The 288358-nt window shown below is 45.7% G+C and overlaps 1 protein-coding gene across 2 annotated transcripts; it reads left to right on the plus strand.

The window, feature by feature from the left end:
• Positions 1 to 29675: 29675 nt before the first annotated feature.
• On the plus strand, positions 29676 to 177930 carry LOC125319344 (spindlin-Z-like). 2 transcript variants are annotated; one of them, XM_048290449.1, is made up of 6 exons: positions 29676 to 29960; positions 141379 to 141568; positions 158441 to 158489; positions 170885 to 171138; positions 172122 to 172355; positions 174208 to 177930. In XM_048290449.1, exons 2-6 carry the CDS (start codon positions 141517 to 141519, stop codon positions 174405 to 174407), a joined length of 789 nt encoding a protein of 262 aa, XP_048146406.1. In that variant the 5' UTR covers positions 29676 to 29960; positions 141379 to 141516; the 3' UTR covers positions 174408 to 177930. The 2 variants fall into 2 exon arrangements, with proteins under 2 accessions (XP_048146406.1, XP_048146407.1); XM_048290450.1 differs by lacking the exons at positions 29676 to 29960; positions 141379 to 141568 and adding an exon at positions 154998 to 155086.
• The last annotated feature ends 110428 nt before the right edge of the window (positions 177931 to 288358 follow it).

Raw genomic sequence — 288358 nt, forward strand, 5'->3', positions numbered from 1 at the left:
CTCTTCTGTGAGAGAGAAAAGTCTCTCACGGACTTAGAAAATAGCAAGAAAATCCTTGCTAGCAGCATTTTTGTATCTACACCCATGTATTTACTGGAGTCTAGTACTCCCAAACGTTTGATCCTGCAAAGGTACCTCATAGGGCTCTATCAATTCATTCTGGTATTGGCCAATTTTCTACTGATATACTGACTAAACAAGTTGAAAATTGATTTTCTGGAGTTGTGGTAGACAATCATAGAGTATCCAAACCTGAAGCATTAGCTAAAGTCACCCAAACATCGGTCTTAGGTTGATCAACTGACAAAGCTACACTACTAAAAGCAAACAAAACAAATAGAGCAAAAAAAAAACTTAATATCTGAATAAATTCCATGTTTCTTTAAAGTTATCTTTTGGCAAAAGGACTCTCTTCTCAAATTTTAATCTGTAAATGAATTTTAAAGAATATTTTTTATATTTTCTCAATTTTGTTTATACCTCATTTAATGATGAGGCACAAAGGTACTTTGTGCCTTCTTTAAATAGGAAAATGAGGATTATTTGCCAAAAGAGCTTTACAATATTCTATTTTTTCACACTCTTTATATTGACATAAAACCCGAAGTTCACAGTTTTAACAATAAAAACAAGCGATTGCAGGTATGAGTCGTAGTCTCTGCGTAGTTCATGTCTGTGTACTTTCTTCTCTACTCGTGGAGTTGTCAATGTTTTTCTTCACGTGGTATGGTTTCACATTCCTCACAGGAAACCACCTGGGTCCCATACCTGTAGAAACACAAGCAAATCCTTTGCCCCAGGTTATTAGAGGAAATGGACCTTTGATTTGTCCTGTCTCTGGATTTCTAATTAGAACTAAAGGATTTTCCTTTAATTTTGCATGTGTGCTATTAGAGACGTCTAATTATTGGAGGATCAGGCTCTTCAGAAGAACTATTCAAAAAGTTATAAACATACAAAGCTTTACTTAATTGCATCTGTGGTGTTGCCTGTGCTGCATCTCCTTTTTGCTGATCTAAAATACATTTTAAGGAACAATGTGTCCTTTCAACAATTGCCTGACTCATGGGCAAATAAGGAATGCCAAAGGTATGATGAATGCCCCAATTCATTAAGAATGTGGCTACCTTCTGGGCGGTATAAGCAGGACCGTTATCTGTTTTTATTTCTTGAGGTACCCCAATGAAGCAAAAGCTTGCAAAAAATGCTGACACACATGATTTGCTGTTTCTCCTTTGTGTACCAAAGCAAAAACTGCATTGGAAAATGTGTCTACTGACATGGATATTTTTATATTTTCCAAAAGATGAGTATTTTGTAATATCTGTTTGCCATAATTGCAAGCTCTGCAGTCCTCGAGGATTAACCGCTCCTGTAGAAACAGGGGACTGCACCAGTTGACAATTTGGGCAGGTATTTACAATTGTTCTACCCTGATCTCTGGAAAGATGAAACATTCACATAAGAGCTTGTGCATTCTGATGAAAAAAGGCATGACTCAACTTTGCCTGTTCAAAAATGTTAGGTAAGGTGTTCACTACAGCTACTGGTAATTTATCAGCTCTGGAGTTGCCTTCTGCCAGAAATCCTGGAAGTGATGAATGAGCTCTAATATGGGAGACAAAATATTGATTAGTTCTATTTTGCCCAAGTGTATAAAGACATGTAAGATAACGACACAGAGCATCATTGCTCACATCCTTCAAAACTGATCCTCCTATTCTTTTAACTATATTAGCAACATAAGCAGAATCCGTAATCAAATTAAAAGGTTCCTGAAAAAGCTGAAATGCTCTGACTACTGCTACACATTCAACCATCTGGGTTGAACCTTTTACTGTTTGGATATCTGATTTCCATGCTTTAGTTTCTGGGTCTTGCCATACTACCACAGAGCGATGTGTTTTTCCTGACCCATCACTAAATATTGTCACAGCATCTAAAGGCACTTCACTTAACAGAGGTCTTTCTCTAAAGCTTAACTTTGCCTGTAATAATTTATGACTAGGAAAAAAAATAGAATAGGTGACTGGGTAATTCAATAATGCAATTTAAAATTCTTCTGATTTTTGCAATGCCCAATGAAAATACTGCTTCTTCAGAGGTAAAAAGTTATTGCAAAATCTTTACCTGCTGTGCCGGTTTGGGCAGATTTGGAAATATATCCTCTGAGAGAAGGCAGGTTACAACCAGCCCTCCCCCACCAGGTTTGGGAACAAATGAATTGTCCCTGAAGGAAAGTGAAAGAGATAAAAACTATTTATTTAACAAACACACAGGAAAAGGATGATAATGCTAAATTATGAAGCCTCTTGCTGTAGAGAGAAAACCTGGGAAAATTTCAGAGTCCTTCCGTGGGTAGCCTCTCTCCTTCTCCTCAGAGCTGGGATGGGGTGGGGCTCCCCTCCAAGGCTAAGGCCTTGGTGGAAAGTCCTCCTGATATATTCTGATGTTGAAACAGTCCAGCAGGGAAAAAGGGAAAAAAAAACCCGAAGTCCCAGGAAAACAAAAGTTCAACTCTCCGGAGGAGAAGGAGCTGAAAAACTGGCTGAAAGCTGGCTGGAAAAAAAAGCAAGCAGGGTGCTTCCTCCCACTCCTCTCACCGCAGCTGAACACAGAGAGTCCTCTCTATCTCTGTGTCCTTGAAAACAAACTGCTTTGAAGAGTTTTGTTGGATTTTTTCTCTCCCCCCTCTCAGGCTCAGTTTAAAGGCATAGAAAGGCACAAAATTAATTCCTGGGCATAGAATAGCGATATGGGATACAACATCATAAAGTCACCCCAAGACATTCCACCCCTTATCCGATATCATGGGCTCAATTCCCACACTAATATAACTAATATATTCTGACTCTACAAACACACATTAATACATACATATATACACACAGCTATGTACAAACAGTGAAAATGACACTTAGCAAGCAGTGGTATACAGACATTTCACATTACAGATGGTTTTCACACAACAATCAGATCTCCCTGTGGTACACAACGTGTTGTTCCATCTTTCTGCATTACCCACCATGTGCAACCAGGTCCCTGAGAGAAAACCACTCCACGGATGGGTTTGTCTGTATTCGATGCAGAATTAACCCAAACAGTCTTTCCTAACAGACCTCTGACATGCACTACTGGGACCTTATCTCCATCTACTGTATGCAGGGGTTCAGACTGGGCTGGACCAGCTCTATTGGTGGAACCTCGGGTGTTAACTACCCAGGTGGCCTTTGCTAGATGCTGGTCCCAATTTTTGAAAGTTCCCCCACCTAGTGCCTTCAGGGTGGTTTTCAACAATCCATTACACCATTCCACATTGCCTGCAGCTGGTGCATGGTAAGGGATATGGTACACCCACTCAATGCCATGTTCTCTACCCCAGGTGTTAATAAGGCTATTCTTAAAATGAGTCCCATTGTCAGACTCAATCCTCTCAGGGGTACCATGCCTCCAAAGAACTTGTTTTTCCAGACCCAAGATGGTGTTACAGGCCATAGCATGAGGCACAGGGTAGGTCTCCAGAAATCCCGTGGTGGCTTCTACCATTGTGAGCACATAGTGCTTGCCTTGGCGGGTTTGAGGCAGTGTGATGTAATCAATCTGCCAGGCCTCCCCATACTTGTATTTGGACCATTGCCCACCATACCACAGGGGCTTCACCTGCTTGGCCTGCTTGATGGCAGCACGTCTCGCAATCATGGATAACCTGGGAGATACTGTCCATGGTTAGAGCCACCCCTTGGTCTCATGCCCACCTATAGGTGGCATCTCTGCCCTGATGGCCTGAGGCATCATGGGCCCATCGAGCTAGGAACAACTCTCCCTTGTGTTTCCAGTCCAAGTCTATCTGTGACACTTCTATCTTTGCAGCCTGATCTACCTGTTTGTTGTTTTGGTGTTCCTCATTAGCCCTACTCTTGGGAACATGGGCATCTACATGGCAGACTTTCACAACCAGCTTTCTTACTCAGGCAGCGATGTTTTTCCACTCTTCAGCAGCCCAGATTGGTTTTCCCCTACGCTGCCAATTAGCCTTTTCCCACTTTTCCAGCCATCCCCACAGAGCATTGGCTACCATCCATGAATCAGTGTAGAGGTAGAGCTTTGGCCACTTCTCTCTTTCAGCAATGTCCAGGGCTAGTTGAACAGCTTTTAGTTCAGCGAGTTGGCTTGATCCACCTTCTCCTTCAGTAGCTTCTGCAACCTGTTGGGTGGGGCTCCATACGGCTGCTTTCTACTTTTGTTTCATCCCTACAATGCGACTAGAACCATCAGTGAAAAGAGCGTAGCATGTGTCTTCTGATGGCAATAGGTTGTATGGTGGAGCTTCTTCAGCACGCGTCACTTGTTCTTGTTCTTCATCAGTGAGACCAAAGTTTTCACCTTCAGGCCAATTTGTGATTATTTCCAAAATCTCAGGGTGATTCGGTTTTCCGATACAGGCGCGCTGTGTGATGAGAGCAATCCATTTGCTCCATGTGGCATTGGTGGCATGGTGGGTAGAGGGAATCTTTGCTTTGAACATCCACCCCAGCACCAGTAGTCGGGGTGCCAGGAGGAGTTGTGCCTCAGTGCCAATTACATCTGAGGCGGCTTGGACTCCTTCATGGGCTGCCAAGATTTCCTTCTCTGTTGAGGTGTAGTTGGCTTCAGACCCTCTGTAGCTTCGGCTCCAGAATCCTAGTGGTCGGCCTCGAGTCTCACCAGGCACCTTCTGCCGAAGGCTCCAGGACAGACCATGGCTCCCATCTGCAGAGTAGAGCACATTCTTCACTTTGGGTCCTGTCCTGACTGGGCCAAGGGCTACTGCATGACTGATCTCCTCCTTGATTTGGGCAAAGGCTTGTTGCTGTTCAGGGCCCCAATGGAAATTGTTCTTCTTTTGGGTAACCAGGTAGAGATGACTCACAATCTGGCTGTACTCAGGAATATGCATCCTCCAAAAGCCTATGGCACTGTCATAGGTTAGCAAGCATAGTCCCGGAAGGGACGTCCTTGCTAAGGGGTGCTTACAGTTTCCTCTGGGAACTGATAGAACCTATCAGCTGGCCAGTTTGAATATGGACAATTCTCTAAGCCACTTAAAGTTGTGACCGCCTCTGTGATCCACATTTAAGAATAGGCAAACTCCCCCTCCAAGCTCTCTCTCGTTTCCGGCGCTGGCACAGGTGGCTGCAGGGCCCGAGCAGGGCCCAGTGGGCCCGGCCAGGCCCTGCTTGGGCCAGGCCGGGCCGGGCCACGGCCATCCTGGAGCCGATGGACCTGTTCCAGCCGTGGCACCCCCCCCACTGCCTTGCCGTGGGCAGCCGGAGCGGCTCGGCTCTCCCCCCTCTCCACTGCGATAAGAAAAATTCAACATTCCAGCTGCAAAGCTGCAAGGCCAAGGTGAGATTAACCCTTTTTATTGCTGTGAAGAGCTGAAAACCTGAGGGAAGAGAGAGAGGAGATGCTTAAAGCTGAAATTCTGTTGTGAAGCTATGAAATATCAGAGTATCCTGTTGTAATTTCATGAAGATATGGGGGGTGGAGTGTTCAACTCGTAAGCAAAAGCACCTGTGCTGAGATAGGCAGATGCTGACGCAGCTGTAATTTCATGAGAAGTTTGGACAGGGAGAGATGAACCAGATGAGGACTTTTGCTCCAAATGGGAAAGGAGAAAACCTCAGTTCCTAGAGATGCTCCCAGAGATAGTCCTAAAGATGAAGATGATGAAGACCCTTTGCTCCCAGGGAAGGAGAAGGGCCTCTGTTTTTGTTTCTGAACGGCTCAACCTTAAAATTGTACCCCAAAAAACTTCAAGAGTGGACCCTCGAAAGCAGTTGCAGGAAAAGCTGCAAGTCGGGGGAAAGGACTCACACGCAGGCAGAGAGACTCCTCTTCCTAAATGGACTGAACAATATTTGGAAGTGGGTGGCTGTCTCGTTGTGATAATGTTTTCATAGCATGAGCAAGAAGAGACTTCTCTTTCTAAATGGACTGAACAAGGTTATTATGGAAGTGGTAACAGACTGAACATCTTAAGGGTTGTCTTTGAACATTGTCAGTGGGAGAAGGGAGGAAGGTGGGGGGAGGAGGAGAGTTCTGAAGGTGGTACAATTGTTTTTTTTCTTCTTTTAGGTCTGTTAATAAACTTCTTTATATTCTTTCAAGTTTGGTGCCTGTTTTGCATTTCTCCTAATTCTTATCTCACAGCAGATAAACAGTAATGAGTATTTTGGACCAAACCACTACAGGCACCTAGGAAAGCTTGTGTTTCCTTCTTGTTGGTTGTTGGAGACATTGCTGTGATCTTGTTGACGACCTCGGTGGGAATCTGACGTCGTCCATCTTGCCATTTCACTCCCAGGAACTGGATCTCTCAAGCAGGTCCCTTGACTTTGCTCTTCTTGATGGAAAAACCAGCTTCCAGGAGAATCCGGATAACTTTCTCTCCTTTCTCAAACACTTCTGTTGCGGTGTTCCCCCACACAATGATGTCATCAATGTACTGCAGATATTCTGGAGCTTCACCCTTTTCTAGTGCAGTCTGGATCAGTCCATGGCAGATGGTAGGTTTGTGCTTCCACCCCTGGGGCAGTCAATTCCAGGTATACTGCACCCCCCTCCAGGTGAAGGCAAACTGAGGCCTGCACTCTGCTGCCAGAGGAATGGACAAAAATGCATTGGCAATGTCAATAGTGGCGTACCACTTCGCTGCTTTGGACTCCAGCTCGTACTGGAGCTCCAACATGTCCGGCACAGCAGCGCTCAGTGGTGGAGTCACTTCATTCAAGGCACAATAGTCCACAGTCAATCTCCATTCTCCTTCCGATTTGTGCACAGGGCAAATGGGACTATTGAAGGGGGAGTGGGTCTTGCTGATTACCCCTTAGCTCTCCAGCTCACGGATCATCTTGTGGGTGGGAATCAGAGCATCTCGAGTTGTCCGGTACTGTCGGCGATGCACTGTCGAGGTAGCAGTTGGTACTCTTTATTCTTCCACCTTCCGAAGGCCTACTGCAGATGGGTTCTCTGATTATCCAGGCAGGGTGTTCAATTGCTTAATGCCCTCTGTCTCCACAGCAGCTATTCCAAAAGTCCACTTGAGTCCCTTTGGGTCTCTGAAATACCCACTTCGGAGGAAGTCTATGCCCAAAATGCACGGGGCCTCTGGACCAGTCACAATGAGATGTTTCTTCCACTCATTTCCAGTCAGGCTCACCTCAGCTTCCACCAAGGTGGAAAGGTGCGGTTCAGGAAGTTTATGGTAAACAACGCTTTGCTGAGTCTGAGGAAAGGTGAGTTGAGTTTAGTGGTCCCTGACTGCTGTAGCAGCATTCGCTTGAGGGTTTGATGGGCACGTTCAACAATGCCTTGTCCAGTTGGGGAGTGAGGAATACCTGTAACATGTCGAAATCCCCACTGCTGACGGAAGTTTTTAAACCCCTGAGAGGTGTAGGCAGGTCCATTATCTGTAGGAGATTAGGGACAGGCGTTCCGAAGATATCGCGTTGTGCGGGACAGGTAAAACCCCTCCCCTCTACAGGTAATACCTGACCAGAAGGAAGTGACGCAGTAAACCCAGGTTATTTAACCCTGTGTAACCCATGAATAAACGCCATTTGCTGTCTACCATATTGGTGTCTGCGAGCTGATGGCCCGAACGACCTGAGGTGGTCGTCGTGCCGTTCCTGAACCAGGTCGCTACGCCTCCTAAGAGGCAACAAGTGGTGCCGAAAACCCGGGATCCGGAATCGGAACTGGGATCGGGAATTCGCCTGGATGGGTGAACGGTGGCCGGCGTGGCTGGACCAGCCTGGGGGGGAGGACGCTCCCGGACCAGCGTGGAGGATGGAAGCTCTCGCGAAGGTCGTATCTCAGATTCATAAGCAATGGGGCATTGATTGCAAGCCAAAAGATTTTACTCTCGCTGTTGCGAGGCTTTTGGAAATTGGGGTCATAGACCGACTGGTGGATATACTCCACCCAGAAGTATGGGACAAATGTACCAAGGCTCTAGCCGATGAAACAATGTCCTCGGGTTCGGGGAAATACCTTAAATTATGGGTGAAAGTCGTGCAGGCTTTGCGTAAGGCTCTGCAAGAGCAGGAGACCTGGAAAGCCGCACGGAACTGTTTGCTAGCCACACCTCGGCTGGGAGTTGGGGCAGCTACGCAAACGGCAGATGAAAGTACCCCTGCAGAGTGTACAGGCTCGCAGGAGCAAGGACCCTCTCCACAGCCCCCCAGCCCAACCCTACCTACAGAGGGAAAGGACCGGGCGCAGTCATTCTGGGGCGGGCTGGTGGAGGAGGCACGGGGGGCTGCCGTTAAAGCGGAGTCCGAAACGGCGTGGGCCAGACCCCCGCCCTATGCCCTGCAGAATGGCGCCGACCCCGGAGGGGATGGGGGGGGCGCACACGCGGCCGGCAGAAGCGGGGGAGGTGCGCAGGGAGATACACACGCGGCTGGCACAAGCGGGGGAGGTGCGCCGGGAGATACACACGCGGCCGGCACAAGCGGGGGAGGTGCGCCGGGAGACACACACGCGGCCAGCGGCAGCGGGGGAGGTGCGCCAGGTAACGCAGACGCGGCCGGCGGGATCAAAGAAGGGCTGCCAGATAACGCAGACGCGCGCGAACGGAAAAGGGGGGGGAATCCCGGAGGGGGAACCAGGGCCAACCAGAGCGCTCGCCCGGAAACATGCCCATATATAGCAAGAGCCTCCCTCAACAGGAGGCGGGGCGAGCCCAGGGGGAAGGAACAGCCCAATCCTAAGAGAAGGGGGGCGGGGTAGGAGCCCGGTGAAAAAGCTCCGGAGCCCGGAAGTATCCAGTCAGTCGACTTCCGGCTCCGAGTCGGACTACAGCTGGAGCAGGTGGCCTGACGAATGGTCCGTAACCGACTCCGACTCCGACCAAGATTATTTAAGAATAGATAAAAGCTATAACCACCGCGCTCCTACTTGGGCCAAGGGGAAATTTGAAAAAGAACGTACTCCGCTTAGAGACTGGAGAAAGATAAAAACAGCCTGTGCTGAATGGGCCCCTTCAGCCATGCTAGCTTTCCCGGTCCGGGTAGGAGGGCAAGGTGGAAACCAGAGGACTTACTCACCGATAAATCCTAAAGATATACAAGCAATTGTTAAAGCAATTGCAGACAGAGGGATTAATTCGGCTATGGTTTCCACCCTCATCGACAGCCTTTTTGGAGGGGATGACATGCTCCCATTTGACATCAAACAAACCTGCAGATTAATTTTTGATGGGGCGGGGATGATTGTTTTCAAGCAAGAGTGGGAAGACAATTGCGCAAAGCAACTAGCCCTAGTAACCGGGGCAGACCACCCTCTCCACGGCTCCAGCCTACAGCGGCTAATGGGCACGGACCCAACCATGATCACACCCCAGGCGCAGGCCGAGGGCCTACGGGCCCACGAAGTCATGGCAACTACCCGTGCTGCTAGAGAAGCTATCCGCTCTGCTTCCAGAGTTATTGCGAGACCATCGCCATGGTGCACAATAAAGCAAAGCGAGAGCGAAAGTTTCACACAGTTTGTAGACCGCCTCCAAGCAGCAGTCGATTCCTCTGCTTTGCCCCCAGAAGCAAAGGGCCCTGTGGTGGCAGAATGCTTGCGGCAACAATGCAATTCTGCCACCAAGGACATTTTACGGTCATTACCAGCCGGGTCCAGTATTGCAGATATGATTAAGCATGTCGCAAAAGAAGAACATCTGGCCCCAATCCAGGCAGCCGTCCGCACTGCAATAACCAGCGTAATGGCATGCTGTAAGTGTGGCCAGGCAGGCCACGTTGTAATGAATTGTCCCCAATTAGAGCCTCCAACAACAGTGGTTCCCCCACGCCAGACCCGACCTAGGGGGCCATGCTGGGCATGTGGGAAAAAGGGACATTTTGCCAGAGAATGCAGCTCCAAGCTGCAGGGAAACGGGAGGGGGAGGGGGCATCCGGGCCGCACACAGCTCCCTCCCACTCAGGACATGAAGCGGCCCAGCTATGCCAATCCTCGATGGGCCATGGAGCTCCTGCACCCACTGCCCCCCCGGGAAATGACCAATTCCACAGCTCAACCGATGGCTCAGTTAAACCTGTCTGTGCTCCAGGCACAGCAGGAACAAACTCCTGGGAGCGAGACCCCTAGGTGGCTTTGGCCATGAAGGTGGGCAGCCACCCGCCGATCGTGTGGGGAGTTTGCTGTCTCCATAACAACCCAGGGGACTCTGCTATTCGTCTCCCCTTTTTGATTGACACGGGATCACATGTTACCGTTGTCCCAGAAACATACTGGCCTATACATTGGGAACTGGAGGAGGCCCCCATGGTGGGCGGAGTTGGGGGACTATCTCGAGCCCAAAAAAGCACCCAGCTGATAGCGATAACGCTCCGCACCGAAAGAGGACCGGAGAAAACTATCACCCTTTTCCCATATGTTATGCCAAAGTGTCCACCCTTGTTGGGGAGGGATGCCCTTGCCCTACTGAAAGTCAGGGTGACAAATTTCTAATTTTTGTGTCCAAGTTCTAATTGTTCCTAGAGTCCTGTATCACCAGGAAGAAGAAATGTACCACCTTTTTGAAGAACCTAGCCGGCTCCACAAAAGAGAAATAATAACGGGCATAACCATCGCAATGCTGCTCGGCCTCGGAGCCACCGGCGCAGCCACAGGTGTTTCGGCCCTCGTGACCCAACACCAGGGACTTTCTCAGCTGCAGATGACTATTGATGAGGACTTACAAAGGATTGAAAAATCCATCTCCTTTCTAGAGAAATCTGTCTCCTCTCTCTCAGAAGTCGTCCTGCAGAACAGGCGAGGACTGGACCTCTTGCTCATGCAACAAGGAGGCCTGTGTGCAGCCTTGAAAGAGGAATGCTGCTTTTATGCAGACCACACCGGAGTTGTACGGGACTCAATGACTGAACTAAGAGAAAGACTAGCCCAGAGAAAAAGAGAAAGAGAAGCCCAACAAGGATGGTTCGAGTCATGGTTTAACCAGTCTCCATGGCTGACCACCCTTATTTCCACTCTAATAGGCCCCCTCACTATGTTACTCCTAACGCTGATTTTCGGGCCTTGCATACTAAACAAATTGGTGTCATTTGTTAAAAGCCGGTTAGAAAAGGTTAACATTCTGTTTGTTGACCGCCAGCAATTGCTCTAGAGTGCATTTATTTTGTGAATGTTATATCACCTTTTATAACTTGTTATGTAGGTTTTTACTAGTTCTTGAAATTTTATACCATTTATACTTTGCATGTTTTTTAATCAATCATGGGGGGGGGGGAAATGTGGATAATTTAGGATGGGGGGGGAAATGTAGGAGATTAGGGACAGGCGTTCGGAAGATATTGCGTTGTGCGGGACAGGTAAAACCCCTCCCCTCTACAGGTAATACCTGACCAGAAGGAAGTGACGCAGTAAGCCCAGGTTATTTAACCCTGTGTAACCCATGAATAAACGCCATTTGCCGTCTACCATATTGGTGTCTGCGAGCTGATGGCCCGAACGACCTGAGGTGGTCGTCGTACCGTTCCTGAACCAGGTCGCTACGCCTTCCAGAGAGGCAACAAGAACCAAGCTGGGAATAAGAAGGAAGTTTGAAAAGGTACAGCTGGAGATAAGACCCGGAGGGAGGAGGGTGAACACCGAATTCTTTTAATCATAACGTGACTATGGAAGCTTGCCAATGTAAGTCCAATTATGTAGAAGTAGAAATGTGCTGTGATAAACTTTAAGCCACTTAGGAGTTAACAAGCTGGTATACTATATAAGTGCCTTTGGATTGCTAATAAACGGAGTTTTGCGCTTATCAACCACATTGGTTTTGGACTGCATTCCTCCCCCCGCTGGGATCCCCGGGCTCTCGTCCTTTTACAATTCCAACAGGTAACTGCATACCCAGCATGTCTTTTTCCACTGATGACATAACTGCTTCCATCAGTGAACCAGGTTTTGGTGTCCTTGAGAGAAGTGTCTTTTAGAGCCGGGCGACTAGAGTAAGTGGCTTTGATGGTCTCCAGGCCATCATGGATCACCAGTTCTCCTGTACTGCCACTGAGGAAGGAAGCTGGGTTCACAATATTAGTGTCCACAATTTCTACATCATCTTGTTCTACCATTATAGCTTGGTATTTCAAGAACCTTTGTGGGGAAAGCCAGTGTCCGCCTTTTACCTCCAGGACTGTTGACACTGTGTGGGACACTAGCAGTCATTTTCTGGCCCAGGGTGAATTTCCGTGCTTCCTGGATGTTCACTGCCACTGCTGCAATAGTTCTGAGACACCCTGGCCATCCCTTAGCCATTGCATCCAGCTGCTTAGAGAGGTAGGTGACTGCCCTGTGATATGGGCCTAAGTCTTGTGCTAGTATTCCCAATGCAATCCCTTGCTTTTCATGAGAAAACAAAAAGAATGGCTTACTCACATCTGGAAGTCCCAGGGCTGGGGCTGACATGAGGGCCTTCTTTAGTTGGTTAAAAGCTTGTGTTGCTTCTTTCGTCCATTGAAGGTCTCTGTTTCTTTCCGCAACCAAGGCATATAAGGGTTAAACCAACAGCCCATAATTATAAATCCACACTCTACACCACCCTGTCATGTCCAGAAAGGTTCTCAGTTCTTTTACTGTCTGGGGTTTTGGAGTTTGGCATATTGCTGCTTTGCGATTTTGCCCTAAGGTTCTTTGTCCGGCACTGACCTCGTAGCCCAGATAAATGTTTGCCTCACCATTTGGGCTTTCTTCCGAGATATTCGATACCCCTGTAAACCCAAAAAGTTTAGAAGGCTTACCGTCTACTCCACACATGTCTCTTGTGTTTTAGTAGCAATCAGGAGGTCATCTACATATTGTAACAGCTGTCCTTCTTCTGATGGGGCTTCCCGGGATTCCAGATCTCTTGCAAGCTGTTCTCCAAATATTGTGGGGGAGTTTTTAAATCCTTGGAGTAGTACGGACCATGTGAGCTGAGCTTTGCGTCCAGTCTTGGGATTCTCCCATTCAAATGCAAAAATTTTCTGGCTAGCCTCATGGAGAGGAAGGCAAAAGAAAGCATCCTTTAAATCTAAAATGGTAAACTAAGTTAGTTCGGGTGTTAAACAGGTTAATAAAGTATAGGGGTTGGCAACCACTGGGTATAAGTCCTCATTTATTTTATTAACAGCTCTTAAATCCTGTACTATTCAGTATGATCCATCAGGCTTTTTGACAGGTAAAATGGGAGTATTGTATTCAGATTGGCACTCTTTCAAAAGTCCTATCTGCAAAAAGTTTTCAATTATGGGGCTAATTCCTTCCCTGTCTTCCTTTTTCAAAGGATATTTTTTAACTCTAACTGGTTGTTTTCCTTCCTTAAGCTTAACTTGTACAGGGAGTACATTCTTTGCTCTCCCTGGTATGTTAGAAGCCCATACCCCAGGGAATACTTGATCTATTATTTTCTTGCTAGTCTCTTCTTCATTTTCAACTTTGGTTTCATTTGCTATCAACATCAAACTTAACAATTCTATGTATGGTTGATCTTTAACTTCCAAAGTAACTTCTCCATTTTTAAATACTATCTTTGCCTCTAGTTGCTCCAGTAAATCTCTTCCCAAAAGTGCTGATGGAGCATTAGGCATGTATAAAAACTTATGAATTCCCCATTGTCTCCCAAGTTTATATTTCAATGGTTTGCAAAAGTATGCTCTTTCAGATTGACCAGTTGCTCCCCTCACTACAACATAACCATTTGTTATTGGCATTAAAGCTTTATTTAGCACTGAGTATGTTGCCCCTGTGTCTATTAAAAACTCCATTTCTTTTTCTTGGTTCCCTAGTTTAATTATAACCAGAGGGTCCCCTAGGGTGGGAACCTCCAGTCTCCTTCAGTCTTCTTTAGTGTGAGCAGCCACCCCCTCCCTCTTTTGGTCTTCTCTTCTTTGATGAGCGCCTTTTCTTCGTTCTGGGCATTGGTTCTTCCAATGTCCGATTTTCCTGCAAAAAGCACACTGATTTCTCCCTAACCAGGGTGGTCCTTGTCCATGTCCCTCTCCTTCTTTTTCTTTTACTATTGCTATTAATTTCCTCATCCCTTGCTTACATCCCTTTCTCTATTGCTAAAAACTCTCCGTGCTTCTTCTAGCAAAGTCTCTAAATCTCGTGCTGTTGGGCCCCGTATTTTCTGAAGTTTGTGTCGAACGTCCCCTGTAGACTGTCCTAAAAATAAGCTCACCAGGTGTTGCGCCCCTTCCTCAGATTCGGGGTCTAATGTCATATGACGATGCATTGCGTCTTGCAAATGTTCTAAAAACTCAGAGGGTGATTCAGAGGGACCTTGCTTGATTGCATATAGGGCTGACCAGTTTATGGTTTTAGGAATTGCCCTCTCCAGTCCCTTTGCTATGAAATCTTGGTAATCTTCTAATCTTTCCATGTCACTGTCATCATTAGGATCCCACTGCGGATCTTGGAGAGGAAGAACATCCTTAACTCTCATTTATGTTATTTTGCAAGCGTCCTCTGCTAAGCTCCCTGCTTCTCTCAAAACTAGTCGTTTTTCTGTCTCTGTAAGAGCATCTAGCAACAGTTGAATATCTAACCAGTCAGGTCTGTGTTGTTTAACCATGAATCGAAATTTCTTTGCAACACCTATTGGGTCACTCCGATAACGTTTAGCAATCTTTTCCCAAGCCTCCAGATCTACTGTAGAAAAAGGGATTTTAACTAACATTGTTTTTCCTTCAGAAATTACTGCCTCTCTCAAAGGTGCTTGTATGATTTCTTTAGCTTGTTTCTGGGTTCGGGATGCTACAGGACCCTCTGGGGAAAGCAGCTCTTCCCCTTCACTGTCACTGCTGGACAATAGTAAAGCTTATGGGGTCTTTTTCCAAGAGGGTATAGGTGAAGTGGGAAATGAAGTGGAAGCTGAAGTTAGGACTGGCGTTGATTCAGCTGTACTTATAGCTGGAGCTGGAGTTGAGATGGTAATAGCTTTAATTGGAGTGGGGGATGGAACATAAGCTGGAGTTGGGATCGAGATCGAAGTGGGGGGTGAGATAGGAGCTGGGATAGGAGCTGGTCCCCTGGGAAATGAGGTGGGGGGTGATGTAGGAGTCAATTCCTCTCTTTTAGGGGGTGGTTTAAACAAATCTCCAAGCTCTTGCTCCAGTGAGTCAGCTGGATACACTTTATTAGGGTGTGTGCAGCGTTGGTTTATTGAACAGGTACTGCAACACCTTTTAGGCTCTTGTAGAGGGATTCCTTGTGGAACAGGGGCATATGATACCCCAGGAAAGTCTGACCAACCCAGGATGGCTGTGGAAAAAACCCTGAACTGGCCCCTGGCTACAGGCAAGCCTGGAAGACACCTGGCAGCAGGCAGCCTTGAAAATCCTTGGCAAAGTTACACACTGGTCGGCTCCCCTGCTGCTTAGAGGCCGTCTCGTGGGAATAGGGAGTTAATCTTTGCAAAGTAGATATAAGTTGGTGTAAGTAAACAATAAAGCAGAGCACGATGCTCAAATCGTATCGGTGTTCGTGTCGTGACTCTGGCCGACTCCCCTGCACTCGGGACCCCCCCCTGCAAAAGGCTCTCTTATTAATTTTATCCTTTTCTAAGGCCAATACTAAGGGATCAGAAGGAGGCTTAATTCCACACTCCCTCTGCCACGTGGGGTGGTTTTGGAGGGAGAAAAATAAATCAGTGTAGGTTACCTCCTCCTATCTCTGCTCTTGTCTCAAAAAAAGCCTAAGCTGTAATAGGGTCTCATAATCTACAGTTCCAGCTGGTGGCCATCTAACACTTTCTCTGAGCTTATAAAGTGGCCACCATTGTGTGCAAAACTTGATAAGAATCTTTTTGTTTTCTGTACCACCACAACCGACTAATTCTTTCCAGTGTGTCAGAATACATCCTAAAGGACTAGTTTGAGGGATCTCTTTACTCTGGCTGGTTCCCATTACTTTCTCTTACAGCCCTTTCTGCACGGTCCACAGCTCAGGTTAAAATCAACTTGAAAGGGGCTGTCAATACTGACTACACTTTCTGCACTGGGTTACAAAACAACAATAACGTCTGGTACAAAACTCACTTTTGTTATAACTTGGGCAATTTACCAACACATATCTAAACTTACTTTTTTTCTTAGGCTGTAATTATAACTTTTGACACATGATGGCGGTATTACCTTTAAAATACACTTCAGACAGCAAATGCTGTCTCTATCGCTTCTTAAGGCCCGGGCCCTTTTAGCAAGAACACTGGATGTTACAGCCGATACCAGCCCCTCATAACCAAATATACGCACCACAATTACAATAACAAAACAGCACACAGCGTTCACTTTCAAACATTCACCATACACGCTTTGTCTTTCTCCGGCTGCCTCGTTGCGGGTCCAAACTCCTCTCTTGCTCCATGCTAAGCACGTCTCAACAGACCCTCACACAGCCGCTCACACAGTTAACACATACTCCTCACAACATAAGCAACCGTGCCCTCTACGGCACAACAACCGCTAGCTCTCATTGACAACCCATGCCCTCTATGGCACTCACAACAACATAAACAACTGTGCCCTCTACGGAACAACAAACAAGGATTTGCCTTTAAAACTGCTAGCCCCGAATTGCTAGCAGACCAAAACCAGGCCCTCTACGGCACAACAAACGGCAAAATCCCCTCTGCCAAGAGATAATGCCTGAGCATCCCCGGCCCAGCAACGCAGCTCCACAGCCTTTTGCCGGCCACTAGACACCACTGCAGCTTGCAAGCACACTACACAGGCACCAGTTGTGCGTGGGACGTCTCCCTCCGACTTACCAATGGCCTTTCATGACCACGCGTATGCCTTACAGGTCACTGTTCCACTGTTCCAGTATTTTCTTTAAACATACCGTATTGTCCGGAGTTTTAGTAGTCAGGAGTCCTTGTCTGTTGCTGGATGAACAATCCGGACAGCGGAGACCTCTCTCCAGGAATATCCCGGGGGCACCCCGAGGGGTCCACCAGCCCGGGCTGGTCTCACAGCCAAACAGAACTTTCTCCTCCCTGGCTCACCAGAATGATTCATTAAATCCCAATATTCACAGACAAAAGACCCTCTAACTAATTAAAGTTAAAAAGTGGTATGTTTATTCAGGCACCAGCGGGCAGCATGGGAGTAGCCTCCTAAAGACATGCCAGCAAAGTACAAGGTTCTTTGTTCTCTATTTATTACACAAAGTTTTACCTTCTACATGTGTATGACCCCAGAACCTCCCATCCTCCCCTTCATATTAAAATGAGATCATTAGTCTTTCACACATGCACAGTTTCTCTCTTGAATTGGGTCGGTGGTCTCGAACTGGGTCAGTGGTCCTGAAAGATGAAGTCAGGAATGTCTTCCTCACAGTAACCTTTTAACTTTCTTGCTGTTGGCAGGCCTTCATGACCTCTTGGCGCAGCCCAAGATCTCCTACTTTTGATTAATTATTATGAAACCCAGGTGCTGTTCTTGGTTCTATTAGTTTCAATTTGTTTTGATGACTGTTCATTTATTCCGTTTCCTCCTACAAACAAAACTTAAAATATAATGGCAAATAATACATCACTTAACTCTAGCTTAGGCATCTACTAATCATTAACTTATCTTTTGTTTCTCTACTCTGTATCTTAATTAATACAAATTTCTTCTAACTCTTAGCTAAAATTTTAACCTTTTAGAACCTTGACTCAATAGAAGGTGAGTTTTTCATCCCCTGAGGGAGGACTCGCCAGTGGTACCTTTTTAGAGGGGCTTGCCTGTTTAGGGATGGGACTGAGAAGGTAAACCAGGGTGCATCTCGAGGATGAAGGGGGATGTTAAAAAAGCAGTCCTTGATATCTATGACTGCGAATCTCCAATTGCGCGGCAGCATGGAGGGTGAGGGCAGGCCAGGCTGCAGGGGACCCATGTCCTCAATGACCTCTTTAGCCGGGGGGGGGTCCTGGGTGCAGGAGAGCCAGCCGGAGTCACGACCCGAACACCGATACGATTTGAGCATCGTGCTCCAGTTTTATTGTTTACCTTCACCAAGTTATACTTTTTCAAAGTTCACGCCCCTTTCCCATGAGAAAGCCTCTAAGCAGCGGAGGAGCTGACCAGTGTATACCTTTTCCCAAGGCTGTTCAAAGCTGCCGGCTAGCAGGTGCCTTGCAAGCCTATCTTCAGCCTGAGGCTCCGTCAGGGGTACTTCTGCAACAGCCCTGGGATGCCCAAGCTCTCCTGGGGTATCTTATGCCTCCACTCCACAAGGAATTCCTCTACAACCTCATTGATCTTTCTGAGGTCGTGGAGAAGCCTCCACCTCTCTTTGCCAGGTTTCTTAATAACAAAGACAGGAGAGTTCCAAGGGATGTTGGTGGGTACTATAAGGCCCTTGGAAAGCTGCTCTTCCATGAGGGACTCGAGACCGCGCAGCTTCTCAGTTGAAAGGGACCACTGGTTAATCCACACCAGGCTATCGGTTTTCCACGTCAGCGGTGGGGTGGCGCGCTCCGCAGTGGCCCCAACTAAAAATCCCGAGATGGTGTGGGGATTTCTAGTTGAGTCCCCCATTGAGATAACAGGTCCCTGCCCAACAGAGTGATACCCGACCTGACCACAAAGGGCCTGATGGTGGCAACTTGACCCTCGGGTCCCTCCACGATGATGTTGTCTCTGGTGCGCATGGAGATCGCAGCACCTCCAATCCCCAAGATGACTCTGTTGACTGGAGTCAGTTCCCAGTCCTATGGCCACTCGGAGCAGGCAATGAGTGTGACATCCGCTCTGGTGTCTGCCATCCCTGGAAGATAGAACCCTTGTTAAGCAGGCTGCGCTCTGCCATAGGTTTATCTGGGCCCACAACTTCAACCCAGCATGCTATTGGGTTCTCTGGGATGCAGTCTATATTATGTGGCAGGAGGAAAAATTAGGCAATGGCCATTCCTTGGTATAAAAACCAAGGGGGCTCATTGCATGAAACAGTTACAAAAATTTCGTCTTGAGGGCCGACGGTTTGGACTTCCGGAATAACATAAAGTTTGTCCGGCCCATAAAGTCTATCACCTGTAATTAAAATGTCTCTTGGGCCATCCGGGGGCCCAAATTGTCCTGTGGGGATTTTGTACATGCCCTCATCATCAAACTGAATAGAAAGGGCACTCACGAGCTGCTGTTGGGTTCCCACCTGGATCTGTTGGAATGCCTCGGAGACCCAGAGCTCCTGGTCCGCATAGGCGTAATCAGGAATTGTCTCCGAGACTCCGGGACAGCAGGCAGGGCAGGGCAGGACGGCTTGGCATTTGGTGTCGTAGCACAGGGCTGTCCCACACTCTGCTGGCCGTTTCCCGAGTGGCGCTGATGGTGATGTTGACAAGTCAGGCAGTCTGATGGTGGGCACCCCACAGGTCGGTGAAAGTCCTTGGCCACACGATGTTCCTGGCAGTCCTTAATAAAGTGTCCAATTTCCCCACAATTAAAGCATCTTTGTTCTTCCTTGGATGATGCCACCAAGGCTTCAGCCACCCCTTTTGAGACCGCCATTGCTATTCTGTGTTCAGTGGATGTTAATTTGGCACAGGCCTCAATCATCTGGTCTATTGTAGGCTCAGGGTCGAGAGGGAGGGCCCTTCAAATCATTTTACACTCTGTATTCCCATTGGCCATAACCAAGTTCTGCAGCAGTTCCCTGTGGGCCTCTGTGTTCTCAACCTGCCTCACAAGTGAACCCTTTAGACAGTCAATAAATTTATTAAAAGACTCTTCTGTGCCTTGTCTAACATACAAAAAGTTCAGGGTGGGAGTGGCATCATCAGGTGTTTGAAGCAGTGCTGCTTCCGCTGCTTTTCTAATGTCTCTAAGGACAGCCTCGGGGAGGTCTTGGGCCTGGTCTTGTGGGCGCTCAAAGTTACCTTTTCTGCTGTGCCGGTTTGGACAAATTTGGAGGAAAAAGATCCTCTGATAGAAGGCAGGTTACAACCACCCCTCCCCCACCAGGTTTGGGAAAAAATAAATTTTCCTTGAAGGAAAGTGAAAGAGATAAAAACTATTTATTTTAAAAAACACAGAAGAAGGAAAATAATGCTAAATAATAAAATCTCTTGCTGTGGAGAGAAAACCTGGGAAAATTTCAGAGTCCTTCCATAGGTAGCCTCTCTCCTCCTCCTCGGAGCTGGGATGGGGTGATCCCTCCTCTGGGGCCTTGATGAAAAAAAAATTCTCCCAGCGTGTTCTGATGCTGAAACAGTCCAGAAAAGAAGAAGGGAAAAAATCAAAGTCCCAGGAAAACAAAGTTGAACTCTCCGGAGGGAAAGAAAACCGAAAAAACTGGCTGAAAGAAAAAGCAAGCAGGGTGCTTCTCCACTCTTGCTCTGCTGCCGCAGCTGAACACAGAGCCGACTCTATCTCTGTGTCCTTGAAACAACTGCTTTGAAAAGTTTTGCTCAGTTTTTTTTTCTTCCCCCTCTCAGGCTCAGTTTAAAGGCACAGAAAGGCACAAAATTAATTTCTGGGCATAGAGCAGTGATAGGGGATACACATCACAAAGTCACCCCAAGACATTCCACCCCTTATCCCATATTGTTGGCTCAATGCCCAAACTAATATATTCTAATTCTACACACACACATTAATACATACGTATACATATATACAGCTGTGTACAAACAGTGACAGTGACACTCAGGAAGCAGTGGTATACAGGCATTTCACATTACAGGTGGTTTTCACCCAACAATCAGATCTCCCTGCAGTACACAACATGTTGTTCCATCTTTCTGCATTACTCACCATGTGCAACCAGGTCCCTGAGCAAAAACAACCCCACGGATGGGTTTGTCTGTATTCGAGGCAGAATTAACCCAAACAGTCTTTCCTAACAGACCTCTGACATGCACTACTGGGACCTTATCTCCATCTACTGTATGCAGGGATTCAGATTGGGCTGGACCAGCTCTATTGGTGGAACCTCGGGTGTTAACTAACCAGGTGGCCTTTGCCAGATGCTGGTCCCAATTTTTGAAAGTTCCCCCACCTAGTGCCTTTAGGGTGGTTTTCAACAATCCATTGCACCATTCCACTTTGCCAGCAGCTGGTGCATGGTAAGGGATATGGTACACCCACTCAATGCCATGTTCTCTAGCCCAGGTGTTGATAAGACTATTCTTAAAACGAGTCCCATTATCAGACTCAATTCTCTCAGGGGTACCATGCCTCCGAAGGACCTGCTTTTCAAGGCCCAAGATGGTGTTACGGGCTGTAGCATGAGGCACAGGGTAGGTCTCCAGCCATCCTGTGGTGGCTTCTACCATTGTGAGCACATAGCGCTTGCCTTGGCGGGTTTGAGGCAGCGTGATGTAATCAATCTGCCAGGCCTCTCCATACTTGTATTTGGACCACCGCCCACCATACCACAGGGGCTTCACCTGCTTGGCCTGCTTGATTGCAGCGCATGTCTCACAATCATGGATCATCTGGGCGATACTGTCCATGGTTAGATCCACCCCTCAATCTCGTGCCTACCTATAGGTGGCATCTCTGCCTTGATGAACTAAGGCATCATGGGCCCATCGGGCTAAGAACAACTCTCCTTTGTGTTTCCAATCTAAGTCTACCTGTGACACTTCTATCTTTGCAGCCTGATCTACCTGCTTGTTGCTTTGGTATTCCTCATTAGCCCTACTCTTGGGGACATGGGCATCTACATGGCAGACCTTCACAGGTAGCTTTCTTACTCAGGCAGCGATGTCTTTCCACTCTTCAGCAGCTCAGATTGGTTTTCCCCTACACTGCCAATTAGACTTTTTCCACTTTTCCAGCCATCCCCACAGAGCATTGGCTACCATCCATGAATCAGTGTAGAGGTATAGCTTTGGCCACTTCTCTCTTTCAGCTATGTCCAGGGCCAGTTGAACAGCTTTGAGTTCAGCGAGTTGGCTTGATCCAACTTCTCCTTCAGTAGCTTCTGCAACCCGTTGTGTGGGGCTCCATACGGCTGCTTTCCACTTTCGTTTCATCCCTACAATGCGACAAGAACTGTCAGTGAAAAGAGCCTAGCATGTGTCTTCTGATGGCGATTGGTTGTACGGTGGAGCTTCTTCAGAACGTGCCACTTGTTCTTCTTCAGGCTTTACGGTAGAGAAAGCCTCGCTCCCTTTGTGCTGCTGGCTGCATGGTGTCTTCTTCAGTTTGGCACGAAGCGTGCTGGCTGCAGACAGGCGGCTTCGGTGGCTCCCGTTGGCTCTGCCGGCTCCGTGTGGAGAGGAGGGGGACCCGCCAGTCCCAAGAAGCCTCGCTGGATGGGTTTAGCTCTGTGGCAGTCCATGGCTGGTTTTAGCTGCCTGCGGCTCTGGGACAGTTCCCCCCCCAACGACCCAGGGTCCGTGCTGCGGCGTTGGGAAAAGAGGGGGGGGGCAGGGGCCCCAGCCTGGCCCGGTGGGGCCCGGAAGCTCAGAGGCCCCCCCCACCTTCTGGCAGGCGAGCTGGAACGAAAGGAAATTCCTGCCTTTCTGTGTGGTTTAAATATGTAAATTGTGAGAAGCGTCATTAGTCTAAAAGACTGTCCATCAACTCAGGTTCAACCCACTACATCCGCTCAGGTGCTCGATGTTTAAATGAGCCCTAGTGCCGTCTCCTCTGTAAGATTGTATGAGCCCCTTTAACTGTTTCTTCCAAGTTCTCTCCCAAAGCATATATTCCGTGGGAGAGAGGAGGCACAACATGATGTTTGTAATGTCTTGGGGTACTAGGGTCTGCACAGAGAAGGTAACCTAGAGCAGATTCTTAAAGTATGGTGACCCCTGGCCATATTCCTTGCAGGCCTTGCATAGCTCTTTTAACTGTTGGTAAGGGATTTTTTCCCAGTGTGGATTTCTCCCGCCCCTCTTATAAATAACTGGGGCGGTATATGGCGTGATCTTATTTGCCAGCCCCCAGTTACCGTCCCTGGCTGCCCGCTTTCTCACCCCAGCCTGGTGATCCTCAGACTCAGTGTCGGAATCTGAGGATTCACTGCTCTCCTCCTCCGAAGCAGAGGGAGAATGCTTGGCAGGGGTGCAGAGTTTTTGGCAAACCGGAGCCGCCTGGTGTGGTGCGGCAGTGGACGGCAAGATGGCGTCCTTCCGGTTGCCACCGTGCCCACTTCCAGTCCCAGTAGTGTGGGAACCAGGAGTGGGTTGGTTCCCAGGGGTGGAGCCACCGATGGAGGGGGTGGGAACACAGGAAGGAGAGGCAAGGTCTGCGGCTGGAGGGGGATTCCTGGTGGGGAGGGGTCCCGATGCAGACATGGCCATCGACGTGAGGGAGGAGAAGGGCAGAGAGGGGTCGCAAGTTTGTTAAATGGCCGCCGCCACATGGCCGGCGCCTTTTTGTGTGGCTGGGGTGAGGGCGGGAGAACTTGGAGAGGGAGAAGACAAGATGGCGGGGCTGGCCATATTGCTAGCGCCGTCTTGGAAGATAACCGGGGGTGGCAGAACTGGGTAGGTGGGCATAGGTAGGAGGGTTAGGGAAGAGCCTGGGACAGCATGGCCACTACTGTCCTGGGAAGGGAACAGAGGAGACCGGGAGACGTCAGGAAGACGGTAGCAATCCTGTGCCCTTGTGTGGGATCTGTCTCCCGATCTCTCCTGAGGCAGGGGAGAGGGGTCAGGGATGCTAGGAGAGGAAAGCAGTGAAAGGGGTTTTTCCCCGACTGATCCCCAGCACCCTCAACAGCTTTCTAACTAGCCTGTAAAATGAATAAATTTTTCCCAACACAAACAACCAAGGAAAAAGACGCTTTAAATCTCCCCTAAACTGCTTAAACAACCAATGAACAAAACTCATTAAATCTTCCTTTGAAAAACAAAAATTTCCCCAAACAAGGGCTCTCAAAACTTGGAGAAAGGCTTCCTGCTGGGTGTGGGTTAAAGCCCCCATCTCCACACTCTTCCCAACACCTGAGAGAAAAGAGGATAATGAAAAGGATAAAAAGTGACCTGAAATACGCTCACCAAAGGGTCAACTGAAATTCTCGGGATGGTCCGTTGATCCCTGACCAGTCTTCTCTTTCCCGAGAAGGTTGTTGGTCACCCCTCGGATCACCCTGATAAAACTCAGCGCTCTCTCTGGGGAAATGGCTGCACCAAAAGCGGCTTGCTTACAGCGGCGAAAAGCCGCTGGAGATGTTTACAGGGAAGCTCCAACGAGGTCCCTGTTCGGGCGCCACTCTGTCACTAGCCGGGCGCTTGGGCTTGTCAGAGTGCGAGGTGCTGCGACCTTCCTAAAAGCGTCTCCTTAGTGAAGCCGCTCGGCAGGACCACCACACACTCACACACGCATGTACGCACACACACATGGATAGCTCCAGGAATGGATCGATGACAAAGAGCCGGGAAGGGTCCTCATATGGGGTTCCATGGACAAGAACGCAGAGGCCCACAGGGAACTGGTGCAGAACTTGGCTATGGCCAATGTGAATACAGTGTAAAAAGCAGGATTACTATTGCAAAAACACATCATCAGTAGGGTAAAACTAACCTGTCTCACGACGGTCTAGGACGGACAAGGTTTATTGCTGTCACACCGTGAAGGGTTCCAGGGACAAAGACAAAGAACAATGGAGGGTCCAGGTTTAAATATGGGAGCGGATCAAGCATCAGGGACCAATGATCTGGGCACGGGGGCGGTACACAGGCAGGACTAGGGAATGGGAGCCAATGGGGAAACTCTGGGGGAGTGGCGAGGGGCAAGGGCCAATGGGGGGAACTTGGAGTGGAGAACCTTCTGGGGCATGGGACATATAAGGTAACAAGGGGGTGGGGAGGCCAACGGCCAACCAGGGAAGCAGAACTGGGGTACATTAACATAGCAGGGCAAAGCATCCTGGGGGAAGCTTCTTTTCTCACCCTAACCTGGGGAGGAATCTTTGGTACTAGGGACTGTCCCATCTTTGTCCCTTGTATCGTAGGCTCACCGGCCACCAGAGTTGTTGGCTACTAGAGTCAGACTGGGGGTATAGGTGCCCCATAGCCAGTAGTGTCAGCTACCGGAGTGGGGAGTGGGGGTCTTTTACTTTCAGCCACTGGGTGGGGAACAGCATGTGTCCTGAAAGCCAGATATTGGGGGGAACTAGCATCAGTGAGGCAAGTGAGAGGCTCAATGCCAATGGCTGGAGCAGGACTGCAGGTCACAGCTTGTGTGCCTAGATCTGGCTGCTGAGGGGCAGGGGGAAGTTGAGTGTCCATATCTTCCCCAAACCAGCTGTGTGGGTATGCATGTGCAAGCATATTCACTAGCAAACTTCAAGCTGTACTTGCCAGCAAGTAGCAGAGGGGTCTTGGGTCTGGGCTGTGACACTGGGCAGGCAAGGGTTAATGCTGGTATGTCCATGGGGACTTGTGAATGTAGAGTGCCTGGGGGATGAGCTTGTGAGCGAATTCATGTTTGCTATCCAGCATCAAGCTCAATTAGCCTGAGTCGGCATCCATGAAGCAAGTAAGAGGGTCCGGGACTGGGGCAGGGCTACCAGGTAGACAGAGGGTCCATGACAGTACTTGAGGGATCCTCAAACGTGTGTATGTCTTTTAACTAGTGACTTTTTATCTCTACCAGCCAGAGGAGAAAGGGAGCTTGGCTGTCTATTTTTATGTTTTATGCAGGTCCTGTATGTTAGGTGCTGTTGAAGGCAGCACCTTGTCTGGGGCAGTCTGTATAACCAGCCATGTCAGCATGCTCTCTGTGTGTTTTTGGGATACATTCTCAGCTTTGCTACTAGTTGAACCTGCAAACAGGTAAGTGACAGCTGAGTCCCTCAACCTGAGCAGAGACTCCGAGTGCCCAGGATACTGGGCTGGGCTTAAGAAACTGGGCAGGAGGGAGTCCTGGGCTGAAGTGGCTGGAGGAGGTTGCCAGGCTCCTAACATCTCTTAACAGTATTTGCAAATTAAGTTGCTCATCAAGCCTTTTATGCTTCAAAGTCCATATAAAGAAAATAAAGAGGAAATAAGAAGTACAGTTTGGACTTCTTTGACTATCATAGAGATTTTCTCTACCTAAATGTAATTATTTAGAGGGAAAAATACTATACATTGTCTACCAAAAGCCTGAGGAGTACTGCATCTGTAATGGAAAACTGAAGACACAAGTAAGGAGTGGGAGAAGGGTTTAAATATCTGCAACAGTAGTATGATTCATTTAGTATTGTCTTGCTGTGACCAGACAGTCTGCTGAAGAATTGGTCTCATCTTAAATAACAGTAAGTCATATCTGTTTCAAAGGGATTTCTGACTACTATCAGTGACTTTTCCCTCCAGGGACATTTATTAGACTTTCTTTTTTCCTTTCAGTGGTTTATCATTCTTTGAAACATAGTAGGGATCATTTATTCACAAAAATCAATGTAACTACACTGATCTAGTGCATTGACCTTGGCTGGACACCAGGTGCCCACCAAGCCACTATATCACTCCCCTTCCCAGCAGGACAGGGGAGAGAAAATAAGATGGAAAACAACTAGTAGGTTGAGATAAGACAGTTAACTAAAACAAAAAAAGTGAAAAATTGCACACGCATTAGTAAAGAGGAAAAAAAGTTTATTCTCGACTTCCCATCAGATAGCGATGTCCAACCACTTCCTGGGAAACAGGGCTTCAGCACGCATAGCGGTTGTTCCAGAAGGCAAACACTGTAAAGTAACAAATGTCCGTTGTCCCCCCCCATTCTTTTCCCCTCCTGTTACAGTGGGGATACTGTAACACGCATATATCAAACCAGGAGTCCCGTGGGAAAGAAATATATATAGACAGATTCTTGGTAGATGTTTCAGAGAGATGTTTATTTCTCCAGCCGCATGGCCGGAGCTCTGCCGAGGAACTCCTACAATCCGGGACGGAGGGTCCTTGCCCGCGCAGTGAAACACAAACCAACCAATCGGGAACGAGGCTGCCCAGGGGCGAGGGAAACCCCATCTCTGTCCCAGGGCCCCTCTCCCAGGGCTACACAGCAGGGGGAGGAGACCCCGACACCCTCCCTTAGCTTTTATATCTGAGCTGATGTCATATGGTATGGAATATACCTTTGGTTAATTTGGGTCAGCTGGCCTGGTTGTGTCCCCTCCCAGGATCTTGCCCACTCCCAGCCTACTGATGGGGGGTGGAATGTTGAGAGACAGCGCTGATGCTGTGCCAGTGCTGCTCAGCAGTAGCCAAAACACTGGTGTGTTATCGGCACCTTTCTAGCTACCAATGCAAAGTACAGCACTGTGAGAGCTGCTATGGGAAAATGAACTCCAGCTCAGCCAGACCCAATACAACTGGTAAAAGTAAAAAACTAATCATTAATTGATACTGAAATTTGGGAAGGGAAGGCACTAAAACTTTCCCATATCGACCAACTCTTGAGGATTAAAATCTTGACCTATATGTTATATATTTTTACAGCAAACCCACCAACTCTCTATTATTAATTGTTGCATTTTGAAAACCTTTTTTACTGAGTTAAATTCATCTAGCCTAATAAACTGGAGGCTGAACTCATCCAACCTCTTAAATCTCAGTTAGTTTTCAGATTTTGCTCAATTTGAAGTACTATTTCTTTTAAATATGTTTTTCAATCTTTTTTCCAATTCTAAATAAGGCCGATTTGTTACAAGCCTGTTCCTAGAAGTTAAATATGTTTTCCAGAAGTCACTGCTAGCAGAAGGAAGTAATATCTGATACAGTTGACTTTTAATTTAGTAGTAATTGGAGCATTTATCTTAAAAGATTGGCTTTATTCACTACTTCCTGTAGTATGCAAGAATTCACTTAAAGAAGGCAAATTTTCCTGAAATAGTCACACAGTTGACTAGATGATCATTGTAGGTCTCTTCCAACTGGAACTATTCTATTTATTTAATTTACATCACCTGATTTTGAAACTTATTTATGTTTTATTCAAGTTGCTAAAAGATAGGTTGGTTCCTGCTAGCATAATACATTTAATCAGTTGTAACCATGTCAGAAAGGAAACACATTGGAAGGAGGCTTCTGTTTCTGTTGACTTTAAATAATTCCTGTGATAGCTCTACAGTAGCTTGCTTGAAAAAGAGAAATTAGCCAAGTAGTCAAATAGTTATCACAAACAGATAATTGCTTCTTTAAAGTTACATTAAAGCAAAAGAGGTATTTGCATTTAAAGATATTAATTGAAGATCAAGATCAGAATCAAGACATCATTCCTCCTTCAAATTCAGATCAAGCAAAGATCTAGCCACTTGATTACTGAGGGTTCTTGATTCTCCCATCAAATCAAGAGGGCTGTGGGTTTTTTTCATCAGTTAAGGCTGTTTCTCTTTAGTTTGGAAGGATATCAAGAAAGCAAAATTTTCTGGGACCAGAGGGAACCTGGTTCTCATGCAAAGCTACTCAATAACATTCAAAGCTTCTGTAAGAGTTCAGCCATTTTATTCCTAACCAAACCAGGTGGTACTTCAAAGCATCCAAAAAGGCTAGGAAATTTATGTACAGCTGCAACTGGTACCTCCTGCTCCTGATCTCTGGTAATATGGCTAGCATAACTGATGCCATTTTATAAGGTAAATGGCCATTTTCTGTGACTGAGCTGGTCAAGTATCGGTCCCTTTTTGCCTCCTCATCAGGTCTTGAAGGTCCTTCGCACCAGGCTGACTTCTCCCCTTCCCTATTGGCCTCCAGATTTTTGGGCACCATGCTGACTACTCCCCTCCTTACTGGCTTTGAAGGCCCCAAGGCACCTGGTCAAATCTTTATTTTCATTTCTAGTAGGCATGATATAAATTATTAAGACCACACAGTCAATAGGAGCTAAGAACATTATTAGTGTATAATTGCTGAATCATTATCTGGAGACCCAAGGCCCCTACTAAGGGCAAGTGATCAACTAAATTAATTTTTGCAAGAACAGAAGTTTCTTATCCAAAGGATCCATATCTAAGAGAAACATAAATTGCTGATGCCTAATAAATTTGCAGAAGTTAATGATGGAAACATCTAGATTAACAGATAAGTCACAAGGATGCTGACAGATAATTATACTGCACTACCTACAAAATACATTTTTGTAATGTATGTTGCTATGCTGTACCACGTTTATGATTAGACAATTGGAAATCTGCATTAGTAGGTGGATGATTCATATCATACCCTTGTCGCATAAGGTATAAACCCCCTAAAAATCCCTTGTTTGGCTGAGACATCTCATGCACATGAATAAATACATACCTTTGTAATTCTATGCTTTGCGTTCTAGCCTCTCTCCTCAGTCGTCACGGGCCAAATTTGTAACACAGGATGTCCATAGCTGATTTTTCTTTCTTATGATGGCTTACACATTTTCTTTCCTATGATGGCGAGAGGGCAGTGTACAGCCACTGGCTCCCAAGGCCTGTTTGAGAAAGCGGTACCGCTACCATAAAGCACTGTGGCCACTTCACGAAAGACAGACATTCACCGCCCCAGGGCCTAGTGGCCTGAATTTGGAGAAGGGCTAACAGACAGCCAACTGGGGTCAAGCCCACACCGCTCTCCGCTACGACACCACTCTCCTCGACGGAGCACCGAGAGACGGCAGTGGAGGTACAGAAGCGCCTGCGCAGTAACGAGTAGCGGTGGACTAGGTGGAGGATTGCTTCCTGCGCTCCTGTCGCAGTTCGGAATTTGCAGTGCGCCTGCGTGTTGGTGAAGAGGGCGGTGTCCGGTCCCGTGTTTTGAACGTCTCGATGCGGGTAGCTCACTATTTGGCAGGAAGGTGAGGAGGCCTCTATCCTGGTGGAAGAGTTCGTGTACGGAGAGCAGGATCCAAATGTAGCAGAGGCGAATTGGAGGCAGCAGTGGTGACTGCGGAGTGGGACAAACGAAACAAGAGGAGCAGGTCCCTATACTGCTGCCGCAGAGAATCTGAGTGGCCTAGTGAGGCAGGAGGACTGCTGCGGCTGCAGTGCTAACGCTTCTAGACCATCCTCCTGGCACTCCCAGGCGCCCATTCCCCCAGCAGGTGAGTAGTGAGTGCAGGGGAAGGGGGAAGGGAAAGGAAAGCGCAGCCTAGGACCGGGTAAAATCGGAGGGAGTCGCTGTGGAATGAGCTCGGAGCCGCTGTTCCTAGCTTTCCCTCCCCTCCTCCTCCGCTGCGGCTGACGTTATTTATATACTTGCGGTGTTCCGTCTCTGTTAACCCTTTCTTCTTCACTGTCTGCCTCAGCAGCCCGCCTGGAAGCCGCGGGAGGCGGGCGAGAGTGGGGGCCCTCGGGCTCCCTTCCCACGTAGCGCCCCGACTCCTTGGCAACCACCACTCTTTTGGGCTCCGGGGGACTGCTGCCCTCGTTTGGCATGGCCCCTCCCGGTATCTACCCCGCCCACATCGCGTCCGTTGCTGGAGAGAAGGCGTCGCAGCTGCACATTCCCCCTTCCTCTCTGTGGATCTATTGTACTGTGGGCTGGGGCCCGCTAAGGGGCTCCCAGCAGAGTGCACGTTGGGAGAGGCAGGTATCTCTGACCTGTCATCTATTCGCTCCCCTCATGAGAAAATGTGGTGAAGGGGATGTGAGGGTGGTGGCCGAGCTCGGCCGTGCCTCAGTAGCCAAAGGCTGGAGCTGTGAAAGTTGCTAACGCGTCGGGCTGGCAGCACTGGAGTTGCACACGCCACCGCTTCTGTCTGGGACACCCAGAGTGTGTGTACGTATGCGCGCGCTTTGCTCGCGCTTTTCTGGGTTCCTTTGTCTGCTGCTGTTGCCGCTTTCCCCTCCTCCCTCCTCGATTCCCTCTCTCTCCTCCCTCCTCGATTCCCTCTCTCTCCTCCCTCCTCTCCTTTCTTTCCCCCTCCCTTCTTTCCCCTCTCTTCCAGACTCAAAACGCTGCTGCAGCTGCAGGTTTGTAAATACTGGACTAACACACACAACATGGCTGACGTTCGCCCTGCTCCTTCACCGGGCTCTTCTCTTTCTCGCTCTGTCTCCACTGCTTATCCTCTTCTCCATTTAGTCTTTTGTTTCTTCTCATTCATCTCCCATTAAAAAAAAGAATTCACCTTCCTTATTGCTCCCATGGCGGGATTTCAAGGGTAAGGATCATCACTTTGGAGGCTTTCTCCTTTCGTTTTGCCGTTTACAACAAAATCCAAACCTAAAATCAGAGGGGGTTTGGGAACCTAGCAAGGCCTGGAGGGAGGGGGAGAATTGGCTGAGCCCTGCTGAGAGAGGCTCGGCTGGAATGCGCGTATCTCTTTGGGGGGAGGGGGCTGGTGCACCAAAGTGTTGGCAGAGATGAAATGCTGTATTATGCTTGCAAAATGATCTAGTAATTTCTTTCATTTTGGGATGTAGCTCAGTATAAGATATCAACTTGGCACAGTCTTATTAAAAAAACCTGAGCTACTTATGTTAGAATAGGCATTGTGTAGTGAAAAAACATAGCATAGGTATTGGCTTTCTCTGTATCTCCTTGTCAATATCTTAAATAGCTCACAGATCACAAGATATAAAACTGGAATTAACACTTGCAAGGTCTCTTTGTGTTGCTAGTTTTCTGTCACAGAATTATTTGCCTTTGTGATGACAATAGTATAAACAGAAGTGTGTTGTTTTTGTTGTTAAAAGGAACATTTTTTCTTAAAAAGTAAAAAGGCATGGCATCGTGAACTGAAGTGTGATATTGAACTACACAACAGCATATTTCTGACTTCTAACACAAGACAAATGTTCAGTTCAGCACCTCCCAACCGCATTTATTCAGAGTACCCCCTTCTGACTTCAAAGAAAATAACATATATTTTATTGGGTTGTTGGGTTTTTTTAATGACATAAAGCCAAAATAACATTTTAATGTCTTGGGCAGTCCTAAAATGATCTGCTGGGGAACAGCATATCTAGGTTTTAAGGATGAGTACCCAAGGTGCAAAGGATGTGATGCTATTGCTTTCTAAATATATATGTTACTGTAACTCATAGTGTTTCGTTTTCAAAGATTATATTTAAAAACTCAGTCTTTATTCAAAGTATGAGCCTATTGATAGCCATGGCTTCTATCAGAGCAGTGCCCTAAAGTAATGTCCTAACTTTTTGTTTGTTTGTTTGTTTTTGCTACTTTGCTTTGGAAGCTTCCAGTGGAGGAGCACTGGCATAGCATAATCATAGTTCTTATTGAAATAGAAGTAGTTACTGCATTTTAATGCTAGAATTAAGTATCATATATTAATAATTTATTTAATTTTTTTCCCTCCTGCTTTTTCCCTCACCATTAACAAGTGTTGATTAACTGGAGGAGACAATAAATAATAGCATCGAGTTTACCACAATGTAAAACTTGAGTGGAGTAATCCAAATTGCATTTTGAAATATGTATTCATGTCATGGCTCCCAAGCCAATTGTAATATTTCTAGATGGAAAAGTCTGAGCAAAAGTCTGTAACTTGATATGTCGGTGAATTTGTGTAGCACTCAGTTACTCTAACTATCATTAACTAGTTAAAACATTAGTTAACTAATTTGTATTTTATCTATGAATGGTGGAAAATGGGCCTGGCATTGCTAAAGTAATTTTCAAGTAATGGTGAAATTATTTAATTGAATAATATACAGTACTTACTACTTTTTTTCATGTGACAGTGGTTGGATTTAACTTTCTGTTTTAATCTAAAATGTGAATTTGGTGATGACACGCAGAAATGTAGGAGGTGAATTGATTTGACTATTTGAGAGGTTGAGGAGAATGTTTTCCTATTCTTTGACCATGTTGTAGCTGATAGTCCCCTTGTATTAACAGTGCCAGCTACTTTAATTGAAGTGCTTTGGATTCAATCCCTGCAGTTCCATTTTCTGGGAGTGATCAGTGGTGTATGGTAAACTGGCTAGTCTTAATGTTCCTTTCTGGAGTTTTTGGCTTGTTTTAGTGTCAGAGTTCTGGGGAGCCTGTTTGCTTAAGACTGCTTGTATCTGCAAGTTTGGAAATGCTTTAGGATAAAAGTGCTCCAATAAAATATATTGTTAATGTTTAAGGTCACTGGTTGATCTCTCATCCTTCTGTTTTCAGTCTTCCTAGTGGTTCAGAGGTAGTCCTGAATACCAAGTTCCCTATGTAACTTTGGGTATAGCCTATTAAGATGATAATTCCCTCTGAATGTGTACCTCAAAGGCTTTTTAATTCTATCCACTGTATTGCTTGGTGGGTTTTTTTTGTATCCCCCACATTACTATTAGGTCAGAACAAGTAATGAATATAGGGAACGTGGGTAACTATTCTGTTTTAAGATTATTATGGTGACTAGGTTGTAAAGTATAACCTTACGTAGCAAACTGATGTCTACCACTGGTGCTGCTTCTTAAGGTGGTATTGCTTTGCCCAGATGTTGCCAGTCACTTCTAAAATTAAGAACTAAGCTTGACATTTTCAGTAGTGTTCACTGACTTGATCTAAAGCATACTAAGCTGCCATTATGCTAATTTCTGAAAAAAACCCTTCACCTATCTACAACTTAAGTTGACCCCCCTTTCAAAAATATAGATTACTCTTTTCTTTTTTTTCTGAACCTGTATTAATCCCATTTAAATGTAAAAATGAGCTTTACTGGATCATGACCTCTTACTCCAAGAAGCACAACTGAAAGACATATCTGTCTCGATTTGAAAGACAGGTGTCTGCTAAGGAAGGCAGTAGCCCCCCTTGGAATGGCAGATGCAACCCCCCTTCCCTCTGAGTTATTACAATTTTGAAATCAAAGGGCCTTTAGGCAAAGATGTGGAAAATAGGAATAACAGTTCTTTACTATTATATATATATGTGTGTATAACCAGTCAAACAAACAACAATAACTATGGCAGTAACAGCAAACAATCACAAACCCAGTCCCATCCTTCTCGGCTGTCAGGCCCTTTCCCCTTGGGTGCAGTTCTGCTCACAGCCGGCAGGGTCGCTGGCGGCTCCCGGTGAGCAGGGCAGGTGCGATGGTTCCTCCGCGGCTGCAGGGGGCGCTCCTGAACGAGCTCGGGAAGCACGCGGCACCGGTGCCCTGGGATCCCGGGTAGGGATGGAACAAAGAAGCTTCACAAACCCCTGGGCAGCTGACCCCGGTGTCCGGCCGGACCCTTGGGAACAGCAGGCTGGAACGGCAGGCTGGAATGGTAGGGACAAGCACAAATCCTGGGTGGCAGACGAGATATGTCCAAACGGGGAACCCCCGGAGGTCTGGGCAGGCAGGGCGAGCAGGGCTACAACGTAGCGAAGGCTCGAAGCAACGGCGGGGCAGGGTGGCCACAGCCCGGCTCCAAGCGGGGCAGGGAAGGCGGGCTTTGGGATCCCGGGGCTTGTCCAGCAGAAGGAAGAAGCGGCCGAAGAAAGCAGTCTCCCTCTCTGTCCGAATGCTGAATGCTGGAGACTGAACTGCCCACACACCCAGGTGAAACAAAAAGGGTAGCCAGCTCTTTTGTTTTTCTTAAGTACCCAGCCATTTGCTTCCCTAGCAACACAAATGGGGAAAATTCCTTTAAGGGAAAGCCAGGAGAGCTCCTAAAACCCCAACATTATCCACCCCGAATTTTTCCCATACTAACATGTTACATGAAAATTAACCCTTTTAACCATATAAATACATGCATCACCCGAATTATATACATATATACATGCTGATACTGATACAAGTACAGAGCCATGGGTAGGTCACCCTAAAACAAGGTCCCCTTGAGGTATGCATCAGGTCTCTCCATCCTTTGGCACCGCCCACCAGGTGCAACCTGGTCCCTGAGCAAAAACAACCCCATGGATGGGTTTGTCTTTGCTCAAGGCAGAATTAACCCAGATAGTGTTTCCAAGCATACCTCTCGTGCACCACTGGAACCTTATCACCGTCTGTTGTTTGTAGAGGTTGAGATTGGGCAGGGCCTGCTCGGCTGGTGGAGCCTCGGGTGTTAACTAACCAGGTGGCTCTTGCTAAATGCACCTCCCAGTTTTTGAAAGTCCCCCCACCCAGTGCCTTCAAGGTGGTTTTAAGCAATCCATTACATTGCTCAACCTTCCCAGCTGCTGGTGCATGGTAAGGGATGTGGTACACCCACTCAATGCCATGTTCTCTAGCCCAGGTGTTTATAAGGCCATTCTTGAAATGAGTCCCATTATCAGACTCGATTCTCTCAGGGGTACCACGCCTCCAAAGGACTTGCTTTTCAAGGCCCAGGATGGTGTTCTGGGCAGTAGCGTGAGGCACAGGGTAGGTCTCCAGCCATCCAGTGGTGGCTTCTACCATTGTGAGCACATAGTGCTTGCCTTGGCGGGTTTGAGGCAGTGTGATGTAATCAATCTGCCAGGCCTCCCCATACTTGTATTTGGACCATCGCCCACCATACCACAGGGGCTTCACCCGCTTGGCCTGCTTGATCGCAGCGCATGTCTCACAATCATGGATAACCTGGGAGATACTGTCCATGGTTAGATCCACCCCTCGATCTCGTGCCCACCTATAGGTGGCATCTCTGCCCTGATGGCCTGAGGCATCATGGGCCCATCGAGCTAGGAACAACTCTCCTTTATGTTGCCAATCCAAGTTTTTCTGGGACACCTCTATTTTCGCAGCCTGATCTACCTGTTTGTTGTTACGATGTTCTTCATTAGCCCTACTCTTAGGGACATGAGCATCTACATGGCGGACCTTCAGGGGTAGCTTCTCTACCCGAGTGGCAATGCCTTTCCACTCCTCAGCAGCCCAGATTGGTTTTCCTCTGCGCTGCCAGTTTGCCTTCTTCCACCTTTCCAGCCAACCCCACAGAGCATTGGCTACTATCCATGAATCAGTGTAGAGGTAGAGCTTTGGCCACTTCTCTCTTTCAGCTATATCCAGAGCTAATTGGATGGCTTTGAGCTCAGCAAATTGGCTCGATCCACCTTCTCCTTCAGTAGCCTGTGCAACTTGTCGTGTGGGGCTCCATACAGCAGCTTTCCATTTCCGGCTAGCGCCTACAATTCGGCAGGAACCATCAGTGAAGAGGGCATATTGTCTTTCATTCTCTGGTAGCTCGTTATATGGTGGGGCTTCTTTGGCACGTGTCACCTGCTCCTCTTCTTCTTCTTCAGAAGATAACCCAAAAGTCTCACCTTCCAACCAGTTCATGATTATTTCCAAGATCCCAGGGCGACTTGGGTTTCCAATTCGGGCGCGCTGTGTGATGAGAGCAATCTCTTTGCTCCAAGTAGCGTCAGTGGCGTGATGCGTGAAAAGAACCTTTCCTTTGAACATCCACCCCAGCACCAGTAGTCGGGGTGCCAGGAGGAGTTGTGCCTCTGTGCCGATTACTTCTGAAGCAGCTTGGACTCCTTCATAAGCTGCCAAGATTTCTTTCTCTGTGGGAGTGTAGTTGGCTTCAGACCCTCTGTAGCTTCGGCTCCAGAATCCCAGTGGTCGGCCCCGAGTCTCACCAGGCGCCTTCTACCAGAGGCTCCAGGACAGACCATTGTTCCCGGCTGCAGAGTAGAGCACGTTCTTCACCTCTGGTCCTGTCCTGACTGGGCCAAGGGCTACGGCGTGAGCAATTTTCTGCTTGATTTGGGCGAAGGCTTGCTGCTGTTCAGGGCCCCAGTGGAAATCGTTTTTCTTGCGGGTAACCAGGTAGAGAGGGCTAACGATCTGGCTGTACTCGGGAATGTGCATCCTCCAGAAACCTATGGCACCTAGGAAAGCTTGTGTTTCCTTCTTGTTGGTCGGTGGAGACATCGCAGTGATCTTGTTGATGACCTCAGTGGGAATCTGACGTCATCCATCTTGCCACTTTACTCCCAGGAACTGGATCTCTCGGGCAGGTCCCTTGACTTTGCTCTTCTTGACGGCGAAACCAGCTTCCAGGAGAATCTGGATAACTTTCTCTCCTTTCTCAAACACTTCTGTTGCGGTGTTCCCCCACACAATGATGTCATCAATGTACTGCAGATGTTCTGGGCCCTCACCCTCTTCCAGTGTAGCCTGGATCAGTCCATGGCAGATGGTGGGACTGTGCTTCCACCCCTGGGGCAGTCGATTCCAGGTGTACTGCACGCCCCTCCAGATGAAGGCAAACTGAGGCCTGCACTCTGCTGCCAGAGGAATGGAGAAATATGCATTAGCAATGTCAGTAGTGGCGTACCACTTTGCTGCTTTGGACTCCAGCTCGTACAGGAGCTCCAACATGTCCGGCACAGCAGCGCTTAATGGTGGAGTCACTTCATTCAAGGCATGATAGTCCACAGTCAATCTCCATTCCCTGTCAGACTTGTGCACAGGCCAGATGGGGCTGTTGAAGGGTGAGTGGGTCTTGCTGACCACCCCTTGGCTCTCCAGCTCATGGATCATCTTGTGGATGGGGATTACAGCATCTCGATTTTTCTGATACTGCCGGCGGTGCACTGTCGAGGTGACAATTGGCACTCGTTGCTCTTCCACTTTCAGGAGCCCAACTGCAGAAGGATTCTCTGATAGTCCAGGCAGGGTGTTCAATTGCCTAATGCCCTCTGCCTCCACAGCAGCAATCCCAAATGCCCACCTGAGTCCTTTTGGGTCTTTGTAATAGCCGTTCCGGAGGAAGTCTATGCCCAGAATACACGGGGCCTCTGGGCCAGTCGCAATCGGATGCTTTTGCCACTCCTTCCCAGTCAGGCTCACCTCAGCTTCCAACAGAGTCAACTGCTGTGATTCCCCGGTCATCCCAGCGATGGATACAGGTTCTGCCCCCACATGTCCCAATGGCATTAAAGTACACTGTGCCCCAGTATCAACCAATGCATCATATTTCTGTGGCTCTGATGTGCCAGGCCATCAGATCCACACCATCCAGAAAACCCGGTTCACCCGTGCCTTTCCCTGGCTAGAGGCAGGGCCCCTCTAGCCCTGGTTATCATTCTTTCCCTGGGCGTACATGCTTGAGGTCCCTTCAAGGGGATCTGACATATCATCCTCCCTTCTGTAATACCTGGCAGCTCGGTCACGGGAGGCTGAGGCTTTCACCTTAGTGGAACCCCCTCGGTTAGTGCCTCCCTCCTTGAGTTCACGCACCCGCACTGCCAGGACAGAAGTGGGTTTCCCATCCCACCTTCTCATGTCTTCCCCATGCTCACACAGGAAAAACAACAGCTCAGCTCGTGGGGTGTACCCTCTCTCTCTAGCTGGGGAACGACGGGCTCTGACTTGGGGGCCTGTGACTTGCACTGGTGCCACACTGATCTTCCTCATCTCTTCCCTGATCTCCTTCATCTCCTCTTTGAGGTCCTGGACCACAGCAGAGACATGAGCTTTCAGCGGACCATTGACCATGCTGTCATAATTCCTGAGCTTGTTGGCGACAGAGCCCACTGTCTCTCGGTTATTGTCAGTATCAATCGTTGCAATGAAGGTGGTGTATTGCGGTGGCCCTAGCTTTGCCAGGTTCCACATCATCTGTCCTGTGCACCTGACCTTATCGGGGTCATTATCATGCTGTCCATCCCTCCCAAAGAGTACCTCTAATACTGCCACCTCTCTTAGCTGCTGGATCCCTTCCTCGAGTGTATTCCACTGCATTCTATGATGGTATTCCTGCATTCTTTCTTTGTGAATGAACCTTTCTCTCACACTCATTAAGAGCCGCTCCCAGAGAGAAAGGGGCCCTGGCTCCCTCACAAATATCTGGTCCACACCTGGATCCTGGGTCAACGATCCCAGATACCTTGCCTCACCACTATCCAGTTGCACACCTGTGCCCATAAGGTCCCAAACCCGAAGCAGCCAGGTTGTATAAGGCTCACGCCCCCTTCGCATTATGTCTTTTCGCATAATACAGAGAGTGTCGTACGACAGGGACTCAGTGATGATTTCTGGGTCTGGCTCTCCTGCTGGTTGTGAGGGCCCTGGTTCCCCATCATCATTAACTGGTCGTACTGATTTGGTCTTATACTTCCTCCTTTGCACAGGGGCGACTGCTGCTGGCTGTGGTTGTCCTTGTGGTTTGGCTGAAACCTGGACGGTTGTAACATCCGTGGGTTCCACTGCTGCACCATCGGACTCACCCTCTTTGGGGCAGGGAGAGAGTTTTTCACTAGCTGAGGAGGTGTATTCCCTCAGCAATTGGCATATCCCCTGGTGCACCTGGCCCATCTCCTGGCATATCTCCTGGCGCATCTCCTGCGTCCCCTTCACCAGTACTCCCACCCAGTTCGGGTAGTCCATTTCTGAGGTGGGCTGTGTGGCGGTATCAGGCTGTGGGGCAGGGTCAGGCTGTGGGGCAGGATCTCTAGTGTCTGGGGCTGTGTCAGTTTCTGGGGCAGGATCAGGCTCTGGGGTAGGATCTCTAGTCTCTGCGGCCGGTGTCTGGGTAGTTATCCAAGCCAATCTCAACTTATCCCTGAGTGCTAAATAGAGTAGGCCTACCAGCACCAGTTGGTTAGTACTCAGAGGGAATCTAAACCCTTCGAAAATTGGTTGGGTGGGTCCAAAGAACTGGTTGAGAGGTTGGGAGAGAACTTCCCCTGGTGTCATTTCCTCACAGAAGGTACCATTGTTAACATAACCCCAAAAACATGCACTTATTGTGTGATAGCCCTTTATCCATGTACCCACATTCCAGAGGAAATTAAAAGCCTATTAATTCCTCACCTTCTCGACCCATAGCGCAAACTGGATAACAGCAATGGTAGCCTTAGTCAGAGGACCCATGTTTAGGTAAGGAGCTGCAAAGGGGAAGAATATAGCCACGGCCACCTGCCACCCGAACCAGGGTAAACTAGACCACATAATGCTGCCTAACAAGGTTCCTATATCCAGCACACAAAACTAAGTTATTCAGGAACTGTTATTCCTTTTTCACCTCTCTCTCTTAATGCCCTCAGGCCTCACATTGGGCGCCAAGATCTGTCTTTGTTTGAAAGACAGGTATCTGCTAAGGAAGGCAGTAGCCCCCCTTGGAATGGCAGATGCAACCCCCCTTCCCTCCGAGTTATTATAATTTTGAAATCAAGGGGCCTTTAGGCAAAGATGTGGAAAATAGGAATAACAGTTCTTTACTATTATATATCTATATGTGTATAACCAGTCAAACAAACAATAACTATGGCAGTAACAGCAAACAATCACAAACCCAGTCCCAGCCTTCTCAGCTGTCAGGCCCTTTCCCCTTGGGTGCAGTTCTGCTCGCAGCCGGCAGGGGCGCTGGTGGCTCCCGGTGAGCAGGGCAGGTGCGATGGTTCCTCCGCGGCTGCAGGGGGCGCTCCTGAACGAGCTCGGGAAGCACGCGGCACCGGTGCCCTGGGATCCCGGGTAGGGATGGAACAAAGAAGCTTCACAAACCCCTGGGCAGCTGACCCCGGTGTCCGGCCGGACCCTTGGGAACAGCAGGCTGGAACGGCAGGCTGGAATGGTAGGGACAAGCACAAATCCTGGGTGGCAGACGAGATATGTCCAAACGGGGAACCCCCGGAGGTCTGGGCAGGCAGGGCGAGCAGGGCTACAACGTAGCGAAGGCTCAAAGCAATGGCGGGGCAGGGCGGTCACAGCCTGGCTCCAAGCGGGGCAGGGAAGGCAGGCTTTGGGATCCCGGGGCTTGTCCAGCAGAAGGAAGAAGCGGCCGAAGAAAGCAGTCTCCCTCTCTGTCCGAATGCTGAATGCTGGAGACTGAACTGCCCACACACCCAGGTGAAACAAAAAGGGTAGCCAGCTCTTTTGTTTTTCTTAAGTACCCAGCCATTTGCTTCCCTAGCAACATGAATGGGGAAAATTCCTTTAACAGAAAAAAAAAAACCAGGAGAGCTCCTAAAACCCCAACAATATCAAACATCACATTTCTGGTCTGGTATATGTTAAGATTAAATAATAATTTTCACAACACAAACAGTTTCCTAGTTTAGTATGTATTTTCTTTATTAAAAATTCTTCCCTCGTGTTTTCAAAAAGGTAACAACTGCACTGTGTAATTTCAAACTTGTTGTTGAGATTTTTAAATCTGGAATTTCCCAGCAGCATAGAAGAAAGCATGTTCTAGAATAGTTCTCTTGTGACATTTTTTTAATTGGGTATAATTGGCAAGGTTGAGGTGTGGGGGGAGAGCAGAGTGTGGCTTCACAAGTGACCTCTGTGGGAGAAACTTGTTGACTGGCCTGTACTAGTTAGAGTTGGTTCCAGACAGCTCATCAGCAACCCCATTGCAGGTCAAAGATGAGCCAATCAGTAAACTTTGTGGCGCCTCTGTGAAAATAAAGCAAGGAAGGGTGGTAAATGCTGAAAAAAAGGAAGAAAAGAAATAACAACAGAAGAGAAGAAAGAGGAGACAGAAGACCATGCTGGAACAGGAAGAGAGCAGGAGCTCAAGTGGTAGTCTGAGCAGGAACTGAGAGGCCTGACTCTAAAGGGACTGCTACCAGTACAGGAACCACCACACACTGACCCAAATTTCCTGAGCTGCCTGTTGCCCCATCAAAGAGACTTTTATGTGTGGTGATGGGATTGGAGAAAGAACAGAGGGAAGGAGAGATTTTTCAGAGGCAAGGGATGATGAAGTGGATTGAAAGCTGTCTGAATGGCTGGACCCAGAGAGTGGTGCTCAATAGCACAAAGTCTAGTTGGAGGCCAGTAGCTAATGGTGTAGCTCAGGGGTCAATACTGGATCCAGTCCTTTTTAACATCTTCATTAATTGTCTGGATGGATGGGGCAGAGTGTACCCTCAACAAGGGAGGGAGTGACTGATATACCAGAGGGTTGTGCTGCCATCCAGGGGGACCTGGACAGGCAGGAGAAATGGGCTGACAAAAACCTCATAAAAATCACCAAAGGGAAGTGTCAAGTTCTGCCCCTGAGGAACAACCTCATGTACCAGTACATGCTGGGAGCCACCCATCTGGAAAGCAGCTTTGCAGAAAAGGACCTGGAGATCCTGGTGAGCACCAGGTTGAACATGAGCCAGCAATGTGCCCTTGTGGCAAAGAAGCCTGATGTTATGCTTGGCTGCATTATGCAAAGTATTGCCAGCAGGTCAAGGGAGGTGATCCTTCCCTTATATTAAGCACTGGTGAGGTCGCACACGGAGTACCATGTCCAGTTCTGGGCTCCAGAGTACAGGAGACATATGGACATACTGGACAGAGCCCAGTGAAGGGCAACTAAGATGATTAAGGCACTAGAGCATCTCACATCTGAGGAAAGGCTGAGAGAGCTGGGAATGTTTAGCCTGAAGAAGGCTCGGGTAGAATCTTATTATCTATAAATACCTGAAGAGAGGCTGAAATGAAGATGGAGCTAGACTCTTTCCAGTGGTACATAGGGACAGGACCAGAGGGAATGGCCACACAGTGAAACACAGGAGATTCCATCTGAACATTAGAAAACACTTCTTTACTGTGAGGATGACCGAGCACTGGGACAGGTTGCCCAGAGAGATGGTGGAGTCTCTGTCCTTGGAAATATTCAAAATCTGTCTAGACATAGTACTGGACAACTGGCTCTAGGTGGCCCTGCTTGAGCAGGGGGATTGAACCAGATGACCTTCAGAGGTCCCTTCCAACCTCAATCATTCTGCTATTTTGTGATTTCTGAGGGAGAATGAGCATGGTTTTTTGTTTGTTTCAGTAACAGAATTGGTAATTAAAAGTTTTTGACAACAAATTAAATTGATTGAAATTCCCCAAAAATCAGTAAACTTTTTGCTCATAATACATTTATGTTTTCTTGTTATCCTTTTTCAAATACTGTGTCAAACAACTAAAATTCAGTACAGTTCTTAGGTCTCTGGTATGCTTAGCTAATGGACATCATCATACTGATGAACATTTTTTGTAGTTCTTCTGTATATCTGTAACTTATCTGGTCTTCAGCTTGAATTGTAAAATGTTTGGAGAGTAAACTGTCTTTAAATTTTCTATGAATTCTACAAATAATGAAAATAAGACTTGGAAAATGTAGGTTGTCTAACACATCTTGTACTCAAAAGACAGCTACATCTGTATGATTTTTGATGGCTGTTTGCCCATCCTGTTCCTTAATCTCCTGTATATTGGACAGTCATAAGATCTCTGTCTTAATGTTGAAAGAAGACACAAGATTTCATTAATGGTTGATTTGCCATGAGTGGAACTGCAGTTATAGGATATCTGATCTGTCAAAATATCCACTGACAGGAGTGTCTTCAAAAAACAGCTTAACAGAAAATTCTGTCTCTTGTGTGGTGCAAATACTTTTCAAAAATCTCACTCTTAAATGCTTTTGGAGTTAGGGAATACACAGGCGTTTGACATATTTGGAAATTGGAAATCATTTGGTACTTATTGCTTGACATTTTGTGAGTAGGGGGAGCATTCACAAAAGCTGCCCTCAGGTCCCATAGAGTCATCTCTACTGAGGAAAAGGCTTTTTCTAGAAGGGAATCAAGATAGAAATCTCTCTTGGTCCATTGACTGCTGAGGTCACCTCAGGTGACTACTGGCTTATTTTTATTGCTAGTATTTGTGAATGAAATCTCTTTTGATCTTCTGTGTGTGTCCTCTGTCCCCCCCCCCCCCCCCGTCCCCCCCCCCATTTTATACTTCTAAGCATACTTTACTGTTAGGTGTCAGCAATAAGACAGAGAGCAAGCAACCTCTCTTCCGGTTTATGTGCTGTCCTAATGATACTGAAATCAGATGGAATAAACTTTCTAACACAATTTGAAGCATTAGAAAGCAGGCATTCTTTATCTGCATAGGACACACAGAGGATCTCTCCTTATTCTGTGTGTACAATGAGACTTTACAACAAGGTATTTATCCATCATAATCATACATATTCATTACGGCATATCACCTATCTGATACATAAACATCACTTTCCTAGAATTAATTTGCATACATCTGCCTCCTACTGGAAGTCCTTTTATGGTCCTGGAGGGTCATCAAAAGGGGCCTCTGGTGGTTGTATTCACTGAATGCTTCGATATTAAAGGTCACCTTCCCTTGAACTTTTTCTTTGGGCATGCATTGTTGCTTCTTGTTAGGTAACTTGCAAAAAAACTCACTGTAGGCCTCTTTATCTGGTTCTCCACTGGTTCCAGCTATGTTTATCATCCTGTGTGCATACCTTTACATCCTTTTATCTTTTTTTGCCAGTTAGTCTTTAAGCTCTATTCAGCAACTTCAGGGAAACTGAAAATTTCTATTCTCTGTTATTTATCACTAACAATTCACTTGTTTAAAGTTGGGGGGGGGAGGGAGGGATTGACTGACTCCTACTCTCAGTTATAGCAATGTTGGCTTGTATTGAGAGGAGGATGAGGCAAATTTAATTCATATGACTAGAGATGTAGCTGTCAATGTTGGATGAAAAGTATATTTTTAAATGATAATGACTTGGGACAGGATTCTTTGCTGTGAGTAAACATCCTAGTTGTCAGTCATGCTGAGGCCTCTAACCACAATTCTGGGAGACTGTATGTTTGGGTGGAGGTAGGGCAAGTTTAAATATGAAGCAGGGATGTGATGGGAGAAAATAGGAAGAAGAGGAGCAAATTTTGTGGGTCAAAACAAAGACAGGGAGATCACTTGCCAATTAACTGCCATGAGCAAAACAGACTTGACTTAGGGAATTTAATCACCGGAGGAGTGAGTTTTTGAAAAAGCTTAATTTATTGCCAATTCATATCTATATATATATATATATATATATATAAAATTACTAATTCAAGTATTGGGAAACAGAATCAAAACAAACATTAAAAGACTTATGGAGAACACACTTAGGAAAACACTTTTCCTTCACCTTTTCCCAGCCTCTGCTTTACTCCAAACTCTTCCCCTTGCCCCTTATGTCTGCAGGTTACACTCAGTTCCTTCAGTGATGCAGTGTGTGTATGTGTAAGTTGTTGTGGTCAGCATATAGCAGCTTCTCTGCTGCTCATTCCTTGTCACTTTTTTTCTGTTCTGGCATGGGTTCTCTACAGGCTGTAGTCCTTTCAGGAATATCTGCTCTGGCATGGGTTCTCTGCAGACTGCAGTTCCTTCAGGAATGTTTGCTCTGCTATGAAGCTCTTTCTATTCTGACCTTGGTGTTTCCTCTGTTGTTTTTCATTTCTTTTTGTTCCCTTCTCCCATTTTTAAATTTTTCCACAGAGGTGCCATCAGCTTTGCTGATTGGTTCAACTTTGGCCAGTGATGGATTTGTTGCTGAGCAGGCTGGAACTGGCTGTGGCAGGCACAGGGTAGTCCCTAACTTCTTGCCACATACACCCAATGGACTATGAAAGGCAGAGGGAGGTGTCTGTTCTTGTGTGTGCTCTATTTATCCATAGGATAGACTTCTAGAAAGCCCTACCTGTATATAAGGGGAGGGATACCCTGCTTTCTGAGATCCTAACTTTTTCCCTTTCTGTGAGTTTTTTTGTTTATTGCCAATATATATTTATGCAAGATTTCAGGAAATCCAGGACATAATTAAGTGTTTATGTTGTTGAATCCAGTGCAGGTCAGACATAAAGATTTCTGCAAAATTTTTTCAAGCTAAGAGGAGGAGGATCTACCTCTTGTCCCTGCCAAAAGTTCTCACTCTAAAGTCCTATCTTGGTGAATGTACTTTCCCATTTCTTTTCCATTTGTGCCACATGTACAATAAATAAAATAATTTAGAAGCAAGATTTTTTAATAAAAAATTATTATCAAAGTAAGAAATCAATACACATTTTCTGTAGGACAAACAAGGTATGCTACGGAAAAATAAAAGATTCCAAGATGGCCTTCATTCTTAGAGTCTTGGCTTCTTTCTTGCCATATTTTTTCACCTCTCTGCTAATACAGGACAAGAAGAACTAAATGTTTGAGGCATACATTTTGCTTGTCTGTAGAGGTAATTCCTCAAAGTCTATTCACAGACAGTCCCTCCAGTTATATAATCTTTTGAAGTACAATAACATAATAAAATTACCTTCTGTCTTGGTTTGAAAGACAGGTGTCTGCCAAGGAAGGCAGGAGTCTCCCTTGAAATGGAAGAAAAAAAAAATTGCAACCCCCTTCCCTCCGAATTATTATAATTTTGAAATTAAGGGGCTTTCAGGCAAAGATATGAGGAACAGGAATAACAGTTCTTTACTATTATATATATGTGTGTGTGTATAACAAGGCAAACAAACAACAATAACTATGGCAGTAACAGCAAACAAACCCAGTCCCAGCCTTCTCGGCTGTCAGGCCCTTTCCCCTTTGGTGCAGTTACTGTCGCGGCCGGCAGGGGCGCTGGTGGCTCCCGATGAGCAGGGCAGGTGCGATAGTTCCCCCTGCGGCTTCAGGGGGCGCTCCAGAGCGAGCTCGGGGAGCACGCGGCACTGGCAGCCTGGGATCCCGGGAAGGGATGGAACAAAGGCTTCACAAACCCCTGGGCAGCCAATCCCGGTGTCTGGCCGGACCCTTGGGAACAGCAGGCCAGAACAGCAGTGACGAGCACAAATCCCAGGTGGCAGACGAGATGTATCGAACTCTGGAGCTGCGGTGGGAACCCCCCAGAGGTCTGGGCAGGCAGGGCGTGGCGGGGCTACAGAGTAGTGAAGGCTTGAAGCAGTGGTGGGGGCAGGGCGGCCGCAGCCCGGCTCCCAGCGAGGCAGGGCAGGCGGGCTTGGGAATCCCGGGGTTTCTCGGGTAGAAGGAAGGCAGCTGAAAAAGCAGAAGTCTTCAGTGCTGATGAATTCCTTCCAGCCTCCCTCTCCGTCCAAACGCAGGGAACTAACAGCCCACCAGCCCAGGTGAAAAAGAGTAGCCAGATGGACCCCTCCCTCTGTGGCCAGGTCTTTTGTTTTTCTTGAGCACCCAGTAATTTGTCCCCCTGGCAACATGTATGGGGACAATTCTTTAAGAGAAAAAGAAAACAGAAGGAGAACTCCTAAAACCCCAACACCTTTCTCTGATGAATTCTCACATCTGTAAATTATTCTAGGTTTTGGTAAGTGCTACCAAATACTGGTCCAGTTCATAAGGGGACTGTTGTTTTCCCAAGATGCTAGGTATTTTGTGTTCTGAAAAAACATTCTAGCAAGAGGGGATAAGCATAGAATACAGTGTGAATTCTTGAGCTACTGGTTGGTTTTGACAGCTCAGTTAAAAGAAATTTAAAACAGTTTTGCTAATTACTGAAGAAAAACTGTTCATATACTTATAAACTTATGCAGGTGTTCTCTGAGAGTATATTTTTTCATAGCCCAATATATAACTTTTCACCAAATAACTTAAAATGTTTATTCTTCCTCTTAAATACTTCCATAAGATCTTCGGGTTTTCATTTATTTTGATGGATATGCAAATATGCATTAGTTTCAGAGCCAGTTCTTTGTGCATTTTTCCCTCCACTTCTTAAAGCATCAGCAGTATCATGATCACTGTTCTCTGTTTTTTCCTCCCCTTCTGGGAAGGGTTGTCAGTTTTACAACTTTATTCCCCCCCCCCGTTCCTTTTTCTTTTCTTTTTTAATTATGCAGGATGTTACTTGTTTTCCATGAAAAATCTGAAAGACCCATATATAAATAAAAAATAACATACAGTGCTATGATGCTGAGAAGTAATCTTTTGTCACAACACACCAGTATAGTAAGCAGTTTAAATTGTCATTTGCCCTTGCTGATGATTTCAGAGTTAATTACAATATTTAAATTATCAGTATTACAGGCCTATGATTTCTTTTTCTACAGCTGTGCTACTCTTCTACAAGCAACAGTTCACTTTAAAGAACTATTTTTCACTGACCTTTCAAATTTCTAAATATATTGAATATTTAGCAGGGCTGCTCTCAAGGAGTTTTTCTCCCAGTCAGTGCTCATGTCTGGGATTGTCCTGACCCAGGTGCAACACCTCGCACTTGGACTTGTTGAACTTCATGAGGTTCTCATGGGCCCAATTCTCAGGTTTGACCAGGTCCCTCTGGCTGGCATCCCTTCCTTCTGTTGTGTCAGCTGCACTGCTCAGCTTGGTGTCATCTGCAAACTTGCTGAGAGCGCACTCGATCCCACTATGTCACTGTGTTCCGGTTTGGCCAAATTTAGAAATATATCCTCTGAGAGAAGGCACAACCACCCCTCCCCTCACCAGGTTCGGGAAAAAATAAATTTTCCTCGAAGGAAAGTGAAGAAGATAAAACTATTTATTTAACAAACACACGGGAAAGGAAAATAATGTTAAATGGTAAAATCTTTCGCTGTAGAGGAAAAACCTGGGAAAGTGTTAGAGTCCTCCCTTTGGTCTCCTCGGAGCTGGGGCTTGGCCCAGGGCCAGGCCCTCTGTGCCCGGTGGAAAGTCCTCCCGATGTGCTCTGATGTTACAGCAATCAAGCAGTCCAGTAGAAAATGGGAGAAAATCTGAAATTCCAGAGAAGGAAAAGTTCAACTCTCAGTGTCTCTCCGGAGAACAAGAAACTGGAAAAAACTGGCCAAAAGCTGACTGGAAAGCCGCAAGCCGGGTGCTTCCTCGCTCCCCTGCCCCAGCTGGGGAAAAAAAAAACCTGCTATCTTTTTGTGTCCTTGAACAAGCTGCAAACTGCTTTGAGAAAGTTTTTGCTCAGGTTTTTTTTTCCTTCCCCCTCTCAGGCTCAGTTTAGAGGCATAGAAAGGCCCAAAAATTAATTTCTGGGCATAGGCAGCGATATGGGATACACATCATAAGGTCACCCCAAGACATTCCACCCCTTATCCCATATTGTTGGCTCAATGCCCAAACTAAGATATTCTAATTCTACATACACATTAATACATATATATATATATATATATACACAGCTATATACGAACAGTGACAGTGACAATCAGCAAGCAGGGGTATGCTGGCATTTCACACTACAGGTGGTTTTCACACAACAATCAGATCTCCCTGTGGTACACAACGTGTTGTTCCATCTTTCTGCATTACCCACCATGTGCAACCAGGTCCCTGAGCAAAGACAACCCCACGGATGGGTTTGTCGGTACTCGAGGCAGAATTTATCCACACAGTCTTTCCTAACAGACCTCTGACATGCACTACTGGGACCTTATCTCCATCTGCTGTATGCAGGGATTCAGATTGGGCGGTGGTCCAAATACAAGTATGGGGAGGCCTGGCAGGTTGATTTTCCCGAACCTGGTGGGGGGAGGGGTGGTTGTGCCTTCTCTCAGAGGATATATTTCTAAATTTGGCCAAACCGGAACAAAGATTAAAGATTAATAATTTAATAATTAAAAAAATAAAAATTAAAGAGCACAGGTTCCAAGACAGAGCCCTGAGGGACACCACTCATCACTGGCCTCCACCTGAACATAGAGCCATTGACCACAAGTCTCTGACTGTGTCCATCCAGCGAATTCCTATTCCACTGAATAGTCCATACATCAAATCCATGTCTCTCCAATTTGGAGATAATGATGTCATGTGGGAGTGTATCAATCCAAACTGAAATAAAACTATGTGGAGGTGGGGATGGAGGGGGGAGGGATGGAGGGGGGAGGGAGGGAGGGAGGAGAAGGAGAGACAAAAGGATAGAAAGGGTAACAATAAAAAGGAATATGGTCTAAAGGCCCAACAGCACTTAACAGCATTTTAACAGTATTTAACTTAAGTTATAAGTTAAACAATTTAGCAAAGGATTCATATAGGATTTACTATACCACAACAGTAACTTACAGGCCTAACTTAGAAATCTAAAGTATTTAAGAATCTAGCAGAGCAGCATTTCTCCCACATTTGATACAGCATATGCACACCTGTATGCACACATACATAAAGAGTCTGCACAATGTACCTGTGAAAAATTCCCCTTGAAAGTAGTGAAATACTCACTTCAGATGCCTTTGCATCTTCTCAACCAGTGAAGGGTTGAGCCTTGAGGAATGGGGGTATCAGCCCAGAATCTGTTGTCATTTGCTAGTCCTCAAGTATACTCGAGAGTTTGCTGGCTCTGAGAGGCTCTACTCAGAGGGAGGTTGCTGGTTGCAGCTGCTGTGGTCCAGGAGCGCTTAAAAGGTCTCAGTTTGGACTGCTGTTTATAGGCTCACAAGAGAGTGGGCTTTGGTCATAACAGTGTTTCATCCTGGCCACATTTCAGGTTGGAAACTCTCTTTGAAAGTGTGAGAACAAAAATATCAGTCCACTTGGCTTGTTATTCAGGCAAAAAAAGTTTCCAAGGTTGTTCATTAAAAAAAGAGCAGGAGCTCATAAGCCAGCACTAGTTCCTGGGAGCAGACAGTGTTTCTGATAAGCTCAAGAGGAGCTGAGCCTAGGTGCTGTTCGTCAAGCCCGAGGCCTAACAAACATTTCTGAGATCATAGTGTGCCCTGGGGGAGATGGGGGATGCACCACCACAATGAGTAAGGACAAAACACTTGCATTCTACTACTTGAAGTTCACTTGCATCTACCTATGGCGGGTTGACCTTGACTGGCTGCTAGGTACCTACCAAGCCATTCTGTTACTCCCCCTTGTCAACAGGATGTGGAGAAAATAAGATGAAAAACTCATGGGGTAACATAAAGGCATTTTATTGAAGAAAAGCAAAGGCTGTGCAAAGGAGCAAAAAGTTTTATTTTCTACTTTGTATCAGCAGACAATGTCCAGCAACTTCCTGGGAAGTCCTCTCTAATTTGATATCCTTCTATGATAACATCACCCACCTAGTAGATGAAGGGAAGGTGGTGGATGTAGGTTTTCTTGGATTTTAGTAAGGCTTTTGATACTGTCCCTCACAGTATCCTGTGGATGCTAGCAAGGGCTAGCAGAGGAATTTTCCTTTGAAACTTTCCTTTCTCATAAGAAAGCAGTTAGAGAAATCCAGCTTCTCACAGCTTCGCTATGAAAGCTTTCGTTCTCATGAGAACTGGATGGACAACAGTTTGTAAGAATGTAAACCATTTCTGCACCTGCAGGTTGTTGTGAGAACACTAGAATTGTTTTCAGTTTTGTGAGAATAATATTTGGAAATGGGTCTCTTACTGCTCAACCTATCACCTCGGGAGGTGGTAGACCAATAGACCAATCATGTAATTTCTCTTTTGGGAACCATGCTATAAAGGTTATGGGTGATTAAACGAGGTCGCTTCGGCCATACCTTGCAACCTGGACTTGTGTCGTGATTCGCCATTCTCTGGGGAATAACAGCGACAGCATCCTTTTGGACAAATTGTCCAACTGTGAGATGAGCAGGTTCATGGTGCACTAGGTGAAGAACGGGCTGAAGGGCAGAGCCCAAAGCGTTGTATTTAGTGGGGCTACATCAGGCTGGTGACCGGTCACTAGCAGTGTTCCTCAGGGCTCAATTCTAGGGCCAGTTCTGTTCAATATTTTGATCAATGATCTGGATGCAGGAGTTGAATGCACCATCAGCAAGTCTGCAGAGGATACCAAACTGGGAGGTGCTGCTGACTCCTGAGGGTCAAGAGGCCTTGCAGAGGTATATAGATAGATTGAAGCATTGGGCAGTCATTAATGGCATGAAATTTAGCAAGAACAAATGCTGGATTCTGCACCAGGGACAAGTATAAATTGGGAGAGGAGTGGCTGGAGAACAGCCCTGCAGGAAAGGATTTGGGGGTGCTGGTTGATAGCAGGCTCAACATAACTCAGCAGTGTGCCCTGGCAGCCAATAGGGCAAAATGTGTTCCAGGGTGCATCAAACACAGCATAACCCGCTGGTCAAAAGAGGTAATTATCCTTCTGTATTTAGCATTGGTGAAGCCTCACCATGAGTACTGTGTGTAGTTCTGGGCCCCACAAAATGCTGGAGTCAGCAGAACTGCCATCCTGGACTTCTGGAGGGCAGACTTTGGCCTGTTTAGGAGACTGGTTGAGAGAGTCCCTTGGGAGGCAGTCCTGAAGGGCAAAGGACTCCAGGAAGGCTGGATGTGCTTTAAGAAAGAAATCTTAGAGGAACAGGAGCAGGCCATCTCCATGCTGAAAGACAAGCCAACACAGAAGACAACTGGCCTGGCAGAACAGAGAGCTTTGGCTCAAACTCAGGAAGAAAAAGAGTTTTTTATCACCTCTGGAAAAAGGGGCAGGCAGCTCAGGACTACAAGGATGTCATGAGGTCATGCAGGGAGAAAATTACAAGGGCCAAAAAGCCCAGCTAGAACTTAATCTGGCCACTGCTGTAAAAGACAACAAAAAGTGTTTCTACAAATACATCAGCAACAAAAGCAGGGACAAGGAGAATCTCCATCCTTTTTTGGATGTGGGGGGAAACATAGTGACAAAGGATGAGGAAAAGGCCAAGGTACTGAATGTCTTCTTTGCTTCAATCTTTAGTAAGACCAGTTGTCCTCAGGGTACCCAGCCTCCTGAGCTGGAAGACAGAGATGGGCAGCAGAATAAAGCCCCCATCATCCAGGAGGGAATGGTCAGTGACCTGCAGTGCCACTTAGACCTCCACAAGTCGATGGGGGTAGATGGGATTCACCCAAGGGTACTGAGGGAGCTGGCCAAAGTGCTTTCCAAGCCACCTTCAGTCATTTACCAGCAGTCCTGGTCAACCAGGGAGGTCCCGGGTGACTGGAAATTAGCAAATGTGACACCTATCTATAAGAAGGGTCAAAAGGGGGATCTGGGGAACAACAGGCCTGTCTGCCTGACCTCAGTGCCGGGGAAGGGCATGGAGCAGATCATCTTGAGTGCCATCATGTGACACGTACAGGACAACCAGGGGATCAGGCCCAGCCAGCATGGGTTTATGAAAGGCAGGACCTGCTTGACAAACCTGATCTCCTTCTATGACAAAGTGACCTGCTTAGTAGATGACAGAAAAGCTGTAGATATTGTCTACCTAGACTTCAGTAAAGCCTTTGACACCATTTCACACAGCATTCTCCTGGAGAAATTGGTTTCCCATGGCTTGGACAGGTGAACTCTTCACTGGGTAAAAAACTGGCTGGATGGCCAGGCCCAGAGAGTGGTGGTGAATGGAGTAACATCCAGCTGGCGGTCAGTCATGAGTGGTGTTCCCCAGTATTAGGTATTGGGGTATTGGTATTGGGGACAGTTCTGTTTAACATCTTAACTGATGACCTGGTGTCATTGTTTAGGGCAACAAGGCTGGTGAAGGGTCTGGGACACAAATCCTCACAAGTCCTATGAGGAGCGACTGAGGGAGCTGGGATTGTTTAGCCTGGAGAAGAGGAGGCTCAGGGGAGACCCTATCACTCTACAACTACCTGAAAGGTGGTTTTAGCCAGGTGAGGGTTGGTCTCTTCCCCCAAGCAACTAGCAATTGGACAAGAGGACACAGTCTTAAGATATGCTAGGGGATGTTTAGGTTGGACATTAGGAAGAAATTCTTCAAAGAAAGGGTGATTGGGCATTGGAATGGGCTGCCCAGGAAGGTGGTAGAGTCACTGTCCCTGGAGGTTTTTAAGAAAAGTCTGGATGTGGCACTTAGTGCCATGGTCTAGTTGACATGGTGGTGTTAGGTCATAGGTTGGACTTGATGATCTCAAAGGTCTTTTCCAACCTAATTGATTCTGTTTAACCCCATCTAGCAGCCAAGCCACATGCAGCTGCTCGCTCACTCTCCCATTAGCAGGATCGGGGAGAGAATCGAAAGTGTACAAGCTAGAAAACTCGTGGGTTGAGATAAAGACAGTTTAATAGGCAAAGCAAAAGCCACGCACACAAGCAAAGCAAAACAAGAAATTAATTCACTGCCATCCCATGGAGCATGCCTGCAAAATGTGGGAGCACAGGTATTCCACCCCTTATTCCATACCATTTACATCATGCTCAGGTGTGTTACAAATGGAGAGGGGAGAGCTTAGACAAATCCCTGCCTTTCCAGGTTTCTGGCAGTAGGCAGTGGCTTTATTGAGGCAGCCAGCACCCCAAAACCCACTCTCACTTGCAAGTTCTTAATAATGACCGATCAGGCCTATTACAACATGAATTATTTATTTGAATCGGCCAAGGAAGCAGACATAAGACTTTAACAGATTACTTACTACACAGGATAACACAAAAGAACTACTAGTAGATAAAAAATACAGTGCACAATAATAATAATAAAGGTACCTTATGTTACAGCTAGTGAAGAAATAGTATAGATTAGGAGTCAATGTCACTTACCAATGAATGATAGTGGTGTGCAGAGAATCTCCTAACTTCTCTCAGTCCCAGGGAGGTAACTCGATGTCAACATCTTAACATCAAGGAGAACTCTCCACACACTCAGAGTGTATAAGAGATTTCTGATTTCATGAAAATCGTAGTGGTCTTTTATAGTTGTAAAAATTCTTGTGTTCTGCAGTGACTAATTTTAGGTTTTCCTTTCTCATCATTTAAGACAGGATGTGTATTGCTGGCTAAGGAGGTTCCCAGCCGAGATAATTCATCACATGACAAATCATTCCAGCCTAACCTAGCCATATGTTACGGGGAGATAAGCTTTTGCTGTATCAAGGGTGAAAGGTCCTGCCAAAAGATCCCACCCTATCCAATACAAACTCATTACCAAACACCCCCCTTCCCATTCTTTAATATACAGATATTGTTCCCTTAGTCTATGGACCACCCCTGCAAAAAGTCCATAAAACGTCCACAAAATGTCTGTTGAATTTGTCTTGTTCATGACTTTGGGCTCCATCTGTTCTAGTGGTCACTTGGGACAGGAGAGGTGGTGTGTTGCTTGGAGTTACTGGGCACCAAAGCCAGCTCAGGTCAGGTCACTGCTGCACCTGCACTGCTTCTTGTAAGGCTTCTCCTCCATTTGTTTGGGTGGTTCCTGCTGTAGTAATTCCTGTAACATGCAACTTGTCCGTTTCCCGCGCTTCACGTGTCGGAGGAAAATAACTTTAAGGGATGGGACTATGCAATTACACGAATTTATTGTTTAAAATAACAAACACATCAGTCGAGGCGTGAGATTTTACAACACCTCCGAGTAATGGCGACTAGTCACAAGATTTAGGGTTACATCGTAATTTATAACTTTCTAATCCAATAGATACTTAAAATGACACTTTGTTTTAGATTAATGACCTATCACCTGTGGCACTTCTCACTGCAATGCAGCTATGTCTTGACCAATAACTTCTCATGTCATGTACACACAGTGGTCTCTCTTATACCATCTACATTCTTAACTTAAACTATATAAAACCACACTATTATATTTTAAAACCCTTCACCAAAACACCCAGTGTACAATTTTACTTATAATGATAGGAACACAAGTTTGTAATCCTTTTGCTTAAAGTCCACAAATCTCTGTCAATTAAGCCAGACCTAGTCTCTTCCAGGGTTGTAAATCAAAGCCTCCTTTAATTGCAGGAGTTTCTACTCCTCTGTCTCCCACATCTCCCCCTCCTTTCTGCACCAAAAAAACTCCTTTGATGGATTTATCAATCATTCGCTGTACACATTGAAACATACAAGGCACCATTATGAGAACTATTACTATGACTGCCAAAATGCATAGGCCTGTTGTAAGACATTTCTTTACCCACGATGCTAAACCCCATCCACTAAACAAATTATCCAGCCAAGTTCCATCATCGATTCTTATTTTCGACACACCCTCTTTAAGTTGTTGTATGCTCTTATAAATAGACTCTGAATGGTCAGACAGATTCATACAACACATCCCCTCAAAGTCTTTGCATCCATGTCCATGGGCTAGTAAAAGAAAATCAATGGCTGCTCTATTTTGCAAAGTTGCATGCCTCACATTTTTGACATCTGCTAAAAGGCCACTTAATGCAAGGGACGTGGCATTAGATTGTTCACTCAGCCAACATCCCAACCGATCCAACTGCTTTAACGCAACTACTGAGGCAACTGGTGGCATAAGAAGAGATGTTACAAGCCTTTTTCCATAGCCCCATGGGGTAAAATCATCTTTGCAATCTGGTCCATATTGATGCAGAGTAGATCTTTTTTGTCTGTGCCTCACGTTTGCAATTGTTTTCATATTAGGAGTAAATAATGTAAGCTCTCCCAAAGTACACGGACCACCCTTAATGTTTGAAGGGATAGCTGGCCATGCTCTGTCTCCACATACAAAAAACATTCCTCTTGGTAATTGCAGAGGAATAGAGCTAGGTGCAGATGAAACTACAAAAGTACTATTACACCAAATGGAGTGGTTCTTATACACAGGGTGATATGGAGAAACATCTCTCATCAGTGATTGATTAGTGTTTGTAGAATGGAACTCAACACAGAATTTCACTTTTACAGAACCAAGGATTTCCAATTCTTCAGGTTCATCAGAGGTTTTAGGAAGATAGGGAGTCCACCATTCCCATGTATTTACTGGAGTATAGTGTTCCCAAACTTCTGATCCTGCAAAGGTACCTCGTAAGGCCCTGTCAATCTTCTCTGGGATTGGCCAATTCTCTATTGGAACATTGACTAGACAAGTTGAAAATGGATTTTCTGGAGTTGTGGTAGACAGACATAGAGTATCCAACCCTGAAGCATTAGCTAAAGTCACCCAAACATTGGTCTTAGGTTGATCGACCGGCAAAGCTGTCCCACCAAAAGCAAACAAGACAAACAAAGCAAAAAACAAACTTAACATTGGATTAAATTTCATGTTTCTTGAAAGTTCTCTTGGCAAAAGACTCCTTCTCAAATTTCGATCTTTAAACTAATTTGTAAGAATATTTTTGTATTTCCCAATTTCACTTTCACTTCATCTAATGATGAAGCACAAAAATATTTTATACCTTCTTTAAATAAAAAAATGAGGATTATTTGCCAAAAGATCTTTACAACACATTTGCTTATGCACTCTTACATCAATCTAAAACCTAAAATTTACAGCTTTAACAATAAAACAAAAGATTGCAGGTATGGGCTGTAGTCTCTGCGAAGTTCACGTCTGCGTACTCTCTTCTCTACTCGTAGAGTTGTCAGCTTCTTTCTGCGCGTGATATGGTTTCACATTCTTTGCAGGAAGCCACCTGGGTCCCGTACCTGTAGAAACACAAGCAAACCCTTTGCCCCAGGTTATTAATGGGAATGGACCTTCTATTTGTCCTGTTTCTGGATTTCTAATCAGAACCAAAGGATTTTCTCTCAATCTTGCATGTGTGCTATTAGAGAAATGCCTAAATATTTGAGGATCAGGCTCTGTAGAAGAACTATTCAAAAAGTTATAAACATACAAAGCTTTACTTAATCGCATCTGTGGTGTTGCTTGTGCTAGATCTCCCTTTTGCTGATCTAAAATACATTTTAAGGAACAATGTGTCCTTTCTACAATTGCCTGACTCGTGGGCGAATAAGGGATGCCAAAAGTATGGCGAACACTCCAATTCATCAAAAATGTGGCTACCTTCTGGGCTGTATAAGCAAGACCATTATCTGTTTTTATTTCTTGAGGTACCCCCAAGGAAGCGAAAGCTTGCAAAAAATGCTGACACACATGATTTGCTGTCTCTCCTGTGTGTACAGAAGCAAAAACTGCATTGGAAAATGTATCCACTGATAGATAGATATTTTTATATTTTCCAAAAGACGGATACTTAGTGATATCCGTTTGCCACAATTGCAAACTCTGTAGCCCTCGAGGGTTTACTGCTCCCATGGAAACAGGAGGCTGCACCAGTTGACAATCTGGGCAGGTATTTACAATTGCTCTAGTCTGATCTCTGGAAAGACGAAACATTCTCATAAGAGCTTGTGCATTCTGATTAAAAAAGGCATGACTCAACTTTGCTTGTTCAAAAATATTTGGCAAGGTGTTCACTATGACAACTGTTAACTTATCAGCCCTGGAGTTGCCCTCCGCCAGGAATCCTGGGAGTGAAGAATGAGCCCTAATATGGGAGACAAAATATTGATTAGTTCTATCTTGCACAAGTGTATAGAGACATTTAAGATAACGATACAGAGCATTATTGCTAACATCCTTCAAAACTGATCCTTCTATTCTCTTAACTATATTAGCAACATAAGCAGAATCTGTAATCAAATTAAAAGGCTCCGGGAAAAGCTGAAATGCTCTAACTACTGCTGCAAGTTCTACTACCTGGGTTGAACCCTCTACTATTTGAATATTCTGTTTCCATGTTTTAGTTTCTGGGTCTTGCCACGTTACCACCGAGCGATGTGTCTTTCCTGATCCATCACTAAATATTGTCACAGCATCCAAAGGCACTTCACTTAACAGAGGTCTTTCTCTAAAGCTTAATTTTGCCTGAAATAATTTATGACTAGGGAAATGAATAGAACAAGTGCCTGGATAATTCAATAATGCAATTTGAAGTTCTTCTGAGTTTAGTAATGCCCAATCAAAATATTGCTTATTCAGAGGCAAATAAATTATCGCAAACTCTTTGCCTGCCATAGTTAACAACCTTGACCTGCCTCTGATTATAATCTGAGCTAACATTTCCATCGTTGTGAAGATTGTTTTTGGAGATCTGTAAGGCAAAAAGACATATTCTATTATCAATAAGGGATCTTTGGCAGAAGCATCCCATTGAAATATAAGACCATACAATTGCATTTTTTCCCCCAGTACTGCAAGGAAGAATGGTTGTCAATCTACACAACGATGTGCTTGTCTTTTCTGAAGAGCTTCTGTTACTCTGTCAAGTGCCTTTAGAGCTTCAGGTGTGAGGGTTCTTGGGGATGTAATGTCACAATCTCCCTTTAACAAATCAAAAACTGGAGCAAGTTCATCATTGGTAATCCCTAAAGTAACTCTAATCCAATTTATCTCTCCCAAAAGCTGCTGCAAATCTTGTAAAGTATGAACTTTAATTCGAAGCTGTATTTTCTGTGGCCTTATTGACTGTTCAGTCATTTTCCATCCCAAATATTTCCACGGTGGAGTTTCCTGTATTTTTGATGTAGAAATCTCAAGTCCAGCCCTTTTAATCTCTGTTACAACACTGTCACGAGCTTCCTCCATCTCGGGCTTGCTCCTCTTCTCTCATATCTCACTGGCAATGCTAACAACAATTTACGAGCTGGGACAAGATCATCCTCTTTAGATACCTCCTGGTGTATAACATTCCAATTTGTTAAAACAGGCTTTTCTCTCAGATTTATTTCTCTCTGCTTATCGGCAGAGGAAAGCCTATTCATATCTTGAAGGCTTAAATTAAATTCATCCACTGATGGTAAACACTCATCCTGAGTTTGCACATCTGCTGTGCTACCGGCAACCTTCCGAGCTGTCATGGGGGCATCCATCTTTGCTTTCATCACTTCCGAAGATGTCATTTCCTGAGATGTAATTTCCAGGGCCTCCTGCCCTCCGGCAGTATACGTCACTTCCGAGGGCTCCCCCCTCTTTTCTTCACCACCCCCCCTTTCGGGTACAATTTCACAAGCGGCCGGAGGGGGCGACTGCGAGGGAGCCTGTGGCGCAGTTAAAATTTCAGAGTCACCATTAATCACCGAGCTGTTCAACAATTCTATCACCACCCGGCAAGCAGGGATTAACATAGCCGCCGCCTTATCACGTTTTGAAGCGAGATCATAAAGTCTAGTTGCAATATCATTCCAGACTGATTTAGTAAGAAGAAGGTCAAAATCAACATCAGGGCAATTACGGAAAACCCAAAGCAATAAATCTTTCACTTCTTTGCTGGGAAGAGGCTCAGAATGTAACTTCAGCAAGGCATCTAACTTATTATAAACATCCCTTTGTTCTTTTGAAATATTCTCACCCATCTCTTAACCTCCCCGGCCCCTGCCTTCACTCAATGTTGAAGACAGTTCTCCTACCGGCGTGCTTTGGAGAAATCGGCCCGCGACCCTCTGTTTAAGCTTCCTTTCAGCTTCAGCTCCCGCCGGATCACCCTTCGTTTCAGGGTTCGGCTAACTCACGTTGACCAGGGGAATCCTCTTCATCTTACTCCGACCTCTGCGCTGTAAATCCGCCACACACCGGGCACCACTTGTCCGTTTCCCACGCTTCACGTGTCGGAGGAAAATAACTTTAAGGGATGGGACTATGCAATTACACGAATTTATTGTTTAAAATAACAAACGCATCAGTCGAGGCGTGAGATTTTACAACACCTCCGAGTAATGGCGACTAGTCACAAGATTTAGGGTTACATCGTAATTTATAACTTTCTAATCCAATAGATACTTAAAACGACACTTTGTTTTAGATTAATGACCTATCACCTGTGGCACTTCTCACTGCAATGCAGCTATGTCTTGACCAATAACTTCTCATGTCACGTACACACAGTTGTCTCTCTTATACCATCTACATTCTTAACTTAAACTATATAAAACCACACTATTATATTTTAAAACCCTTCACCAAAACACCCAGTGTACAATTTTACTTATAATGATAGGAACACAAGTTTGTAATCCTTTTGCTTAAAGTCCACAAATCTCTGTCAATTAAGCCAGACCTAGTCTCTTCCAGGGTTGTAAATCAAAGCCTCCTTTAATTGCAGGAGTTTCTACTCCTCTGTCTCCCACAGCAACTCAAATCGTGGCTTACAACAATTTAAAGGCATATCCATTACAATCTCCACCCTGGTCCTTTTGAGCCAGGTTATAGGGTTTGACATTGCAGTGAACTCCTCTTGTCCCCAGCCTGGCTGCAACAAGGGGTTCCTGTGATAGTCCACCATTAGTATAGTCACATCCTAGTCCTCCATGGACTGCAGGGGGACAGCTGCTTCACCATGATCTACACCATGGGCTGCAAGGGAATCTTTGCTTCCCCTGCTCCAGCGTGGGGTCCCACCCATGGGAGACAGTCCTCCTTGAGCTTCTTCAATGTGGGGCCTTCCCACGGGCTGCAGTTCTTTATGAAATTCTCTAGCATGTATCCCCTGTGACATCACATGTCCTGCCAGCAAACCCACTCCAGCACAGGCTTCTCAGTAGGTCTCATCCTCCACAGGCTGCAGGTGGATCTCTGCTCCATCGTGGACTCATCACGCATCATAGTCCCTTCAACTCAAGTTCATACTGGAGTTCCAACCTGTCTGGTACAGCAGCACAGAAAACAGCAGCACTGCCCTGGCCATCTGCCAGCCCAGGCACATCGCCATGGCTGTTATCAAAATGTTCCCAGGCACAACTCAGTAAGGTGATAAACAGTACAGCACTACAGCAAGCAGCGAAAGCTAAAAGCAGCCACTAACGAGCACAAGACTTTAATATACAATCAAGAAAATGAGTCCCAATGCAAGTTCAGGAGCCTGCTCATTACTACCTAAACAGCACTAACAGATATAAATTCAATCTAGCACATCCCCATCAAATCTGTTGTAATCTTGAACCCTTTGAGCTCCACATTGAGCACCAAAAAGGACTGTTGTGATTTGACCCCAGCCAGCAATTAAGTACCATGCAGCCGCTCACTCACTCCCCCACCAATGGGATCAGGGAGAGAATCAGAAGTACAAAAGCTGGAGAAGTCATGAGTTGAGATTAAGACAGTTTAATAGGGAAAGCCAAAGCCATGCATACAAGCAAAGCAAAACAAGAAATTCATTCACTGCCTCCCATGGACAGGCACGTGTTCAGCCATCTCCAGGAGAGCAGGGCCCCATCATACATAATGGTTATTTGGGAAGACAAACCCCATCACTCCAAACACCTCCGCCCCCTTCCTCCTTCTTCCCCCCAACTTCATATACTGAGCATGATGTCATATGGTCTGGAATATCCCTTTGGTCAGTGTGGGTCACCTGTCCTAGCTGTGTCTCTTCCCAACATCCCATGCACCCCCAACTTCCTTGCCAACATGGCAGTATGAAAAGCAGGAAAGGCCTTGGCTCTGTGTAAGCCTTGCTCAGCAATAGCAAAAACATTTCTATATTATCAACCCTATGTTCAGCAGAAATCCAAAACACAGCCCCATTCCAGCCACTGGGAAGAAAATGAACTCTACCTCAGCCAAAACCAGCACATCTGGACAAGGAGATCAAGTGCACCCTAAGCAAGTTCACAGATGACGCAAAGTTGGGCAGGAGTGTTGATTTGCTGGAGGGTAGGAAGGCTCTGCAGAGGGATCTGGACAGGCTGGCTGAGGCCAATTGTATGAGGTTCAATAAGGTAAAGTGCCAAGTCCTACACTTGGGTCACAACAGCCCCATACGATGCTACAGGCTAGGGGAAGAGTGGCTGGAAAGCTGCCTGGCAGAAAAGGACATGGGAGTGTTGGTTGACAGCTGGCTGAATAGTAGCCAGTATGGGCCCAGGTGGGCAAGAAGGCCAATTGCATCCTGGCTTGTATCAGCAATAGTGTGGCCAACAGGACCAGGGAAGTTATCGTTCCCCTGTAGTCAGCACTGGTGAGGCTGCACCTTGAGTACTGTGTTCAGCTCTGGGCCCCTCACTTCAAAAAGGTCATTGAGGGGCTGAAGCATGTCCAGAGAAGGGCAACAAAGCTGGTGAAGTGTCTGGAGCACAAGTCTTATGAGGAGCAACTGAGGGAACTGGGGTTGTTTAGCCTGGAGAAAAGGAGGCTCGGTGTCGTGGTTTGACATTGGTTAAAATGCCAGGCACCCACAAAAACCGTTCATTCACTCTCCTCTGCTATAGCTGAGCAGAGGAGGGGAGAAAAAAACGAAGGGCTAATGAGTTGAGATAAGGATTGGGAGAAAACATTCTAAAGGCAAAACAGGCTCAAATTTAAAGGTATAAAGTAAATTTATTATTAACAGAGTTAGAGGAGGATAATGAGGAGTAAAATAAGCCTTTAAAATACTTTTTTCTCCCCCAGCCCCTCCCTCCTTCCCACCGACAGTGCAGGGAGACAGGGTGTGGGGAGGGGGTTTGATTAGTTCGTCACTCGAGATCTTCTGTTCACTTAGGGAGAGGAGTATTTCTTCTGCTATGCCATGGGGTCCTTCCCACGGGAGACAGTTCTCCGTGAACTTCTCCAATGTGGTTCTAATTTCACGAGTAGCAGTCCTGCCAAAACTGCTGTAATGTTAGTCCCTCCCGCGGGCAAACAGTCTTCCCAAAACTGTTATGGTGTGGGTCACTAGTCCACGGGGTGCAGTCTTTTAAGGATAGGCTGCTCTAGCTTGGAAGCAAGGGCCCTCTTTCTCTATCTCTGGAAGCAGGAGGTCTCTCTCTTTCTATTCGGGTCTCCCACCGGATTGCAGCTTTCTCTGGCCTCCACTCGCTCCAGCGTGGGCATCTTTCCCACAGGCTGCGAGTGGATTTCTGCATCCCCTTGTGGACTTCATGGATTACAGGGGAACAATTTGTTTCACTATAGTCTTTACCACGGTTTGCAGAGGAATTGCGGCTCCGACGCTTGGAGCACTTTCTCCCCTTCTTTTTTTCCACTGACTTTGGTGCTGCCATGTTGTCTTTCCCCACATGTTCTTACTTCTCTTCTCCGACCAGAAGAAAAACTGCTGCTCATAAGTACCGTTGCCAATAAATTCCACTAATTCAAAGATTTCTATAGGATCTCACAGCGCCAAGAGGTTGATTTTGTCTAGGTTCCACATCGGGGAATTGTTCGCCATGTTTTCACTGCCGGTCATGCGGTACTGCTGCCACTGTGCGGGCAGCAGCAGCCGCTGCGGCGCTGGCACTATTTAATGCCTTTCTTCATGCGGGGTGCTGAGAAGGAGAAGCCGCCACCACTGCCCCTGCCTTCCTGCCCGCAGCGCGGCATGGCTAAGGGCGGCTGGGCAGGCAAGGCTCGCCGCAGGCTGTGCCCAGATGGCAGCGGCCGCGGCGACCACATCACTCCGCATGGCGCCAGGATGGCTCCCGGCGGCGGCGCCTTATCACCCCTGGGAAAAACTGTGCTTGCGTTGTTTTGATTCTTTTCTTAAATATGTCATCACAGAGGCGTTACCAACCTCTCTAATTGGGCCAGCAGCATGTCCATCTTCAGAGCCATCAGAGATTGGCTCTGTCAGACATGGTGGAAGCTTCTAGCAGCTTCTCACAGAAGCTACTTTTGTGGCCCTTCCCCACTACTAAAAACTAGGCTGCGCCAAATCACCACATTCGGGGGGACCTTATTGCTCTCTACAAGTACCTGAAAGGAGGTTGTAGTGAGGTAGGTGTTGGTCTCTGTTCTCAGGTAACAAGTGTGTCTTGGTTTGAAAGACAGGTGTCTGCCAAGGAAGGCGGGAACCTCCCTTGGAATGGAAAATATGACCCCCTTCCCTCCAAATTATTATAACTTTGAAATTATGGGGCTTTCAGGCAAAGATAGCAGAAAAGGAATAACAGTTATTTACTAGTATGTATATATAAAACAAGGCAAACAAACAACAGTGGCAGCAACAACAAACAAAACCAGAAACCCAACAACAGCCTTCTCTCGGCTGTCAAGCACTTTCCCCTTTGGTGTAGCTATGGCCACAGCTGGCAGGGGTGCTGTTGGCTCCCAGCCAGACAGGATAGGTGTGATGATTTCCCCATGGCTGCAAGGGGCGCTGTGACGCAAGCTCAGCTGCTTCTCTCCACATGGGTAATGGCGGCTCAGCCAGCGGGAGAGAGAAGGGGCTTCCTTTGCAAACTCGTGGGGGGGGGGGGGGGGCAGCTGGCCTCAGTGCCACTCAGGAAGCTGAATGGACTGCAGCAGGAAACCTCAGAGCAACAGGCTGGAACAGCAGAGGTGGGCGCACCTGGGTGACAAACAAAGTGTAGCAAAGACTCCGGGGCCATGCCAGAAGCTGCGGGGTGTCCGGGTGTCAGGTTAAAGTGTAGCAAGAAGCCCTAACGCAGCGGCAGAAAACAGTGGGGCTGGGCGGGGAATCGCTCTCCTAGATAGCTCACGGGCGATGGCTAGTCCCGGGGTCGGGCCGCGCAGAGGGAGTGGCCCCGGTGGGGAACGGTGGGCTCCCGGTGCAGCACGCACTGGGGCTGGGCTCCCAAGCAAGCAGAGGAGCAGAGAAGCAAGCCGGCAAGCCCCAGTCACAGTGCCGAAAGAAAAGAAAAAGAAACAGGCAAAACCCATAAGGCAACAGTATATCCAGTCAGAGGCACTGTGCCGTGTGACCGCACAAGGCGATCGCCTCACCGAAAAAGGAAGCAGTAGCCCCCTGCCCCCACCCATCGGAGGATCCCAGGTTGGCTCCCACCCACCGCGATACTCCCGGAGCCGGGGTGGGGTGGGGGTGGGGGTGTGACCATTCTGGACACAAAACCAAAACCAAACAAAAAAATGGATATGCTATAAAAACCATCCCCAAGACAAAGTTACAGGACAAGACGAAATGGCCCCAAGTTGCACCAGGGGAGGTTCAGATTGGATATTAGGAAATATTTCTCCACAGAAAGGGTTTTCATGCATTGGAACAGGCTGCCTAAGGAAGTTGTGCAGTCACCATCCCTGGAAGTGTTCAAAAAATGTGTGGACATGGCACTTGGGGACATGGTTTAGTGGTGAATATGGTAGTGGTGCTAGGTTGGCAGTTGGACTTGGTAATCTCAGAGGTCTTTTCCAACCTTAATGGTTCTGTGTCGCTGTTGCGCGCAGGGACGGCGAAGAACGACATGCACTCAGGTCAGAGAAGATGGTCAAAGCCGACCTTTTAATGCCAAAACCCCATCTTTTTATAGCATGGATTGCAAAAGAGAAATTACATGATTGGCCCATCGGTCAACCACCTACCAAGGTGATAGGCTGAGGTATAACCACCCATTTCAAAATATTATTCCCAGTAAACTAAAACAATTCCACTATGTTCTCACAACAGCCTTGCACCTACAAATGTTTACCAACTAGCAAACCGTCAGAGAGATAGCTTGCGTGAGAACGGAGACTTTCACATGAGACAGTAAAAAGTGGAGAATTTTTCTCTGCTAGCCTTCTCAGCATCTACAGTTCTGTGATTTAAAAAGTGTCTTAATGTCCTTGAATGCATCCAGAGGAGGGAAAGAAAGCTGGTGAAGGAGCTGGAAGGCGTGTCCTATGAGGAACACCTAAGGACACTGGGTTTGTCTAGATTACAGAATATGGTGAGTTGGAAGGAACCCACAAGGATCATTGAGTCTAACTCAGCCCTGCAAAAGACAGCCCCGGGATTCCCACCATGTGCCTGAGAGCATTGTCCAAACACTTCCTGAACTCTGTCAGGCTTGCTGCTGTGACCCCTTCCATGGGGAGCCCCTTCCAGTGCCCAACCACCCTCTGGGTAACAAACCTTTTTCTAATATCTAACCTAAACCTCCCCTGACAAAACTTTAGGCCATTCCCTTGGGTCCTGTCTTTGGTCACCTGTAGTGGGTTGACCTTGGCTAGATGCCAGGTGCCCACCAAGCTACTCTATCACTTCCCAGTGGGAGAGGGGAGAGAAAAATAAGATGGAAAACAACTAGTAGGTTGAAAAAAGTTTACCAAAGCAAGAAAAAACTGAAAGTTTGCACATGCATAAGCAAAGGGGAAAAAAATTAGTCTCTACTTCCCATCGGTGAGCGATGTTCAGCCACTTCCCAGGAAGCAGGGCTTCAGCACGCGTAGCGGTTGTTCCAGAAGGCAAACACTGAAAAAACGAATGCCCCCTGTTCCCTCCTCCCTCCCTTAGCTTTTATATCTGAGCTGATGTCATATGGTATGGAATATACCTTTGGTTAATTTGGGTCAGCTGGCCTGGTTGTGTCCCCTCCCAGGATCTTGCCCACTCCCAGCCTACTGATGGGGGGTAGAATGTTGAGAGACAGCGCTGATGCTGTGCCAGTGCTGCTCAGCAGTAGCCAAAACACTGGTGTGTTATCGGCACCTTTCTAGCTACCAATGCAAAGTACAGCTCTGTGAGGGCTGCTGAGGGAAAATGAACTCCAGCTCAGCCAGACCCAATACATCACCACAGAGAAGAGATCAGTGTCTGCCCCTCCTCTTCCCCTTGCAAGGAATTGGTAGACTGTGATGATGTCTCCCCTCAGTCTCCTCCAGGCTGAACATACCAAGTGACATTAGCTGCTCCACATATGGCTTCACCTCAAGGCCCTTCACCACTGTGCCGGTTTGGACAAATTTGGAGGAAAATATCCTCTGATAGAAGGTAGGTTACAACCAGGTTTGGGAAAAAACAAATTTTCCTCGGCAGAAAGTGAAAGAGATAAAAACTATTTATTTAACAAACACACAGGAAAAGGATAATAATGCTAAATAAGAAAACCTCTCGCTCTGCTGAGAGAAAACCTGGGAAGATTTCAGAGTCCTTCTGTAGGTGTGGTCTCTCTCCTCCTCCTCGGAGCTGGGTCAGTGTGGGCCCACCTCCGGGGCCTTGGTGGAAAATTCTCCTGATGTGTTCTGATGTTGAAACAGTCCAGAAGAGAAGAAGGGAAAATCCGAAGTCCCAGGAAAACAAAGTTCAACTCTCCATCTCCCTCCAGAGAAGAGGAGCTGAAAGCTGGCTGAAAAGCAAGAAGGGTGCTTCCTCTGCTCTTGCTACTGCAGCAGGATGCAGAGGAGTGTGTATCTGTGTCCTTGAACAACTGCTTTGAAAAGTTCACTCGGTTTTTTCCTCTCCCCCCTCTCAGGCTCAGTTTAAAGGCGCAGAAAGGCACAAAATTAATTTCTGGGCATAGAGCAGCGATAGGGGGATACACATCATAAAGTCACCCTGTCTTGGGGTGACCTTATGATGTGTATCCCATATCGCTGCCTATGCCCAGAAATTAATTCCTGTGCCTTTCTATGCCTCTAAACTGAGCCTGAGAGGGGGAAGGAAAAAACTGAGCAAAACTTTCTCAAAGCAGTTTGCAGCTTGTTCAAGGTCACACACAGATAGCAATTTGTTTCCCAGCTGTGGCAGGGGAGGGGGGAAGCACCCAGCTGGCTGCTCCCAGGACAGTTTTTTTTGGCCAGTGGTTCAGCTGCTTTTTCTCCGGAGAGAGACTGAGAGTTGAATTTTTCTTTCCCTGGAATTTCAGATTTTCTCCCTTTTCTACTGGACTGCTTGATTGCTGTAACATCAGAGCACATCGGGAGGACTTTCCACCGGGCACAGAGGGCCTGGCCCTGGCCCAAGCCCCAGCTCCGAGGAGACCAGAGGGAGGACTCTAACACTTTTCCCAGGTTTTTCCTCCACAGTGAAAGATTTTATTATTTAGCATTATTTTCCTTTCCCGTGTGTTTGTTAAATAAATAGTTTTATCTTCTTCACTTTCCTTCGAGGAAAATTTATTTTTTCCCGAACCTGGTGGGGGAGGGGTGGTTGTGCCTTCTCTCAGAGGATATATTTCTAAATTTGGCCAAACCAGAACACACCCCAAGACAAACATCTTTGTTGCCCTCCTTTCTTATATTGTGGTGCCCAAAACTGCACACAGTACTCATCTGGGCTTAAAACAATTTAAGGGGCAGACACTCCAAAATTAGTTACCTCCCCTTTTAGTTTTAACCACTCCCCTTTCACCAATAAGGAGAGATGAATTTGAGAAGATCTAAGTGGAAAAACGTTAACTAAAAAGACGAAACAGCAACAGGCAAAACAACACTAATAATCACTAGATACAAAGGTGTTGAGTCCTGTGGACTCCCCAGAAACAAAGAAAACAAAATAGCGGAGAAGCCCCTACCCCCACCATGGCACCATCCTTAGACTAACACGCAGTCCAAGGCACAAAAGCAACATGGCAGATAAGCCCCTCCCCCAAAATGGCAGCTTCAGTAAAAGACTGTGTTGTCCAAGGGACAAAGGCAAAATGGCAGAGAAGCTCCCTTCTGATCGCATGGTTGAGAGAAAGAACAGAGAAAAAAAACCACAGCAACGGAACCTCCGTGATTATAAAACTCCCTCTTCCCCCAAACAACAACCAACAGGGAACAATGACAAAACAAAAAGAAACCTGGGGTCCAAAAACATTTAAATGCCCCTCAAGCCATTTGCTTCATGCCACCCGACAGTGTCTCTCTCCCACTGGTGGCAGCTCCGACGACAGTGGTGACTGGAATTTGGGCAGCTGCTGGAACTTGGGAATTGGGGCCGTGGCAAACCTGTGGTGTCAGTTTCTCTGCTTCTTTTTCGGCCAGCTGGACCCAGTTTGTGTTGGCACATTAGTGTGTTAGGGTGGGGAAAGGAACGGTCTTCCTGGGCACCTAAACCAGCACCCCCTGGCTCTGACGGCTCCAGCTTCAGAGATGAGGGTTGCCTCTGGCAACCACAGCCAAAAAGGTGTTGCCAACTATTCTAAAGGTACAGGAAAAACAAAAGAGAGCCTCTGCCTCCTGGTGGGAATGAAAGAGAGAGACTCTGCCTGAGTGTCTTGTCTCTGAAAGGCACCCTGGCACCCCCTGCCTCTGCGATTCTGTTTCCAGCCCCTGGGTCTTAAAGGGCCAGTAACGATCTTGGGCAAATGGCGTAGCACAAATATGGAATACAGTACACATTTTTTTGGGTTACCTAGGACAGTACTCAAGGTGAGGTTGCACCAGTGCAGAGTAGAACAGGACAATCACCTCCCTTGACCAGCTGGCGATGCTGTTCCTGATGCACCCCAGGACACAGTTGGCCCTCCTGGCTGCCAGGGCACTGCTGATTCATATTCAACTTTCGTTCAACCAGGACCCCCAGGTCCTTTTCTGGGGCGTTGCTTTCCAGCATCTCATTCCTCAGTCTGTATGTACATCCAGGGTTGCCCCGTTCCGGGTGCAGAATCTGGCATTTTCCCTTGTTGAACCTCATATGGTTGGTGATCGCCCAGTCCTCTAATTTGTCAAGGTCTCTCTGCAGGGCCTCTATGCCTTCGAGGGAGTCAACAGACTCTCCCAGTTGTGTATTGTCTGTGAACTTGCTTAGTATCCCTTCCAGTCCTTCATCCAAGTCATTTATGAAGATGTTGAAGAGCACAGGACCTAAGATGGAGCCCTGCGGAACCCCACTAGTGACAGGTCACCAGTCTGATGTCACCTCATTCATTATAACCTTTTGCACCTGACCTGTGAGCCAGTTACTCACCCACTGCATGATGTGTTTATCCAGAAGGATCTGTGAAAGACAGTATTGAAAGATTTACTGAAATCAAAAAGATGACATCAACTGGCTTTCCTAGGTGGGTTAGCCTGTCGTAGAAGGAAATCAGGTTTGACAAGCAGGACTTTCCAACTCATGCAGCCGTGCTGGCTGTGACTGATGACTGCGTTGTCCTTCAGGTGTTTTCAATACCCTCCAGAATAATCTTTTCCATGATTTTATTGTGCAGTGAAGTGAGACTGACAGGTCTGTTGTTTCTGGGGTCCTCCTTCTTGCCCTTCTTGAAAATCAGGACATTTGGCAGCTTCCAGTCATCTGGGACCTCTCCAGATTCCCAAGACTTTGCAAAAACCATTGAGAGAGGTTTTGTGATGACATCAGCCAGATCTTTGAGGATTCCCATCAGGCACCATAGATTTCTAGGGATTGGAGAAAATGAGACTGAGGGGGTGCCCTCATTGCTCTCTACAGCCTTCTGAGGAGGGGAAGTGGAGAGGGAGGTGCTGATCTCTTCTCCCTGGTATCCAGTGATAGGACGCATGGGAATATCTCAAAGTTGCATCAGGGGAGGTTCAGGCTTGATATTAGGAAAGATTTCTTTACTTAGAGGGTGGTAAAACCCTGGAACCAGGTTTCCTAGAGGAGTGGTTGATCCTCCAAGCCTGTCAGTGTTTAAGAGGCTTTTGGACAATGCCCTTAATACTGTGCTTGAAGTTTTGGTCTGCAGTTGGAGACCACACAGTTGGACTAGATGATCATTATGGTTTCCTTTTCAGTTGGAAATACTCTATCCTAAGTAGGACCCCAGTATGTCTAGTGGTTGCTTTGGAGACAAATGCCTTAATAATGTTACGTGTCCGTGTAAGGCCTGAAAAACCTCATTAAATGAGACACTTAAAAGGGCTTACAGTTTTTCATGTACTCTGAGTTAGATGCATGGGAGAAATACCGACAAGATATTCTCAAGAGGTCAAAAACAACAAAAAAAAAACTTTACTGGCAACTTTAGAAAATCAGAGAACTTTGGCAAAAGCTTTAGAGCAGCATTCAATCAACATAAAATATTCCACAAAGCATTAACTTAGCCCATTCAATTTAGCAAACTCTAAGCCTGTCTAATTTTAAGTTACTCAAAACGTTACTCAAAACTCCAAGAAGAGGGAATTAGAAGAAAGAGAAAAAGACAGAAAAAAATATAGAAAAGAACAAATATAGCTACCACTCCAGGTTCCAGCAGTGTTCAGCTGATAGAAATTCCAAGAGGATATAGGGTCAAGGTATACTCACCGCATGTCCTGGGTTAAATACCCTTTGGCTTTCCTGGGTCCTTCCCCCAGGTGGGACTTCTGGTCATCTGGCCACTTAAGAGCTGGGTTAGGGGCTCCAGAGGTGGGATGTGGAGCATTACCTCTGATGTGCCAGTGATTGGCAGCCACTGCAGGGCTGGGGTACAGGCCCAGGAGGGGTGGGGTGTATGGGGCAGTGCATTGCCTATCCAAAGGCAAGGCCCAACCTGCCTTTCCCTCACCGCCCCCCCCCCCCCCCCAAAATGTTTCAAGCCAGCAATCTCCAGTCTCTCACAGCCCCCACACCCCCTTTCACTCAGCTTTTATTGCTGAGCATGATGTCATATGGTATGAAATATCCCTTTGGTCAGTTTTGGTTGGCTATCTTGACCTTTAGGGTTGGTGAGTGAGGGGGAGAAGAGAGAGCCTTGATACTGTGCAAGCACTGGTCAACAGTAGCCAAAACACTGGTGAGTTACAAATACAAAGCACAGCACTGAGGGCTGCTAGGGGGAAAGTTAACTCCATCCCAACCAGACCCAACACAATCTCCACCCTTTTTTTTCATTCCATTTGCATCATGCTTAGATCCTGTCGGCGATTGAATCTCGGACCCAGACCGGCAGGGAATCTGAATCGTTTATTCAAAGGAGTGAGTTGGTTTTATACACCTAAGGCACAGCATTTCCTTATATGGCGTGACCTATCCCGTGTTGCCACATCCAGCAACACACTTCGTAGGAGTCTGCTGCGTGACACTTCCTCCCCCTAGGGTCCGGTGGAGACAAACCTCTTTGTGCTGCCATGTGCTCCTTTGTTCTGCCATGTGCCTCTGCAGGCAGGTTTTACAGCTCACAGCCCAATTCTACCTTATAATTCCCCATAAGGTCCTATATAATTTCATACATTTACATATCTTCTTATCATCCCCTTATATCTATTTCACAGAATCACAAAATGGATAAGGTTGGAAGGGACCACAGTAGGGTCATCTGCCCTAACCTCCCTGCTCAAGCAGAGTCTTCTCATTCTGGAGGTAATTCTCATTCTGGAAATCCCCTCTTACTGATATTTTCAACTTATGCTATATGCTTAATCCATCTTTATACCTGTCTCAGTTTTGGAGACAAATTTCAGGCAAAAAATGCCCTGGAATGAACGTTTCCTCCAAAGAGAAAGGGCTTCAATAACTCCCTTTTCTTCTGCCAATGAGAGAAATTTATATCAGCAGGTGAAGGTGAAAAAAAGAACTGTTTTCTGTTTATTAACAGAGAAAAAAAAAGGGGGGGAGGGGTGCCTGCAAGGCACAGAAAAGGATAGAATAAATGCTAGATATGGACTCCCAGAGACTTACCCTCCAGCCACCCACACACCCACCCACAGCAGAACAAAAAAACCTCAAAAATGCCTGGGAAAGAAAAATACACGGGCTGGCTGCGTGGCCCGGAAAACAAAATGGCGACTCGTCCCTTTTGTCTTCAGGAAGGGGAAGAGGAGGTCACACAGCAGTCTGGAGCAGAGCAGATGTTGAGCCTCTGGTGTTGGTTTTCCTCCTCACAGCAGGTGAAAACTGGTGGATTTTTATGTCCCTTCTTTCGCTGGTTCAGTCTTTCTTGGGGTTTGGACCAGCCGGGGCCGCCCCTCAGGCTCCCCGGGCCGGACAGAAGAAAAAAACCCAAAAAGCTGCCAAAAGGATTTGCCGGTGAAAAGCCTCCAGGCCAGGGGGAGGGAAAAAACCCCAAAAAATCCCCAGAAGCTTCTTGCCTAAATTGGTGAAAATTATTCCAAGCAAAAGGCAATGAAGTAACAATCCGTGTAGCTGCCGACCACGCTGGAGAGAGAGATTGAACAGAGCCCATGCCCGGGGTTCCTGGGCTCCGGCCCTGCCCCCTGGTTAATCTTAAAGATACCACAGACATTTTCTGGGCATAAAGCAGATGATTAGGGAATAAAGTATCATCATCATCAAATCACCCCAAGACAATACCCAACATACAGATTTATACATTCCCATTTACTACTATTCCCTGTTTCTTAAGAGACAGGTAGATATCACTTTCCCATTCCATGAGCTTCTGCCATTCCCCCAAATGTTCATAAGAACTGACTATGACTTGGGCCCCATCTGTCAAGGTGGTCTCTTAGGACAGGAGAAGCAGCATGTTTGATTGTTAGGTGCAAACACCAGCTTGGTTTGAGTCATCACTGCACTCACCCAGGTCCTTGTGAAGTTCACTCTTGGTTGGTTGAAGTAGTCCCTGCTATGTTACTTCCTACAGCATACAACTTGCATCACAGATTATTATCCCCCGAGGTTAAATCTTGAGGCACACACTGGATCTTCCCATGCTTCTGCATTACCCACCAATTACACCCAGATCCATGAATGGGTTTGCCTTTTTCCAAGGGAGGAGAAGTCCACATTGTCTTCCCCAGCGAATTCCCTTCTTCCTCGAATTCTGCTAAATTTAGAACCCAGTGCCCAACACTCTCAGTATAGTGTATAATGGTCCATTATATTTCTCAGTCTTTCTGGAGGCTTGTGGATGATAGGACATGTGATACAAGCACTCAGTGCCATGTTCCTTGGCCCAGGAGTTTATGAGGCTATTTAAAAAATGAGTTCCACTGTCCAACTGTTCTCTCTGGGGTATCTCAGAATCCTAGAATGGTTTCGGTTGGAAGAGACCTTAAAGACCATCTAGTTGCAACCTCCCTGCCATGGACAGGGACAACTTCCACTAGACCAGGTTGCTCAGAGCCCCATCCAACCTGGCCTTGAACACCTTCAGGAATGGGGCATCCACAACCTCTCTGGGTAACCTGTGCCAGTGCCTCACCACCCTCTGAGTAAAGAATTTCTTCCAAATATCTAATCTAAACCTGCTGTCTTTTAGTTTAAAATCATTGTCCCTTGTCCTGTCACTATCTGCCCATATAAAAGTCCCCCTCCCTCCTTTTTATAAGCCCCCTTAAGGTATTGCAAGGCTGCTGTAAGGTCTCCCCCAAGCCTTCTCTTCTCCTGGCTGAACAACCCCAACTCTCTCAGCCTTTGTAGGAGAGGTGCTTCATCCCTTGGATCATCTTTGTGGCTCTCCTCTGGACCCGCTCTAACAGGTCAACATCTTTCTTGTGCTGAGAACCCCAGAGCTGGATGCAGTACTCCAGGTGGGGTCTCACAAGGGCAGAGTAGAGGGGGACAATTACCTCCCTCAACCTGCTGGCCACACCTCTTTTGATTCAGCCCAGGATGCAGTTGGCCTTATGGGCTTGTCTTGGTTTGAAAGACAGGTGTCTGCTAAGGAAGGCAGGAGCCTCCCTTGGAATGGCAGATGCAACCCCCCTTCCCTCTGAGTTATTATAATTTTGAAATCAAGGGGCTTTTAGGCAAAGATGTGGGAAATAGGAATAACAGTTCTTTACTATTATATATCTATATGTGTATAACAAGTCAAACAAACAACAATAACTATGGCAGTAACAGCAAACAATCACAAACCCAGTCCCAGCCTTCTTGGCTGTCAGGCCCTTTCCCCTCGGGTGCAGTTCCTGTCGCAGCCGGCAGGGTCGCTGGCGGCTCCCAGTGAGCAGGGCAGGTGTGATGGTTCCCCTGCGGCTTCAGGGGGCGCTCCGGAGCGAGCTCGGGGAGCACATGGCACTAGTGGCCTGGGATCCCGGGAACGGATGGAAAAAAAAAAGCTTCACAAACCCCTGGGCAGCTGATCCCGGTGTCCGGCCGGACCCTCGGGAACAGCAGGCTGGAACAGCAGGCTGGAACGGCAGGCTGGAACGGCAGGGACAAGGACAAATCCCGGGTGACAGATGAGATGTATCCAAACGGGGAACCCCCCGGAGGTCTGGGCAGGCAGAGCGAGCAGGGCTACAACGTAGTGAAGGCTCGAAGCAACGGCGGGGCAGGGCGGCCACGGCCCGGCTCCCAGCGGGGCAGGGCAGGCGAGCTGGGGATCCTGGGGTTTTCTCCGCAGAAGGAAAAGCAGCTGACAAAAAACCAGCCCTCCTCTCCGGCGTTAGGGGACCGACTAACCGCACACCCAGGTGAAGCAAAAGAGTTGCCATATACACCCCATCTTCAATGGGTAGCTCTTTATTTTTCTTAAGTACCCAGCAATTTGTCCCCCTAGCAACATGTATGGGGAAAATTCCTTTAACAGAAAAAAAATTAGGAGAACTCCTAAAACCCCAACAGGGCTGAAAGTGCACACTGCTGGCTCATGTACAGCTTTTCATCCATGAGAACTCCCAAGTCCTTCTCCACAGGGCTGCTCTCAATGAGTTCTCCCAGTCAGTACTCATGTCTGGGATTGTCCTGATGCAGATGCAACACCTTGCGCTTCAACTTGTTGAATTTCATGAGGTTCTCATGGGCCCAATTCTCAGGTTTGACCAGATCCGTCTGGCTGGCATCCCTTCCTTCTATTGTGTCAGCTGCACTGCTCAGCTTGGTGTCATCTGCAAACTTGCTGAGGGCGCACTTGATCCCATTGTCTATGTCACTGATAAAGATTAAAGAGCACAGGTTCCAAGACAGAGCCCTGAGGGACACCACTCATCACTGGCCTCCACCTGAACATAGAGCCATTGACCACAAGTCTCTGGCTGTGTCCATCCAGCGAATTCCTATTCCACTGAATAGTCCATACATCAAATCCATGTCTCTCCAATTTGGAGATAATGATGTCATGTGGGAGTGTATCAAATGCCTTACAGAAGTCTAGATAGATGACATCAGTCATTCTTCCCTTGTTGACCGTTGCTGTCACTGTCATAGAAGGCCACCTTATTGGTCATGCACAATTTGCCCTTAGTGAAGCTGTGCAGGCTGTCTTGGATCACCTTCTTGCCTTTCATGTGCCTTAACATTGCTTCCATGAGGATCTGCTCCATGATCTTCCCAGGCACAGAGGTGATATTAATTTTCTCTGTTTCTGAATTTCGAGTTCTTTTACTCAGAGTTTGGATTAAAACACAGGAGACGCCAGGCTTTTCTTCTTTACTGATTTTATTATTTCTTATCTTTAGCACAGCTGCACAGGGTGTGCTTTCTAGTTGGCAGGGTGGAAAATGGCCATGAGTTTTAATTTTCAAAGCTTTTTAAAGTCTAAACTAACCAATTTTGAGATACCAAGTAATATGTTTTTACTTACAACCCAATTACTAACTTTTCATGTTCTGCAGTGCAGAACTTTTGACCCAATGACAGAACATTAAGATTTGTGAAGAAGGAGAAGAAAGAAGACATAAATCCAGGCCCCAAATCCTCCATATTGCAACTTATTATCACCTATATCTCCTAAACCTAATTTTCTACATTTCTACATATTTCACCCAGTGATATAACTTTTAATTACACAGCAACAACCTCAGTGTTATCACACAATTTAGGAAGCTTTTCCCAGGGTTTTGGATCGAATACAGTGTACTTCTGAGGATCACTGCCTCTCAGCACTGACAGGCTGAAATTCTCAGAACTCAGGGTTCCAACAGGTGAGACTCACCGGTCTATAGTTCCCTGGGTCTTCTTTTCTTCCCTTTTTAAAAACGGGATCAATGTTTCCCTTTTTCCAGTCACAGGGGACTTTGTCTGACTGCCATGACTTTTCAAATATTATGGAGAGTGGCTTGGCAACATCATCAGGCAGTTCTCTCAGGACCCTGGAATGCATGTCATCAGGCCCCATAGACTTGTGGCTATTCAGCTTCATCGAGTGGTTCTGAACCTGCTCTTTGCATACAGTGGGAGGGACTTCTTTTCCCCAACCCCCACCTGGAAGTTCAGGAACTTGAGAGATGTGGGAAGTCTGACTGCCAGTAAAGACTGAGGTTACATATCCTTATTCCACTGGCTGTGCATTTCCTTCTTACTCCTCAGTTTGAGGAGCAGATCCTTGCTTAGCCATGCAGGTTTCCAGCCTGCTGTGGTGAGTTGACTTTGGCTGGATGCCAGGTGCCCTTCAAGCCACTCTACCACTCCCCTTCCCAGATGGACAAGGGAAAGTAAATAAGATAGAAAAAACTCTTAAATTGAGATAAGGCAGTTTACTAAAGCAAAAGCGAAAGTTTGGTTGCATATAAGCAAAGAAAAAAAAGTTCATTCTCTACTTTCCATTAGCAGGCAACATTCAGCCACTTTCTGGGAAGCAGGGCTTCACCATGCAGATCAGTTGCTCCAGAAGATAAACATTGTAAATAATGAATGCCCCCCCCTCATTCCTCCTACTTTCCTTAGCTTTTATATCTGAGCTGACGTCATATGGTATGTGTAGCAGGTTCGGTTTGTAACTGGGCAGAAACACCAATTTAGTGTAGTGGTTTGGTCCAAGATACTCATTACTGTTTACCTTCTGTGAGATAAGAATTAGGAGAAACGCAGAGCAGGCACCAAACTTGAAAGAATATAAAGAAGTTTATTAACAGACCTAAAAGAGGGAAAAAAATTATACCACACCTTCAGAACTCTCCTCCCGTCACCTTCCTTCCTTCTCCCACTGACAATGTAAAAAGACAACCCTTAAGATGTTCAGTCTGTTTACCACTTCCATAATAACCTTGTTCAGTCCATTTAGAAAGAGAAGTCTCTTCTTGCTCATGCTATGAAAACAGTATCACAACGAGACAGCCGCTCACTTCCAAATAATTTTGTTCAGTCCGTTTAGGAAGAGGTCTCTCTGCTCGCATGCGAGTCCCTTCCCCCGACTTGCAGTTTTTCCCACAACTGCTTTTGAGGGTCCACTCTTGAAGGTTTTTGGGGTACAATTTTAAGGTTGAGCCATTCAGAAACAAAAGTTCTCTTCACCCATCTCTGGGAGCATTTCATCTCTAAGAACAGAGGCCCTTCTCCTTCCCTGGGAGCAAAGGATCTTCTTCAGCTTCATCTTTAGGACTATCTCTGGGAGCATCTCTAGGAACTGAGGTTTTCTCCTTTTCCATTTGGAGCAAAAGTCCTCATCGCTTCCATCTCTCCCTGTCCAAACTTCTCATGAAATTACAGCTGCGTCAGCATCTGCCTATCTCAGCTGCAGTGGTTTTGATTCAAAATATTCATTATTTACTTATTTTCCTTCTGTGAGATAAGAATTAGGAGAAAAGCAAAGCAGGCCACAAACCTTAAACAGTTGCAGTACAATGAAAGAGCTTTATTACTAACAGAATTAAAAGTAAAGAGAAAACAACAAAACAAAATTAAAGTAAATTCCCCCCCCCCCCTCTTTCCAGCACTTCTCTCCTTTTATCCAGCTCACACAAGGGATAACAGAACATGGGATGTTAGTCAGTGTTGCAGTTCTTGAAAAGTTTCTCTCTTATGCTTAAGGAAAAAAGGGTTTTCCTTCAGTTGCACGTGGTTCCCAAACTGCCACCAATAGCAGACCCGCCCGGAAACAAACAGTCTGCTATGTGTAGAACATCTCTCCCATGAAGAATTTCACAGTTCTTTCACACTACAGAACATGGGCCATCACATGGGGTTATTCATCTTTTTAAGGATAAGTTATTTTGGCCTGCACACAGAGGCTTTTCTTCGCCACAAGTCTCTAACAGCCTCTTACTACTTCTATATAGCCTGGCATAGGCACTCTTCACAAACTTCATAGGCACACGTTGATTCTCCACCCCCCCCCCCCCCATGTTCTTCAAATGGATTAAAGAGACAAACAGTTTGTGGTATTACAGTTTCTTACCACGGCATGCAAGAAGGTTTCTTTTAAGCTGCGCGCCAGAATCGCGGCACCGCCCTCTTTTCTCCCGTCGCCATGCTCAGCTCCGTCCCACGTGACTCACTTCTCTTTCTCTCTGACTCTGAAGCCGCCATGTTGAAGAGTGTTCTTGTTCAGGCTTTACGGTGGGGAAAGCCTCGCTCCCTCTGTGCTGCTGGCTGCGTGGTGTCCTCTTCAGTTCAGCACGGAGTGTGCTGGCTGCAGACAGGAGGCTCTGCCGGCTCCCGCTGGCTCCGCCGGCTCCGCATGGAGAGGAGAGGGACCCGCCTGTCCCCAGAAGCCGCGCTGGATGGGTTTAGCTGTGAGCAGTCCATGGCTGGTTTTAGCTGCCTGCGGCTCTGGGACAGTCCCCCCGCAGCGACCCAGGGTCCGTGCCGCAGCGATGGGAAAGGGGGAAAGGGGCAGTGGCCCCGGCCCGGCCCAGCGGGGCCGGGAGGCTCGGAGCCCCCCCACCTTCCAGCAGGCGAGCTCCGACCAAAAGGGGAAGTCCCGCCTTTCCGTGCGGTTTAAATATGTAAATTGTGAGAAGCGTAATTGGTCTTAAAGACTGTCCATCAACTCAGGGTCAACCCAACACATCAGCGCAGGTACTTTTGCTTACAAGTTGAACACTCCACCCCCCCATATCTTCGTGATATTACAACGGGATACTCTGATATATCATAGCTTCACAATAGAATTTCAGCTTTAAGCATCTCCTCTTTCTCTTCCCTCAGGTTTTCAGTTCTTCACAGCACTAAAAGGTTTAATCTCACCTCGGCCTTGCAGCTGGAATGTGGCTTATCGCTGTTGGTCACCTGACCTCTGCCAGACAGTGGTGCCGCTTTTGCTGAAATCTTGGCCGCAGTGGAGGGGGGGGGGGGGAGCTGAGCCGCTCTGGCTGCCCACAGCCCTGCTGGGGGGGTTCCACGGGTGGAACAGGGCCCGTCGGCTCCAGGATGGCCATGGCCCAGCCTGGCCTGGCCCAAGCCAGGCCTTGGCCGGGCCCGCTGGCCCCCGCACGGGGCCCGCAGCCACCTGTCCCAGCACCGGAAACAAGAGAGAGCTGGGGGGGGGGTTAGTCTATTCTTAAGTGTGGATCACAGAGGCAGTCGCAATTTTAAGTGGCTTAAAGAATTGTCCATATTCAAACTGGCCATCTGATAGGTTCTCTCAGGTCATAGAGAAAGCTGTAAGAAGAACATCGAGACTTAGCTTGCTAACCTATGACAGTATGGAATATCCCTTTGGTAAATTTTGGTCGGCTATCCTGCTTGTGTCCCCTTCTAGGATCTTGCCCACCCCCAGCCCCTTGATGGAGGGGAAATGTTGAGAGCCAGCGCTGATGCTGTGCCTCTGCTGCTCAGCAGTAGCCAAAACACTGGTATGTTCTCAACACCTTTCCAGCTCCCAATGCAAAGCACAGCACTGTGAGGGCTGCTATGGGGAAATGAACTCCAGCTCAGCCAGACCCAATACCATCTCCATCCCTTATTCCATATCATTTGCATCATACTCAGAACCCACACAATTTATAAATCTTCTAACTGTTCCATTGTATTTATTTCTCATTTCTGGAATCCCTTCATACCCACACATGCAGCTGAAACTACATCCTTAAGCCGTCTCTTTACCCAACATACAGATTTGTACATTTTCATTAACTACTATTCCCTGTCCTTTCACAGATAGGTATTATTTTCACATTTCATGGACTTCCTCCACCCCTCCAGATCCATGACTTGGGCTCCATTTCATCAGGATGGGTACTCAGGACAGGACAAGAGCACAATCAAGTGTTGGGCACCGACACTGGCCCTGCCCAGGTCATTGTCACACTCTCCTTGCTCCTTGCAAAATTCATTCTTGGTTCATGTCATTCCTGCTACTTTACTTCCTGCAACATACAACTTACACCAGAGATAATTTTTCCCCCAAGGTTAAATGTCCTTGAGTCACACACCAGGTCTCTCCATCCTTCTGCATTACCCACGAAGTACACCCTGGTCCTTGGGCAGACAATCCCATGAATGGGTCTGTCTTTTCCCATGGGAGGAGAAATTCACACCAACATCCTCAGCCACTTTGCTATATGCACTACAGGGACCTTATCTCCTTCCACGGTGTCTAGGGGTTTATTTTGGGCAGGACCAGGGCAGTTAGCAGATCCTCTGGTGTTAACCTGCCAAGTGACTTCTGCTAAATTTGTATCCCAGTGCTTCCATGCCCCATTGCCCAGCAGTCTCAACATAGTCTTCAGCAGTCCATTATACCTCTCAATCTTTCCAGAGGCTTGTGGGTGGTAAGGGATGTGATATATCCACTCAATGGCATGTTTCTTTGCCCAAGAGTTTGAGTTTTTTTCAAAAATGAGTCCCATTGTCTGATTCAATTCTCTCTGGGGTACCATGTCACCACAAAATGTTCCTTTCAAGACCTGTTTTGAGCAGTGGCATGGTTTACAGGGTGTGTTTCCAGCCAACCAGTAGATGCCTCCACCATGGTGAGTATGTAGCTCTTGCCTTGGCATGTTCATGGCAGTGGTCCAATATAGTCCATTTTCCAGGCCTCGCCATATCAGAAACCCAGCCACTGCCCTCTATTCTAAGATTATACTCACGTGGCTTGCTTGATTGCAGCACATGTTTCACATTCATAAATAACCTGTGTGATGGCCTCCGTGGTCAGGTCCACCCCTCGATCACAAGCCCATCTGTATGTTGCATCCCTTCCAAGATGCCCTGATGTTTCATGAGCCCATTGGGCTATAAATAGCACACCCTTTTGCTCCCAGTCTAGGTCAACCTGAGCTATTCCAGCCTTATCTACCTGTTCATTTATTAGATGTTTTTCAGTGGCATGACCTTTGGGCATTTGACCATCTACATGACGTACCTTTAGAGTCATGTTTTCTACCCATGCAGCGATGTCCTGCCACAATGCAGCAGCCCAGATGGGTTTACCACTGCATTGCCAATTGGTCTTCTTCCATTGCTACAGCCACCCCCATAGGGCATTAGCCACCATCCAAGAGTCAGTATAGAGATGGAGTACAGGCCACTTTTCTTGTTCAGCAATCTCTAGGGCTAGTTAGATGGCTTTCACTTTTACAAACTGGCTTCAGTCACTTTCTCCTTCAGCAGCCTCAATGACTCATCATGTGGGACTCCACACAGCAGCTTTCCACCTCCGATGGTTTCCTATCACATGGCAGGATCCATCAGTAAATAGAGCATAGCCTCTTTCATTTTCTGCTAACTCGTTATATGGTGGTGCTTCCTGGACATGAGCTGCCTCCTCAGGCAATGCTTCAAAATCTCTGCCTTCTGGCCAGTCAATTTTCTCTTCCAGGATTCCTGGGCAATTGAGTTTCCCCAGTCAGGCTTGTTGTGTAATCAATGCTACCCACTTACTCCATGTAGCAGTGTTTGCGTGATGTGTTAAAGGGATGTTTCTGTTGAACATCCAGTGTAGCATGGGCAATCATGGTGCCAAGATGAGACACATTTCTGTCCCAACCACTTCTGAGGCGGCTCGAATCCCCTCATAGGCTGCTAATATCTCTTTTTCAGTTGGAATATAGTGAACTTCTGATCCTCGATAACCCTGGCTCCAAAACCCTAATGGTTGACCTCAGGTTTCTCCTGAGGTCCTTTGCCAGAGGCTCTAGGTGAGACCCCGCTCCCCAGCTGCAGTGTACAGTAGATTTTGCACAGCGAGGCCTGTCTGAACAGGCCCATGAGCTACCGCACAAGCTATTTCCTGTTCAATCTGCTCAAAGGCCTGTTGTTGCTCAAGGCCCCACTTGAAATGGTTCTTTCGGGTCACTCAATAGAGGGGCTTACAAGCTGGCTATAACCTGGAATATGCATTTCCCAGAACCCCACAAGGCCTAGGAAAGCTTGTGTTTCCTTCTTGTTAGCTGGTGAAGACATAGCTGCTATTTTGTTAACCACCTCCAAAGGCACATGATGGTGTCCATCCTGCGATTTTATTCCCAAGAACTGGATCTCTTGTACAGGTCCTTTTACCTTACTTTGTTTTATGGCAAGACCAGCTTTCAGAAGAATTTGGATTATTTTCTTTCCTTTCTCAAAAACTTCTTCTGCTGTATTGCCCCACACAATGATATCATCAACATATTGCAGGTGTTCTGGAGATTCATCTTGTTCCAGTGCAATTTGGATCAATCCATGGCAAATAGTGGGGCTGTGTTTCCATCCCTGGGGCAGTCAGTTCCAGGTATACTGGACACCCATTCTAGTGAAAGCAAACTGTGGCCTGCACTCTGCTACCAGAGGGATTGAGAAAAATGCATTCGCAATATCACTTGTGGCACCATTTGGCTGCCTTTGACTTCAGCTCATAATCAAGTTCCAACATTTCCAGTATGGCAGCACTCAGAGGTGGCATGACTTCAATCAGGCCACGATAGTCTCCTGTCAGCCTCCATTCTCCATTAGACCTTCCCACTGGCCATATGGGGATGTTAAAGGGTGAGAGGGTCCTGCTGATCACTCTTTGGCTTTCCAGTCGATGAATTAGTTTATGGATGGGAATTACGGAGACTTAGTTGGTGCGATATTGCCGCCAGTGCACTGTTGTGGTAGCAATTGTCACTTGCTGGTCTTCAACTTGCAGCAATCCCACAATGAAGGGATCTTCTGAGAGGCCAGGCAGGGTGGATAACTTTGATCTTCTCTGTATTAACTGTAGCTATACCAAATGCCCATCAGTACCCCTTGGGATTCTCGAAGCACCCTCTACTGAGGTAGTCAATGCCAAGGATACAAGGGGCCTCTGGGCCAGTCACAATGGGGTGCTTTTCCCACTTGTCCCCTTTAAAACTCACCTCAGCCTCTAAGACAGACAACTCTTGGCATCCTCCTGTGACTTCAGAGATCCAGATCCCAGGTTTCAGCACCAAAAAAGACTGTACTGGGTAGACCCTGTCTGGATGCCAAGTACCCACCAAACCTTCCCTATCACTCCCCTCAGGAGCTGGACAGGGAGGAGAAAATATGACAAAAGGTTCATGAGGTTAGATAAGGACAGAGACCGATCACTCACCAAACACCGTCACTGGCAAAACAGGCTCAAATTAGAGATATTAATTGAATTTATTGCTAACAAATAGCAAGATGATGAGAAGTAAAATAAACCTTTAAAAACACCTTCCCCCCACCCCTCTCCTTCCCAGCTCTACCTCCTCCTCCCCAGTGGCACAGGGAGACAGTTACACTCAGTTCATCAAAGGTTGTTTCTGCTGCTGCTCAGGGAGAGGAGTCGTTTCTCTGCTCCAGCATGGGATCCCTCCCATGGGAGAAAGTTCTCCATGAACTTCTCCAATGTGAGTCCATCCCATGTGCAACAGTCCTCCCCAAACTGCTGCAATGTGGGTCCCTTTCCATGGGCTGCAGTCCTTCAGGAATAGCCTGCTCCAGAATGGGTCCCCCACAGGATCACAAGTCCTGCCAGGAAACCTGCTCTAGAATGGGCTCCTCTCTCCATGGGTCTGCAGGTCCCTGCCAGGACCCTGCTCCAGCACAGGTTTCCTATGGATTCACAGCCTTCTTTCATTTGCCTGCTCTGGTGTGGGTCTCCTCCATGGGCTGTAGGTGGATCTCTGGACCCTTGGGGTCCTCCATGGGCTGCAAGGGGACAGCCTGCTTCACCATGGGAAATCTCAGCTCTGGCACCTGGAGCACCTCCTCCCCCTCCTTCTCCACTGACCTGGGTGTCTGCACAGTTCCTTTCACATATTCTCACTCCTCTCTTCTCTGGCTGCAATTACAACTGCTCAATAACTTTTTCCCCCTTCTTCTTAAATATGTTATCACAGAGGCATTACCACCATTTCTAATTGGCCCAGCCTTTTCAGCAGCACGTCCATCTTGGATCCGGCTGGTATTGGCTCTGCTGGAAATGGAGGAAGCTTCTTGCAGATCCTCACAGAAGACACCCCTGTACCCCCCTCTGCTACCAAAACCTGGCCATGCAAACCTAATACATTCTACCCCTCTCCTCTGTGAATTACATATTTAAGAATTATCACTAAAATCCACATTCATCACACAACCTGCTCTCACATCAACAAAACCAACCAAAGAAAGCCAGACAAAAATTCCCCACACAAAAATCAAAATAACATTATCACAACACAGAACCAAAGTGAAAAATTTACACAAAATCCACCCTTTGTCCCTTCACCAGAATTACAACAAAAATTCCCCATTATCATTCTACTCTCTAAGATTGTTCATGGAAGACCACAGGGATGCAGACTGCACCCTATGGAAGAGTGACCCATGTTGCAGTAGTTTGTGGAGAGCTGTTGCCTGTGGGATGGACTCATGTTGGGGAAGTTAGTGGAAAACTGTCTCCCATGGGAGGGACCACATGCTGGAGGACGAAAAGGACCCTTCTCCCTGAGCAGCAGCAGAAACAACTTATGATGAACTGAGTGTAACCCCCATTCCCCATCTCCCTGCACCACTTGGGGGAAGGAGATAGAGCTTGGGAAGCAGGGAGGGTTTGGGGGAAGGTGTTTTTAACATCTTATTTCACTTCTCATTGTCCTGCTCTGATTTTGTTAGTAATAAATTCAATTAATATCTTTAATTTGAGTCTGTTTTGCCCATGATGGTAATCGGTGACTGAGCTCTCTCTGTCCTTGTCTCACCTCATGAACCTTTTGTTATATTATCTCTCCCCTGCCCAGCTGAGAAAGGGAGTGATAGGGAGGGTTTGGTGGGTGTCTGGCATCCAGCTAGGGTCTACCCACTATTACCGCAGGCCTGGTTCCTACGGTATATCGCCGTGTCCCGCAGCCATAGGGAGGAGGAGGAGAGAAGATCCAGCAGGCAGGAATTGTGCAGCAAGATTGATTTCTTTAATTATTTTGCAAACTCTTTATAGACTTTTTCTTCATAGTCTAATTGGACAAAGGATCAGCCACCCCTTGGGGGTGATTGGCTAAAATCCTAAAACATCCATTGTCAAAATATTTTCTGCTATACCATAAACAAGACTTTTCAAGGTTGCAGGTGGCTTGGTTGTTTACATTCCCTGCTAGCTCTTCTGTGAGAGAGAAAAATCTCTCACGGACTTAGAAAATAACAAGAAAATCCTTGCTAACAGCATTTTTGTACCTACAATTCCCCCTTTTTGTTTTATAAGATAACAACTCTACTATTAATCCTAAATAGAAATCTACATCAGTTATTAATTCTAAATATGTCCTTAAGGCTTTAACTATCTGACTCCATAACAAGAAATTTAAAGTTCAGTCTCTGCTTGTGGAAGGACGATCCCAGTCTCTGCTTGTAGAAGGACCATCCCACTCTCTGCTTGTAGAAGGACCATCTGCCTGATGGTTGACATCCTGGTCATCATCAGAAGAGTCATTAGGCTGATGATCTATATTCTGGTCGCCATTTGGATGGTTGGCATTCTGGCCATCATTTGGAGGTTGCCTGTTCTGCCTCTGGTGCCGTAGGTCAGGGCGAACGCATTTTGAAGGTAGCCACCATACCCCAGTATCTGTGGAAACGCAAGCATACCCACGACCCCAAACGATAAGCTCATGTGGGCCTTCCCACTGGTTAGTGAGTAAATTCCGTACCCAGACTTTTGCCCGGGGCAGTTATGTGTCACCTGCAGACTGCAACGAGAGAAAATGATTCAGAATAACAGGATTATTTGAAATTTGTGGTACTGTAAGGTGATTAATTGTATACAAAGCTTTTGCTAGTCGGCTCTGTGGGGTTTCTCCATGCATTCCCCTTTTCTGTTTGTCCAAAACACGCTTCAAGGTACCATGAGCGCGTTCAACAATGGCTGGCCAGTAGGAGAATGTGGGATACCAAAGGTATAGTCTACACCCCATAGGTGTAAAAACTGCCGCGTCTTCTCCGAGGCATAGGCAGGACCATTATCGGTTTTCACAGAAGCTGGCACGCCCAGGACTGAGAAAGCCAATTTCCAATGGGCAATGACATCACATCCCTTCTCTCCAGTGTGAGCAGTAGCCCACATAGCTGAGGAGAAAGTGTCAATAAACATGTGAACATATTTCAGCCGACCAAATTCAGGGATGTGAGTTACATCCATTTGCCAAATCTGCAAGGCTTTTAGCCCTCTGGGGTTTACCCCCGCTGGCAAAGGCGCAGCGAGTCCGTGACAGCACAAGCGCTGACAATGTCGCGTGCCTCGGTTGGCGTTAAATGAAACTGCTTCTGCAGGGTATGTGCACTTTGATGGAAGAAACCGTGCAATGCCTTGGCTTGTGCAATTTTGTCAGGCTGAGGCCCTACCCACGCAGGGTTGGCCAGCATGTCAGCCCTGGCATTGCCTTCCGTTAGAAAACCTGGTAAATTGGTGTGGCTTCGAATGTGCAGAATGTAATACGGATGCACTCGAGCCTGAATTGCAGACCACAAGGTTTGCAACAGCGAAAACAGAGCCGCATTGTTCACCTCCTTCAGAAATGAACAATCTAAGCGTTGGGTGATATCTGCTACACAAGCAGAGTCAGTAACCAAATTCAAAGGTTCCTGTGAGAATTGCTGAAAAGCCATGGTAACAGCCCTTAATTCAACTAACTGAGCAGAGCCTGACTCGTGTTCCTTCAGCACCTGCCATTCCGATCCCTCCTTCCAGGCAATGATGGCTTTCCCAGTTTTCCCTGAACCATCCGTAAAGACGGTGGGTCCTTGCACCGGCACTCGGCTATTTCTCGGCCGCAAGGAAAGCACGGTCGATTTTGCCAACTGCAGTAATTTATGACTGGGCAGATGGTAAGTGATCTGCCCTGAAAAGTTTTGCAGCACGCTTTGCAAAGGAGCACTATGGATGAGGCTCCACTCAAAGTATTCCTTTGAGATCGGAATGACAATTACTGCAGGATCCGCAGCCATCAGTTGCAAACACCGTTGACGGCATTTGATTATCAGAGAAACGACCAATTCAAACACTGTGGTCACAGTCCTTTTTGGCTGGTGAGGCAAAAAGACCCATTCTAGGATATGCAAAGGATCAGGCCATTGAGCATTCCACTGGCCAATGATACTTGTAGGATGGAGATCTGGAATAGTAATGAAAACAGTGATAGCAATGGAGGGATCCACTCGATAAACCTGACGAGCGGAAACAGCCCATTGGACCTCCTGCAGCGCTTGTCGCGCTTCCGGAGTCAACTCCCGAGGTGAATTCAGATCAGGATCCCCTTTTAATGTATTAAAAAGAGGGGAAAGTTGCTTTGCAGTTAGACCTAAATAAGGTCGTAACCAATTGATGACACCCAACAGCTTCTGAGCATCATTCAAGGTTTTAATCGAATCCGGGAATTGCACCTCTTGGCGTTGGATAGTTTGGTCCAAAATTTTCACTCCTAAATATTTCCAAGGAGGATGCTGTTGAACTTTCTCCAGAGCTACCTCTAATCCATAGGCATGCAGAGCAACGAGCAGCTGAGGCTGTATTCTCAGCAGCTCGTCCCGAGTGGACGCTGCCACCAGGATATCATCCATGTAGTGGTAGCAGCATGCATCAGGAAACTGCTTGCGAACTCCAGCTAAAGCTTGGGCGACATACCACTGACAGATAATTGGGCTGTTCCTCATCCCTTGAGGGAGGACCTTCCATTGGTATCTCTTAGCAGGTTCAGCATTGTTAATGGCAGGCACAGTAAAGGCAAATTTTGGTTTGTCATCAGGATGCAAAGGAATTGTGAAAAAACAATCCTTTAAATCAATGATCAGGATGTCCCACCCTGTAGGAATCATGGTGGGAGAGGGCATTCCAGGCTGCAATGCCCCCATACCTTCCATTACTGCATTAACTTTCCGGAGGTCCTGCAATAATCTCCATTTCCCTGATTTCTTCTTAATTACGAAAACAGGAGTGTTCCAGGGGCTAGTAGAAGGTTCAAGGTGCCCCTGTTGTAACTGTTCCTGAACCAGCTGATGAAGGACGTCTAACTTCTCCTTTGGTAGGGGCCACTGTGGTTCAAAGATTGGTGTGTTAGTCAGCCACCACAAAGGCAGTGTAGGATACTGTGCGCCCTTACACACAGTGACCCCTGATAAAAATTTGTCCCAATCCGTACGCCCCAAGCTGCCAACACGTCCCGTCCCCAAAGGTTATGGGAAGTGGTAGCAACATAAGGCCTAATTGTAGCTGTGTGCCCCTCTGAGTCCTTCACCACCACAGGCCGCTTAAATAGCTCTGTGTGGTTCCTCCTAATCCTGCAATGGCCGATCCCACTGGGGCTAAAGGCCATGAGGGAGGCCATGCAGGAAGGAGATGATAGTTACATCAGCACCCGTATCAATCAAACCTCGAAGCTGAATCCGGGGTGGACGGGCGTTCGGAGGGACCAGGGTACATGTCATCTGTGGCCTTTGGTCAGAGATGTCTGCAGTCCAGAAGGCCTGCAGAAGTCCCGTAGATCCACTGCCGTTATCTTCGTGAGTTTGTTGCTCTATCCTGGGGACACAAGACTTAAAAGGCACTAATTTAGCAAGGCAGGTCTTTTCAGGAATAGTTACAGGGGGTTTTTGCGTGGAGACCATAGCGCAAACCTGACCTTTAAAGTCAGCGTCAATAACTCCTGAGTGCACTAAGATTCCTTGATGGGCAACGTCAGGTTTTCCCACCAGCATCGCACTGGATCCCTGGGCTAAGGGTCCATATGCATCCAAGGGAACCTTATAAATACCGCTAGAGTCTAAGACGACTGCGGCTGCGGTGTGGACGTCAAACCCGTCTGATCCGTGGGTGCCGTCTGATCCCTGGGTGCCGTCTCTAGGGTGGCTGGGTAGGCCTGTGCCTGTACCTGTGCCACTCTCTGGGGTAGCGACTGCATCGGAGAGCAATTCCCCCTCCTTGCACCCTGGCGGAAGTTTCCCAGCAATGGCTGACCATTGGCATGAGTCTGGGATCTACAGTAGTCCAAGCAATGCCCTGGCCTGCCACACCTCTTGCACTGGGGGATCGGTGTGTTTTTTTTTTGTCTCGGCTTAGGCCACTTCTGTTTTTTTGCATGTTTGGGTTGCTTTGGTTCACGACCAGAAGATGTGTGAACAGGCTGCAGGAACACAGCCAAAGCAGACCTTTTCTGGTTCCCAGATCCCACCTTAGCGCAGGCTTCGACCATGTCTGTTACCTCAGGATCCCCTGGTAAGGCATCTATGATTTTTCTGCACTCCTCGTTTGCGTTATCTCTCACTAACTGCCTTAACAACAACTGTCTTAATCCGTCATCCTCAACCTTCTTCTCGAGAGAAGCAGCGACTTTCTCTATAAAAGAGAAGAATGACTCTGATTTGCCTTGAACTATTTCAGTATATCGCTTTCTGGGTGCTGACAACTCTATGGTTTTCAACAGGGCAGCCATGCCAACCTGTTGAGCTTGCTGCAGGACGCTAGAGGACAAGTTACCCTGTAGACTGGGATCAGAAAGTGGACCAGTCCCCATCAAAGCATCCATTCCTGCTGTCTGTCTAGGATCAGCAGCAGGGAGCTGCATATTCGCTAATGCAGCCTTGCCGGCCAGCTTTCTCCAGGTTTTTTCAAAAACTGTAAATTGTACAGGTTGAAATAGAATTTGACCTAAGTGTCTGATATCAAATGGAGAAAGCAAATCTGTATTTATCACCCTTATTATTTGCATAACCTCAGCAGAACCTAGCCCATATTGTGCCACCTTGGATTGGAGGTCCTGGGCAACCTTCCAAGCAATTACCTCATGCTTGTCATGCTCCCCTGAATCTGGGAGAGCCTTATACACTGGGAAAGCTCGGATCTCCCCTTTTGGGGAACCAGTACCATCCTGAACTTCTGGCACAGCCTGCGGATGGAGTGTAAGAGCTCCCCGGTTACCCCCAGAATCCTCAGATCTATTTGGCATTCCAAGGGTTTCTAATAACCTCCAGTCACCCTCCTCCAATGCTCGCATCTTAACAGACTCTAAGAAGCGATTGTAATGGGTCCGACGCACTGTTACCGTGCAGTCCTGAAAGGTCCAGGGGCGAGACCGGCGCAGCCTTTTTCTTCGCCGCGCGGCTACAGCCGCCTGACGACCTGGGGCCAGAACCTCATCTGCCTCACTGCCTGACGAGGAATCATCAGGCAAAGGCAACTCTGGGGTGCTGGGAGTGAACAGAAATGGACGGGGAGGGGCACTTTGGCTAAGTTCGCTAGAGGCAGAACAGACAGTACAGACTGCAGCTGGCTGTGTGGCAGTTTGGACAGCAGTTTCTTTACGGGATGCCGTCTCGGCCGGTCCCGACCGAACCGGTACTGGAGCTGCAGCCGTCGTCTCTGGGGCTACGGCCGTGCTCGGCGCCGCGCTTGTCTCTTGCACAGCAGCTGCGTTCGGCACGGTCACCGCTTCCGCTGCTGTTTCTCGCTCCGTGGCCGCACTCAGCGCCGCTGCCCCCCGCAGCTGTTTCGCGCTCCCTGGCCGCGTTCGGCACTGCCGTCTCTGGTTGTGTCTCTGCAGCCGCCGCCGCTTCCGGGTTTTCCCGCAGCAGCGCTGCTTCCGGTTTCTCCGCTGGCCGCACCGTTTCCTCGCTCGGAGCCACGTCTCCTGCGGCCAGCGCGGGAGGCACAGCCAGCGCGGCTGGCATGGCCGGCGCGGGCGGCGCGGGCTCAGCATCCGCTGCTCTAGCAGGCTGAGCAGGTCCTCCATCCTTCGGGATAGGTTCGGTAGCTCTGTCAGCAAAGGCAGATGCTGTATTAAAAGGTCGATGGCTCGGTTCTGCGACTGCGCAGAACAGTCCAGCGCCAAGGAGGGCAGTGGACCACACTCAGGCAGGCTAGGGGCAGGCACGCGCGGCGCTACGCCGGCTAAGAAGTTAGATCCAGGTGCATACGCGACGGAGCTAGGAGCCTCTCTGGGCGTCCAAGTTGCTAAGCCGCTGATTTGCAGCCCTGGATAAGCCGTGGCCGCCGCCCAGCCGAACGGCAAGGCAGGCTGTGCGCCCTCTCGCTGCCCTGACCCCCCCCGCCTCTGCCGGCGCGGGGTTCCTGGGGGCTGCGGAGTCCTGCGATTGTGCAGGGTGAGCCGGCGCAGGCTCTGCCTGTGGAACCGGGGGGGTTTTTCCGAATCCACCATCATTTGCCCTGGAAGCCCAGTCAGTGGGGCCCCCCTCGGACATTCCTCCGTCACTCATCACCGAAATAGGTCTGTCAGCAGAATAAATAACAAACGCCAGGTTTTGTATAATTCTAATGCTGCTGGGTCCCCAGTCGGGAGCTCGTGTCGGACAGCACAGCCGAGTTCCTGCCATAAGGCAAAGTCCAGGGCAGTATCTCTGTCCATGGAAATCCCTTTTAAAGTAGCCCAGTCTAATAATTCCCGAACTGAGTTTTCAGGAATGGAGGTGTGCAATATGCTAAACACACCTTTCCAGACCAGTACGACAGTGTCGTTCTGTGAGCCGCTGTTCGCCATTTCTCAGTCCTGTCGGACTTCCCGGTCCTGGGGGGGAAAGGGAACAGCGTACCTCTAGAAAAATTTGGCTTGGCTCGCAGCGTGCAGGACATGTCAGAGAGTGCAGATCACGTCGGGCAGCACCAAATATTACTGCAGGCCTGGTTCCTATGGTATATCACCGTGTCCTGCAGCCATAGGGAGGAGGAGGAGAGAAGATCCAGCAGGCAGGAATTGTGCAGCAAGATTGATTGATTGAATTATTTTACAAACTCTTTATAGACTCTTTCTTCATAGTCTAATTGGACAAAGGACCAGCCACCCCTTGGGGGTGATTGGCCAAAATCCTAAAACATCCATTGTCAAAATATTTTTCTACTATACCATAAACAAGACTTTTCAAGGTTGCAGGTGGCTTGGTTGTTTACATTCCCTGCTAGCTCTTCTGTGAGAGAGAAAAATCTCTCACAGACTTAGAAAATAACAAGAAAATCCTCGCTAACAGCATTTTTGTACCTACAACCCACTACACCTGCCTTGCTCAATTTCCTACACACCATGATGAGAGCTCTTTTCCTCTGAGAAAAGTGGCCTTTAAGAGCTGCCAGCTCTAGTCAGCCCCTCTGTCCTTAAAGACAGTTTCCCAGGGGATCTCATTCACCGACTCCTTAAACATCTGGGAGTTCACTCTTCCAAAGTTCAGGATCCTAACTTTGCTTCTCGCCAGCCTCACACTCCTTTAGATCACAAGTTCAACCAGGGCACTGTTGCTACAGCCCAGGCTGCCTCCAATCTTAACTACTTTAATGAGCTCATCTGCATTTCTGAGTACCAGGTCCAGTAATGCCTCACCTCTGGTTGGTTTGTCTAATGCCTGGGCCAGGAAGTTGTCCTCTACACACTCCAGGAGTTTCCTGGATTGCTTACAGCCAACTGTATTACTTTCCCAGCACATGTCAGGGTGGTTGAAATTCCCCATCAGGACATGAGCCTGCAAGTGTGATGTTTCCTGTAGCTGGAGCAAGAAGGCCTCGTCAACAGGCTCCCCTTGATTGGGCAGCCTATAGTAGACCCCAACCACAAGGTGTCCTTTGTTGGTCTCGTCCTTGATTTTTACCCACAAGCTCTCAACCTGTTTGTGGCTGTTTTTCAGAGGCAGCTCTTGACAATCCATCCATTCCTTAGCATAGAGGGCAACACCCTGGCCCCTCCTTCCCAGCCTATCTCTTCTGAAAAGCTTGTAGCCCTCAATTGCAGTGCTCCAGTTGAGTGATTTGTCCCACCATGTTTCTGTGATAGCAATTAGGTCATAGTTTTCTAATTGCACCATGGTTTCTAACTCCTCTTATTTGTTTCCCATGCTGTGTGCATTGGTGCAGAGACACTTCAGCTGGCCTGTCAACCTCTTCAGCTTTTTGGGGGTGCCCTCTCATTTCTGTGGCATGTTGACACAGAAATTGCTCTTCAAGACCTAAGATGGTGTTTCGAGCAGTGGCATGGTTTACAGGGTATGTTTTTATTCAACCAGTAGTTGCTTCCACCATGGTGAGTATGTAGCAGTTGCTTTCGTCATGTTCGTGGCAGTGGTCCAATGTAGTCAATTTGCCAGGCCTCACCATGTTGAAAATCCAGCCACTGCTCTGTATTCCAGGGAGACTTTACTCATGTGGCTTGCTTGATTGTGGTGCATGTTTCATATTCATGAGTGACCTGTGTGTAGGCCTCAATGGTCAGGTTCACCTCTCTCCCATTTGTGTGTTGCATTTCTCCCTAGCTTCCCCAATGTTTCATGGGCCTATTGAGCTACAAATAGTTCACCCTTCTGCTCCCAGTTTAGGTCCACCTGAGCCACTTCAATTTTGACAGTCTTCTCTACCTGGTTTTTTTTGTTTTGATGTTCCTCAATGGCATGGGTTTTGGGCATGTGAGCATTGACATGCTGTATCTTCACAGCAATATTTTCTACTTGAGCAGCCATGTCTTGTCACAGTGTGCCATGGTCCCTCTGGATCTCTCAAATTTTCAGGACAACATACTCTGTAAATTAAGTTTTATTTTATTAGCTTATAAAATAAATATAACAAACCTGACAAAAAAGGGGTCAATCCCCTTTGCACAAACTAGTTTATCACGTGAATTTACTTATTTGCCATATAAATCATAAAGTTTCATAACTTATAACCCATAACTCAACTTGTGCACCTATGAGCAAGATGGTTACCTAGCTGATGGTGGGAGTGCTCATCGTTCTTGTTCCATCACAGTCCCCTATCCCCTGTATAACACCAGGAAGCACGAAAGCCTCAGCAGTCCAGCTGCTGTTGGTTCCACTTCAAAATCTTTGTGGATAAGCTGTTGTTTTTATAACTTCTAACTTAGAATCATAGAATATGCTGAGTTGGAAGGGACACATTATGATCACCAAGTCCAACTCCTGGCCCTGCACAGGACACCTTGTCACGGGTTGGGTTTGTAACCGGGCAGAAACACCAATTTAGTGTAGTGGTTTGGTCTAAAATACTCATTACTGTTTATCTTCTGTGAGATAAGAATTAGGAGAAATGCAAAGCAGGCACCAAACTTGAAAGAATATAAAGAAGTTTATTAACAGACCTAAAAGAAGGGAAAAAAAAAAAATTATACCACCTTCAGAACTCTCCTCCTCCCCCCACCTTCCTCCCTTCTCCCACTGACAATGTAAAAAGACAACCCTTAAGATGTTCAGTCTGTTTACCACTTCCATAATAACCTTGTTCAGTCCATTTAAAAAGAGAAGTATCTTCTTGCTCATGCTATGAAAACATTATCACAACAAGACAGCCGCCCACTTCCAAATATTGTTCAGTCCATTTAGGAAGAGGAGTCTCTGTTCGTATGTGAATCCCTTCCCCCGACTTGCAGCTTTTCCCGCAACTGCTTTCGAGGGTCCACTCTTGAAGTTTTTTGGGGTACAATTTTAAGGTTGAGCCGTTCAGAAACAAAAACAGAGGCCCTTCTCCTTCCCTGGGAGCAAAGGGTCTTCCTCATCTTCATTGTTAGGACTATCTCTGGGAGCATCTCTAGGAACTGAGGTTTTCTCCTTTTCCATTTGGAGCAAAAGTCCTCATCTGGTCCATCTCTAGGAACTGAGGTTTTCTCCTTTCCCGTTTGGAGCAAAAGTCCTCATCTGGTGCATCTCTCCCTGTCGAAACTTCTCCTGAAATTACAGCTGCGTCAGCATCTGCCTATCTCAGCGCAGGTGCTTTTGCTCACGAGTTGAACACTCCACCCCCCATATCTTCATGAAATTACAATGGGATACTCTGATATATCATAGCTTCACGACAGAATTTCAGCTTTAAGCATCTCCTCTCTCTCTTCCCTCAGGTTTTCAGCTCTTCAAAGCAATAAAAGGGTTAATCTCACCTCGGCCTTGCAGCTTTGCAGCTGGAATGTTGAATTTTTCTTATCGCAGTGGAGAGGGGGGAGAGCCAAGCCGCTCCGGCTGCCCACGGCAAGGCAGTGGGGGGGGTTCCATGGCTGGAACAGTTCCATCTACTCCAGGATGGCCATGGCCCGGCCCGGCCTGGCCCAAGCAGGGCCTGGCCGGGCCCACTGGCCCCCGCACGGGGCCTGCAGCCACCTGTCCCAGCACCGGAAATGAGAGCGAGCTTGGGGGGGAGTTTGTCTATTCTTAAGTGTGGATCACAGAGGCAGTCACAACTTTAAGTGGTTTAGAGAATTGTCCATATTCAAACTGGCCATCTGATAGGTTCTATCAGGTCCCAGAGGAAACTGTAAGCACCCCTTAGCAAGGACATCCCTTCCGGGACTATGCTTGCTAACCTATGACACACCTCAAGAATCACACCATGTGCTTGAGAGCATGTAGCGGGTTGAGTTCGAAACCGGGCAGAAACACCAATTAAGTGTAGTGGTTTTGGTTCAAAATATTCATTACTTACTTATTTTCCTTCTGTGAGATAAGAATTAGGAGAAAGCAAAGCAGGCACAAACCTTAAACAGTTGCAGTACAATGAAAGAGTTTTATTACTAATAGAATTAAAAGTAAAGAGAAATAACAAGAAATTAAAGCAAATCCCCCCCCCCGCTTTCCAGCACTTCTCTCCTTTTACCCAACTCGCACAAAGGATAACAGAACATGGGATGTTAGTCAGTGTTGCAGTTCTTGAAAAGTCTCTCTCTTATGCTTAAGGGGAAAAAAAGGTTTTCTTCAGTTGCACATGGTTCCCAAACTGCCACCAACAGCAGACCCGCCCGGAAACAATCAATCTGCTGTGGTGTAGACCATCTCTTCCATGAAAAATCTCGCAGTTCCTTCACACTGCAAAACATGGGCCATCACATGGGGTTATTAATCTTTTTAAGGATAAGTTATTTTGGCCTGCACACAAAGGCTTTCTTCGCCACAAGTCTCTAAAAGCCTCTCACTGCTTCTATATAGCCTGGCATAGGCATTCTTCACAATCTTCACAGGCTACACGTGGATCCTCCATCCCCCCACGTACTTCAAATGGATTAAAGAGACAAACAGTTTGTGGTATTACAGTTTCTTACCACAGCATGCAAGAAGGTTTTTAAGCTACACGCGAGAATCGCAGCACCGCCCTCTTTTCTCCCGTTGCCATTTTCAGCTTCATCTCACGTGACTCACTTTCTCTTTCTCTCTGACTCTGAAGCCTCCATGTTGAAGAGTGTTCTTGTTCAGGCTTTACGGTGGAGAAAGCCTTGCTCCCTTTGTGCTGCTGGCTGCATGGTGTCTTCTTCAGTTCAGCACGAAGTGTGCTGGCTGCAGAAAGGAGGCTACGCCAGCTCCCCTTGACTACGCCGGCTCCGCATGGAGAGGAGAAGGACCCGCCTGTCCCCAGAAGCCACGCTGGATGGGTCTAGCTGTGTGGCAGTCCATGGCTGGTTTTAGCTGCCTGCGGCTCTGGGACAGTCCCCCCCCAGCGACCCAGGGTCCGTGCCGCAGTGTTGGGAAAGGGGGGAAGGGGCAGTGGCCCCGGCCCGGCCCGGTGGGGCCTGGAGGCTCGGAGCCCCCCCACCTTCCAGCAGGCGAGCTTGGACAAAAGGAAATCCCGCCTTTCCATGCGGTTTAAATATGTAAATTGTGAGAAGCGTCATTAGTCTAAAAGACTATCCATCAACTCAGGTTCAACCCACTACATTGTCCAAACACTTCTTGAACTCTGTCAGGCTTGGTGCTGTGACTACTTCCCTGGGGAGCCTGTTCCAGTGCTCAACTACCCTCTGGGTGAAAAAACTTTTTCCTGATATCCAACCTAAACCTCCCCTGACTCAGCTTCATGCCATTTCCTTGAGTCCTGTCACTGGGCATGAGAGCAAAGAGATTGGCACCTGCCCTTCCACTTCCCCTCATGAGGATGACAACTGCAATGAGGTCTCCCCTCAGTCTCCTCTTCTCCAGACTGAACAGACTAAGTGAGCTCAGCTGCTCCTCATACGGCTTCCCCTCCAGACCTTTCACCATTCTCATGGTCCTCCTTTGGATGCTCTCTAATAGTGATGAGTGGGAAAGACTCCACTACTAGAATAAGTAGTAAAGTAGGTATGTATCGAGTTACAAGTTCCATATTCATTGAGTTTCCCAATACGCCTATACATATTCATTGCTTAGCCCCGCCTAGCCTCGCTTTGTATTACAATGAGCCCAAAAGTCATTTACATCCGCGTTTCGTTTGCGTAGTGTTGTCTGATGGTCGTGGGCAGGGGTCTCCGAGATGAAATAGCCTTCCTCAGATGAAGTAAAGGGTCTTCCTCATCCTGAACTTTTCACCTTTCTTCCCTGCGCATGTTCTTTATGCCCCTGGGCTAAGTCCAAACTTCAAGACTGGTTTGAGTTAGCTTTAGGTTAAAAACAGGATCTTTGGTCAAGATTCCTTCCCTTTATCAATAGTCTCATATCTTCTCATCCTGCTTTGGTAGGTACAATAAGTGTTAGGCAAGCTGTATGCATTGCTTCTAACAAACCAATTCTTAGTAAATCATTTAATCTCTGCTTCCCCATCCCCCTGATTCAGTCCCCCCTTTTCTAAAGAGTTAGTAAATTCTTTTACTAATACATAAATTCTTTTCCTAATGATTATTTACGGTAAGCATCCCTTAATGCTTTTCCATGTGCATTTGACAAAGTAGTTAAAACTGATAACCTTTTTAGTACTCTATAGTTCCAAATAAGCAACATGATAGACAGCACAAGGCAGGCACTAACCAAGGTTAATAAGACAATTATGGGGTGACACAAGGTATTTAGGATACCAGTTGTGGTAGGTGACCACCCAAAAAGCGCGTCCCACCAGTTATGACTTGCATCTTGTTTTACTCTTTGCAAGATTCTGCTGATTTCTTGTGTGTCATGATGGATGGTGACTAAGGTCTTTTTCCCATTTCTTCGTATTTCTTCTAAAATCTCAATTAGGTCCTGATGTTTCACTAATTGGTTTACTAATGTTAGGTCCATCCCAATAGGTGTGGGTATCAATTTATGGTATATGGTGTAGTTAGACCTTATCAATTGATGAGACACAACCGGTGCTAAATACGAAAAGTCACACCCAACAATCTTGGTCAAATTACAAATACAAAAATTAGAGTGATTCCTGGCAGCTACATTTATATTACTGTCATCTATCATCATAGAAGTGCAGATAGTTCTTAAGCACACACAGCCTTGGCCAATATATACAAGTACAGTTTTTGGTGAAGTGTCTGGGTGGATCTCGAAGTGACAAATGCCTTGTTCTGCATCAAGACATATGTCTTTGGCATCAAGTGTATTACTTTCACAGATAAATCCTTCTTGTTCCCGTGTGATGCAAGATTCTAAATTTACTGTTTGCCATTTTTCTCCTACCATCCGGGCCCATACTTTGTGTTCAGAGGGGTAAAAAACTGTCCCTTTATGGTTTAGTCCCAATGCAACAATAGGATGAATTACATAAACTGTGGCATTACGTATAGTAAACACAAAGGCAGTGGCTGTATTAGTCATTGGGTCATAGGTGAAATTTACCAAGGTCCACCAGGATTGGAGCTTTCTTTCTAATTTAGTAGCATTATTCCAAACAGCTCCTTGGATTTCGATAGGGAAAACACCTTCATTTCCTTCTCTTAAAATTAAGGAAGCCATTGACTGCATCCATAATTGAGCTTGTATGCGGCTACGGGCTAATGATACATTGTCCTGAGCTATGCCAAGTGTGTTTAATATCAGTTCGTGGTCCAGGTTGCTGATTTTTGTGAGGTCTGGGAGTATTTTTGAGACTTGCCACTGGCTGTTTCCTAATGCTAAGAGGGAGGATTGTAGGGGCTGTTTTAATTTGGTCAGGTCACTGGTTGCCATGGCTAATTTATTCATCAGTATCTCTGAATCAATTCCATTTATAACTCCCAGTCCTGTTCCCAGCATGCCAGTCAGGTCTCTCCGCATTCTGCCTTTGAGGGGTGTTTGCTTCTGCAGCCAGGCTGTCCACCCTTCAAAGGATGTTTGCATTAAAGGGGAGCAGGCTGGTTGGATCTCAGAAATATTAATTTGCATTAGTAGTTCTACACGCTTAAGAGACCATTCTGGATTAATGTCTTGGGGTGACCTTATGATGTGTATCCCATATCGCTGCCCATGCCCAGAAATTAATTTCTATGCCTCTAAACTGAGCCTGAGAGGGGGAAGGAAAAAACTGAGCAAAACTTTCTCAAAGCAGTTTGCAGCTTGTTCAAGGTCACACACAGATAGCAATTTGTTTCCCAGCTGTGGCAGGGGAGGGAGGAAGCACCCAGCTGGCTGCTCCCAGGACAGTTTTTTTTTTTGGCCAGTGGTTCAGCTGCTTTGTTCTCCGGAGAGAGACTGAGATTTGAATTTTTCCTTCTCTGGAATTTCGGATTTTCTCCCTTTTCTACTGGACTGCTTGATTGCTTTAACATCAGAGCACATCGGGAGGACTTTCCACCGGGCACAGAGGGCCTGGCCCTGGCCCTAGCCCAAGCCCCAGCTCCGAGGACACCAAAGGAAGGACTCTAACACTTTCCCAGGTTTTTCCTCCACAGCGAAGCATTTTATTATTTAGCCTTATTTTCCTTTTCCCATGTGTTTGGTAAATAAATAGTTTTATCTCCTTCACTTTCCTTCGAGGAAAATGTATTTTTCCCGAACCTGGTGGGGGAGGGGTAGTTGTGCCTTCTCTCAGAGGATATATTTCTAAATTTGGCCAAACTGGAACAATTAAACAGCAGTAATTGCTGGCCTGTGTTCCTCACTACATAAGGGCCAATCTCATAAATCTTTGGTTCAGGTTTAAGTGATGTGACCTGGGTTTGGATCCGATTGCCAGCGTAGGTTGTAGTAGGCCTAGCCATGACATTTATCTGGAATTTGAATGAGAGCCTATTACTGTCCTGGGCCCAAAGACAAACTACTTCAACGGTCTGTACTAATGTAAAATTATACCAACAATCTACTTCACTTGAATGACTACAGATTTCATTATGTTTGTAGGAGTAGTTGAGACACTGATTTGGGTTGCTTTTTTCTGAGTAGTTCTGTTAATCATTCGGCATCCTATTTTGATTTCTTCTCCTACAGTTCCCTGAAGCTTCCAAGTTTTTTGTTTTTCCCATTCTTGCTTTGTATACACTTGGTTTCCGTGCATGACCACAGTCAGCAGGTTTAAATCCTTTAAATCAGAATATTTCCCCATGAGTCCAGTAAACCACATAAAGGCTTGGGACCATATATCCTCTCTCCTATGAATAACTTCCCAACTGGAGGTTACAATTATGACTGTTAAAAAACCACTTTTCTGGGTTATACTTGCGTGCCACTGTAACATTTTCATTTTGTTCGGGTAAACTTCAATTTCAGTTCATCATCACCAGAGGTCACTTTCCAAGGGGCCTCTGGAGCCTTCTTTACCCGAATATGGTGAATCCAGGCACTCTGTTCTCTGATCTTAATCCCTGTGTAAGTGGTGAGAAGCACCTGGAATGGTCCTTCCCACTGTGGTTCCAGAGTCTTTTCTGTAAGAGACTTAACATATACATAATCTCCAGGCTGAATGTCATGTACAGGACCGTCCAAGCCTTGACTTCGGGTTCCAGACACATGTTTTCCAATTTCTCTAAGCTGTTTGTCTAAAGCAATCATATAGGTGGCTAGCGTCTCTTCCCCTATTTGGGTAGATATGCCTTTCTGTACCCCATATGGTCTCCCATAAAGTATTTTGAAGGGACTTAGCTTTTCTTTAATTCTAGGCTTGGTCTGAATTCGTAACAATGCAAGTGGAAGAGATTGCAGCCAGGGTAGGTTAGCTTCTTGCCCTAATCTCACAATTTGCTGTTTAATCAAATGATTCATTTTCTCTACTTGACCACTCGACTGGGGGTGGTATGGAGTGTGGAGTTCCCAGTCTATGCCTAAATGTCGGCTGGTTTGTTGTACCCCCCTTGAAATAAAATGTGGTCTCCTATCTGAGGACATTGTGGCTGGAACTCCAAAGCACAGTATTATTTCTTGTAGTAATGCTTTGGTTACTTCTCGAGCCTTAGCGGTTCTAGTAGGAAAAGCTTCTGGCCATCCTGAAAAAGTATCTGTCACCACTAGTAAATATCGATACCCCCCTTTTCTTGGAAGTTCCATAAAATCAATTTGCCACTGCTGTCCAGGCCCATGGCCTCTCCCAGTTTGGCCCATTTTCGGTTTGGGGGTATTTTTGGGATTAGTCTGGAGGCAAAGATTACACTGTTGGGTTACCTGCACAACAGTTTCATATAAATCTCTAGCGATAATTTTCCCAATTAAGTAGTTATATAAGGCATTTGTTCCCCAGTGTGTTTTCTGGTGCTCCTCTCTAACTAGTGACCATAGCAAATGAGAGGGAATAACCAATTTTCCTTCTGCAGTGATAGCCCATCCCTCTTGGTTGAATGTTCCCCTTTCATCTTTAATCAATTTCTTGTCCTTTTTATTATATGTTGGCTTACCCTCTAGGGAAAGTTGTCCATCTGGGATCAAGGCTCCAGTTGTCGTTACCTCACCTTTTGCTGCTTCTTTTGCCTCTCTGTCCGCCAGTTCATTTCCTTCTTCCAATTCTGAGCTCACCTTTTGATGTGCCCTTATGTGCATGATTGCTACCTTCTCAGGTAGCTGGACTGCTTCTAACAACCGCATTATTTCTTGTGCATGTTTGATGTTCTTTCTGTGCAAATTTAACAGTCCTCTTTCTTTCCAAATGGCCCCGTGTGCGTGCACAACTCCAAAGGCATACCTTGAGTCTGTATAGAGGTTTATTTTCTTTCCTTTTGCTATCTCTAAGGCACGGGTTAGGGCGATTATTTCAGCCTTCTGCACAGAGGTGTTTGTTGGCAGGGGTCCGGATTCCATCACCTCTCAGCAGGTGGTAACTGCATACCCAGCATGCTGCTTTCCACTGATGACATAGCTGCTCCCATCAGTAAACCAGGTCTCTACGTCGTTTAAAGGGGTATCCTTCAGGTCTGGGCGGCTGGAGTAGGTGGCTTTGATAGTTTCCAGGCAATCATGGTGTACCGGTTCCCCTTGATTTCCACTGAGAAAGGAAGCTGGGTTGACAATGTTAGTTACCACTATTTCCACATCATCTTGTTCTACCATGATGGCTTGATATTTCAGGAGCCTTTGTGGGAGAGACAGTGCCTACCTTTCACTTCCAGCACTGTGGACACCATGTGGGATACCAGCAGTTATTTTCTGACCCATGGTGAATTTGCATGCTTCTTGGATGTTAAGCACGACTGCTGCAACAGCTCTGAGGCACCCAGGCCATCCTTTGGCTGCTGCATCTAGCTGCTTAGAGAAATAAGCATCTGCCCGTTGGTACGGGCCCAGGTCCTGTGCTAGTATTCCCAAGGCAATCCCTTGTTTCTCATGGGAAAATAGAAAGAATGGCTTACTCACGTCTGGAAGTCCTAGAGCTGGAGCTGACATGAGGGCATTCTTTAGCTGGCTGAAGGCTCGCATGGCCTCTTTTGTCCACTGGAGATCTCTGCTTTCCTTTGTAATGAGCTCATATAGTGGTTTCACGAGCAGCCCGTAATTGTAAATCCACAATCTGCACCATCCTGTCATCCCCAGAAAAGTCCGTAACTCTTTCACTGTCTAGGGTTTCGGGGTTTGGCATATCGCTTCTTTGCGATCTTGCCCCAAAGTTCATTTTCCGGCACTGACTTCATAGCCCAGATAGATCACTTTCTGTTTCACCACCTGAGCCTTTTTCTTAGATACCCTGTACCCTTGGAGTCCCAGAAAGTTTAAGAGGCTTACCGTCCAGGCTACGCAGGCTTCCTCTGTTCGGGTGGCTATTAAAAGGTCATCCACGTACTGCAATAGCTTCCCTTCTCCTGGTGGGGCTTCTCAGGACTCTATGCCTTTTGCAAGTTGTTCTCCAAACAGGGTGGGACTGTTCTTAAATCCCTGAGGCAACACCGTCCATGTGAGCTGGGTTTTGCGCCCACTCTTAGGGCTTTCCCATTCAAATGCAAAAATTTTCTGGCTGGCTTCATGGAGAGGGAGGCAAAAGAAGGCATCCTTTAGATCTAAAACAGTAAACCAAGTTAGCTCTGGTGTTAAGCATGTTAACAGAGTGTAAGGATTCGCTACCACGGGATAGAGGTCCTCAGTTATCTTGTTAACAGCCCGTAAGTCCTGTACCACCTGGTAAGACCCATCAGGTTTACGGACAGGCAAGATAGGAGTGTTAAAATCAGACTGGCACTCTTTTAACAGCCCTAACTGTAAGAATTTTTAAATTATTGGGCTAATTCCTTCTCTGTCTTCCCTTTTGAGGGGATACTGTTTAATTCTAACTGGTTGTTTTCCCTCTTTGAGTTTGATCTGTGTTGGGGTTGCATTTTTGGCTCTCCCAGGTACATCTGTGGCCCAGACTCCTGGGAACACTTGACTCGTTATCTCTTCTCTAATTTCTTCTACAGAGTCTTTGGTTGTTAATATTAGGCTCAATATTTCCACATACTGTTGGTCATTTACCTCCAGAATAATTTCCCCATTCCTAAAAATAATGGTTGCTTGTAATTGTTCCAATAGATCTCTTCCTAAAAGCGCTTTTGGAGAATTGGGTAAATATAAAAATTTATGAATACCACATTGTTTCCCAATTTTATATTTCAACAGCTTGCAAAAATAAGCTTTTTCAGATTGACCAGTTGCTCCATGTACCACAATGTAGTCATCCCCCACAGGCATTAAAGCTTTATTTAAAACTGAATATGCTGCCCCTGTATCAACCAAAAATTCTATTTCTTTTTCCTTTTCCCCTAGCTTCATTATAACCAGTGGATCTGCTAGGGTAAAATCCCCCGGTCCTCTTCAATCTTCTTTAACATGTGCAGCAAGGTATTATAATCTAGAGTTCCATTAGGTGGCCACTTTGCTCCATTTTCTAATTTATACAGTGGCCACCATTGGGTGCAATATTTTACAAGAGTTCTTTTATTTTCTGTGCCTCCAGCTCCTACTATCTCTTTCCAATGTGCCAAAACACAGCCAAGTGGGCTTGCTCTGGGGATTTCCTTACTCTGTCTGGTTCCCATCCTATTCAGAGTTCCAGTTCACTCAAATACTGTGCCACCCCCTTCGGGTCACCTGTATAGTGTATGAGCCACTCTTTATAAATTCTCCTATGCCTTCTGCCAAGCCTGCTTCGCTGCCACTTGAAATCTTCTTCAAAAGTCTTTCCTACCTCCTCCCAATCTGTTTCTAGCACACTATTATTTTAGGAATGTGATGCTCCTTGCCACAAAAAAGTTTTAAAACAAAATGTTCCTTGCTTTCCCAGCACTCCGGGCACGGATCTCTGCCTGCTAAATAAATAGAATCGTAATGTCTCCCAACTTCTACAAAATCCGCACTGAGCTAAAACCCACAGCTGGTGTGGGGCTGGAGTCTTCTTATACCCACACACAAAGCAGGGAGTCCCTTCTATCATTCGTGCAGATAGGACACATGAACGGAAAGAGTCGGGGCTATACTCCTACCATATAACTACTGAGGGATGGGGGCAACGACCTCCCTCCCTGTTTAGCCATTGTTGCTTCTATCTCCATCTCCTAGTTTTATCTCGCTTCCACCCAAACCTTTCTTCGCACTCTCTCACAGTTCTTTCCCAGTTTTCTTCCCAAACCTCCCAAATCTCAGGTACCAAATGCGACTTTCCACCCACAGTTTTTAAAATCTCAGGCTCAAAATCAACTTCACTAGAGTACCCCTGATAGCACTGAGAACATAGGCTCTGCCGCCTGGCAGAAGAGCAGTACCACCTCCTTTTACAAACTTTACACTGTATTAATATCCATGCAACATGCCACCCTCCCGCTGAATAAAAAGTTCTGATACATCCACAAAAACAAGCTATTCCACGTACTCTTTCCAACCCTAAATCCTCTGCTGCTGGTTGTTCCCAGTCTAAAGCCACTAATCTTCCTGCAGAGGTTCTGTATATTCCCTCTAAAGGAACTTGTTCGCCTATCCTCTCTATCCAATGTCCTATTGGATTTATAAATTCCCACAAATCCAGACCGAACCACTGAGGGGGAGGGGTTCTTCTAAACTCTCACCTAGCCACGATTCCAAAATCAACAATCAAGCACCACCCCAAACAAATGCTTCAGTACTACACACTCAAACAACATATGGCAACATGCACGTCTCCAATTTACAAATGAATAGGTGAGCTAATATACAGCCACATACACATAAAAGCAATCCAACAACAACCAATATCCACACAGACATATAAGCGACACAACAACACTCAAACCCGCTACTAGTAGCAAAAATATTCACAACACTCACTTGTAATAACTTCAGGGTCCTGCTTATATTCTCCCAACACAGTAACAAGTTCTGGCGGGACCCACCTGGAATCACCCGATCCGCTCTCAGGATCGCTAGCAGCCGCTCTATCAGTCGGCGATTCCCCCTGCCGGCTCCTGTAGGCGGTTGCTTGCAAGCCCCACCTTAACCTCACAAGGACTATGCTGTGCGCGGGACGTCTCCTTGCGGCTTACCAGCAGCCCTTGCCACGCGTACGACTTACAGGCACCCTAAATGCAAAACATACCGTTTATTCGCAGTTTCAGCAGGTCGTTCTCTATCCTCTGCAGTGAGCGAGCCGAGGGGTGGAGTTCCTCCAGGAAAGCCCTGGGGCGTGCCTAGGACATCCACTCCTCAGCCTATCCTGCGGTCGGACAGAGTTCCTCCTGGCTGCTCGCCAAAATGATGAGCGGGAAAGACTCCACTACTAGAATAAGTAGTAAAGTAGGTATGTTTATTCCAGCGCTGGGACGCATGGGGGATAGCTCCTCCAAAGTCATGTGTGCCGACAGCTGCATTCAACTTGGTATTTATCGAGTTACAAGTTCCATATTCATTGAGTTTCCCAATACACCTATACATATTCATTGCCTAGCCCCGCCTAGCCTTGCCTCGTATTACAATGAGCCCAAAAGTCATTTACATCCGCGTTGCATTTGCGCAGTGTTGTCTGGTGGTCGTGGGCAGGGGTCTCCGAGATGAAATAAGAGCCTTCCTCAGATGAAGTAAAGGGTCTTCCTCAACCTGAACTTTTCACCTTTCTTCCCTGCGCATGTTCTTTATGCCCCTGGGCTAAGTCCAAACTTCAAGACTGGTTTGAGTTAGCTTTAGGTTAAAAACAGGATCTTTGGTCAAGATTCCTTCCCTTTATCAATAGTCTCATATCTTCTCATCCTGCTTTGGTAGGTACAATAAGTGTTGGGCAAGCTGTATGCATTGCTTCTAACAAACCAATTCTTAGTAAATCATTTAATCTCTGCTTCCCCATTCCCCCTGATTCAATAGTTTATTGCCTTTTTTATATCGTGGTGCCCAAAACTGCATACATTACTCGAGGCGAAGCTGCACCAGTGCAGAGTTTTCTTGGTTTGAGACAATTTGAAGAACACTCTGGAATGAGTTGTCTCCTCTAAGGGTCCCAACAATCCCTTTCCACCAATAAGAAATGAATACTAATAGATGAAAGTGAAAAAACAACAGTTTATTAACAAACAGAATGCCAACAGGCAGGGAAAAACATAAATAAAAAATAACTGCTAGGTATCAAACTGTAAGACCTCATCACCCCACTGGAACAAAGAGAGACCCAAAATGCCTGAGAATACCTGTTCTTAATACGTGATACAAGATGGCTTCAGCTCCCTCTCGGGAAGGTAGGAGTTTCACGGAGCAGTTCCAGCAGCAGACAAATGGCTCATCTGGCATCGACCTCCTTCCCATGGAAAGGCACAGCAGAGTGGTCACGGCAGGCAAAGCAGCTGGGCTGGAGCCACTCGGTGTCTTCCTCTCCCCAGCCCGGCACTGTTAACAGTGGCTTGGGCTGGAGCGGGGCATCTCCGCTCCACTTCTCTTGGCGTGATGCCTCCGGCTTCGGACAAGCAGCTGCGGAATTCGCCTCAAGGCAGCCCAAAGATCGCTACTCCAGCTTCTCTGAGCCAAGGAAAGGAAAACTTTTTTGCCTGGGCAAAGACCAAGCCAGCAAAGCAAATACCACGCTGCATAGAACCGCGAAAAACCTGGGCGGGGAGCTTTTAAAAAATGCCCCGTGCAAAAGCAAACTCTCCCCCACCCGGTCCCGGGCTGCAGAGTCTTAAAGATACAGTAACAATTTTTGGGCACGAATGATTATGGCATATACTACCATTATGAATCACCCCAAGACAAGAGTAGATTGGGACAATCACCTCCTTTGACCTTGGAACCTTGGTCTATACCATTTCCATGAGCTAGCAGATACTGATGAAACTGTCAGACAGTATGCAAAGATAAGGGTTGCAGGAGACAGCAAGCAATAATAGTTGTATAATGGCCTTTTAGCTCATTCTTGCCACCTGTCCTGCCTACATAATACTCTCCCTTTGACCTAATGTCACTTCTCTCAGCATGCATCGGGCCTTAGCATGAGCTATGATAGCCAAAATCTGAGCAGGTGTTGAGCAGTCATACAGTACAGCAGCTGAGATGGGTTTATCTCCACACTGCTACCAATTGGTCTTCTTTCATTGCTGCAGCCACCCCCATAGGGCATTAGCCACTATCCAGGAGTCAGTACAGAGATGGAATACTGGCCACTTTTCTTGTTCAACAATCTCTAGGGTTAGTTGGATGGTTTTCACTTTGGCAAATGGTCATGTTCTCCTTCAGTGGCTTTGGCATCTTGTCATGTTGGACTCCACACAGCAGCTTTCCACTTCTGATGGTTTCCTAAAATACAATAGGATCCATCAGTAAACAAAGTATAATGACTTTCATCTTCTGATAACTCATTATATGGCATGAGCCACCCCCTCAGGCAATGCTCCAAAATCTCTGCCTTCTGGCCAGAGGTGTTACCAAAAATTGGTGAAAATAAAAAAAAAAAAAACTCCTTAACACCAATGTAGTATTAAGAAGCAGGTATTCTTTATTTGGTTGGATGCATGAGGGGATATCTCCTCCAAAATATTGTGCATGCTGAATACAGAAAAGCTCCTGTTTATAGACTATATTTTATATACATATTTATTGATTTTCCTAGAATAAACATACATATGATAATCATTTCCCCAAAATTATTAACATATTTTCCCTCCCGTTTATGCATGTGTTCTTCTGTCCTGGGGGTCTCTTTAGTGGTCCCTGGTGGTTGGCGACCCCAAAGTCGTACCTGAGCGCCCACTGAACTGGTAAAAGTTGGCATAACTGGGCTTGTTGCTTTCCAGTTCTTCTTACAGAATGGGCATTGTGCAGTTCCCTAGGCCAGTGGTTTTTGAAGAATAAGCATTGTGTTAGCCTATGTAGCGGGTTGGGTTTGTAACCAGGCAGAAGTACCAATTTAGTGTAGTGGTTTGGTCTAAAATACTCATTACTGTTTACCTTCTGTGAGATAAGAATTAGGAGAAACGCAAAGCAGGCACCAAACTTGAAAGAATATAAAGAAGTTTATTAACAGACCTAAAAGAAGAAAAAAAAAATCATACCACACCTTCAGAACTCTTCTCCCCCCACCTTTCTCCCTTCTCCCACTGACAATGTAAAAAGACAACCCTTGAGATGTTCAGTCTGTTTACCACTTCCATAATAACCTTGTTCAGTCCATTTAGGAAGAGGAGTCTCTCTGCTCGCATGTGAGTCCCTTCCCCCGACTTGCAGCTTTTCCCACAACTGCTTTCGAGGGTCCACTCTTGAAGGTTTTTGGGGTACAATTTTAAGGTTGAGCCGTTCAGAAACAAAAGTTCTCTTCACCCATCTCTGGGAGCATTTCATCTCTAAGAAATCTCTGGGAGCATCTCTAGGAACTGAGGTTTTCTCCTTTTCCATTTGGAGCAAAAGTCCTCATCGCTTCCATCTCTCCCTGTTCAAGCTTCTCATGAAATTACAGCTGCGTCAGCATCTGCCTATCTCAGCACAGGTGCTTTTGCTTACAAGTACAGTTTGAACACTCCTCCCCCCATATCTTCATGAAATTACAACGGGTACTCGAATATATCATAGCTTCACAACAGAATTTCAGCTTTAAGCATCTCCTCTTTCTCTTCCCTCAGGTTTTCAGCTCTTCATAGCACTAAAAGGGTTAATCTCACCTAGGCCTTGCAGCTGGAATGTTGCTTATCACTGTCGGTCACATGACCTCTGCCAGACAGCAGGGCAGCTTCAGCTCAATCTTGGCCGCAGTGGAGGGGGGGGGGAGCCGAGCCGCTCAGGCTGCCCACAGCCCTGCTGGGGGGGGGGGAGGGGCCCGCAGATGGAACAGGGCCCATCGGCTCCAGGATGGCCATGGCCCGGCCCGGCCTGGCCCGAGCAGGGCCTGGGCTGGGCCTGCTGGCCCCCACACAGGGCCCACAGCCACCTGTCCCAGCACTGGAAAGGAGACAGAGAGACTCTGCCTTGGGGTTTACTATTCTTAAGTGTGGATCACAGAGGCGGTCACAATTTTAAGTGGCTCAAAGAATTGTCCATATTCAAACTGGCCATCTGATAGGTTCTTTCAGGTCACAGAGGAAGCTGTAAGCACCCCTTTGCAAGAACATCACTTCCTGGACTATGCTTGCTAACCCATGACAGCCTACCGGGTGCAGATGATTTTTCATCTGGCAACACAAGGATATTCCGTACCATATGGCATTATACTCAGTTATAATGTTAAGGGGGAGGTTGGCAGGCGGTGAGCTGCTCCAGGACTGTCTGGGCATCCATCAGTTGTTTGGGGGGGAGCAGCTGTCACCTGTCTTTCTTGGATTTTATTTTTCTGTCTTTGTTGTTTTTTATTATTATTTTATTTCAGTTATTAAACTGTTTTTATCTCAACCCATGAGTTTTCTCACTTTTACTCTTCTGATTCTCTCCCCTATCCCACTGGGTGAAAGCGAGAGAGTGGGCATCTGTGTAGTATTTACTTGCTGGTTGTGGTTAAACCATGACGACTACTCAAAATAGTTCTTCTTTCAGGTTACTTGATAGAGAAGGCTCAAAAGCTGATTATAACCTGGAATATGCATTCTCCAGAATCCCACCAGGCCTGGGAAATCTTGATTCTTCCTTGTTAGCTGGTGGGGACATAGTTCCTATTTTATTGTTCACATCCATAGGGATGTGAGAACGTCAATCCTGCCATTTTGCTCCCAAGAAATGGATTTTCTGTGCAGGTCCATTGACGTGGCTTTTTTTTTTTTTTTTTAATGACAAAACCAACTTACAGAAGAATCTGAATTATTCTTTTTCTCTTCTAAAAATGCTTCTACTTTGTTGGCCCACACACTGATTTCATCAGTGTATTGTAAATGTTCAGGGGCATCACCCTGTTGCAGTGCAGTTTGGATTAGTCCGTCACAAATGGAAGGGCTGTGCTTCCACCCCTGGGGCAGTTGATTCCAGGTGTATTTGATACTCCTCCATGTGAAAGTAAACTGTAACCTGCAGTCTGCTGCCAAAGGAATTGAGAAAAACCCCAAACATATCACTTGTCTGACTTTGACTCCAGTTCATATTCAAGTTCTGGTGTGTCTGATATGGCAGCACTCAGTGGTGGTGTGACTTCATTTAGGCTATACTAGTCTGCCTCCATCAGACTTTGGCACTAGCCATATGGGACTATTAAAGGATGAGTGAGTCTTGCTGATTATTTCTTTGTTCTCCAATTGATGAATTGGCTTATGTATGGGAGCCAGGGAGTTTCGGTTTGTGCGATATTGTCACCAGTGCACTGTCCTGGTTGCAATTTACCCCTGCTGTTCTTTGACCTGCAGCAACCCCTCAACAGAAGGATTGCTTGAGAGGACAGGCAGGGTAGACAGCTGTTTAACTTTCTGTGTGTTAATGGTGGCTACACCAAAAGCCCACTGGTACCCTTTTAGGTCCTTGAAGTACCCTCTCTTGGGGTAATCTATGTTATGTACACACAGGGCATCCAAGCCAGTCAGAATAGGGTGCATTTTCACTTGTCTCCTGTACACTGATGTTTACCAAAGCCTTGTACTTTTGTAGGTCTGATGTTTCAGGCCATCAAATCTACACACTGTATACTCAGTCATCCCTTCCCTCCTTCTGGCTGAAGACAGGGACCCTTTCTTTCTGTTTCTGGTTGGAGTATTCACTGTCTGACCCTTGCAGTGCCAGATAAGAAGCCCCCTCACCAGAATCAAGGAAAGTGATTACAGTCTTTCTTCTATGTGTGGGAGATTGACAATTGCCTTCTTGTGTCTCAACAGCAATTAAACTGATAGCCTTCTTGGATGGCCCCCTTCTTAGCATGTCTTTCCTCAACCGAATACTAGAATGCCCACTCTCAACCATATCATGAAGTGCCATGTCTACTTGTTTTTTGAACATTTCCAGGGATGGTGACTCCACCAGTTTCCTGGGGAGCCTGTTCCAATGTGTAACCACTCTTTCAGTGAAGAAAGTTTTCCTAATATCCAACCTGAACATCCCCTGGTGCAACTTGAGGCCATTTCCCCTTGTCCTATCGCTAGATGCCTGGGAGAAGAGTCTGACCCCCACCTTGCCACAACCTCATTTCAGGTAGTTGTAGAGAGTGATAAAGTCTCCCCTGAGACTTCTTTTCCCCAGAATAAACAACCTCAGTTCCCTCAGGTGCTCCAGACCCTTTATCAGCTTTGTTGCCCTTCTCTGAATATGCTTCAGCACCTCAACGTCCTTCTTGCAGTGAAGGGCCCAGAACTGGACACTATTCAAGGTGCAGCCTCACTAGTGCCAAGTACATGGGGACAATCACTTCCCTGGTCCTTCTGGCCACACTATTTCTGATACAAGCCAGGATGTCATTTGCCTTCTTTGCCACCTGGGCACACACTGGCTGATGTTTAGCTGCTGTCAACCAACATCCCTCAGGTCCTTTTCTGCCGAGCAGCTTTCCAGTCACTCTTCCCCAAACCTGTAGGGCTGCATGGGGTTGTTGTGGCTCAAGTGCACAACTGAATGGTAGCAAACACGTAAGTTGTATAGTATTAAGATGCTGCTATCATATCCTGGGTAGTGGTTATCTTTCTGCACATGTTGTTGGGTTCAGAGGAAGATGAATGTGTTTTTAGTGAGAAGCTAAGCTACTTCATATTTGCAAAAATGTGCAGATTAAGGCAGTTTCTTGGGTTTGAATAAATAGTAGATCTCTTGTTGTTGATGAAAGCATTATTTTGTAAGAATTTTTTAAAATATGGATGACTGAATTTATTAAATGAACAGTTATTAAGGTGTAACATGCAAAGTTGACTCAACAAGCAGATTTTTATTACCTGTAAGTATGTGAATGCTTTAAAAACTCGTCATTTTTTATAGAGTTCTGTCAAGAAAAGTTGTAGCAAAAGGATGGATAGGAATTAAGTCACATATTTTATATTTCCAAATAAGCAATAAACTTAGAAAGCTGGTTGGCTAAGCTGTCATTGATGTTTACAGTGGCTCCATCGAGGGTAGAATATTGAAATTGAACTGTTGAATTCTTGCCTTCCTAATCCTTGTTCTTTTGTCATAGGTCATTTCAGAGTAAACATGCATCCATGCTGTATGAGGGAGTAGAGCTCTGAAAGAATTCTTTAAAAATACTCTATGCATATGTTTTTAGTGTCCTAGTACCTAAGGTGTAAATAATTCTGCAATGAATGACTGTTAAAGCTTTGTGTATAGATAGATGTTTCACTAGTTCTTCACAAGTGTTGGGAGGGGAATTACTAGAAATTGGAGTTTTAATTTAAATTAGATGTTAATACAAGTACATTTTACTTTTTAAATTAAGTTGTTGCAAGCTCAGTTGGCACTAGCCAATTCTCCTATTCTTCCTATAGCCTGATTCCTTTTTAGTGGAATAGAGGGAGTGTGTGTTTTTAATACCAAACTTCAGATTCAACTTTTGTTTCAATTTTAGTATGTCTTTTGAAATAATAAGGGAAACAAGAAATTCTTCATAGGGCAAGTATATGGCAAAATGTCATTCAGGCCATTAGCCAGATATTATTGAATCTAGTTGTGATATTGCTAATGTGGGATGCAGATCTGTTGCAGTGGGGATACTGCAACATCATGTATCAAACAAGGAGTCCCGGGGAAAGGAAATATATATGGACAGATTCTTGATAGATGTTTCAGAGATATTTATTTCTCCAGCCATATGGCCGGGGCTCTGCCGAGGAACTCCCTCAATCCCCAGACCCGAGGGTCCTTGCCCGCGCAGTGAAACACAAAACAACCAGTCGGGAACGAGGCTGACCAGGGGCGAGGGAAACCCCATCTCTGTCCCAGGGCCCCTCTCCCAGGGCTACATGGCAGGGGGGGAGACCCCAACATTTGACCCGTTTATTTTTAAGAAAAGAGATGTAAAACTTAACATTGAAAACAACAAGGACAGTTTCAAAACAAAACAAGCTACCCTCCTGAGTCTTTGAATGTCCAAACAGATTCTGTGGAACATCTTAAGGCTGACAGAAGGGAGACAGAACTCTCTGAGCATGCTTTGTGGGGAAACTGAGGCAGGAGAGGGTTTAATTTCTTCCCTCCCCCTTTTCATCCCCCCTTCGGCATCGGAGAGGAGTTGTAGGGAAAGGAAATTGTATAGGGAAGCCATGGGGTGAAAAACGGATTAGGAATGAACTGGGGATGGGGTAAACTTAGGAAGGCGTTCATATTGGATATAGGGTAAAAGGGGAAAGTAGGCTGTGGGTAGGGAAGTTGCTGGGATGGATATTGTTTATAATTTTGTGTATAACGGCTGCCTTTGACGGGAATACCTCCAGGCCCAGTAACATTTGCTGCTTGTAAACCCTTCTTTCCCTTGTATCATTTTGAATTCCACCACCTCTCCATCTCCCAAGCTTGGGATGCATTTTTCAGGGTTATTCTTTTTAATAGCAGTTCTATGAATGAATATGTCTTGCTGGTTGTCACATCTCGTTATAAAACCATAATTTTGTTTAACATTATACCACTTTGCTATTCCTAAAACTTTGGCTACAGTGATTTTTTCCTTTTTCCGAGTGGCTGCTGTTTTCTATCTCACTGCGTTTTTGCTTTCTCTTTCGCTTGCTCCCGTGTTGGAACTGCTGGAGCTGCTGGGGCTGCCGGGGCCGCTGGAGCTGCTCGTGCCTGCACGCTCTTCCCGGGCTTGTATTTGGGGCTGTGCGGGCCGGGCCGCACTGCTCAGTTCTCCGTGCGTCGCCTCCTCTGCTCGCAGCTTCGCTGCCGATGCCAGGCGCTGCATCCACGTCTCGGCCGGGCCCCCGAGCGATGACTCCCCCGTGCCCTGCTTCAGCGCGTTTCGGCTGGGTGCGGCTCTGCTCCACCGCCACCGCCGCCGGCCGCCACCCGCACACCGCCCCTCTCGGTCGGGCGTTCACGGGGCTCGCTCCACCATGCGCTGCGTGGGGCCGGGCGGGCACCGCCGGGTCACCCCGCTCCTGCCGCGCCTCGCTCCACTGCCGACACTGCAGCTCGCGTGGCTCCGCCCACGCGCGGGACCTGCCTCACTGCTGCTCAGAGAGTACTCGGTCCATGTGGCCTGGGTCGCACGGTCCCTGAGCCAGGCTTCCCTTCACCAGGACACAGCTGACATCGCTCAACAGTCTCGGAAATTAAATAATATTCACAAAAATATTCTTCCATCGGCATATATTTTGATTCAAAAATTAACTGTGTCCAAACGATCTTCCAAAAGTCTTTGGTAAGAATTAAATCCCAAGAAACATAGAAAAAGTTCTTAAACAACCATGAAAGGAAATGTTTCAGTTCCTTTTGAGCTTGAATTAAGCTAAAATTTACAAATAGTTGTTCAAGTATCTTTTTAAGTTTAAGATAAATGTCCATATGCGGCTCTGAGAGCCAAGAGTCTTCCCACGGTTCCTCCATAGTTTAGATATGGAATAGCAAAACAAAAACGAGAAGAGGAATCCAAAGTTTCTAGGGTTTACTCACACACATCAGTCGCTTAGGGATCGGGGATCATTCTGCCCGCAATTCCCTACCATTTGTTACAGTGCAGATACTGCAACACGATGCACCAAACAAGGAGTCCCGTGGAAAGAAATATATATGGACAGATTCTTGATAGATGTTTCAGAGAGATGGTTATTTCTCCAGCCGCAAGGCCGGGGCTTTGCCAAGGAACTCTTACAGTCACCGGACCGAGGGTCCTTGCCCGTGCAGTGAAACACAAAACAACCAATCAGGAACGAGGCTGACCAGGGGCGAGGGAAACCCCATCTCTGTCCCAGGGCCCCTCTCCCAGGGCTACATGGCGGGGGGGGAGACCCCAACACAGATCAAATAAGCAGCATTTATGTTATTTTAATTTTAGACTAATGGTTAATAGCTGACTTTGCTATTTATGAACCCTCCAAACCTGACCAAAACTGCAAGGTTTTTTTGAATACGTTATCTTGAAGAACCTAAATTTCTTCTAGCTTTAGGGTTAGTTAGTTTTTAAAATTGCAACCATGTAGCTTTTTTCCCCCTGAAACCTGGAGGCAATTTCAGAAAGCTAATTTAACATGAGACTAAATTAAAAACCTATAATGAAAATGAACTGGTTTTTCCCCTCCCCCTCATTGCTTTCTGAATATGGTATGCATGTGTAGTTTCCTATTGCCATCTCTATTGCCTTCATTTTTCTGTACTGTTTTCATCACTTCGGTTTTGTATTCATGCTTTTAATTTTTGCCTCTGTGTTGATATACATGTTTTTTATTCATTTTGGCAGAATCTTATGCCTATAGCTAATTGTAACCATCAGTTGACATACTGATAGTTTGTCTGGTTTACTGAACATGTAGTGTTATCATTGTCGTTTATTTTATAATTAGCCTGCATGTCTTCAGGTTTAGTGTTTTAAGTCTGGAACCACTGGTATGGTTCCTTCAGTAGTGGGTTATAGGACTTTCTTGGTCTTTTTTTTCCCCCTTTCTTTCTGTAAAGAATTGCAGGGAGATATAGAGCAGCATACAATTAAATAGAATGAAGAAGACTGATCAGATGTTCCAAAAGTATTTCCAGCTTATTCAAAGCCCAGTTCAGTGGGAGAAGCCATAATTTGTGAGGTATTGAACAAGACCAACCAAGATGATCATCCTTTTTGCAGGCACTTCTAACTATTCATCAAAGAAAGATTAAGCACTTTGAAAATCTCTGGACAGAGACCATCTAATTTCTACACCACAATAATGGTGTGAATGTTATATCATCAATGGTTATGTTCCTAATAAATTCTTCCTGAATTTTATATGAAAAGCAAAGGCTGAAAAATAGATAAAATATTATAAAAGCACACCATTCTTCTGATGAAAGTCAAGTTAGTCACCCCTTTTCTGTTCTTTTTTTTTTTTTAGCAATTCCACAAATGGAAAAATTAGCTGGCCTCTGATTAGCTTGTTTGCTTGGGGAGGGGAAGGAATTAGTCTGGGATATTTTTGTACATCTACATTTCTAGTACATCTACATTTTGGGAGGGGGAGGGGAAAGCAGGGGAGCAAGAGAGAGCGGCATGTGGTTTGGAGAGTCTCAGCAGGGTCACTGAATTGAGTAGTACCATTCCTAAACCACGACAACCTGGCACTGAGGCTGATGTCACCGGCAACATTTTGGGTTCTTTGATAATGGGTTGGTCTATACCACGCCAGGCCTGTTGGCAACAGACAACATACACCTGTGTCCTGGTTTCAGCTAAGGTAATTTCTTCTCAGTAGCTGTTACAGTGCTGTGTTTTGGATCCGGAATGAGAATGGTGTTGATACAATGATGTTTTGTATTTTTACTAAGTCATGTTTCTCCTAAGCCAAGGACTTTTTCCTTGTCTCATGCTCTGCCAGTGAGGAGGTTTGCAAAAAACTGTGAGGGAGCATAGCTGGGACAGGTGATCCAAACTGACCAAAAGGATATTCCACACTGTAGAACATCATGCCCAGTATATAAACTGGGGGGAGGTAACTGGAAGAGGAGCCAATCTGGGCTTGGGAAGGAGGGTCTGGCATTGGTCAGCAGATGGTGAGCAATTGCATTATACATTACTTGTTTTTCCCCTTTTCATTGTCATTATTATTTACCATTATTATTGCATTTTACTTTATTTTCAATTATTAAACTGTTTGTATCTCAACATACAAGTTTTACTTCAATTTTCCTCCCCATTCCACTGGGGGAGGAAAGAGAGGGGCATTGAGCAAGCAGCTTCATGGTTTTTTAGCTCCAGGTGGCCTTAAAACCATGACAACCTGTCTCAAATGGGGAACAGGATCTTTGTGTAGCAGTTAGCAGGGCTCATTAAAAGAGCTTTAAACTAGATTTGATGGGGGAAAGGGGTGAAACCAGGCTCCCTAGAAAAAAGCCTGGTGGCGGCACTTCAATATTTAAGGGACAGTGTGTTAGCAAGGTCCTTTGGACTACTCCACTATGTGCTGAGTACACTAGAGCACATTTGAGATGCCTCGGTCCTAATGAGTGCAACACCCTAGCCATCCCAGTGGAGGTAGGGAATGGGGATCCATGCATCAGCAAAGACACTAGGGTTATTGATGTGGTAGAAACCACAGAGGCACCTGAGAATGGTCACATAGGAATTAGGACATCTGCCCCAAAAAAGGTGGTGGGATAGCCGAACTGAAGTGCATCTGCACCAATGCACACAGCATGGGCAACAATCAGAAGGAGCTAGAAGCCATTGTGCATCAGGAAGACTATGACATAGTTGCCATCATGTAAACATGGTGGGATGACCCCCACAACTGGAGTACTGCAATGGATGGCTAAAAACTTCAGAAGGGACAGGTAAGGAAGGAGAGGGAGTGAGGTAGCCCTGTATATTAGGGAGTGTTTTGATTATCTAGAGCTTGATGACAGTGATGAAAGGGTTGAGTGTTTATGGGTAAGAATCAGGGAGAAGGCCAACAAGGCAGATATCCTGGTAGGAGTCTGTTATAGAGCACCCAACCAGAGTGAAGAGACAGACAAAATATTCTATGAGCAGCTTGAAGAAGTCTTGTAATCGCTGGCCTTTGTTCTCATTGGGGACTTCAACCTACCAGATGTCTGCTGGAAATACAACAGAGCAGACAGGAAATGGTCTAGGATGTTTTGGGAGTGTCTGAAAGGTAAATTCCTGACACAATTCATGACTGAGCCAACTAGGGAAGGCATTGTGATCCTATTAGTGCGAGATGCCTCTGCCCGAATTAAGGTGAAAACAAGATCATATGCCGAAGTCAATAGTACGGATTTGATTAACCAGTAAATGTGAGGTAGAGAGAAAGAAATAGAAATGGGGGGAATGAGAGAGAGGTCAAGCAGAAGACAGTACCTACCTATGAATTCAGCGGCATCCCATTGGTCCTTCTTCACCCTGGGCTTCTTGGTGGTGGGGGTCCCAGAGTTGTTCTTCTAGGGGTATCGCCTTTATACAGTCCAAGTTCCGGGTATCCACAGGGTAGTCACAGACGCTGTTCCCATAACTTGGGGTAATAATGTGTATGAGCAGTTGGTCCCTTTCCCACAGCAATTTGCCACATTGGGAATTTTTGTTGAGATGCGTTAACCAGGGTGTGCTAACCAGATCTCACCTCTGCCAGGCTTGAAATTAGTGCCTTCATGTTGTAAATTCCTCCCTTCTGTGCTTATCTCAAGTTCCTGCTGTGGTGGCTTATCTTATGGCAAGTTCCTTCTGTGGCCTTGACAGTGTTTGAGACAGGCAACTGTGCTCTTTAAGTCCTTACAGAAGGTGCTTGACCTGTTGTTTGTGAACAAAGAAAGACTTGTGGGTGATGTGATGATTGGAGGCAGTCTTATGAAATGATAGTTTTCAATTCTCAGAGATGTAAGGAGTTGGGTCAGCAGTACTGCTATCCCAGAATTCGATGGCCAGTTTAGGAGACTGTTTCTTTGGTCAGCTACCCTTACTCATATCAGAAACATTGCTTACTTTAACATTTATGGAAGCTGTAATATAAAAACAAGCAAATTATGAGTGCACACTGAGAGGTAGTTTTCATTAGGAAGATTAGTTTCTTCTACCTACAAGAATAATCTACAGCTGAACTTCTTGCATGGTCTACTAGGGAGTTCTGATGCCTTCAGCATACAGAATAGATCAGGAATAATTGAAAAACCTGTAGACTGACAATATGGACATTTTAATGCAAACTGTTGCTTTCATTTTTATATGAGTTAGTAACCTTTTCCCCAGAAATGTTAGTAAAATAAAATGCTGGAAAAAACTCAAATATGCTTGAGAGTTTAGTTAAAGCATAGTTTTGCATAACCATTTAAAATAATGATTTGGGATTGTATGGATAATGTTGTTTACTGCTGAGTAACATCTTCTCCTGTTATTCTCCAAAAGAAGCTAGAATAACATTTTTCTTAAGATGTATGAAGATAATTGAACAGTCTGATGAATTCTTGCTTCTGAGGGCTATGATTAGCATACTTTATTAGGGGATTGGACTATCTACATCATAGCAGAATTAAGTGTTAAGGCTCCCAATGGAAGAAATAAAATTCACCAACTTGTCAGTAAAGTCATAACTTAATTGCTGATGTCCTGGGAAATTAAGGTAATAGAAAGGAGAGGTTTCTTTTCTACCAAATCTTGTTCACCTTTTCTTGTCACTGCAGGAGAGACATGTACTGAGTTAGTCCATAAATTTATAAATACAGAGAAAAACCCCATTCCTGTAACACTTCTCACAGAAACAAGATTGCATTAAATCCCAGTGGTTATCTTTTCCTCCTTAAAAATTATACTGGATTAGTAGGAAAACTCAGACAGTATTTGCATTGGTTATGGAACTTGAATCAAGTTCTTCAGATGGACAGATCTTACATGTGATAGAAACTAGGAGTTTTAGTTCTTGGATATGAATCCACAAGGTGTTAAAGCAGATGGTCCAGGTGCCTTTTCAATTTTGACATTAAGAGGAGGAAAAATTAACTATTTTAGAGGATAGGCAAGATTCAACCTTATGTCTGACTACTTTAGATGGAGGTGCAACTCTTATGCCCAAAACTGAATTACAATAATTTTTCATTTTTCCAAAAAGAAAAAAGCAATGCATTGTTAGTGATACTAGCTGCTTGTGTTGCTTATAAAGGTCTTCTAGAAATAGTTATGCTTGTAGAGAAACTGGAGAATAGTTTTTAAATGCTTAGGTCCTATAAAAAACAACAGCATGAGAGGTAAATGTTTAGTTTCTGGAAAATCTGTCCAGATGTTCGATGTATTCTTTGCAGCTGGATCATTCTGCCTCTAGAAGGATATTGACAATATCTGAAGCATTTTTAATACTAGTAGTTCTCGTTGTTGCAGATTGCCCTCTATGTAGAGGAAAAAAGTCGTGTCTCAAACTTGAATAAAAGTACTATTGGAAATGAGAAAATACTAAAGGAACAATTTCTCTTATGAAAACTTCAGCTGCAGAGAACAAGGAAGAGAGTAATGTGTAGTTAGTAGTCATATGCTTACATATATGCTGTTTCAACTAAGCAATAAGTGGTAAGCAGATCTGAAAAAAGGATATTATATGGTTGCCTCCCCATAGAAGGGAAATGGTGTTTATCTTCCTTTCTTATTCAAAAATCAATGTGTACTTGGAATAGGAATGGATTTCCTTTCTGGCTGTCTATAACTGACAGTCTAATTTACTAGCTTTAAATATAAAATAGGAAAACTTGTTTGGTTTTGTTTTCTACGAATATTGGTGATTCTATTCATTCTGTATACCTTGAAATTCTCAATTATTTAATGTATGTAAAAGCTTGTGTCATATTTGTTACTAATATTTTAACTTGCTTTCAGCTGTACTAGATAAAGTTCTTGATGATTATAAAATGTGTTTCAGCTTTTAGATTCATAAGGTAAAATGCCCACCTGAATTACTGGTATAGTTTTTTCTCTTTTGCTGTAAACAGTTGTGTATGCATATGTGGGGTATGCCCAGCCCCTGCCCTGGAGGGATCTCTGCTGAGATAAGAGATTTCGTAATCACCCAGCAGGACTCCCTGGAAAGGCAACCACTTCTTTGCTCACGCGAGAAAAGACAGACCCACAATCCTTTAGGAGACCCTATGCAGATCCTTTGTAACCCATTGGCCTTTACCCATCCCCTGTATCCCTATAAAAGCTAGGCCTCTGCCCCTGTGAGAGAGGGTGCTCTCGTCCCTGGCTTTCCCCTTCGCCGGAGTATGAACCAACAATAAAGCTACCTTCCGTGCGGAACCAGCCACACAAGCCTCTCGTCTCCCTCTCTGGTCTGGCTTGGCCCGGAGGCTGCCCTGCAGAGCTGAGCTGAAATCACGAGCTGATAATCACTAAAGAGCTGACAGTCTCTGCAAGGGCCCTCCTGGCCAGCAGCTGAGGGAAGACATCGGGCCTCGGGAAGGCGATTCCTTTTGGGACCATCTCCCCGGACTAGTCACCTCTTCCTGGGTCAGAGACACTGACCCCATCACCAGCCGTAATATGCATGGAGGATACATCTGCTCTAGCACCCGGAAGACCTCCTCCCCCTCCTTCTTCACTGACCTTGGTCTCTGCAGGGCTGTTTCTCTCATATACTCTCACTCCTCTCTTTCAGCTGCTGCTGTGCAGCAATTTTTCCCCTTCTGTCAAGACATATGAGCAGCTTCTGGTATCTTCCCACAAAAACCACCGCTGCAGTACCCCCCCTCCCAAAACCCAATACAACATTTTACTGTTTATTCTCTATCTTTTCACTAGTGACCCACTGATTGAAGTCTTTGATACTTGTAAATGCAGTGCTGTTCATAGTCATCCTTTGGAATTATGTCATATGCTACTTATGGAGTCTGCCAGTTTTTAAGGACAAAATCCCACATTCATGTTAAGTATGGAATTTCCACTGTATTCTTAAGGCTAACAAAATATTAAGCCAGTCAGATGGAGATTAGGTGTCATGGCCATAATTTGTAGGCTACTAGAATATCTGGAATAATCCTTTGATTGCAGTAGGATTTATAAGTGCATGAAAAAGTTCCTTTGCATACTTCCAAGAAGTAGAGGTTCAATTCTAGATATGAAAAAAGTAGTTCTTGATATCTGGAAAAAAATTACCCCCTTCAGTGCTTAATTTCCAGACAGCTGAACTTTGGTAGTCAATTTCAGTGATGTGGCACTAGTGTTCTTGAGCTGTTAAACATTTGGGAAATTTCACATTTTATGATTGTTTTCATATGTGGATTTTATTTATTTTAAGAATCCCATATATACTTCTGTGAATGTTTGAGACAAAGATTACCCTTCATTGTAGGGTGCATAGAGTTAACTTCAAAATTAATCTCTCTTCCAGTAATACAAAGCTTTTGAAGATGTAAATGCTAGTGAAATATCTCCAAACTCTTGGTCCTTGAATTGGATATAGTGGGATATTCCTATAATTTTAGACCATTTGTCCAGGATCACTGTGTTAAATGTAATAACTGTATTTGGGTTTTTTCTTTAGAATCATAGAATCATTAAGGTTGGAAAAAACCTCTAAGACCACAAGTCCAACCGCCAACCTAGCACTACCACCATGTTCACCACTAAACCATGTCCTCAAGTGCCATATCCACATGTTTTTTTGAACACTTTCAGGGATGGTGACTCGAACACTTCCTTGGGCAGCCTATTCCAATGCTTGACAACCCTTTCAGTGAATTTTTTTTTTCTCATATCTAATCTAAATTTCCCCTGGTGCAACTTGAGGCTATTTCCTCTTGTCTTGTTACCTGGGAGAAGAGACCAACACCCACCTCACTACCACCACCTTTTAGGTAGTTGTAGACAGCAGTAAGGTTTCCCCTGAGCTTCCTTTTCTCCAGGCTAAACAACAGAATCACAGAATATGCTGATTTGGAAGGGACCCACAATGATCATCAAGTCCAATTCCTGGCCCTGCACAGGACCATCCCCAAGAGTCACACCATGTGCCCGAGAGTATTGTCCAAAAGCTTCTTGAAATCTGGCAGGCTTGGTGCTGTGACCACTTCCCTGGGGAGCCTTTTCCAGTGCTCAACCACCCTCTGGGTGAAGAACCTTTTTCTAATATCTAACCTAAACCTCCCCTGACACAACTTGAGGCCATTCCCCTGGGTCTTATCACTGGTCACCAGAGAGAAGAGATCAGTGTCTGCCCCTCCTCTTCCCCTCATGAGGAAGTTGTAGACTGCGATAAGGTCTCCCCTCAGTCTCCTCTTCTCCAGGCTGAACAGACTAAGTGATCTCAGCTGCTCCTCTCATGGCTTCCCCTCAAGACCAAGACGTGCTCCAGACCCTTTACCAGCTTTGTTGCCCTTCTCTGGTGTCTTGGTTTGAAAGGCAGGTGTCTGCTAACGAAGGCAGGAGCCTCCCTTGGAATGGCAGACGCAACCCCCCTTCCCTCCGAGTTATTATAATTTTGGAATCAAGGGGCTTTTAGGCAAAGATGTGGGAAATAGGAATAACAGTTCTTTACTATTATATATCTATATGTGTATAACAAGTCAAACAAACAACAATAACTATGGCAGTAACGGCAAAGAATCACAAACCCAGTGCCAGCCTTCTCAGCTGTCAGGCGCTTTCCCCTCGGGTGCAGTTCCGGTCGCAGCCGGCAGGGGCACTGGTGGCTCCCAGTGAGCAGGGCAGGTGCGATGGTTCCCCCGCGGCTGCAGGGGGAGCTCCGGAGCAAGCTTGGGGAGCACGCAGCACCGGTGGCCTGGGATCCTGGGAAGGGATGGAACAAAGGCTTCACAAACCGCTGGGCAGCCGATCCCGGTGTCCGGCCGGACCCTCGGGAACAGCAGGCTGGAATGGCAGGGACAAGCACAAATCCCGGGTGGCAGACGAGATGTATCCAAACTGCGGAGCTGCGGTGGGAACCCCCTGGAGGTCTGGGCAGGCAGGGCGAGCACGGCTACAACGTAGTGAAGGCTCGAAGCAACTGCGGGGGCAGGGCGGCCACGGCCCGGCTACCAGCGGGGCAGGGAAGGTGGGCTTGGGATCCCGGGGTTTCTATAGCAGAAGGAAAGAAAGCAGCTGAAGAAAGCAGCCTCCCTCTCCGTCCAAACGCCGGGGACCAACTGTCCGTACAGACAGGTGAAACAAAAGAGTAGCCAGATGCACCCAATCTCAGTGGCTAGCTCTTTTGTTTTTCTTAAGTAACCAGCAATTTGTCCCCGTAGCAACACATATGGGGAAAATCCTTTAACAGGAAAAAAAACCAGGAGAGCTCCTAAAACCCCAACATCTGGACATGCTTCAGCACCTCAAGGACCTTTTTGAAGTGAGGGGCCCAGAACTGAACACAGTAGTCAGGGTGTGGCCTCAACAGTGCCAACTACAAGAGGACAATCACTTCCCTAGTCCTGCTGGCCTATTTCCGATACAAGTCAGGATGTCATTGACCATCTTGGCCACCTTGGCACACTTCTGGGTCATGTTCAGCCAGCTGTCAACCAACACTCCCACATCCTTTTCTGCTGGGCAGCTTTCCAGACACTCTTCCCGAAGCTTGTAGCACTGCATGGGGTTGTCATGACCCAAGTGCAGGACTTGGCACTTCACCTTATTGAACTCCATATGATCAGCCTCAGCGCATTGATCTAGCCAATTGTTACGAACAAGAGTGTTTGAGATCGCTTAAAAAATCATCAGCAAGGGTATGAGCAAAAGCCAGATCCATCTGAAGAGTCTTCATCCTCTCCAGCAAATCAACAGTCCTGCCCAACTTTGCATCATCTGTGAACTTGCTTAGGGTGCACTTGATCTCCTCATCCAGGTCATCAGTTAAGATGTTAAACAGAACTGTCCCCAATACCCAATACTGGGGAACACCACTCATGACTGACCGCCAGCTGGATGTTACTCCATTCACCACCACTCTCTGGGCCTGGCCATCCAGCCAGTTTTTTACCCAGTGAAGAGTTCACCTGTCCAAGCCATGGGAAACCAATTTCTCCAGGAGAATGCTGTGTGAAATGGTGTCAAAGGCTTTACTGAAGTCTAGGTAGACAATATCTACAGCTTTTCTGTCATCTACTAAGCAGGTCACTTTGTCATAGAAGGAGATCAGGTTTGTCAAGCAGGTCCTGCCTTTCATAAACCCATGCTGGCTGGGCCTGATCCCCTGGTTGTCCTGTACGTGTCACATGATGGCACTCAAGATGATCTGCTCCATGCCCTTCCCCGGCACTGAGGTCAGGCAGACAGGCCTGTTGTTCCCCAGATCCCCCTTTTGACCCTTCTTATAGATAGGTGTCACATTTGCTAATTTCCAGTCACCCGGGACCTCCCTGGTTGACCAGGACTGCTGGTAAATGACTGAAGGTGGCTTGGAAAGCACTTTGGCCAGCTCCCTCAGTACCCTTGGGTGAATCCCATCTACCCCCATCGACTTGTGGAGGTCTAAGTGGCACTGCAGGTCACTGACCATTCCCTCCTGGATGATGGGGGCTTTATTCTGCTGCCCATCTCTGTCTTCCAGCTCAGGAGGCTGGGTACCCTGAGGACAACTGGTCTTACTAAAGATTGAAGCAAAGAAGACATTCAGTACCTTGGCCTTTTCCTCATCCTTTGTCACTATGTTTCCCCCCACATCCAAAAAAGGATGGAGATTCTCCTTGTCCCTGCTTTTGTTGCTGATGTATTTGTAGAAACACTTTTTGTTGTCTTTTACAGCAGTGGCCAGAGCCAAAGCTCTCTGTTCTGCCATGCCAGTTGTCTTCTGTGCCAGCTTGTCGTTCATCATGGGGACGGCCTGCTCCTGCTCCTTTAAAATTTCTTTCTTAAAGCACATCCAGCCTTCCTGGACTTTTGCTCTTCAGGACTGCCCCCAAGGGACTCTCTCAACTGCTCTCCTAAATAGGCCAAAGTCCGCCCTCCAGAAGTCTAAGGTGGCAGTTCTGCTGACCTCTTTCCTTATTTCTCTGATAATTGAAAACTATAATTTCTTGATTGCTTTGCCCAAGACGGCCTCTGACCATCACTTTGACCAGTCCTTCTCTATTTACGAACAGCAGGTCCAGCAGGGCACCTTCCCTGGTTGTCTCATTCACCAGCTGTGTCAGGAAGTTCTCTTCCATGCACTCCAGGAACCTCCTGGACTGTTTCCTCTTTGCTCTGTTGTATTTCAAGTAGACATCTAGTAGGTTGAAGTCCTCCATGAGAACAAGGTCCAGCAATCCCAAGATATCCCCCAGCTGCTTATAGTATATTTCATCTGCCTCTTCATCCTCGTTGGGTGGTCTATAACACTCCCACCAGGATATCTGCCTTGTTAGCCTTCTGCCTGATTCTTACTGTAGTGGGTTGGCCCTGGCTGGATGCCAGACACGTACCAAAGCCACTCTATCACTCCCCTCTGTAACTGGACAGGAGACACAAAATATAACAAAAGGATTCATGGGTTGAGATAAGGTCTGGAGGAGATCGCTCACCAAATACTGTCATGGGCAAAACAGACTCGAATTTGACGTATTAATTGAATTTATTACTAACAAAATCAGAGTAGGACAATGAGAAGTAAAATAAGACCTTAAAAACACCTTCCCTACACCCTTCCCTGCTTCCCAAGCTCTACCTCCTCCCCCCAAGCAGCGCAGGGAGACAGGGAATGAGGATTATAGTCAGTTCATCACAAGTTGTTTCTGCTGCTGCTCAGGGAGAGGAGTCCTTCTCTTGCTCCAATGTGGAGTGTCTCCCACAGGCGACAGTTCTCCATGAACTTCTCCAACATGAGTCCATCCCATGGGCAAGAGTCCTCCCCAAATTGCGGCAATGGGAGTCACTCTTCTATGGGGTGCAGTCATTCAGGCACAGCCTGCTTCAGTGTGGATCCCCCACAGGGTCACAGGTCCTACCAGGAAACCTGCTCCAGTGTGGGCTCCTCTCTCCGTGGGTCCGCAGGTCCCTGCCAGGAGCTACCAAAACCTCGCCATAAAAACCCAATACACTTACCAATAAACACTCAAGTCTATAACTACCATCATGTGAGACACTGAAATGGTAAAGGTTAATGACTCAATCAGCCATTTGCAAAAGCAGCAGGGTGATTTGCTGAGGGCAGGTTTGCACCCCCCAACCGAAGGGGAGGAGGAGAGTTTTTGGGTGTGTGGTGGCAAAGCCTCTGATCCGCAAAAAACAGCCCAGGTGCAGAGGGGGTGCGCATTTACCACCGGAGGATGACCACAACAAACTGACCTTTGTTTAGATAAACTTGTTGAGCCCTGCAATTTTGTCCTGGATAACCTGTGACTAATGTTAACAAGCTGGGGTTTAGGCCAGATAAGGGAAAAGGCCCATAAGAAGCAGATCCTACAGAGGCAGGTCATGGCACATCATCAAGCTCCAAAGAATCAAAACACTCCCTAATATACAGGGCTACCCCACTGCCTCTCCTTCCTTGCCTATCCCTTCTGAAGAGTTTAGAACCATCCATTGCATCATTCCAGTCGTGCAAATCATCCCACCATGCTTCTGTGACAGCAACTGTCATAGTTTTCCTGATGTACAATAGTTTCCAGTTCCTCCTGATTGTTGCCCATGCTGTGTGCATTGGTGTAAATGCACTTCAGCTGGGCTAATGACCCTACTGCCTTTTTGAGGGGGGAAGCCCTAATTGATGTGTGACCATTCTCAGGTACTTCTGGGATTTCTAACGCATCATTAACCCTTGCATCCTTACTTTTGCATGGATCTCCATCCCCAACCTCCACTGATATGGCAGACTGAACGATCTTAGTAGCACACTGTCCCTCTGTTCCTGTTTGGCCAAATTCAGAAATATATCCTCTGATAGAAGGCAGGTTACAATCACCCCTCCCCCACCAGGTTCGGGGAAAAAAAAAAAATTCCTAGAAGGAAAGTGAAAGAGATAAAAACTATTTATTTAACAAACACACGGGAAAAGGATAATGATGCTAAATAATAAAACCTCTCACTCTGCAGAGAGAAACCTGGGAAAATTTCAGAGTCCTTCCGTAGATCTCTCTCTCCCCCTCCTTGGAGCAGGATGGGGTGATGGGCCCACCTCCCGGGCCAAGGCCTCTGTGGAAATTCCTCCTGATGTATTCTGATGTTGAAACAGTCCAGCAGAAGGAAAAAAAAAGAAAAAACAAAGTCCCAAGAAAACCAAAAGTTCGACTCTTCATCTCTCTCCGGAGAAAGAAAAAGGATGTGAAAAACTGGCCGAAAGCAAGCTGGGTGCCTTCTCCACTCTCGCTCTTCTGCCACAGCTGAAAAAAAAGTCTCTATCTCTGTGTGACCTTGAACAAGCTGCAAACTGCTTTGAAGAAGTTTTGCTCAGGTTTTCCTTCCCCCTCTCAGGCTCAGTTTAAAGGCATAGAAAGGCACAAAATTAATTCCTGTGCATGGGGCAGCGATAGGGGATACACATCACAAGGTCACCTCAAGACATTCCACCCGTTATCCCATATCGTTGACTCAATGCCCAAACTAATATATTCTAACTCTACACACACACATTAATACATAGATACATATATATATATATATATATATGTTCAGACAGTGACAGTGACACTCAGCAAGCAGTGGTATACAGGCATTCCACATTACAGGTGGTTTTCACCCAACAATCAGATCTCCCTGCGGTACACAACATGTTGTTCCATCTTTCTGCATTACCCACCATGTGCAACCAGGTCCCTGAGCAAAGACAACCCCATGGATGGGTTTGTCTGTATTCGAGGCAGAATTAACCCAAACAGTCTTTCCTAACAGACCTCTGACATGCACTACTGGGACCTTATCTCCATCTGCTGCATGCAGGGATTCAGATTGGGCTGGACCAGCTCTATTGGTGGAACCTTGGGTGTTAACTAACCAGGTGGCCTTTGCTAGATGCTGCTCCCAATTTTTGAAAGTTCCCCCACCTAGTGCCTTCAAGGTGGGTTTCAACAATCCATTGCACCGTTCCACTTTGCCAGCAGCTGGTGCATGGTAAGGGATATGGTACACCCACTCAATGCCATGTTGTCTAGCCCAGGTGTTGATAAGGCTATTCTTAAAATGAGTCCCATTGTCAGATTCAATTCTCTCAAGGGTACCATGCCTGCAAAGGACTTGCTTTTCAAGACCCAAGATGGTGTTCTGGGCTGTAGCATGAGGCACAGGGTAGGTCTCCAGCCATCCTGTGGTGGCTTCTACCATTGTGAGCACATAGTGCTTGCCTTGGCGTGTTTGAGGCAGTGTGATGTAATCAACCTGCCAGGCCTCCCCATACTTGTATTTGGACCATCACCCACCATACCACAGGGGCTTCACCCGCTTGGCCTGCTTGATTGCAGCGCATGTCTCACAACCATGGATCACCTGGGAGATACTGTCCATGGTTAGATCCACCCCTCGGTCTCGTGCCCACCTATAGGTGGCATCTCTGCCTTGATGACCTGAGGCATCATGGGCCCATCGAGCTAAGAACAACTCTCCTTTAAGTTTCCAGTCCAAGTCTACCTGTGACACTTCTATCTTTGCAGCCTGATCTACCTGCTCGTTGTTTCGGTGTTCCTCATTGGCCCTACTCTTGGGGACATGGGCATCTACATGGCGGACTTTCAAAACCAGCTTTCTTACTCGGGCAGTGATGTCTTTCTACTCTTCAGCAGCCCAGATTGGTTTTCCCCTATGCTGCCAATTAGCTTTTTCCCACTTTTCCAGCCATCCCCATAGAGCATTGGCTGCCATCCATGAATCAGTGTAGAGGTATAGCTTTGGCCACTTCTCTCTTTCATCAATGTCCAGGGCTAGTTGAACAGCTTTGAGTTCAGTGAGCTGGCTCGATCCACCTTCTCCTACAGTAGCTTCTGCAACCCATCGTGTGAGGCTCCATACGGCTGCTTTCCACTTTCATTTCATTCCTATGATTCAACAGGAACTGCCAGTGAAAAGAGCGTAGCGTGTGTCTTCTGATGGCAGTTGGTTGTACGGTGGAGCTTCTTCAGCACGTGTCACTTGTTCTTGTTCTTCTTCATCCGTGAGACCAAAGTTTTCACCTTCAGGCCAATTTGTGATTATTTCCAAAATCCCAGGGCGATTCAGTTTTCTGATACGGGCCTGCTGTGTGATGAGAGCAATCCATTTGCTCCATGTGGCATTGGTGGCATGGTGGGTAGAGGGAACCTTTGCTTTGAACATCCACCCCAGCACCGGTAGTCGGGGTGCCAGGAGGAGTTGTGCTTCAGTGCCGATTACCTCTGAAGCAGCTTGGATTCCTTCATAGGCTGCCAAGATTTCCTTCTCTGTTGGAATATAGTTGGCTTCAGACCCTCTATAGCTTCAGCTCCATAATCCTAGTGGTCGACCTTGAGTCTCACCAGACACCTTCTGCCAAAGGCTCAAGGACAGACCATGACTCCTGGCTGCAGAGTAGAGCAGGTTCTTCACTTCTGGTCCTGTCCTGACTGGGCCAAGGGCTACGGCATGAGCGATTTCCTGCTTGATTTGGGCAAAAGCTTGTTCCTGTTCAGGGCCCCAGTGGAAATTCTTCTTCTTGCGGGTAACCAGGTAGAGAGGACTCACAATCTGGCTATACTCAGGAATATGCATCCTCCAAAAGCCTATGGCACCTAGGAAAGCTTGTGTTTCCTTCTTGTTGGTTGGTGGAGACATTGCTGTGATCTTATTGACGACCTCGGTGGGAATCTGACGCCGTCCATCTTGCCATTTCACTCCCAGGAACTGGATCTCTTGAGTAGGTCCCTTGACTTTGTTCTTCTTGATGGCAAAACCAGCTTCCAGGAGAATCTGGATGATTTTGTCTCCTTTCTCAAACACTTCTGCTGCGGTGTTCCCCCACACAATGATGTCATCAATGTACTGCAGATGATCTGGAGCCTCACCCTTTTCTAGTGCAGTCTGGATTAGTCCATGGCAGATGGTGGGACTGTGCTTCCACCCCTGGGGCAGTCGGTTCCAGGTGTACTGCACACCCCTCCAGGTGAAGGCAAACTGAGGCCTGCACTCTGCTGCCAAAGGAATGGAGAAAAATGCATTAGCAATGTCAGTAGTGGCATACCACTTCACTGCTTTGGACTCCAGCTCGTACAGGAGTTCCAGCATGTCCGGCACAGCAGCGCTCAATGGTGGAGTCACTTCATTCAAGGCACAATAGTCCACAGTCAATCTACATTCTCCTTCCGATTTGCACACAGGCCAAATGGGACTATTGAAGGGTGAGTGGGTCTTGCTGATCACCCCTTGGCTCTCCAGCTCACGGATCATCTTGTGGATGGGAATCACAGCATCTCGAGTTGTCTGGTACTGTCGGCAATGCACTGTCGAGGTAGCAATTGGTACTCTTTGTTCTTCCCCCTTCAGAAGTCCTACTGCAGATGGGTTCTCTGATAGCCCAGGCAAAGTGGTCAATTGCTTAATGACCTCTGTCTCCACAGCAGCTATTCCAAAAGCCCACTTGAGTCCCTTTGGGTCTCTGAAATACCCGCTTCGGAGGAAGTCTATGCCCAAAATGCACAGGGCGTCTGGACCAGTCACAATGAGATGTTTCTTCCACTCATTCCTGGTCAGGCTCTCCTCAGCTTCCACCAAGGTCAAATCTTGTGATCCACCTGTTACACCAGAAATAGAAACAGATTCTACCCCCACATGTTGTGATGGGATTATTGTTCACTGCACACCAGTGTCAACCAAGGCATCATATTTTTGTGGTTCTGATGTACCAGGCCAACGAATCCACACAGTCCAAAGAACACGGTTTTCCCTGGCCTCTACCTGGCTAGAGGCAGGGCCCCTCTGTGCCTGGTTATCCTTCTTTCCCTGGGCCTGCATCTTAGAGGTTCCTTCATGGGAATCGGACATGCCATCGTCTTTTCCATCATTTCCGGCAGTTTGGCTACTGGCAACTGGAGCTACTTCCTTTTTGGTAGAACTTCCTTTCTGAGACTTGCACTCTTCAAGTCACGCACTCGTGCTGCCAGAGCAGAAGAAGATTGTCCACCCCACTTCCTCATGTTTTTCCCCATAGTCACACAGGAAATCCCACAGCTTACTTTGTGGGATGTACTTTCTCTCTGGGGAACGTCCGCGTTTGGTATCAGAATCTCTGATCTGTACCGCCGAGATTTGGAGAAGGCCCTCTTTCATCTCCTTGAATTCCTGGTGATTCTTCTCCATCTTATCTTGCATTTTCTGCATACTTGATTCCACAGCTGTGATTTTTGCATGTGTTGGGCCATGCACGGAATCTGCATATGCTCGGAGCTTCACTGCCATATCCTGCACGGTCTCATTCACACCGTAATCGGGTTTCATTATTGCTAAAGCAGAAGCGTATCCTTGTGGCCCAAACCGTATGAGTTTTCACCACATGAATGGATTAACTCTGACCCGGTCTGGACTCCTCAATCCTGGAAGACAATCTCTACCACCCCTAGTTCTCTCAGACATTGGATCCCTTGTTCCATGGTCTTCCACGGGGTTTGCTGCATGTAGAGATCATCTCCACACAGATATCTATCCCTCACGCCATTAGACACCCATCTCCAGAGACTGGCAGAGTCAGCCCCCGTTATGATCGCTTGGTCGATAGCTGGATCACGTTACAGGGATCCCAAATGCCTCGCTTCAGCACCATCCAGCATCACATCATCACCTGCCGCATCCCAAATACGGACCATCCAACTTATTATGGATTCATCAGACCGTTGGGTGTAATCCTTTCTTAGGCTGTGAAGGTCCTTTATGGACATGGACTCAGTAATGGTTTCTGTGCCTGAGTCCGTTGGTGGTTTTGAGGTTCCTTCCCCTGCATCTTTTGAGGTTCCTTCTCCTGCATCATCCTCATCTTTCACTGGGTGATCAGTTTTGGTTGTGTGTTTTTTCCTCGTGACAGGAGCCACTGTCAGTGGCTTAGACTCTTCATCTGTTTCGGGCTTGCGATCTGGTTTGGCTGCTGCCTGAGTGACTGGGGTGTCTGCAGGCTTTGCTGATTTATCTTCCTGGCCCTCTACCTTTACCTGCTGCAGTGTGCGATAGGCATATGCCAAAGCCCAACATATTGCAAGGAGCTTGTTCTCATTAGAATTGTCATTGTATTTCTCTTTCAGATATTTCCCCACCTCAGCTGGTTTCTGAACTTGTTCAGGGGGAAAATTGCAAACCATTGGGTCAGAGAATTTCTTCAAGATTTGGCCCATATCCTCCCATTCCCCACACCACTCAGGATTTTCCACCTCTGGGACAGGTGTCTTGGCAGTCACCCTAGAAATCTGAGCTCTCATTCTAGACAAGCTGCGAACCACACAGAGGAAGGTTACCAGATTAAATACCAGAAATACCAGGAAGGTGGTCTCTTTAACATCCAGGGGAAACTGAACATTCTCAAAAGATAACCTATCAAATTTAAAGGGAAGGGAAACCCCGTCTCCTCCTCTTTTCACAATCTGGGTGCAATTACTAATAAATTCCCAAAACAGGCTACTGAAGCTAGGACTGGGGTTAGGACAGAGAAACCACATATCATACACACTTCGAACAGCTGCCTGTACCTCTGTCAACTTCTTATAAATCATTAACACTGAGCACAGCAAAATAGAAATCCAAATTCATGCCCCTGCTCTGCAAAAATTCCTTATCAAGGATAAGATCGGACCAAGTTGTGGATAGGCAAATAGGCCTAGGGACCAGAAAGGCAGTAGTACCTTTAACAAGCCTACGGAGCAGAAATACATGAATATATCAAGCCAGAGAAACGTTATGAACTCAACCAACATGGTGACTATTTTACCCCAACACAGAATAATTAAATTCAAACCAAAATGTAATTAGTACACGTTTTTCACTTTCCTTCAAGCCCCGCAGTTGGGTGCCACTAAATTTGTTCTGGTTTGGCCAAATTTAGAAATATATCCTCTGAGAGAAGGCAGGTTACAACCAGCCCTCCCCCACCAGGTTCGGGAAAAAAAAAAAAAATTTCTAGAAGGAAAGTGAAAGAGATAAAAACTATTTATTTAACAAACACACGGGAAAAGGATAATAATGCAAAAAATAAAATCTCTCACCCTGCTGAGAGAAACCTGGGAAAATCTCAGAGTCTTTCCGTAGATCTCTCTCCCCCTCCTTGGAGCAGGATGGGGTGGTGGGCCCACCTCCCGGGCCAAGGCCTCCGTGGAAATTCCTCCTGATGTATTCTGATGTTGAAACAGTCTAGCAGAAGGAAAAAAAAAGAGAAAAACAAAGTCCCAGGAAAACAAAAGTTCGACTCTTCGTCTCTCTCCAGAGAAAGAAAAAGGATGTGAAAAACTGGCCGAAAGCAAGCCGGGTGCCTTCCCCACTCTCGTTCCGCTGCCGCAGCTGAAAAAAAAGTCTCTATCTCTGTGTGACCTTGAATAACCTGCAAACTGCTTTGAAGAAATTTTTCTCAGGTTTTCCTTCCCCCTCTCAGGCTCAGTTTAAAGGCACAGAAAGGCACAAAATTAATTCCTGTGCATGGGGCAGCAATAGGTGATACACATCACAAAGTCACCCCAAGACACCCTCAAACATTGGCATGGCACCCCCACGCTTATCTCTGTTGAGCCTGGTTTTGTCCCCATCCCCCTTCAAATCTAGTTTAAAGCTCTCTCAATAAGCCCTGCTAACTCCTGAGCTAAAATCCTTTTCCCCCTTTTAGACGGATGGACCCCGTCTTTTGCCAGCAGTCTCGGTGTCACATAAACTGACCCATGATCAAAACCCCCAAAATTCTACTGGTAACACCAGTCTCAAACCCAGGTTTTCATCTGCATGATTTTCCTGTTTATTGCCCCATCATTCCCTGCAGGGAACTGGCAGGACAAAAGAGAACACAACTTCTGCTCCAGATCCTTCTACCAGTTGTCCCAAGGCCCTGAGGTCCCTCTTGGTTGTCTGCAGCCTTCTTGCTGGGACTTTGTCACTGCCCACCTGAAAAAGCAGTAGTAGGTAATAGTCAGTAGGCTGTACCAGGCTGGGAAGTTTCTTGGTGATGTCCCTTACCCAGGCCCCAGGAATGCAGCATACTTCCCTATGGGTTGGGTCCAGTCAGCATATTTGGCCCTTTGTTCCTTTCAAAAGTCACCAATGACTGCTACTTCTTTACTACTACGACCCTTCTTTTTTTCTTAACTGAGGAGGTCATGATGCAGTGGGTAGGCTGCCCTGCCCTAGGCAACACCTCCAACCTGGATGGACTTTCATCCACATTCTCATTTCCCTGGTCCTCAGATTCCAGGGTTCATAACTATTGTATAAGGGCACCTAGGAAGGTGAGGTAGGTTGGGAGGGGATTTGCTTGCCACCCCGAGTAGAAACCCATTTCTACACCCCTCCATCTCTACAGTCCCCTCCTTCTTCCTGGTGGTGAGAGGGTAGATCTATTGCTTCTTGTGAAGTAGATGGCGGGTCGTTTGTCTAAGGCATGGTAGAGTGCGGCTCCACTGGTCAGTCTCCTCCGTCCCTGATACTTCTTAGTCTTTTTACTTCTCTCAGCTCTGCCACTGGGCCGAGCAGATTGTTGACCTGATTGTACCTCACACAGCTGTTTTCTCTGCTGCCCTCTGAGAGCAGTGCCAGACTCTGGCACTCCTTGCAGCCTAAGACCTGGATGGCTGTGTGTTTTTGTGGACACTCTGTCTGGGTTGCCACATCCTTTATGGTGCGCACAGAGGAAACAGCTTCTGGCCAAATGGAAACCATATCTGAGCTCCCTTGGCGAGGGCAATGACCACCAACTCAGCTAACTACTCCAGCTGCAGAGCCTCAGTGCTCTCCCTGCACACCCTTCCTCATGATCTGCCATGCAAACTGCCACACCATGCCACGCACTGTTTGTGGGGGTTTTTTTCCATAGAAGGTGGAAAAATCCCACTTGGCTTTTTTTTTTTGTTCAAGTCTATTGACAGATGTGTGCTGTAATGCAGACAAGAACATTTAACTTCCATGCCTTGTATCTCCCACAGTAACCATCTGTGTAAGCATAAGGATGCTACAGACTAAGCTAAAAACTATTATAGAAGCTTTCAGAGGAAATATGGGTTTTTGTCCTTGAACTACAATAAATTTTTTGAAACAGGAATAGCTGCTTTGTGACTTGGGGAGGGTGAGAATCCTATGCTTTCGTGCTCTCTCTACTGGTGTTTTCATTATAATTTTCAAATGTAGTATGTGAGTTCTGAAAATTAGTGTTATGAGATGATATTCTTCAGAAGTTAGGAGTGTGGTCATCGAACCCCTGAAACTTAAAATACCAAGCAAGTTCATTAAAATATTATTTTATAATATTAACTCTAATGAAGTTCTACTGCTGCCTTTAATGCTAAGTATGCACTCTGTGATTATTTCAAAATATCTATTGCAAAAATAAGACCCCTTAAATGCTAAATTGAATTAAGCGAGAGAGACAGAGTGCTTTAACAATGTACATCATGAGGAAATTCCAGTGGAAAGAGAGAACAAACTATACTGCTTGTCTCACTAACAACTGTATCTTGCTAATTCAAGGGGAAGAACAAGTATGGCAGGAAACATCGGAAATGGTACTTTCAGGATTTCTGTCTCTTTTTTTTTTAATGAACATTAAATGCAGTGTTTCTGTTCTCATAAAACTGCACTAACGCTTCAAGTTCATGGACCTCATGTTTCACCTGAAATACTATGCCTAACTTCAGTGTCACTAAGCTAAAGATGTGCTGAAAGGTGGTTTAGACAAAACTTGTTCAAACTATTGGCTCAGAAGGCTTCTGAAAGGTTAAAATCCTTTGTAAAGCTAACTACATAGTTCTGAACATTTGGAGTATTACCTAAGGGGTAGGAAATATTGGGATTATTGCTCAATTGAATATTGCTCTTAATAACTGTTCTTCCAATGTGTTTTTTTATTTTTTAAAATGCCTAAATTATATTGACTTTTATATTTTTATGCTAAAATAGGGAGTTCTTTCCTTGAAACTTCTCAGAAAACCTCTTTCTGCTCTACAGTACAGTAAAATTCTGATCTAATTTATCCATTTGCTTATGCTGAAATTGTTATTAAAAATAAACTGCAACATCCTTTCTCTTGCATTCGATGTTGTTGAAACAAAGTTGAAAGATAAAAGTTTACAGAAAGATTAAAAACCTTTTCATTCAGTTCCAGGATCATTATAAAATATTATAATCTGATCCTAGAATTCATTGAGTATACACATGTGCTGAAGATAAAAGCCTGTATTTATCCAAATATAATCTGATCTGTTTTGTTTCCCTTTTTAAGGTGTATTAACTGTGGTGGTGGCATTAGAATGTATTTTACTATAGTAGCTTTTTGTCTTGGTTTGAAAGACAGGTGCCTGCTAAGGAAAGCAGGAGACCTCCTTGGAATGGCAGATACAACCCCCCTTCCCTCCGAGTTATTATAATTTTGAAATCAAGGGGCTTTCAGGCAAAGATGTGGGAAATAGGAATAACAGTTCTTTACTATTATATATCTATATGTGTATAACCAGTCAAACAAACAACAATAACTATGGCAGTAACGGCAAAGAATCACAAACCCAGTCCCAGCCTTCTCTGCTCTCTGGCCCTTTCCCCTCGGGTGCAGTTCCGGTCGCAGCCGGCAGGGGTGCTGGCGGCTCCCGGTGAGCAGGGCAGGTGTGATGGTTCCCCCGCGGCTGCAGGGGGCGCTCCGGAGCGAGCTCGGGGAGCATGCGGCACCGATGGCCTGGGATCCCGGGAAGAGATGGGACAAAGGCTTCACAAACCACTGGGCAGCCGATCCCCGTGTCCGGCCGGACCCTCGGGAACAGCAGGCTGGAACAGCAGGCTGGAACGGCAGGCTGGAACAGCAGGGATGAGCACAAATCCCGGGCGGCAGACGAGACGCATCCAAACGGGGAACCCCCCGGAGGTCTGGGCAGGCAGGGCGAGCAGGGCTACAGCGTAGCGAAGGATCGAAGCAATGGCGGGGGCAGGGCGGCCACGGCCCGGCTCCCAGCGGGGAAGAGAAAGGTGGGCTTGGGATCCCGGGGCTTCTCCGGCAGAAGGAAAAAGCAGCCCAAGAAAGCAGCCTCTCTCTCTGTCCAAAGCGCCAGGGACCGACTGACTGCACACCCTGGTGAAACAAAAGAGTAGCCAGATGTACCCAACTTCAGTGGGTAGCTCTTTTGTTTTACTGAAGTACCCAGCCATTTGTCCCCCTAGCAACACGTATGGGGAAAATTCCTTTAACAGAAAAAAAAAAACAGGAGAGCTCCCAAAACCCCAACACTTTTACTGAAAATATCTGTATATAGTGCATTGCTTTTCTAGATATTCTCATTAAAAAGGGAAAGAAAATCAGGTGAACTTTAGGTAGCACTTCTTTTTTTCCTTTTAACAGTAATGGTACAGCATTTATAGTTCCATTGTCTACAAGAGCCACTTGTATAGACACCCAACAAGGGATGGTTTATACAAATTTCAGATTATTTCAATCTTCAGTTAAATAATCTATGGTTACATCAATATAGCATTTTAGAGTAAATTTAATTAGCTATTTTATTTTATATATAAATATAAAATATATTTATATGTTTTAAATATGTGTACACACACCCATGCACAGTTCGTATACCAGTACTTCTTGTTTCTGTACACTTCTAATTTGCAAGCTAATTGCTTCCTATTGTTTTTTCAAATGTGTTTTAAACCTTGAATATTGTTCTTCTGGTACTGTACACCATTACTGTGTATATAATGGCTAGATTTCAGAAAGAGATGAAATATGGAAAAGCTAGGTTTCTTTAAATGGATATTTAAATTTATTTTCACAAATTCTTATTGCTTCCAGACTGAATTTCTAAAAAATTAGTTCTTCCAAATATAGCACAGATGTTTCAAAAAACTACAAATTGCCAAATAATTGTTTAAACTAGAAAGACCAGAAACTAGTATTTAATTTTATTTGTCTCTCTACTACTCTTTCTTTCTAGGACTATTCCTCTGCATTGATCTAATATTCCTGTTAGTTAGCAAATGTGATTCATGGAAGAAGTGGCAGTGTTAGCAGATGGAAATGCAAGTTTCAGCAGAGCATTTGTACTATACCTGTACTAGTTTGGAAACAAACCAGTGGGAGATCACAAGTCAGAATTATAATTTAATAGGAAAATTAAAATAAATGCAATAGTACAAGAACACTGACAGAGTCAGGATACAACCTGACACCTTTTTAGTCAGGGTGGTGGTAGCAGTCCAGATGAAATGGTCCTGTTGAAGTGGTGATGCTGTAGAAGGGTCTGGTCTTCACCTGAAGGTCCAGTGGTGGTTATATAGCTCTTGTCTTCTGGGAATCCAGTAGGTAGGGCTGAGTGTGGTGTTCCAAACCTCAGATTATATCCAGGTAGGAATGCTTGGTTCCTCCCCCTGGGCAGAGCATCTCACAATGGGCTAATGTAATTTTATGAGTCATGCAATGAGGCTTGATAGCCCATTAACAGAAGATATCTCCCAGAGGGAGTTATCAGGGATGTGTCATGGAAGAGATGAAGAACACTGCCCCACCTGGTTTTAAGAGATGGTGATAGAGTACATACTTTTGGTTACATCTTACATTGTAACCTAAGACAATACCTCAAAGCATATGCTTGTATATTCAGTCGTTCAGTTAGACACAAACATAAGGTACACCTTTTTCCACTGCTGGGTTAGGGGAATTCCTCTGTTTTTTACCCTTTTGTCAAAATTAACAGCAGATTCCAAAGCTGCTGTTGGGAAGAAAAAAAGTGAAAGGCAGAAGGCCACAGATGATTGACAAATTGTAGAGGACATGATTACAGCAATCACATTTCTTAAGGAAACCAGGCTAAAAGGATGAGCTGATCTGTTGTTTTAGCTGTGTGCACCATTGAAATAAATGGATTAATTAGGAGAAATGTTTGCTGTCCAGAAACATTAGTCTGAAATAATTGATCTGTAATGCTTCAAAATTTTAGGTGATAACAAGTGTCTGTAATTTAAATTTTGGAAAAGATTTTAAAGCATTGTCCTCCCAAATCTCCCTAATCTAGAGAAATATGATTACTAAATGTTTCAGGAATCTGAATTTAGGTGTAGTGAATCAGCAATGACTTTTGCAAATCTATAAACTAATGACTTCACAAATTTTTAGTTTGCATATTGCAATAGAATCTGTGAGGGGTTTTACCTTTTATGTGTTAAGACTTTTTCTATATTTTTAAACGTATCTGTAGAGAAGGAATTCTGATATGTGAGTGTGAAGCATTTTGTTTTGTTTTCTAACAAACGGAAGTAGTTGGATTTTGCTTTATGTCTGGTGAATGTAGTACAGTTTGTTCTGCTTTCAGGCAGGGTTTTTAAAGTATTAGTCATTTATTCCTATACTAACTGGTGGGGTTTTGGGGTTTTTTTATTAGGTTTTTTCTATGAGTATCTGTCTGGATGACTGATATAGAACTTGCATTGAGAATATGAGGAAAAGTATGAGCCTTAATATTTGTCTGTCTTCTTGCCTAACCACTCTCTGTTTACTGAATGTATCCAGAATAACAGAATATGAAGAGACTTCTCACTGAACATGAAAGAAAAAATATTTTGTTTCACTTCATTGTTTATTTTAACCAAGTCTCAAATCAAATCAGACTATATTTTCTGGTTTGATTTTCAGAGTGATATAACTGAAAGTGCTTCTCCTATATTTCAGGAAGAACAAATTGATGATTGGATGGTATATTAATAAGTAGCTGTTCTATTACGAGAATAAGAAGATATTTGGGGAGTTGGGAAGAACTGGATTTTCACCCTAGTCTAGCAGCTTTGCTGCTCACTTAAACACAGATGAATGAAGACCCCATTTGGAAAATCACCAGGTCAGCGATCCAGAGCTGATGCAGGTGAGGTGTTACTGAATTTGAGGGTTGTTGTTTTTTAGTGGATAAAAAAGTGTCCTTATCTTATAGATTTTTCTTATGTACTAATGGTTTTATGAAACTGTTGCTATTTGTGATTGGGGGGGTTGATGGTTGTTGGGGTTTTTTTAAGATAAGAATTATTGGAACTGTGGAATTGAAAGGATATACATAAATTTAAGATGTACAGAATTACATTTATGAAGTTGTACTGGTTTTGGCTGGGATTGAGTTAAATTTCTTTGTAGTAGCTGGCATGGTGCTATGTTTTGTTTTTGTGCTGAAAACACTGTTGATAACACACTGATGTTACTGCTGAACTGTGCTTACACAGTGTCAAGGCCTTCTCTCTCATGCTGCAAGAGAAAGACAAATTTAGGTGCTAATGAAATTATCTGCTGCATGTTTCCTAATTTCAGGTGTAGATTAGGGAAGTGTACCAGGTAGTCATTATTAGGAGACTGTAAAACCAACCTATCTTAGTTTAAGACAATTTTACAGGGTGCAGACTTTGAAATGTTATCTCCCCTTAGTTTTAACCACTCCCCTTTCAACAATAAGGAGAGACAAATACGAAGAGATAAGTGAAAAAATAACAGTTTACTAAAAGAAAAACAGCAATAACCACTAGATACAAAGGTGCTGAGTTATGTGGCCCTCTCCCCGAGAACAAAGAAAACAATATGGCCACCACCTGGACAGCCCAGTGGCCCAGAGGACAAAGACAAGATAGCGGAGAAGCCCCCTTCTCCGGACCATGCAGCCGAGAGAGAGAACAAAGGAAAACAACACAACAACCAAGCCTCTGCAGTTCCAGAACTCCCTCCCTGCCCCCAAACAACAACAGGAGCAGGGAAAAACAAAACCTGGAAAAAACTATTTTTCTCCAAAAGGCTCCAATGCTGCTTAAACACTGGAAGAAACTTCCTGGCAGTTGCAGGGCCAACCGCCCCCTCAGTGGCTTGAGACTCATGGAGAGTGGCTTCAATGCTGCTGAAATGCTGATTCCTGTGAGGCAGCGCAAGGCAGGGGCTTTCTTGCTCTTTTCTTGCTGAAAGACCTTGAAATGTGATATAAATTAAAATTATAGTGAGTTTGTTGTATTTTATTAAAATAAAAACAACTGGGAGAAAAAAAGCTATCAAAAGCACAACTAGGTCAAGTGACAAGGAGCTGGAATTAGAAATCCAAATCAGTAGTAAAGACTTAGAAGTGGTGGCTTCTTTGAAAAAGCTAGTTTTCCTCTGTCTTGTCTGTCTGCCTACAAAGGTGCAAGGAGCACAGTTGCCTTTCTCAAACACTAAGGTTTCCTGGTTCCAGCCAGGACAGAGTTAATTTTTTCGGTAGCCAGGAGGGGGCATGACTGGGGTCTGGAGGTTATTCTATATCACCTCACATCATTGCTAGGGGCAGGGGAAAGGGCTCTTTTAAGGGGAGAAGGGGTTTCTTCCAGATGAGAAAATATGGCAGAGGGAGCTGTCCAGTATTGTCTATTATCATGGAGTTTTTCCATGTGAATAATTTATTTTCTTGTACACTCTGTTAATATTGTTGCTGTTACTGTTCATTTTCTTATCTTATTGCTGTTTCCAGTAAATTGTTCTTATCTCAACCCGTGATCTTTGCCTTTTGTGCCTCCAACTCTCCTCTCCAGCCATCCACAGTGGGGAGGAGGAGGTGAAAACAGGGGAACAAGAGAGGACAGCGTGTGGTTTGGAGAGTCGGTGGGGGCACTGAATTGGGGAGCACCATTCCCAAACCACGACACAAGGCCACAGAAGGAACTTGCCATAAGATAAGCCACCACAGCGGGAACTTGAGATAAACACAGAAGGGAGGAATTTGCAACAGGAAGGCACTGATTCCAGGCCTGGTGAGGCAAGATCTGGTTAGCACACCCTGGTTAACGCATCTCAACAAAAATTCCCAGTGTGGAAAAGAGAGCAACTGCTCATATACATATCACCCCAAATTATGGGAACAGCATCTGTGACCACTCTGTGATACTCGTAACTTGGACTGTATAAAGGTGGTACCCCCAGAAGAACGACTCCGGGATCCCCATCACTGAGAAGCCCGGGGTGAAGAAGGATGCTGCTGGATTCATGAGTGGTGACTGTCTTCTGCTTGACCTCTCTCTCTCCACTCTTTACTCTTTTCTATTTCTTTCTTTCTACCTCACATTTATTGTAAAATAAAATCCATATTGCATATGGTCTCATGTGCAACTCGGTCAGAGGCATCTCTCACTAATCAGATCTTAAAACAAAAGGCTTTAATTTGCTGTAAAGTAGGTTTAAAAGAGGAGAAAAATATATTTGACTAAATGTTCTGGTTTGGCCAAATTTAGAAATATATCCTCTGAGAGAAGGCAGGTCACCACCCCTCCCCCACCAGGTTCGGGAAAAATAAATTTTCCTCGAAGGAAAGTGAAAGAGATAAACGCTATTTATTTAACAAACACACGGGAAAAGGATAATAATGCTAAATAATAAAATCTCTCGCTGTGGAGAAAAAACCTGGGAAAGTGTTAGAGTCCTCCCTTTGGTCTCCTCGGAGCTGGGGCTTGGCCCAGGGCCAGGCCCTCTGTGCCCGGTGGAAAGTCCTCCCGATGTGCTCTGATGTTAAAGCAATCAAGCAGTCCAGTAGAAAAGGGAGAAAATCTGAAATTCCAGGGAAGGAAAAATTCAACTCTCAGTCTCTCTCCGGAGAAAAAGCAGCTGAACCACTGGCCAAAAAAACTGTCCTCGGGAAACAGCAAGCCGGGTGCTTCCTCCCTCCCCTGCCATAGCTGGGAAACAAATTGCTATCTGTGTGTGACCTTGAACAAGCTGCAAACTGCTTTGAAAAAGTTTTGCTCAGTTTTTCCTTCCCCCTCTCAGGCTCAGTTTAGAGGCATAGAAAGGCACAGGAATTAATTTCTGGGCATAGGGCAGCGATATGGGATACACATCATAAGGTTACCCCAAGACACTAAAGTATCCAGATTTTTGACGTTTACCTCTACTGGGAAACAGAATTATTAGTTCCATCTTGAGAAATAAAGGATAACATCCAATATGGAGAAACAAACGAAAGCCAAACTTGGTTCTTATTTTTTATAACAGTAGAGCGTGTGTCTGTAGTCTCAGTAATTTTGTTAAAATATAGAGGAGCCTCTCAGGATATAGTTTCAGTAGATCAGTCAGCTCCTTAGTGCTTGGCATTGTGCTTGTGCTTCTAATTAGAGCATGTTTCTCCTCAATATAGGTGAATCCTGATTTTTTTTTTTTTTATTAACATAATCTAATCTAATTGTCTGTGAGGTAAATTGTGGTTACCCTGGTGTCCTGGTTCTGGCCAGGACAGGGTTAACTTTTGCAGTAGGCAGGAGGGGCTCAGGCAGGACTCGGGTTATTCTATACCACCTCATGCCACACACAGGGGAGTCACTTCTTTTCCAGTTTGCTGGGGTGTACGGTCAGGTAGCACTGGGTTCCACACGGTGAGAAATTGCATGTGAATCGTTTGCCTGTCTTGTATACTCTGTTATTAGTATTGTTGTTGCTGTTCATTTTTATTTCATTGCTGTTTCCAGTAAATTGTTCTTATCTCAAGCCATAATCTACCGTTTTGTGCCTCCCATTCTCCTCTCCATCCCGCCATGGGGGGGGGGGGGGGGGGGGGGGGAGGGGGAAGTGAGCCAGTAGTGCATGGACTGGGGTGTTTTCGGTGGGAACACTAATTTGGGAAATACCATTCCTAAACCATTACACCTTGTGTTTACATTTATATTTCAACTTTTTGAGCCTAGTGATCACTTGTTTTATGCTGTACAAATGTAATGCATGGTCCTTTACAGTCCTTCCTAGCTGTTACCAGTACTGTCCTTGGGAATTATGAAGAGATCCCACTCCCAGATTCGACTACTTTAAGATGCAATGAAACCTTTTGGGAGAGTCAGGAATTCATTTTACCACTCTTCTCCTGGTCCGGTTTCCCAAACTCTTAGAGTTGACATTGGGCAGGCAATATTAGGTGTGAATAAACACATCTCTGAAATTTTCAGGTATCTCAAAGTAATTCTGAAAGAGACATCAAATCAATATTAATTCTCATATGATTGTATGGTGTTTCCACAGCAGATACTGAAATATAATTTTAAAATGTCAGCTTTTGCTGCCTGTCATAAAGATGGGATATTATGAGAAATAAGCAGCTGTGGTGTGTTTTGAAGAGTCCATCTAATTTTGCTGGACTGAATGGAGAGTACCATCTGATATGATGACAATTAAAAACATTGCTAGTAGCTTTTTCCCATCCCTCTTCCTTTTCTCTCCTCCTATGTCCCCCAGTTGAAATGTGTGTACTTCCTCTATAGTCCACACCCTCAAAGAATGTTTATTTCATTTCTGTGTTGTCTTACCCTTTTTCTTTCTCTGTAAGGTAGAAGCATTCAGAAACATGGCTCCTAGTTTTGCTATTGAATTTAACAGCATTCTAAGGATACATTAGGCAGAATTAATCCAGGCTCAAAAAGCACAGGCCAACTGGCAATTAAATGCTTAATTATTTTGTTCTTGACTTTTTATTATTGAAAATATTTAGTTTTTTAGTCATGAGAGATTGAGCCATATATATTCTTCTTCCTCAGATCTATCCAAGTTTGACTCTTTGCTGCTTATTATAAAGAAGCATAAAACAAATACAATCACTTTGTGTGTTTGTTTTTTGGTTTTTTTTTTTTTTTGCTAATATTCAGTATTAACTTCTGGTTTTATATTCATGGCAAATTAGTTGTACAGTGTTTATTTTGAATGATGTCTAAAACATGGAATTTCATGTAATGTGCAAGTTGAAACAGTAGCACTTGTCATTCCATAGTCAGGACGAGGTAAAGGATATGAACTTAAATCCATTCAATGAGATTCATGGTATATAGAATCTGATAACTCTCCGTTATTGTTTTCTAATTACTGTTAACATCTTTGAAGTCACATTATTGCTTGAGACCAAACCAAGCTTGACCCCAAAATATTCGATACACTATTTTTTCACTTGAAATGTTTATCGGAATGTATTGCTGTATTGGGTTTGCGTGGCAAGGTTTTGGTAGCAGGGGGCTACAGGGGTGGCTTCTGTGAGATGCTGCTGGAAGCTTCACCTTATGTCTGGCAAAGCCAATGCCAGGCGGCTCCAAGACAGACCCACCACTGGCCAATGTTGAGCCAATCGGCAATGGTAGCAATGCATCTGGAATAATATATTTAAGAAGGGAAAAAAAGTTATTGCACAGAAGTAATTGTGGCCAGAGAAGAGAGGAGAATATGGGAGAGGAACAACTCTGCAGACACCAAGGTCAGTGCAGAAGAGAGGGGAGGACATGCTCCAGGTGCCAGAGCTGAGATTCCTCTGCATCCTATGGTGAAGACCATAGTGATGTCAGACTGTCCCCCTGCAGCCCATGGAGGCCGCGGGGGGTGCAGAGATCCACCTTCAGCCCGTAGAGGAGACCCACACTAGAGCAGGCAGATGCCTGAAAGAAGGCTGTGAACCTGTGGGAAACCCGTGCTGGAGCAGCCTGTTCCTGAAGGACTGCACCCCATGGAAGGGACCCATGCTGGAGCATATCATGAAGAACTGTAACCTGTGTGAGGGACTCATGTTGGAGAAGTTTGTGAAGGATTGGCTCCTGTGGGAGGGACCCCACACTGAAGAAGGGGAAGGACTCCTCTGCCTAAGGGGGAAGCAGCAGCAGAAACGACGTGTGATGATGTACTAGTTTGAAAACAAACCAGTGGGAGGCACCAAGTCAGAATAACAATTTAATAGGGAAATTTAAAAAAATAAAGGCAGAAAACACGGGTTAAACTGACAGAGTCAGGATACAACCTGATACCCTGTTAGTCAGGGTGGCGGTAGCAGTCTGATAAAATGGTGGCTGCAGTCCTCCTGAAGTCGTGGATGTGATTGTGTTGAAGCAGTGATCCTGTAGAAGGGTCTGCTCTTCCTCAGAAGGTCCAGTGGTGGCTATGTAGCTCTTATCCTCTGGGAATCCAGTGGAAAGGGTTGTCTGTGGTGTTCGGAACCTCAGATTATATCCAGGATGGAATGCTTGGTTCCTCCTTCTGGGTGGAGCATCTCACAATGGGATGATGAGTCATGAGGCATGGCATTGATGGGCCCATTAACAGAAGATAGTCTGGAGGGAGGAGGCAAGGAAACACTGTCCCACCTGGTTTCAACAGCTCATGCGGATGGTAATAGAATGCACTATAACCCAGGACAGATGAACTGACCCTAATCCCCATTCCCCATCTCCCTGCACCACTGGGGGGAAGGAGGTAGAGAATCAGGAATAAAGTTAAGACTGGAAAGGAGGGAGGAGTGGGGAGAAAGTGTTTTTAAGATTTGGTTTTAATTCTCATTATCTTTCTCTGATTTGATCAGTAATAGATTCAGTTATTATCCCCAAGTTGAGTCCTTTCTGCCCATGATGGCAATCAGTGAGTGATCTTTCCCTGTCCTTATCTCAACTTATGAACCTTTCATTGTATTTTCTCTCCCCTGTCCAACTGAGGTGTCTTGAGGTGATTTTATGATGTGTATCCCCCTATCGCTGCTCTATGCCCAGAAATTAATTTTGTGCCTTTCTGTGCCTTTAAACTGAGCCCGAGAGGGGGGAGAGAGGAAAAACCAAACAAACTTTTCAAAGCAGTTGTTCAAGGACACAGATACACATTCCTCTGCGTTCTGCTGCAGTACCAAGAGCAGAGGAAGCACCCTTCTTGCTTTTCAGCCAACTTTCAGCTGCTTTTCTCCGGAGAGAGACGGAGAGTTGAACTTTGTTTTCCTGGGACTTCGGTTTTTCCCTTCTTCTCTTCTGGACTGTTTCAACATCAGAACACATCAGGAGAATTTTTCACCGAGGCCCCAGAGGTGGGCCCACACCGACCCAGCTCTGAGGAGGAGGAGAGAGGCCACACCTACAGAAGGACTCTGAAACCTTCCCAGGTTTCTCTCCACAGCAAGAGGTTTTCTTATTTAGCATTATTATCCTTTTCCCAAACCTGGTGGGGGAGGGGTGGTTGCAACCTCCCTTCTATCAGAGGATATTTTCCTCCAAATTTGTCCAAACCGGCACAAATAATTAGTGGACCACATATCATCAGCCACTGTCAAATGGCTTAGGCTCTCCATCTGTTTCGGCTGCAGCCTGAGTGACTGGGGTGTCTGCTGATTTATCTTCCTGACCCTCTACCTTTACCTGCTGCAGTGTGCGATAGGCATATGCCAAAGCCCAACATATTATAAGGAGCTCTTTCTCATTAGGAATGTCATTGTATTTCTCTTTCAGATATTTCCCCGCCTCAGCTGGTTTCTGAATTTGTTCAGGGAGGAAATTGCAAACCATTGGGTCAGAGAATTCCTTCAGAGTTTGGCCCATATCCTTCCATTCCCCACACCACTCAGGATTTTCCACCTCTGGGTCAGGTGCCTCGGCAGTCACCCTGGAAATCTGAGCTCTCATTCTAGACAAGCTGCAAACCACATAGAGGAAGCTTACCAGATAAAATACCAGAAATACCAGGAAGGTGGTCTCTTTAACATCCAGGGGATACTGAACATTCTCAAAGGATAACCTATCAAATTTAAAGGGAAGGGAAACCCCGTCTCCTCCTCTTCTAACAATCTGGGTGCAATTACTAACAAATTCCCAAAACAGGCTACTGAAGCTAGGACTGGGGTTAGGACGGAGAAACCACATATCATACACACTTCGAACAGCTGCCTGTACCTCTGTCAACTTCTTATAAATCATTATCACTGAGCACAGCAAAATAAAAATCTGAATTCGTGCCCCTGCTCTGCAAAAATTCCTTATCAAGGATAAGATCGGACCAAGTTGTGGATAGGCAAATAGGCCTAGGGACCAGAAAGGCAGTAGTACCTTAAACAAGCCTACGGACCAGAAATACACGAGTACATCAGGCCAGAGAGACATTATGAACTCAACCAACATGGTGACTACTTTGCCCCAACACATAGTAATTAATTTTAAACCAAAATGTAATTAGCACAGGCCTTTCACTTTCCTTCGAGCCCCGCAGTTGGGCGCCATTAAATTTGTTCTGGTTTGGCCAAATTTAGAAATATATCCTCTGAAAGAAGGCAGGTTACAACCACCCCTCTCCCACCAGGTTCGGGAAAAAATAAATTTTCCTCAGAGGAAAGTGAAAGAGATAAAAACTATTTATTTAACAAACACATGAGAAAAGGATAATAATGCTAAATAATAAAATCTCTCACTATAGAGAAAAAACCTGGGAAAATATTAGAGTCCTCCCTTTTGGTCTCCCTTCTCCTCCGATCTGGGACTTGGCCCAGGGCCAGGCCCTCTGTGCTCGGTGGAAAGTCCTCCTGATGTGTTCTGATGTTGAAGCAGCCCAGCAGAGAAGAAAGGAAAAAATCAGAGTCACAGGAAAACAAAGTTCAACTCTCCAGAGGAAAAGGAGCTGGAAAAAAAACTGGCCAAAAAACTGGCTGGAAAAGAGAACAAGCTGGGTGTTTCCCTCTGCTCTCTCTCTCCTGCCACCGCTGAAATGCAGACCACTTTTTATCCCTGTGTCCTTGGAACATGATAACAAACTACAACCTGCTTTGAAGAAGATTTGCTCAGTTTAAAGGCATGGAAAGGCACAAAATTAATTTCTGGGCATAGGGCAGCGACATGGCATACACATCATAAAGTTACCCCAATATACCCTATTTCCTCCTCCTCTAACAAACTGGGTGCAATTACTAATAAACTCCCAAAACAGGCTACTGAAACTAGGACTGGGGTTAGGATGGAGAAACCACAAATCATACACACTTTGAACAACTACCAGTACCTCTGTTAACTTCTTATAAATCATTATCACCAAGCACAGCAAAATAGAAATCTGGATTTGTGTCCCTGCTCTGTAAAAGTTATGTATCATGGACAAGATCGGAGCAAGTTGTGGATAGGCAAACAGGCCTAAGGACCAGAAAGGCATTAGTATATCAAGCCAGAGAGACATTATGAACTCAATCGACATGGTGACTACTTTGCCCCAACACAAAGTAATTAAATTCAAACCAAAATGTAATTAGTACAGTTTTTTTCACTTTCACTCGAGCCCCGCAGTTGGGCGCCACTAATTATTTGTGCCGGTTTGGACAAATTTGGAGGAAAATATCCTCTGATAGAAGGCAGGTTACAACCACCCCTCCCCCAACAGGTTCGGGAAAAAGAAGTTTTCCTCGGAGGAAAGTGAAAGAGATAAAAACTATTTATTTAACAAACACACAGGAAAAGGATAATAATGCTAAATAAGAAAACCTCTTGCTGTGGAGAGAAACCTGGGAAGATTTCAGAGTCCTTCTGTAGGTGTAGTCTCTCTCCTCCTCCTCAGAGCTGGGTCGGTGTGGACCCACCTCTGGGGCCTCGGTGAAAAATTCTCCTGATGTGTTCTGATGTTGAAACAGTCCAGAAGAGAAGAAGGGAAAAACCGAAGTCCCAGGAAAACAAAGTTCAACTCTCCGTCTCTCTCCGGAGAAAAGCAGCTGAAAGTTGGCTGAAAAGCAAGAAGGGTGCTTCCTCTGCTCTTGGTACTGCAGCAGAACGCAGAGGAGTGTGTATCTGTGTCCTTGAACAACTGCTTTGAAAAGTTTGTTTGGTTTTTCCTCTCTCCCCCCTCTCGGGCTCAGTTTAAAGGCACAGAAAGGCACAAAATTAATTTCTGGGCATAGAGCAGCGATAGGGGGATACACATCATAAAGTCACCCCAAGACAGGAGGAGAGTGAGAAAGTGGCTTTGGTGGGCACCTGACATTCAGCCAAGGTCAAACCACCACAACTGCCCTTGAAGTTGTTGGCAAATTTTTAAATGTCTTCCTTTGAATTGGACACTTTTCAGTGAATGACTAATGCCAATTATGCTTCTGTCAGAAGCCATTTAGGTGGTACTAGACATTTCCGGATAATTTGTGTAAGCAAAGTTTCTGCTTTGCTTGTTATGTTTGGCATTCTCTGCTAAAGGGGACTATCAGCATCATCAGCTAATCGTGCCTGATGCATTTGGTGGCCTTTGATGACAGGGTTACAGAGGTGGTGAATGAGGGAAGAGCAATTGACATCACCTACCTGGACTTGTGCAAAGCATTTGACATCCTGGTCTCTAAACTGGAGAGGTGTGGATTTGATGGGTGGGCCAGTCAGTGGATAAGGAATTGGCTGGATGGTCGCTCTCAGACTTGTGGTCAACAGCTCAATGTCCAAGTGGAGATTAATGACAAGTGGTGTTCTTCAGGGGTCGGTATTGGGACCGGCACTGTTTACCATCTTTTTCAGTGACATGTACAGTGGGATCAAGTGCACCCTCAGCAAGTTTGCCAACAACATCAAGCTGTGTGGTGAGACCCTACCTGGAGTATTACTTTCAGATCTTGGACCCTGAACATAAGAAGGACATGGATCAACTAGAGTGAGTCCAGAGGAAGGCAACAAAGGTGATCAGAGGGATGGAACACCTCTCCTGGGATGACAGGCTGAGAGAGTTGGGGTTGTTCAATGTGGAGAAGAGAAGGATTCAGGGAGACCTTATAGCAGTGTTCCAGTACCTAAAGGGGGCCTACAAGCAAGCCGGAGAGGGACTTTTTACAAGGGCATGGAGTGATAGGACAAGGGGGAATGGCTTTAAACTGAAAGAAGGTAGGTTTAGATTGGATATTAGAAGGAAATTCTTTACTGTGAGGGTGGTGAGACACCAGAGCAGGTTGCCCAGAGAAGTTGTGGATGCCCCATCCCTGGAAGTGTTCAAGGCCAGGTTGGATGTGAAGGTGTCTCTGCCCATGGCAGGGGGGTTGGAACTAGATGATCTTAAAGGTCCCTTCCAACCCAAATCATTATATTATTTTATTATATATGTTAAACATTAATGTATTAAAATATTTTTATTTGCTCTCAAATGTTTTAAGTAATTAAGACATAGTAATACAACATAATGTATTTACAAATAAATATCTTTGTATAGAAACTGTACAAGCTGTTTGGAATTTTAAAAGTTCTGCACAGCTGATTTGTTGCCTTAGTGTAAGATAAGGTTTATGTCTTCCTTATGCTGTGAGGGTTTATTTCTCCCTTTAATCTCTGGGGAAAAAAAGTAAAATATACAGAAGGAAAGATATCCTAAAGCATCAGAACTTTAGTATTCCTATTCCTGTAGGAAAAACAAAAACAGAAATGCATTTCTATTGTGAATTTGTTCTAATGAGCTTTACCACTTGTTGTGGTTTGACAGTGGCCAAATGCCAGGCACCCACGACAGCTGCTCACTCGCCCTCCCCTGCTAAAGCTGGGCAGAGGAAAGAAAAAAAAAAATTAAATGAAGGATTCATGAGTTGAGATAAGGACTGGGAGAAAACACTCCAAGGGCAAAACAGGCTCAACTTAGAAGTACAAAGTAAATTTATTGCTAACAAAATCAGAAGAGGATAATGAGAAGTAAAATAAGCCCTTAAAACACCATTTCTTTCCCCAACCCCTCCCCCCTTCCCACTGAGTGCAGGGAGACAGGGCATGGAGGTTTTGGTCAGTTCGTCACCCGAGATCTTCTTCCACTGCTCAGGGAGAGAAGTCCTTCTCCTGCTATGCTGTGGGGTCCCTTCCCATGGGAGACAGTTCTCCGTGAACTTCTCCAGCATGGTTCCACTCTCACGAGCAGCAGTTCTCCCAAAACTGCTGCAATGTGAATTCCCCCCACGGGCAAACATTCCTCCCGAAACTGCTGTGGCATGGGTCACTCTTCCACGGAGTGCAGTCCTCCAAGGACAGGCTGCTCCAGCCTGGAAGCAGGGGCTTATCCCTCTGTATTTAGCATTGGTGCAGCCTCACCTTGAGTATTGTGTGCACTTCTTGGCCTCACAATTAAAAAAGGATGTGAAGGTCCCTGAATTGCCCCCAGAGGAGGGCAACAATGCTGTTGACAGGACTGGAAGGAATGTCCTATGAGGAATGGCAAAGGACTTTAGGCTTATCTAGCTTGGAAGAAAAAAGTCTAAACTGTGATCTCGTTGCTCTCTACAGATTCCTGAGTAAGGGAAGTGGAAAGGGAGGTGCTGAACTCTTCTCTCTCTTATCCAGTGACAGGATGTGTGGGAATGGTTCAAAGCTGCATCAGGAGAGGTTTAGACTTGACATTAGGAAGCATTTATTTGCTGAGAGGGTGGTCAAACTCTGGAACAGGCTTTCTGGAGAGGCAGTCGATGCCCCAAGCCTGTCAGTGTTTAAGAGGCATTTAGACATTGTTTTCGTGGCCTTCCTCTGGACTCACTCTAACAGGTCCATGTCTTTCTTGTGCTCGGTTCTTCATCTACCTTGTCACCATCTCTTCTTGTAAGTAGGCTATATTCACATTCTTCACCTAAATGCCGTAACTTTTTATTAAACTGGGCACTACCTTAAGCTACCAACACAAGAAACTGAGCAGTACTCAGTTTGCTTAGTTGGTTTTTCTCTAGAGCTAGGTACACGAACAAGCAAGTTCTTGAAATCAGTCAGGACCCGTCAAGCTCGTTTTTATCTGACAGCAAAATAGGGTAGTCTACCATCAAACTCTTAATTCAGTGTTGTAAATATTTGTTAGTTTGGTACATGTCCATTTCATTCATGGATATTGTGTATGAATAGTCAAGAAATTTTGCACGTAAGTGAATTTGAGAGAATAAAGACATCTGGCTGTAGAACTTGAGTTTTATAAAAAATAAGAGGTGCCTAAGGTGAACAGTTACTGAACAGGGCAAACACTCATTCCGAGTAGAGTGCATAGCTTCTCCTTTGTATTTTTTGCAGCTTCTGTAATAGATCTTCCTTTTGTGTATCTTTAGGGCTACTTTTGTTTTGGAAGGCTAAATGTGTTGCACTGTATAGTAAGATTCAGAGTCTCTGAGCAGAGGACAGAAAACAAGTTTTGTGTTGAACCATTCTGCTAAATATGTGGGTGTGCTTTTTATAGTATTTTAACTACTTGAATTGATTTAGTTAAATCTTACTTTTTCTCATCAACCAGTAATGGCAAACATGAAATCTGTGTGTTTGTGTTTTTTTACTTTGTGAGAACAGATTTTTTTTTTAATAAGTATGTTTTTAAACTTGTGTTGGGGTTTAGGATTCCTTCCTTTTGTTTCTTGGAATTTTGTCCCGTATGTTGCTAAGATACAATAACGACCGGGTACTTAAGAGAGACAAAAGAAGTTGCCCCGGGAAGGGTGCGGCTTGCTACTCTATTACGGGATGTGTGTGTGTTTTCTTGTTTTCTCGTTTTCTCGTGGAGGGGTGGAGATACCGCGAGAATTGGGCTGGGGGAAGGGGTTGGGCGCAGCTCCTCGCTCTTTCTTGCTCTCTCGGCTTCGGAGGAGGACGGTCGGAGCTGCTGCTTGGGGGAGGGAATTCGCTGCCGCCGCCAGAGCCCAGCCTGGTCTTGCTTCTTCTGCCGTGGGGTGAGCCTTTGCTCGTGAGAGCAGCCACTGAACTGGGACCTTATTAACACCCTACCTCACTAAAAAAAGGACTTTCACCACCTGCTCGGGTGCCTCAGGGCAAAACCCCGGGATCCCAAGCCCTTTCCCCTCCCAGGGAGCCTTTTCCCTGCCCTGCTCGGGGAGCCGGGCTGCAGTTGCCCCGCCCCCGCCGATTTTTTTTTGCCACTGCTCCGAGTTTTTGCTACATTGTAGCTCTGCACCCCCTGCCCTGCCGAGACGTCCCGTGGTTCCAGCTACAGCTGCAAAGTTTCTGATACATCTCGTCTACCACCCCGGGATTTTGCTCGTTCCTGCCGTTACAGCTTGCTGCCTCCGAGAGTCCCGCTGGGGCACCGGGATAGACTGCCCCTGTGGGGTTTGTAAAGCAAGCCCGTTTCCCATCCCTTCTCGTCTCGCTCAAGCTGCCATTAACCGCATGGTCTCCAAGCTCGCACCGGAGCGCCCCCTGCAGCCGCGGGGGAATCATCGCACCTGCCCTGCCCAGCTGGGAGCCTGACAGCGCCCCTGCCGGCTCTGACCATAACTACACCAAAGGGGAAAGTGCCTGCGGCCGAGAAGGCTGTTACTGGGTTTCTGGTTCTGTTTGTTGTTGCTGCCATTGTTGTTAGTTTGCCTTGTTATACATACTGATAAAGAACTGTTATTCCTTTTCTCATATCTTTGCCTGAAAGCCCCTTAATTTTAAAATTATAATAATTCAGAAGGAAGAGGGTCATATTTTCCATTCCAAGGGAGGCTCCTGCCTTCCTTAGCAGACGCCTGTCTTTCAAACCAAGACAACTTGTTTCCTCATATAACTAAGGGGTGGCTAATGATAGGGTGAAAATGTTTGTTCAGTTGTTGCAGTCAAGTCTCAAAAGTATTTTGGGTTTCTATTCATACTTTTTGAGATATATTTTAATTTCTAGCTGTTAGTTTTTATAAACGTGTTCAAGGGAAGTTCTATTTACTTGGTTTTTACTGCAAATAGCATCTTTACTGTAGCTATTTGCATGGAGGGCTTAATTTTGGAAAACTTCAAATTCCAGCTGTTAAAACTGGAGACGCATCTTTCCATGGATTCAGTACAAGCTTGAGTGTTGGAAACAAAATGTATGTAGTCTTATTTTAATTCTGTCTCTTCTGTCACATGATATATGTCCTTTTATTTCTCCATAGGAAAATCCAAATATTAAAATATTTATGAAAACTGTTAAGGTTAATTGCACTTTCAGTGCTTGTGTGACACTACTGCTATTATGAAAATTAATTTTCAGAATACATATGCTAAAGCTATGCTTGGAACATGTACATAATGCTAAAGAATTTGTTTAGATCTGTAGAGAAACCTCAATTAAGTATTTCTCTGTCGGTGTGAATTTAAATGTCCATAGATGAAATTCTGAACATTTCTCCAGATATATGAGGGTTTTTATTGATAACATGCATGTGTCCAGCACTCTCTGACTGTGTTCTTTTTGATATTCCATGTGTAGAGGGTTTAATGCTTTAATGCCAACTTTAGTTTTTTCAAGTGTGGTAGGTTGACCCTGGCTAGATGCCAGATACCCACCAAAGCTGCTCTGTCACTCTCCTCTGCAACTGGACATGAGAGAGAAAATATAGCGAAAGGCTCATGGGATAAGGACTGGGAGAGATCACTCACTGACTACCATAATGGGCAAAACAGACTCAGCTTGGGGATATTAATTGAATTTATTGCCAACAAAATCCGAGCAGGATAGTGAGAAGTAAAATAAATCTTAAAAACACCTTCCCCCCATCCCTCCCTCCTTCCTGAGCTCTACCTCCTCCCTGCCAGCAGTGCAGAGAGATGGGGAAGGGGGGTTACAGTCAGTTAATCACAGGTTGCTTCTGCCATTGCTCAGGCAGAGGAGTCCTTTCCCTGCTCCAGCATGTGGTCCCTCCCAAGGGACACAATTCTCCACAAACTTCTCCAGTGGTAGTCCTTCCCATGGGCTGCAGTTCTTCATTAACTGCTCCAGCATGGGTCCCTTCCATGGACTGCAGTCCTTTAGGAACAGGCTGCTCCAGCATGGGTCCCCCCATGGGATCACGTCCTACCAGGAAACCTGCTCTAGCGTGGACTTCTCTCTATGGGTCTGCAGGACCCTGCTCCAGCACAGGTTTCCTATGGATTCACAGCCTTCTTTCAGGCATTTGCCTGCTCTGGCATGGATCTCCTCCATGGGCTGCAGATGGATCTCTGCACCCCTGGGGTCCTCCATGGGCTGCAGGGGAATCTCCACTCTGGCACCTGGAGCACCTCCTCCCCCTCCTTCTGCACTGACCTGGGTGTCTGCAGAGTTGTTCCTCTCACACATTCTCACTCCTCTTCTCTGGCTGCAATTACATCTGCACATTATCTCTTTTCCTTCTTAAATATGTTATCACAGAGGCGTTACTACCAGTTTTGATTGGCTCAGCCTTGGCCAGCAACAAATCCATCCTGGAGCCGGTTGGCATTGGCTCTGTTGGACATGTGGGAAGCTTCTAGCAGCTTCTCATGGAAGCCACCCCTGTAGTTCCCCCCCGCCCCCCCCCCCCCCCCCGCAAAAACCTGGCCATGCAAACCCAATACATGAATTTATTTAACATTACATGGAACTTGGATTTAGAATGATACAGCAATTTTCTTTAATCACAGTGCAAGTACAAGTTACATTTAGCAGAGCATAGCAGTTGCAATATACAGTTGTATCACAATACAAATGTGTTTGTCATTATTGGTCTCCATCACAATGCTGGGCATCCCCAGTTGTTGGGAAGAAATATGTGGGTTGAAACCAACTCAAGCCTGTTGCTCTCCTCAATGTTCTGTCTGTTAGTTGTGCAGTTTTTATACTGTATATGCTATACTTAGTTTTTATACTTGGTTTTGGCTCTATACTAAGTTTTTACAGTGAGTTTGGCTGAGCCATGTATACACCCACCCATTCTGGTCTCACTAACTCAGGAATATATGTATTTGATGATATTATCAACTGAAGGGCAGATAAACAGCCATTTGAATCCCTTAACTGTTGTAGCCATTTATCTATAACAAAGACTACCTTCAGTCTCCTTTGTGTTAAGTTCAGCTTTTTGTAACAGTTGTCCTCAGTAACTCCCTAATTCTTCACTTAGCTTTGTGAGTACATAGTCCTTGCCTGTCCCCTCAGCCTTCTTCCATTATAGAAACTCATTGATAAATCACATCATGATGTGTTTAAGCTTTTTTACTTGAAAAAGAGAACTTTTCTGTAAGATACCTTTTTGACATTGTGTATAAACACATTTTATTGTTCAATAATTCCATCATTTATATTGTAGGTCATGCAGGAGTCTCTGCGAGCATGATGAAGAAAAGAACTTCCCACAAGTAAGTTCCTAATACTTCCTAAAGTGTAGTTCTCAATAACTGGCAGTACCATTCTAGAAATGTATCTGTATTGTTCCAGTCATTTTGAAAATAATGTGAAGCAGTATTCAAACGGTGTATGTGTGTAGAATCAGACTTTAATTCATTTGGGAGGACAATGGGAAAGAATGCACCATTGGTACAGTTCTAAACATAATTTTGAATGTTACTCTGAGAGAAATTATTCTGTCAATACAGTTCTGTAATTTATAATTCAGAAACAAGAGATTGCAAGACAGAAATTGGGCATATGTACTCTAGGATTCATTACAGCCTTAGTTTTTGAAAAGGATTTTTTACCTTTTTTAAAAAATAAGCAATGTACTGTAGTATGGCTGCTATTTGTGTGAAGGTTACTTGCTTATCCTATACATTCATCACATTTATTATTCACTCTACCAGAATTTGAGATAGTAGTAGCTAAATGTTGCTATGAGTAAATGTGAGAAGATATAGGTAGTAGCTTAGACAAAATTTACCTTAGTTTCTAACAGCTAGATGTTGCATCTGGCTGCATCTCTGGTGGGTGACCTCTAAAATAAGCTGGGAAAAGGTGAAATTTATTAAAATGCTATTCGTTATATTTTGAGTATGAAGTCCTATAATGCTGATATACAACAGGCATCAATCCAAAACAATTTGTCTGGCAAAAATATCTTCCATGATTAACATTTGAATTAGTATTAACTATTTCCCAGACACAACACCTGATATAAAACTACTCTTAATTCCTTCCACTAACTCTTCACCATTCAGTCTTATCTATCTCCTTACAAGGCAGAGATAAACATTTATTTGTCTAGAGACAGGTAGAGTTAAAATTTAATTTCTCTTGTTCTTTTTCAACCGCTCAGAGAAAGGAGTGTATGATGGGAAGACTATCAGAGGTGGGTTGCCTTTTGTACTTGAGGGTGGCTAGATTTGTCTTTATTGTTGTTTTGATATACACTTATTTAAATACCTAAATAGGTTGTATATTTTTTAGCATAAAGGCTTTTATGGGGCATATTAAGTCATGATCCTAAGTCACGTGATTTCGAGGCATTTAACTTAAGCACCCAACTGAGTTTTATATTGATTTAGCCTAGTTTAATTGTTTAAGAATTGTTTGGTAAAGGTTTTATTTTGTACCAAACCAAGATGACTGTGTGCTGCTCAATGACTTCTCTGAAAATGACAGACGCTAGTATAGAGTTGTTTTTATTTGATATTCGTTGCTTATATTTTTGAACTGAACAGTAAGTAGCACTGTAGACATGTTTATAGTAAACAAGTGAGATATGAATCACTGTTTAAAAATGTATGCTGATACTACTATGAGCCGTTACAGCAGACCATGAATTAATAATGCATACTTTGTCATTGATTTAGTTATGATGACTTTTACATTCCTCATTAAAATAAAAAGAGGAACTAGTTACTGGCACTTGAAGGTCATAGGGGAGATTCTAAACTTGGTTCATAAGTTCATAGGGGACGGAAGATCCAACAGGATAGAACAGGACATAGTCCAGTAACTGAGGAAGGGATAAAATGAGCTGTGTGGATTAGTCTTCTAAATTCTTCTTAACTAAAATGGTAGTTAACCATTAACCCTTTTGGAAGGGGGTCCCATGGTCAGCTACAAAAAGGGCAGTTCTTCTGAATATAAAGTTGACTCTATTTGTGTCAGATCAGTCAGTAGTCTCTTGGCTCTTATCCTTTCCACCCTTGGTGCATAAGGAAACAGTGCACAGTGTAAGGATAAAATCTTACAGGTTTCTCATAGTTGGCACTTCAAGGACTTTGAGGTGGAGGTTCTATCTGCCACTTAACTCTCACTGTACTTATCCCTTGTGAATTTCTGATCACAGTTTAAACTAACTTGTTGTGGTGGATTATACTTGACTATGAGCCAAACTCCCACCTACCTGCTTACTCACCTTCCTCAGTGAGGCAGGGGGAGAAAATAGAATGAGAAAGTTCATGGGTCAAGATAAAGACAGGAAGATTGCTTACTGTTACGGATCAAATGGGAGCTTCAGACAAGCCCTGCCTTAGCCTCAGATTTTTGGCAGTGGCCTAAATTTAGGTGGCTCGCACCTAAAATCGCTTTGGCCTGCAAGCTCTAAGAATGGCAGATCAGGTCTATTATAAAATGAGTTATTTATTGAATAAACAGGAGGTAACAGACAAAAGGCCTTAAACAGAGTTACTTATTACACAGTATAAAACAAAAAGAACTACTAGTAGATTACATAAAACAGTGCACAACATTAAGGTACCTATATTAAAGCTAGCAAAGAAATAGTATAGATTAGGAGTCAATGTAAATTACCAATGAAATGACGATAGTGTACACAGATTCCCTTCCCTCAACTCCTGGGAGAGTAACCACAAAGAGGTGTCCCAACTTTGGGGAGAAAGCTCCACACATTTCCAAGGAATGTGCAGAAGATTTCTGCTTTGTGAAAGTTTTGTGTAGCTTTTATAGTTTGTAAAATGAAGTGTCTGTCAGTCAGAAATTCCAGCTTATCTTTCCACATCTTGCTTCCACAGCAAGATGTTTATTGTCAGCCTTACTTCCATGGCACTGAAATAACTCACTACAAGACAAGCTGTCCTGATTGAGTTATTTCACCAAAGCTCATGTGAAGCTCATGTGAGGGGTGAGATGCCCTGAGTTATTTCACCAGCTAACAAGCAACAGATAAGGTCTTGTGGTGGGGGAGATGCCCTGCTACACTTACCAGTCACTATCACAGGCAAAACAGGCTTGACTTGTGGAAAATTAATTTATTGCAAATTTAAATAGATTCAGGTGGTAAGAAACGGGAAGACAAACATTAAAACACCTTTCTTTCCTCCTTTACCATGTTTAAATTCATTCCTTCACTCCAGACTCACCACCACCCCCAGGGTACAGGGGAAATGAGGGAGGGGAGTTTACAGTCCATACATAATGGTTGCTCTCTGCCACTCCCTCCCTCTTGTACTTAATTTCCTCCTGCTCTGGCGTAGGTTCTCTACAGGTCAGTTCCTGTCAGGAAAGTCTGCTTCAGCATGGTCTCTTCTAGGGGAGACAGTCCTGTCAGGAAAACTGCTCTGGCATGGGTTCTCTGTGGGTTCTCCATGGGCCACAGTTCCTTCATGAAATACCTAACTGCTCCAGCATAGGTCCTTTTCTTCCCCTCCTTCTCTGCCTGTCCAGTGGTGATTTTTTTGCTCTTTGCTAAATATGTTTTCACAAAGGCACCATAAACTTTGCTGATTGTCTCCACTTTAGCTGTCAGTGGGACCATTGCCAAGCCAGCTGGAACCAGCTGTGTCTGGCACAGGGTAGCCCCTGACTTCTTCTCATAGAGGCTATTCCTGCAGGTGTTGTCATGTCTGTGTGTGTGTGTCCATTACCAAAACCTTGCCACATATGCCCAATATACCTGTAATCCTAAGAAAATTAATTTCACAACTGAATGATGGCTTTTAAAGGAGTACAGAAAGTACTTTACAACTTCTATCTTTAGTAATGTGCCTCATAGTCTGAATACTAAGGAAAAATAGTTGATAACAATTCTGTGATCACATGATCCCCTGTTAGTGACAGTCTGTAATAGTATCAAAATTCTAATTCAGGCCCTATTTTTAATTTTTCTACATGGTTCCATGAAATATAGAAATTGTACTGACCATTGCTACTCTGCTTCATTTGTACTCTTTTCTAAATTTCTTTGAACTTTCCATGATCTGGTTCTGCTAATAAAACTTTTTCATGTAACAAGACTTTACTTATCAGCTTAGTGTCTTCAAGATAAATACTTAATCACCGAGATGAGCAGCTCTGGTGCCAGCATGATCCATAGCATATGGGGGGTTCCTGAACCTGGGGGAGCCACAAGAGCCACCAGGAGTCCACAGCTTGTGCTACAGCTGCTGACAACACCTGGGTGGAGCCAGGAGCAATGGTGGTCAACCCCCCTATCCCCGTATGAAAGAAGCCCCTAGGGAGTGCTAGTGACCAGGGCAAGCCAACAGGGAAGTTTGCAGGGAAGGGCATGCAAAAAAGGTACTGTAGCTCTGCCAACTCAACCAGGGAGCAATGGTATCCAGCTGGCAGAAGGCTATGAGCACTCTAAACTCTGCACCCACGACGAATGATGCAGCTTTCCAGACAGAGCTCTGGTGGGAAGACACTGTTACCCAGGTGTCGGGCTGCAGGGCATATCCTACTCTTATGTCAGTACTGGACAGCAGCAGTGAGCACAACTGGGGGAGGTGCACTCAGGTAGAGGAGTGCACCCAGGTAGAGGAACTCCTCCGCTTAGTGACAGAGCTCTATGATGTGGTGAGTAGGTTGTTAAGGAGTATCAGGGAGAGTGAAAGAGAGACTACTGGAATTTCCCCCTACCTTCCCTGGGGCAGGGCTGTCAGGCAGACAGGACATATGATATGGAAGATTTCCTATCCTGTCTCTGCTTGGCAGAATGTGGTGACTTGAGCGATAGGGGACAATGGTGACAAGTTCCTGCTTGGTGTAGCAGAAGTAAGGAGGGGAGTCAGCAGAACTGCCACATTGGACTTGTGGAGGGCACACTTCAGCCTGTTTAGGGGCCTGGTTGAAAAGAGCCCCTTGAGAGGTAGCCCTGAAGGGCAAAGGAGTCCAGGAAGGCTGAACATTCTTCAAGAAGGAAATTTAAAGGTTCAGGCCATCCCAGTGTGCTGAAAGATAAGCTGACGGGGAAGAAGACCAGCCTGGCTGAACAGAGAGCTTTGGCTGGAATTCAGGGAAAAACTGAGAGTTTATGACCTTTGGAAGAAGGGGCAGTCAATTCAGGAGGACTACAAGGATGTTAAGAGGTTGTGCAGGGAGAAAATTAGAAGGGCCTAAGCCCAACTAGAACTTAATCTGACTAGTGCTGTAAAAGAAAATAAAAACTGTTTCTATAAATACATTAGCAACAAAAGGAGGGCTAAGGAGAATCTCCATCCTTTATTGGATGTGGAGGGAAACATAATGACAAAAGATGAGGAAAAGGCCAAGGTACTGAATGTCTTCTTTGCCTCAGTCTTTAATAGCAAGACCAGTTGTTTTCAGGGTACCCAGCCCACTGACCTGGAAGACAGGCAGGAAGCAGAATGAGACCCCCATAATCAAAGGGGAAATGATCAGCAACCTGCTACACCTCTTAGACATGCACTAGTCTATGGAGCAGGACGGGATCCATCCAAGGGTACTGAGGGAGCTGGTGAAAGTACTCATTAAGCCACTTTCAGTCATTTACCATCAGTCCCGGTTAAGTGGGGAGGTCTCAGTTGACTGGAAGTTCACAAATGGAATGTCCATCTACAAGAAGGGCTGGAAGGAGGATCCAGGGAACTACAGGACTGTCAGCCTGACCTTGGTGCTGGGGAATGTTATGGAACAGATTATCTCGAGTGCCATCATGCAGCACGTACAGGACAACCAATTGATCACATCCAGTCAGCTTGGGTTTATGAAAGGCAGGTCCTGTTTGACCTTATCTCCTATGACAAGGTGACCCACTTAGCAGACAAGGGAAAGGCTGTGGATGTTTCCTACCTGAACTTCAGTAAAGTTTTTGACACTGTTTCCCACAGCATTCTCCTGGAGAAACTGGCTTGCAAGACTTGGACAGGTGAACTCTTCACTGAGTGGAAAACCAGTTAATTGACCAGGCCCAAAGAGTGGTGGTGAATGGAATTAAATCCAGTTGGTGGCTGGTCACTAGTGGGGTTCCCTGATGCCTTTTTGCTGGTCCTAAAATCATGAGCCAGACACAGTTAGGTGATAAAAAGGGGTTACCTTTATAAGGATCCTTAGTTGCACAGTTCGCCAGGTGGAAAACGCAGAAGATGCACACGTAGCATAATGTGTATACAATTTTTTATATGTTTAGCAAATTAGCATATATGGCAAAAATCCCCAATTAGAGACATAACTGGTGAGGTAATTCTCCCCCGGTTCAACCCTCTTTGAATTCCCCTTCTTTTAGATAGGAACTAAACTTAGTTTATGAAAATGTGTCTCGGAGAGCTAGTTTCAACCTTGGCTTCCCAGAGAATCTAACCTTGGACCCCCAGCTTGGAGCTGCTGGGGAATTTATTTTGTCTTTATGTCTAATAGAGTAGGTAAAATGCTAGCTACAAAAACTATGATAGTCTACAGAGCTACAAATATATGTGTAAAGAATATAGAAAATATATAAAAGAAAAAAAGGCAAAAATCAATTCGGCATCATCCCCAGGGCTCAGTATTGGGACCAGTCCTGTTTAATATCTTTATCAATGATCTGGACAAGGGGATCAAGTGTATGCTCACCAAGTTTGCAGATGACACCAAGTTGGCTGAGAGTGTTGATCTGCTGGAGGGTAGAAAGGCTCTACAGTGGGATCTGGACAGATTGATTCGATGGGTCAAGGCCAATTGTTTGAGGTTCAACAAGGCCAAGTGCCGGGTCCTGCACTTAGATCCCGACAAACCCCATGCAACCCTATAGGTTTGGGGAAGAGTGTCTGAAAAGATGCCTGGCAGAAAAGGATGTGGGAGTGTTGGTTGACAGCCAGCTGAACATGAGCCAGTGTGTGCCCAGGTGGCCAAGAAGGCCAGTGGCATCCTGGCTTATATCAGCAATAGTGTGGCCAGCAGGACTAGGGAAGTGGTTGTCCCCTTGTACTTGGCATTGGTGAGGCTGCACTTTGAGCACTGTGTTCAGTTTTGGGCACCTCACTACAAAAAACACATTGAGGTGTTGGAGTGTGTCCAGGGAAGGGCAAAAATGCTGGGGAAGTGTCTAGAGCACAAGTCTTATGAGGAGCACCTGAGGGAACTGGGATTGTTTAGCCTGGAGAAAAGGAGGCTCAGAGGGACCTTATAGCGCTCTACAGCTACCTGAAAAGAGGTTGTAGTTATGTGGGTGTTGGTCTTTTCTCCAAAATAACAAGCAATAGTTGAGCCAGGGAAGGTTTAAAATGGATATTAGGAAAAAATTCTTTCGTGAAAAGGTTTTCAAGCATTGGAACAGGATGCCCAGGGAAGTGTTGGAGTCAGCATCCTTGGAGGTATTGAAAAGATGTGTAGATGTGTTGCTTAGGGACGTGGTTTAGTGGTGGACTTGGCAGTGTTAGGTTTGCAGGTGAACTCAGTGATCTTGAAGGTTTTTCAACCTAAATGATTCTATAATTTCTTTGAAATAAGAGGATCTGAAACTTAGTGGAATTGAAGGGCCTTTTACAATGAGTGCATAACTGAAGCATCAGGAATTGTTTTCAGGACTTGGTGTTATCTGCTTTTCCTGGCTCTGTGTGTTTTATGTATGTATGGCAACTTAAATATTGAATGTCTAGGGCTTTGAAATGTTATTCCATTCTTTAGGAACAAAACTGTGAAATTTTAAGGATAATTCTAATAAAACAGAAGGGAAACATTTTGGATTTTCTTATTATGCCATCTCAAAATTTACATACTTGTGTTCCTGTGCTTATCACAGAAACAACATACTATTGGTATAAAAAGAGGTTTGAGAAAGTTGACTATTATATGGAAGTATACTGGTCATGGTTATTACACACCCATTTTTGAAAAGGGTAGTAAGGAGTTCCCTGGGAACTACTGACCAGTCAGTCTTACCTCCATGCCCGGTAAGATCATGGAACATATCTGCCTGGAAGACATGTTTAAACATATGGAAAACAGGGAGGTGATTAGAGACAGCCAACATGGCTTCAGCAAGGGCAAGTTGTGCCTGACTAATCTAGTCGCCTTCTATGATGGGGTGACTGCATCGGTGGACAAGGGAAGAGCAACTGATGTTATCTATTGTGGACTTATTCTCGCCTCTAAATTGGAGAGACGGGTTTGATAGATGGACTGTTAGATGGATAAGGAATTGGCTAATGGCTGCATTCAAAGTCAACAGCTCTATGTCCAGGTAGAAACCAGTAATGAGTGGTGTCCCTTAAGGGTCCATACTGGAACCAGTAGTGTTCATTGTCAACAAAATAGTACTGTTGACACACCTGAAGAACAGGATGCCATCCAGAGGGACCAAGACAGGCTCAAGAAGGGGGCCCATGGGAATCTCATGAGGTTTAACATGACCAAGTACAAGGTGCTGCACTTGGGTCAGAGCAAACCCCAGTATCAATACAGGCTGGGGGATGAACAGATTGAGAGCAGCCCTGCAGAGAAGGACTTGGGGGTGCTGGTGGATGAGAAGCTGGACATGAGCCAGCCACATGCACTGGCAGCCCAGAAAGCCAATTATATCCTGGGCTGCATCAAAAGAAGTGTGGACAGCAGGTCAAGGGAGGTGATTCTGCCCCTCTACTCTGCTCTCGTGAGACCCCACCTGCAGTGCTGCATCCAGCTCTGAGGTCCCTAGCACAGGAAAGACATTGACCTGTTGGAGCGAGTCTAGACAAGGCCAGAAAGATGATTAGAGGGATGGAGCACCTCTTCTACAAGGAAAGGCTGAGAGAATTGGGATTATTCAGCCTGGAGAAGAGAAGGCTTTTGGGTGACCTAATTGCAGCCTTCCAGTACCTGAAGGGAGCTTGCAGGTAACATGGGGCAAGACTATTTACAAGAGCATGTAGTGACAGGACAAGGGGGAATGGGTTAAATTGAGAGTAGGTTTAGATTAGATATTAGGAAAAAATTCTTTACTGTGAGGGTGGTGAGGAATTGGAACAGTTTGCCCAGAGAAGTTGTGGATGCCTGTGGATACAAAAATACAGCTAGCAAGAATTTCTCTTGCTTCTTTCCAGTGTCGTGAGATACTTTTCTCTCTCATGGAAGATAGTAGCAGAGTTCTATAAACTATGAACACCTGCGACCTTGCAGAGATTTGTTTATGGTACAGTAGAAAAATATTTTGAAAATGGATGTTTTAGGATTTTAGCCAATCACTCCAAGGGGTGGCTGATCCTTTGACCAATTAGACTATGAAGAAAAAGTCTATAAAAGAGTTTGTAAAATAATTAAATAGATCAATCTTGCTGCACAATTCCTGCCTTTTGGATCTCTCCTCCCTATGGCTGGGGGATACCGTAATAGATGCCTCATCCCTGGAGGTGTTCAAGGCCAGGTTGGATGGGGCTATGTGCAACATGGTCTAGTTGAAGGTGTCGCTGCCTGTGGCAGGGGGTTGGAACTAGATGATCTTCAAGGTCCCCTTCCAACCCAAACAATTCTATGATTCTATGATAGTGGGATTGAGTGCACCTGCAACAAGTTTATGGATGATACCAAGCTGAACAGAGCAGTTGATTCACTTGTGGGAAGGGATGCCATCCAGAGGGACCCTGAAAGGCTGAGTCCATGTGAGCCTCATAAAGTTCAACAAGGCCAAGTACAAGGTCCTGCACCTGTGTCAGGGCAATCCCCAGTATCAATACAGACTGGGGGATGAATGGATTGAGAGCAGCCCTGCAGAGAAGGACTTGGTACTGGTGAATGAAAAATTGAATATGAGTTGACAATGTGTGCTTGTGGCCCAGAAAGCCAATTGTATCCTGGGCTGAATCAAAAAAGTGTGGCCAGCAGGTCAAGAGAGGTGATTCTGTCTGCTCTAATGAGACCCCACCTGGAGTACTGCATCCAGCTCCGAGGTCCCCAGTACAAGAAAGATGTGGACCTGTTGGAGTGGGTCCAGAGGAGGGCCATGAAAATAAAATCAGAGGACTGGAACACCTCTCCTATGATGACAGGCTGAGAGAGTTGGGGTTGTTCAGCCTGGAGAAGAGAAGGCTCTGGGGAGACCTTATTGCTGCTTTTCAATATATAAAAGGAGCTTATATGAAAAGACAAAGAGAGACTTTTTACCAGGGTCTGTATTGACAGGACTAAGGGCAATGGTTTTAAACTGAAAGAGGGTAGGTTTAGATTTGACATCAGGAAGAAATTTCCTATGATGAGGGTTGTGAGGCACTTGAATAGGTTGCCCAGAGAAGCTGTGGATTCCCCATCATTGAAAAGTGTTCATGGTCAGTTTGGATGGGGCTTTGAGCAACCTGATTTAATGAAAGATGTCCATAGCAGGGGATAGAAGAATTGGATTTAAATTATCTTTAAAGGCTGATCATTCTATGATTCTGTTGTTTGTAGTCAGTTAGAAATCTGTTTTCTTTCTTATGACATGTTCAGTAGCAAGCAAAAATAGTTCTTCTTTGGCAATTTATTTGTTTGAAAATCATATTTCCTGCTATAACAAATAGCAATACAAATGACAATGAGTGGCTGTCCAGTAGTACCAGCCTTCAAACAAAGGAAAACTTGAACTGCAAGTATACCTAGCTGCTGCTTGATTTGTAATTGCATTTATGATGCTTTTTGCTCTCTTCAAGGTGTTTTAAAAGGCAGTGACCAAATTGAACTGTTTTGTGTAGCTTTTTTTCATCATATTTTTTTAAGTGACTGAAGCTTTTCACTTAATTGTGCAAATTTAAATGTTATGATTTATAAGCAGAAAGTGAAATTAACTGTGTGGTTAAACATGAGCAGTATTATTTTACCATTTTCAACTAACTTTTTAACTTCATTAGCAGTTGGTTTTATTCTGTAAGGATGCCTTAAAATGGAATTGCGATTCATTAAAATTAAATACATTATTTGCATGCAAAATAAAGTCATTTTCATTGTGCCCAAGAACCAGATTTTTCATCTCATTTATTCAGAATAAAACTTTTCAGAGACTATTATAATTTTTTTTTAAAGTAAGACTTGAGCAAGAATGAGTATTTGAATGTATGTTCAAGTTGCTGTGGAAAATTAGAACCAACTCTGCAGAGGAGTTCCTCTTAACAGGAAGAGATTAGCATTTCTATAATACTACTAACTTTGACAAGATAAATTGTGAATGCAGACTGACCTCCTTAATCAGGTTAAATCATCACAGAAGTTAAATTTGACAAAAGATACTGTGAAACTCTGCTAAGACTTTCATGGAGAATGAAAGTCTTGAGGTGGGACAAGCTGCTGAAGGAATTATACATCTTGTTTTTAATAGCGTTATTATTACATCTTCAGCATTAGTAATTTTATATACTGTTTTTATTGGTTTTTAAGACTCATTATGTGACTTCATTGATGAGATTGCTATTTGTGTCTTTTGGATCTCTATCATACATAGGCTGTTCTTTGAGCTTTCATTGTTCCTAGAGACATATTTCTTTGGTCATTGTCACTAATCTAAGGATGGATGTTGTTTTCTGCAACTGATTTTTCTTTTTTTAGATGTTGCTTTTAAGCATGCTTCTGATGTGTATATTGCCATATAAATGAAGAGTACTATAACTGGTAATTAATCCAGAAATTTATTTTGGAATTAGCTAACATTCATGAGAATTTTAATCAGGCAACCCACTAAATATCACTTTAGGAATGAATATGCATATTGTAACATGCTAAAATAAAGATGATAATATACATTTATCACCAATGTAATGTCATAATGTTCATGTTTCTTCGTATGTTGTATTCACAAATGTCAAGTTACTGTTTGGGTTTATTTAACTCAATAGAATAAAACTTGTGTAACACTGTTTTAGTGGGTTGAAACTGTCAAATAGCTTACATGACTGTTTATCAGAGCAACTGCCATTTACCAGAAGGAATCTTCCTGTGCAAGTTAGATTACAAAAATGAGGAAGGGTAAAAAGTATATTTAATCTATTATCTGCTTTAAAGAGTATCACTTCTCTTGCTGTCACCTTTGCGTATAATTTTTCTTGTACTAAAAAGGAATGTTAGAAAAATGTTGTTGCTACCATGTGCCTTTAAAAACACTTAAAGATATCTGTAAGTGCAGAGGGAAGTGAAATTTCCTTCAGATGACAACACAGGTTAGGGAAAACAAATGCTCTGAAGAATTTTGATCAACCACCACTCATGTTTCCACTGAATTCTTCCTACTGGGGTGAGAGAGTTATGTTTACCATTCTGCAGAGAGCAACAAGGTAGCAAAAGTATATACTATTAGGTGACATTGCTCTTTCAGAGCTGATTTAGAGTTTCAACAAGCAAGTTTTACTTTTGATGTTCTGTGTAGCAATGCCTAAAATAGTTCTTTTGGCTTAAGAAAACTAGTTTTAGAAACTACTATTATGAAAGCAACCTTATACAAAATATTGAAAGTGTTCCACTACTTTTCAGTGTGGTTTTTTTTTTTCTTTTTCCAGGGCAATGTAGGATTCTTTATACCCTAATTTGAATAAGGTGCACTAAGCTGTATTTTAGAAATTAATGTATCTTACATTAATATATAATAATAATATATTGCCTTTTTAAAGCATGCAGCTCTTGTCCAAAGTAGAATTTTGAGTATGTACTTGTTTAATGTTCTGTTTGTATCTGTGTACAGAAAGCATAGAAACAATGTTGGACCAAGCAAACCTATTTCTCAGCCACGAAGAAACATTGTAGGCTGCAGAATACAGCATGGCTGGAGAGAAGGGAGTGGACCTGTAACACAATGGAAGGGCACAGTTCTTGATCAAGTTCCTGTAAATCCCTCCCTCTATCTTATAAAGTATGATGGATTTGATTGTGTGTATGGACTAGAACTGCACAAAGACGAAAGAGTTTCAGCACTTGAAGTCCTTCCAGACAGAGTTGGTAAGAGGTTTTTTCTATATATGCATATGTTGTCAGAACATTTAAACTTTATTAAATTACTTTTCAGTACATGGCAAATAATATAAATGCTCTGTTCAGTTTTTATTTTTTTTAGTTCACAAAGTTTTGATGATAGCAGAGAGATTAGCGCTGTCTCTTGTCTTTAAATGGTATGCAGAAAACTGTGGGTTTTCTTTTTGAGAGTCTTATCCCTAATGACATGTAGTGTCGATATTTCTATTAAAATTTAAACTCTGAGCCAGCTGAGAAATGTCCTGGCTATGCTGTCTTGTGTTTGTTTGACAGTAATTATGTGTTTGGTTGGGTTTTTTTTTTTCATGTGCTTTCCCTAGGTATTAATACAAGCGGAGGGAAAAAAAGCATTTTCTAAGTTAAATAACTTGACTAGTAACAAGGCTTTTTTGTTTTTCTATAATTAGCACTGAATTGTTAAACTGCAGATGTTTCCAAACTGTAAAGTTCAAAGTTTACCCTAATAATTACTTATTTCTGAATGGAATAAATTCTTGGGTTTCCTGACTGCAAAGAAATCAGTAGCAGTCTCTAGAATAGGGTTAGGGGTAACCAAACCTAACACCTTCATTACTAACTTCATACAGCTGCTTTGTGATTTAGCCTCTCTTCCTTCCCTCCTCCCCCCCTTCAATACAAATATTTAAAATACAGATGCTATTCCTTGCTGTGGCTTATATTGGTCTCCCTTTACCTTGCATTATGATAGTTTGATGGGGGGGGTGCAATGATGGAAAATGTCAACAAAGAGTTTAAACATGTTAAAATAATTCTTCAAGTTCTGCTGTTCTTTGGTCTTCAACTCTCTGAAATGGACATTATTTGGTTTTTATGTGAATTGACTAACTTTCAAATTAATTTATTCATGAATCTGGATAAAGATTATTTTTTGTAAAGACTTATTTCTGTACTTTTTGAATGGACATACTTATGAACTGCTACCATTTCAGCTTCATCTCGAATTAGTGATGCCCACCTGGCAGACACAATGATTGGCAAAGCTGTGGAACATATGTTTGAGACAGAGGATGGCTCAAAAGATGAATGGAGGGGGATGGTCTTGGCTCGAGCTCCTATTATGAACACATGGTTTTATATTACCTACGAGAAAGATCCTGTGTTGTATATGTACCAACTCTTAGATGACTATAAAGAAGGTGACCTTCGCATTATGCCCGATTCCAGTAAGTAGAGCGGTTGCTTTTTTCTTCTGAAAAGTGGCATCTCTGTATTATTGTACAGCTTATGGGTTATGTATGGAAAAGAGAGTTAACAAACAAGTATCTTTTTTCAGCATCAAAACTGGCAAAGGTTACAGCACAACTGAAAAAACATCTGTATTAAACAATTTCTGAAATATTTTCCTTGAGTTGGTGGTGAAATATGCAATAAATACTGGAAAATCCTTTTCCGTTATAATTTCTTATTCTGATATACATACTGTTATGAAGAGATTACACTTAGATTTTTTTTTTACACAGACAAACTAGAATCCTTCCATTGTTATTTTCTTATAGAAGTGTCACAAATCAAGGAGTTGTATTTTTGAAGCACTTGTTATAAAAATAATATTTTGGGGCTAACCAAAATAGGTTAATTTAGTTTGGGTAAGCATCTTCAGTTTGGAAAGCTTTTGAATAGTTTCTTGGAGGAAAGAAGCACTAATCTTTTGAAAACTCGTTTTCTCTCACATTTAAACTTATAAACAGGAAAAAATTTCAATAGGTTAGGAGGAATATTTTTTCTTCATTTTTTAAAGTGAAAGTTATTGGCTTTTTTCCTATAAATATTTTTGCAGAATTAGTGTTGTTCAAGGGACTTTAGCTAATATAAAAAAAAAAAGAAGAAAAAAGTTTGTCAATAATATTGTACTCTCATTTCTGTCCTGTGCCTCAAAAGTGCTTCTCTGACAGAGAGGCAATTTTGGCTTTAAAGGAAATCATTAATTTGATAGCCAAACAGTAATTATGCAGTGCACTACATAAATATTATTTAAAATTAATTCATAGAGTTTCTGAGACTGTCTTCCTTCAGATCTAGCACTGGCTGAGTAAACAAGTGGCACTTATTTGCATAACCTCTGTAGTAATCCTATGGTTTTAGATTTTTTCCAGCCTAACAAAAAGAAACTTATCTGTGGCCTGAGAGGGAGCCACAAATGTTTATGGAAAAACTGACTTTCCTATCGTAAAAAAACCAAAGCAAGCTCTTTCAGACTTGGCACCCCAAAATACCTTGCAATTACTTTTTAAATTCTGCTTTGCTTTCTTCTTTCTTAGAAAAATAAGTAAAAATACTTATGCTTTTAATATTTAAGAATAAAGTTTGTAATGTGTTCTTTTTTCCTATCTATTGTGGGTCCCTTCCAACTCAGGATATTCTATGATTCTATGATTACTTACCTCTGTTTCTAAGACACTCCAAACTATGAGCTACCTTCCCTGAATTTGGATCCTTTACAGACAACGCGAATTGTGTCTTAAAGGATACTTCTGGGTAGATTTTTCTAGAAAAGCAAATAATAAAATTAAACTTCTCAACAGTATCCATTCTAGTGTGAAACTGAAAACTCCTTTTAACACCATTATTGATTAAAGAGGTTACACTTAGGTTGGAAGATGTGGTTTTGTTGCAATGACATTTGCATTGACATTATGGATAGTGCGTGAGTTCTAGTACACCTGCCTTTCTGTTAAATATACTCAGTGCCTTGTTCTGCTGGGGGCTCAAATTCAATTATCTACAAACATTTTTTGTAATTGGTGTGTAGACCTTCATGTCAAAAGATTTACTTTTCTAACCAATTGAAGTGCTAATTTTTAATTCATAAAAGTGAAGACTGTATTACTTAAAAAAATAAAATCTGTGACTACTCTCTAGAAGCATGGCAATAGTTAGGCATTTGTCTAAACAACTCATTTTAGACATACTTTGCATTTTAAACTTGACTGTTTCTTAAATAGAAGTCTGCAGTTTTGTATATTGGGAAAAAATCCATAAATGTCTACCAAAGTACATTGTATTTTCATATTACAGATGATTCACCTCCTGCAGAACGAGAACCAGGTGAAGTTGTAGACAGCCTGGTAGGCAAACAAGTGGAATATGCCAAAGAAGATGGCTCAAAACGGACTGGCATGGTCATTCATCAAGTTGAAGCTAAACCATCTGTCTATTTCATCAAGTTTGATGATGATTTCCATATTTATGTCTATGATTTGGTGAAGACATCCTAGACGTCATCATGAACTTCTGCCAAATTTGTGGAAGTATTAAATGTAAAATTTGTAGACACAGACTTGACTGTTTTTCAGTTGAATGAAAGCTTAAATGTCCCTGCGAACCCACAATCTCTGCCAGCAACTCTGTTTTGTTCTGAATAATACAAATTTATGTGAACATGACACATCTTTTGCAAGAGAGCTCCTTTTCTTGAAGGAAATCAATATATTTGGGTGGTAGGGAGTTAAAAGCAAAGAAGAGTTGCAAATTCAAGCTGTGTGAAGTCAATCTAGTATTGTAATCTAGATTTTTTCTTAGATTAACTTTTTCTTCAACCTTGCATCACCTGTTCAACTGCCACATGCAAGTGTAGTTTGCTATTTTCCATATGCCTTCTTTTACAACATTAAATTTAATTTCTTGGCTACTGGCAGTCCTTGTTTTCTGGGTTGGGACAGAGGTGACTTTTCTGAAAGGTTTAAACAGTTTGTGCAGCAGTAAGGAGTGTCTAACCCAAGTAACATCAATTTACTGTGTTTCTACTCTTTGTTTCAAATTAAGTTTTTTAAGAACTTGCAGTACATGAAAATACTTGTGCGTTTTTACTCGTCACAGGGCAGTAGGATATCGTGTTTGACTTATGCACCTTTCAGTGAAAAGGCTTTAAACTATAAAAATATATTTAATCTGTATATCCAGTTAATTAGAAAATGCAGGTTAAGAGCCTGTGTTTACAAGTTGTAGGAACCAGTAAAATACCCACAACAAAGCTGCCTTTAATCCTAAATGTTATGCTCTGTTTTGTTATACACATTTCATAGCAGAATACAAGTGCTTGGTGCCACAAGTTTAACAGTATATAATGCTACTTAAGCAGACTTTGGACTACACATTGGCAATTAGTAGTCTCATTTAATATCAGAACCTAGCAACCTGGATGTTTGTGTGTGGACTTAGAAACCTAGTATTAGTTAATCTTTTACATGGTAAATACAAGTTTATGGGGGAGGGGGTCCTTTTACACTGAGGACCTCCTTTAGAGAAGGAGAAGCATTTGTTGCCTTCTCCTCAGTCTGCTGTATTCCTTTGTTTTGTTTTGTGTTGGGGTTTGCTATTGTTTTAAACATTTTGGTTCAAGAAGGCATCATGTCAATGTATTCTATTTTTGGCTTTTTCATGTAAGGAGTGTCCAGACAAATCTACGGTTTAAACCTGTTGTTGCCTTTTGTGGTGTACTTGCTTTGAGGTATGCCATTAACATAAATTTCATTCTATGAACACTAGTTTTGCATGCCAGTGGTGTACTATCAAATGAGAGCTATAGGCTGCCTCAGTGGTTCAGTCATCTGCATTAGATTGTGGATGAAAATAACAGCCCACAACAGCAGAATCCTTTTAGTTTTAATCTTGCAAGATAGTTGTAAATCAAGGTTAGTGTATTTGGGTTTTTTTAAGAATAGCAACTTTTAAAAGCATCATAATCATACTGAGGATCAGCACAGCAACAAAATTTTCATGTTGAAGCAGAACTCTACAAGCTTCAAACCACTGCTTCACAGAAATACAGTATGTGAAGAATGTGAATACAGTCAACTCTATTGATGGAAAGAAGGAATACATAGATATCCAACCTTATGATGTTAGTGGAAGGATGCAGGAGAGATACTGCTAATCAGAGATCAGAGGTCTGACCTCTATTGTGGGTATTCTTAATATCAAAGACTCAGTGGCTTAAGTCCTTTTCTGTCCATTTTTTTTGCCTGATTTCATACTTTAGCCTTAAGGCTTGTGCCTCATTATGCTGTTAAATGGTAATACTGTATAAATATGGTATCTTAATTCTTTGTCCCTTGCTACTATATTGCATTATGTCCTATATTTCATCATGGGCAACCAAAGGCAGGCTATTGTCTTTCAGTTCACAACTTCTCAATCTAGTCTTTAAGCACCGAGTCAGTAAATTTTCATTGTGTTTTGAACAAAACGAGCAGATTTGCAACACAGAGCTTTCATCCTGCAGATCTGTTATGTGCTTTTTATTGACTCTTAAGAGTCCTGCATGTAAATCTCAAAGCTGAGCCTGGCTCCATGAGCCCAAGTTGATATTTGTGGCACAAGAATGAGTGTATTGATTACACACAAAATACACGAATAACTTAGTACAATGAATTTTGGGCTTTACATCTAAGGATGTAACAGCAAGGTTTGTTTTGAAATATTTGAGGTTTAGCTCTACTGGAACATTTTTAGCATTTGGCTTGCATTTGTGGGTTTTTATGTGAGCCACTCTAATACACCACATATTTTGCTAATTAGAATATAATCTATACAGTATATACTGTCAAATTTTATGGTTGTTTTTAGATGTCCCCATTGTCTGTTGCATGGGTTTTTTCTTTTCATCTTTTTTTTTCTTAAGGTTTGTGTGGAGGGGTGTTTTTGGTTTTGTGGTTTTTTTAATAGCTTAAACCACCTTTTTGAGACTTGAGACTAATTCCACTCCCTGCCATCTGCTTTGGGCTTATTTTAGGCTCATGTTTCAGATCTGCATGCAGTGCTTGCATTACCCTAGTAACTACATGTTGGTCCCTTGTTCTAGGGGTTCAACATTACTTTCCAAATTTATCATAGGTCTTGTGATGACACAAGCCATGGATCATTGTATAAAAGTTATTGGCCTCTCATTTACCTGCTGTAGTATTGTTGTATATTGTGTGTGCATGATGTCAAGCTGCCATGGAAAACTTTTTAAAAGGAAAAAAAACCACCTTAAATGCAGACCATCCTTTTTTGCATGCTTAGAAGGTTAGAACATTCAATGTAACAAACTGAAGTTGCATGTTATAATGTTTAGGTTTGGGGTTTGTTCTGTTTTTATTTTGTGTTCAGTTTTTTGTGAATTTCCTTATTGTGCTGTTTGAATGGTTGTTAATAGGATTAAATGCACTGGTGAGGCAAACATAGTTCCAACAAAAGGTAATTTTCCAGTTGTATGTGTCATACAGCATTTGAAGGGACCATGTATTCTGTTCAAGAATAAATAAAATCATAATTGATAAGTAAAACACTGAATTTTTTTTCTTTTGAATGCCAAACCCTAAATTAAGTGGGACTACATAAAGACTGAAATACTTTGGGGAAAATCCTATTTATTACAATAGGTATACATCTTCTTTAAATTAATTCTTTAAAATGGAGGATTTATCTTCAAATAGAATAAATTACAGTTTATTCAGGGAAAAATAATTATGGTAAAAAACAGTTTCTGGTTCCTTGAAAATGTTGTGCATTTTGTATTTTATATCATTAGTGCAATTTGAATGGTTCTTGGTATGTGTATAGTTCAAAGGTCTTCGTGTTCACATTTTAAAATTAGGTAGTGACTTCATCTTTAGAGCTTGGTTTCATTATTTTTATTTTCTTTGCATTTAGAAGTATGAACACTTTAAATCTGTTACTTAATTCTGTAAGTAATTTTTATAATTATGATGTAACTCTATCCTTAAAACATTTAAAATAAATCCTTTATGTGCAACTCATGACTTTAAATTTTATTCTCATGAGCAAAATGTAGTGATGTGACTTCAGACTGCAAAGAAGCAGTTTCTTCAGTATTTTAATTTAAAAACGCTTAGTATTTTAAAGTTGGGCCATGTGTGCTGGTATAATACTTTCCCCTATGAAATAAGTTTGCTTGCTAAGTCAATTTTTTTTTTTCCCATGTAAGTATGAATGTCAATAAGATGGAATTTCACTGAGGTAAAGCATAATGCTTAAATTGTATTTCACCAAAAAATAGAAAAATTCCCCCTCAGGGGTTTATGCAAGTCTGTGAGGAAGTGTCTTATTTCCAGAACACACTAGCTCACACTGTAAGCAGTAGTTCAGCAGCAGGGAACAGTAGAAGTATTTGTCAGTGTTTAGCTGATAAATTTGACTACTTTGAATTAATGGGCTTAACTAAAATTGGAATTTTATTTTACTCACTAAATTTAAAAAAAAAAAAAAAGTAGAATTTATCCAAAAATAGACATGATGAGCAGTGAAGAGAATAATAGCACAATGCTGTGAATTTCCTTGAGGCACATTAGGTATTTCATACTAATCCATGAACACTTATTTTATGTTGTTTTAGGTAAATTACCAAGCTTGACTTTGAATACTGAAATCTGATTGTAGGGGGAAAAAATCTTATAGGAATAGCCCAAAATATATTTTTGACACCAAGTTGCCGACACCTCTGGACAGTGGGAAGGAGTGCACCCTCAGCAAGTGCATAGATGATGCAAAACTGGCAGGAGTGGCTGCTACACCAGAGCGTTGTGCTGCCATCAAGAGGTACCTTGATAGGCTGGAGAAATGGACTGACAGGAACCTCATGAATTTCAATAAGGGAAAGTGCCAGGTCCCACACCTGGGAAAAAACAACCCCATGCACCAGTACATGATGGGGGCTCACCAACTGGAAAGCAGCTTTGTGGTAAAGGACTGTATGTGTGTAGTGTCCTAGTGGACACCAAGCTAAACATGAGCCAGCAATGTGTCTTTGTGGCAAAGAAGGCTAACAGCATCCTGGACTGCATTGGGCTATTGTTGCCAGAAAGTTGAGGAAGGTGATCCTTCTCCTTTACTCAGCACTGGTGAGGCTGCATCTAAAGTACCATGTCCAGTTCTGGGCCCTCCAGTATGAGAGTCATGGACTTTATGGAGAGAGACCAGTGAAGAGTCACAAAGATGATTAAAGGACTGGAGCATCTCTTATGAGGAGAGGCTGTGTCACCTGGCTTTATGGGGACAGAGGTTCTTTTGGAAATCCTTGGCAGAATGATGATGAAACTAAGTTGTAGTTACAATTAAAGTTTTATTTTTTACCAGACTTTTATGATCAGCATAGAATGGTATGATCAGGGTAGAATAGGTGTTTTAATAAGCAGAATCAGTGTAGCACAATTTTATAAGTAGCATAGCACAGAATTTCAAGGCATAGCTTAGCTTATGGTTTCTAATCACCTGGATCCTCTGCATGTCAGGTCAATACATGACTTTCCATATCAATATAACAATCATAATCTAGGCTTGAAAGATGTAAAAGAATTTGAGTCACTAAATCCTCAGTAGAAGCAGATGATGTTGGAGGCATCCCTGACCACTGGAGGATCACAAGTTTTGCTGTCCAGCAGCTGTTTCAGTCCAAGTCCCACTTAAGACTTTTAACTGCTTGATTTTATAGGCAGTGATATGTGTGCTGCTAAGCTTCCCTGTTCTGTGTCAGGGTCACAACCACCTCATTGGCCAGGTGCCTGGGACCTTCAAGGCCAGTAAGGAGGAGAGTAGTTAGCCTGGCACCTGGGAACCTGGAGACTGATAGGAAAGGGGAGAGGTCTGCCTAGTGCGCAGGACCTTCAAGGCCTGCTGAGGGAAAAGGGGGACTGATATGTGCCCAGTTCAGTCACAGAGAATGGCTATTTGCTTAATGGCATTAGTTATGTTAACCATATTACCAGGGGTCAGGAGTAGGTGGTCACACTGAGAGTGCTGGGAGTGTTTAGCCTGGAGAAGACTCAGAGAGGTTCTCATCACTGCGTACAAATACCTGATGGGAAGGAATGAAGAAGAGGGAGACATGCTCTTCTCAGTAGTGCCTAGTGACAGGTCAAGAGCCAATGGGCACAAGCTAAAACACAAGAGTTTCCATCTCAACATCAAAAAAATCATTTTTTTACTGTAAAGGTGACTGAGCACTGCAACATTTTGCCCGGATATGTTGTGGAGTCTCCCTCCTTGAAGAACTGTCTGGACATGGTCCTGAGCAACTGGCTCCAGATGACTCTGCTGGGGATGGGGGGAGAAGGTGTGGACTAGGTTCCAGCCTCAACCATTCTATGATTTTTAGGATTGACAGCCTGGGAGAAGTTATCAAGCTTCTAAGCATTCTTTTCAGGCTTTACTCTTCCCATTTTACTAGTTTACTGCTCTGAATTCCTCATTTCCTCTTCCAGATTTGGAGTATAGCAGCAGTATATGTACAACAATGTAGCTGAGGTCCCACTGGTGTCAATAAGCTGGTATATACGTAACACTAAACTATTCCGCTTGGATGTTAATTACTGCTTTGTGTTGCATGTCCCTCTTAATCATTGTCATGATTTACATAACTTCATTTGAGCAAAAAATGTAAATGGCCTTCGTACTATGACAATTTAAATACCTATATATTTTGGTGCTTTTCTCTCCAAATAATACTTACGTTTACTTGCAAAAGTCACTCCATTGAATACAAATCATTTTTTTTAACATCTCCATGCTTTTTGGTGTTGCACTGTTACTCTGGTCCTACCAGACTACCCTGTTCAAAGTTGACTCTGGTAATGAATACTGACATATATGCACCTCTGAGCAACCTTCTTCTTTTTTCTTTAGCGTGTTCCACCTGGGCCTGACATTTGAGAGACATATTTTTGTTAAATTAAGATAAACACCACAAGTTAAAGCACAGTTCATCCTACTTTAAATGCACATTCAAGTTAAATCAATGAAAATTTACATAGCCACTGTTTGGGGAGGGGAGAGATCTAACAACACTTGTGTGAAAGACAGCTCTGAAAGGACATCTAATCCTTTAAATATGTGTAAGGAAATACAAGATCCTTATGCATTTTGCACAAAGAGTTTGGACTGCTGATTTTTAATTCTGAAGAACTATATACATGTGGTATATACCTTTTAACTGGATTCTGAGATGTCTTCTTAAATTATCCTTATGAACATTTTGATCTACAAATGGAGCTGTGCTGGGAATGGTTTGTTGTGTTCTTGACAAAGCTTCTAATTAATTGGGTTTTGCAGTACTGACTTCTAGCCATTTTTAACTTAGAAAAGCAGTTATCTAACTTAAATGTTTATGAATTTAATGATTTAGAAAATAAAGTAACATTTTAAGCTATTACAGCAAACAATGTTAATAGGAGAAACAGTACAAAACAAATCTACTATATGATTCAGAGATCATTCTCAAAAGTATTGAGAAATAGGGCAACAACAAGTTATGCAAGTGTCTATTTTTGCTACATTACCCCTGTACTAGTTTGAAAATTACCCAGCGGGAGACTCCAAGTCAGAACTACAATTTAATAGGAAAATTAAAAACAAAGGCAGAAAACACTGGCTTAAACTGTCAGTCAGGATACAACCTGACACCCTGTTGGTCAGGGTGATGGTAGCAGTCTGATTAAATGGTGGCTGCAGTCCTCCTGAAGTGGTGGATGTGGTTCTGTTGAAGTGGTGATCCTATAGAAAGGTCTGGTCTTCCTCTGAAGGTCCAGTGGTGGCTATGTAGTTCATGTCCTCTGGGAATCCAGTAGGAAAGGTTGGCTGTGGTGTTCCAAACCTCAGATTATATCCAGGTAGGAATGCTTGGTTCCTCCTTCTGGGTAGAGCATCTCACAATGGGCTGATGTAATTTTGTGCGTCATGCAGTGAGACTTGATGGCCCATTAACAGAAGATATCCCTCTGGAGGGAGTTATCAGGGATGTGTCATGGAAGAGATAAAGACCACTACTCCACTGTTGCTGCCTGCCCCCGAGGTGCAGCCCAGCCCCGGGACTGCCCAGACATGTCCGGACTTATCCCTGCATGTGCTCTGAATCCCCTTTGTTCTAAGCGCGGGTAAAACTTGAAAGTAGCACGGACTCCCCCAAAGCAGAGTCCGATTGGCTGGTTACCCCAGGTCCATCCCTAGCTCTCCCCTTTCCCTTCCCCCGAATAAAAGGCCGATCCCAGCTGGCCCCGCCCCTCTTGCTCTTGCCTTCCCTTCCCTTCTGTGAACAGCCTCTCCTGTCTCTCTCGAGACTGGAGGAATATAGAAACAGGAATAAAGGCACAGAGTTTGGGCTGGATTTCTACCTCTTTGCTTCTGCTTTTGACATTAGCTTTACAGCTATCACTTGCTGCATTTCGGAGCCACTGAGGTGCTGGATTGCCTGTGCTGCCTCTCCCGGCAGCTCAGGGCTTTTCCAAAGCACAGAACAGTGAGCCGGCTGACTGAGTAAGCTGTGAGCATATCGTCATTTGGCATCCAACGTGCTATCTCTGAACCTCGGTTCTACAGAGACTTTTGGAGCGTCCCGGCAAGCCACATGTCTGCCGGAGTAAACCCTGTGTGTTCAGTGCCTGCACTCTGCAGCCTGCTGTTGCTTTTTGTGCAATAGCTAGCTCAGAGCTCCAGCCGAACCCCCTCCACACCACATGGCACGGGAACGGCTGAAAAAGCAGAAGACCCATTTTGCTGATTCTTTTCTCCGGACCTGCTTTCCTGTGGTGAATCCAGAGCTCTGGTGAGTATTTCCCCGCTGATTTGGGGGCTCGTGTCTTGTAGCTGGTTTCGGTGCAAACTTTCTCTATTTTTTTTCACGATTTGAGGCTGAGGAATTGTGGTGTTGCTTTTATAATGGGATCTGAAGTTTCTGCACACCACAGAGAAATATATTACCAAGTTCAGAGTTACCTTTCTTGTACTGGGCATAAATACCCTAAAACTTTAGTTCAATCTTTTGTGCGCTGGGTTTTTCAGTACTTTCCTCATCTGACCTCCGAGGACATAAGATCTTCTGAATTTTGGGATAGTATCGGAAGAAAGCTTTCATCTCTCAGACGCTCGGGAGACAAAACAGTTTCAAAATTTTTTCCTCTTCTGTTACTAAGTTACACTTTGCCAGAGAAGAACGCAGTACATGAAAAGCCACTGCAAAAACACCTGGTTAACTCCCTTATACCCTCTTCCAATCCCCGTGTCCCTGATCCCTCTTCCCCTATGCTGGAAAATACGGCTGGAGCAGCCTGCTTTTTAGCACAGGAGAGCTATCGACCTCCTGGCCCACCCGTGTCTCCTCAGCACCCTGCCTTCGACGGGAATCTGGAGCCCGTCCCAGGACCTTTCCAACCCCTTTTCTCCACTCCCTTGTCCCCAGTTTCTAGTCCACATGTTGTAAGCGCGCGAAAACAACCCTTCTTCCCTGATGTCTTTGTTCCCAGGAACAGCAATAGCCATGTCCTTGTAGCCCGGGAAAAAACCCCTCCCCCAACCCCTTTTCCCTGAGTCTATCTGTTTCCAATAATGGTGGCTGCCACGTGGCCTCATCTCCAAACTACACCTCCCACAATCCCTTTCGCCTCCACCCCACAAATCCCTTCTTGTCTTCATCCCCTCCCATGCCTGCATCGGAACCTACCCCTGCCCTCTACCCCGCCCCCACAGCGTCATGTTTCACCCCCCCTCTGTTCCCGCCCAGGAGGCCGGCACTGCTCCCGCCCCCGAGGGTAGCACTGCCCCCTCCACCCACAACCCCGCCCCCAACCCCTCCCCTCCTCCTGCTGCCTCTGCCCCTCCGCTCCCCGTCCCTGCTTCCCATTTCCCGCCCCAGGTTCCCACGGTCATGTGGCTACCCCTTTACATCCAGGAACCCAAGGCTACCAGGAAGTCTCTCCACTTGTTACCACTCTCCCCCATAGCAGCACTGGAGCGAATCCTGGCTGGACTACTTTCCCATATTCCAATATCATACATTTGTGCAAGGCAATTAAGGAGTTTGGGATGCACAGTCACTATTTTAAAAGCCTATTAAGTGCTACCTTTTCTACGCATCTGTTAGTGCCTCATGATTTGATTACAATAATGCAAACTCTTCTCACACCTGGTGATTTTGTGTTGTGGAAACAACAGTGGAAGCTAATTTTATCTGATTTATTGCAAATTCTGTGGCAAACTCCAGATAATTATCTGGATTTTGAGAATGTCATGGGTTAGCTAGCATAGTCTCGGAAGTTATGTTCTCGCAAAGGAGTGCTTACAGCTTCCCCCATGACCTGATAGAACTTATCAGCTGGCCAGTGTGAATATGGACAATTCTTTAAGCCACTTAAAATTGTGACCGCCTCTGTGATACACACTTAAGAATAGACAACCCCCCCACACACAGCTCTCTCTCATTTCTGGTGCTGGGACAGGTGGCTGAGGGTCCCATGCGGGGGCCAGTGGGCCCGGCCCAGGCCCTGCTCGGGCCAGGCTGGGCTGGGCCACAGCCATCCTGGAGCCGATGGGCCCTGTTCCACCCGCGGAACACCCCCCACTGCCTTGCTGTGGACAGCCGGAGCAGCTCGGCTTCCCCCCCCCTCCACTGCGATAAGCCACATTCCAGCTGCAAGGCCGAGGTGAGATTAACCCTTTTATTGCTGTGAAGAGCTGAAAACCTGAGGAAAGAGAAAGAGGAGATGCTTAAAGCTGAAATTCTGTTGTGAAGCTATGATATATCAGAGTATCCCATTGTAATTTCATGAACATATGGGGGGTGAAGTGTTCAACTCGTAAGCAAAAGCACCTGCACTGAGATAGGCATATGCTGATGCAGCTGTAATTTCATGAGAAGTTTGGACAGGGAGAGATGGAAGCGATGAGGACTTTTGCTCCAAATGAGAAAGGAGAAAACCTCAGTTCCTAGAGATGCTCCCAGAGATAGTCATGAAGATGAGGAAGACCCTTTGCTCCCAGGGAAGGAGGAGGGCCTCTGTTCTTAGAGATTAAATGCTTCCAGAGATGGGTGAAGAAAACTTTTGTTTCTGAACGGCTCAACCTTAAAGTTGTACCCCAAAAACTTCAAGAGTGGACCCTCGAAAGCAGTTGCGGGAAAAGCTGCAAGTCGGGGGAAGGGACTCGCATGCGAGCAGAGAGACCTCTTCCTAAATGGACTGAACAATATTTGGAAGTGGGTGGCTGTCTCGTTGTGATAATGTGTTCATAGCATGAGCAAGAGAGACTCTTCTTTCTAAATGGACTGAACAAGGTTATTATGGAAGTGGTAAACAGACTGAACATCTTAAGGGTTGTCTTTTTACATTGTCAGTGGGAGAAGGGAGGAAGGTGGGGGGAGGAGGAGAGTTCTGAAGGTGTGGTATAATTTGTTTTTCCTTCTTTTAGGTCTGTTAATAAACTTCTTTATATTCTTTCAAGTTCAGTGCCTGCTTTGCGTTTCTCCTAATTCTTATCTCACAGAAGGTAAACAGTAATGAGTATTTTGGGCCAAACCACTACACTAAATTGGTGTTTCTGCCCGGTTACAAACCCAACCTGCTACAGACAACAATTATATCACACTAGACCATTTATCTGGTGACAATAATATGGCAAATCCTCAAAAACAAGCAATGCTTATTCCACGCCCAGTTCTTATTGAAATCACATGTGCTGCTGAAAAGGCCTTAACATTACTACCATCTCAGACTCCTGAATCTCATTATACCAACGTTAAACAATTGCCAACTGAAAATATTATACAGTTTTATAAGCGTTTGCATGAAGCAATCTTTTCCCAGATCCCTAATCCTGACCTCCAACAAGCATTCCTACTCGAACTGCTCCAGGCAAATATGAATGAGGCTTGCAAGCAAGTGATACTGAGTCTTCCCTTGCGTCCACCCCCAACTGTTGAGACCATCCTCGAAGTTTGTTCAAAGAAGGTGCAGCTGAACACAACTGTTCCTTTTTTGAAAAAAGTGGGGATGGTGGGGGAGGTTGTGGAGAATGCTATGGGTACAGGGGAAACTCCATCTCAAGGTAACCTTGTGTGCTACCGTTGTCAGAAAAAGGGACATGTGGCTTGGAATTGCAGAGCAATTATAACTGCTGATAAAAACTCTTCAAAGACTGTTTCCCCAGGTCAACAGCAGGGAAACTAATGGCCCAACGCATCCTAATAGCTCAGCGTTTTGACATAAATAGAGCTGCAGACAAAGTAAAATGGACTCCTGGACTTAGGTCTAAGGTAACCTGTGATGTAGCACACCATTTCAACAACAAGAAACAGACTGTGATACCAATCACATTCCAAAATGTGGACCACATACCAGACTTTACATACCTTTTTGTTATTGGGGACACTCAGGAAACACCTGCTGGGATAGAGGTTACACCCACACTCATGAAAGTGGATTGGAATGGGGCTTCTTGCCTAATGGTACACTGTATATGTCCACCATACTTTATGTCAAAGGGTCAAGTCATTGCACAGGCCATTCCACTGCCTAAATACCTGCCCACAGATGGTCATATCCCAGCCGTCTGTTGGACTGAGGTTCTGGGAAACGATAACCCTATAGTGGAATGTAAGTTCTGTCATGGATCACATAAAATTAATATCATGGGAATGATAGACACAGGTGCTGATGTATCTGTCATTCCATTTGATAAGTGGCCTGCGCAATGGGAATTGCAGTCTCAGGGCATCATACAAGGGATTGGAGGTACCCAAATTGAGAAGCAATCCAAAAACATAATTCAAATTGAAGGTCCAGAAGGACAAATAGCGACACTTCGTCCATATGTCCTAGATACCAAATTCACCCTGTGGGGAAGGGATACCATGTCTCAGTGGGGAACAAAAATTGATATCACCCCTGGACATCAAAATTTTCCCTTGCAGCCACTGGAGCTGAGTGCCTTCCACAAAAATTAACTTGGAAAACAGATGAACCAGCGTGGGTTGACCAGTGGTCACTAAAAAGTGAAAACTTGGAGGCACTCCAAACATTAGTAAATGAACAATTAGCTAAAGGGAACATCGCACCAACTAATAGCCCCTGGAACACGCCCGTGTTTGTAATACAAAAACTGGGAAAGAACAGGTGGCGCCTTCTCCAAGATCTCAGAAAAATCAGTGAAGTTATTGAAGACATGGGACCCCTTCAACCAGGTATGCCACCACCTTTAATGCTCCCACAACATTGGCATTTGGCTGTCCTTGATTTTAAAGATTGCTTCTTTCCTATTCCACTCCACCCTGCAGATGCCCCTCGATTTGCATTTTCCGTGCCCTCTATTAATCGTGAGGCCCCTATGAAATGTTACCAATGGCTCGTGCTTCCCCCGATGCCTTTTCCTGGTCTTAAAATCAAGAGTCATACACGGTTAGAAGGGGAAAAGGGATTTTACCTTGGTATTTATTTTAAGGATCCTTAGGTGCACACGTCCAGGTCAAATGCAGCAAAATGCACCCCGCAAAAAAATGCACACCTCAAAAGATCGGGTATAACATTATAGGTTTTACTAATTAGCATATCTATCAAAAATTCCCCAATGAGAGGCTCAAGTGAGCCCCCCTCCCCAGGGAACGTTCTCCTGGATGGTTCTATCTTAGTTTACAGAATCTGTTCTGGAGAGGACCTTGGGGTCTGGGGCACACTGATCCCTAGCTATGAAGCTTCTAAAATATTTAGTCTCTTAGCTTGACAAACAAGTCCAAGAATGTAGGCAAAAAGCACTAGGAATACAGAAGTTGTAAAAAGGTATAACAGGGGTATAAAAGAAAAGGCAAAAAATCTTCATGGCATCACCCCAAGGTATGAAAAATTCCCCAACTCTCTGCCAAGAGTATATTGCTAAAATTCTATCTCCCATCCGTGCCAAAGCAGAGAAAGCCATCATCCTACATTACATGGATGATGTGCTGATATGCGCTTCCAATAATCAATATCTTGAGCAGACACTTAACATGGTGATTGAGGCCCCAGAGGCCAAGTGCTTTGAATTACAACCTGAAAAAATGCAGAGAACAAGCCCTTGGAAATACCTCGGACTCAAAATCACAGAGACTTCTATCACCCCAACAGCCATCACCATTAATAATAACCCAAAAACATTAGGAGAAATGCAACAGCTCTCTGGGACACTGACTTATATAAAACCCTGGTTGGGACTCACCACAGAGGATGTGGCTCCTATTATGAACCAACTGTCAGGGGGAGGTAGTCCAGCATCTCCTAGATCCCTGACAGAAGAGGCAAGGCAGTCTCTCAAAAAGGTACAAGAGGCAACTTCCACCAGGCAGGCACACAGGTATCAGCCCTCCCTACCCTTTAAGCTTGTCATTCTAGGGAAGGTACCATGCTTTCACGGCCTCATTTTTCAGTGGGACAAGGAGCAAAAGGAACACCTCATCATAATTGAATGGGTGTTCCTCCCACTCCAACCTTCTAAGAGCATCACCAAGCCACAAGAACTGATGGCAAAAATTATTGTGAAGGGTAGAGCAAGTCTCCGCACCCTAGCAGGATGGGACTTTGCAGGCATCTACTTACCTATAACAACAGACTCATTAGATCACCTGCTCCAAAATAATATGAACTTACAATTTGCATTAGACAGTTACTCAGGCCAAATATTAAATCATTACCCAAAACATCAATTGTTTAATCTGGCATTCTCTTTTATCCCTCGAGAAATTCAAAGTAGGAAACCCCTTGATGCGATTACCATTTTTACAGATGGCTCGGGGAAATCTAAAAGGTCAGTCCTGACGTGAAAAGATCCCAAGATGCAAAAGTGGGAAACTGACATCAAGGTAATCCAGGGGTCACTACAAGTAGCTGAACTAGCAGCCATTGTCAGAGCATTTGAGAGGTTCAAAGAACCCTTTAATTTGATCACTGATTCAGCATATGTAGCTGGAGTAACTGTGAGAGCAGAACACACTCTCCTAAAAGAAGTCTCAAACAAGAAAATTTATGATCTACTCTCGAAGCTGATTTATCTGGTTTCCCACTGAGAGCATCCCTATTTTGTCATGCCTGTGAGGTCACATACAAACCTGCCAGGATTTATTACAGAAGGTAATCGTAGAGCTGATGCCCTGGCTATGACAGTAGACCTAGTTTTATCAGCTGACTTATCAAAGCTCCCCCAAGTTTTTGAACAGGCAAAATTGAGCCATGCCATGTATCATCAAAACATTCCTGCTCTTATCTGCATGTTCCACCTATCACAGACACAAGCAAAAGAAATAGTGGCGACATGTCCCAACTGCCAGAAGCTTCAGCTTCCATCACTGGGCATGGGGGTCAATCCCAGAGGCATTAATAGCGGTGAAGTGTGGCAGATGGACATTACACATTTCCCTGAATTTGGGAGATTAAAATACGTTCATGTCTCTATTGATACCTTCTCTGGTGCTATGTATGCCTCTGCACATGCAGGTGAAAAGGCTAAGGACATTGAAAAACATCTTGTCCAAGCCTTCGCTGTGCTTGGTGTACCTGAAGAGATAAAAACTGATAATGGGCCTGCTTACATCTCTCAGGAATTCAAAAACTTTCGTCAGCAGTGGGGATTTCGACATGTCACAGGTATTCCTCACTCCCTGACTGGACAAAGCATTGTTGAACGTGCCCATCAAACTCTTAAACAAATGCTGCTGCAACAATCAGGAACCACCAAACTCAATTCACCTGTTCTCAGACTCATCAAAGCATTGTTTACCATAAATTTCCTGAACAGCTCCTTTGAGGATCCTAACCCTCCAATCTGTCATCATTTCCAGAACACCAGGAGACAGAAGCTGAAGGAAAATCCAGAGACTCAAAAGATCCAGGGACCGTACAAACTTGTAACTTGGGGACATGGATACGCCAGTGTATCCACCCCTCGGGATTGAGGTGGATACCCAGCAAGTGAGTAAAACTCTATGTTACTTCAACAAAGGTCAAGGAGGTCAAAACTGCCTCCTGGATGAGACGCCATAAGAAAAATCCTGATTTTGCACCTTCATTTGAGCCCCTTGCACTGGACTTCGATGTTAATCCCCTAAGTTAAATTATGCTGTTTTGCACTCACATATTGTACTTTATTTTGTAGATCCTCGTCCTGATACCCCATACCATAGATGTCCTAACCTCCTGAGTTTTCTAACTGGGGGACTGGTTTAAAGACATCTTAGGTAGTGTTGGGTTGTAAAGACAGTGGATTTCAATTATGTTTTGCACGATTGTTTTATTACTGTTTTGTGCACTTTAAGTTAATCAAGGTCACAGCCCAGCTTTAAAGAAAAAAAAAAATGGGGAAATGTTGCTGCCTGCCCCTGAGGTGCAGCCCAGCCCCGGGACTGCCCAGACATGTCCAGACTTGTCCCTGCCATGTGCTCTGAATCCCCTTTGTTCTAAGCGTGGGTAAAACTTGAAACAGAGTCTGATTGGCTGGTTACCCCGGGTCCACCCCTAGCTCTCCCCTTTCCCTTCCCCCGAATAAAAGGCCGATCCCAGCTGGCCCCGCCCCTCTTGCTCTTGCCTTCCCTTCCCTTCTGTGAACAGCCTCTCCTGTCTCTCTCGAGACTGGAGGAATATAGAAACAGGAATAAAGGCACAGAGTTTGGGCTGGATTTCTACCTCTTTGCTTCTGCTTTTGACATTAGCTTTACAGCTATCACTTGCTGCATTTCGGAGCCACTGAGGTGCTGGATTGCCTGTGCTGCCTCTCCCGGCAGCTCAGGGCTTTTCCAAAGCACAGAACAGTGAGCCAGCTGACTGAGTAAGCTGTGAGCATATCGTCACCCCACCTGGTTTTAACAGCTTATGAAGATGGTGGTAGGATACATACTTTTGGTTACATCTTACATTGTAACCTAAGACACGCCACATTTCATTGGGGAAGGATGAAACTGTCTTCATGGGGATCCTCACTAATCTCAGGTTTTGTACACCTATTCTACATTTGCCCCTGTAAGGCGCTGTTCCGGTTTGGCCAAATTTAGAAATATATCCTCTGAGAGAAGGCACAACCACCCCTCCCCCACCAGGTTCAGGAAAAATAAATTTTCCTCGAAGGAAAGTGAAGGAGATAAAGCTGTTTATTTAACAAACACACGGGAAAAGGAAAATAAGGCTAAATAATAAAATCTTTCGCTGTGAAGAAAAAAAAAAACCTGGTAAAAGTGTTAGAGTCCTCCCTTTGGTCTCCTCGGAGCTGGGGCTTGGCCCAGGGCCAGGCCCTCTGTGCCCGATGGAAAGTCCTCCTGATGTGCTCTGAGGTTGAGGCAATCCAGTAGAAAAGGGAGAAAATCTGAAATTCCAGGGAAGGAAAAAGCAAAGTTCAACTCTCAGTCTCTCTCCGGAGAAAAATAAGCTGAAACAACTGGTCAAAAGCTGACTGGAAAGCAGCAAGCCGGGTGCCTCCTCCCTCCCCTGCCGCAGCTGGGGGAAAAAACCTGCTATCTCTGTGTGACCTTGAACAAGCTGCAAACTGCTTTGAAAAAGTTTTGCTCAGTTTTTCCTTCCCCCTCTCAGGCTCAGTTTAGAGGCATAGAAAGGCACAAAGTTAATTTCTGGGCATAGGGCAGCGACATGGGATACACATCATAAAGTCACCCCAAGACAGGCCCCAAAAAAACTTGCTTGATGAGACTTTTAAAAGGATTTATGCTTTTTCATGTACTCTGAGTTAGACACAGAAGAAATACTGTCAAGATATTCTCAAGGGGTCAAAATAACAAAAAACTTTACTGTCAACTTCATAAAATCAGAGAACTTTGGCAAAAGTTTAGAGCAGCATTCAGTCAACACAAAACACTTCACAAAGCATTAAATTAGCCCATTCGACTTAGGAAACTCCAAGGCCATCCAATTTTAAGTTACTCAAAACTCTGAGAAGTGGGAACTAGAAGATGAAGGAGAAAGAGAGGAAAGATATAGAAAAGAATGAATATAGCTACCACTCCTGGTTCCAGTGCTGTTCAGCTGATAGAAATTCCAAGGGGAGGTGAGGTCAAACCACGTGCTCACCACATGTCCTGGGTTAAATACCCTTTGGCTTTCCTGGGCCCCTTTCCCCAGGTGGGACTTCTTGTCATCTGGCTACTCTGGGGCTATATTGGGGCTCCAGGGATGGGGTGTAGAGCATTGCCTCCAGTGTGCCAGTGATTGGCCGCCACTGTGGGGCTTGGATACAGGCCTGGGGGGGTGGGTGTGAAGAGCAGGGCATTGCTTCACTAGGGCGAGGCCCAACCTGCCTTTCCCTCACACACAAACCCAAAATATTTCGAGCTAGTGATCCTTCCAGTCTCACAGCTGCCTTCAAAAAATATTTGCTCTGCCTCATGCAAAGTTCTCCTTTTGTTAGTGAGCCTCAGTTTATTGTCTAGTGACATATTGAAAGAATAAAGCAAAAAGTGACAATTATCATGCAGTTTTCTAAGACACTGAGGTGGAAAAGCAAACTTTCCTGATTCAGAATTTCTGATGATAGGAAAAAAATCATGTATAGATCAAATAACTACTGAACTGGGAACTAAGAATGAGAGTTTGATCCAAGAGAATGAAAAAAATGCTAACTACATAATAAACATAGGCCTTTCTTTAGGCTTTATTGAAGAGAAAAAAAATCTAAGATTAGTTAAAAGGTTATGTGGAAGGGAGTGTCTGCTCCTTTAAGGATATCTAGTCAAGTACCTTTTTCGATGAAAAAATGGGTAATAAGAAAATGAGAAAGCCATAAACAAGACTATACCAAGAACAGAAACTTGATGACAAATAAGGGAGGCACTTCCAAGAAGACTGTTATGGGTCAAGTGGAAGCTTCAGACAAGCCCTGCCTTAGCCTCACATTTTAGCAACAGTTTAAATTTAGGGAATCACTCTGGCCTGCAACTTCTAATGATGGCAGATCAGGTCTATTTATAAAAATGAATTATTTATTAAACAGATAAGAGATAACAGACAAAAGATCTTAATCATAATTACTACACAGTATAAAACTAAAGAACTACTAGTAGATTACAGCATAACATAAAACAGTGCACTATATCAAGGTACCTATATTAAAGCTAGCAAAAGAAATAGTATTGATTCAGAGTTGAATGTAACTTACCACTGAAATAACAATAATGTACACAGATTCCTTCACTTAACCCCTGGGGAGTAACCGCGAAGCAGGGGTTCCTACTCACAGGAGAAACTCCACACATTTCCAAGAAAACGTATAGAATATTTCTTCTTTGTGAAAATTTGTTATAGCTTTTTTAGTTGAAAAGTGAGGTGTCTGTCAGTCAGAAATCCAGCTTATCTTGCCAGATCTCAATTCAACAGTAAGATGTTTATTGGCAGTTGGAAGATGCCAGACCAGTGTTAACCCCATGGTGCCAAAATAACTCAGTACAAGACAGCTTGTCCTGCATCAGTTATCTAATCAGTTAACAAGCAACAGATAATCTGTTGTGGAGGGTGAGATGCCCTGCTACGAAGACCAACCTGGACTTTGCAACTGATAAGATTGTAAATCGGGGGATTCCAGACACTGGGGTATGAGAGGGTGCAGGAATCTACAAACCCGTGAAGCAACATGCAGGAGAAAGGGGGAACAAACAGGAACAAAGGTGGAGTAGACAGAAAGGAGTATAAAAGGGGCTGGTCCCATGTAGTGGGGCCTGTCAGCATGCTTGTCTGGCTGAGTACTACACCTGATCACCAGAGTCAGTCCTTTCTTCTTATACCTTTGTTCCGGTTTGGCCAAATTTAGAAATATATCCTCTGAGAGAAGGCACAACCACCCCTTCCCCTCCAGGTTCGGGAAAAAATAAATTTTCCTTGAAGGAAAGTGAAGGAGATAAAGCTATTTATTTAACAAACACACGGGAAAAGGAAAATAAGGCTAAATAATAAAATCTTTCGCTGTGGAGGAAAAACCTGGGAAAGCGTTAGAATCCTCCCTTTGGTCTCCTCGGAGCTGGGGCTTGGCCCAGGGCCAGGCCCTCTGTGCCCGATGGAAAGTCCTCCTGATGTGCTCTGAGGTTGAAAGCAGTCCAGTAGAAAAGGGAGAAAATCCGGAATTCCAGAGAAGGAAAAGCAAAGTCCAACTCTCAGTCTCTCTCCGAAGAACAAGAAGCTGAAACAACTGGCCAAAAGCTGACTGGAAAGCAGCAAGCCGGGTGCTTCCTCCCTCCCCCTACCGCAGCTGGGGGAAAAAACCCTGCTATCTCTGTGTGACCTTGAACAAGCTGCAAACTGCTTTGAAAAAGTTTTGCTCAGTTTTTCCTTCCCCCTCTCAGGCTCAGTTTAGAGGAATAGAAAGACACAGAAATTAATTTCTGGGCATAGGCAGTGATATGGGATACACATCATAAGGTCACCCCAAGACACACCCTCTGTGTGTCTGTCTTATTATATCTTTTAAATATATGAGTAATGTCAATTTCTATCCTGTGTGTATGTGTGCTGAAAGGACTAAGTGCCAGTTACTGGTGGGGGGGAGGGGGGGTGTGTATGTGTGTGTAATTTGGTGCCAGCAACTAGAGTCAGCCTGGGGATATAGGTGCCCTGCAACCTGTGGTGTCAGCTACTGGAGTGAGTGGGTGTCATAGCATCAGTAATTGAGAGGCCATAGCTTTATGGATCTAAAGAGGGTCCTGCAGACTTTGTGTCTGGGGTGCCAACTACTTTGGCAACTGGTGCAAGTGGACTGGGTGCCAGCTACTGGAGTGAGTGAATGTCTCAGGGCTAGCTACTGGAGTGAGGGGGGTCTTATATCTCCAGACACTGGAGTGGGAACCAGGGTATGTGTGCGTGTTCTAAAAGCCAGCTGCTATGAAGGATCAGCATAAGTAAGATGAATGAGGGGCTCAGCACCAGCAGCTAGATCAGGACTACAGGTCAGAGCCTGTGTGAGCTGTCTGTATCTTTCCTAAATCTGGTGTGTGGATATGTGCATCTGTTATTCCCAAGAAAGCTTCAAGGTAGATTAGCCATGGAGTAGGGACCTGTGACGCAGGTAAGAGGGCCTGGGATCTGGGCAAAGATATTAGATGGATGGAAAGAACTGTGCCATGCTCAAGGGATCCACAAATGTGCATGTGTTTGTGAATCTAAAGAGCATTGTGTGTGTGCCTTCACTAGTAACCTTCTATCTCTACCAGCCAAAGAGGAGGAAGGGGACATGACTGCCTGTGTTTGGTTTATGTGGGTCCTGTGTATAGGTGCTGTTGAAGACAATGCCTTGTCTGTAACAGTCTGTGTAATCGGCTGTCAGTGTCCTCTGTGTGTCTGTCTGTGTGCATGTGTCTCTGGGATATGTGTTCATCTTTGCTACTGGTTGAACCTGCAAATGGGAAATGGTCCCTCAGCTTAGGCATAGACCCCAGGCAAACAAGGTTGGACTCTAGTGGCTGGGAAGAAGTCCTAGGCTGGAGCTGTCGGAGACGGTGGTTATGCTCTTAACATTCCTTAACAAATTATTGCACATGGAGGAAGATGCATAGTATTCTGGCTTCCATAGAATTAGTTTAACATATGATATGTCTCATACTTAAAAAAGAATAAAATTATGTCAGCAAATGGCCTAAATTTAACCTCACATGGGCTTCAATTTCAGAATTTTTACAGTTCAAAAGTAATGTTAGTTACACTCTTAGAGATAATCTGAAAGAGTGTGAAAAGGGAGATCTGAATGGCCTAATATTTATAGAATATAGTAATGTGTGGAAGGAAGGAAAAGTCATGATGAATGCTAAAAAAATGCACTGTATACATTTATGATGCATTGTCTTGGTTTGAAAGACAGGTGTCTGCTAAGGAAGGCAGGAGCCTCCCTTGGAATGGAAGATGCAACCCCCTTTCCCTCCAAATTATTATAATTTTGAAATCAAGGGGCTTTCAGGAAAAGATATGGGAAATAGGAATAACAGTTCTTTACTATTATATATATATATGTATAAAACAAGGCAGGGAAAAAAAAAAAGATTTAAACTGACAGAGTCAGATACGACCTGACCCTGTTAGTCAGGGTAGCAGTAGCAGTCCGATAAGGTGGTGGCTGCAGTCCTCCTGAAGTGAATGGATGTGGTTCTGTTGAAGTGGTGATCCTGTGTAGAAAGATCTGGTCTTCCTCAGAAGGTCCAGTGGTAGTTATGTAGCTCTTGTCCTCTGGAAATCCAGTGGGAAAGGCTGCCTCTGGTCTTCAAAAATCGCAGTTTATATCCAGGATGGGATGCTCGGTTTCTCCCTCTGAGTGGAGCATCTCACAATGGAATGATGAGTCATGAGATAAGGCACTGATGGGCCATTAACAGGACATAGTCTTGAGGGAGGAGGCAGGGAGCACTGCCCCACCTGGTTTTAACAGCTCATGAAGATGGTGATAGAATACATGCTTGTGGGCACATCTTACATTGTAACCTAGGACATGCATGTAGTCATCTGCCTCAAATATCTTTCACTTCTCACTTTATGCTGAGATGTTCCTCTATGGAGTAAAAACCTCTGCATTCAATACAGGATCCAAATTGCAAAGTGGTGCTGATAACTTTTTTTCACTGAGACCAATAAAGAGCAAGGGAAAGTCTGCACAGTTCTGCTGAAGAAATTTGATTCTGCTTTCAAATATATTTCCACTTTTCCATGAGCTATATGATTATATATCTGATAAACATGATTAAAATAATCAGTGTGATTTCAAGTTTATTTTTCTAACTATTTTACTGGGGGGGGGGGGGGATGTGACTGAGATTTGGCATTAAACTTGCATGGCTACTTGACAGGATAAACAAGTCAAAAGACTTGGATCTTTCTCACTATTGGGATAACAGTGAGAAAGCAGCCTCCAGTAAGGTATAATGGCAAGTGAATCAACTCATGGCTTTTTACTAAGCTGTCTACCATAGCTGTAAGGAGAGATAAATGCTCAGCTCTAAAGCAATAATCCTTTAATCACAGGGCTAGATTATGGTTTGTCCTGTCCTATGCATAGTTTGCTCTTTGCAAGGTGCTTAATAACAGGTAAGGAAGTGTTATGAATGTATTGTGATGTTGGCTTTTCGCATGTTACTTAATGTTAGAAAAACTTTACCTAGATTCTGTAATGTAATACATGATATAGAATGTCTATTGTTTATGTAGTCAATTTAGAAAAGATAGGCAGAGAAAGCCTTCACATTCCTGGAGTATCTTATCAGAGAAGAAGAAAACCCGAAACCAGAGAGAAGAATTTATGGAGGGAGCAGAGACAGAATGGAGCCAAGGAGGAAGATAAGGCTGATGGGATGATACACAGAAACTCCAAAGAATTTATGAATCATGCATGATTGTGATGAATATGCAATAAGAGATGTACTTTTAAAGATGATCTTTTGGATGTAGAGGTGTGCCTTTGGCTCTGCCAAAGCACCCGGCCATAATACCCTTTTTGCTATTGTCTCCTAATTGTCCCCTTTTATTAAACTTTTCTTAAAATTTTACAAAGAGTGAACCTCGTTTTTCACAATTGGTGGCCCATACGGGGAGAAGGCCTCGCCTCTGAGATCTCCTGGGGAACCCAGAGTGGGGGGCGCCCCCGCCCGCTTTTGGCGGCCTCGCTTTGTGTTTCCCGGCGTGGGTCGGGGGGGTTTGCAGGTCAAATACCCAGAGAACGAAAGAGGAGACAATAAAGCAAAAAGAAAGGAAAGAAAAGGCTCCCTAATGTGAAAAATGAAGTTCACTCTCCTGTGAGGATTTAAAAAGTTTAATAGAAAGACAATAAGAGACACATAAAATAAAGAGGTAACGGCCAGGTGCCTTGGCGCTCTGCCAAGAGCACACCTGATGCTCGAGGATTGCGGAGGACGAGGGAAGATGTGGACAATCAATATGATTGGTGAGCAAGCTTCGTTTATTAGTGATTCTGCGGTTACATTTATAGCTGGCTTTATTAACTAATCATAGTTGTCCTTAGTTGATTGGATAATTCTTAAAGGTTACATTTTCTTAGCTCTGCCCAGCTGTGGTTAGGGCTGTAACTCACATCCTTGTCTCGCTGACCGCAAGATCCTGTCATTGTCTAGCAGGCAGGCTCACGGTCATGCTGACCTTGCTCATTCTTGTGGTTTGCTGCTGAGCTTTGCAGCAGCTCTCAGGTTTCATGTCCTCTTTCTTGCAGCCATTCTTCCACAATTCCCATTTTTTCTTTTTGCACAAGCAGGACATTGTTTGTGATCTTTGTTACCTGGCACATAATGCAAGAATAAGCTATTCGGATAATAAGCAGCATGGCAAAAATTATACTGAGCCAGAGAAGAGCTTCTGTTAAAATGGTTCGCATTCAAGGGGAAAGATTACCAAAGAGGCTAGCAAGCCATTGATCAAAGGGGTTGCTTTCTACTGTAAGCTTCTGAGTATGTTCTCGCAGCCATTGCAGTTGCTTATGGATGGAAGTGCTGTGATCGGATAGATTAAAGCAGCACATTCCTTCAAATTCTTGGCAGCCATGGCCCTGCACTAGTAATAAAAAGTCAATGGCTGCTTGGTCCTGCAGTAGTGCATGGCAAAGGCTATCTACATCTGCAGCGAGCTCACCCAGCACGTCTGAGGTGGCATTCGCCTGCTTGCCTGCCCAACATGCGAGCTTTTTGAGCTGGGTGAGGGCGTGTGCTGAGGCGACCCCTGGTGCTAGGAGTGAGGCAAAAAAGACAGCAGGGGGTTCCCATAATTCCACATTGTCTCTGCAATCAGGGCCTAACTGACGAATGCTCTGTCGTGATCGTTTGTGCGTGATGTTTAGGATTTGCTGGATGCTAGGGGCAAACATTGTTAGCTTCCCAAAATAACACGGCCCTCCCATCGGCTTAGAAGGCACTCCTGGCTATGCTCTATCTCCGCAAATAAGGAAGGTTCCCAAGGGTAACGCCCTAGGTTCTTGTGGAGGGTCATTAACTGGCCACACTGAGCCATTGCAGTAGGCTGTGCTGTTGGAGTACCATGAGGTGGTGGGGCTCAGTCATGTGCTATCATTGATCGGCTGTTGGGACCTTAAATTGCCGTGATAGCCATAGTATCCAAACATAAGGCAATAGGGACCAGGCTGGGAGCCTAAGAGATCTAGCTCTTGCAGTTCGAGCGTAGATGTATTAAGGCCTAGGGCAATTTTTTGCGCTTGGGCGGCTAAAGGGTTCTGCTTAATTTGAAGGGTCTTGCAGATGTCGAGCGTTGTGCTACCGCTCGTAACAACACAAAAGGCCAAGAGCGCGGCTTCTGGCTCTTGATATTTAGAGGTGTAGCTTTTGAGGCTACTGGCCTTTGTCAATGGGACCCCGATAAGGCAGGTACGGAAGGGATCGGAAGGCGTGGCTAGTGATAAGCAGAAGGACTCTTGGCCTGTCTGGTTAGCCCAGGTGACCCACATGTTCTCTCAGTGGTCTATGCGGTGCACGATCGCCCTGGCGGTCCACCCTAGGGACCACAGCAAAGCGACGGCAAAGGCGGTCCCAATCCCCATCTTCAACCTCCCACAGCTGGGGAATTTTGAGCCCTACTTTGCAGCGGTGCCCCAGTATGTGTGTAGTTGTTTGGGCGGTCAAACGGATTACTGCCTGCCTGAGGTCCCACGCCAGGACCCACCGCGCTCTTGTGTCTAAGTCCTCAATGAGGCTGACCGCTACTCCGGTGGGGTATCCTGTCCAATCGGCCAAGTCTCTGGCCCAGGACCTCTGCGTCCACCTGGAATAGCAGTCGTGGCACCACCGGGAACGTAATCGCTCTTGGAAAATCCACACCTTGAGATGACAACCCTCACACAGTATTTTTACCCAAGCATGACACCTTATTTGTCCGCAGTGTAAGCAACTGTTACACTGCACACCTTGGCACCCTTGCCTCTTAATCAAGCTTATTAGGTCCAATAGTTCCCGCTGAGTAGTCCAGTGGAGGGATTGACCCAAAAGTTTCTCGAGTTGTTGAAGTGGATCTCAAGTTGCTAGGTGGAGTTGGAACAGATGTCTTTGCCTGATCTCGTGGCGACTCTCTGTCATCTGCTAGAGCAGGTCGGGTCCAATGGCTCGGTACCCACAACGGACCTGACTGTGCCGTAGCCCATATGAAATGGCTAAAGGTGTCTATGGCGACGTGCACATACTGTAGTTTACCAAAAGCAGGGACATGGGTTACATCCATCTGCCAGAGGCTATTGGGACCTGTTCCGCGGGGGTTGACTCCGATTCCTAGGCCTAGTCCATGATGACCGCATGTGGGGCAGGCTCGTACAGTACCCCTCGCGTCTTCCATTGTAATGCGGAACTGCCGATGCAAACCTTTGGCATTCTGGTGGAATGTCTCATGGGCTTGTCGTGCGAGCTGAAATTGATCGAGGGGCACAGCAATGGCGGTCACTAGTCGATCTGCGAGGGCATTGCCTTCTCCTAGGCCTTTGTTCCACTTGTAACTGCGGATGTGGAGTACTGCGTAGGCTTCTTCTCGCTGCTGTACTGCTTGTCTTAGCTGGCACAGTAGGGTAAACAACCTTTTATTGGACACTTCTTTAATGCGAGCAGTTTCGATTCTCTGTGCCATGCCCGCAATGTACAGGGAGTCTGTAATGATGTTGACGCGGTCCTTCAGCCAGTTGCTGAGTGCCCAAACGACAGCGGCCAGTTCCAGTGTCTGCAAGGAATCATCTGGGTCTGCTGGCAGGACATGTTGGCACCACTGTTTGCCGTCGTGCCATACGGCGGCGGCTCTCATCGATCTTCCTGCGTCGGTAAACACTGTCGTGGCGTCTCACAAGGGTTGTAGCGAGAGCTTTGGCTTAGGCATCCAAGTGTGTAACTGCATCCACTGTAGCATAGGCACTTTAACTGGCCGGGTATCAGCTGGAGTCCTTCTGTGAGCAGGCTGGCGCGGAGGGCATTGGAATGCTGTAGATACCAATCTAGTACGTCTTTCTTTATGGGGACATAAATGGTGTTGGGTTCTCGGCCCGTTACTTGAAGTGCTCGGTCTCGCCCTTTTTGGATTAGCTCGGCCAGATTTTCAATTTGCTCTTGCAGTGTTGTCTTTGGCTGCAAGGTCAAAAAGAGCCATTCTAGGACTCGTGGCTCCCCCATTTTCTTTTCTTGTGTGAGAGTGGCGGTGAGCTGCTTGGGACCGGTAAGGATTGTAAGGTGTTGGGGAAGATGAAACAGGAAAGCCTTATAAATATGATTGCCTGACAAAAGATTTTGGGAATATGAAAACTATAAGCGACATCGAAATGAAGGCCACCTTTGAGATACCAAGTCTTAGTTACTGAACAACTGGAAAACAATGGTATGGCCGACTGAAGGTAATCCCCTCTTGATTGAACAATACCCTCTGCTTGCAGGCAGGTCCAAGGGTCAGAGCAGACCCTACTAGCTCAGCAGAAGGGGTCCAAAGAGTAGTTTTTAGGAGTTAAGATGTAACACTCTATGGTCATATAAGAACTCTTATAGGCTGTATGTAAATGCTATAGGATTTGTATCTTGTATTAGATTGGTTAGTGAAAATTAGAATATTCAGTACAGAAGATGATTTATTGTATTGTAACCAGAACTTCACAGACCAGTCCACTCTACTTACTCCCTTACCCACTTACACTCTTGCTCTCTTGGGCCTGCTCCGAGCTGCGGCTGGCAGCTCTAAGCAGTGCCCCTGTACCCACGCCCTTTGCAATAAACCGCATGTTCCAAGATCTGACTTCAGAGATCTCTCGTCTCCGTCCGTCCCGACCGTCCAACCCACCCAAGCACCTACAGTCTGGCGCCCAACGTGATTGAAGGCCCGGTTCAGCTTTTTCCATCTGTGGGAGACTTCTCCATGGACGGTAACTAAAAGACCAGTTATAGCCACCTAGAACGTGTCATGAGCACGGCATACCGTTGCTGCACATCGTAAAAGCCAAAGCTCTATAATTCTGCTGAGGCAGCCCTCGAGCACAGGGATTACCTGGAGCTCTTGGAGGGAATTGCCTGGCAGTCCTCGAGCACAGGCGGCCACTGCTGCGCAGCGGCTCCCTGGAGCTCTTTGAGGAAGTTTGCCGTGGCACCCCTCGAGCACGGACACGCTGCTAAGCAGTGCCGACCGGAGCTCTAAGGAGGGACCCTGCCGCGCACCCCGAGCACAGGCGAGTAGTGCTGAGCACCACCCGCGCTGGAGCTCTCAGTGCAGACCCACCTGTGAGGTCCCGAGCACGGAAAGCCGTTGCCAAGCGACGCCTAAAACCGGAGCTCTGAGGAAGGACCCAAAAGCAGCGTCCTGAGCGCCGAGTGGAGTGCCTGGCCAGCCCCCCACGACGGACCTCTGACTAAGGACCCTGCTCCTGCGACATCTAAGTGAGTATCATACTGGTCTAATAATGGGACAAACTCACTCTGCCCATGACAGAGATCTCTATAAGCAACTTAAGCATTTACTAAGCTCCGGTCCAAGTCAATTACCTAAACAGGAGCTAAAAAAATCTCTTAGAATGGACTCGGATTAATTTCCCAAATGCTGACTGTTCAGCCGTCTTTACAAGAGACTTCTGGGACACAGTTGGGGTTAAGCTCTTTAATAATATCTCCTACCGAGATATGGCAGCCGCGCAGCTGATCCCAGCTTGCAGAGCGCTGGTGGAGCTGTTTGCTGCGAAGGCGCCGCCCGCAGCAGTCACCCCGCCGAGCCCGGCTCCTGCTGCGAGCCCGCCCCTTGCCGCCGCGAGCCCGCAACAGGGCACGGCCCCCGCCTCTCCGCCGGACCTCGCGGCTCCAGTACCCGCGGTCCGGCTGACTCGTGCCGCCCCGCCCCCCGTGCTCGCAGTCCCGGCACCCGTTACCCCCAGCCCCAGCCACCCCACCGGACCCTACGGCCCCTCCCACCGCTCCCGCCATCCCCGCCCCCGCCATCCCGTTCGTCCCTGCTGTCCCGGCTCCCGCGGTCCCCGCCCTCGGTTCCAGCGTCTTCGCGGCCCCCGCCCCTCGCTTCTACCACCCCGTCCGCCAGTGTCTTCGCGGCCCCGCCCCTTGCCCCTGCCCCCACGTGCCCCCCCCCCCCGTTTCCATCATCGCGGCTCCACCCCCCGCTGCTGCCGTCATTGTTACCCCCACCCCCCGCTGCTGGCATCATGGTGGTCCCGCCCCCCGCCGATACCCCTGCGGGGCCGGCAGCTACCCCCCCTGCTACCTACGGGTGCTACCGCTCCCCCAGCCACGCCTGTTATGGCCATGGCTGCCATTATATCCAGCCCCCCGCAAAGCCAGGCAGCGACCCTTCTTCCAGCCCCCCAGGTCCCCCTTGCCGCCACCGACACGGTGCCGGTGGTAGCCAACGTCCCATCCGCGTCCGTCGCTGCTGCGTCTTCGCAGTCTCCTGCCGCTCCCGAACCACCGGTGCCGACGGCGCCAGTCACGGCCGCGCTGGCGTCCCCGGCGCCCCCTGTGCACGTTGCCGCAGGAACCCCGCCCCCCTTACCCTGCCGTTCAAGCGCACACAGCACGCCCCGAGCTGTCCCCCGGCCCTACGGCAGCACAGATGCCTACGTCTACTCCCGTCCCTGCTGGCGTTCCTGCGCAATTCCCCGATCCCGGCACACCATCGCTCGCTCTGGGACACCAAGCGCCCCAGCCCCACGAGCCACCTGGTGCCGGTGCCGCAGCGTCTGCACGGATGGCTGCAGCCTCCTCCGTGCCTGCCGCTGCTCCAGCCCCGTCTCCCGGCACCGCCGCTCCGGCAGCGCCGTTCCTGCCCGCCGCACTAGCACCCACCCCAGCCCAGCCTACAAGCTCCCAGCGGCAGCACGCCGCGATCCAGCCGTTGACTGGCCCACCGTTCGCCATGGCCCCACCGCAACATACTCCCGCCGCCTCCACGCCGGCCCTCCTGCCTCCCGCCGCCCCGGGATCATCTCCTGCCGACGGGGCAGCCCTGCCGCCGCCGCCCGCCTCCGTGGCCCCAGGCCGGGCCCTGCCGTCTCCACCGCAGCCTCCCGCTTCTCAGCTGCTGAATAGTGCGGTCCCACCGCCACCGGCATCCATGATCGCCCCATCGCCCCCTTCCTCGACCGCGGCCGCAGCCCCAGCCCCTGGTTCTGCAGTCCTGCCACCTCCCGCTCTCCCCGAACCGCCCGCCACACAGACTGCCGCCATCACAACCTGCCACGTTGACCTGATGATGCAACCCACGCATGCGCAATTGCTGCAACCCCCAGACCAGCGATATCACTTTGCTCACACTCCTCCAACCACAGCACCGCTCCCGGGACCAGCCGCACACAGCAGTTATCCAGCCGCACACAGCAGTTATCTTCCCGCGGCCCCGCCGCCACCCCCCACGGCTTTCACCTCGTCTTTAATACAGCCACCCGCACTCCCTCTGCCGCCGCCGAATTTATACACAGCACCACAGCAGCAGTATCCCGCATCGCCTTGCCCTGTCCCTCCGCCGCCTGCCTCCCTGCCTCCGCCGCCGCATCCCGGAGCCAACCCAAGCAGCAGCGAATCACGCCTGCACTCCCTCGAACACCCAGCCGCGCTATCGCCCTCCGCGCTCCTGGCACCGAATGGGACTACTTTGTATCACCAATCGTTCGCACAGCCACAGCCAGGCACACAAGCCGTGCAACGAGGAGGGGGAGGGTGGAATATGACACCTGCTTTAATAAATACAGGACAGACTGAGAACTATTTTGCCCCTGCAAATGCCAACACCTTAATCCCAATACAAAACAATTCCAAAAAAGAACTAAGTCTGTTCCCAAAGAGCTCCGGTGTCCCCCCAGTGTTTGGGACAGATTTCTCAACCCAAAATGAGACACTAAACCCTGAAAATTCGCCCGCATTAATCCCAAAAGTAGAAAACTCCCAAAAATGTTTTAATAATTTTCAATTAACAGACTGGCATGAAGTCAGACGCCAGATTTGCAAAGAGGAAAATCTAAATCCTTTAGCTATGCCTGTACTATTCAGCCAGCAAGCTGGTGGTCCTAGAACATGGCAAGCTATCCCACACCATGAGATTAAAGAGTTGCGGAAAGCAATAAAAGACAGTGGTATCTGCTCCCCGTATCTTAAACAACTGCTAAAAAGTACCCTAAAAGGAACACATCAAACTTTAAAACGCATTTTAAATCAACAGAAAGGGGGAAAAGCCCAGGCTACACCTCAAAGAAGGTTGAATAAAGCCTTGTATGTTTTTAATTTCTTGAACAGCTCTGCAGAAGAGCCTGACCCCCTCATTTTCAGATATTTCTTGAACAACAAAAAAGCAAAATTGAAAGAACACCCCCTAGTTTTTAAGAATTTAGCATCAGGAAAAATAGAAAGACCATATGATCTTATAATGTGGGGAAAGGGATTTGCATGTCTCTCCACAGGTGAAGGAACCAAGTGGATTCCAGCAAAGAACGTGAAGCTGTACCACACATCAAAGCCCGTTGTCGGTTCCACTTCAGCCAGTGACCCCGCGAGTGGAAGCCGAGAAGCCAGCACTGAAATGTGAACTAGGCAGAACCACTGAGAGAAGATCGTCTGCCAGAAACGGCTCAAGAAAATAATGGAGTTCTAGTATTATTTGTGTAGATGCATGTTGCTTTTAACCTTTTGTTTTTGTTTTTGCCGTGAAGCTTTACCTGTAAATCAACCAAAGACAAATGTTTGGGTTGTTTTAGCCAAGTCCGCAGGCTCCGACACCATCTGTTTATCCAACAAAAGCCCTGACAAACCTTTTTCAACCTGTTTAGTTGGAATACCTTTTCCAGAAGGTTTTAATAATGTTACTCTTGATAAGTATTGGCCATATGACGATCATCACATTTCTCCAACTCCCAGCCATAGACACCAAACTGCCATTGATTATCTTTTATTAGCACATGGGCATGGCTGTGAAGATTTTGAAGGATTATGCTGTATGAACTTATCCGATCATTCTGTTTCCATTCACAAACAGCTACAAAACCTAAGGGACCTAGCTAACCAAATTACAACAGATGACCCGTCTTGGCTAGACAGTTTGTTTGATGGTTGGAGCTTTGCACCTTGGCTAAAGGAACTCTGTAAAATAGGCTTGATTATTCTAGTAATAATAATTATAGTTTTAGTAGCAGTACCTTGTATACTTCAGTGTGTGCAAAAAATGACGAGTAGGACTGTGTCTAATATCTTAGTTGTTCATCAGAACGGGATAGATGTTGGGGAAGATGAAACAGGAAAGCCTTATAAATATGATTGCCTGACAAAAGATTTTGGGAATATGAAAACTATAAGCGACATCGAAATGAAGGCCACCTTTGAGATACCAAGTCTTAGTTACTGAACAACTGGAAAACAATGGTATGGCCGACTGAAGGTAATCCCCTCTTGATTGAACAATACCCTCTGCTTGCAGGCAGGTCCAAGGGTCAGAGCAGACCCTACTAGCTCAGCAGAAGGGGTCCAAAGAGTAGTTTTTAGGAGTTAAGATGTAACACTCTATGGTCATATAAGAACTCTTATAGGCTGTATGTACATGCTATAGGATTTGTATCTTGTATTAGATTGGTTAGTGAAAATTAGAATATTCAGTACAGAAGATGATTTATTGTATTGTAACCAGAACTTCACAGACCAGTCCACTCTACTTACTCCCTTACCCGCTTACACTCTTGCTCTCTTGGGCCTGCTCCGAGTTGCGGCTGGCAGCTCTAAGCAGTGCCCCTGTACCCACGCCCTTTGCAATAAACCGCATGTTCCAAGATCTGACTTCAGAGATCTCTCGTCTCCGTCCGTCCCGACCGTCCGACCCACCCAAGCTCCTACAGTAAGGTCTATAGGTGCTGTGAGGTCTCGACGCGCTACTGCTCGCTGTGTGACTAGGTCACTTATTTGTTGAATTTGTGCTTCTTGTTGAGGCGTCAGGTGCACTGGAGCTGCTGGGTCAACACCTTTGAGTAGGGGGCGCAGGCGGTTAAGGTCGTCGTTGGACAGGCCAACGACTGGTCGCAGCCACTGCAGATCTCTGAGCAGGCATTGCGCATCGTGGAGTGTGCGCACTTTTGTCTGCAGCGCAAGTTTTTGAGGTCGAATGTGCGATTCTGTGATTTCCCAGCCAAGGTATTTCCAAGCAGGAGTGCGTTGAATTTTCTCTGGCACGACTACTAGGCCGTGATGCTTCAGTTGCTCGATCAGTTTTTGCTCTTGCACTGGGGTGAAGGGCTCTGGCTGAGCTAGCAGGATATCATCCATTTAATGATAAATGATTGTTTGTGTCCACCTTTGCCGAAGGGGTTGCAAAGCAGCGTCTACAAAGAGCTGGCACAGGGTGGGAGAGTTACGCGTGCCTTGCGGCAGCACAACCCACTCAAAGCGTTGTGCGAGGCTTTGTTTATTAATTGATGGTAAGGTAAAGGCAAATCTCGGCGTGTCTGCAGGGTGCAGGCAGATGGTGAAAAAGCAGTCCTTTAGGTCTATGATCAGCAGGGGCCAACCCTCGGGTAGCATTGCTGGGTTGGGCAGCCCTGGCTGTAGTGCTCCCATTGCTTGCATCTGGGCGTTCACGGCCCTCAGGTCATGTAGTAGTCGGTACTTGCCAGATTTCTTCTTGATTACGAATATGGGCGTATTCCAGGGACTGGTAGACGGCTGGACATGACCTTGGTTTAGCTGCTCTTGCACCAGGGAGTGTGCTTGGACAAGACTTTCCTCTTTTAGCAGCCACTGATCAATCCATACGGGATCGTCACTGAGCCACGTGAGTGGAATGGGGAAAGTCCATGCAATGGCCGCTATTGAAAAGCCGTTTCTGTAGTGAGTACTGCTCCGATTTGGCTGAGTACATCACATCCGATCAAGGCGGACACGCCCTTTGGCAATGGCATAACGGTGACTGCAAGGGTTAGCTGGCGGCCATCAAGCGCTATTTGGACGAGGGCACTCCATTGTACTGCTGATGCTCCCCCTACCCCTTCTACTGCTCCGGCTGCGTTTTGAAGGGGCCAATGTGGCGGCCATTCTTGGTGGGAGATGATGGTGATGTCGGCTCCAGAGTCTAGGAGGGCTCACAGGTGAATTCTTTCTGGGCCATGGCTGAGCGTAATGCGGACTACTGGTCGAGAGTTCATAGGTACTGTCAAGACCGCCAGGCCTCCTGTTGATCCGAACCCTCGGTTGCCTCTGGGCTCTAGGGTGCGGCTATTCGCATCTTGGATGAGGTGCGGCAGGGGAACTAGTTGAGCTATCTTGCTGCCGGCAGGTATAATCAATGGGGGGAACTGTGCTTGAACCATGATTTTAATTTCCTCTGTGTAGTCAGCATCAATGAGTCCGGGAATAACGAGGAGGCCCTTCAGGGCTGCTGAGGAGCGGCCTATTAGTAGTGCTCCATAGGTTTGTCTATTGTGCTTTAGAGGGCCACACACCCCCGTGGGTGCACATATGACTTCTTTGTTTGCAAGGACAACGTCTACTGTGGTTGCCAAGTCCAAGCCGAGGCTTCCTGAGGTGCTGGGACGGAGGCGACCGGCTGGCTGGAGTGGTTGGGGTGGAGTGCTGATGCTATTGCGGGAGCCGCTGTTGGTGTCATCGCGCCGCGGCTCCGAGCGCTCGGCCTCCCGTTTCCCTGTCTGCGTCGGCATGCTGAGGTGCTGTGGCTGTCCATCTGGCATCTCTGACAGCAAACTCCCGAGGCGGTGCACTCTCGGCGAATGTGTCCCTGCTGTCTGCAGCAGAAGCAACGAGGACGTGTGGGGCCCCTCGGCGCTGCCGCTGGCTTGGCCTGCAGGAGGGCTAGGGCGGCCAGTACTTGCCCCTGGTTTTCTTTGATACTGCGCCCTACCTCTCTTACTGCCTCTACGAGCATGGCACGCTCTCCTACGGGGACCCTGCTCATTCTTTCTAGCATTTCTTCTACTGTGGCGTCCCCTGGCAGAGTTACTAAAATCGCCCGGGTGCTGGAGTTTGCGTTTTCCATGGCGCATTGCCTTAACAAGGCGCCTTTCATCCATTCTTGCACCTCAGACCTGTTAATGGCATCTGTAACTCGATCAATGAATGATGCAAAGGTCTCATCTCTACCTTGCTTTATTGCCATGTACGAGGGGGTTGATGGGGCAGTCCTGACCCGACTTAGGGCAGCCCTAGCTAGTCACATGGCTTCTCGCAGTAATTCTGGTCCTAGCCGAGCTTGTTCTTCTATGGAGGCATACATCCTTATTCCTGTGTACTGGTCTGCTGTGAATCCGGCTAGAGGATGGCCGGTGGGTCTGGGCAGATGGGCCGCAGTGTTGCATAGATCATTCCAATGAGACTGCCATAGCATTAATTGGGATTAGGTTAGAATCATTTTCATAATGGTCTTAATATCTTCTTGCAGTAAAATGCCAGTTCCCCAAATATAATTTAGCATCTGTTTTGCTGGCTCTCCGTGGATGCCAGACTCAGCGACAGTGCTGCGGAGATGGGATAGCAATTTCCAATCCAGAGGGCTGTATGTGGCGGTGACATTTCCCTGATTATCTTGGCCATATACTACAGGGAATGCCCAGTCATCCTCAAGCTCCTTTAAAATGGTGCTGTTGCCGGCTTGTAATGCTTCCCTCTTTATATGGTCCCAGTCTACCCCCTTTACTGCATGTTTGTGAGGCTCATTGGGGTGTGGTTGTCTCAGGGGATCTGTTTTTGAATGTGTTCCTTCTGCTGGCGGGGCAGAGGGCTCTGCTGTTTGGGTTGATGACGTGCTCTCTGCTGCTGCATTGCTAGCTCGAGCAGCGACTGAGATTGTTCGAGTGGCTGGGGGTATGGGGACATTATCACTCCCTAGGACTAACTGCCCTGGTTTTATTTCTGGCTCGCCTGTGCTCGAACATGGGGCTGTCCCCCTGTTGTTCAAGTAGGAATTGGCTACCGTGGCTAGGTTTTGCTCAATATGATGCTGCTTTAGACCATTAATGACCGCTCGCCACGGTTTCATAACCCTTTTTGCGGCTTTGTTGTTGTCTATCACCTGCTCCCACAGCTGGTCTCCATACCGCCTCCACTCTGCCACATCAAACACAGTATTAGGGTCCTTGAAAAGCCCCTGCGCGTTTCTGTACGCGAATAACCCTGGCAGGTCCTTTTTTAAATCGAGGTCCTGAACTCTACGCTTTTCTAAAAAGCAAGTGAGTAAATCAAGAGCTGCCTGTCTTTCCATCTTTCAGCCTGTTAGTACGGGCGCCCGTTGCAGCCTTTCCCCTGCAGGCAACTCACCGAGCGGCGGACACTCCATTATCGGGTCGGTCCAGGCACGGGAACAGGAAGCGCCAGCGCTGCGGTTCCTTTTGCCCTCCAGTCGCTGCTTACTGGGGCTTTCTCACTCGTCCTCTTGTCGTGCCGTCCTTGTATCACATCGGGGGTCACCATTTGCGGAGGACGAGGGAAGATGCGGACAATCAATATGATTGGTGAGCAAGCTTTGTTTATTAGTGATTCTGCGGTTACATTAATAGCCGGCTTTATTAGCTAATCATAGTTGTCTTTAGTTGATTGGATAATTCTTAAAGGTTACATTTTCTTAGCTCTGCCCAGCTGTGGTTAGGGCTGTAACTCACGTCCTTGTTTCGCTAACCGCAAGATCCTGTCATTGTCTAGCAGGCAGGCTCATGGTCATGCTGACCTTGCTCATTCTTGTGGTTAGCTGCTGAGCTTTGCAGCAGCTCTCGGCAGCTCTCAGGTTTCATGTCCTCTTTCTTGCAGCCATTCTTCCACATAGTCCTTTTTATACCATTTTTACTGTCTGTTCTTTATGCATATTCAAACTTTTCCAGGAGCTGTTCTGCATGGCCACTCCTTGGTCCCACCTTTTTAGAGCATGTGTATTCTTCTGCCTTGCGGTTTTATTTCTTTTGATTCTTGGGCTTGGGCTCGCTAGGTGAGAGTTGATAGTTGAGTGGGCCTCTTAATTCTCCAGACAGTCAGGGCTGATTGCAGCTTTGGGCCTCTTTGCCCCCCACGGGCAGAGCAGTGATAGTGGCTCTGGGCCCCCTGGCCCCCCCGTTCTCCGGGCAGAGTAGCCTTTGGGCCCCTTTGTTCTCTGGACAAAGTGTTGATTAGCAGCTTTTTGGGCCTCATCCGCTGTTCGCTTGGAGGTTATCTTACTTTCTCACACTTGCTAACATCCTTGCTAAAAAGAAAGAAAATTACATCCACACAGCAAAAGCATTTCTAACATTATATAATATCTACCTTAATACTTGCGAGAAGCCAATATTACAATATATGTTTATAACAATCCCCCCTTTTTCTATTTTATAAATCATTTGGCTTGAGCAATAATTCTTTTCTTCTTGGCTTCTAATGTCCGTTCGTTCTTTTCACAGATCAATTTGGCTTCTTCGAGAGGGTCTTTTATATCACTTTGTCTTTTAATACCATCATTTTTTGTGCTGTTCCAGACATAGCCAACTTTGGGTCAGTAGGCATTGCCACAACTTGCATGCCTTGAACTACGCTGGTGATTAGCCGAATAAAACAGGAGATCAAGCAAGGCAGAAATATTAGACCAGCGGTAGCACATGAGGAAGAAACCTAGCTTCTTCCACCATTCTTTCCCCAATATGCCATCCCACCAGTTAGCAGTCATCATTGATTCCCATTTTTGGACTGGTACATGGGCTATTTTTCTGATATTGTTGGCGATATCTAGAACGGCATCCCCATTGTCATCGATTTTTAAACAACAATCCGATGTATTAAACTTCCCACATACACCCCCTTCTTCAGCCAATAAATAGTCTAAAGCCAGCCTATTTTGATATATTGCAGCTCTGGTTTGGCATTTCTGGCTGACTATTAATTCCATAGCCCCGGCTGTTTCATTGGTTATGATTTCTACAGGAGCTTGGAGTCTGATGATACGATTCAGCATGTAAATTGGGGTTCGATATCCCCAACTTCCATCTTGTGCCTAGGTAGCTGGCCCATATGTTTCTATTATTCGTTCAGGGGGCCATTCCTCATCTTTCCATTCCTGAAATCCTCCAATCAAATCTCTTATTTCTTTTGAAGTCTTCATAGACAGGTATTCTTAATTGATCTCCCTCTGGTTCTGGTAAAAGGAAAAACCCTGGTTGAATGATTCCTAGTGTACAACTCCCTTTCCAATGTGAAGGGAGTCTCGGGTATGCCCTTTTCCCACATATCTAAAATAAGCCATCTGGTGCTTTCCAATAATCACCTTCTTGTTGATTTATATTCTCCCAAAATTTTTATATTTCTGGGATTCCAAAATAAGGATTTTTCCCTGTGTCATTACATTGAAAGAGTCCAATTTCATTATCATATACACAGTCTTATCTTTTTTTCTGAGCCCAATACCAAGTTGGTTTTTCTGGGACCCTCCACGTTGAAGTTTTGTTGCTTACTTTATACCTTTTACAGGGAGTGTTTCCTACTTCATTAAGAAAATTTTTCCCAGTTCGCCAGAGGCATTCTTCCCCTATCACTGTTGAACTTAAAACCCACCCTTCAGGTCGGTTCCCCCCTCTTATATTTGTCCGGTTCCATTTAAGGAGTTCTACCGGGCCTATGCTGCTACCTTTCCATGGCCATTCTTCTGTCATTAAAGCTCCTCCACAGACCCAACAGTTGGTTATGTTAAGTTCCTTACCTATCCTCTCCCCCAATTCCACAAACGGGTTTTTTCCCGACCTTGGGGTTTTTCCTCTTTTAACTGTTGTTTAAGCTTTGCATACAGGTCCTAACGTGAGGTGAATATAGGGTGAGGTTGCTGTTCTGGCTTTGTAGTTTTACTTACCACTTGTTCTTTTACCAAATCTTGGACTGTTTCCCTGGTGGCAGCTGTGAAGCAAATCCATTTTTCTCCTTTTGGACAATTACTTCCCAATCTGTTTCCACTTGTTCCTAAATTTTCTGTAATCCAATATTTTTCCCCTTTATGCATGCAAATACCTAATTTGGATGAGTCATAACAGTGACTGTTGATATGGGTATGAGTAATAGGAAAGAAACCCCGGTGTCTTTCCATGTAAAGCTTTTGATAGCATTTGTAACATGGTCTTTCCGGTGTCCCGAAAGGGACCAGGATAAGTGACAAAAGAAGGAATAACAGAGGTCTGGCATGGCTTATACTCCCACCTCCCTTGCCTATGAAGTTGCAACCCATAGCAGGTGTATTGGATCTTCTTGGTGGCGAGTACAGTGGCCAACCCAGTCTTGCCATCTATTTCCTTGTCACTTCCTTTTTTGTAGCTTTTAGGCAAATCTCTTCTGGCACTTTTTAAACTGTAGTATCTTATTGTATCTCAGGTATTTCCCATTCAACAAGCACTAGTAATTCTCATCTGCAGAGCAGTTATTACTTTTGTTGCTTGTAATTCTGCCTGGACAGAGGGTCGATTTTGTGCTTGACACTCCTTACAACTAGGGCATCGATGGTGTGAAATTCCAATTTTCCCACAGATTAAACACTTATATTTGACCTAGCTGGCATGCCCCGTGTTAGAATGATTCAAACAGGGTATATGATGTTGCACTGATAGAAGTTGTGATTCTCCCCCTTCTTAATACAAGTCACAGGCTAGAATCAGAACATGAGAGTTCCCTGTTTGACACAGTCCCAACCCTCCCGTTTGAAGTGGGAATATTCCTCCCCAAGATGTCCCAGAATTTGTCCAGGGGGCACTTGAAACCACTGATATAAATTTGGCTTTACTTCTCAGTTAGGTGTGATTCTTTGCACATACCTTGGATTATTTAGATTGTTCCAGTTCATTGCCACCTGGTCTCCGTTTAAGAATCAATTTGGTATCACCTCGTTTGGATATTACAGTCCATTCTTCAGGTTCTTTTACAGGTCCTTTGATTCTGCTGGCATGGATCCACCCTCGTTCCCTGGTCCAGATTGTGGCCTCGGTTGTCAGCAGTACCTGAAAAGGACCCTCCCATTGTGGAGTCAAAGATTGTTCTTTCCATGTTTTTACTAGTCCCCATTCCCCTGGATGGATATTATGAATTTTGAACTCCAAAGTTGTGGTTTGAGGGATCATTCCTTTCAGCCACAAATTTTCAAGTGTTCTGGCAATTGTGGTGACATATTTTTTGACACTTACTTCCCCTACTTCATAAGTGGTAAGGAAAGGTAGTCTGAACATCATCTCATAAGGTGATACTCCCAGGTCTGACCTGGGCTGTGTTCAGACTCTCAACAGAGCCAAAGGTAAGCACTTTACCCACGACATTTGAGTTTCAATCATTAATTTTGTCAAGGTTCTTTTTAAAGTCTGGTTCATTCTTTCTACTCGGCCTCAACTTTGTGGGTGCCAGGGGGTATGTAATTCCCATTTTATCCCTAAGGCTTGAGTTATTTGTTGTAAGACTTTGGATGAAAAATGTGTTCCTCTATCTGAGTCTATTTTATTAACCATTCCATACCTGGGAATAATTTGTTCTAGAAGGGTTTTGCATACTACATTAGCCGTAGCTCTAGTGGCAGGAACTGTTTCCACCCAATGAGTTAGATGGTCCACTATTACCAATAGGAACTTCCATCTCTGTACTTGGGGAAGTTCAGTAAAATCTGCTTGGATACTTTGGAATGGTCGCAGAGCTAACTCACAGCCTCCTAATGTTGTTTTTCTCATTATTTTCCTATTCACTTTTTGGCAAGTTATACAGTTCTCAGTTATTTGTTTTGCTATCCCAAAGATTCCAATACACCCATAATTTCTTAAAAAATGATCACACAAAGCTTGAGTACCCCAATGAGTTTTTTGATGCATATCTTCTAATATTCTCCTAGTGAGTGGCTTATTAAGTAACTGTCTCCCATCAGGGAGTTTCCATTTTCCAGATTGATCTTGTTCTCCCCCTATCTTAGATAATTCCTTTTCTTCTTCTTCACTAAATTTAGGGATTTCCAATTCTTCCCTCTCTGGGGTCAAGATTAACATAATTCTTTCAGTCCCATTTTCTGCTGCATCTTTGGCTTCTTGATCTGCCAGATTATTCCCTCTTATATCTGGGGTCATCCCCTTTTTGGTGTCCTTTGATATGCACTACGGCTATTTCTTCAGGCAATTTTAATGCCTCCAAAACTTCTGAAATCAGGCCTTCATGTACCAGTTCCTTCCCCTTTGAATTTAGTAAACCCCTTTTTTCCCAGATCTTTCCAAAGGTATGTATTACCCCAAAGGCATACTTTGAATCAGTATAGATGGTCCCCTTTTTGTGTGCTAAATGCTCCAGTGCTCTTTTTAGGGCGTATAACTCACAAGATTGCGCCGACCAATTTCAAGGTAGTTTTCCTTTTTCGATGGTCTGCATATTTATCCCATCGACTAAGGCATATCCTGACATTCTTTTTCCTTGCAAGCATCTGGATGAACCATCCACATATATTCTTTCCCCTTCCAAGAGGGCTTGTTCTGCTAGATCTTCCCGAACTTTTGTTTGGTATTGAATAATTTCCAAGCAATCATGTGCCAGGTCATCTTTTGGTTCTCCATACAGGAATTGGGCCGGATTGAGGCTTTTGCTTGTTTCTACAGTTAGATCATTACTGTCAATCAGAATTGCTTCATATTTTAATATCCTGGAGTCTGTTAACCATTTTTCAGCTTTTTGATTTAGCACATTTCTGACCGCATGGGGTGTGTATACAATCAGTTTACTTCCAAAGGTGAGCTTACGGCTCTCCTCCACTAAAATAGCAGTAGCTGCTATGGCTTGAATGCATACTGGCCAGCCACGGCTTACTGGGTCCAATAATTTAGATAAATAAGCTATTGGTCTTCTCACCCCTCCCCATTCCTGGACTAAAATACCATGAGCTACTCCACTTTCTGCATTCACATATAAATAAAAGGGCTTTTCTAGTGAGGGTAAGCTTAGGGCTGGTACCGAGGCTAGTTTCAACTTCAGTTTTTCTAATTTATCATCATCATTTGTGGTCCATTGTATATTGTCTCCTCCTGTTAATTTTTCATATCAAAATTTTACTGCTTGTGTATATCCCTCAATCCATAGTCTGCAATATCCCAGTAGCCCCAGCAGTCTCCTAACCTCCTTCTTTGATGAGGGAGGAGGGAGGGATAAAATCCCTGTAATGCTTTCAGGACTTGGTTTTCGGCTACCTTTGCTTATCAGGTGACCGAGATATTTTACTTCTGATTCCACAAACTGTAATTTCCCTTTTGATGCCCTTAGTCCCTTTTCCCCAAGAAAATTCAGAAGTTTTATAGTAGCTTCTTTAATTTCAACTTCTCCTGATATTAGAAGATCATCTACATATTGGATAATTTGTATTCCTGGGGGAGTAGGGAAGGTTTGTAGTATTTCTCCCAAGGATTGCCCAAATAAATTTGGGGCCTCACAATACCCCTGTGGCAGTTTAGTCCACCTCAATTGGTCCTTTTTCCCCGTGTTTGGATCTTCCCATTCAAAGGCGAAAATATTCCAGCTTTCCTCTGCCAGTGGGCAGGCCCAAAAGGCATCTTTAAGATCCACCACACTAAACCACTGATGTTGAGGTGGAATTTTGCTTAAAAGAGTGTAGGGATTAGGAACCATAGGGTAGCAGGCCCGTGTTCTTTTGTTTACTTCTCTTAAATCTTGCACTAATCTATAATTTCCGTCAGATTTCTTCACTGGGAGAATAGGGGTATTATGAGGGGATTTACAAGGTTCCAGTGTCCCATCCTTTATTAATTCTTCTATTACTGGTTTTAAGCCTTTTCTCCCTTCTAAAGATATAGGGTACTGACGTACACGAATGGGACATTCTTCTTTTTCAATTGTGACCCTTATGGGGTCAATATCTAGTCCACCCCTATTCCCTTCCCCAGCCCAAACCTTTCTGTTAATTTTTCCTCATCTTCTTGGCTAAGTTTTAACACTTTGGCCGTCATTTTCCCTTCTTCTGGTATGACTCCAATCCTCAGCTGGATCTGTAAATCCCTTCTCAATAAATTGCTGCCAGCCCCAGGAACTAATAAAACATCCCCTATCCCTATTTTGGTTTCCCCTTCAATGACCACATCTTTAATGACAGGGACCTTAAATCCTCCCCCTTTGCTCCCGTTACTTTTACCATATCATTACTTACATCACACCCTTTTGGAATATTCATGACACAAGTCCTTTCTGCCCCAGTGTCAACTATAAATTCTAATACTTCCTCTTGGGGGCCTACTTTTAAAGTTATCGAAGGCTCCAGATGGTATTTATCCCCCAAAAAATAGAGCCCATGACTTCCCTACTTTTCTTCTGTGTATGTCTCTTGAAATATTTTTAGATCCCTCCTCAGGTGGGGGCATTCCCTTTTGTAATGCCCCTCTTCCTTGCAATAGAAACAAGCATCCCTGGGTTGTTCCTGGAATTTTGACTGTGCTGAAGTTTTACTTTTCTCCCTTCCCCCATTTCTGAACCCTGAGTGTTTAGGAGTAGTACCTGAGGGCTTTTGATTTAGATTCTTTTGGAAGGTACTCTCTCACATAGTGGATATCATGATCTTTGCTTCCACTTTGGCTTTTTCTTCATCCCTCTGGACATATATATTTTCTGAGCTTCCCTAACTAGGTCTTGTAATGGTTTCTCATACCAGTCTTCTATTTTTTCCAGTGTTTTCCTAATATCTGGCCAGGCATGAGTGACAAAGTTAACTCTTAGCAGGGCTTGCCCTGCTAGGGACTCCGGGTCTATCCCAGAGTATTGTTTCATATTCTTTCGGAGCCTCTCCAGCCACTCAGTCGGGGTTTCCTCCTTCCCTTGCTGCCCCTCAAAGGCTTTTCTGACATTTTGTCCTCGACGTGCCCCCTCTTTTATTCCCTTGATTATCAAATTACGATAATCATTCATATGTCCCCTCCCAGCTTCATCATTTTGGTTCCAGTTAGGAGGTGTAATGGGCATTTTCTGATCCCCTCGTGGGCCCTGTTGATTTTCTCTTTCCCAAAGTTTTATTCCAGCAATTCTAATCATTTCTCTTTCCTCTTGGGAGAATATTATTTTCATTATTGATTGCATTTCTTCCCAAGTGAAAATGTTGGGACCTAAGAACTGGTCCAACTGTTCAGCTGTACCTATGGGGTCTTCTAATAATCCTTTAATTTCCTTTTTGAAATTCCTAACCTCTGTAGAGGTTAGAGGGGCATTCACAAAACCAGTTCCCCCTCCCCCCATAGGCACTTCTCTTAATGGTAACAAGTGAATTTCTCGGCTTCCCTCTGTTTGTTTAGCAATGGAGGGATTGTTGGGCTGCCTCTGAGCCTTAACAGCACCTCTTGTATTCTGGTATGGTGCTCCTTCGTTAAGAAGAGGGTTTATTTGGGAAGAAAGCACCGAACTCCCCTGGGGAGGAGAGGCAGATTCAGAGTCTGGCACTGAAGCCGAGTATTCTGGAGCGCAAGGGGTGGAGGCGGGGTCTGACACTGAAGCCGGGTTTCTCAAGGCAGGAGGGGTGAGGGCTGAAGTTGGGACGTGTGACGTTTCCCTTGATTCAATTACGGGTGTGGGGATTCCCGAGATATATGGGAAGGGTGGGATCCCCGGCATGGGCAGGGGCAGGCCCCCCCCCCAGCTCCATTGGGGCGGGAGGGCTGCTGGGGGAAAGGCACCCGGCGTGGGCGGAGGGATGGCTGGCGGAGGAAACCCCGGAGCCGGGGGAAGGGCCGCCCCCGGCACCAGCGGCAGTGGCAATACCTCTAAGGGGTCCCACCCTTTTTTCTCTTCTGTTTGCTTCTCCTCTGGGGTTTCTGATATTTTAAAGACTTTAGTTCCCAGAGGTTCTGTAACTCCTGTCCAGCAAGAAGCATATTCTCCCTCCTCAGAGTTAGATGGCTCTTTTGAATTCACAAATACATTTAAAGCCTGGCAAATCCATGCCTCGTCAGACCCATATTTTGGCCAGTAAACATGATCAGGTCTGATTTCCTTTTTTACCCACTCTTTCATGCAGAATTGAATCATTTTTACTTTATCTTTTCCTTTTGTAGAAGGATCAGTTTCCCAATTTGCCAGTTTGATCCCCAGGGGGCTGTCTTGGGGTATATCCTCTGGTACCCTTTTATCCTTTGAACTTAATTTACTAGGTTGTTGTCCCATTTTTCCAGGGGTTCTCTATTCCAACTTACTCTTTTCAAAATATCAATTTATCCCCCCCTTTGAAATACCAACTCACTCCTTTAAAACACCAACTTCACTGCTGTAAAATACTACCCACCCTTTCACAGTACAAAAAAACCCCAAAAAATTTATTATAGCCCACCTTCCCCAAAAACAAAGTTACTTCTAATTACACAGTTTTTCATTCACACATTCACTCATTTTTTTAATTTTTGTTCACTCACTCATTCTTACTCACAACAGAATAATAAGGTACCTTTTTCAAGCCACTTGTTAGTATCCACCCATGGGTATTATATAATCCTTAGGATCCTGGGTGTTCTTGGATTTCCCTCAACCCAGCACTGCTAGCATCCAACCCCAACTCCTCTTGGGGTACTTTTAGACCCTGGGTGCTCTTGGAGTTTTCCTCAACCCAGCATATGGGGGGGGTAGCTCCCACTTTGTAACCCCTTCCCTGGGACCCCGTCCCAGTCACTCCGGGAGATTCTTTCACTCTTTTTATCTCTCGCTTCGTCTCCTCGCTGGCCGCTGTTCTCGCGAACAAGACGGAACCGCAGCTCTCAGAGACTGCCACACTCGCTTCGCAGATCTGGGGGTAACCAGTCCGCGTCTCATTCACACACACTCATCTCCCGTAACCACCCCCTTTTTGTTTGGACAATACTTACAAGTCCTGTTTCTTTTCCAGTGTCTGTGGGGTTTTTATTGAGAGCACTCTCTTTCATTTGCTTTATTTTTGTGTCTTTCTTGTCCTCCGGGTGTTGCCCTGCTGCCACCAATCCACGCCAGAGGATATGGAGCAGGGGCCCGCCAAAAACTGGGTGGGGGGGCACCTTACCCTTGCTCTGAATTGCCTCACGCTTTTCAGAGGCGAGGTGTAGATCCTGGACGAGGTCCAAATTGTGAAAAACGAGGTTCACTCTCCTGTGAGGATTTAAAAAGTTTAATATAAAGACAATAAGAGACACATAAAATAAAGAAAAGAGGTAATGGCCAGGTGCTTTGGCGCTCTGCCAAGAGCACACCTGATGCTCGAGGATAGTCCTTTTTATACCATTTTTACTGTCTGTTCTCTATGCATATTCAAACTTTTCCAGGAGCTGTTCTGCATGGCCACTCCTTGGTCCCGCCTTTTTAGAGCATGCGTATTCTTCTGCCTTGCGGTTTTATTTCTTTTGATTCTTGGGCCTGGGTTCGCTAGGTGAGAGTTGATAGTTGAGTGGGCCTCTTAATTCTCCAGACAGTCAGGGCTGATTGCAGCTTTGGGCCTCTTTGCCCCCCACGGGCAGAGCAGTGATAGTGGCTCTGGGCCCCCTGGCCCCCCCGTTCTCCGGGCAGAGTAGCCTTTGGGCCCCTTTGTTCTCTGGACAAAGTGTTGATTAGCAGCTTTTTGGGCCTCATCTGCTGTTCGCTTGGAGGTTATCTTACTTTCTCACACTTGCTAACATCCTTGCTAAAAAGAAAGAAAATTACATCCACACAGCAAAAGCATTTCTAACATTATATAATATCTACCTTAATACTTGCGAGAAGCCAATATTACAATATATGTTTATAACACTAAGATACCGCAGTAGTTAAGCATGTAAAAAGCTTGTGCACGAAGACTCAGAGAAAGGTATTTTTTCTTTCCTCTTTTTCTTGGGGGGGGGAGGGAATACGGGGGATTAAAGTGTGTGTATGAGACGTGGGCTGGTTACCCCCAGACCTGCGAAGCAAGTGAGGAGATTCTGAGGCTGCATTTCTGCTCTCCCACGAGGGAAGCAGTCAGTAAAGAGGCAAAGCGAAAGATAAAAGGAGTGAAAGAACCCCCGGTTTAACTGGGACTGGGTTTCAGGGGAGGGATTGGATCCCTTGAAGGAGGGGAGTCAAGAGTTTCCTAGTACAAACCACAAGGAAACGAGACAAAAAGTAAAAGAGCCCCTAAAGATTTGCCAGGTTGAGGATTGGATCTGAGAGATTTAGGTTTTGAGACTGCCAGATTGAGGATTAAAAATTCCATGAAATCTGGACTTAATTCTGCTAAATTGAGGATTACTCCAAGAAATTTGGGTTTTGAGACTGCCGGATTGAGGATTAAATTCCAAGAAATCCGGGCTTAATTCTGCTAAATTGAGGATTACTCCAAGAAACGTGGAACATTGGGCCCATGGGTGAATATTAGCCAACAATTTGAAATTAAAAGATACCTTAATCTTGTGTGGTTGTGACTGATAGTGATTGAGAAAGAGAAATTGGAACAATAAAAAAAGAGTGAGTGAGAATGAATGAAAATGTATGTGATAGAAATGTTAAACTCTGAAATATAACTTTATTTTCTGGAGGGAGGCATATTGTATTAAGAGGGGGGAACTTTTTTATTCTAGGAGAGGAAAAGGGGAAAGAGGGGGTGGGGTCCGAATTGTTGGGGGTTTTTTTCTATTAAAAACAAATATATATATATATATATATATATATATATATATATATATACTGGAAAACAAAGGCCTGGGAAGGGTGGAAAAGATTCTGAGAAAATGGGACATAAAACCAGTAAGCAAGAATCAGGAAATAAAAAAGGGAATGGAGGCGTGCCAGCAGAGATACCTCAGGAAAGCCCTCTGGAAGTTATGTTAGCTAACCTGAATACTAACCCAAGTACAAGAAAAAAAGAGCAAAGTCAAAATGATACAGTTTTGTATGTTTGATTGGGCCGAGAAGGAAATAAGATCTGACCATGTTTACTGGCCCAGATATGGCTCTTTTGAAGTTTAGATCTGTCAGGCTTTACAAGTATTTGTAAATTCAAAAGAACCCTTTAACACAGAAGAAGGCAAGTATGCTTCATACTGAGTGGGAAACATAGAACCTAAGGGGATAAGAGTTTTTAAGTTGTCAGAGACCCAAGAAAATGAGAAAAGAGAAAACAAGAAAGAGAAGGGCTGGGACCCCCTGGAAGCATTGCCCCCTCCATTCCTGCTTGCCCCCCCGCAAGCCCAGGCTGTTGCTGCCTGTTCTGAGCTTCCCCTCCCCCCTCCCAAAGACATGTGCTCCGAGCTCCTTTGTTCCAAGCGCGGGCAAAGCCAAATGTAACTCAGACTCTTCAGCAGTGTCTGATTGGCCGGTCACCCCGGGTCCGCCTCCCCAGTCCTCCCCTTTCCCCTTCTCCTAATAAAAGATGGTCGAGGGGAGGCAAACGCCCTCTCACTCAGCTCAGCGACTTTCCTGTGAACATCTCTGGTTGTCTGTCTCATTTGAAAGCTTCTAACTGCAGGGAATTGAGCGGGCAGGGAGCTATATTTCTCCCTCTTTGCTTCTGCTGATGGTATTTGCTCTGCAGCTGATTCAGGTACCGATTTTAGAGCTACTAAAGTGCTAGATCGCCCTTGCTACCTCTCAAGGCTGCTCGGGGCTTTCTAAGGCATTGAAATACAAGCGCTAGCCGGTATAAAGCTGAAAAGATACCTTCTACATTTGGCGCCTAACGTGCTATCTCTGAACTCCGGTTCTGAGAGACTTTCAGGGTGTCCCGGCAGCTGTGTGTCTGCTGGAGTTAGCTCTGCACGTCCTGCTGTGCCAGCTCTGTGTGGCGAGGTATTACTTTTTGTGTAACATCGAGCCCAGAGCCTCAGCCTGTACCCTCCCCCACACCACGTGGCGAGGGAACGGCTGGAAAGCAGAAGACCCTTCTCGCGTGTTTTTTTCTCCGGACCTGCTTTCCTGTGATAAATCCAGAATTCTGGTGAGTATTTCCCTGCTGGTTTAGGGGCTCCTGTCTTAAGCTGGTGCCGGTGTAAACTTTCTCTTTTTTTTTCCTCCTTTTTGGCAAGTAAGGGGTTGAGGTTTGGTGTGCATTCATAATGGGATCTGAAGTTTCTGCACACCATAGAGAAATATACCACCAAGTTCAAAGCTACCTTTCTTGTACTGGGCATAAATACCCTAAAAATCTAGTTCAATCTTTTGTACAATGGCTTTTTCAGTACTTTCCTAATCTGACCTCCGAAGACATAAGATCTGCTGAATTTTGGGATAAGGTGGGGAGAAAACTCTCCTCTCTTAGGTGTGCAGGAGATGAAACAGTTTCAAAATTCTTTCCTCTCCTGTTACTAAGTTATACTTTGCCGGAGAAAAAGGCAGTACATGAAAAGCCACTGCAAAACCCCCCTGTTAATTCCCTTATACCCTCTTCCAACCCCTGTGTCCCTGACCCCTCTTCCCCTACGCTGGAAAACACAGCTAGAGCAGACTGCTTCTCGGCACAGGAGAGCTATCGTCCTCCTGGCTCACCCGTGTTTCCTCAGCACCCTGCCTTGGATGGGAATCCGGAGCCCATCCCAGCACCTTTCCAACCCCTCTTCTCCACTCCCTTTTCCCCAGTTTCTAGCCCTCATGTTTCAAGCGCGCGTAAAAACCCCTTCTCCCCTGATCTCTTTGTTCCCAGGGACAGCCATTGCCATGTGCTCGCAGCCCGGGAAAAAACCCCTCCCCCCAACCCCTTCTCTCTGAGTTTGTTTGTCTCCAGTAATGGCGGACGCAATGTTCCTTCCTCTCCAAACTACACCTCCCACAATTCCTTTCTCCCCCATCCCACAAATCCCTTCTTGTCCCCATCCCCTCCCACTCCTGCGTCACAACCTGACCCCGCCCCCACAGTGTCGTGTTTCACCCCTCCCTCTGTGCCCGCCCATGGCTCAAGTACCGCCCCTGCCTCCCACAACCCCGCCCCCAACCCCTCCCCTCCTCCGGCCGTGTCCCCGCCTCCACTCCCCACCCCTGCCCCTCCACTCCCCGCCCCTGCTTCCCATTGTCCCGCCCCAGGTTCCCACAGTCCTGTGACTGCCCCTCTGAATCCAGGAACCCATGGCTACCAGGAAGTAACTCCAAATGCTTCTACTACACTCTCTTGTACTAGCAATGGAGCTAACCCTGACTGGAAACCCCTTTCTTATTCTGATATTAAGGATTTGTGCAAGGCAATTAAGGAGTTTGGAATGCATAGTAATTATTTTAAGAGCCTTTTAAGTGCTACTTTTGCAACTCACTTACTTGTACCTCATGATTTACTTACATTAATGCAAACTCTTCTCACACCTGGTGATTTTATGATGTGGAAAAAGCAATGGAAAATAATTTTATCTGATTTATTAAAAATTTTGTGGCAAACTCCAGATAATTACCTGGATTTTGAAAACAATTATATCACATTAGACCTTTTATCTGGTGACAATAATATGGCAAATCCTCAAAAACAAGCAATGCTTATCCCTCGTCCCGTTCTTACTGAAATCACACATGCTGCTGAAAAGGCCTTAACATTATTACCATCTCAAACTCCTAATTCTCATTATACCATCATCAAGCAATTGCCAAATGAAAATATTATTCACTTTTATAACCGTTTGTGCGAAGCTGTCTCTTCCCAGGTCCCTAATCCTGACCTCCAACAAGCGCTCCTACTCGAACTTCTCCAAGTTAATACAAATGATGCTTGCAAACGAGTCATTCTCACTCTCCCGCTGCATCCTCCTCCTACTGTTGAATCAATCCTCGAAGTCTGTACAAAGAAGGTGCAGCTGAACACAGCTGCTCCCTTTTTGAAAAAAGTGGGGATGGTTGGGGAAGTTGTAGAGAATGTTACAGGTACAGGAGAAACTCAATCGCGTGGTAACTTTATATGCTATCGTTGTCAGAAAAAGGGACATGTAGCTTGCAATTGCAGAGCGATTATAACTGCTGATAAAAACTCTCCAAAGACTGTTTCCCCAGGTCAACAGCAGGGAAACTAGCGACTCAACGCGTCCTAACAGCTCCGCGTTCAGACATAAATAGGGCTGCAGACAAAGCAACTTGGACTTCTGGACTCAGGTTTAAGGTAACCTGTGATAAAGCACACCATTTCAACAACAACAAACAGACTGTAATACCCATTTCATTCCAGAATGTGGACCACATGCCAGAATTTACATACCTTTTTGTTATTGGGGACACTCGGGAAACACCTGCTGGGATAGAGGTTACACCCACACTCATGAAAATGGATCAGAACGGGTGTTCTAACCTAATGGTACAATGTATATATCCACCGTACTTTATGCCAAAGGGTCAAGTCATTGCACAGGCCTTTCCACTGCCCAAATACCTGCCCACAGATGGTCATATCCCAGCCATCTGTTGGACTGAGGTTTTGGGAAACAACAAACCTGTAATAGAATGTAAGCTCCGTTACAAATCACATAAAATCAGTATAATGGGAATGATAGACACAGGTGCTGATGTGTCTGTCATTCCATTTGATAAGTGGCCTACGCAATGGGAATTGCAATCTCAGGGCATCATACAAGGGATTGGAGGTACTCAAATTGCAAAGCAGTCCAAAAACACCATCCAAATTGAAGGTCCTGAAGGACAAATAGCGACACTTCGTCCGTATGTCCTAGACACCAAATTCACCCTGTGGGGAAGGGATGCCATGTCTCAGTGGGGAACAAAAATTGATATCACCCCTAGACATCAAAATTTTCCCTTGCGGCCACTGGAGCAGAGTGCCACCCACAGAAATTAACTTGGAAAACAGATGAACCCGTGTGGGTTAACCAGTGGTCGCTAAAAAAAGAAAACTTAGAGGCACTCAAAACATTAGTAGCTGAACAATTGGCTAAAGGAAATATAGTTCCAACTAACAGCCCATGGAACACACCCGTGTTTGTAATACAAAAACTGGGAAAGAACAAATATAGGCTACTCCAAGATCTTAGGGAAATTAATAAGGTTATTGAAGACATGGGACCCCTTCAACCAGGTATGCCATCACCTTCAATGCTCCCACAACATTGGCATTTAGCTGTTCTTGACATTAAAGATTGCTTCTTTCATATTCCACTCCACCCTGCAGATGCCCCCCGATTTGCATTTTCTGTACCATCTCTTAATCGTGAAACTCCCATGGAACGTTATCATTGGCTTGTGCTTCCCCAAAGTATGAAAAATTCCCCAACTCTCTGCCAAGAGTATATTGCTAAAATTCTATCTCCCATCCGTGCCAAAGCAGAGAAAGCCATCATCCTGCATTACATGGATGATGTGCTGGTGTGTGCTCCCAATAATCAGTATCTCAAGCAGACACTTAACATGGTGATTGAGGCCCTAGAGGCCAAGGGCTTTGAATTACAACCTGAAAAAATGCAGAGAACAAGCCCTTGGAAATACCTCGGACTCAAAATCACAGAAACCTCTATCACCCCAACACCTGTCACCATTAATAATAACCCAAAAACACTAGAGGAAGTGCAACAGATCTGTGGGACACTGAAGTATTTAAGGTCCTGGTTAGGACTCACCACAGAGGATGTAGCTCCTATTGCAAACCCAGTAAAAGGGGAAGGCGGTCCAGCATCCCCTAGATCCCTGACAGAAGAGGCAAGGCAGTCTCTCAAAAAGATACAAGAGCTCATTTCCACCAGACAAGCACACAGGCATCAGCCCTCCCTACCCTTTAAGCTTGTCATTCTAGGGAAGGTACCACGCTTTCATGGCCTCATATTTCAGTGGGACAAAGAGCAGAAGGAACCCCACATCATAATTGAATGGGTATTCCTTCCACTCCAACCTCCTAAAACCATCACACAGCCACAAGAACTAATGGCAAAAATTATCATGAAGGGTAGAGCAAGGCTCCGCACCCTGGCAGGATGTGACTTTGCATGCATCTACTTACCTGTAACAACTGACGCATTAGATCACCTACTCCAAAATAATATAAATTTACAATTTGCATTAGATAGTTACTCAGGCCAAATCTCAAATCATTACCCAAAACATGACATGTTTAATCTGGCATTCTCTTTTATCCCTTGAGAGATTCAAAGTAGAAAACCCCTCGATGCGATTATCGTTTTTACCGATGCTTCAGGAAAAAGTAAAAAGTCCGTGGTCACATGGAAAAATCCAAAGACGCAAAAGTGGGAATCTGACATCGAGGTAATCCAGGGATCACCACAAGTAGCTGAATTAGCAGCTGTTGTTAGAGCATTTGAGAGTTTCAAAGAACCCTTTAATTTGGTCACAGACTCAGCATATGTAGCTGGAGTAACTGTTGGAGCTGAGCATGCTCTCCTAAAAGAAATCTCAAACAAGAAAATTTATGATTTGCTCTCAAAATTAATTTATCTGGTTTCCCACAGAGAGCATCCCTATTTTGTCATGCATGTGAGATCACATACAAACCTGCCAGGATTTATTGCGGAAGGTAATCGTAGAGCTGATGCCCTGGTTATGCCAGCAGACATAGTTCTATCAGCCGACTTATCAAAGCTCCCCCAAGTTTTTGAACAAGCAAAATTGAGCCATGCCATGTACCATCAAAATATTCCTGCTCTTATCCGCATGTTCCATCTGTCGCGGACGCAGGCAAAAGCAATAGTGGCAACGTGTCCCAACTGCCAGAAGCTACAGCTTCCATCACTGGGCATGGGGGTCAATCCCAGAGGCATTAATAGCGGTGAAGTGTGGCAAATGGACATCACACATTTCCCTGAATTTGGGAGATTAAAATACGTTCATGTTTCTATTGATACCTTCTCTGGTGCTATGTATGCCTCTGCACATGCAGGTGAAAAGGCTAAGGACATTGAAAAACATCTTGTCCAAGCTTTTGCTGTGCTCGGTATACCTGAGGAGATAAAAACTGATAATGGACCTGCCTACACCTCTCAGGAGTTTAAAAACTTTCATCAGCAGTGGGGATTTCGACATGTTACAGGTATTCCTCACTCCCCAACTGGACAAGGCATTGTTGAACGTGCCCATCAAACCCTCAAGCGAATGCTGCTACAACAATCAGGGACCACCAAACTCAACTCACCTGTCCTCAGACTCAGCAAAGCGTTGTTTACTATAAACTTCCTGAATGGCACCTTTGAGGATCCAAACCCTCCCATCTATCGTCATTTCCAGAACACCGGGAGACAGAAACTGAAGGAAAATCCAGAAGTCCTGATCCGGGACCCAGAGACTCAAAAAATCCAAGGACCATACAAACTTGTAACTTGGGGACGTGGGTATGCCAGTGTATCTACCCCTCAAGGACTGAGGTGGATCCCAGGGAAGTGGGTAAAACCTTATGTCACTTCCTCAGAAGTTAAGGAGGTTAAAACTGCCTCCTGGAAGAGACACTGTAAAAAGAATCCTGATTTTGCACCTTCATGTAAACCCCCTACTGCAGATCTTTATGTTAATCCCTTAAGTTAAGTTGCACTGTTTTGCACTCAGGTTTTTGCACTGTATTTGTAAATCTTCATCCTGATACTCCATACCATAGATGTCTTGAATAAACCCCTGAGTTTTGACTGGGGAACTAGTTTAAAGGCATCCTAGGTACTGTCGAGTTGTAGGGACGATAGATTCCAATTATGTTTTGCACTGTTGTTTTGTTACTGTTCTATGCACTTTTAAGTTACTAAGAGTTACAACCCAGCTTTAAAGAAAAAAAAATAGGGAATTGTTGCTGCCTGTTTTGAGCTTCCCCTCCCCCCTCCCAAAGACATGTGCTCCGAGCTCCTTTGTTCCAAGCGCGGGCAAAAGCCAAATGTAACTCAGACTCTTCAGCAGTGTCTGATTGGCCGGTCACCCCGGGTCCGCCTCCCCAGTCCTCCCCTTTCCCCTTCTCCTAATAAAAGATGGTCGAGGGGAGGCAAACGCCCTCTCACTCAGCTCAGCGACTTTCCTGTGAACATCTCTGGTTGTCTGTCTCATTTGAAAGCTTCTAACTGCAGGGAATTGAGCGGGCAGGGAGCTATATTTCTCCCTCTTTGCTTCTGCTGATGGTATTTGCTCTGCAGCTGATTCAGGTACCGATTTTAGAGCTACTAAAGTGCTAGATCGCCCTTGCTACCTCTCAAGGCTGCTCGGGGCTTTCTAAGGCATTGAAATACAAGCGCTAGCCGGTATAAAGCTGAAAAAGATACCTTCCACACCAGGCTCCTGTTGCATCACTCGCAGCTGCACCGCCAGTCCTGGGGCCCGAGGTTCCACCCGTCCTGGCTCTTATGGCACCACCTGCGGCTCCACCGCTTGTCCCAGCGGCAGCGGCTCCGCCGGTGGCCCCGGTATTCCCGCCGCCCCCTTCAGCCCCTGTGGGTCCTGTGGGAGCCCAGCCCACCACCTTTGGGGTCCCCCCCCGCCCCTACCCCGGCTCTGGCCCCGGTCCCGGCTCCGATTCCGATGTCCGTGGCCGTTCCATCAGCCCCTGCCCCCGCTTGCGTTGCCTGCCACGGCTCCGCCGGTAGCCCCGGCATTCCCGCCTCCACCTCCAGCCCCTGCGGGTCCAGCGGCAGCCCAGCCCGCCGCTTTCGGTGTCCCGCCCGTCCCTAGCCCAGGTATCTGTTCCGCGGCAGCCCAGCCCACCGCTTTTGGGGCTCCCCCCGCCCCTGCCTCTGCCCCGGCCCCAGTGGCAGCCCCAGTTCCAGCTCCGGCCCCTGTTCCGATGTCCGCAGCCGTTCCACCAGCCCCTGCCCCCGCTGCGTTGTCTGCCACGGCTCCATTGAACCCGGCTTCAGCCCTGCGGGCCACGCTGGGTCCGCCGGCAGCACAGAGTCCGGCCGCCATGGCTGCTGTGGACCGTGTGCAGAGAGTCCACGCTAAACTTTGGTATCCGCCGGAAGAACTTGTCCCCTTGGCGGTTCCGGTGGCAGTACCCGCCTATGCCCCCCCACTCCTGGAGGAATCAGCTTCGGAGAGGACTCCTACCTCCTACCCACCCTCCCTCGCCTGCACCGTTCCCTTGGCAACGACCGCTTCTGCTGTTCCTCTTAAGGAGGAAGCAAAACACCAAAGTGCGGGGAGCTCAGTTACAGAACAGCCGTCTCCCGACACCCCCCCAAGACAGGAAAGAAGTATCATAAGAGAAAAAGGACACAAGAATTGGGATGGGGAGGTCCGTTTGTTCCCTTTAAGGGAAGTTCCAATGGGAGCTGGGGGAACAGGATTTTTAAACGTCCCCCTCACTTCTTCAGAGGTTAGAAATTTTAAAAAGGAGATCAAAGGATTATTAGCAATCCTATGGGTTCAGCTGAACAATTAGATCAATTTTTAGGTCCAAACATTTTCACTTGGGAAGAGATGCAAGCAATAATGAAAATATTATTTTCTCAAGAGGAACGAGAAATGATTAGAGTTGCAGGTATGAGATTTTGGGAAAGAGAAAACCAGCAGGGACTACCAGGAGACCAGAAGATGCCATTGACACCTCCTGCTTGGAATCACAATGAAGGGGCTGGGCAGAGGAATATGAATGATTACCATAATTTAGTAATCAAAGGAATAAAAGAGGCAGCGCCTCAAGAGCAGAATTTAAAAAGGGCTTTTGAAGGGCAACAGGGAAAGGAAGAGTCTCCAACTGAATGGTTAGAGAGACTTAGGAGAAATATGAAACAATTTTCTGGGATAGATCCCAAAACAGTAGCTGGGCAGGCTTTACTAAGAGTCAATTTTGGCACTCATGCTTGGCCAGATATTAGGAAGAAATTAGAAAAATTGGAAGACTGGCACGAAAGATCATTAAATGATTTATTAAAAGAGGCTCAAAAAGTTTATGTCAGGAGAGATGAAGAAAAAGCCGAAGTAGAAGCAAAAATTATGGTAGCCACTATGAGAGAAAGTAACTTTCAAAGGAATCTGAACTCCACAAGGGGAAGGTCCTGTTCAGGTGCTACTGATGACTGAGGCAGCGATCCAGACCAAGGAGCGAGGGTGGATCCACGCCAGCAGAATCAAAGGACCCGTGGAAGAACCTAAGGAGTGGACTATAACATCTAAGCCTGGTGATACCAAGTTAACTCCTAAAAGGGAACTGGGTGGTAATTCACTGGAAAGGCCCAAATGATCCAAGAGATATACCAAGAATCACACCTGACTGGGAAATAAGGCCAAGCTTATATCAGTGGTTTCAAGTGTTGCCTGGACAAGTCCTGAGACACCTCTGATACCCTCCTTGGGGAGGAATACTTCCACTCCAAACAGGAGGATCAGGACTATTTCGGTCTGAGAGTTCTCATATTCTGGCCTTAGCCTGTGACTTATTTAAAAAGGAGGAGGAATTGCCACTTCCAACAGTGCCATACCATATACCTTGTCTGATTCACTCCAATACTGGACATGATAGCTGGGTTAAATGTAAATGTCTAGACTGTAAAAATTATTGGTATTGTAGTTCACTAAAACGACACTCTCATTGCATGAAGTGTCGAATGTCAAATCTATTCCCCATCCAGGTAGAGCAAAGAACAGCTGAAATAATAACTTTGCTTTGTGGATGGGAATTACTAGTGCCTGTTGAATGGGAGATACCTGAGGAACGGTGGGAAGCTACAATTAAGAAGTGTCAAAAGCAATTTGCCTGGAAAATAGCGAAAACGAAGTGATGAAGAAATAGAGGGCAAGACCGAATTGACCACTGTACTTGCCACCAAGAAGATCATATACCCCTGCTATGGGTAGCAACCCCATAGGCATGGGAGGTGGAGGTATAAGCCATATCAGACCTCTGTTATTCCTTTATCTGTCACTCCTTTTTTGTCTCTTCCCTCTGGGGATACCGGCAAAGCCATGCCATAGGTGTTACCGAAAGCTGTATATGGAAAAACACCGAGGTTCCTTTTTCATTGCGCATACCCATGTCAACAGTCACTGTTACAACCCATCCAAATTAAGAAACTGTATACAAAATGGGAAAAAGTACTGGATTGTAGAAAACTTAGGAACAAGTGGTAGCAGGTTGAGAAGTAAATGTCCAAAAAGGGAAAGATGGATTTGTTTCACATATATTTTTGGGAGTAAAGTCTCAGGCTTAGTAAAAGAACAACTGATAAACAAGAAGGCAAAGCTAGCACAGCAGTCTAACTCTATATCGACCCCAATTCAAGACATGTATGTGAAACTCAAACAACAATTAGAAAATGAAATCTCAAAATTTGGAAAAAACCTGTTTGTGGAATTAGGGGAAAGGATAGGTAAAGAGCTTAATGTAACCAACTGTTGGGTCTGTGGAGGGCCTCTGATGACAGAGGAATGGCCATGGAAAGGCAGTAGCTTAAGCCCAATAGAACTCCTTAAGTGGAATCAGACAAAGATAAGGGGAGGAAACAGACCAGAAGGGTGGGTACTGAGTTCAACAGTGATAGGAAAGGAGTGTCTCTGGTGTACCAGGAACAATTTCCTTAACGAAGTAGGAAATACTCCCTGTAAGAGATATAAGGTCAGTAATGGAACTTTTTACATAGTGGGTCCCTGAGAAACCAACTCTGTATTGGACTCAGGAAAAAACAAAGGAAAAGAATTGTAAGTACAATAATAAGGTTAAACTCTTTCAATGCAATGATACAAACAAAAATCCTTATTTTGGGATCCCAGACATTTCAGAATTTTGGGAAAATATAAATCAACAAAAATTTGATTACTGGAAGGCACCAGATGGTCTATTCTGGATATGTGGAAAAAGGGCATATGCAAAGCTCCCTTCTCGGTGGAAAGGGAGTTGTACCCTGGGAATCATACACCCAGGATTCTTTCTTTTACCAGAGCTGGACAGAGATCAACTAGGAATACCAGTGTATGAGGATCTAAAAAGAAATAAAAGAGAATTGATTGGAGGATCTCAAAAATAGAGAGACAAGTAATGGCCTGCTGAGCGCATAATTGAAACGTATGGGCCAGCCACCTAGGCACAAGATGGGAGTTGGGGGTATCGAACCCCAATTTACATGCTGAATTGGATTATAAGACTCCACCAAGCAGTTGTAGAAATAATAACGAACCAAACTGGTCATGCATTGGAATTACTAGCTAGCCAACAAAGCCAAACAAGAGCTGTGGTGTATCAGAATAAGTCGGCTGTAGACTATCTATTGGCTGAAGAAGGAGGTGTTTGTGGAAAATTTAATACATCAGACTGTTGTTTGAAGATAGATGACCATGGGGATGCTGTCCTAGATATAGCCAAAAATATCAGAAAAATAGCCCATGTACCAGTCCAAAAGTGGGAATCCACACTAAAACTTAGCTGGTGGGATAATGTATTGGAAATAGAATGGTGGAAGAAGCTAGGTTTCTTCCTTTTATATGCCACCGCAGGCTTGATATTTCTCCCTTGCCTGATCCCCTGTTTTATTCGATTAATATCTACTGTGGTCCAAGGCATGCAAATAGTACCAATGCCTGTGGAACCAAAATTGGCTACATCTGGAATGGCACAAAAGATCATGGTGTTAAAGAAGCAAAATGATATCAAAGACCCCTTTGAAGAAGCAAGATTGATTTGTGAAAAAAAAGAGCTAATAATAAAGGCTAGAAAGCAAGGTATACTGCTCAAGCCAAATGATCTGTAAAAAAAGGAAAAGTGAGGTATTGTTATGAATGTATTGTGATGTTGGCTTTTCGCATGTCATATAATTGTTATGAATGTATTGTGATGTTGGCTTTTTGCATGTTACTTAATGTTAGAAAAACTTTACCTAGATTCTGTAATTTAATACATGATATAGAATGTCTATTGTTTAGGTAGTCAATTTAGAAAAGATAGGCAGAGAAAGCCTTCACATTCCTGGAGTATCTTATCAGAGAAGAAGAAAACCCGAAACCAGAGAGAAGAATTTATGGAGGGAGCAGAGACAGAATGGAGCCAAGGAGGAAGATAAGGCTGATGGGATGATACACAGAAACTCCAAAGAATTTATGAATCATGCATGATTGTGATGAATATGCAATAAGAGATGTACTTTTAAAGATGATCTTTTGGATATAGAGGTGTGCCTTTGGCTCTGCCAAAGCACCCGGCCATAATACCCTTTTTGCTCTTGTCCCCTAATTGTCCCCTTTTATTAAACTTTTCTTAAAACTTTATAAAGAGTGAACCTTGTTTTTCACAGAAGGCTCCATTTCAATGCCCAGTGGTACTTAGGGAGTCCTATCCCATTAAAAGCCTATTTGTTTTCAAGCAGGTCAAAATACATTTGTGGCAGTTTGCCCCTGGCTGGATGCCAGGCACCCACCAAAGCCACTCTATCACTCCCCTCTGAAAGTGGACAGAGAAGAGAAAATATAGCAAAAGTTTCATGAGTTGAGATAAGGACTGGGAGACATCACTCACTGATTACCACCACAGGCAAAACAATGAACTTGGGGATATTTATTGAATTTATTACTAACAAAATCAGAGCAGGATAATGAGAAGTAAAATAAATCTTAAAAACACCTTCCCCTCACCTCTCCCTTCTTCCCAGGCTCTACATCCTTCCCCCCAGCAGCGCAGGGAGACAGGGAATGGAGGTTACAGTCAGTTCATCACAGGTTGTTTCTGTCGCTGCTCAGGGAGAGAAGTCCTTTCCCTGCTCCAGTGTGGGGTCCCTCCTAAGGGAGACAGTTCTCCATGAACTGCTCCAACATGGGTCCCTTTCCATGGGGTGCAGTCCTTCAGGCACAGCTTGTTCCAGCTTGGGTCCCCCACAGGGACACAAGTCCTACCAGGAAACCTGCTCCAGTGTGGGCTCCTCTCTCCACAGGTCTGTAGGTCCCTGCCAGGAGCCTGCTCCAGCACAGGCTTCCCATGGAGTCACAGCCTCCTCTCAGGCATCCACCTGCTCCAGCATGGGTCTCCTCCATGGGCTACAGGTGGATCTCTGCATCCCTGGGGTCCTCCATGGGCTGCAGGGGGACAGCCTACTTCATCATGGTCTTCACCCATGGGCTACAGGGGAATCTCAGCTCAAGTGCCTGGAGCACCTCCTGCCCCTCCTTCTACACTAACCTTGGTGTCTTTTTTGCTTCTTAATTATGTTATCACAGAGGGGTTACTATTGTGAAAAACGAGGTTCACTCTCCTGTGAGAATTTTAAAGGGTTTAATATAAAGACAATAAGAGACACATAAAATAAAGCAAAGGGGTAATGGCTGGGTGCCTTGGTGCTCTGCCAAGAGCACACCTGATGCTCGAGGATAGTCCTTTTTATACCATTTTTACTGTCTATTCTCTATTAATATTAAAACTTTTCCCGGAGCTGTTCTGCATGGCCACTCCTTGGTTCCGCCTTTTTAGAGCATGCGTATTCTTCTGCCTTGCGATTTTATTTCTTTTGATTCTTGGGCCTGGGCTCGCTAGGTGAGAGTCGATGGTAGGGTGGATCTCTTAATTCTCCAGACAGTCAGGGCTGATTGCAGCTTTGAGCCTCTTCTTCTCTCCCGGCAGAGCGGTGATAACGGCTCTCGGACTCTCCTGGCCGCCCGTTCTCCGGGCAGAGTAGCCTTTGGGCCCTTTTGTTCCCTGGACAAAGTGTTGATTAGCAGCTTTTTGGGCCTCATCCTCTGTTCGCTTGGAGGTTATCTTACTTGCTCACACTTGCTAACATTCTTGCTAAAAAGAGAGAAAACTACATCCACACAGCAAAAAGCATTTCTAACATTATATAATATCTACCTTAATACTTTGCGAGAAGCCAATATTATAATATATGTTTATAACACTACTATCTCTGATTGTCTTGGCCTTGGCCAGTGGCAGGTCCATCCTGGAGCCACCTGGCATTAGCTCTGCTGGACATGGAGGAAGCTTTGGGCAGCTTCTCATAGAAGACACCCCTGTAGCCTCCCCCCCCTACTTCCAAAACCTGACCACACAAATCCAATACATCATCTCAGAAAAAGAATTTGTGCCATCACTAATCTGAGATGCAGATTGTGATGTGATTCCACCATGAGTATTGAAAATTTAGGTTTTGAGGCTTCTTTAAAGCTTAACTCCCTATATATGCAGACAGCAAATCTACTCTGCTGTCCTGTAGCGCTACCAGGTCCTTGCATTTCTGCCTCTTCACTGTATCCCATTTGCAATAATCTATCTGCTCCTGTGGCTTTGCCCCAGAACCATCCCTGGAGCAACCTGTTTTCAGAGCTAAGAGTCTTCTAGAAAATTGCTTTGGACAAGATAGTAAAAGAGGTCCTACTGGGCACAGGTAGAAGGTTGTCTATGTAGCTTAGGATCTTCAACCTGTAAATTGCATCTCATATTTTCCAGTTGTCCTGGGGTAACCCAAAATGTTATTGTATTCCATATCTATCTGTGTCCAAAAATTGTTACTGTCTCTTTAAGGCCCAGTGGTGCAGCCAGAAACAGAATCGTGAGGTCAGGAGGTTTGCCGTGGTCCCTGTAAAAGGTTTGAAGCACTGGAGCTAAACTCTCTCTTCCTTCATGGTCTTCGCTTAAGGGAGAGACTCCGGGTTTTTTTCCTTCTCTTTTGTTTTTCTCTTGCATCTTGGACTGCCTCAAGGCGAATTCCCCAGGTGCCTGCCTGCAGTTGCGGTGCCGCGCCTGGGAAGAGGGGGCAGCCCTGCTCCGGTCTGAGTTGCCCGCAACTCGCCAGCAGTGCTTGGCCAAGGAGAGAAGGCACCGATTGCTCCAGCCCAGATGCTTTGCCTTGCCTTGTCTGTCATTTCCTGTCACGAGGAAGGTGAAGTCCCTCCATGAGTTCTAGCCCTTGACAGAGTGCCAGCCGCCTTTCTTGACAAAGCTCCAGCAGACATAGAGATAAGGGGCGGGGAGGCAGGGGGAGAGGGCAGATGCCATCTTCCCTTTGTCTTTCAAACCACACTCGGCTGCGGAGTGCCATCTTGTGTGGGGAAGGGGTTATTCTGCCATTTCGGGTCTCTCTGTTCCTGTGGGGTTCGTGAGATTTAGCGATTTTGTATCTAGTGATTATTTACTGCTTTTTTAACTGTTTGCCTGTTGCTGTTTCACTCGTTAGTAAACTTGCATTTTTTCACTTATATATACTGGTATTCATTCCTCATTGGTGAAAAGGGATTGGTTGAAACTAAGGGGAGGTAACTCAGAGTGTCCACCTCTTTACATTGTCTTAAACCAAGACAGCAGTATTCTGGAATATGAAGAGAGAGACTTAAATTCAAGTACTTCCTCTTTTGAATTGTTGAACAAATTTTGGGTTAAGGTTACTCTTTCCTTTGAAGACAAAAATAAAATAGCACTGGTGTTTTAGTCACAAATTCAAAGCACGGCACCGTACAAGTTATTAAGAAAGTTAACTCCATCCCATCCAGACATAGTAAAATCTCAATCACTTATTCCATACCATTAACATCATGCCCAGGTCCTACACTGTCCATCTTCATTAACTACCACCCTCCTTCCTGTCCTTTGATTTATACACAGATATAATTTCCTTAGTCTATAGGTGTTGGGGTTTTAGTCTAGTTTTAGGTTTTTTTTCCTGTTAAAGGAATTTTCTCCCATATGCATGTTGCTAGGGGACAAATAGCTGTACTTAAGAAAGTCAAAAAGGGGGGTGGGGCGGGCCTGGCTACTCTTTTGTCTACACCTGGGTGTGGGGGCAGTTCGCTCTGAGCGTCCGGAGAGAGGAGCTGCAGAGAAAGGAGCTGCTGCTTCTTTCTTTCGGCCGTTCTTTCTTCCTGCTGGAAACAACGCCGGGACCCCAAAAGCCGCTTTCCCTGCCCTGCTGGAGGCCGGGCTGTGGCTGCCCTGCCCCGCTGCTGCTTCGAGCTTTCGCTACGCTGTAGCCCTGCTTGCCCTGCCTGCCTGGGCCTCCGTGGGGTTTTTCCCATTTGGATACATCTCGTCTGCCACCCGGGATTCGTGTTCGTCCCTGCCGTTCTAGCCTGCCGCTCCAGCCTGCTCTTCCAGCCTGCTGTTCCGGAGAGTCCGGGATCGGCTGCCCAGGGGTTTGTGAAGCCTTTGTTCCATCCCTTCCCAGGATCCCAGGGCACGGGTGCCGCGTGTTTCCCGAGCTTGCTCCGGAGCGCCCCCTGCAGCCGCGGGGGAACCATCGCACCTGCCCTGCTCACCGGGAGCTGCCAGCGCCCCCTGCCGGATGCGAGCGGAACTACACCCGAGGGGAAAGGGCCTGACAGCCGAGAAGGCTGGCACTGGGTTTGTGTTTGCTGTTACTGCCATAGTTGTTGTTGTTTTGTTTGACTGGTTATATACATATATATATATATATATATATATATATAGTAAAGAACTGTTTTCCTATTTCCCACATCTTTGCCTAAAGGCCCTTGATTTCAAAATATAATAACTTAGAGGGGAAAGGGGTTATATCTGCCACTTCAAGGGGGGCTTCTGCCTTCCTTAGCAGACACCTGTCTTTCAAAACCGAGACAGATCTTGGCGCCCAACGTGAGGCGTGAGGGCATTAAGAGAGAGAGGTGAAAAAGGAATAACAGTTCCTGGATAACTTTATTTTGTGTGCCAGATATAGGAACCTTGTTAGGCAGCACTATGTGGTCTAGTTTACCCTGGTTCGGGTGGCATGTGGCCGTGGCTATATTCTTCCCCTTTGCAGCTCCTTACTTGAATATGGGTCCTCTGACTAAGGCTACCATTGCTGTTATCCAGCTTGCATTATGGGTCGAGAAGGTGAGGAATTCATGGGTCTTTAACTTCCTCCGGAATGTGGGCACATGGATAAACGGCTATCACACACTGAGCACATGTTTTTGGGGTTATGTTAACAATGGTACCTTCTGTGAGGAAATGACACCAGGGGAAGTTTTCCCCCAACCCCTCAACCAGTTCTTTGTACCCACCCCATCAATTTTCGAAGGGTTTAAATTCCCTCTGAATACTAACCATCTGCTGCTGGTAGGCCTACTCTATTTAGCACTCAAGGATAAGTTGAGATTGGCTTGGATATCTACCCAGACACCAGCCCCAGAGACTAGAGATCCTGCCCCAGAACCTGACATGGCCCCAGAGAGTAGAGTTTCTACCCCAGAGCCTGATCCTGCCCCAGAACCTGACACGGCCCCAGACACTAGAGATCCTACCCAAGAGCCCTATCCTGCCCCAGAACCTGACACGGCCCCAGAAACTAGAGATCCTACCCCAGAGCCTGCCACAGCCCCAGACACTAGAGATCCCGCCCCACAGCCTGATACCGCCCAACAGTCCAGCTCAGAAATGGACTACCCAAACTGGGTGGGGGTACTGGCAAAAGGGATGCAGGAGATGTGCCAAGAGATGGGTCAGGTGCGCCAGGGGATATGCCAGGAGATGGGCCAGGTGCGCCAGGAGATATGCCAGGAGATGGGCCAGGTGCGCCAGGAGATATGCCAATTGCTAAGGGAATACACCTCCTCAGCTAGTGAAGAACCCTCTCCCTGCCCAAAAGAGGGTGAGTCCGATGGTGCAGCACTGGAACCCATGGATGTTACAACTGTCCAGGCTTCAGCTGAACCACAAGGACAACCACAGCCAGCAGCAGTCGCCCCTGTGCAAAGGAGGAAGTGTAAGATCAAATCAGTACGACCAGTTAATGATGATGGGCAGCCAGGGCCCTCACAACCAGCAGGAGAGCCAGAGCCAGAGATCATCACTGAGTCCCTGTCGTATGACAGTCTCCGTGCTGTGCGAAACGACATTGTGCAAAGGGGGCGTGAGCCTTATACCACCTGGCTGCTTCGGGTTTGGGGCCTTATGGGCACAAGTGTGCAACTGGATAGTGGCGAGGCAAGGTATCTGGGATCGTTGACCCAGGACCCAGGTGTGGACCAGATATTTGTGAGGGAGCCAGGGCCCCTTTCTCTCTGGGAGCGGCTCTTAATGAGTGTGAGAGAAAGGTTCATTCACAAAGAAAGAATGCAGGAGTATCATCATAGAATGCAGTGGAAGACACTCGAGCAAGGGATCCAACAGCTAAGAGAGGTGGCAATATTAGAGGTACTCTTTGGGAGGGATGGACAGCATGATAATGACCCCGATAAGGTCAGGTGCACAGGACAGATGATGTGGAACCTGGCAAAGCTAGGGCCATCGCAATACACCACCTTCATTGCAACGATTGATGCTGACAATAACCGAGAAACAGTGGGCTCTGTTGCCAACAAGCTCAGGAATTATGACAGCATGGTCAATAGCCCGCTGAAAGCTCATGTCTCTGCTGTGGTCCAGGACCTCAAAGAGGAGATGAAGGCAATCAGGGAAGAGATGAGGAAGGTCAGTGTGGCACCAGTGCGAGTCACAGGCCCCCAAGTCAGAGCCCGTCGTCCCCCTGCTAGAGAGAGAGGGTACACCCCACGAGCTGAGCTGTGGTTTTTCCTGTGTGAGCATGGGGAAGACATGAGAAGGTGGGATGGGAAACCCACCTCTGCCCTGGCAGCGCGGGTGCGTGAATTCAAGGAGGGAGGCACTAACCGAGGGGGTTCCGCTAAGGTGAAGGTAGCCTCAGCCTCCCGTGACCAAGCTGCCAGGTATTACAGAAGGGAGGATGATATGTCGGATCCCCTTGAAGGTACCTCGAGCATGTACGCCCAGGGAAAGAATGATAACCAGGGCTAGAGGGGCCCTGCCTCTAGCCAGGGAGAGGCACGGGAGAACCGAGTTTTCTGGATGGTGTGGATTGGATGGCCTGGCACATCAGAGCCACAGAAATATGATGCATTGGTTGATACTGGGGCACAGTGTACTTTAATGCCATTGGGACATGTGGGGGCAGAACCTGTATCCATCGCTGGGGTGACCAGGGGATCACAGCAGTTGACCCTTTTGGAAGCTGAGGTGAGCCTGACTGGGAAGGAGTGGCAAAAGCATCCGATTGTGACCGGCCCAGAGGCCCCGTGTATTCTGGGCATAGACTTCCTCCGGAATGGCTATTACAAAGACCCAAAAGGACTCAGGTGGGCATTTGGGATTGCTGCTGTGGAGGCAGAGGGCATTAGGCAATTGAACACCCTGCCTGGACTATCAGAGAATCCTTCTGCAGTTGGGCTCCTGAAAGTGGAAGAGCAACGAGTGCCAATTGCCACCTCGACAGTGCACTGCCGGCAGTATCGGACAAATCGAGATGCTGTGATCCCCATCCACAAGATGATCCGTGAGCTGGAGAGTCAAGGGGTGGTCAGCAAGACCCACTCACCCTTCAACAGCCCCATCTGGCCTGTGTGCAAGTCTGATGGGGAATAGAGATTGACTGTGGACTATCGTGCCCTGAATGAAGTGACTCCACCGCTGAGCGCTGCCGTGCCGGACATGTTGGAGCTCCAGTACGAGCTGGAGTCCAAAGCAGCAAAGTGGTACGCCACTATTGACATTGCCAATGCATTTTTCTCCATTCCTCTGGCAGCCGAGTGCAGGCCTCAGTTTGCCTTCACCTGGAGGGGCGTGCAGTACACCTGGAACCGACTGCCCCAGGGGTGGAAGCACAGTCCCACCATCTGTCATGGACTGATCCAGACTGCACTAGAAAAGGGTGAGGCTCCAGAACATCTGCAGTACATTGATGACATCATTGTGTGGGGGAACACCGCAACCAAAGTGTTTGAGAAAGGAGAGAGAATAATTCAAATTCTCCTGCAAGCTGGTTTTGCCATCAAGAAGAGCAAGGTCAAGGGACCTGCCCGAGAGATCCAGTTCCTGGGAGTAAAGTGGCAAGATGGACGACGTCAGATTCCCACTGAGGTCATCAATAAGATCACAGCAATGTCTCCACCGACCAACAAGAAGGAAACACAAGCTTTCCTAGGCGCTATAGGTTTCTGGAGGATGCACATTCCCGAGTACAGCCAGATTGTGAGTCCTCTCTACCTGGTTACCCGCAAGAAGAATGATTTCCACTGGGGCCCTGAACAGCAGCAAGCCTTCGCCCAGATCAAGCAGGAAATTGCTCACGCCGTAGCCCTTGGCCCAGTCAGGACAGGACCAGAGGTGAAGAACGTGCTCTACTCTGCAGCCGGGAACAATGGTCTGTCCTGGAGCCTCTGGCAGAAGGTGCCTGGTGAGACTCGGGGCCGACCACTGGGATTCTGGAGCCGAAGCTACAAAGGATCTGAAGCCAACTACACTCCCACAGAGAAGGAAATCTTGGCAGCTTATGAAGGAGTCCAGGCTGCCTCAGAAGTAATCGGCACAGAGGCACAACTCCTCCTGGCACCCCGACTACCGGTGCTGGGGTGGATGTTCAAAGGAAAGGTTCCCTCCACACATCACGCCACCGATGCTACTTGGAGCAAATGGATCGCCCTCATCACGCAGCGCGCCCGAATTGGAAACCCAAGTCGCCCTGGGATCTTGGAAATAATCATGAACTGGTTGGAAGGTGAGACTTTTGGGTTATCTTCTGAAGAAGAAGAGGAGCAGGTGACACGTGCCGAAGAAGCCCCACCATATAACGAGCTACCAGAGAGTGAAAGACAATACGCCCTCTTCACTGATGGTTCCTGCCGAATTGTAGGCGCTAGCCGGAAATGGAAAGCCGCTGTATGGAGCCCCACACGACAAGTTGCACAGGCCACTGAAGGAGAAGGTGGATCGAGCCAATTTGCTGAGCTCAAAGCTGTCCAATTAGCTCTGGACATAGCTGAAAGAGAGAAGTGGCCAAAGCTCTACCTCTACACTGATTCATGGATGGTAGCCAATGCTCTGTGGGGTTGGCTGGAAAGGTGGAATAAGGCAAACTGGCAGCGCAGAGGAAAACCAATCTGGGCTGCTGAGGAGTGGAAAGACATTGCCACTCGGGTAGAGAAGCTATCCGTGAAGGTCCGTCATGTAGATGCTCACATCCCCAAGAGCCGGGCTAATGAAGAACATCGTAACAACAAACAGGTAGATCAGGCTGCGAAAATAGAGGTGTCCCAGATAGACTTGGATTGGCAACATAAAGGAGAGTTGTTCCTAGCTCGATGGGCCCATGATGCCTCAGGTCATCAGGGCAGAGATGCCACCTATAAGTGGGCACGAGATCGAGGGGTGGATCTAACCATGGACAGTATCTCCCAGGTTATCCATGATTGTGAGACATGCGCTTCGATCAAGCAGGCCAAGCGGGTGAAGCCTCTGTGGTATGGTGGGCGATGGTCCAAATACAAGTATGGGGAGACCTGGCAGATTGATTACATCACACTGCCTCAAACACGCCAAGGCAAGAGCTATGTGCTCACAATGGTAGAAGCCACCACAGGATGGCTGGAGACCTACCCTGTGCCTCATGCTACTGCCCGGAACACCATCCTGGGCCTGGAAAAGCAAGTCCTTTGGAGGCATGGCACCCCTGCGAGAATCGAGTCTGACAATGGGACTCATTTCAAGAACAGCCTTATAAACATCTGGGCTAGAGAACATGGCATAGAGTGGGTGTACCATATCCCTTACCATGCACCAGCAGCTGGGAAGGTTGAGCGGTGTAATGGACTGCTTAAAACCACCTTGAAGGCACTGGGTGGGGGGACTTTCAAAAACTGGGAGATGCATTTAGCAAGAGCCACCTGGTTAGTTAACACCCGAGGCTCCACCAGCCGAGCAGGCCCTGCCCAATCCGAGCCCCTACAAACAACAGATGGAGATAAGGTTCCAGTGGTGCACATGAGAGGTATGCTTGGAAAAACTGTTTGGGTAAAGTCTGCCTTGAGCAAAGACAAACCCATCCATGGGGTTGTTTTTGCTCAGGGACCAGGTTGCACCTGGTGGGTGATGCAAAAGGATGGAGAGACCCGATGCATACCTCAAGGGGACCTTGTTTTAGGGTGAACTACCCATGGCTCTGTACTTGTATCAGTATCAGCATGTATATTTGTATATAATTTGGGTGATGCATAGATTTATATGGTTAAAAAAGTTAAGTTTCATGTAACATGTTAGTATGGGAAAAAATTCGGGGTGGATAATGTTGGGGTTTTAGTCTAGTTTTAGGTTTTTTTCCTGTTAAAGGAATTTTCTCCCATATGCATGTTGCTAGGGGACAAATAGCTGTACTTAAGAAAGTCAAAAAGGGGGGTGGGGCGGGCCTGGCTACTCTTTTGTCTACACCTGGGTGTGGGGGCAGTTCGCTCTGAGCGTCCGGAGAGAGGAGCTGCAGAGAAAGGAGCTGCTGCTTCTTTCTTTCGGCCGTTCTTTCTTCCTGCTGGAAACAATGCCGGGACCCCAAAAGCCGCTTTCCCTGCCCTGCTGGAGGCCGGGCTGTGGCTGCCCTGCCCCGCTGCTGCTTCGAGCTTTCGCTACGCTGTAGCCGTGCTCGCCCTGCCTGCCTGGGCCTCCGTGGGGTTTTTCCCATCTGGATACATCTCGTCTGCCACCCGGGATTCGTGTTCGTCCCTGCCGCTCCAGCCTGCCGTTCTAGCCTGCCGTTCCAGTCTGCTGTTCCAGCCTGCTGTTCCTGAGAGTCCGGGATCGGCTGCCCAGGGGTTTGTGAAGCCTTTGTTCCATCCCTTCCCAGGATCCCAGGGCACGGGTGCCGCGTGTTTCCCGAGCTTGCTCCGGAGCGCCCCCTGCAGCCGCGGGGGAACCATCGCACCTGCCCTGCTCACCGGGAGCCACCAGCGCCCCCTGCCGGATGCGAGCAGAACTGCACCCGAGGGGAAAGGGCCTGACAGCTGAGAAGGCTGGGACTGGGTTTGTGTTTGCTGTTACTGCCATAGTTGTTGTTTTGTTTGACTGGTTATATACATATATATATATATATATAGTAAAGAACTGTTATTCCTATTTCCCACATCTTTGCCTAAAGGCCCTTGATTTCAAAATATAATAACTTAGAGGGAAAAGGGGTTATATCTGCCACTTCAAGGGGGGCTTCTGCCTTCCTTATCAGACACCTGTCTTTCAAAACCGAGACAATAGGCCCCCCCTGAAACATTAATAAAATGTCCATCGACTGTCAATTGAGTTAATTTAATCTATCTGTTAAGCTCAGGACACTTGATGCAGCATGTTGTGATGAGTTATTACTGGGCACCAATGCCCAAGCCAGCTCAGGTTAGATCACTAATGCACTTGTCCAGCTTCTTACGAGACTAATCCTCCACTGGTTCAGGTGATTCCTTCTGTAGTACTTCCTAGAATACACAACGAAATCACAAGTTATTTTCCCCCAAGGTTAAATCTCCTTGAGGCACACATGGGATTTCCCCATTCTCCTGCATTGCCCACCAAGTACATACAGGTCCCTGGGTGAAAGCAATCCCAGAAATGGGTTTGCCTTTTCCGGAGGAAGGAATAATCAAGACTGTCTTCCCCAGACAGTTCTTTATGTGTACTGTGGGGATATTATCTCCCTCTACAGCATGTAGCAGTTTTGTTTGGGCAGGGCCAGGTGGGTTAGCAGATCCTCTAGTAAAGCAGCAAAGTGGCAGTCAAGTGGCTTCTGCTAGATTTGCATCCCAGTGCTTGAATGTCCCAGCATACATCTTTCTCAGTATGGATTTTTAACAGTCCAATACATTGTTCAATCTTCCTGGAGGCTGGTAAATGTTAGAGAATGTGGTACACCCAGTGTCTTGGTTTAAGGCAATTTAAGAGGCCGACACTCCAAAATTAGTTACCTCCCTTTTAGTTTCAACCAGTCCCTTTCCACCAATATGGAGAGACGAATATGAGTAGATATAAGTGAAAAAATAACAGTTTACTAAAAAACGAAACAGCAGCAGGCAAAAAATAACAGCAATAGTCACTAGTGCCAAAGTTGCTGAAATCTCACAGACTCCTTGGGAACAAAGAGAAACCAAAATGGCGGAGTAACCCCTCCCCCAAGATGGTGCTCTCTGCAGACAACTGCATGTGGAGAGACAAAGATGGCAGCAGCCTTTCCTCCTCTTATCTCTCCGGCGGCAGCAGCTCTGTCAGCAAAGGTGGCTGGCACATTTCAGCGGCTGGATCCAACCGGTGTCAGCACTACAGCCTCCAAGCCACTGGTGTTGGTGCTGCAGTCTCAGATCCCTGTTCCAGTGGGGGAGAGGAAGGAAACAGACTCTTGAGCACCAAAGAACGGTGGCCAGACCTCAACCTGTAGATACAAAAATGCTGCTAGCAAGGATTTTCTTGCTATTTTCTAAGCCCGTGAGAGACTTTTCTCTCTCACAGAAGAGGTAGCAGAGTTATGTAAACACCCAAGCCACCTGCAACCTTGAAAAGTCTTGTTTATGGTACAGTAGAAAAATATTTTGACAATGGATGTTTTAGGATTTTAGCCAATCACCCCAAGGGGTGGCTGATCCTTTGTCCAATTAGACTATGAAGAAAAAAGTCAATAAAAGAGTTTGTAAAATAATTAAATAAATCAATCTTGCTGCACAATTCCTGCCTGCTGGATCTTGTCTCCTCCTCCCTATGGCTGTGGGACACGGTAAAATACCCTAGGGTTGCAGTAATATCAACCAGCTCCAGCTTTGCTCTGTGGACAGGTCTTGCAAAATTCACTCTGAAACAGCTTTTGATTATGAAATGCAACTTCTCAGGTTGGTAGTGTTGCCAGCCAGAAAAAACCTGGTGCAACCCTGTAGTGGGTTGACCTTGGCTGGGTGTGTTCACTAAGTTGCTCTATCATTCCCTTTCCCATTGGGACAGGGGAGACAATAAGATGGAGAACAACCAGCAGGGTGAGATAAGGCAGTTTTATTACAGTAAAAGAAAGAAATAAGCAGAGATCTGTATGTGCATGAGCTAAAGAGAAAAAAGTCAGTCTCTACTTCCCATCAGCGAGCGATGTTCAGACGCTTCCTGGGAAGCAGGGCTTCAGCATGCGTAACGGTTCCTCCGGAAGGCAAACATTGAAGAATCATGAATGCCCCCCTTCCTCATCTCTCCCTTAGCTTATATATCTGAGCTGATGTCATATGGTATAGAATATCCCTTTGGCTAATTTGGGTCATCAGGCCTGGTTGTGTCCCCTCTCAGGATTTTGCCCACTCCTATCCTTTTGATGGGGGAAGGAATGTCAGAGGGACAGCTCTGCTCAGCAGTAGCCAAAACACTGGGCTGTTATCAACACCCTTCCAGCTACCAATGCAAAGCACAACACTGAGAGGGCTGGGAACTTTGCCTCAGTCAGACCCAATACAAACCCCCTCAGGGGAAAAAACCAAAAAATACCCTGTTGGTGTGACCCAGCCCCCTGCAGGGCTGGGGCTGTGTAATGCCAATCAATCCCAGCCCCTCCCCTGGATCGAGTTCCCCGAAGAGTCAGACTCAGGGGCCGGCTCAGAAGCCTAAGCCGCACCCCCCGGGCGGTGCCCGGGTACAAGCCACCTCCCCCGGTTCGGGAAAATTCTCAGTTACTCGGTTGTTCATTGGTTCTGTTATAACCCCCGCCGCTCGGTTTACCCCAGTGGTTCTTGTTACATTGTATCCTCCCCCTGGCTTGTAACTCATTGGTTGTTTTCCCCTTTCACCAGGGTTTTCAAATTCCCTATAAAACTGAGGACAAGGCTCCGAAGAGCCATCCCATCACAATCCCATCATTCCCATCACATCGGATTCCAGCCTTCCAAGCTCGTTCGGGTTGCGAAACTTCTAACAATAAACCTCTTAGAAGCCAGACCTGAACAGCCTCTCTCTTCCTCTGTCTCTGAGCTAACGTGAGCCGATCCCGTCGTCTCCTGCCGTGTTCCCTCTGCCGAGAAGCCAGCTAGCTAGCCCAGCAAGAAGCTCTTTTCCTGATCCCGGAGTCGCTTCTGCGACGGGCAGAAGTAACGCAGCTGGACTGTCTCTGACCTGGGGCACGCCAGAGCTCGTGCCTCGAGCACCAAATCCTGCGTTAATACCCAAAGGGGAGCCTCTGCCCACGCTGCATCTCTCTCTCTCCCCCTGCAAGAGCAAAAGGAAAAGAGCCAGAGCCAAGAGGCAAGAAAAGAGCTCTGCCTGTGATGCCTTAAAGAACCTGGAAATAACACACTCTTGACATAATATTAGTATAGGAGGTAATATAGAGGTTGGTCTTTAGTGGAGGCCTCCAGGGGCAGATATGGAAAATGTCCACAAAATACCCACTCCCCACAGGGTGAATACAGTTTTATAAGTTTAGCAAATTAGCATAATTGACAAAAATCACCAATTAGGAGCACAAGTGGTGATGCAATTCCCCTCCCCCCCCCCCCCCCCCCCCCCCCCCCCCCCCCCCCCCCCAGTTCAAGCCCCTTCTAAATTCTCCCCCCCTCAGATTGGACTAAACTTTGTTGATGAAAATGTGTCTTGAAGAGCTGTTTTTCGGCCTTGGTTCCCAGAAAGAACCAAGATAGGGTAGGGGGCCTTGGAATGTGTTTTGTCTTTCTGCCTAGGGAAAAGGTAGGGAAAAGTACTGGGAAAACTAGCCACGGATACAGCAATAGGCTACAGAGCTACAAATATATGTGTAAAGAATACAGAGAATACAAAAATGAAAAAAGGCAAAAACTCATTCAGCATCACCTGAGTGCCTCAACCTTGAAAAGCCTGGGCACCTCCCCCCCTGCCCCACCATTCCATTTCTGGCTGCATGGCTGGGTCTTAAACAGACGGTAACAATTTTGGGCACAGATAGATATGGAATATAATACATTTTGGGTTGCCCAGGACACCCAGTCAATTCCATGCTCATTGGCCCATGTGTCTATGAGGTTGTTTTGGAAATTAGTCCTATTGTCTCAGTTTTTTAATTGACTTTTTTTTAGGGTTCTGTTTTACCACCAAACTTACTTTTCAAGGCCCAGGATAGTGGGTTTGTGTTGCTGTTGAGGTGGGTCACGACACATATATACATTGACAACTCCAGGCAGTGGCAAAAAGTATCTTTAATTCTACAAAGCCTCTTTTATACAGTTTCTTGGCACTTGTGCTGTGTCCCCATTGGCTTCTACGTTAACACTCCACAAAACTACTGGTTACTTGCAATTAACACCCATCTAAAACAAATCTAAAGTGAATAACTGTGGGGTATGCCCAGCCTCTGCCCTGGAGGGAGGCCTGCTGAGATAGGGAGATTGCACAACCTCCCAGCAGAATCCCCCTGGAAAAGGCAGCCGCCTTTCAGTTACCTCGAGAGAGGACACAGACCCATGATCCTCTTGGAGACCTATGCAGATCCTTTGTAACCCATTGGCTTTTACCCTCTCACACCCACCCCTGTACCCCTATAAGATCTAGCCCTCTGCCCCTGTGGGATCGGAGAGCTCGTCCCTAGCCTCCCCTTCACGGGGTGCGGACTAATAAAGCTGCCCCATGCGGAACTGCTATACGAGTCTCTCGTCTCTCTCCTCCTGGTCTGGCTTGGAGATTGCCTCGCAGAGCAAGAGCTGAAATCACGAGCTGAAAATCACTAAAGAGCTGTTAGCCTCTCTGCAAAGGCACTCCGGTGGCTGAGGGAAAACTACATGGACCCCGGGAAGACGGTTCCTCAAGGGACCATCTCTCTGGACCAGTTACGGTTTCCTGGGTCTGAGCTACAGACCCCACACCAGCTACTTCAAATAACAGCCTCCCCAGTGTAGCTGTGCATTCTTCATCTGTTGTTTTGGGTTCTTGCTTCTGTTGATGTTAAAACTTGTCACAGGTACAAACTGAATTCTCAAGGGTACAAAGTGATTGTGTCCAAGTCGAGCTCTGTGAAACTTTCAGAGCAGCTTGTCGGTTTCCACAGGTTTGGTGGCGGCATTAGTTCCAGGTTATGTTTTCAACCATCTGGTGGTCGGTTTCATAATGGAAAGCACATGGCACTTGCCTTAGTGGGTTTGCAGCAATGTTATATAATGGATCTGCCAGTCCTTCCCATACTGGTATCCCAGCCACCATCCTCTGTGCCAGAAAGGCTTTACCCACTTGGCTTGTGTAGTGGGTTGATGCTGGCTGGATGCCAGGCACCCACCAAAGCCACTCTCTCACTTTCCTCTGCAGCTGGACAGAGAAGAGAAAATCTAATGAAGGGTTCATGGGTTGAGGTAAGGATCGGAAGACATCACTCTTCAAATACCATTATGGGCAAAACAGGCTCAAATTAGAAATATTAATTGAATTTATTGCTAACAAAATCGGAGCAGGATAATGAGAAGTAAAATAAACCCTTCAAAACACCTTCCCCCACTCCTCCCTCCTTCCCAGATCTACCTCCTACCCCAGCAGCGCAAGGAGACAGGGAAGGGGGATTATGGTCAGTTCATCACCTGTGGTTTCTTCCGCAGCTCAGGGAGAGGAGTTGTTCCCCTGCTGCACAGTGGGATCCCTTCCATGGGAGACAGTTCTCTGCAAACTTCTCCAACATGGCTCCATCCCATGAGCAACAGCTCTCTGTGACCTGCCACAGTGTGAGTCCATCCCACAGGCAACAGTCCTCCCAAAACTGCTGCAGCATGGATCACTCTTCCATGGGGTGCAGTCCTTCAAGGACAGGCTGCTCCAGCATAGGGCCCTCTCTCCATGGGTCTCCCATGGGGTCACAGCCTCCTCTCAGGCATCTGCCTGCTCTGGCGTGGGACTCCTCCATGGGCTGTGGGTGGATCTGCTTCGCCGGGGATCTCCATGGGCTGCAGGGGGACAGCCTGCTTCACCATGGTCATCACCACGGCTTGCAGAAGAATCTTGTCTCCGGTGCCTGGAGCACCTCCTCCCCCTCCTTCTCCACTGACCTTGGTGTTTGCAGAGTTTTTCGTCTCACATATTCTCACCCCGCTCTTCTCTGGCTGCAATTACAACTCTTCAGTAACTTTTTTTGTTTTTCTTTCTTCTGAAATATGTTATCACAGAGGCGTTACCACCATTTCTAATTGGCCCAGCCTTGACTGGTGGCACATCCATCTTTGGAGCCACCAGGAATTAGGTCTGCCAGACATGGAGGAAGCTTCTAACAGCTTCCCTCAGAAGCCACCCCTGTACTCCCCTGCTACCAAAACCAGGTCATGCAAACCCAATACAATGTCATATAAATACACATGTACGCAAAATTTGGGCTACTGAAGAACACAACAACAGACAGGTGGATTGCTCTGCCAAGATTGAAGTATCTAAGGTAGATCTGGACTGGCAGCATAAGGGTGAATTATTTCTGCCTTGGTGGGGTCATGATGCCGCAGATCATTAGGGAAGAGATGCAACAAACAGATGGGTTTGTGACTGAGGGGTGGACTTAAGCATGGACACTATCTCCCAGGTTATCCATGATTGTGAAACGTGCTGTGATCAAGCAGTGTAAGCAGGTAAAGCCACTGTTGTATGGTGGACGATGGTTGAAATATAAGTATGGGGAGGCCTGAGTCAAATCGATTACATCACACTCCTGCAAATCCACTAAGGTGAATACTACGTGCTTACAATGGTGGAAACAACCACGGGATGGCTGGGGACTGTCCTGGGGTGACTTTATGATGTGTATCCCATATCGCTGCCCTATGCCCAGTAATTAATTTAGTGCCTTTCTATGCCTTTAAACTGAGCCTGAGAGGGGGAAGGAAACCCTAAGCAAAACTTTTTCAAAGCAGTTTGCAGCTTATTCAAGGTCACACAGAGATAGAGACTTTTTTCAGCTGCGGCAGGGGAGGGAGGAAGCTCCTGGCTTGCTGTTTTCCAGTCAGCTTTTGGCCAGTTTTTCAGCTTCTTTCTCCGGAGAGAGACTGAGAGTTGAACTTTTTTTCCCCTTTCCCCAGAATTTTGGATTTTCTCCCTTTTCTGCTGGACTGCTTCAATATCAGAACAGATCAGGAGGACTTTCCACCAAGCACAGAAGGCCTGGCCCTGGGCCAAGCCCCAGCTCCGAGGAGACCAAAGGGAGGACTCTAACACTTTCCCAGGTTTTTTCTCCACAGTGAAATATTTTATTATTTAGCATTATTATCCTTTTCCCATGTGTTTGTTAAATAGTTTTTATCACCTTCACTTTCCTTCGAGGAAAATTTATTTTTTCCCGAACCTGGTGGGGGAGGGGTGGTTATAGCCTGCCTTCTCTCAGAGGATATATTTCTAAATTTGGCCAAATCAGAACAAATTTAGTGGCACCCAACTGCGGGGCTTGAAGGAAAGTGAAAAACCTGTAGTAATTACATTTTGGTTTGAATTTACTTATTCTGTGTTGGGGTAAAGAAGTCACCATGTTGGTTGAGTTCATAACGTTTCTCCGGCTTGATATATTCATGTATTTCTGGTCCATAGGCTTGTTTAAGGTACTATTGACTTCCTGGTCCCTAGGGATATTTGCCTATCCACAACTTGGTCCGATCTTATCCTTGATAAGGAATTTTTGCAGAGCAGGGGTGTTGGGGAAGATGAAACAGGAAAGCCTTATAAATATGATTGCCTGACAAAAGATTTTGGGAATATGAAAACTACAGGCGACATCGAAATGAAAGCCACTTTTGAAATACCAAGTCTTAGTTACTGAACAACTGGAAAACAATGGTATGGCCGACTGAAGGTAATCCCCTCTTGATTGAACAATACCCTCTGCTTGCAGGCAGGTCCAAGCACCGCCCGCACTGGAGCTCAGTGCGGACCCACCCGTGAGGTCCTGAGCACGGAAAGCCGTTGCCAAGCGACGCCTGAAATCGGAGCTCTGGGAAAGGACCGAAAAGCGGCGTCCTGAGTGCTGAGTGGAGTGCCTGCCAGCCCCGCACGACAGACATCTGAGTAAGGACGCTGCTCCTGCGACATCATCTAAGTGAGTATCATACTGGTCTAAAAAATGGGACAAACCCACTCTGCCCATGACAGAGATCTCTATAAGCAACTTAAGCATTTACTTATAAGTTCTGGTCCAAGTCAGTTGCCTAAACACGAGCTAAAAAATCTTTTAGAATGGACCCGACTTAATTTCCCAAATGCTGACCGTTCAGCCGTCTTTACAAGAGACTTTTGGGACACAGTTGGGGTTAAGCTTTTTAATAATATCTCCTACCGGGATATGGCTGCTGCGCAGCTGCTCCCAGCTTGCAGAGCGCTGGTAGAGCTGTTTGCTGCGATGGCGCCGCCCGCAGCAGTCACCCCGCCGAGCCCAGCTCCGGCTGCTAGTCCGCCCCTTGCTGCCGCGAGCCCGCAGCGGAGCACGGCCCCCGCCCCTCCGCCGGACCCCGCGGCTCCGGTACCCGCAGTCCGGCTGACTCGCGCCGCCCCGCCCCCCGCGCTCGCGGTCCCCGCACCCGTTACCCCCGGCCCCAGCCACCCCACCGGACCCTACGGCCCCTCCCGCCGCTCCCGCCATCCCCCGCCCCCGCCATCCCGCGCGTCCCCGCTGCCCCATCCCCCGCAGTCCCCGCCTTCGGTTCCAGCTTCTCCGCAGCCCCGCCCCTTGCCCCTGCCCCCCCATGCCCCCCCCCCCGTTCCCGTCATCGCGGCTCCACCCCCCCCTGCTGCCGTCATTGCTACCCCATCCCCCGCTGCTGACATCATGGTGGCCCCGCCCCCCGGCAGTACCCCTGCGAGACCAGCGCCTACCCCCCTGCTACCTACGGGTGTTACCCCTCCCCCAGCCGCGCCGGTTATGGCCATGGCTGCCATTATACCCGGCCCCCCGCAAAGCCAAGTCGCGACCCTTCTTCCAGCCCCCCACGTCCCCCCCCCGACACGGCGCCGATGGTAGCCATTGTTCCATCCCAGTCCGTCGCTGCTGCGTCTTCACAGTCTCCTGCCGCTCCCGAACCACTGGTGCCCAGAGCGCCGGCCACGGCTGTCCTGCTGTCTCGGGCACCCCCTGTGCACGTTACCGCAGGAACCCTACCCCCCCACCCTGCCGTTCAAGCGCACACAGCACGCCCCGAGCGGTCCCCCGGCCCCGCAGCACCACAGACGCCTATGTCTACTCCCGTCCCTGCTACCGTTCCTCTGCAATCCCCCAATCCCGGCACCGCGGCACCACCACCCACCCCAGCCCAGCCTACAAGCTCCCAGCAGCAGCACGCCGCGATCCAGCCCCTGGTTCTGCAGTCCTGCCATCTCCCGCTCTGCCCGAACCATCTGCCACACAGACCAACGCCATTACAGCCTACCGCGCAGACCTGATGACGCAACACACGCATGCGCAATTGCTGCAACTCCCAGATCACCGGTATCACTCCGCTCACACTCCTCCAACCACAGCACCGCTCCCGGGACCAGCCGCGCATCCTCCCGCGACTCCGCCGCGCAGCTCCGCCCCGCCTCCTCGCCCGCCGCCACCGAGATCGGCTGCGCCACTCCCGAGCTCTGCCGTGCCATCGCTGCCCCTGCCGGGTCCCATCCCCGTGCCGCAGCCGCCCCTGCCGGGGTCCCCCGACACCGTACACCCGTATCCCTCCGCGCAGCGCAGCCTCGCCTCAGAAGCCGCGAGCAGGGGGGGAACAGAGGGCAATGATGCAGCTCCAGTGGCAGGGGAGACGGAGAGCCCCTCTGCCGGAGCTGATGCTTTAACACAAGTAAACTCTGAAAAGCAGCCAGATTTGTTTGCAATGAGCCCCAGAGTCCCGCCGGCGAGCGACGGGGATCTTGCGACCCAGAAAGAGAAAACGAGTTCTGAGAGTTTGTCAGCGCTACCTTGTGAATCAAAAAATCCTCCAAAGTGCTCAGATTATTCTAAATTAACAGATTGCCATGAAATAAGACCCCAAATCTATAAAGATGAAAGTCTTAGTCTATTAACTAAGCCTGTGATAGCTAGCCAACAGCCTGACAGTCCTAAAACGTGGGCTCCCATCTCCACTCTCCAAATTAAAGAACTAAAAAGTGCTGTAAGATACAGTGGCATTTGCTCACCGTATCTTAAGCAACTGCTAAAAAGTACCCTAAAAGGAACACATCAAACTTTAAAACGCATTTTAAGTCAACAGAAAGGGGGAGAAGCCCAGGATACACCTCAAAGAAGGTTGAATAAAGCCTTGTATGTTTTTAATTTCTTGAATAGCTCTGCAGAAGAGCCTGATCCCCCCATCTTCAGACATTTCTTAAACAACAAAAAAGCAAAACTGAAGGAGCACCCCCTAGTTTTAATTAAGAATTTAGCATCAGGAAAAATAGAAAGACCATATGATCTTATAATGTGGGGAAAGGGATTTGCATGTCTCTCCACAGGAGAAGGAACCAAGTGGATTCCAGCAAAGAACGTGAAGCTGTACCACACATCAAAGCCCACTGTCTGTTCCACTTCAGCCAGTGACCCCACGAGTGGAAGCCGAGAAGCCAGCACTGAAATGTGAACTAGGCAGAACCACTGAGAGAAGATTGTCTGCCAGAAACAGCTCAAGAAAAGAATGGAGTTTTAGCATTATTTGTGTAGATGCATGTTGCTTTTAACCTTTTGTTTTTGTTTTTGTAGTGAAGCTTTACCTATAAATCAACCAAAGACAAATGTTTGGGTTGCTTTAGCCAAATCTGCAGGCTCCGATACCATCTGTCTATCTGACACAAGCCCTGACAAACCTTTTTCAACCTGTTTAGTTGGAATACCTTTACCAGAAGGTTTTAATAATGTTACTCTTGATAAGTACTGGCCTTATGATAATGATCACATTTCTCCAACTACCAGCCATAGACACCAAACTGCCATTGATTATCTTTTATTAGCACATGGGCATGGCTGTGAAGATTTTGAAGGATTATGCTGTATGAACTTATCCGATCATTCTGTTTCCATTCATAAACAGTTACAAAACCTAAGGGACCTAGCTAACCAAATTACAACAGATGACTCGTCTTGGCTAGACAGTTTGTTTGATGGTTGGAGCTTTGCACCTTGGCTAAGGGAACTCTGTAAAATAGGCTTGATTATTCTAGTAGTAATAATTATAGTTTTAGTAGCAGTACCTTGTATACTTCAGTGTGTGCAAAAAATGACGAGTAGGACTATGTCTAATATCTTAATTGTTCGTCAGAAAGGGGGAGATGTTGGGGAAGATGAAACAGGAAAGCCTTATAAATATGATTGCCTGACAAAAGATTTTGGGAATATGAAAACTACAGGCAACATCGAAATGAAAGCCACTTTTGAAATACCAAGTCTTAGTTACTGAACAACTAGAAAACAATGGTATGGCCAACTGAAGGTAATCCCCTCTTGATGGAACAATACCCTCTGCTTGCAAACAGGTCCAAGGGTCAGAGCAGACCCTACTAGCTCAGCAGAAGGGGTCCAAAGAGTAGTTTTTAGAAGTTAAGATGTAACACTCTATGGTAATATAAGAACTCTTATAGGCTGTATGTAAATGCTATAGGATTTGTATCTTGTATTAGATTGGTTAGTGACAATTAGAATATTCAGTACAGAAGATGATTTATTGTATTGTAACCAGGACTTCAGACATTCCTTTCCTTACTTCCATTCCTTTCCTTACTACCTCTTCCACTCCTGTTCTTACTTCCACTCTTGCTCTTACACTCTCTCTCTCTCTCTCTCACCCGTTTACTCTCTTGCTCTCTTGGGCCTGCTCAGAGCTGAGTCTGGCAGCTCTGAGCAGTGCCCCTATACCCACGCCTTTTACAATAAACCCCATGTGTCCCAAGACCTGCCTATAGAGATCTCTCGTCTCCATCCGTCTCCGTCCCGACTGGACACTGAACCCATAACCTACACAGGGGCACGAATTCGGATTTTCATTTTGCTGTGCTCGGTGATAATGATTTATAAGAAGTTGACAGAAGTACAGGCAGCTGTTCAAAGAGTGTATGATAAGTGGTTTCTCTGTCCTAACCCCAGTCCTAGCTTTGGTAGCCTGTTTTGGGAATTTATTAGTAATTGCACCCAGATTGTTAGAAGAGGAGGAGAGGGGGTTTCCCTTCCCTTTAAATTTGATAGGTTATCTTTTGAGAATGTTCAGTTTCCCCTGGATGTTAAAGACACCATCCTCCTGGCATTTAATCTGGTAATCTTCCTCCATGTGATTTGCAGTTTGGCTAGAATGAGAGCTCAGATTTCCAGGGTGACTGCTGAGAAACCTGACCCAGAGGTGGAACATCCTGAGTGGTGTGGGGAAGGGGAGGATATGGGCCAAATCCTGAAGAAATTCTCTGACCCAATGGCTTGGAATTTCCCATCTGAACAAGTTCAGAAAGCAGCTGAGGTGGGGAAATATCTGAAAGAGAAATACAATGACAATTCTAATGAGAACAAGCTCCTTGCAATATGTTGGGCTTTGGCATATGCCTATCGCACACTGCAGCAGGAAAAGGTAGAGGGCCAGGAAGATAAATCAGCAAAGCCTGCAGACACCCCAGTCACCGAGACTGCAGCCACACCAGACAGCAAGCCCAAACTAGATGGAGAGTCTAAGCCATTGACAGTGGCTCCTGTCATGAGGAAAAAACACACAACCAAAACTGATCGCCCAGTGAAAGATGATGATGATGCAGGAGAAGGAACCTCAAAAGATGCAGGGGAAGGAACCTCAAAACCACCAACGGACTCAGGCACAGAAAACATTACTGAGTCCATGTCCATAAAGGACCTTCACAGCCTAAGAAAGGATTACACCCGATGGTCTGATGAATCCATAATAAGTTGGATGGTCCGTATTTGGGATGCGGCAGGTGATGATGTGATGCTGGATGGTGCTGAAGCGAGGCATTTGGGATCCCTGTCATGTGACCCAGCTATCGACCAAACGATGATAAGGGGGGCTGACTCTGCCAGTCTCTGGAGATGGGTGTCTAATGGCGTGAGGGATAGATATCTGTGCGGAGATGATCTCTACATGCAGCAAACCCCGTGGAAGACCATGGAACAAGGGATCCAATGTCTGAGAGAACTAGGGGTGGTAGAGATTGTCTTCACAGATGATCCAGGATGGAGGAGTCCAGACCGGGTCAGAGTTAATCCATTCATGTGGCGAAAACTCATACGGCTTGGGCCACGAGGATACGCTTCTGCTTTAGCAATAATGAAACCAGATTACAGTGCGAACGAGACCGTGCAGGATATGGCAGTGAAGCTCCGAGCATATGCAGATTCCGTGCATGGCCCAACACATGCAAAAATTGCAGTTGTGGAATCACGTATGCAGAAAATGCAAGATAAGATGGAGAAGAATCATCAGGAATTCAAGGAGATGAAAGAGGGCCTTCTCCAAATTTTGGCAGTACAGATCAGAGATTCTGATACCAAATGCGAACGTTCCCCAGAGAGAAAGTACCTCCCATGAAGAGAGCTCCGGGATTTCCTGTGTGATAGTGGGGAAAACATGTGGAAGTGGGAAGGATGACCCACTTCTGCTCTGGCAGCACGAGTGCATGACTTGAAGGAGCGCAAGTCTCAGAAAGGAAGTTCTACCAAAAAGGAAGTAGCTCCAGTTGCCAGTAGCCAAACTGCCGGAAATGATGGAAAAGACGATGGCATGTTCGATTCCCATGAAGGAACCTCTAAGATGCAGGCCCAGGGAAAGAAGGATAATCAGGCATAGAGGGGCCCTGCCTCTAGCCAGATAGAGGTCAGGGAAAACTGTGTTTTTTGGACTGTGTGGATTCGTTGGCCTGGTACATCAGAACCACAAAAATATGATGCCTTGGTTGACACTGGTGCGCTGTGTACAATAATCCCATCGCAGCGTGTGGGGGTAGAATCTGTTTCTATTTCTGGTGTAACAGGTGGATCACAAGATTTGACCTTGGTGGAAGCTGAGGTGAGCCTGACTAAAAATGAGTGGAAATCTCATTGTGACTGGTCCAGAGGCCCCGTGCATTTTGGGCATAGACTTCCTCTGGAACGGGTATTTTAGAGATCCAAAGGGACTCAAGTGGGCTTTTGGAATAGCTGCTGTGGAGACAGAGGGCATGTTGGGGTTTTAGGAGCTCTCCTGGTTTTTTTCTGTTAAAGGAATTTTCCCCATACGTGTTTCTAGGGGGACAAATTGCTACGTACTTAAGAAAAACAAAGCAGCGGCCACGGAGGGTGGGGTGCATCTGGCTACTCTTTTGTTTCACCTGCGTGTGCGGACAGTCGGTCGTTCGGCGTTTGGACAGAGATAGAGGCTGCTTTCTTGGGCTGCCTTTTTCCTTCTGCCGGAGAAAACCCAGGACCCCAGCCCGCCTTCCCTGCCCCCGCCGTTGCTTTGAGCCTTCGCTGCGTTGTTGCCTGCTCGCCCTGCCTTCCCAGACCTCCGGGGGCTTCCCCGTTTGGATACATCTCGTCTGCCACCCGGGATTTGTGCTCGTCCCTGCCGTTCCAGCCTGCTGTTCCCGAGGGTCCGGCCGGACACCGGGATCAGCTGCCCAGGGGTTTGTGAAGCCTTTGTTCCATCCGTTCCTGGGATCCCAGGTCACCAGTGCAGCTGCGGGGTAACCATCACACCTGCCCCACTCACCGGGAGCCGCGAGCGCCCCTGCCGGCTGCGAGCAGAACTGCACCCGAGGGGAAAGGGCCTGACAGCCGAGAAGGCTGGGACTGGGTTTGTGTTTGCTGTTACTGCCATAGTTGTTGTTGTTTGTTTGACTTGTTATACACAGATAGATATATAATAGTAAAGAACTGTTATTCCTATTTCCCATATCTTTGCCTAAAAGCCCCCTTGATTTCAAAATTATAATAACTCGGAGGGAAGGGGGGTTTCATCTGCCGTTCCAAGGGAGGCTCCTGCCTTCCTTAGCAGACCCCTGTCTTTCAAACCAAGACAGGGCATTAAGCAATTGAACACTTTGCCTGGACTATCAGAGAACCCATCTGCAGTGGGCCTTCTGAAGGTGGAAGAACAAAGAGTGCCAATTGCTACCTCGACAGTGCATCGCCGACAGTACCGGAGAACTCAGGATGCTGTGATTCCCATCCACAAGATGATCCGTGAGCTGGAGAGCCAAGGAGGGGTCAGAAAGACCCACTCACCCTTCAATAGTCCCATTTGGCCTGTGCGCAAATTGGAAGGACAATGGAGATTGACAGTGGACTATCGTGCCTTGAATGAAGTGACTCCACCATTGAGCGCTGCAGTGCCGGACGTGTTGGAGCTCCAGCACGAAGTGGAGTCGAAAGCAGCAAAGTGGTACGCCATTATTGACATTGCTAATGCATTTTTGTCCATTCCTCTGGCAGCAGAGTGCAGGCCTCAGTTTGCCTTCACCTGGAGGGGTGTGCAGTACACCTGGAACCGACTGCCCCAGGGGTGGAAGCACAGTCCCACCAGCTGCCATGCACTGATCCAGGCTGCACTGGAAAAGGGTGAGGCCCCAGAACATCTGCAGTACATTGATGACATCATTGTGTGGGGGAACACCGCAACAGAGGGGTTTGAGAAAGGAGAGGAAAATAATCCAAATTCTCCTGGAAGCTGGTTTTGCCATCAAGAAGAACAAAGTCAAGGGACCTGCTCAAGAGATCCAGTTCCTGGGAGTGAAATGGTAAGACAGATGGCATCAGATTCCCACTGAGGTCGTCAATAAGATCACAGCAATGTCTCCACCAACCAACAAGAAGGAAACACAAGCTTTCCTAGGTGCCATAGGCTTTTGGAGGATGCACATTCCTGAGTACAGACAGATTGTGAGTCCTCTTTACCTGGTTACCCGCAAGAAGAACAATTTTCACTGGGGCCCTGAACAGGAACAAGCTTTTGCCCAAATCAAGCAGGAAATCGCTCATGCCATAGCCCTTGGCCCAGTTAGGACAGGACCCGAATTGAAGAACGTGCTCTACTCTGCAGGTGGGAGTCATGGTCTGTCCTTGAGCCTTTGGCAGAAGGTGCCTGGTGAGACTAGACATCGACCACTGGGATTTTGGAGCTGAAGGTACAGAGGGTTTGAAGCCAACTACACTCCCACAGAGAAGGAAATCTTGGCAGCCTATGAAGGAATCCAAGCTGCCTCAGAGGTAATTGGCACTGAAGCACAACTCCTCCTGGCACCCCGACTACCGGTGCGGAGGTGGATGTTCAGAGCAAAGGTTCCCTCTACCCACCATGCCACCAATGCCACATGGAGCAAATGGATTGCTCTCATCACACAGCGCACCTGTATCGGGAAACTGAATCACCCTGGGATTTTGGAAATAAACACAAATTGGCCTGAAGGTGAAAACTTTGGTCTCACTGATGAAGAGGAACAAGAACAAGTGACACGTGCTGAAGAAGCTCCACCATACAACCAACTGCCATCAGAAGACACACGCTACGCTCTTTTCACTGACAGTTCTTGCCGCATTGTAAGGATGAAACAAAAGTGGAAAGCAGCCATATGGAGTCCCACACAACGGGTTGCAGAAGCTACTGAAGGAGAAGTTGGATCAAGCCAGCTCACTGAACTCAAAGCCGTTCAACTAGCCCTGGACATTGCTGAAAGAGAGAAGTGGCCAAAGCTCTACCTCTACACTGATTCATGGATGGCAGCCAATGCTCTATGGGGCTGGCTGGAAAAGTGGGAAAAAGCTAATTGGCAGCGTAGGGGAAAACCAATCTGGGCTGCTGAAGAGTGGAAAAACATCGCTGCCCGAGTAAGAAAGCTGGTTGTGGAAGTCTGCCATGTGGATGCCCATGTTCCCCAGAGTAGGGCTAATGAGGAACACCAAAACAACAAGCAGGTAGATCAGGCTGCAAAGATAGAAGTGTGTAGTGGTTTGGTCCAAAATACTCATTACTGTTTATCTTCTGTGAGATAAGAATTAGGAGAAACGCAAAGCAGGCACCAACTTTGAAAGAATATGAAGAAGTTTATTAACAGACCTAAAAGAAGGAAAAACAAATTATACCACACCTTCAGAACTCTTCTCCTCCCCCCACCTTCCTCCCTTCTCCCACTGACAATGTAAAAAGACAACCCTTAAGATGTTCAGTCTGTTTACCACTTCCATAATAACCTTGTTCAGTCCATTTAGAAAGAAGAGTCTCTCTTGCTCATGCTATGAAAACATTATCACAATGAGACAGCCGCCCACTTCCAAATATTGTTCAGTCCATTTAGGAAGAGGTCTCTCTGCTCGCATGTGAGTCCCTTCCCCCGACTTGCAGCTTTTCCCGCAACTGCTTTCGAGGGTCCACTCTTGAAGTTTTTGGGGTACAACTTTAAGGTTGAGCCGTTCAGAAACAAAAAAACAGAGGCCCTTCTCCTTCCCTGGGAGCAAAGGGTCTTCCTCATCTTCATCTTTAGGACTATCTCTGGGAGCATCTCTAGGAACTGAGGTTTCTCCTTTCCCATTTGGAGCCAAAGCCCTCATCTCCTCCATATCTCCCTGTCCAAACTTCTCATGAAATTACAGCTGCGTCAGCATCTGCCTATCTCAGTGCAGGTGCTTTTGCTTACGAGTTGAACACTTCACCCCCCATATCTTCATGAAATTACAATAGGATACTCTGGTATATCATAGCTTCACAACAGGATTTCAGCTTTAAGCATCTCCTCTTTCTCTTCCCTCAGGTTTTCAGCTCTTCACAGCAATAAAAGGGTTAATCTCACCTCGGCCTTGCAGCTTTGCAGCTGGAATGTTGAATGTTGCTTATTGCAGTGGAGAGGGGGGAGAGCCAAGCCGCTCCGGCTGCCCACGGTAAAGCAGTGGGGGGGTTCCATGGATGGAACAGGTCCATTGACTCCAGGATGGCCGTGGCCCGGCCTGGCCTGGCCCGAGCAGGGCCTGGCCGGGCCCGCTGTCCCCCACACGGGGCCCGCAGCCACCTGTCCCAGCACCGGAAAAGAGAGAGAGCTTGAGGGGGAGTTTGTGTATTCTTAAGTGTGGATCACAGAGGCGGTCACAATTTTAAGTGGCTTGAAGAATTGTCCATATTCAAACTGGCCATCTGATAGGTTCTATCAGGTCCCAGAGGAAGCTGTAAGCACCTCTTAGCAAGGACATCCCTTCCGGAACTATGCTTGCTAACCTATGACAAAGTGTCACAGATAGATTGGAAACATAAAGGAGAGTTGTTCTTAGCTCAATGGGCCCATGATTCCTCAGGTCATCAAGGCAGAGATGCCACCTATAGGTGGGAACCAGACCGAGGGATGGATCTAACCATGGACAGTATTGTCAAATTTCCCGCGTTCACTCGTTGGAGGAAATAACTTTCAGGGATGGGACTACGCAATTACATGGATTTATCGTTTAAAATAACAACCGAATCAGTCGAGGCATGAGATTTTACAGTACCTCCGAATAATGGCGACTAGTCACAAGATTTAGAGTTACACCGTATTTTATAACTTTCTAATCCAATAGGCACTTAAAACGACACTTTGTTTTGGATTTATGACCTATCACCTGTGGCACTTCTCACTGCAATGCAGCTATGTCTTGACCAATAACTTCTCATGTCACGTACACACAGATGTCTCTCTTATACCATCTACATTCTTAAACTATATAAAATCACACTATTATATTTTAAAACCCTCCACCAGAACACCCAGTGTACAATTTTACTCATAATTATAGGAACACAAGCTTGTAATCCTTTTGCTGAAAATCTATAAATCTCTGTCAATTAAGCCAGACCTAGTCTCTTCCAGGGTTGTAAATCAAAGCCTCCTTTAATTGCAGGAGTTTCTACTCCTCTGTCTCCCACATCTCCCCTCCTTTCTGCACCAAAAAAACTCCTTTGATGGATTTATCAATCATTCGCTGAACACATTGTAACAGTCAAGGCACCATCATAAGAACTATTACTATGACTGCCAAAATGTATAGGCCAGTTGTAAGACATTTCTTTACCCACGATGCTAAACCCCATCCACTAAACAAATTATCCAGCCAAGTTCCATCATCGATTCTTATTTTTGACACACCCTCTTTAAGTTGTTGTATGCTCTTATGAATAGACTCTGAATGGTCAGACAGATTCATACAGCACATCCCTTCAAAGTCTTTGCATCCATGTCCATGGGCCAGCAAAAGAAAATCAATGGCTGCTCTATTTTGCAAAGTTGCATGCCTCACATTTTTGACATCTGCTAAAAGGCCACTTAATGCAAGGGACGTGGCATTAGATTGTTTACTCAGCCAACATCCCAACTGATCCAACTGCTTTAACGCAACTACTGAGGCAACTGGTGGCATAAGAAGAGATGTTACAAGCCTTTTTCCATAGCCCCATGGGGTAAAATAATCTTTGCAATCTGGCCCATATTGATGCGGAGCAGATCTCTTTTGTCTGTGCCTTGCGTTGGCAATTGTCTTCATATTAGGAGTAAATAATGTAAGCTCTCCCAAAGTACATGGACCACCCTTAATGTTTGAAGGGATAGCTGGCCATGCTCTGTCTCCACATACAAAAAACATTCCTCTTGGTAATTGCAGAGGAATAGAGCTAGGTGCAGATGAGACTACAGAAGTACTATTACACCAAAAGGAGTGGTTCTTATATACAGGGTGATATGGAGAAACATCTCTCATCAGTGATTGATTAGTGTTTGTAGAATGGAACTCAACACAGAATTTCACTTTTACAGAACCAAGGATTTCCAATTCTTCGGGTTCATCAGAGGTTTTAGGAAGATAGGGAGACCACCATTCCCATGTATTTACTGGGGTATAGTGTTCCCAAACTTTTGATCCCGCAAAGGTACCTCATAAGGCCCTGTCAATCTTCTCTGGGATTGGCCAATTCTCTATTGGAACATTGACTAGACAAGTTGAAAATGGATTTTCTGGAGTTGTGGCAGACAGACATAGAGTATCCAACCCTGAAGCATTAGCTAAAGTCACCCAAACATTGGTCTTAGGTTGATCGACCGGCAAAGCTACTCCACCAAAAGCAAACAAGACAAACAAAGCAAAAAACAAACTTAACATTTGATTAAATTTCATGTTTCTTGAAAGTTCTCTTGGCAAAAGACTTCTTCTCAAATCTCAATCTCTAAATGAATTTGTAAGAATATTTTTTGTATTTCCCAATTTTATTTTCACTTCATCTAATGATGAGGCACAAAAATATTTTATACCTTCTTTAAATAGAAAAATGAGGATTATTTGCCAAAAGATCCTTACAACATATTTGCTTATGCACTCTTACATTGACCTAAAACCCTAAAATTTACAGCTTTAACAATAAAACAAAAGATTGCAGGTATGGGCTGTAGTCTCTGCAAAGTTCACGTCTGCGTACTCTCTTCTCTACTCGTAGAGTTGTCAGCTTCTTTCTGCACGTGATATGGTTTCACATTCTTCGCAGGAAGCCACCTGGGTCCCGTATCTGTAGAAACACAAGCAAACCCTTTGCCTCAGGTTATTAATGGGAATGGACCTTCTATTTGTCCTGTTTCTGGATTTCTAATCAGAACCAAAGGATTTTCTCTTAATCTTGCGTGTGTGCTATTAGAGAAATGCCTAAATATTGGAGGATCAGGCTGTGCAGAAGAACTATTCAAAAAGTTATAAACATACAAGGCTTTACTTAATCGCATCTGTGGTGTTGCTTGTGCTAGATCTCCCTTTTGCTGATCTAAAATACATTTTAAGGAACAATGTGTCCTTTCTACAATTGCCTGACTCGTGGGTGAATAAGGAATGCCAAAAGTATGACGAACACTCCAATTCATCAAAAATGTGGCTACCTTCTGGGCTGTATAAGCAGGACCATTATCTGTTTTTATTTCTTGAGGTACCCCCAAGGAAGCGAAAGCTTGCAAAAAAAGCTGACACACATGATTTGCTGTCTCTCCTGTGTGTACAGAAGCAAAAACTGCACTGGAAAATGTATCCACTGACAGATGGATATTTTTATATTTTCCAAATTGTGGATATTTAGTAATATCCGTTTTCCACAATTGCAAACTCTGTAGTCCTCAAGGATTTACTGCTCCCATGGAGACAGGGGGCTGCACCAGTTGACAATCTGGGCAGGTATTTACAATTGCTCTAGCCTGATCTCTGGAAAGATGAAACATTCTCATAAGAGCTTGTGCATTTTGATGAAAAAAGGCATGACTTAACTTTGCTTGTTCAAAAATATTTGGTAAGGTGTTCACTATGGCAACTGTTAACTTATCAGCCCTGGAGTTGCCTTCCGCCAGGAATCCTGGGAGTGAAGAATGAGCCCTAATATGGGAGACAAAATATTGATTAGTTCTATTTTGCACAAGTGTATAGAGACATTTAAGATGACGATACAGAGCATTATTGCTAACATCCTTCAAAACTGATCCTTCTATTCTCTTAACTATATTACCAGCATAAGCAGAATCTGTAATCAAATTAAAGGGCTCTTGGAAAAGCTGAAATGCTCTAACTACTGCTGCAAGTTCTACTACCTGGGTTGAACCCTATACTATTTGAATATTCTGTTTCCATGTTTTAGTTTCTGGGTCTTGACATGTTACCATCAAGCGATGTGTCTTTCCTGATTCATCACTAAATATTGTCACAGCATCCAAAGGCACTTCACTTAACAGAGGTCTTTCTCTAAAGCTTAATTTTGCCTGAAATAATTCATGACTAGGGAAATGAATAGAACAAGTGCCTGGGTAATTCAATAATGCAATTTGAAGTTCTTCTGAGTTTTGTAATGCCCAATCAAAATATTGCTTATTCAGAGGCAAATAAATTATCGCAAACTCTTTGCCTGCCATAGTTAACAGCCTTGATCTACCTCTGATTATAATCTGAGCTAACATTTCCATTGTTGTGAAGATTGTTTTTGGAGATCAGTAAGGCAAAAAGACCCATTCTATTATCAATAAGGGATCTTTGGCAGAAGCATCCCATTGAAATATAAGACCATACAATTGCATTTTTTCCCCCAGTACTGCAAGGAAGAATGGTTGTGAATCTACACAACGATGTGCTTGTCTTTTCTGAAAGGCCTCTGCTACTCTGTCAAGTGCCTTTAGAACTTCAGGTGTAAGGATTCTTGGGGATGTAATGTCACAATCTCCCTTTATCAAATCAAAAACTGGAGCAAGTTCATCATTGGTAATCCCTAAAGTAACTCTAATCCAATTTATCTCTCCAAAAGCTGCTGCAAATCTTGTAAAGTATGAACTTTAATTTGAAGCTGTATTTTCTGTGGCCTTATTGATTATTCCGCCATTTTCCATCCTAAATATTTCCATGGTGGAATTTCCTGTGTTTTCGATGTAGAAATCTCAAGTCCAGACCTTTTAATCTCTGTTACAACACTGTCATGAGCTTCTTCCATCTCCTTCTGTGTTGGTGCTGAGATTAACAGATCATCCATGTAATGTAGAATCTTTGCTTTAGGATGTTTTCGCCTAGCTGGAGACAAGGCTTTTGCCACAAGCCATTGACATATAGTAGGTGAATTTTTCATCCCTTGAGGAAGCACAACCCAATGGTACCTCAACAATGGCTCTTGTCTGTTAATACTTGGAACAGAGAATGCAAAGTGTGGGGCATCTTCTGGATGAAGTGGAATATTGAAAAAGCAGTCCTTTAAATCAATGATAACTAAATGCCAATCTCTGGGAATCATAGAGAGCGAAGGAAGTCCAGGTTGGTGAAGTCCCTTATCTCTTAGCTGTATCAACTTGTGGCATTGCTCGAGAATTGCTTACAGCAAGAGCATTAAGTGCTGTTACAAGTCTTTTATCCAACATCTCAGCTTGAGCAGAAAGCCTTTTGTCCATCATCTCAGCTTGACTGGTAATAGCTCTTTCCAGTTTTTCTCCTAATGAATCAGTTTGGATGACAGCTGTATGCTGTGCAGTACCAACTTTACTACATGCTTCAAGCATATCTGAAATACTTGTTTGTACTCCTGGTAAAGCTCTAATAGTTCGCTGACACTCCTTGCAGGAGCTTGTGTGGGTTGGACGGTCAGGACAGACGGAGACGAGAGATCTCTGAAGTCAGATCTTGGAACACACGGTTTATTGCAAAGGGCGTGGGCACAGGGGCACTGCTTAGAGCTGCCAGCCGCAGCTCGGAGCAGGCCCAAGAGAGCAAGAGTGTAAAAGTAAGAGCAAGTAGGTAAGAGTGGAGTAAGAGTGAGCGAAGAGGAGGTAAGTAAGAGAGTAAGAGCAGAAGTCTTTGTTACAATACAATAAATCATCTTCTGTACTGAATATTCTAATTTTCACTAGCCAATCTAATACAACATACAAATCCTATAGCATTTACATACAGCCTATAAGAATTGTTATATTACCATAGAGTTTTACATTTTAACTCCTAAAAACTACTCTTTGGACCCCTTCTGCTGAGCTAGTAGGGTCTGCTCTGACCCTTGGACCTGTCTGCAAGCAGAGGGTATTGTTCAATCAAAAGGGGATTACCTTCAGTCGGCCATACCATTGTTTTCCAGTTGTTCAGTAACTAAGACTTGGTATCTCAAAGGTGGCCTTCATTTCGATGTCGCTTATAGTTTTCATATTCCCAAAATATTTTGTCAGGCAATCATATTTATAAGGCTTTCCTGTTTCATCTTCCCCAACAACTCCTCATTAGCATTGACATAAGCAAGATTCCTTAATAAAATTGGACGAGCAATATCATCCTCACACTGTCTCTCCAAAGCCTGGGTCAGTCGATCAATGAAAGAAGAAAAGGTCTCGGTAGGACCCTGCTTGATTTGTGTATAGGCACCTTGTGGAGAACCCACAGGCTCAATTTGCAGAAGTGCCCTTTTAGCTGCTTCTTTGAAGTCAGCAAGGACTGCCCTTGGCAGGTCTGCTTGATCTTCTGGCCTGTCATGAGGTGGATCTCCTGCCAGTTGCGCAAGTGTCAGAGCTGCATTAGGACCTCCTGCATAATTCTCTATTAGTTTTCCAATAAGTCTATGCCCCTTTAAATCCCACAGTAAGTACTATGAATCAGTCAAAAGCATGGAAGGAATGTTTTTACAGTCAAAAGGTGTTAAGTCCACATGATCTAAAGTTGCTTTTAACAGCTGCTTAAAGTAGGGAGATCCCAAGCCACTCTCCTTTATAACTCTCCTTAAATCCTTAATGTCATCATGTGCCAGGGCTTCCCATGTTGGGTTTGCTCCTCCTCTGCCATACCTCACTGGCAATGCTAACGATTTACGAGCTGGGATAAGATCATCCTCTTTAGATACCTCCCGATGTATAACATTCCAATTTGTTAAAACAGGCTTTTCTCTCAGATTTATTTCTCTCTGCTTATCAGCAGAGGAAAGCCTATTCATATCTTGAAGGCTTAAATTAAATTCATCCACTGATGGTAAACACTCATCCTGAGTTTGCACATCTGCTGTGCTACCGGCAACCCTCCGAGTTGTCATGGGGGCGTCCATCTTTGCTTTCATCACTTCTAAAGATTTCATTTCCTGAGATGTAATTTCCGAGGCCTCCTGCCCTCCAGCACCATATGTCACTTCCGAGGGCTCCCCCCTTTTCTCTTCACCCCCCCTCCTTTCGGGTGCAATAGCAGAAGCGGCCTGAGGGGGCGACTGCGAGGGAGCCCGTAGTACAGTTAAAATTTCGGAGCCGCCATTAATCACTGAGCTGTTCAACAATTCTATCACCACTCGGCAAGCAGGGATTAACTCAGCCACTGCTTTATCACATTTCGAAGCGAGATTGTAAAGTCTAGTTGCAATATCATTCCAGACTGATTTAGTAAGAAGAAGGTCAAAGTCAACTTCAGGGCAATTACAGAAAACCCAAAGCAATAAATCTTTCACTTCCCTGCTGGGAAGAGGCTCAGAATGTAACTTGAGTAAGGCATCTAACTTATTATAAACATCCCTTTGTTCTTTTGAAATATTTTCACCCATCTTTAACCTACCCGGCCCCTGCCTCCACCCAACCTTGAAGGCAGTTCTCCTACCAGCGTGCTATGGGATAAATCGGCCCTCAATCCTCCTTCAAGCTTCCTTTCAGCTTTAGCTCCCGCTGGATCACCCTTTGTTTCAGGGTTCGGTTAATTCAAGCTCATGTCAACCGGGGGAATCCTCTTCATCCTGACTCCGACCTCTGCACCGTAAAATCGCCGCACACCGGGCACCACTTGTCAAATTTCCCGCGCGTTCACTCGTTGGAGGAAATAACTTTCAGGGATGGGACTACGCAATTACATGGATTTATCGTTTAAAATAACAAATGAATCAGTCGAGGCGTGAGATTTTACAATACCTCCGAGTAATGGCGACTAGTCACAAGATTTAGAGTAACATCGTAATTTATAACTTTCTAATCCAATAGGCACTTAAAACGACACTTTGTTTTGGATTTATGACCTATCACCTGTGGCACTTCTCACTGCAATGCAGCTATGTCTTGACCAATAACTTCTCATGTCACGTACACACAGATGTCTCTCTTATACCATCTACATTCTTAAACTATATAAAATCACACTATTATATTTTAAAACCCTCCACCAGAACACCCAGTGTACAATTTTACTCATAATTATAGGAACACAAGCTTGTAATCCTTTTGCTGAAAATCTATAAATCTCTGTCAATTAAGCCAGACCTAGTCTCTTCCAGGGTTGTAAATCAAAGCCTCCTTTAATTGCAGGAGTTTCTACTCCTCTGTCTCCCACACAGTATCTCCCAGGTGATCCATGACTGTGAGACATGCGCTGCGATCAAGCAGGCAAAGCGAGTGAAACCCCTATGGTATGGTGAGCGGTGGTCCAAATACAAGTATGGGGAGGCCTGGCAGGTTGATTACATCACACTGCCTCAAACACGCCAAGGCAAGCGCTATGTGCTCACAATGGTAGAAGCCACCACAGTGTGGTTGGAGACCTACCCTGTGCCTCACGCTACAGCCTGTAACACCATCTTGAGTCTTGAAAAGCAAGTCCTTTGGAGGCCTGGCACCCCTGACAGAATTGAATCTGACAATGGGACTCATTTTAAGAATAACCTAATTAACACCTGGGCTAGGGAACTTGGAATTGAGTGGATGTACCATGTCCCTTAACATGCACCAGCTGCAGGCAAAGTGGAATGGTGCAATGGATTGTTGAAAACCACCCTGAAGGCACTAGGTGGGGGAGCTTTCAAAAATTGGGACCAGCATCTAGCACAGGCCACCTGGTTAGTTAACACTTGAGGTTCCACCAATAGAGCTGGTCCAGCCCAATCTGAATCCCTGCATACAGTAGATGGAGATAAGGTCCCAGTAGTGCATGTCAGAGGTCTGTTAGGGAAGACTGTGGATTAATTCTGCCTTGAATACAGACAAACCCATCCGTGGGGTTGTTTATGCTCAGAGACCTGGTTGCACCTGGTGGGTAATGCAGAAAGATGGAACAACATGTTGTGTACTGCAGGGAGATCTGATTGTTGGGTGAAAACCACTTGTAATGTGAAATGCCAGTATACCCCTGCTTGCTGAGTGTCACTGTCACTGTTTGTACATAGCTGTATATATATATATGTATATATATATATATATGTATTGATGTGTGTGTGTAGAATATATTCGTTTAGGCATTGAGCCAACAATATGGGATAAGGGGTGGAATGTGTTGGGGTGACTTTATGATGTGTATCCCATATCGCTGCCCTATGCCCAGTAATTAATTTAGTGCCTTTCTATGCCTTTAAACTGAGCCTGAGAGGGGGAAGGAAACCCTAAGCAAAACTTTTTCAAAGCAGTTTGCAGCTTATTCAAGGTCACACAGAGATAGAGACTTTTTTTTCAGCTGTGGCAGGGGAGGGAGGAAGCACCTGGCTTGCTGTTTTCCAGTCAGCTTTTGGCCAGTTTTTCAGCTTCTTTCTCCGGAGAGAGACTGAGAGTTGAACTTTTTTTCCCCTTCCCCAGAATTTCAGATTTTCTCCCTTTTCTGCTGGACTGCTTCAATATCAGAACAGATCAGGAGGACTTTCCACCAAGCACAGAAGGCCTGGCCCTGAGCCAAGCCCCAGCTCCAAGGAGACCAAAGGGAGGACTCTAACAATTTCCCAGGTTTTTTCTCCACAGTGAGAGATTTTATTATTTAGCATTATTATCCTTTTCCCATGTGTTTGTTAAATAAATAGTTTTTATCACCTTCACTTTCCTTCGAGGAAAATTTATTTTTTCCCGAACCTGGTGGGGGAGGGGTGGTTATAGCCTGCCTTCTCTCAGAGGATATATTTCTAAATTTGGCCAAACTGGCACAGAGACATACCCTGTGACTCACACCACTGCCTGGAACACCATCCTGGGCCCTGAAAATCAAGTCCTTTGGAGACATGGCACTCCAGAAAGAATTGAGTCAAACAACAGAACTAATTTCAAGAATAGCCTTGTAGACACCTGAGCCTGTGAGTGGGTGTATCATATTTCCTGTCATGCACCAGCCTCTGGGAAAACTAAACAGTACAATACTGTTAAAAACCACATTGAAAGCAATGGGTGGTGAGATCTTCAAACACTGTGTCTTGGTTTGAAAGACAGGTGTCTGCCAAGGAAGGCAGGAGCCTTCCTTGGAATAGAAAATGTAACCCCTGTCAGGAAAATTAATCCACAAACACCAGAGGTTTATGTCCAAAAAGGGGACAGAGGAGTCCTGTTACTTTATTCGAATAAAGGGAGAGGCCATGGGACATTTCCCCTGTGGTCTCTCAAATTTTTGGAGGGTTCAGCCTCCTATTTATCCTAATTTCCTGACTGCACTTCCCTCTCTCTTTCCCCATTGGCTGAGGTACTTGAGAGGTACAGACTTCCCGAATCATCTAATACAGACCCCCTTCTAATGTATACCCCCCCCTCCTTTTCTTTTTCTTGTGTCTCTGTTCTTTTTCTCTAAATCCAGGGATTTAGCACAGCCTTGGGTGAGTAACAGTTTATGTCAATCAGTGGAATTGCTATGGAATTTATGGTTCCTCCCATTGCTTCTTTCATCTCCCAGTATCTGGCTTTATCTACCAGCAGACCCACAGTTTGTTTGTAAAGACAAATCCCTCTCATTCCTTTCAATCCCTCCTCTTTTATTTTCTCAGTAACTGTCTTTACAAACTTTAGTTATCATTGACTTAATTTTCTGTTCCTGGGTCTTTTTTTGGTTTTGGAATTATTTGCAGTGGTATCATTTTCTGTCCTTTTGTAGCCATTCCTGGATCTGTAGGCATGGCTACTACCTGCATCCCCTTGATCACGTGTTGAATAAGTTGCACTAAGCAAGGGATCGTGCCTGATAAAAAGATTAGAGTTGCTACAGCACACGAGGAAAAAAAGCATTAGTTTAACCCATAGTCCACCAGGTAAACACAAAATATGTCCCATTCCTATCTTTTCCACATTTTGATCCAGTACATGAGCTAACTTTCGAGAAGGTCAAGAGCTGTAGCTGTCTGGTTGGTTATTATTTTAAAGACAGCTTGTAACCTAATTATCCGATTCAAATTATAAATGGGTTCTCTGGGACCTGATATTAATTCATTTGGATTCTAAGTGGCTGGTTCGTGGTGTTGTATGATTTGCTCAGGTGGCCATTCATCTTTTCCCCATTTTTGGGTGCTCCCTTTGTTGCCTTTCCCTGGTCTTAAAATTAAGAGCCAGACACAGTTAAGGGAAAAAGGGGTTTTTACCTTTGTATTTTAATTAAGGATCCTTAAGGTGCACCACTTCGCCAAGGTGGAATGCGCCGAAATGCACACACATGATAAATCGTGCATACAATTTATAGACCTTGCACATTAGCATATCTATGGAAAACTCCCTAATGAGAGGCTTGAATGATTAGCGTGATATCCTCCCATCCCGAGGAATTCTCCCCTGGATGGGCCTATCTTAGTTTACAGGATGTGTTCTAGAGAAGACCTTGGTTTCTCAGGATAGTGTAGGGCTTTCCGGCCTCCAACTGCGAGGCCTCCAGGATGTTTGGTCTCCTGGCTTAACAGAATATTAGGACTATGCTAAGTTATCGGACTTAAGGAATTACAAATATGCATGCTAAAAGCAATGAGGATACATAAAAGCAGTATAAAAGGATATATAAAAGAAAAGGCAAAAAATCATCATGGCATCACCTTCACCCAGGGATGCATCAATTGACTGCTTTTCTCTAATTAGATCATCATATATCTTGATTCCTAATTAATTTCCCTGAACTTGTGGTAGCAAAAAGAACAACGGTCTAATATACCCTACATAACATATCCCTGACTGTCGGCGATTGAATCACAGACCCAGAATGGCAGGGGATCTGAATCGTTTATTCAAATGAATGAGCTGATTTTATACACTTTTTTTAAGGCACAGTATTTCCTTATATGGCAATTTTCACTATGCAACCTATCCCGTGTTGCCACATCAGCAACACACTTTCTCAATGTCCTTTTATGGGATGATCACTCGCTGTTCACCTGTCTGTCAGCTCCTGGCAGGCTCCTCTCTGTAGGGGTCTGCCGTGTGACACCTCCTCCCCCCAGGGTCTGGTGGAGACAAGCCTCTCTGTGCTGCCATGTGCTCCTTTGTTCTGCCATGTGCCTCTGCAGGCAGGTTTTACAGCTCACAACCCAATTCTCTCTTATAATTCCCCATACCTGACAAGTAACCTGTGATAAGCATGTTGGCCACAAATCCAATAATGCCCTTTCAAAGTCCATGTTCCATTAGCAAAGGGGCCTTCCCAATTTTCATCATCAATTGGTGAGTCAAAATACAGCTTGCTTCCTGGGCCTAATGGTCCTCCAACAATAGCTGCCCCACCATAAGAATCACAATATTTGCATTTCCAAGCTCCCACATGAGGTTTCCACCTGCAGTTACATCCCAGATCTGTTTTTTTAGATCTGGACCAGAACTTATTAAAAAGGGTTTGAGTTCTGTTCTGGTGTTGCTACTTCTGCTGATAGTCATGGACAACATGTGTCCTACTTGTGGAATTATCTCAGGGACAGCTTAAAAATAAGTAGTCAAAGAACCCATCCTGCCCCACTGCTTTACAGCCTTCAAAATCCCTTTGGTAATTATAGTAGGAATACCTTACCCAGCCACCATTAGTGAGCTTATAATGTGTTTGATTCCATCTGCCTTGATATTTGGAACAATTGTAAGGAGGGCAGTTGGGGGTCCAAAAATCTAAACCTAAAGTCCAGTCACAAATACATTTTCCCACATGTACGCCTCCTGTTCTATTTAGACAATAAATGCCTCTTTCAGAAGAATGAAGCTGCCATGGACTTCCTTCCTTATCCCATTATGGACCTCACTCGGGGTGCTGACCCACCATTTAGGTTCTACTGGGCTAGCCACCCATGGCCAGTCTTCAGATCCTTCTGGCCCTCTGCAGACCCAACAATTGCTAAGGTTAAAGATTTTTGCTACTACTTCTCCTAGGACTAAAAAAACCGATTCTCTCACTTCTGGCTTGAACCTAACTGACAATGTAAAGGTAAGATTATTAAGAAAAACATTCTAATGGTGTAATCTAATCTCCTAATCTAATTCTCACGTTGTGTTCCGCACCACCTGTGGCAAGTGAAGGCACAGAAACAACATAAAGAAAACAATGACAGCAAGGATTGGCCCCCCAATGACTGGAGATCCAAAAGGAGGGATGCCCACACAGACTATTTCAGCAGACAGTCTGTGAGTAGGCACATGAGGCTTCCCTAGGTGTTGACGCACTGACTGCTGCTCCTGTCCAGTCTTGAGGAGTGTCAGTCGTGGACTCCCATCCTTTTCTTCCAGCTGAGATGTCCAAATCTCTGGGGCCTCAGAGACCTTGACCCGTGTGTGATGGGTCTACCCATGTTCAGCTGTCTTGACAGCTGTTTCTGCGGTCAGTAACACTTGGGAAGGTCCACACCACTTCACCACCAGTGGTGCTTCTTTCCACTCCTTGACTAGGACCCAGTCTCCTGGTTGGATGTTATGAACAGCAAAGTCCAGAGGCAGGGTCTGTGCCAGGTGAGCTTCCTGTCGAAGAGATTTCACAAGAGACAGTATCCTGGACACATATTGTTTTAAATATACATCACTTATCTTCACTGCCACCCCCCCCACTAGACTGAGAATTACAAAAGTAAGGAATTCCAAACATCAATTCAAAGGGAGATAATTGAATATCTTCTCTGGGTCTGGCTCTTATTCTTGCTAAAGCCAGTGGCAAAAGCCACACCCATGGCATCTTAGTTTCTATCACCAGCTTCAGAAGGTGTTTCTTTATTTCTTCCTTCATTCTTTCAATCCAGCCCGAGCTCTGGGGGTGTCAGTGGGTATGGAGGTTCTATTGTATTCCTAAGGCAGTCATAACTCCTTGAAGAATTTTTCCTGTAAAATGAGTTACCCTATCGGAGTCTATTGCTTCCTGTAGTTGCTGAAACAGTTGGAAATGCTTCTGACCACCCTGTTAGTTGACATACTATTACCAGAAGATATTTAAACCTTGCCATGTGGGGCATTTCAGTAAAACCCACCTGGCATCTCTGGAAAGGACATACAGCCCAAGGCCTGCCTCCCCTGGCAATTTTCTTTGTAACCCTGTTATTGGTTTTAGCACAAATCAAACAACCCTCAACAGTTCGCTTTGCCAGAGTAAAAAGACCCACAGCAACATACATTTTGAGGAAGGCTTCTGCCAATCCTCAAGAGCCTCAATGGCTCCCTTCATGGAGTTGTTTTAATATTTGTAAGGCCAGAGATTTTGTTATCCACTTGTGTTGGGTTGACCCTGAGTTGATGGACAGTCTTTAAGACCAATTACGCTTCTCACAATTTACATATTTAAACCGCACGGAAAGGCGGGACTTCCCTTTTTTGGTCGGAGCTCGCCTGCTGGAAGGTGGGGGGGCTCCGAGCCTCCCGGCCCCGCTGGGCCGGGCCGGGGCCACTGCCCCTTTCCCCCTTTCCCATCGCTGCGGCACGGACCCTGGGTCACTGAGGGGGACTGTCCCAGAGCCGCAGGCAGCTAAAACCAGCCATGGACTGCTCACAGCTAAACCCATCCAGCGCGGCTTCTGGGGACAGGCGGGTCCCTCTCCCCTCCATGCGGAGCCGGCGGAGCCAGCGGGAGCCGGCAGAGCCTCCTGTCTGCAGCCAGCACACTCCGTGCTGAACTGAAGAGGACACCACGCAGCCAGCAGCACAGAGGGAGCGAGGCTTTCCCCACCGTAAAGCCCGAACAAGAACACTCTTCAACATGGCGGTTTCAGAGTCAGAGAGAAGGAGAAGTGAGTCCCGTGGGACGGAGCTGAGCATGGCGACAGGAGAAAAGAGGGCGGTGCCGCGATTCTGGCGCGCAGCTTAAAAGAAACCTTCTTGCATGCCGTGGTAAGAAACTGTAATACCACAAACTGTTTGTCTCTTTAATCCATTTGAAGAACATGGGGGGGGGGGGGGGTGGAGAATCAACGTGTGCCTATGAAGTTTGTGAAGAGTGCCTATGCCAGGCTATATAGAAGCAGTGAGAGGCTGTTAGAGACTTGTGGCGAAGAAAAGCCTCTGTGTGCAGGCCAAAATAACTTATCCTTAAAAAGATAAATAACCCCATGTGATGGCCCATGTTCTGTAGTGTGAAAGAACTGTGAAATTCTTCATGGGAGAGATGTTCTACACATAGCAGACTGTTTGTTCCCGGGCGGGTCTGCTATTGGTGGCAGTTTGGGAACCACGTGCAACTGAAGGAAAACCCTTTTTTCCTTAAGCATAAGAGAGAGACTTTTCAAGAACTGCAACACTGACTAACATCCCATGTTCTGTTATCCCTTGTGTGAGCTGGATAAAAGGAGAGAAGTGCTGGAAAGAAGGGAGGGGGGGGGGAAATTTACTTTAATTTTGTTTTGTTGTTTTCTCTTTACTCTTAATTCTGTTAGTAATAAAGCTCTTTCATTGTACTGCAACTGTTTAAGGTTTGTGGCCTGCTTTGCTTTTCTCCTAATTCTTATCTCACAGAAGGAAAATAAGTAAATAATGAATGTTTTGAATCAAAACCACTACATTTAATTGGTGTTTTCCGCCCGGTTTCAAACTCAACCCGCTACACCACTTCTTACTATCTCTTGTAAAGCAATTATCCCCTCTTTCCTCTGTCTCACTCTTTAATTATCTCAAGCTCTTCTGGTGGAAAAGACAGTTTCTCTGGCAGTGGTGGGGTTACTGGGAGCAAAGGGAGGATCTGAGAGATTTCTGGCAACAATGCAGATTTCCAAGCTTCTTCATCAGCCAGTTGGTTACCTATTGCCTCCTCTGAGCACTCTGCCTGGTGTCCCCTAATGTGTATTATTGCCACCCCTTTTGGTAAATTCACCACCTCCAATAGGCGAGAAATTAAGCTCTCATGAGCTAACTTTTTTCCCCTGCAGGTTAATAAACCTCTTCCTATAATTTCCCAAATGCATGTATCACCCCATATGCATATTTAGAATCAGTAAAAAAATTCACTATCTTGTCCCGATATAATTCACAGGCTCTCACAAGCACATACAGCTCTGCTGTCTGAGCTGACCATGTGGGCGGCAACCTCCCCCCTTCCTTTAATTCCCTTCCATTAATGATAGCGCATCCTATAAATCGCTTCCCTTCTACCACCCTTGAAGACCCATCAATAAACACATTTTCTCCCTCAGGCCAGGGAGTGTCTCCTAAATCTTCCCTTGCCCGGGTCTGGAGATCTATCACTTGAATGCAGTCATGGGTTTCTTCCTGGCCCCCCTCTTCAGGGCCATTCAGATAGGAGGCTGGGCCAAACCCCTCCCCACCCTTTGATTCCAAATCCTCCCGTTCCATCAAACAAGATTCACACTATAACAACCGAGCACTGGTCATCCACTCAGAGGCTCTTTCGGTTAATAAAGCTTTAACCTGATGTGAAACTTTAACAATCAGATATCCTCCTATTGTCAGTTTTCAGGCCTCAGTTACCATCAAGGCTGTGGCTGCACAGTTCTGTAGACAATGAAGCCAGCCTCTGGCCACCGGGTCTAACAGTTTAGAAAAGTAAGCAACAGGCCGCCGTTTCCCCCCATGCTCTTGTACCAAAATTCCTTCAGCATGGCCCTATTTAACACCCACATATAGCTCAAATTCCTTTTCTGAGTCTGGAAGAGCTAAGACTGGGGCATTAACCACTTTGTCTTTTAATTTCCTAAAGCTTTGCTCTCCTTCTGGTGTCCATACCACAGCATTAGGACTGTCTTGGGTTAAAAAGTCATATAAAGGTCTGGCTGAAACAGAAAAATCCTTAATCCATGCTCTGCAGTACCCCACCAACCCTAAAAACTGCCGTAGCTCCTTTTTCATCTGGGGTAATGATACTTGTAAAATTCCTTGTATTCTTTCTGGATCAATACACTGTAAACCTCTAGTCAAAATGTGTCCCAAATATTTAACCTTTTACTCTACCAACTGCACCTTCTTTTCAGATACTCTAAGTCCCTTTGTAGCAAGAAAATTAAGCAGCTTCACAGTAGCCTCTTCAACCACCTTTTCCTGTTCCCCGGATAAAAGCAAGTCATCCACGTACTGCAACAACCTAACTCTCGAGGGTGGAGTAAACTCTTAATATTTTCTGCAAGGCTTGCCCAAACAAAACCAGTGACTCTGTATATTTGCTGCGGGAGGACTGTCCATGTCACTTGTTGTTTTACCATTTCCCCTTCTTCCTCCTGTTCCCACTCAAAGGCAAAATAGTGTTTACTGTCCTCAGTAATCGGACACCCCCAGAAAGCATCCTTCAAATCCAGTACTGAATAATACTGATGTGAAGAAGGGATTTGATTCAGGATGGTATAGGGATCCAGAACTGTGGGATGCCTTGGTTTGACAATTTCATTTATTATTCTTAAATTCTGCACCATTCTGTAGGTTCCATCTGGTCTATAAACTGGCAGGATAGTTGTGTTATAGGGAAACATGCATGGGTCCAAAAGCCCTGCCTTTAGCAGGGACTCAATGACAAGATGTTGTTGCAGTGGGGTCTCCTGCAACATCCGTAGACAGCGAGGCCCATGGAAAGAAATAGGGAGCTATTCTTGATAGAAGTTTCAGAGATCTTTATTTTCCAGCCACATGGCCGGGGGACTCCCCAAAGACTCTGGAATCACAGGACAAGCAGGATCCTCCCCAGGCAGGGGAACACAAAATAACCAATGGGGAACAGGATTAGGGTACATGTGACCAGGGAGCAGGGAGACCTCGTGCCTAGGCCATGCCTCTACCCCAGGGTCCCCTCTCCCAGGACCCCATGGCAGGGGGGAGGAACCCCAACAGGCTGTAATCCCTTCTTTCCCTCCCTTGAAATAGGGTATTGCTTTTTAGACACCACTTGTCCTGGTTGCTTCGGAGTAATTTGGCGAAGCTCTATGTCTAGTTTTCCGTATTTCCCTGCAGCTGCCCACACTTCAGGGTTTATTTCAGCATAAGCCTTCTCAGATGTTTTACACAAAGTTACCACAGTGTTAGCCTCTGTATCATTTTTCACAATACTAATTTGCATTCCCACTTTAGCCATCAAATCCCTTCCCAGTAAATTACAATCACAATTAGGAACAAACAGGAATTCATGCATTTCAAACCTATCCCCCACATCTACTAACAGTGGTTGAATAAAATGCGCTCGCTCATCCTTTCCACTCATCCCTTGAATAATCAAAGATCTTTTTGACAATTTCCCCCCTTTAGGAATAAAATTTAAGGTGGATCGAGAGGCCCCTGTGTCTACCAGGAAACACACCTCCTCTCGATCCAGACCCACCCTAAAAGTTAGCAAGGACTCCAGTTTGGTGGGTCACAGGTATCATGGGAGCCCCTGACACCCCTAACAATCCATCTCCATTATCCTCTGGACTTCCTCCTCCTGAGGATCCAGCTGTCTCTGCAGACATTCCTGCTTCCAGTGTCCTTCTGCCCTGTAGACAGCACACTGATTCCTTCCCAACCACTGTTTGGGTTGGCTCTCCCCTGATGAGAAGGGAATGGCTCTGCTACATCCTTGTGGCTGACCCCATCCCCTCTGTCCCGGAGCACGCCTTGGGTTGTGAGGTTTATCTCTCTGGGGCCGTAAAAACTCTGCCATCACCTTTGCTTTTGCCTTCGCCTTTTCCTCATCCCTTCTTACATACTGCCGCGGTGCCGCGCAGGCTAGCCCAGGCACCGGGCAATCTCTGCCTGATCCACAGGGGCGGACGGAAGCTGAATCATGGCACAGGAGGGCAGGTGAAGCTTTGGGTCGGGTTCGCCTTGCCCACTGATGGCGAGGGTGCGCGAAGGAGGAAGGAAAAAGGTGGAGGGACTTCTTCGTGGGAGTAGATAGTTTATTGGGGAGGAAAATCCATGGAGGAAGCCAAAGCCACGTGGCTTGCAAGGGGTCTTGTACTTCCATAATATGGCCAGGGAAAACACACAGTAACCAATAGAACATCAGCTAGGGGGTGTTACCGAGGCGGGGAGAAGGAATTACAGCAAATGGGAGAAGCGGTAGGTGGGGAGGAATAACGAGGACCAATTAACTACCAAAGAACATAGAACTGTCTGGAAAGGCAACCAAATATGAGAAATAAGGGGAGGGGAGGTCTGTGGCCAATGGTAAGGCACAGATTTATACATTTTTCACAGCCTTTTGAATGCTCAAGGCATTTGGGCTGTGGAAGCATCAAACCAATGGGCCTTTTGGTCCACTTGATTCAGCTGATCATTGCTCACCGCAACATCTCCCCCTTTTTTATTATTTTGAAACAAATGGAGGTAGGTTTGAATGGATTTTAGGGTGAAATATCTAAGTATAGGGAGAGCAAGTAGGATTAACAAAAAGGTAAGTATGACCCAAACAATGCCTTTGACTATTGTAGAAATCCAGCTAGAGAGTCTCCAGGATGAAAAGAAGTTGGTAAACTAGTCGTCTCCTTCCTCTTTGAGATGGGTAACTTGCTCGCGGATCTCCTCAATTTGGCTGTGGATCGATTTGCTGTGAGATGTTAAATTGAGGCAGCAGAGTCCTTGAAACTCTTTGCAGCCATGGCCATAGGCTAAGAGCAAGAAATCAATGGTGGCCCTGATGCCTTTTCCTGGTCTTAAAATCAAGAGTCATACACGGTTAGAAGGGGAAAAGGGATTTTACCTTGGTATTTATTTTAAGGATCCTTAGGTGTACACGTCCAGGTCATATGCATCGAAATGCACCCCGCTGAGTCTGCCCCAAAAGATCGGGTATAACATTATAGGTTTTACTAATTAGCATATCTATCAAAGATTCCCCAATGAAAGGCTCAAGTGAGCCCCCCCTCCCCAAGGAACCTTCCCCTGCATGGTTCTATCTTAGTTTACAGAATGTGTTCTGGAGAGGACCTTGGGGTCTGGGGCACACTGATCCCTAGCTACGAAGCTTCTAAAATGTTTAGTCTCTCAGCTTGACAAACAAGTCCAAGAATGTAGGCAAAAAGCACTAAGAATACAGAAGTTGTAAAAAGGTATAACAGGGGTATAAAAGAAAAGGCAAAAAATCTTCATGGCATCAGCCTGATTTTTCAAAGTTGCTTGTCTGGTGGCTTCCTCGTCTCAGAGGAGCTGGCTGAGGGCGGAGGAAGTTGCCTTCACATTTTTCCCCAGCCAGCATGAGATGTGCGATAATTCTCCAAGGGCTTTGGCTGCCGCCACCTATGGCAAGAAAATAGAGACTGCCACCCTTTTAAAGTGGGGCCAATTGGTGACTGTATCATCACAGTTATCATCAATTTACAGAGCAGATCTTTTGGTTCTAGCCAATTTTACTGAATCTTGCCACTTTAATAGTTGGGCCCTGTCTGCAGTTAGAGTGGTTAAATTCCCCAGGGTAGAGGGTCTTGCTCTCAGAAGAGAAGGGATCCCGTTCCAAGCCCGGTTGCCGCAAATCAAAAATACCCCTGATAGTAATTTTTTAGGATAACTACTAGATTGGGATGTGGATAGGGCAATCTTCCCACACCAGTCGTTAACATTATAAATAAAAGCAGGGATGGCTGACTGGTGGCATGTACCAGTCTGATGGAAGAAATTAACACAGTACGACGCCTCGGCGGACCCCTTCAGATATAATTCTTGGGGTTCTCGGTCAGCTGGGGGAAGATACCACATCCATGCATCCCAGCGGTTGGGCTGAAGTAGGTGGGCATCATGTGTCAGGGCGAGAAACTCTCGGGGTTGGAGGGGGATGCCTATTAAGCAGGTCGACATTGGGTCGCTTACTCCGCCTAAGGCCAAACAAAGTCCAGTTTGATTCAATGCCTGGGCCAATGTGACCCAGACATTAGCTTGTGGCTGCTGCACGATCCATGCTGTTACTGGTGGAAAGGGCAGGATGAGGAGTCTGAGGCCAAGGAGGAAGGTCTGGGTCACCATCCTGGAGGCTCTAGAAATGTTGCTGGGATTTCTGTGGGTAAAACAAACAGAAAGGGTAAATGGCTTGAAAGTTCTACAGAAGCATTGGCCTCATGTTAACTCCCTGTTTTTCGAATAAAAGGGTAGGTGCAGAAGCTTAGGGAGTAAGGGAGTAAGGGAAAACATTCAGGGAAAGGGAACAGCAGGAAGAGAGAAGCTAGTTCTTCTTCAGATGGTGTCCGGTGTCATCACCTCTTCCAAGCTGTGGCTTTGGGGTTGTCACTGTTTAGTGAGGTTAGGTGCGGCTTGAGATGATGCCTTTTCCTGGTCTTAAAATCAAGAGTCATACACGGTTAGAAGGGGAAAAGGGATTTTACCTTGGTATTCATTTTTAAGGATCCTTAGGTGTACACGTCCAGGTCATATGCATCGAGATGCACCCTGCCGAGTATCTCCCCCCCAACACTGGGTATAACATTATAGGCCTTACTAATTAGCATATCTATCAAAGATTCCCCAATGAGAGGCTCAAGTGAGCCCCTCTCCCCAAGGAACCTTCCCCTGGATGGTTCTATCTTAGTTTACAGAATGTGTTCTGGAGAGGACCTTGGGGTCTGGGGCACACTGATCCCTAGCTATGAAGCTTCTAAAATGTTTAGTCTCTTAGCTTGACAAACAAGTCCAAGAATGTAGGCAAAAAGCACTAGGAGTACAGAAGTTGTAAAAGGTATAACAGGGGTATAAAAGAAAAGGCAAAAAATCTTCATGGCATCATTTCCCCCCTTTTAGAGACTAACAAAACTCTACCTTGTCTAGTCTCTACTCTACTCTATTCTTTACCCGCAGAACTGGTTTACACAACCGGCTGTTCCACAGGCAATTACACAGATAATAACTACAATTACAGATATTATGAATATTTCTTTTACCCAGGCCTAGTTTGGTAACCATGAGGTGAGGGTATCAAAAATATGATTAAATTTTAAGGTGTTATTTCTAGAAGCTACTTCATGTAGAATTTGAGTTCCCTTCCAAATTTCATCCAAATCTTTCTTAATTCTTCTATTAAAATGCCAATCAGTGGCCAGTGACCCCTCCCATCTAGGGGCGGTAACTGAGTACAGATTCAGCAATTGCTCTTATTAAGAATTTTGGACACATTTTGGACCACAGTCTTATGCAAATCATGGGGTGAACCCTGAACCATGGTTACCAGTTGGGCAAACAGCAAACATGTAAAAAACAGTTTAGACTGCATCTTTCTGATTTGTATCAGTCTCTGTCTTCTTGGTGATTTCGGGAGCAGAAGCTTTCTTCACCCTGGAGTAGTGAATCCAGGGTCCCTTGCCAGCAACCTTGACCACAGTAAAAGTGGTCAGCAAAACTTGGAATGGTCCCTTCCACTTGGCTTGCAAGGGGTCGCTGTCCCACCGCTTGATGTAGACCCAGTCTCCAGGCTGGAATGGATGAGCAGGTGTGTCCAATCCTATTGGTTTGGATAACATGACAAATCTCTGGAGCTTCTGCAAAGTGGAACTCAGAGCCATTAAATATTTCTGAAAATCATTTTTACCTCATATGAATTTCCCCTGGGATATGTGGAACCTGGTATGGCCTGCCATATAATATTTCATAGGGACTGATGTTGTCCCTTCGCCTTGGCTGTATGCGGACTCTCAGCAAGGCTATAGGCAGGGCTTGAAACCACGTCATGGATGTCTCTTGACAAATCTTGCAAATCTGGGTTTTGAGGGTCCCATTCATGCGTTCAACTTTGCCACTTGCGTGGGGCCTGTATGGTGTGTGCAGGTCCCAGGTAAGTCCCAAAATCCTGCTAACTTCCCCAACCACTGTTGCAACAAAATGTGGTCCCCTATCTGATGACATTCCCAAAGGAACCCCAAATCTTGGTATTATATGATTGAGCAAAGCTTTCACTACTTCTTTTGCTGTGTTGGTGCGACAGGGGAAAGCCTCAGGCCATCCACTGAAGGTGTCAACCAGTACCAGTATATACCTGCATCCCTCTTGGCATGGCATCTCAGCAAAATCTATTTGCGAATAATCTCCTGGGAGATCTCCTGTCTTTGTCACTCCTAACACAACTCTCTTGCTTGTGTCAGGGTTGTTTTTACAGCAGGTTTCACACTTGCTTGTTACAGATTGTACAATATCAGTCATTCCTCTCCCTATCACTACTTTCCTCAAATGTTTTAAAAGATTTTCTGTTCCCCAGTGGGTACTTTCATGCTCTCGTTGGGCTATTTTCCAAAGGATCAGGGGTGGAACTATGACTTGTCCTACTGGGGTAACAGCCCACCCACCTTCTTTGATTTCAGCCTTAAGGAACTTAATTATTTGTGATCCCTCTGATTGTATTTTGGGGTAAATGATGACAAATCTATCTCTTTCTGTGGTACCACTGCAAAAATGCCTTTTTCTGCAATCCCCCTGGCTGTTTCATCAGCAAAACGATTTCCCAGTTCGGGGGCTGTTTTCCCTTTTTGATGACCCTTGCAATGCATGATAGCTAGTTCCGTAGGCTTCCAAATGCTCTGTAAAAGTGCAAGAATCTGTTTAGCATGCTTAACCTCATTACCTTGAGCAGTCAGCAGGCCACGTTCCTTCCAAATAGCTCCGTGGGCATGAACAACACTGAAGGCATATTTAGAATAAGGCCATATGTTCACCTTCCTCCCCTCGCTCAGTTCTAGAGCTCTTGTTAGTGCAATGAGTTCAGCCTTCTGTGATGATACATCTGGAGGCAAGGCTTTTGCCTCAATGATTTTATCTGAGGTGGTTACGGTGTAACCGGTCATCCTCCTACCGTTTCTCATGAAGCTGCTCCCATCAGTGTACAATTCCCAGTCTGGATCTTTCAAAGGAACATCTTTCAGGTCTGGTCTGCTGGAATAAGTTTCCTCTATTGTCTGCAAACAATCATGCTCAGGCACACTGCCAAGTAACGTGGATGATAAAAACATCGCAGGGTTTACCACAGAAGTTGTCTTTAGAGTAACGTCATCCTGTTCTAACAACACAGATTGGTATTTGAGCATCCTGCTAGGGGAGAGCCAGTGTCCCCCCTTTTGCTCCAGCACATTTATCACTGCATGGGGTACATACACGACAATGTGCTGCCCAAGGGTGAATTTACGGGCCTCCTGTATCAGAAGGACTGTTGCTGCCACAGCTTTCAAGCATCCTGGCCAACCTTGGGCTACATTGTCTAGTTGTTTTGAGAAATAGGCCACAGCTCTTCGCTGATCTCCAAGGTGCTGTGCCAGTACCCCCAGAGCAACATTCAGTTGCTCATGTGTAAAGAGTTCAAAAGGTTTAGTCAAGTCCAGCAGCCCCAGAGCTGGTGCTGACATCAAGGAATGTTTCAGCTGTTTAAACGCAGCCCTGGAATTCTCTGTCCACATGATTGTCCCCTTTTCAGCTGCTTTAAGGACCTCATATAAAGGTCTCACCAGTATACCATAGTTTGATATCCACAGGCGACACCAACCTACCATTCCCAGGAAGGCCTGCATCTCCCTTACGGTATGGGGTTCTGGAAGTCGACAGATGGCTTCCTTCCGTTCTTTGCTGAGTTGTCGATGTCCACGGAAAATTTCCAGGCCCAGGTATACTACTGTTTCCCTGGCAACCTGTGCCTTCTCTTTCGAGACCCAATACCCACTTTGGCCCAAAAAGTTCAACAGACTTACAGTGAGCTTCATGCAGTCATCTTGTGTCTTGGCCGCTATCAAGATGTCATCAACATACTGGAGAACTGCTCCTCCTGGTTCTTGTTTCCTCCAGTCCTCAAGCTCCTTTGCCAGCTGGTTTCCGAATATGGTCAGGCTGTTTTTGAATCCTCGTGGTAAAACTGTCCAGGTGAGCTGGGTCTTCCTCCTTGTTTCTGGATTCTCCCACTCAAAAGCAAAGAGTTCTTGGCTATTCTTATGCACAGGAATGCAGAAAAAGGCATCCTTGAGATCTAAAACAGTGAACCACCCTAATTCATTTGTTAGTGTTGTCAAAAGTGTGTAAGGATTCGCTACCACTGGGTGTATGTCCTCTGTTATCTTGTTGATTTCCCTCAAATCCTGTACCAACCTGTAGCTTTTACCATCAGCTTTCTTTACTGGCAAGATTGGTGTGTTGTACCTGGATTCACATTCTACTAACAACCCAAATTTGAGAAAATTTTTAATCACAGGTACTAATCCCTTGCGAGCTTCTAATTTCAGAGGATACTGTCTTTGCCTTACTGGTGTAGCCCCTGCTTTGAGTGTGATACTCACAGGTTCAGCTTTTTTGGATCTCCCAGGAGAATCATTGGCCCACACTATTTGAATGACAGCCTCTTCAACTTCTTTGGGAATTTTTCCATGGCATTCCTGTACAAGTATAGCAGCTGCTTCGATAATTTTAGATTCTGGGATTATAACTTTCACTCCCCCTTCCTTTGAAAACTTAATTTCTGCTTCCAATTTTTCCAATAAATCTCTGCCTAACAATGGCATTGGGGAATTTGGCATATACAGGAACTGGTGAGTGACCCAGTGTTTTCCCAATTTAAATTTTAAAGGTTGGAAAAAAGGCCTTGTTTCACTTACCCCTGTAGCTCCAATCACATCCACAGTGTCTTGACTCAGTTTACCTTTTAAAGTATTTAACACAGAATATGTTGCCCCTGTATCAACCAGAAATTCAACATCATCATTCCCCAGCTTAGCTACAACCGAAGGCTCTGCTGGGGTAGTTACCTTCGGTCCCCATCAGTCTGTATTTACAGTTAGTTCTGAAACTGGGGGCTTCTTTTCTGCTCGTGATGGACACTCATTTTTCCAGTGCCCCCGTTTTTTGCAAATTGCGCATTGGTCCTCAGATAGGGGAAAAGAGGGGCCTGTTTTTGATGTCTCAGATGACTTTTCCTTATCATACCTCTTCTTGTAGTGGGGTTTATGATGTTTATCTTTGTCTGCTAAGTCTCTGTTCTGGTATACCTTCCAGGCTACAGTCAACAATTTACTTATGTCCGGTGGCCCATCTATCTTTTGCAGCTTTTTCTTTATGTCATTAGCAGATTGACCTATAAACAGGTAAGCCAGGTGGATCTGCTGCTCAGGTGAGTCATGGTCTAAGGTAGTGTATTTTTGTGCAGCCTCTTTAAGCCTATTTAGAAACTCTGGGGGGGGGTCTCATTTGGATTTTGTTTGATCTCATATAACCTAGCCCAATTCACTGCTTTAGGAACAGCACATTTTAACCCAACAACCACCCATTTTTGGTATCGCTTCAGCTTTTCCATCTGTTCTGGGACATTAGGATCCCAGTTAGGGTTTGCTAGGGGATAGATATCATTAACTGACCCTTGGAGACTCCCAGTTGCAATTTGAGTTTCTATAGCAGATATAGCAGCTTTGTTGACCATTTCTCTCTCTGTTTTATCCAATAATTCATCTAGCATAACATTTAGATCACCCCAACCTGAGTTTTGGGATTTTATGGCCATTTCTACATGCATAGCTACTCTCTCTGGGTTGTCCCTGTACTTCCCAATTGAGTTTTTCCACTGCTGTAATCCT

The sequence above is a fragment of the Corvus hawaiiensis genome, chromosome W (assembly GCF_020740725.1).
Source record: "Corvus hawaiiensis isolate bCorHaw1 chromosome W, bCorHaw1.pri.cur, whole genome shotgun sequence".
Lineage (NCBI taxonomy): Eukaryota > Metazoa > Chordata > Aves > Passeriformes > Corvidae > Corvus > Corvus hawaiiensis.

Coding starts and splice junctions, on each gene's coding strand:
- LOC125319344 (XM_048290449.1), top strand. CDS start 141,517: ATGAAGACCCCATTTGGAAAATCACCAGGTCAGCGATCCAGAGCTGAT. Junction 171,139..172,121: donor AGTCCTTCCAGACAGAGTTG/GTAAGAGGTTTT, acceptor CTACCATTTCAG/CTTCATCTCGAATTAGTGAT. Junction 172,356..174,207: donor TCGCATTATGCCCGATTCCA/GTAAGTAGAGCG, acceptor TTCATATTACAG/ATGATTCACCTCCTGCAGAA.